Source organism: Passer montanus, unplaced genomic scaffold, assembly GCF_014805655.1.
Source record: "Passer montanus isolate IOZ18808 unplaced genomic scaffold, ASM1480565v1 scaffold7, whole genome shotgun sequence".
NCBI lineage: Eukaryota > Metazoa > Chordata > Aves > Passeriformes > Passeridae > Passer > Passer montanus.
The window spans coordinates 6,273,577-6,532,313 of NW_024372147.1; the positions used below are offsets into that span (position 1 = coordinate 6,273,577).

Sequence of the window (258,737 nt, forward strand, 5' to 3'; positions counted from 1 at the left end):
AGTGGGGCCAAACATCACTAGTATGAGCAGGTGATGAACACTTCCAGTAAACTGCAGGCAGACGTAACTGTTGTTCCTTTGCACAATCCAGATGTAACTTTGTAGGTGGTTAACCTTCATACTCTCATGGGCAACAATGAATGAGATACAGTGTTAACAGCCAAGGACGAGTGATAGAAGCTGAGCCTCACTAGACTCCAAAATAACAAACTGCATTCTGCTTTCATTTACATGGTGCAGCACAGTGAAGGAGGACTCAAGGAATGAAGTTAAGGATGTGATTTAGATTGTTTTATGCTTCCACTTTTTTTTTTTTTAATGGATGTTAGCTAATGTCACAAAACTACAAGAAGACTGCTCAGGAGTGACTAAAATACATGAGTATTCCAATTGTTGTCACTGAGATTACAAGACTATTCATTTGTTTAAATTTACTCAGTGTGTGTTTGCAAGTTATGATGTGACTTTAGCAAGACCAGGGACATGATCATCTCCTTACTGCTGAGGCTGCACCTTGAATCTTGTGTTCAGTTTTGGGCCCCTCCTTCCTTAGAGAACAAACATTATGCCACAGCATGTATCTGGAGAAGGAGAGCAAAGCTGGTGGAGCGTCTGGAGGACAAAATACACAAGTAGCACTTGAGGAAGCTGGGGTTGTTTAGCCTGGAGACAATGAGCCTGAGGGGAGAATGTATCTCTTTCTAGAACCCCCCTGAAAGACTTGCAAGGCTCCTGGCATTCTTTTCCGTAAGAATCATTGCACCTTTTTACCCTGGCACTCACCAACTTCTCAAGGAGAAGTCTCTCAAGGATTTCCTTGAGGTGGGGATGCAAGGGCAGAACACTGATGAATGATGTGATGGGAAACTATTGCTCTTGCTCTATGTTTATATATATGTACATACAGTATTTATTTTCTACACATGCAGACACATATGTTTGTATGTATTTGCAGTCTGAAGCAGATAAAATGTATAGTTTTGGTTAGTTTAATGCTGTCTGAGGAACAGATAAATGGGGAATGGGTGAGGCAGCAAAGCATTGAAAGGTGGAAATTGCAGTAAATCAGGATAGCATGCTTTTTGCATTTGTATCTTTTGGAAAGCTGGGAACTTTGTACTGGAAATTGTAAATATATATGCAAAAATGTCTGGAATTGATGACACATGGTGATGAAAAATATTCTGATAGGAAATTCATTGTTCATTGAGGGGTGCCTGCCATTAGGAGAAGTGTAAATGAAGTACACCTGCTTACTAGTAAAATCTATTTAATTCAGTGGACCACACAGAGCTTATATGGAAGGGCATCTGAATTCTGAATGGCAAGTCAGAATATACTGGCTGCAGATTCATCAATCTCCTTGTAGCAGCTGGCAAAACATGTCCAGCCATCTTAATTCTATTTTGTGCCCCTCTATGACTTGATAAAAATTACTTCTGGCTTCCTTACTATGCTGTGATTACTGGCTGACTCCTGTATGTTGAGCAATCATGTTTTACAGCTTTCTCATATGTGAAAGTTGCTATTTCTGATTCATATGATTTTTGTTTAGATTTCTGAAATGTGCCTATCAAGCTCCTAAGCTTGATATCAAGCCAGACTTCTGAAAATATATATGTAATATATTCCTTAAACTTTGCAATGTTCTCTCAAATGTCACCTCTGTAAAATAATTTTTCATTGATTGTTGAACTAGCTGTGTGTTTCGGTTTCTCTGTTCTCCAATACTCCTTTTGCTTACATGCTTTTTTCTAATTTTTTTTATTATTATTTTTTTTTTCAGGGCCAAACTTTCTTCTCACTGTGTTTAACTGCTTTCAACCATTATGCCTTATCTGATTTTTTCCTGGTAAAATAATTTAGTTCTTTACTTCAATTTGCCATCCATAAAGTTGGAGTAAAACTACTTCCTGAATCAGTGAGGGCATAATCATGGATTCATTAAAGATGAGGACTGCTAAGACCCAGTGGCTATATGAGTACTTATCACTGATTTAAAAATCTGGTTTTCACTAGAAGTTTTTCACCAAGGTAATGTTAAGCCATTTCAGATTCTCACTCATTTATAGTGATACTGGGAATAAAGAAGATTTGGCTAGTTTATGGCTCTCACAATGAAAGTGTGAGGATAGTGTAGTCTTGTACCTTTCTGATACTCTTGTAATGAAGCTATAGAATAACATAAGTATTCCATGACCAAGACATGGTGGTCATCTTATGCATAAATTCCTGAATTAGATAATAGTCAACTTATAGTGTTAACTAATGGTAACTAATAGTGTATACTGGGTTTGCATGGCCAGGTTTTGGTAGTGGAGGGTACAGGGATTGCTCTTGCGAGAAGCTCCTGGAAGCTTCCTCCATGTTTGGCAGAGCCAAAGCCAGCCAAGATGGACATGCCACTGGCCAAGATCAGGCTGATTAAAAATGATGGTAACATCTCTGTGATAACAGATTTAAAAGGAAAATGGAAGTCATTGTGCAGATATAACTGCAGCCAGGGAAGATCCAAGTGAGAACTTGTGAGAGGAACAACTCTGCAGACACCAAGGTCACTGCAGAAGGAGGGGCAGGAGGTGCTCCAGCAGGTGCTGGAGCTGGGATTCCCCTGCAGCCCGTGGTGCAGACCATGGTGAAGCAGCTGCAGCCCATGGAGGATCACAGGGATGCAGAGATCCACCTAAAGCCTCTGCAGGAGATCCACACCTGAGCAGGGGGTGCCTGGCAGGAGGCTGGGACCCCGTGGGAAGCCTGTGCTGGGGCAGCCTCCTGGCAGGGACCTGCAGACCTGGGGAGAGAGGAGCCCACACCAGAGCAGCTTTCCTGGGAGGACTTGTGATCCATGGGGGACCCAGGCTGGAGCAGCCTGTCCTTGAAGGACTCCACCCCGTGGAAGAGTGACCCACGCTGCAGCAGTCTGTGAAGGACTTACCCATGGGATGGGGACGTCCCACTTACCCACGGACTTCTCACACTGGAGAAGTTAATGGAGAACTGTCTCCCGTGGGAGACACCCCACACTGGAGCAAGGGAAGGAGTCCCCTTCCTGAGCAGTGGGAGAAAGAACATGTGATGAACTGACCATAACCCCTGTTCCCTGTCTCCATGGGCTGCTGGGGGGAAGGACGTAGAGCTGGGAAGGAGGGAGGAGTGGAAATAACTTGCTTTTAAGGTCTTACTTTACTTCTCATTATCCTGCTCTGATTTTGTTAGTAATAAATTCAGTTAATATCTTAATTCAAGCCTGTTTCATTCATAACAATATTTCATGAGTAGTATTTCTCTATCCCTATCTCAACCTATGAACCCTCTGTTGTATTTTCTCTCCCTTGTCCAGCTGCAGAGGAAAGTGAGAGAGAGAAGTTGGTGAGTGCCTGGCATACAGACAAGGTCAATCCATGACAGTGTTTTTGGTGCCGTGACTTGGATTCAAATGGGGGTTGCTGCCACCACAAGAACCTGACACAAAGTGAAGATGGTCACATACTTGTTTTATAGTTGACTGATTGCCAATGGGGTGATTTCCTGTCAGGCCAGAAATTGAGAACACTGATTTCAGTGAAGTTACTCCCTAATATCTCCCTTGCACATGTGATCAGACTGTCCTGGCTATGGCTGGGGAAATCCAAAATGTGTTTTCTGAACTTAGTCATTACACAGCTGTAAACAGAATAGAGAATTTGACTTTATTTCTCTAATAGCAGCATTTCCTTTAGGAGCACCAACATTGTGAGGAAATAAACCTCTAAACACTTCCTTTTAGGTCTTTCATGAAGAATTTTCCACTTTCAATGAATTTCCTTATGTGTCCCTAGAGACCACAAAAAAAACCCCAACAACCAAAAAACAAACAAACAAACAAACAAACAAAAAAACCACAAAAAAACCCCCTTCTATACTGTAATATTGTGCATAGACAAGGTCTCTTTTTACATTTATCTTCTGTTGTTATTACTATGTTCCTTTGAGGTGACCAGTGGTGAATTAGAAACTGTTTTAGTTTCTAATTCTAAACAACTGTTTAGTTGTGCTCTAAATCACACAGCCCTTGATCTTCTAGATCTTTCCTATTGGTAAGAGGTTTTATATGTTTCTATCCGAAGTGCTTATTTTCAGTTTGATTTGTGGTTAGAAATTAACAAGCCAATAAAACCTCAAAACAGGCACATTTGGCTCAGGCTGCTTGGCATTTGTTCATCCTATGTAGCTAACCAAAGAAAGCCAATCCAGACATAGTATTCTACCATTAGATCCTGGCAGCCAGAGTGGCATTACAAGGAAACTTAGACATACTCCTTGTTGCATGTGTAAGATCAGCTGTAGGCTTATTTTAACTTTCTGGCTCTGGTTGAGGCTATTGTAATCAATATCTAGCTTGGATCAAGATTGGCTATGATTTTTTTTAATATTTTCTGCATAAGAAAAGATCTCAAATATAGAGAAATTTAGACTGATGATACATTTAAAATGCACAGTGGTTTCACTTATAGCCAGTAATATCAGCTTTTTCAGTTTATTGTGTATTTTGAAATATTTGAAAACAAGGCCTATTTAAGAATCAGTCAGACTTGGGTCACAAAATTTAAACTTCAAACAGAAATTTAAAACAGCTGTGTTTAAATATTGAAGACAATTAAATGTATCCACATGAGCTGGGAAACAGTCTTCTTTTTTGTGACATAAGACATATCTGCTTTGTGTAAGAAAATACAGAAAGGCAGCAATTCCTTTCAGTCGTGTGTGGAATCACCAACAGTACAGCTATGAAATACAGCTCCTGTTAGGTCAGATGTAATGCTGCACTAACACATCTACACTCTATACACAGCTGTATACTGAGCAGAAATGTTGACTTGTGTTCCATCTAAGTCAGGGATCTGGGATCTATGCATCATGTGTCACAGCTTGATTCAGGTATGACTCAAGACATCTGAACACGGAACTTTCAGGAAGCCTACAATTGTATCAGTTATTTCAGCACACATAAAAAGTGAGAGCATTTTTAGCATTGCAGGAGTTGATTACATGAACATTCAGGTTGTTAAACAGATCTAAGAACATAACTTAAATGTCTTTTATTTTCCAGCAGCTGAGCAATTATTCCCTGGTAAACCTTGTTTAAGCAGCACTTGTAGAAAATTGCCTTCACCTTTATAACTCTGCAGTTCTTTAAGCCAATGTCTTTGCACATTCATATGCACATAATTACATCCATCTTCTATAATGAGATCAAAGAATGTTTATTTTAACTGTTAATCCAAAATTAAGTCAATAGTTGCACCAGTTTGTCACTTAACAGCTCGAGATTGTTCTTTGATTCCGCTCCTGTTGGCCAAAGATTATATTTGGAATTAATGAAAATTTTATATTTTTAAATCACAGCTGTAATTGCATCTCAACCCCTTCAGCTTGAATACAAATGCTGCGTTTGGGTTTTTTTTTTTGTTTAAAAATCAACATTGCTTCACAACTGACTAACAGTAAAAAATTTCCTTTTCTTTTCCAGATTTGAGCATGAATCAGCAGATGTTCCTGAGTAATGATTAGTCAACTGAGAGGTCTCAGTTAAGTTAGCTAACAAGATGCTTAGAATGAATGAAGTTAGGTAATAGAAGCATTTTCACTGTGACACTGGTATATGTCATAGGAAAACAGCTTGTAGTGGTTCACTCCCATTTTAACTCAAGAGGACAAATAATTTTGTCCAAATACATAAGAAATAAGTCAGTATAGAAGGACTCCAGAGAACAATCCAGCTCCATTCCTTCCAGTAGCATCCCAAGCAAGGAAGATGATGCTCTGTTCGGATATGTCCTGACAGCTGGAAGCACACACCTCATTAAGCTCGGTGGTGGTCCAGCTTTTCTGCCCTTGCACACACAGTCCTTACTCAAGAACAAAGTTCTGAACTTGCCAGAATCAACTTTGGTGCATTTATGGACTCAGCAGGAGTTCCTATATTTGCTGGTTTGCCTAATGCAAGGTTATTAGAAGATATGTGAAGTTTCAGGTCTACACATCAGGATTTTAAAAGATGGATATTCATATACATGAATATTCGTATACATTTCCAGTCACGTTGTAACTTGTGTGATTTTTACAAATTGTATTCATCCTTTTCAATTCTTAGTACTGATTTTATTGATTAGGGCTTACAACATCTTTAAGAAAAGGAAGATGCAGCTCAGTAGTTTCGAAGGAATTATTAAATCTAATAATTTAATTATTAATTCTAATAATAAGTACTAAACTTTGGACGATGTGCGCTCATTTCCGAAACGAAGATAGAAATCGTGGTCTTCTGGAGAGGTCAAACGAGGATATTAGCTGGAGGACTCGGCGCGCCATCTCTCGGCGGCACCTGGAATGCCCAGGAAGGGTGCTCCCTCTGTGCGCGGCATCTGCTCGCGGGAAGCATTGCCCTGCTGCGTCCAGTCACTGGGCTCTCACTGCCACTGCAAAGACTGTCAAAATACAGCTGCCGAAAGGACTAAATCAGTTTTCGACGTGCCAGAAGTTACTACCGGCAACTTTTGACGATTTTTCCGCTGTTGGAAAATAGTCATCTCACGAACGTCAGCACCGTGATCTAGACATTCACAGTAAATCACTCCAACTCCACAGTGGCATATTCCCGTGGCAGGAATCCCCACGTTATCTCCCGTAAAAGGACGAAATACGGAAATGTTTGAGGCAGTAACCGTGTTTTAGCAGACTCTCAGCCCGCTACAGGTGGAAATAGCAGCTGGCGCTACAAACGCGTGGAAGAATCGGTTTGTTATTTCCTGCCTGCTGCGTGCCCACCATCACCTGCCGACCCTGTGCAAGTCGGGCATTCCCTTGCTGTCCTCCTCTCTTTGTTTGTGCAAGGGGATGCTTTTCGGGGAGCTCTGTGGGCGCGGCCCTGCGGGAGCCGCGGCCAGGGCCCATTGCAGCGGGCCGGGCGCGCAGCGCCGCGCGGGCCCCAACCTGTTACTTTAAGGGCGGGCGGGGCGGGGGCGGGGCCTCGCGGAGGAGCTCGCGCGCCATTGGCTGTCGTGCGGGGCCGGTGCCGCCCCCGGCACTTACTACTGCGTCCCTCGCAGTGTCAGGCAGGAGCCCGGTGCGCATGCGCGGCGGGCGCTGCGCTGGCCGGCGGGGCTGGGGCGAGCGCTGGGGCTGCCGCGGGCGGGGAGCGCGGGGAGCGGGAGCGCGGGGAGCCGCAGCCGCGAGCCGGGGCCGGCAGCCGCCGCCGCAGCCGGCCGGAGCAGCAAAACAGAGGATGCCTGCCGCTCGCTCGCCGCTTCTCTGCGCGCCCGCCATCTCCTCCACGTCCTCATGAATTAGGGCTGCGCGGTGGGGGTGGGGGACGGCAGCGATCGCCCCGGCGAGAGCGGCGCCCCAGGCATGGCCGGCTCGGTGAGTGAGTAGCGCGGGTCTCCTCCAGCCCTCCGCCCCGCTCTGCCCGGCGCCGCCGGGAAGGTGCTGGCGTGACCGGGAATTTCTCTTCGCATGCGGGTTTCCCTGCCTCCCGCTGCTCCCGGCGGCGCGGCGCGCGCACGCACTTGGAGCGAGCCGTGGTCCTGCCGCCGCAGCGCGGGCAGCGAGCGCGGAGGCGCCGAGGGCAGCACGGAGCGCCCCTGACAGCGGGCCCCGGGTCGCCTCCCCGCGCTCTCCCGGTGACACCGGCGGCTGTCCTACGCCCTCGCCTGTGGGGCCGTTTTTTTCTTGTTGCAGCGGTGCCTTGCTGGTTTTGCCAACTCTCCCCCCACCAAATCCTTTCTGCCGTGTTTATGATACGGCTGTGTCCGTATGTCCCGTGCTGCCCGCGATGGGTCCGGTTCCCCCCGGCCGCCAGCCCCATCTCCCTTTGCTGGGGCGCTCACCGGCCGCTCCCCGCCTCTTCCCCCGCAGTGTGCCGTCCAGGTGAAGCTGGAGCTGGGGCACCGAGCCCAGGTCAGGAAGAAACCCACCGTGGAGGGCTTCACCCACGACTGGATGGTGTTTGTCAGAGGGCCTGAGCACAGCAACATTCAGCACTTTGTGGAGAAAGTCATCTTTCACCTGCACGAGAGCTTCCCCAGGCCGAAAAGAGGTAGAGGGGTCTCCCCTGGGATGAGCGCTTGGAGGCAGCCCGGAGCGGGCGCAGGCGGTGGGTCTGTGCCGGTCTCGGTGGAGAACAAAAGCGGTCGCCAGTGCGGTGGTGGGCTGCCGTGGCTCTCTCCCGCCTCTTGTAGGGCTGACCGGGGTCGGGAGGGGCTCCTCTCTGCCCCTTCACGCACTTGCTGCCGCGGGGATGTCCACTCCCGGTTGCCTGTGACCGCAGAGCCTGGTCCGGCCGTGGGTCTGGCTCCCGACTCCTTCTGGTCCCGCGGTGGTGGGTGGCACGGAGTTAGCTTCTGTCCCAGCGTAGGTCCTTACTGGCGATTTTTGCCCACGTGTTACTTCCTTCTGGCTGGTGTTGTTTTCTCCCGATGTCCTGTATGACTGGAAGTAGGGATGCCTGCACATCTGTTGCTGTTCCGATTTTGGTACTTGTGTTCGGATTCTTTCAACACCCTGCTTGTTTGTCTCCTGGGTTTCATCTTCTCGGGAGTACATTAAAAAGTCTCAAAAGGTGCATTTGTACTCGTACAAGTTTGGCTGGGAGACATTTAAGAAGCCTTTTGTTTTCAGATCTGTTTCCTGAGCCTTTGCTTGTCTTGATTTTTGTAGTGCGATTGGTTGAGGTAACAGTACAAATAAAAGAAGTGAGCAGGCTTATTTTCATTTGATCTGTTATCTTTATTGGCATCTAGTACTTCTCCAGTTCCTTAGAACATCATCATAAATTGTGTCTGCTTGGAGCTGAGGGGGATAAATTGAATGTTCATGGAGCAAAAGACAGGAAAATTTTGAGTGTTGAGATAAAAAAGCTTTGCTTTGTGGTAGGATAAAAACATAAGTTTGATTTAATGTTTCTCAGTTGGAAAATACCAAGCTGTGACTTTTTATATTAGTGACCATGTTTTCTCTAGAATACTTTCCTTCTCTTAAGCATCAGAGTGTAAGAATTATTTCAACTCCAGAGTTTATCCTTTGAAGTACAGGCTATCAACTCCCTTTTATTTTCATACCGTTAGTGTATTTTTTTGATCTAGTTAAGTCTGTGCAGTACTACACAAACAGTTTTCAGTGAATTGTATGAAATACTGCAGCCTTATTTTGAATTAAATTGCCCAGCTTGTCCTGGTGAGTCTTCTTCTTGCTTTTTTCTATTTCTTGTGCAAAAAACATGACTTTAAGTCAATCTAAATTGTTTGGCAGAAAAACTCCTGAGAACAGATCTAAGAAGCCTAAATAGCTGAGGTAGTATTATTCATATTCAATGAGTTAGATGATGTATCATTAAATCAGTGGTAGAAAGTGTGCTTAATATTTAAAGCCTGATCTGCATAGGGGTTGTTGGTGGTCCTCTCTGTGTTTATTATCTCTGCTATATTTATTTACTTGCAGAAACATGAATCCCTAGCTTCCCAAGTTTGGTTGCTATGTGTGATGTGGAGCTTGCTAATAAGAATATAGTTCAGGACTTCTGCAAGTGAGGGATACATCATTTGCTGCTTGCTTTGTGTCTCCAGCTGCTGAGTACAGTTACACAGTCATTTAAGTAAATGTTTTAGAGTGTTTATTTTGGGGTTTTGTTTGTATGCATCATTTTCATGATGTGGCAACTGCTGGGAAGGATGCCCTCTTGTATAGCCTGGGAGGGAACTTCTTGTACCGTGCTTGTACCTGCCATGGATTGTAGGAGAACTCTGCAGCCATTCTCGTTCTGCAGATTATAACCTGGATGGCAGACACTCCATTAACTTCTGGGCATTGCTTAGCCTCCTGAAACTACTGATGCTGAAGAAGTTTCAGGTCCTTGAAATCACATTGGGGGAATGATCCATGTTTGAATTACTTAGAATGTTTTCTGCCATTGTAAAGTGTTTAAAAGGGTGGTGGGAATGTGTGTGTTGCAAGTGGTAGCAGTTTGTCTTTCTACTTTAGAAGTACTGTTAAAATTTTTGACAGAAGTATTCTAAGGGTTTTTTTGGTCTCTGTAAATCAGTGCTACTAGTTTGATTTGATACCTCAAGTGGTGCATATTTAATAGTAATGATATGGAAGTTTGAAGTGTTAGTCAAACTACCTGTTTTCACTTTGTCTGCAGTTATATACTTTATTATTTTAGCATAGGATAACTGACTGCTTTGAGATATTTGGTAATTTCACAAACTTTTCCTGAGCCATGGGTTTAGCAATGCTGAATTTAGGTGTATAAGATTAATCAAAAGCAAGTACTAATATACTGGCTAGCCATAATAACACCTAGTTGTCTGGTAAGTGTTCTTTTTGTCTCTGCATTCTTTGAGATGTATGCATGTTAGGAAAAATGTTAGTTCATTTGGTCTACCTGTAAAGGTCGTGGATCAATTTGAAAATAATAAATCAAGAAGCTAAGATAGGCGTTATTTACTTATAAAGTATTTCTTTTACTAGATCACTTTTTATTAGGGACACAGTAATTCCAGCTACTAGGGGAGGCAAGGGAGATAAATTATTGCCAGGTCATTTGCTTTGCAAATTTATGAGAATAGCTGGATAAACTGTCAGCTTGCCAGCTACAACTATGGCTTTGCTTATCTGTTTATGCTAAAAATTTTGGAAATACTAGATGTTGGCAGTGAGTTTGCAAAGGTGTGTCCAAGTGTTTGTTCTGCTAATAGTTGCTACAGAGCAAGCAGGGTCCTGTATCCCAAAGTTGCATTAGTTTTAAGGTGGCAACATTACTTGGGTGGTGTTCAGTCACTGGAGTGCAGAGCAGGTTGGTTTGTGTGTGTTGGCAGGATGGAGGGGTGATGGTGACCAACAGGGGACAAAGTGTAGATAAGCTTGAGTGACCTAATAAAATAGTATTCTTCATCTTTCAGTCTGTCTCACCTTAAAATCCTGAGCATGACACGGTGGTTTTATTGCTTTCTGTTTGTCTTATGATGACTGAGTGCCCAAGCTTATCCTTGCATGATGGAGCATACAGGAGTGTGCAGTGATTTGTCCTTTTTACTTCATCCCATTCAATGGCCTGCTCTGCTGTCTGATTTCCATGAGTAGTTTCATGGGGGGGTGGCAACAGGACTGCTAGTCACATTATAGAGAGTAGAATCATGCCTAGACTCAATTTTGAGTAGTATTTGCAAGACAAAAGCTCACTAGGACAGGCAATCACAAATGCTGCTATTTGCAAATCTTGTCTGCTGATGTAAATTGGATGAGAGAAGATATGGAGAATTTTTAAGGTTCTACCTTTATTTCAAAGCATGTGCTGCCTATCTTTCATCATTCATGTGAAGAAAATCAGCCTGTATGTAGAAGTGAAGTATTTTAAAGCACGTCTGTGAAGCAAGGTGTGTCAGCAGATTGTGCTTAATTTTGATCCACTGCTATACTGCCTCTGAAAGAGGAGCTGTTGTTCTTGTGTTCTAATATGTCTCATTAATTGCATGGAAGCTAGGCAATGTAGAAATATTTTCTTCTCCTTGCCCAAAAAGAGCTGATGCTCTTCAACAGTTGCCTGACTTACTCTTTCTCTTACAGTATTTCAGTTGGATAAGGAAGCGTATTGCTTGTGTTTTGATGACTCGTGAGCACACCTCAAAAATGGCCTTGGAACTAGTGTGTTTTGAGTGGTTACATTTCTGTTTATCAGTGGAACCTTTTGACAAACTAAGTTTTTTCTATTAAAAAAAAGGGCTGGACAGTATTTCTATGCTAATAGCTTAGTCAGTGTGAAAACGTTGGTTTGTCACTGGAATGTTGTAACTTTAAAAGTGGGAGATGTTGCTTTTCTCTGCAGAGCCGAGAGCAGTGCTGCTTAGTGCACCTCTTAGCTCACTAAGTTTTACCATGATATGGCAAAGTGGTGGAAGTAAAGCTGCTTAGTCTTCTAGTACAGGAAGGACCAGCTCCAGTTGTCTTCTAAAAAGTTCACATTTCCAGCACTGGTTGTTTTCATTAAGGTAGTCTATTAGTGCAGAATGAGATTTTAGTGATTTTAGTGAATGAGATTTTAGTGTTATTCTAACTGAATAACAGTTAGAAATATATTTAGTTACTGTAGAAGATGCCTTTTGCTATTATTTTAAAATTATTTTTCCTTTTCATGATTTTTAACTAAAAAAAAACCCCACCTTTTTGTGCTCCATTTAAAGTCAATGAGAGTTTTAGCTCTATTAATTCAGTGAACTGAGTGATGTGAGCATAGGGACCCACAAGCAGGTTCTTCCCAGTTGACTGAAGTTTTCCTTTCAGACCAGCTAGTGCAGGCAGACCATGAAGATTACTAAACAGGCAATCAGTTTTATGATATGTATTTTATGAGAATACTTAGCTACACTTGTAAGGACTTAGATCAGTTTTAGGTCTGTTTTCTTTGCTTTTTTTTCCCTCTTAAATTTGCCTGAGCCTAACCATCTGAGTATGACAGGCACACAGGAATTTCTTTTTCATCAATCTAACAGATACAGGTTTCATACTGCATCTTTTAGGTCAGTTGTGGCTCTTAGCTGCAAAATGGTCACATGAAATGACTGATATCTAATGAAGAACTTCATTTGTTTAACAGGAAACTCTTGAGACTTAATCTTGCTACTACTTAGTATGAAGGTGAATGGCTTTGAGAATACACATGTGGTTTTAGGTGCACTTTCTAATTCAGCCAGTGGCAATTCAAAAGGGCATTTTGCAGACTTGAAAGAAAGTGTAAAGAGTTTCAATATAGGGAAGCTATCATGTTTTGTATTTACATGTGTGACACCAGAAAATAACTGATGGTTTTGATTTTAAGATACTATGTGTACAGAAAACCTGGTTTCTAATAAATAGTTTTTCCTTGCTAGTGTCAAAAATAATCACATTCAAAGCCAATATTTAGGCTTTATTTAGATGTAAGCAGTGTGGAAAAAACTGGGAAATAATAGGGTTGCTGCATCCTCCATTGTCAAAAACTTTTCTAGTATATTTGCACAGTTTTTTTAGGTGGTTTAGTTGTGTGAATTACGTGTTCAGTGTGTGCTTATTTTAATTTAATTGAAGGGATGCTACTCCTACCCATATATGTTCTCCCTCTAAGCATGTTTCTACAAGGGCAAATGCTGATTTCTGTCCAAAACTGTCAATCAATTCTGATTCTCTTAACTTGTAAAAGGTGAACCTTGGTTATTTCACATTAAGTTAAATTTATACCGCATTTAGTTGCTGAAACAGTTTTTATAGTCTTAAGTAACTAGTTACTTCTTACTAAAGCTACAATATTAATATTCATTGATTGTAGCTCTTCTAGATTTTAGATGGCAGGAAGTGTAGTTTCAGAGCTGTTGTAAAAAAGATTTTTGGATAGCTGTACAATAGTACTTGCTTGAAGTAGAGAAAACCAGATTATTCTGTGTAAGATCAAATCTATCACTTTTTTTTAGTAAGATGAAGGGGAAGATACCTCAGTATTAAAACTGGAGTTAGTTAAATTTATTTAAGAAAATGAAAACAGGTGTGTTATTCAATAATTATTTTTATGACTATTTACATCTGTACAGTTTTTATCCTTCGAAAAATAAATGTGTTAGAAACGTTTAAACAGTGTGTTATTTACAGTTACAGGTTAGGCGATACGAGCTGCAGGAATAAATCTGTTAAGATTTAGTAAGTTGTAAAATGTTGAACAAAGATTTATTACTATATTTTTTGTGGTACTGTTTAAGTATGAAGGCTGTTCTTGTAATGATGTGCAGTATAGTTAGGATTCAGTTTTTGTGTGTTGGATTTGATTTTGGGGCTTTTTGTAGTTTTTCATTCAGGTTTTGGGGAGAAATGTTGAAGAGGATTAATCTATCCTTTGTTCTGGTAGAATCTGTAAAAAACACAACTTGATACATTCGGGTGGCAACCTGAATGTAAAGCTTGTTGATGATGCTTGCAATAGCTGGGGAAAACACAGTTAATTTATACATGTGCAATCCAGAATGAGATCTATAGGCTGCTGAAGCTTTACTACATGAATTTTCATGCGAGTCTTGTGACGAGCACCTGCAATTTTAAACCAACAGAATTTAGTTAATCCTCTTTCTTCCCTTCCTGACATATATGAAGACAAAGGAGCAGTCACATTCTAACAGTTGTATGTGTTTGCATGAAAATTATGATTTCTCATGTTGTCATAAAACACTTAGCTTGTAATTCAAGAATGTTTGCTTTTTGTATGATTTTTGCCTTTTTGATGTGCCTTTTGTTGTACAAAGGGCTGGAAGAACAGATTGCTGTATAAAATATTTGTAAGCTTGCTTAAATATCTGTGCGGGAATTTATTTTAAAATTAAATCTATTTATATATGTCTTCAGTGCTCTTATCAGTATCTTTGGCTTAATTCTCTCCCTTGCTTGCCAGGTATTGGCTGTATCACACTGTTAATCCTGTGCCAAACTGCTGCACTGACTCTGAGGAGTCTCTCTTCTAGAGGAGTGCATGTTTGTTTCCTTGAGCTCCCTGTGTGAGCCCAGTGGGTCTGTATGAGTTTAATTTGCAACTTTGTTCACACTGTGGTAGCAGAGGTCTTGGCAGCTATAACATCATCTAAAAGATAGATCAAATGTAATTTCTTTTAAATGCAATTCAGACATATTCTGAGTAGCTGATGCTTAGAAATTGCAATTGAATGACTGCAGTTACTTGTCTGTAATTCTGTGTAAAAAAACATATGACTATACACGGTAGGATGTATGTATTTTTCATAGGGCACTTGGTCATAAGGGTAAATAGTGGCATAGGTGTTTCTGTTTTCAAATGTTTGTGATAACAAGGTGAGTTATTACACATAACAAAGCAAAACAAGAGTAGATCTGAATGAGAGTAGAATGTGAATGAGGTGGGTTGATTTTGTTGATGATTCCTATGATATGTTGTGGTTTGCAGTAAATCTAAATTTTCTATTTGCAATTGCTTTTCTAAAGCTTGTACAGAAAAATTCCACCCAGTTCAGTGGGACACTAATTGTTCTTCTCTTTCTAGATAGAAGTAATGTGAACATATGTCTTGAAATAGACAAGGTGTAGGCTTATAGGGGAAATGGAGGACTATGTATACTTAGTATACTTTCGTATACTTGTAGGAAGACAGTATTTTACCTTTCGTGTGCAAACTTTAAAGGGCAAGTTATCCAAGAAGGAAAAATGTAGAGATTCAGTGTAAACAGTACTATTTGATGTTGTGGGCTAGAGACCAGCAATCATGTCTTTTCTATTGTCTGTGGAAAAATGATAGGTCCAAAAATGTTTGCTGTTTCTTGAAGCAGCCTTTCGAGTAATGAATTTTGATTGATTGGTATTAAATGGGTAAGTGAAGTTTCAATTCCTCTTGTTATCATGTACCAGGCTCTATAATAACAGAAAATATGCACATTTCATTTTGCATAATGTAAATTCCAAGTGAGTATTTTAATGAAGAACTTGGTAAAAATAATTTACACAATGGGGGTTTGTGTCATCACAGCACTGGCACCATGTTTTACTGAAAAGGAGAGGGTGGATTAAGCCTGAAATCTTGTATGCTTTCTGAACGTGGAGATGCACATATCTGGTATAATATTCCAGGGCAGGTATTTGTAGTTAGGATGATGCCAGGTGATTGAGTTGTTTGTTTTTTTTTTTGACTTGGGTATTTTTTGTTTTGTTAGTTTTCTTCTTGCCTAGCCTTCTTACAGCACAATGTAATGCTGGATACTCTTGGTGTCTTAAAATGACTTAGTATGGCTATAAGGAAAAGCAAAACTCTGTGAAAGAGTAAAGTATATTGAAATTGTACAGTCTTTAACTTGTTTCTGTGGAAAGGTCTTAATGAGTATTGCTTTGAAATAGCTGTAACAAAGTGTTTAAATATCACTAAGCATAAAAAGCTGAAAAGTTTTCATGTTTAAAAGAGTTGTGCACCCTTGAAATATTTTTTTAGGTGGTGTTGTGTTTTGTCTTTATGGCGTAAGCTTTTGCTAGAGGAAAGAAATGGACACTAATAAGCAAAAGATTAGTTCTGTTTAGCCAGATCCAGTGCCAAGCCCTTTGCACCCAATTTCCAGTTGCTGCCTTTCACTGGAGGAATGCTTAGTAAGTGGAGGTGCTGTGGAGAGTCTGTGTCCTGTGCACAGTGTGTGCTTGCTTGCTCCATCTGTGTCTCACAGAGCTTGGGGATTTTGTTTTGCTGAGCTCTGGCCCAGCAGGCACTGCATTCCAGGGCTTGGCTCCTCTGCAGCACAGGCAGCACACAAGGGAGTGACCCAATGGACAGGTTGACAAGGAGATGGAGGTGGATATCTACTGCTGGTGGATAACTCCGCATAGGATCCACACTGGAGTTTTCAAGAAATGGGGAGGAAGGCTGTGGAATGGTTTTGTTGTGTTTGAAGATTGAATGTGGAAAGTATGTATGTAGATTGTTCCCCAAATTTAGTAGCTGACAAGAGGATGGAAGTGCAGTTGAACTAGTTTCAGACAAGCTCCATTAACTATACAAAGAAATTCTCAACAGGGAAATTTCAGATGTCTAAAAAATAATGAGCATTGGTTTGAGGAATAGCAAGGAATAAAGAGATAATTACAAGAAACAAAAACCCCAAAAGGTGTGCTTTGTAAATGTATTGCTTTGTTTAGTCTTTGCTTTAGAGGTTGCCAAAGCAACTTCTTTGTTCGCTGTACAGAAATCAGAAGATGCAGTTCTTGTAAATTTCTCTGTAATATTGAAGTCTCCTAATCTATTTTGTTGTAACTACTATTAAGGTTATGTTATCTCTTAGAGCTGTAAAGGTCTGCTCCTGTCTGTGATAAAATTCCTGCCCTGTTAAGACTAAATCTTTTTGGCATTCAACTTATTTCCTTGCCTGGCTCTCAGTAATGTGTCTGAAGTGTTTGTAAGTGTATGGTTTCTGTGAATATTGTAAATTATTCCATTTGTACCCAGTACATCAGTAAAATACTTGTTTGCTTCTGCAGGCATTGCTGTCCCATCCTAGCACTGCCCTTCTAGTAGGTATTGCCTGGAAACTAAATAGAAACAAATTTGTTTCTATGAAGCAGATCTACACTAGGTTACTTCCTTGAATTTGTATATGATATAATAGAGGCAAAGTCAAACAATCGTGGCAGACCTTGCAGGTGTTGAAACAAAAGTTCAGTTGTATTAGATTACTGATCTTGGGCTGCAGGGATATTTCCTTACATTTTTGTCTTAATGCCTGAGCTGAAATTTACATTAGTTGAAATACTAATAAACTACTTGAAGATTGATATTTTAAGCGTACAATCAAAAATAGCTATTGTGTTTCAAAATGGAATATTTAAAATGTGGCTTTTTTTTTTTTTTTTATTTAGGAGTAGTTTAAATCTGGGAAGTTGTCAATATGTGTATTCTAGACAATGAAAAATTTTATATTTTGATTTCAGTTCCTTCCTTTGTAGTGTGTCCTTAGATCTAGATAGCAATATTTTCTTGATTAAAATCTAAATTAACCTGTTTTTTAAAATCAGTTTTATAAGCATTTGATATGTATGTATTATTTTAAGTATAGACTGTGCACACAATCTGTACATGTGTTTACATATATTGTAATTTTATGGAGTTTGTTTTGTGATTTTAGAACCTAATACAGTGATTAGATCAGTTTGCTTGTCTTGAAACTTCAGTCACTTAATCTATACTGAGAATTTCTGGAATATCCTTTTACTAAACAGTTTTATTCTGAAATAAAGAAAACTGACATTTGTATCTTTGCATGAAAAACACCAAAGGAAAATAATGGTGATTAAGGCTGGCATGCAGGATAAGGCACTGAAGACACAGCTTCTTCCTGCTCTCTGGAGAGAGTTTTCTTTCATTCATTTTTATGCAGCCTGTTGTACTGTACATTAATACGACGTAGCTGGTGTCTAACCCGCTTCTGTAATTGCTTTTACAAAACCAGTGTGGAGGCATATTGGGGGCCCAATGATTTATCTGCAGTTTAGGGATACATTATGTGCAGGATGCCTCCAGCAGTGGCTATGTATGGGATTGAAAGGATTTTTGCCATTTTAGTTGCCAAAGTTAAGAATGGACTTCATAAAAATTAGGGGAAATTCTAAATGATCATGAGAAGCCTTTTTTTTTTTTTTCTTTTTTTTTCTTTTTTTTTTTTCTCCCCCAAAGTCGATTTCACAAAAGAATGGGAGGTGGGCACCAATCAGGAAAGGCCAAATATTAAAGGTTACGCTCCCTCTTTGGTATTCACTTTATTGACCAAACCATTTGCTAGAAATCACCATGTTGCTACTTATTCTTAAGAGGATGGATTTAGAATGAAATTGTCATTTTCTCTTGGTTTTTGTTTTCGTTTTGTGTTTCAGTGGTTTTGGATCTTGCTAATTTTCTGCAGCACCTCTAGAATGTGCATTAATTCTGTGAGGAGAAGAAATGTGACATGGGTGCATGTGCATCATTTATACAAATTATGCATGTACTCATTCATACAGCCTTAGAATGGAGAATCCATAATTCTGATGTAATATTGACTCTGTGTTTGCATTCATTCCATGTGCCTGTGCACAGTAGGAATTACTGGCAGAATTATTTTAGCCTGCAACCAAAAACCAGCAGACACTTAAATAGCAGGGAGTTTAAGGATATTTTGCATTTTTTGTGTCTCTACACCAATGTGAATTATATTACTCAAATAGTATTCTCTTTGGCCAATATGAAAGTTTCTCTCATGTAAAGAAAAATAGTAATCAATTTTCAATTTTCTCAGTTGAATCTCTTTGAAATTCCATGTGAAAAGGCAAAAATGTTGTTGGTGTTATTTGAAGGGATTATATAGTGTTGTTGCCTAGCCTTTCTCAGAGATTTTTCATGGTTATCAGAAACCATGTTGCTACAGAAGCAACCGGTTTCTCCAGATTAAATGAGGGGGAGACACTTCCATATTAAATATAATAATAGTGCAAATGTAAAATACATCTATATAAATTCTCAGGTTCTTGTAATTGCTGAATCTCTATGTAATTGTTACTGATAGTATTAATACCTTAAAGTACCTTTGCTTTCTCTGCAGACTTAGGCAGTTTCTGCATTTCCCTTTACACATTATGATTGTTTGTCACCCCTTTCTATGCTTCCACACAAGAAGAGGTGAGAGCTGCATGCTCAAGCAGGAAAATATGCTTCCAAACTTGCAGCAAGCACTGAGGAATCAGATGTAGTGGGCCTTATGCCCTTTTTCTCAAGGTGTCTGTATCTTTGCCTTCTTTGAAGCAGTGTTGATTTAAACTGTTGCTGTATCTTGTGTGTTTGTTCTAAGTCACTTTCAAGCATAATCATCCCAGTGCTAAGGTTTTGGTGTGTTCATGTTTGAGCATGTGGGAATTGATATGCCTTATTTTCCTTCTCTGCCTTCTGGAAATTAGATTTTTAGTGCTGCCCTAAGATGGCTTTGAAGCCCTACAGTCAAGCTGGAATATCAAAGGGCTACAGGAATTCAGCCATAATTGTTTTATGGCTTGCCAGAAATCAGCCCTATTTGTATAGGTAGCATAGAAAATAGCTGTGATTTAACAATTTGGTGCGATTTATATCCACCATAAAAATAATAAAAAAAGTTAAAGGGGTATTTTGGAAGCAGGAACTAAGCTGTAAATGCTAATTGCTTCTCCATTTTCTCAAAGCAACAAAAAGGAAACAGGGTTTAGAAAGCTTTCTATTGAAGAAAACTTAAAAAGGACCTTGTCTACTTTGAGGATATTTAATACTGTACTTGCACTGTGAAATTGCACCTTTTTTTCATTTAGTGCATTTAGCTCATGCTATCCAAAATGTGCATATTAATATGCACTTATTTACTTGTAAGTCAGAAGGAGAATTCATGCAAATTTATGCAGCAGTATGAGTAAGTAGTCCAAGTGACCTCACTTCTGGAATATTTGGTTTGGTTATTTTTCTTTTGTGAGTGTAAGCTTGATGCTGTTGCTGTCTTCTGGAAGTCTTGCTCCAAATTACTTTCCATTTGTGACTGAAAAGTTAAGAGTGCCAAGCAGAAACTCTACTTTGATATGTTCTTGGTTGCTTGGGGGAGCTCTCTTGGAAGTATTGGTACTCTTATTTGGAAACCAGCAGTTAGGAAGCACTGGATGCCCACTTGGCTCTACTGGGTACATTAAACATGTGAATATATATGTAAGGTAGTCCCAGAACCCAGTGGAGGGGAGTGATGTAAGGAAGAAGTGTTCTCTGGGTTACCACTCAGTGGCTTGTGGTAAGAGCAAGATAATTTCTTAGAAAAATGTAGCACTGAAAGAGATATGACTTGGCATTAGGAGAACCTAATGCCATGATTTGGAGAGCTGTTGCTGTGTCTGTTTGCATGTCTGAAGAGATGTGGAACTGCAGGTCACTTGTAAAGTAGGTAGCAAGTGAAAATTCCAGTACTTAACAAGGATACAGGGGTGTCGAGGCGATCACTTTTGACCATTTAGTTGGGAGTAGTCCATACTCTATAAATGCAGCAGACTATGAAATGAAAAAATGATCCAACTTAAAAACAAAAATTTGAGACCCAGAAAAATCAATGACCCTGTACAGCTTGCTGAGCATGGAGGAGGCTAACAGTTCTGTACTAGTACTCATCCTTTTGCTGGTCTGTAGATATCCGAGCTGGTTTTAGTAGATTAAGCACACCTGATTTCTTTCTCTGATCTCATTCTGGTTCTACAAAGCTGCTGATTTCTTTTGGAACCTTAATATTGTTCAAGAAGCAATGAAACTTCTGTTTGCTATTGGACTTAATTTGATACATGAGCAAGGTTTGGCACTTTTAGTACTGGCCTGCCCTATCAAATCTCAGTATTCCTGTTAGCTCTTACTCTGAAAATCTTTGAGAGAGATTTTTATCTCAAGAATTAATGCCATTCATCTTGCTACCAGTGGCACTCCTGTCATTCACTCACTAAAAAGACTGATTTATTTATTTTGCCTTTGTCTTGTGGTATCTGCAAGTGACTGGACATTTTAATAAGCTGAGAGATTTGTCTTAAATTTGTTCCTTCTAGATCTCTTGATTTAAAGCTGTTTGTTCTGAATGGCTTTTAGCCTCTCTGTTTATACCCTTAGCTGGTTTCCGGCTTTGATGTTCATCTTTTAAAGATGGAAGAATCATTTGACGATTTGTAGTTGTGATTGTCATGTAGACTGTGGGTCTTCTTCAGTAACTAAATCTTGCTTTAAAGACATAGCTGTTTCTTAGTGGTTGGTATTTGAATGTTGTCTCCTTATTTGTCTTGCTAGTAATTTGGCCTGACAAGTGTTGCCCCTCTTATGAAGCCATGCTCAAGGTTCAATTCTTGCGCTTCTCAGTGAGGTAACGATGTCCTTGCTGGTATGGGATTGTTTGAAAGTAGCTGGTGAGGATTTGGATTCTGTGAACTTTGTATTGCATTGAATATGTATTCCATTTGCTTTTCTGAAAAGCTTTGCCAGAAATGGAAACCATGCAGTTGATCCAAGAAGAAAGATAAATACCTGGTGCAAATACTTCTATGCAATGAGGTGTGAGAAATTGCACAATTTAATATTTAGCCTGAATTGAATTGCCTTTCAAACTATGTTGTTAGAGGATTTATCACTTCAGGTAACTTGGGTGCAACTTCACAGTGCAGGTGATAGTTTAGGCATTGTGTAGCTTAAGTTGTTTGTCGTGTAGTTTACATTGTAAATTGTTAGAAAGTCATTCAATTGTATAGCAGTAACAGGGTGGAGACTTTGGATATAGCTTTCAAACTTGTGGTGCACATAACTCAGCTGGCATGTGAAGGGGCACTCTCCAGCCATCTGCTGTACCATCATGGCTATAATGATTTCACTTTCAACTAGTTCCTAGTATTAAATAAGTTTGAGATCTAATTTATGTTGCTGTGAAACAGAATTAAAAGTTGATGTAGTTGTGATTTGTGGGCATCTCTGACCTGTGAGCTAGCCCACAGGAGGAGGAGGTGCATTTGCTGTGTATCTTCTACTTTATATGCTTGTGTGGTCTCATTTGGTTGCAGTTTTCCCCTTGATGATCTTTGTGCAAAGGAACTATATGCAGTCTGTGGTAGGTGAAGTGCCTTTGTAAGTTTTTCATTCCATACTGTCCCCATTCTCAACTTCTAAACCAACAATCATGTAGCATTTCTAATTATCTTGGTCTCTGTGCACTAGTTGAGGCACCTAGAGGAGTTTATTTTCCATTTGCTGATATGTGTATCCTGCACTTGTGCATGCATTGCAGTTCTTGGGTAAGAATCTGAAGTGCATCCATTCTTTCTGTGAGCGCTAAGAGTGGCTGAGAGACTTTAAAAGGTAATGGGTCTTTACAAGAGGTCTTGTTTATACCACTTGTTTGTACTTGCTGCTGTGTCATTATTTCCTGTGTAAAGTTTATAGCAAAAAACCCTGAACATGATCCCTTTTAAACATCTATAAAGTAAGATCTCTGGCTGCATAAAGTGATTTGCAGCTTGTGAGCTCATCTACAGAGCTGAAGTGCATTATGACTAACCTTATTGTGCCTTAGTTAAGGATGAAAATAAGCTGTTCTGGAGTTGTTCAACATGCCACTTAGGGGAAGATGAGAACACAGTATTTTTCTCAAGGATTGCTGTCCTGGTTTTTAGACAACAGCTTATATTCTCAGAGCTCTTGTAAATACAATTGGACTCATGCATACAGCAAACAGCTTAATAGAGTGCATATATGACTTGGTAGGTGTGGGTGCAGCCTGCTGTCAAAATGGATGGCTCTTCTTCAGTGAAAGCTTGTCACATGAGATGATTTATTGTGTTAAAACAAAAGACATCCTTAAACTCCTTGAATGCCTAAGTATTGCTTTGATGTTGCTGCTGATGTATTGTGGTCTTGGCTCCAACACTTTGTACAAGAAGCTTTAACTTAATGTAGAACTGTGCTTTTAGTGAATTTCACTTACTTCTAAGACCTGGAGACTTTGCAACATGTTTGGGAGTTACAGGAGACTGCAGTATTAATTTTTAAGAACCAAAGGAAATTGCAAGGCTTAGGCAAAAGTTTCCACTCTAGCTGACAAATGGTTATCTGCCAACTAGGAACCACTCAGATCTGTAATAAGAGAAGGGTAATAGAAAGCTTTTCTTTTAACTTAAAAAGACAATGTAATATTTTAAAAAGGTTTTTTCTTTAGTTTTTCCAGTGATACATTTTGTTTTTCTTGAAGTGGCCTGTGATACTCTGTTTGCTCAGATAAGGAAGACCAGAAAAGGAAGCTGTTTTAGTATTTTTAGAGTTTGTACATTTCTGAAGAGCAGTGAATTCCCTCTTCATTTGAATGCCTTCAAGGTTACCAGTATGAAAGTCATGTGGTAGTCCAGGAGACTTCACTGCCCAACTAAGCAGGGGGTTTGTAAACTTCTAGTGTGGTCGTGCCAAAGCTGGTCTTACACCTTCAGGTATCCGTGGTATCCATGCAACTCATTTATGCTTTTTATATTCTGTGTACATCTTGAATTTTTTACTCTTGTTTATGTTGGTATGTTTCTGTGTGAGAACATTTAAATTGTCTCATTGGTTTCTCAACTGGTAATCTTAAATCTCCAAATAAATTAGTCAGACTACTTTTTGGGTTTGATATTTGCAGGGGAAGAGGGAAATGACCTCATAATGTCTTTTCTTCCATAGTGTTTGACCAGAATTAACAGGCATTCTTTTTGTTGTCTCTAGATCTGATGCCAGAGATGAAGGTTATTGCAGTGACACTTGAAGATATGCTACTTAGTTCAGCATGCTCTTTTAAGGGCCTCTACTTGGCACCCTGGCAGAGTGATAGCAGTGTTTGTTAGCTGAATGGTACAGTAGAGATAGAGAGTAAGCTGCAGTCTATCAGTGACGTAGGAGCTGAGCTCTGCCTGCCAGTGCTCAAAATTCTCTCTACTACAGGCTCATAACTCAGCAGGCTTTTATAGCATTGTGGTTTAAGGTGGACATGTAACTAAAATGTGACAGCATTATTGATTTGGTATGTCTGTGATAGGTAACACTTTGCATCCAGTTAAATCTTTCTCTAAGGATAAACAAAAGAGGTCAGCACTGACTCAGGCTGCTTCTTATGGTGTTGACAGTTGTATACCAAAGCCACGAATTTAACACTCTATAGAGTCAGTGATCCATACTGGAGCTGAACCACCTATTAATTTTCCCAAGGAAATTAATAACTTGACAACTGTCTTAATTTCATAAAAACAGTGCAAACTTTTATTTCTCATAGTGAGTATTTTTATTTATAACTCATCACTTCCTGATTCATGCTGTCAGCACAAGTTTGGTAGAAGTTTGAAGCTGAATGCTTCTCAAGTCTTTCTTCTACAGCAGAAGAGTATCTTCTGAATCCAAGAAAGTAAAATAAATTTTTGATTCTGAATGGGCCAGGTTTAAAGGTGCAGTACTTCCAGTGGTACTTCTGGCACTTGGTATGCCGTGTCAGACTTCTAAAGCACCATTCCACAGCATCTAGCCAAAGAACAGCATTGTTAGCATCATGGAGCGTTTTTTGCCTTCCTGACAATGGTAGGACATGGCTGGACTATAATACTCCAAACACTGTTTCTTAATGCAAGCCTAAAGACTCGTGCCAGTTACTTGGCAAAAATTAAATACTCTTGCCAAATTGTAGAGCAGCAACTGGTTAGTACCTCTGTCTAGAGTCCTCTCCCTTGTTTCTGCTGGCCTCAGCATGCATGATTTTATGGTCATGTAAAACAATTTAAAAAACCCAGAAGTTGTGGCCTTTGTTAGTTGTTGTGATCTTTTAGATGACAGATTTTGTTGCCTCACTAACAACAAAAGAAAGTTCTTGACTTGTGTTGCTCACAGTAGGCACAAGTATCAGGGCTGTTTTCTGTCCAATAAGGACAACTCTTGTCTTCAATGGGTACCTGGAAAGGTAGAATAGTCTTCTGTTGTCTTCTTTTGCTTGCTTCCAGGCCAGCAGTGTTCAAAAGACAGGCTGTGACATTGGGATAGATTTTAGCAATGGAGATTTCTGGTCTCATTCAAGGTAGGGTTAATAAATATGTTTCATTTAAGCAAGATAAGAAGAAGCTTTTAAATCACATGTGCAAAAATTTGTCTCTCATAATGGTCAATTTGTTTGTCTTGCATCTATAGCCATATGAATGGGGCCAGATGCAAAAATTTTTTGACAGTTTTTCCAAAAGGCCTATTTCAATTGGTTTTACTAAGGGACCAATTGAAATCAATTGAGTTGTGCTGCATGCTATGCCTCTCAGGTTGCAAAGTAATTTGAAGTTTCAAGCTTTTGTCATAAAAGCCCTTAAAGTCTACCTCATCAGGAATTTTATTAAATATCTTTAAACTGTTTCTCACCTTCTCTAATGGAATTGTAATTATTCCTTTTCAGCATAGCATGTAGTTGGAAACAAATGGCATGGATTTTTCAGAAGTTAAGTACATGGAATGTCAGTGCAACTGAATGCCCTTACAAAGCTTTTGAATAGGTTGACTTGACAAGGCATGGCCTTGAGATCAGTGGGAGTGCAAACAAAAAATAAAAAGGTAAAGAGGGTTCTGTTATCCAAAACGTGGATAGTCCACAGTGGTTAGCTCAAGTTTGTCTTCCACTTCTCAAATTTTAAATGCTTTTTTTTCAGGCATTTCCTGGCTTGTAGAATTGCCTTAGGTAAGGTGAGAGAAGTGGTCAGTGTTTTTTATTGGAAGCAAGTGCTTGGGCTTTCTCTATCATCTTCATTCTGTGGAGGAAAGAATGTACCGTGGGCATTTGTCCAGAATCAAATTTCAGGGGAAGTGTGTGGGACAAGTGGTGATCACAGACTCACCAGGAGCTTTAGAGTGAGTATTTTTCCTAGTTCAGTGTTAAGCAAAGCCGTCTTACCCACAAGTCATTAAACAATTGATATCCTCTGACTTGTGTGACTGCAGAGGCAATTCTGTATTAACATTCTTGTGAGACACAGAAACTGCCATGGCTGTCTACAAACATTGGTGAACTTGCTGTCCTGTAGCATTACAGCTTGGTGGAGAGAGGGAGATTCCTCCATGTTGTTAGAAATTTGAAACCTCAAAGAGTATGAGATTGTCAAGGACAATGAATGAAAAAGTAGAGCAGATTTCTTTTATTGGATGCAACAGGTTGTTACTTACCCCATACCTTTACTGGCTGTAAAATACCTGATGTAACAATTAGATAAGTTGTTCCTAGAACCTAGTTCTCCTAGGGGAGAAAAATATTCCACAAAAAAATTAGAAGTTGCAAATTCACTCTTCTTAGTCAGGTCTGAGATAATTATCATGAGGAAATACTGCAAAAAAAAAAAAAGATTTTGCTAGTCATTTAATACATTGCAATTGAAGCAGATTTTCCTTTCACTTCCTTTGTTCTAAGTAGGTGTTATAATTTCAGTTTTTTGTTTGAGATTTTTTTCCCCGTTTTTTTCCTCACCTGGAAAAGCTTTGTAATTATTATGCTATTTTGGGGGTTTCTGTCTGTTTAAGAAAAGCTCAAAATTGTTAACATCTCTGTATGATATCTGTGACAACACTGTCTCCTAGATGAAATTGGCAAGCAAGTTGTTCATGCTGTGTGTGTAACTAATCCTGCCTTCTGATACTTGAATTTTTATAAAAGAAGGATCTGAATTGCCTTTACTGTGGTTATGAGCAGTTGTGGACAGCAATTTGAGTTCAGTGAAGGTGTGTGCTTTAACACTTGGATGTTGTTTTGAAAACGTAGCAGCCCCTCCTCCCTACTGGCACCCTCAGATATCTTAAAAGTCAAATATGTGGGTTTGTATTTTTTATATGTTTTGAAAAATTTGTCAAAGTTTGTTAATTTTTAAAAAAGATCAGGTAATGAAACCTTTTGTGTCCTCATTAGCATCCTTTGCTTTGAAACACAAGGCATCTTTTAAAAAACATCAAAAGTTCCAACACCTCAGGCCTGAAAAGACAAATTCTTGAACACAGTGGTAAAACACTGTGAGGCACATGCGTGGAGCTGCATACTTTCCTAAGTGTTTGCAGGCCTAAAGTCTTTGTTTTTGTGGGGGTTTTTTTGTTTGGTTTTTTTTTTTTTTTAATATAATTTTTAATTCTGTCATTCTCTTTTCCCATTGCCTTGGAAGAAAGAGATTCTACCAATTATGGCACGTTTTTTCTCACAATAAGCCATTTGGGAATTTACTATACTGTTTGATTTCTGTAAAATATGTAAAATTGTGCTGATTACTACAATTTGAAGCAGTTTGTTTTTAATGTTATGTTTAGAATAGTTCAACTTTTTTTTCTGAACCCTTTTCCAGTACTCAAAAACCTTCCTTTAACATCTTTCTGAAATCTGGCTTTTGGGGCTACTTCTTTTTCTTTCCTTTCCTCCACTGCCAATACTCCAGTGTTAGTAAGAGAAAAGTAATAGATTACAGCTAACATTTAGCAGAGAGAAATTTTGCTGAAGAGGTGACTCATTTTGTACTTAACATGCAACTTCGGATTTCCTGACTTCCTGGAAGTTGTTTGGGGGTTACTAGGATGTAAATAAATGTTTTATTGGTGAAATATTTATAATTTATGATGTTGATTTAGTTCATTGCATGGCTAATTTATTTCAGAAGGCTTTCACCTAAACAGCTAGCCAGGTTGTTGCTATCAAATGCTTATGATATTTAAACTTTGCCATTGTAGTACTATAACAGAGAAATACCCAGGTGTCTTATGTTATGGGTATGTTTTTTACAGACCTTAAAAAATAACTGACTTCTTGTGGGGTTACTGTCTCTGGAAAGGTGAAATAGATGTGTGTTAGACTTCAGTTGATGATGTTGGCTTTTCATGTTGGAAGGTGTTTGAGTTAGATTAACATCCTTAAACATAGTAATTGACCTACCAATGTATTATAACTTAACATCCAGCACTAAATGCATTTTAGATGTAATTGTAGAAAATGTAATGAAGCTGAGGGAATGCTACACATGGTTAACATAGAAATATTTTTTTTTTATTTTGGTGGTAAGTTCAGCACTGAGTTACCATATATAACAAGCAGATGTAAGGAAGAGGAAAACAAACTTTTTTTCAGGAGTACCCACTGGTGGGACAAGAGGCAGTGGGCACATATTGAAATACAGGAAATTCCATCTGAACTGACCAAACCTCTTTTTTTACTTTCAAAACTGTGCAGAAGGTCAAGTGCTGGATGACATTACTCAGAGTCTCCATCCTTTAAGATGCTCAAACTTCAGCTGCCTGGGTGCTTGAGAAACATTTTCTCCTTGGAAGTGGTGGGAGGAAGAGACACTGAAGCTGACTAGAATTCAGGACAAAAAAAGGAAATTCCATGGTGTCTGCCAACCTCAACTGCTCTGTGATATAGAAGATGATGTAGCTAGAAACCTGATATTAGCAAAGAACTTATGCATGCCGCCCAAAGCAGTCTTCCTGATTTGTGCTCTGACTGAAACTGTACTGTGAAACTGACATGTGTAGTATGCTCTGGATGTCACAAGCTTCCTGGTTTTCAGGAAGTTATAAGAGAAGTTTATACTAGGAAAGGTGACCAAGGAGTTAGAATGTAGCAGTTACGGCTTATGACAGAATGGTTTGGGCTGGAAGAGACCTTAAAAATCATGTAGTTTCAAACCCTCTGCCATGGACAGGAGCACCTTCCATTACACCAGCTTGCTCAAAGTCCCATCCAGCCTGGTTTCGAAACACTGCCAGGGACAGGCATCCACAACTCTGGGCAAATGCTCACATTTTTTTGTTTAAATTTGTAATTTTCAGTGATGCACGATTTCAAATGGAGAAAATGTGTGTGTGAAGCCTGACTGTATTCTTCCTTTCTATTACTGGTTTCTCTTGACATCCATTTTTGGCTATGGTTGAAGAAGAAGTAATGAGCTGAGAGGCCATTCGGTTTCATCAGCTTTGGGATTTTTGTATAGGGTGTTCCATTGCACGAACAGAGAGCACTAGAGAAATGGGATTTTTAGTCCTTTGTGATTTTGAAGATTTGCTTAGCATGTTTTGACTTACAGTGCTTATGGCTCTGAATCTTGTGTGTTGGCATTTCCTGCTACAACTGACAAAAGAGACTCTCCCACTTTGCATAGGAAAATTTGGGGTCTGCAAGAGGAACAGAAGACACATTTGTTGCTAGAGAACTAAAGGCATTTTGGGAGGTTTTCTAAAGAAAAAGGTAAGAAAATTGAAATACAAATATGGACAATCTTGAAGTAACTGACATTTCACACCTCTAGGATGAATTAAGAGGCACTGCTGTCTCAGGGAGGGCTTGGGAAGTACATTCAAATATGACAGCATCTTAATTATACTTGAAAAAAATTTCTATTTTTCTCTCTTCTGCATCCTTCTTTATAAGTCACTTGAATTAATCCCTGCATTTTTTCTTTGGTGTATTTGATGCTGATATTCACTTCCTTAGGAATGAAAGTATTTCCTGTCTGAAAAGGAGTTTTCCAACTATTACAAACCCAAAACCTTCTCATCCTCTTTTCTTTTATTAGTAATTCTAGTTAATATTTTTTTTCTTGCCTTAAGTGATTAACTGTATATGATAAGCTACCCTTGAGAATGTGCAGAGTTGAAAGATTCATCCTTGAAAAAGGCAAATGAGTTTCAGTCCCTTTACATTAAAGGAAGATCTAAGGATTAAAAGGAAAAACATAATGTTGTATAGGATTACAACTCTGTGCTTGTAAGGCGCAATTTCTTTTACTGAGGGTGAAGATGAATCTACGCCCAGTTTTTGATTTTGTTTTGCTGCGTTAGCTAACACCAGAATACCTCAATAAGTTGACAGTTGTCTGTTTGAGAGTCTTTTGTGTCTTGTTGATGCTCACCTGGCTCAGTTTGTTGTTAAAATTTTGGCTGAATTTGGGGAGGAAAGGAAGGAAGAGAGAGCAAGTGAATTTTAAAGGAGTGCTTCAATGCCCTGCATGTAAATATAGAAAATTTTAAATAGGTGTTTAAATTGATAGAAGAATAAATCATGCCTTAGCTTCTTGCTGGGAGAAAGGGAGAAATAATTTTTTATGTATATCTATCTTTCAGGAATGAGATTGTTTTCTCTTAGCCTGTCCTGCATAAATTCAGTGTAAAATTTGGATGAATATAGCATTGGAACATATGATTTGATGTAAGAGGCAAAAATTGTTGAATGATTTTACGTACAGAAGAAATGGAATGTTTATTTGCAGAGTTTGTCAGTAAAATCATGTGTGGCGACCTCTATAGTGGAGTATACTCTGAAAAATCTTTGGTTGTATTGGATAATGTTTCTTTTTGTATCTATCTTTCAGGAATGAGATTGAATTTATGCAGGACAGGCTAAGAGAAAACAGTGTAAAATTTGGATGAATATAGCATTGGAACATATGATGTGATGTAAGAGGCAAAAATTGTTGAATGATTTTACGTACAGAAGAAATGGAATGTTTATTTGCAGAGTTTGTCAGTAAAATCATGTGTGGCGACCTCTATAGTGGAGTATACTCTGAAAAATCTTTGGTTGTATTGGATAATGTTTCTTTTTTCTCTAGATGGTTGGGAGCTACAACAGTTTTGGTTGCAAATCTTCCAGATGTTTTTCAATGGTAATGGTGTACAGTGAAGCACAGTGCTGATGTTAGCATCTTTAAAAGACATAGGACTTTTAGGTTTGGTGTTAGATTGTTTAAAGTTATATTTTTGTGAAAGATTTACAAATCCATTTGTTTTTTTCATCAGTTCATTGATGATTATCCTGATTGCTTTCAGTGTTTATTAAGTCTCCTTTCTTCTTTTTGATATGACTGTGATTCACAGCTGTGTGTGTATAATGTAAAAAAAGAAAAATATAGTCAATACATGTGCTTAAAACATATTGGCATGTGTTGAAACTTGGCTTTGTTTCACGCCGACATACTTAGGGGCTGGTATTTTTGCTGGATAGTCTTTTTAGTTGCTTCTGAAATACGAGATGTTCCTTGGCTTCCCGTGTTACCATTACTGCAGGATATTTCAGCTAAAAGTTAACACAAGAGTAAGAGAATGTGTGAAAAGACTCTTTCCCTCACCCAAATGTATTGTGGTAGAGCTGATTTGAGAAAGTATGAAGATAGCCTTCCTGAAGACATGCTGTGAATTGATAGCCTAAGTCTATAAGAAATTACAGAGACTTAAAGATACCAAATTTTTCCAATTGTAACCATCCATGACTTTGGAAATTGCACAAGAAAAGTGGGAATGTGTACGGTGTTACATTGGTGTGTTCAAACTTCTTGATCACAAGAAGCAATGCTCCTTTCCAACCTTAGCCTGTGTTAGAAAAAACACTGGAACCTTTCTTGGTAGTCAGGAAGCTATTATAGATATGGCTTGTCTTCAGGCAATGCTGTTAGCCAGGACTGACAAATGGAAGAAAGTGTGAGCAGCCTCGGTCTCGGAGTTGTGTCTTGATTTGTTAATTGAGGTGGGAAGAGCAAGTAAAATTTGCATGTAGGCAGCAGATAACATGTGAGGATCCTGCCAAGCAGTTTGTGACTGGTTTTGTGTGTGCTCTGCAGGGGTAGGCTCAGGTCTGCTGCCAGGATGTGTAGTAGTGTGGCTCATTTTTTTCAGCATTATGTTAATGTTCAGGATACATGTACACATGCACACAGACACACACTTCAGCATTATATGTGTAAAGGCAAAAAAAGCAGTAGTCCATTTTGCTCTTTATGGTGAGTAGTACATTTACTAGCACAAATATAGCTCAAGAGTTGAAAAAGTTCTCATGATTTTCCCTTTTCTGATTTTTTTTTTTACATCCTGGAATTTATTTAATTGCAAAACAAACCTAGTTTTTTTACATTTCATAGAAAAAATGCATTTGAGACATTGGGAGAAATTACACGGTTTGTGAGTACCAGATTTTTGTGTTAACTTTTGGATACTATTGCTGAGGTTAAGCCAAATGGGAGGAATTTGGATTGCAGAAAGTTTTGTCTGGAAGGCTAGAAGAGTAAATCGTCAGAAGCTGGGGACAGATTGTCTACAATGGGATACAGTATCTTCTGGGAAGAGCTTCTACTACTTGGTACTGACGTTACGGATGCCATCTTCAGTATCTAATGAGAGATAAGTACAAAAAAATTCTGTGATCCTGGCTGCTAGCAATTCCTTACCTCTGCAGATTGTAGGTGTAAACAAGGCTCTGTATGGAGGGGAGGTAAACCGCCAAGAGGCTTTTTTGCCCTGGCAGAAGCTTGGAGACAGCAGGAAGTTCAAGACAGGGAAATACAAGCTTAGGGAATCAATCCAGAGGAAACCTGAGTTCAGATGTTGACAGAACTGTTGCAAGCATGCTTTGTGGTCTGTACAGATCCTTCTTTGAGCTTTGAGAAGTGTTGAAGATGTAGTAGGAGTATTTTAATGTTGCTTTCCTAGACTGCATTAATGAAATAGCAAAACAATATGGAATTTTCTGAAACAGAGAGATGTAAGAAAGCTGGGACAGACTTTTAACTGGGCCTGTTTTGATAGGACAAGAGGTAATGGTTTTAAGCTGTAAGAGGGTAGATTTAGATTAAATATGAGGACTTTTTTGTAAAAAGAGTGGCCAAACAGGTTGCTCAGAGAGCTGGTGGATGCTCCACCCCTTGGAAAATTCAAGGTCAGATTGGACAAGGCTCTGACCAACCTGCTCTAGTAGAAGGTGTCCCTGCTCATTGCAGCGAGTTTAACTAGGTGACCTCTTAAAGATCTCTTCCAGCCTAAACTAGTCTGTGATCTTTTGTCTATCTAAAAACTTTGGTTTGTAACATTTGTTTGGTGATCTGAAACACTTCATTTTAGTTTGGATAAAAAAGAGTTGAATAACCTTAGAAGATAAAAGAAGAGTTTATACTCTCTCCAGGTTGAATGTGAAAGTCCGCGACCACCACTGTTACAAATAACCCTTACAGAGATACATTTAAGTGAAACCCTCGAGTGCCTTTCGTGTTGTTTTTGGCAGTAAGTTACTGGTCTCCGTGTAGGCAGTGGGTATAAAGCAGACTATCTCCCTTTCTGCCCCACATCCCACCAAAAAATGCCATTAGAAATGTTCCCCCTGAACCAGCAACAGGCTAGAGGGAGGGCTGGAAATGAAAACTTAACTGGATCCTTCTTACAGTTTTAAACAAAGGTATGGGCTTTTTTCATACACTCTGAGTGCCAGTTCTGTCACTTGTGTCTCAGAACAGTTGTATGTGTTCACACATTGCTTTCCAGCATGAAAGCGGAGCTATCGCTTTCAGTTTTGAATTGATTTTCTCTAATATTTTCTCTGTGGGCTATATGACTGTTCATACAGGTTACAACTCAATGACTGGAACTTCCTGACTGATTTCATCCAGCATCTTTGCTTGTCGTGTAATAATCACATGTTGTAGTATTGTAAATTTATTTTAGGTTTGATCTGTCCATGAATGCACACATGCAGGAATCCACAGGCAGTAGCATTAAATCTAATGCACAAATAAGCTCTGTCAAGCATTACCTTTGTATGTCCTTATAAATACAGAAATTTGTTAGCTTGTCTGACAAATATGTGGCATTTCAGAGAAGTGTCCACGAAATCTGGAACAAAACTGCTTCCAAGTACCTAACAAAGCAGTCTCTGTTTCTGTTTATGTTCCCTTTCTCCAGTCAGGTGTCTGGAGTGGGCTGCTATGGGGTCATGTTTACTCTGTCTTCACAACCTCTCACTCATAGCAGGGAGGGCCCATGTGCTTGTGATGTGTGGTTAACCAAACACCAGAATGGTGCTCCCCAGATTTTTGTGGCATTGCTGGTGCAGGTCTTTTCTAAACCAAAACAAGGAGGGCTCCTCTGGGACACTTAAAGCTTTACCAGGCAACTCTAATCTAGCCTTTTGTATTCAGTATGCTTAGCTCAGGAAATCCAGCTCCTCTGCTGGCAGATGATAACTGCTGGCTTTTGCTGGCCCTTGGGAGGAAAAAAGGGTTGGGGAGGAGTAGTGGGGTCTTGAGATATACCTTTTCTTCGTCATTCCTCATCTTCATGATTGTGAATGTTTCTAATTTTGGTGCTCTGGAGAGAAGGTCTCAGTGAGGTTTGCTTGTAAGTTTTAGGAGCAAGGTGGATTTTTCTGGCTCATTTTTCATTTGAGCACGGTATGGGTTAAAAGCATTGATACTTATTTTAGTTTTCAGCTAAGATTTGGTGGGGTTTAGCCATGATACCATTTGGCTCATTAATTTTAACTGGAAATCAAAGCATTTCACAGAAGAGACAGACCTGTATGTCTCTCTACAGATATGGAGAGGTAGAAAATTGTCCTGATGGTCTGGTGGCAGAACCAGGAAGAGAGTCCAGCTTTGTTGGCCACTTAGTCTAGAGTTCCCACCAGAGTAATCCTCCAGCAAAACAATATGTGGTTATACTTTGAAATTGTTCAAGGGAAGGGGATGAAGAGCAAACACAAAATTTTAACTGCAGGAGCTCCAAATGTTTGCTAGAGAGAATTGCTCCCTTTATGAAACTAAGCCTAGACACCTTCATGGACTGTCCACAGGTAGTCCCTCAGATTTCTTTTCTGCACGTTTCAGCTTGGCCCCTTTGCACAATTAATGACCCATATTTGAAAAAGTTCTGCCTGCTGTGTACCCCCAGTACTCCTAAGCCCTGTAGGATTTTCTGCATAAGTGTGTTTGTGGGTGTGTTTGCACACCCAAATGAAAGAGGGAGTATGGAACAGGCATGTGACCATGATCTCCTTTCAGAGTTTTTCCTCCCGTTGTTATTGTCCTCTCTGTGTTTAGATTCCTCTTCTTTCAATAGAAAATTATTTAACTTATCTTTTCAACAGCCCAACAGACATTTAAGAAAAAATGTATTTCTCTTGGAACACCAGCAGGCTGAGTGGACTGCTTTGTTAGCTGAGGTCAGCTTGTGGTGTGCTTGTGCAGTGAGACTGGCATGTTCTGCCTCACATACCAAAGCATAAAAGCATGCACACAGTCCTTATTTGGGCCTTTGCTGATTCATGTGATAGTCTAGTCGTCATGTTTCTAGTCCCTCAGGTGACATTAATTCATCTTCTTTTTTGTTCTTTTCACTTCCAGCAGTGCTCATCACAGTTGGACCTCAGCACAATTTACAGTTTCCTCAGAACATTGAAGACTACATTGTCTCACTGGTCAGTTTCAGTGACTACAATATTTTCTATGAGCTACCAGTTCCACAAAAGCCTCTTCTACTGACTGACTGTCATGAGAATCTACATATAGTGCAATCTCTGCTTGATCTACACCACCTTTTTTTCAGACCCAAAAAGACAGGAGGTACTGAGGTCACTTAGTGATCTGAGGTTAGTAAAGGTTATGCTAATAGCCTGCTTTCTACATGCAGTCAAGTCTGTAAAGTTCAATAGGGACTGGCTGCACTTTTTGATGACCTTGGTGATGACCACTGATCACCTGGTGGTGACTCTTTGGATCACTGTTCACACAGAACAAGGACAAGTAGGCAGGGAGATTTTTCAAGTGCTCTTGCTTGTTCTGTGAACAGTGACTGCTTACTAACCTTGACTACACCAGATCTGGTGCTTTCCTTAGCACAGGTCTTTTATAATTCTCAACTGCTACAGGAAGTTACTCCTCCAACATTGATTTCTTCCCTGTTTTTATAGAAGTATAGCAGCTTACTAATAACTGAGGAGCTGACTAAAGCTCTCCTATAATAAATATTAACTGTGTAGAAGGTACTTTTGACATGACTATTAAACATTTAGGAGTTTATCATAGACTTTCAATCAAAGGAATCTCTTGATTTCAGTGGGTACTAAGAATGCATTAAAACTGTGGGACTTGTCTAATGATATGTAACTATTACTTAATTTCATTTATATTTTAGAACCACTGAAATGCAAGTTCTAAAGATATTCTTTCCATTATATATTCCTTTCCTAAACCCTCATTAGAAGCCTGCACTATGTTTCTAGTCCTGAGAAGAGACACTTGTTAACTTCCTATATGGTGAATAGTGTTTGCGTTTCAGCAGTGTTACACACAGTTTGAGATCTCCCTTTGAAAAATTTAAGAGCGTAACCACTAGTTTTATTGTCCTACTGCAACTTGTGACTGAAGTAGAGAAACAGCCTTAGTCAGTATTAGTTACCAAGCCTTGCATACTATGGGATGGAGGCAGACTTTGCAGCTAGTGCTTCTTGGGAGCCTTTCTTGATGTCCCATGTAGAGGAATTAGGCACAGTATCTTCGTGGCAATCTTAGACTAACTGAAATAAATGAGATGAGATAAACCCTTTAAGTGTGCAGATGGTCAGCTGCTCACTGGTTGCCCAATCCATGAGATGTTGTCAGCTGTGATGTTAATGTGCAGCGTCACAGAAGTGAAGTCAGTGATGGGAAGCCTTCCTTACTATAGGGAAGGGTGGGAGCTTGACTCGAGCAATCCACATCACTAAAAAGGTGCCTGTTGTAGGAATTCTTCTGCAGTCGTGCTCAAGAAGTCATGTCACAGTGCCACTCAGAAAGCCAAATGCAACATTATTGCACCAAATAACATTTATTCTCACACCTTCTCTTTTGTTGATTGAAATCATATTTTATCTTAAATATTTGTAGCTAAGATATTTCTGGGAGCTATGACATCTTCTTAAGATGAAATAACTTTTCAGACACTGGCATGGAGCTAAAGTTTGAGGTATACCAAGGAATATTAAAAGTAGAATCACTTTCAGTTAATACACTGAAGGTGAAAAAACCTTGCTTCTCTCACTTACTTCCTCCTGTATGTGACACATATGCCAAGAATTTATCTTGTTCATGAGTAGTTCCAAAAGTTGGTGCTTTCTGTAGGTTATGCGTCTGTATATTTGGAGTTTGCAGTTTTGGTTTTTTTCCCCCGTCTTTCAACTCTGACAGAAGTTTAGCTGGTCGGAACCAACAGGTTTTTTCTATCAGATTTTGGTTTTCAGGGTATTGATGGCACGCTTTCCAAAATAGGGGTTTTGTTTGAGATGCTTTAATTTTAGTTTCTTCTGTGAGTGTTCCCCTTCAAATTTCTTAGTTCAACTGCTGATCGATGCAAAATTGAACACAATTGACTTGAGCATTTCTGCAGCCCTGTTTCAGCAGGGATCTTTGGGGAGATGGTGAGTGACAGAACCGGCAGGCTGGCTGTGCACCAGCCACGAGAAGCTCTCTGAGGCAAGCTGAAAACTACTGTACAGGAAACTGAGCAGGGTCAGGCTGACTGCTGCTCCTAATGCCCCTATAATGAGGGGCTGTAAGGAATGTTCCTCAGCAGCTGTGGTGTCTCTGGTGTAGTGCCAGTTACATGATGTAACTGTGACCTTTCAAGCAGCTAGTAGTTGGACTTAAGGAGAGAGAATGGGAGTTTTCTTATGAGGCAGCAATTAATTGTATCATCTGAGAGTATAGAGTAGCTGAAGTACTCCCTGGTGTGAATGGGTTGAATATAGTGGCCTTAGATACCAACCTGGAGAATCTAGTATTTAATAAATTATTTGACTGGGGAACTGAGTTCTAGTAACAGATGTTGTTGGGTCAGATAATTGTCTGGCAACTCAGGTTCACTGTCACCTGGAATTACTGTACCCCTCTGTGCTGTTGCTTTGGATTTAGTAAGTATTTATTTCCATAATGTATGAAGAGTGTCTTTATTTAATTCTAAAATGAGAAATCAAAATAAGAGCTGTTATATATACTGAATTTCAGATTGCAGGGGTATGTGTCTGAATTTCTTTGTTTTGCTATATTTCCGTTAGTACTTACTCATGTGTCCACAAAGTCTAGTGGTTGTTAAATCACTGTGATAGTGAAAATAAAATTTTTCCAGTGGACTTAAGTCAAGCACCATAATTTCAGAAAGCAAATAGTACTGATTTTCACTCCCTCTCAACAGTTCTCATCCCTAAATTTTTCAACTAAACATTTTAAATCGTTACAATGTTTAGTTCTCAAAACAAATCTCTGTAAGCATTGTTAGGTTAATAAAGACAAGTTGAAGCAATTCTCATGTGACCTTAAACTGTTTACAAATCAATTGAAATTCCTAGTTAAACTTCCTCTTCTGTCTTTCAATTTAGACTTAAAATAATGGCATGCCAGTAAGACCTGTTAACATTCTGAACAAAAACTTATCAATTTTTTTTACCTAGTTCACATTTCTGAATGTTACTCTGCTAATAATGTGGGGTTTTCTCATGCTGGAATGTGATAGGAGTGTTGCAGGCAGTGGAGTTACTAGGCAAAAGTGCTGTCAACAGTGTCATGAAATACTGCTCTCTCAATTAACTTAATTAACTTAATTAACTTAATTTTTAGAAAACTTTTTTTTTGTGACACCCCCCCCCGCACTGTACCATTCTTGGTAAACAAGGTGGAATTTGGTATTTGTCAAGTGTGTGGTGTATTTAAGGGGCCGTCTTCAGTGTCAAGCAAACCTCTGGGTTCCCTTTCAGCAGCAGTGTTTGTGAAGGAATACAGTGTCTCACCACTGCCTGGCAGGACCCGTTTCCTTTCCCACACCAGTCTGCTTTGCCCTGAGTGTAGGGGTGGAAAGGGGGATCACGTGTGGCCTTGATACCTAATGAGAAGAGGAATGAAGTGGTAAGAGTGTCTCTTTCTCAGGCTTTTTAATTCGTAAAGAAATTGATTCTCGTTTTGGTGTCTGCTAATAAGAAGGTGGGTTTTGTACCTAAGCTGCTGAGTTTTATGAGCTGTAGAGGACTCTCTATTGATTCAAAAATGCTATGAGTGATAAATATTTATCTCCCAGAAACAGAAAAATGGATAAGTGTAGAGTAATGCAAGCATAAGTCAGATTGATTAAACCCCGGTGAAGTGAAATTAAATTAAATCCTTAGAAAGCAAGGGGAATTCCAAAGAGAGCAGATTCTTGGAAGAAATGAATCCCAACATTTCTTTGTTAGATCATTCCAGGAAAGTAAACAAGAGCTGAGAGTGTATGAGTTGAAAATTCAGTAGGAATATTGATAAAAAGAAGAGAATTTACAATCCCACTTGGAGGTGAGTGACTTCACACACAACGTAGATATTCCTGCAGTTTTTCTTTTCTGTTTATATAAGCAGTCTGTTTACTAACTGGTTTTAACAGCAACAGAATAGTGGCTTTTTCTCCTTGCCAGAGGTATTTACTGTAATTTTTTGAATTCACATATTAAATGTAGCTTCTTATTTCTTTCTCTTTGTGTAGGCAACATGAGTTTTGTGACACATACCATGGAAGTGCTATGGAAACAAAAACAGGGGAAGTACCTTGAGTTATCAGAGAGTAAAGTCTTCATTAAATAGGAGAAGGAAGTAATAAAACCAGGAGCAGATAAAAAAAATTCATTGAGAAGTAGAGGTAATATGAAATCAAAGAAAGGAGCTACTACCCCTGTAAAGCCTCCTGACAAGGCTGATTTTGGATTAGGAGAGATGGTACAAGGGGCTTGTAAGTAGCTAAATCAAAGGCTAAATTGCTTGTTATGTGAAATCTGGTGCATGGGAAAGGGGGAGCAAGGACATAGATTTCTGTAGTGATTTGTCTTTATGCTTTGTTTTTTCTCCTGTGAGTCAGAGGTCGCATCAGAGTTGTCAGAGCATAATTAGCTGCCCATATCTTGCAGAGTCTGGTTAGAGTCATGTTCTCATGCTTTGTGCCATTCAAAACACAATGCTAGCACTTTTTCCTGCTTAGTTTTTCTAAGTGGTTGTGAATAAGCTTTTTCAAATAGTCTTTTTGGAAGATAGCAGTTAGACTGCAATAACAAAGGCCTACAAGGCTGGAATACAAGGCTGGAATAAAGGCCAGTAAGAGATTTGAAATAACAATTTGACATGGTGAAAAGCCTCATTGTGGTTTTAAGAAAACTGAAAATCCCCCACAAATGTACCAAAACTGATTCACAGATAGAGAAGTATGTTTGTAGTGACCTTGGGTCTGAATACCTGCTTTGAAGATTTGACCAAAATGGTTTGCAGATCAGAGAAATAAAGAGCATGTGTAGTAAGTATACAGTTACACTCAATGTCTGGAATGAAAAACAAAACTTCAGCTCTTATTTTAAGGTTCTCTGCACTTTTTTTTGCTACAGAATTTGTGATTGTATTTTGTTTGCTAAAGTTGTTCAGTGACAAATATGCTTTTATGCATCTGAAAATATCTATTGAAATCAGAGACCAGGAGGACCTATCTCATGTTCTAATTCTGCTTTGGCGTCCTTACAGAGATTTTTTTCTTTTCTGTTAGTTTGTTTTAAGCCAAAACAATTTGTATTGTGGTAGTAAGCTTTTCATAATGAGCTATATACCTCATAAATAAGAGAGGCCAAATAAGAGTGTGTAAGTAGTAAGAAGGGGTATTTTTTAAATTGGATTTGTTTACCAGTTTATATAGATGTCAGTAGTATTACAACCTGAAAGAAACCAGCACTGTGGAAGCACAAATGCTCTTAGACATTTCAGCATCCACTGTGCAATATACATGCTCAACTAAACAGGGAATAGAGTTCTTCGGGTTTCATCCCTGTTCTCTGTTTGTCACATGACTCTGAATTTGTCTTTGTATTCTTTCTGCCTTCTATATATGCATGTATCTTAAGTTCTATGATGTAGTGTTAGGAAAGGTGACAATAGACAAAACTGTCCCCTTCCAGTTTTTGCTGCTTTTCCATTTGGAACTTTGAACAGTCACAGCTAAGAACGGAGCTTTTCTTCAGACAGAGGTCTCAGTCTTGGTTGTGAATCTCTTTTTAACTTCTGTTCACTGGTGTTTGAAGGTCTCACAACTTCTCAGCAGAAGAGAGCTGGTGTTTCAAGGTGCTGAGGGACCCTCTGCTTGCTTACCGTTCCAAGAACTGTTGGTAGCTCATGTTCCTCATTGTAGAAGCAGCTGGTCATGGATCATTAGTAGAAAATACCTTGTCATGAAAGGAGGGAGGAGGATCTGTGTTCTGGTATGGAAATCAAAGAGAGAAGAAACAGCCTAGTTAAGATGAAATATTAAATGTCTGGGAGGGTTGGTTGTGTTATGTGTTTCCCAGAAACCTCTGCTCAGTAGGGTAAACTGTTGCTTGTATTTCTAAATTCAAATTTTACATTGTTTTTTGACATAATCACATTTATGATTTGGGGACAAGCATTGAAATTTGCCTTTTAGTCAGAACTGATAATCAGATGGAAGGGTATAATCACCCTTTGCTAGATGCTATAGATTAGGCAATATTTGCATAAGGATATGAAAACCATTTCTGTTTGTTTTATATTCAAGACTCAAGTGGACTGTAGAAGGCACGGTGTTCCTGGTTTACCCTTTTGTCTTGAACTGAGAGGTGTTGTTATATTTTGCCAGAAAATCTGTGTAATTAACACATTTTGTTTACTAAGTGTGAGAGTTATATAAGTAGTTAAAATTGTAAAAATAGCCAGTTCCAGAATAGATGAGTTTCACCTTGTTTTTTAGTTAAATTATGATTTCTGCTTGATACCTTTATGTAGAATATGTCTCATGAAGGTGTGAACTAGGGTATATTGTGAACTCACTTCAAAAATCTTGTCAGTGAGGAGAATTTGGGAATAAAGCATGAATGCTGTATAAAATGCTAAATAAATGCCAGAGAGATGTAGAAACAATAGAGCTTTAAATGAATTCAAATTGCAAAAGTATAGGGGAGTTAAATCACTGTCACCAGTTACTGTGATGCTCTGAATGCATACAATCATACAGTTTTCTGCTGAGACTGCTTACCCTTGAGGGTGTGTAGTTCTCCTAGCACTTGACCCGCTGTGGTAGGATGGCAGTGGTGGGCTGGAAGGGGTGAGAGGAACGGAGTATGTGCATGTGCTGTCTTGTCCATAGTGTTGAGAACCACCAGGAGACTGTTAAACCCTTGTAGTGCCATCATTTGATTCTGTTTTACAGCAACTGTGAGAAATTACTAATGCTGAGACTCCACAATTACGTTTAGCAGCTTCTTGTGGTTGTAAATGAGTCAAAAGAAGAATTAAGTCAGCCATATGCATATTTTTTTGATATAAAATAGCTTATGCAACAAACAGTGAAATACTAACTAGAAGAAAAATAGAAAATGCCACACAGATACAAGACTGGCAGATTAACATCTCTTCCTCCCACCTCTGCACTGCCATTTGTATACATGAACAAATCCAAGTGCTGTTATTATAGATATTTCTGTTTCTGATATTTTTTGTGTTTGTATTAGAGGAACAAAGAAACTTGTTTGAACTGAGCTAGTTGTAGGCCTTGCAGGGGATAACTTCCTGAGTTGTTTCTTTTAATTTATTGTGTGCTTCTCTTGCATCTCTGGAAGATGAGATCCTTTTCTTTATTTACAGACCTTGTGGATAAAAATTGTTGTGTCAGACAAGTTACTTTTGACTGAACATAAAAGTGCTTAAATTGACTACCAGTGTTTTGTAGAAAGGTAAGATGTAATCTATGTTCTGCATGAAGGTGAATGAGTGAAAAATATTCTGGGGTTGTGATGGCTACATGATAAGAGATTTTCAAATTTTTCTACCAGTTTCTGGTTTTGATAGTTCTAGTCAGTTAGAAGATGACTTGGAGTAAAATCATAACTAAATTAGCTTGCACTTCATGTCACCAGAAACTAAATGTTGAAATTTCATGGCAGCTTTTTCTTTTTGCATAAGCTCATTGAATTGGGACCCATACCTTCCTATGTTTTTGTAGAGTGACTTGGACTTCACAGAGGCATTATGGGGCTTCCACAGGCTGTCACTGTGTAAATGATATGATTTAGTATCAATCTTACCTAACTTCTTACCATCTGTGTGTTCTCTCCCGAGTGACCTTCAATTTGGTAGCTGATTACCATCAATATCAGTGAGTACCTGGTGGTTTCTTGCTGTTTTGGTGGCACTGTTCTGTCTTGGAAAGCATTTATTTCAAAGATACATTACAGTGTCCAGTGTCAAAATCTGTGGGTAAAGGTTCAGAGAAGCAGCTGATGATCTTAGGGAAAAATGGTTAAGATTTTGGGCAGATGTAGTGAGTGAACATCTCCCATATATGTGAATTCTATTGGACCCAGAGAATACCAGCTGTGATTTTAATATATTCATAGGGGCAAGGTTGATAGGTGGTGAGGTAGAGAGGTGAGAAAAAGGAATGCTCTCCATCAGTCATCAAGTGGGGAATATGACTTAAGTCATGTTTGACATTTTTTGTTAAACAGCCTGTGAGAGGATGTGCAAATGATGGCCCTGAGATGCTGCCTTCTGCAGTCTTCCTTAGGAAAGGAAAATGTGTTTCCTCTGATGCATCTAAAGATGGTTGTTATTAGCATCTTTGTAAAAGAGGCAAGGACTACATTGCATGGCAAGCATGCCTTTTAAAGGTGGAAGAAAAATTTGAAACCTGTGGCTCCATGCTTTTGGGTCAGCAAAACCGTCAGTGAAGTTTTTTCTTTCCATTGCCTTTATATGTAAAGGTTAGTCTAGCACAATCATGCAACTTTAGCAATGGGGAACAAAGACACATGGACCTCCTTGGTTTCTCTGAAGAAGATTGTTTATTGTAACAAACCAAACCCTTTTATGTTCTAAACTTAACCCAAACAAGCATGCATTGGCTACCTGCCACTGCAGTGTCGTTGCTGCTGCGTCCTTTTCCCAGTCAGCTCTCTGACCATGTGGTGTCCATGTGTCTCCCCAAACAATCGCTGCCTCACGCACGAGGCAAGCACGCGCCAGCCATACAACCTGTTCTCTGGTTACATGACCAGCTTTTTAGCTGGCTGTTAGCCGAACCTTTCCCAGAGTGCTTTCTGTTGAGCAAGAATCAGCAGGATTTTTTGTCTCCCACGTGAAAGAATATCAAACTTTGTATGCACCTAGCACTCTAGCTGTATGCTATTCCTGGCCTTTGTGATGTGTGGCAGAGGGAATTTACACTTCCACAGACACAAGGATGCAGACACCTTCTTTTCTCTCTGCAGGCATTGGCGCATGCAGGTATGACTGAAAAAAATGAGAAAGCATTGAAAACTACATTTGTACATGGATTTTATATTGAGGCTTGAAATGAGATACTGAAAGTTTGAGGTATTTATGAAATTAAGTGAGGGAAAGACGAATCAGGGATGCTTTAACAGGTTCATGTTTTGACAAATGAGCCAGCAGTGAATTCACAGCAATAATATTCATGGTGCATGAGAACTAGTCAAACCAAAGAACTGGAATTATGTAAGTGCATCTGTAGGATGGCAAGTGAGGAGAAAACAGCTTCCTTTTCTTACCAAACTTTACTGCAGGCTCGACCTGGCCTTACTGTCTTGTACTGTAGCTTGCAAGATCCCTCTAACAATGCTCATGTCTTAATTGAAAACCAGATAATTTCTCAAAGTATGTTATAATTACCTAAATTATAAATGCTGCCGTAATCCTACCTGATAAGATAGTGTCTGGTCCTTTTCCAAAGGAGATGTTTTTCAGTTTGTGAGTATTCTTTGCTTGTAGTATCACAGCTCAATATTTCTATTCTAAGCACTTTGTAATATGGGCTACTACAAGCAATTATCTTGACCCCCCTATTGTCTTTCACATTGGCTAGGAAACATGGATATTGATGACCAAATGTAAAACTTCTCAATAGTCTGATCTGCCCTTGGGATGGATTATTCTCTTGTTTACATGCATTAACCCCCTTAAAGTATAAAACACTGAACATAATACTTCTGCAAATTGCACAGAATAACTACTTTGAAGAAAAAGGACTTCTTGAATGTGACTTCATAAAATAAAGAAATTAATAGAAAGCTATTAATAGAGCTTTCATGTAGTCATATTAGTTTTCTTCTTGTACTTCGTGATTAAAATCTGCTTCCCAATATGTTTTTCCACTGGCATGTCTTTATCACCTGTAAAGTAAGAAACCAATGTGGAGTCAGTATGACTGTATCTTGTGCAAATACAATTTGCCCTAACAAGAAGAATTATGAAAAATACAGTTTCTGTCTTGAAACTCCTGATTTCCCATTAATGGCAGCCAAGAACTGCAGCTTCTTTGGTTTTAGATAAGTTGAAACAATTGCAGTAACTTTTTGCTTCTGTAGTGAGCTGAATCCCAGTTTTTTAATGGAGGGTTTAATATGAGAGGATGTAAAACAAATGTAGTCCCCATTGATTAGGATTCTGGTTTTCCCCTTCAAAAATTTTATCAAGAGCTGAAAAATTTGTTTACTTTTGGGAAAACATATTTAACCATGTAAGAATATTTGAGCAAATAGTTTTCTAGAAGAGCAGTATACTAGTGTAAGACTTCTTCAGAAGTCCCGCTTAGAAACTAAATTTTCTCTAGTTGATCCATTGTTCAAATTAACCAGGAAATCTATTAGTAATCTCTAGTACTGTCACACTCTGGAGAAAGGGAAATGGTCCCTATGAAGTAACCTGTGTAATAAGCATACCAGTGTGTATAATGTACCTAGCCCTCTTGAGGATGACCTCATTTTATTGCTGCGAATTGTCTGGTGGTAACTTCAGGTCCTGAGCTGCAGTTCACTCACATGCTGTATTTGCAGTGGTCCACCTCTTGAAGTCAAATGCTTCATTGTCTTTCATTTGTTTTTTTAGAAACAAGGCAAATTGTTGCTATTCCGAAAACCAAGTACATTTTGTTAATATTTTAAAGGGCTTCCTCCTTAGATGCTTTGATTATTTTTTGAAAGCAACCCTAATGTTAGTAGGAGAAAAGGTTTGTTGTCTTTTAGTTGAGTGAATTCTCATACATAGTCCAAAATTGTGCTTTGTCACTTATGCTTAACAGTACTAAGAGTGACAAAATGTACACATGAGGTTGTGTGATGTATCCCCAAGTGTTTGATCAGAATTTTAAACTCACATTGAAAGGAGGGATGGAAATTTTCAGGTAATTGCAGCCTAGAGGTCATGTTATTTTCAGAGCAGCTTAGGGGCAGAAAGATCTGTTCAGCTTTGTTGATTTATTTTGTGCCTTTTGTGAATGTTGAATATGAGGACAGGTTCAGGTTCAACTTTGTCAAGTCTAGCAAAATGAAAAAGATTTCTGGGTACAGCCATGTGTGGTTAGTCAGCAGTCCCCTGTGTCTGTCTGTTTATAATTCTGCCATGATTTTGTAGATGACATAAAACAAGGTGTTTCCCACCCCCTTTCCCCTACCTAAATCCTGTAAAAGTTGTTGCCAATAATACTAGTTTCCTTGATCAAACACTTATATGTAAACTAAGTTACTACTCTGTTTGTCTTGAAGTGGTTGAAAATTCTTGTGTCTACAGTACTGTAGACTTAAGATACTGTGTTAAAGAAAATAAACACTGAAAATATGAAAAAGTTCAGTAAAGTGCCATATTTTTACCAGGGGAGGAAGTAGTTCCATGGAGTTTCTCTAAAGAACATTCTTAATTTCTTTCGAGTAATAACTTGGTGTTTCAAGCTTTTTAGCTTGACTTGGAATGTTAGTCATGTTGCTAATCGACAAAACTGAATGAGTAAACTTCTTTAAAAATCAGAGGTACTTGTTATTGCTGTGGCATAAGATCAAGTTCCAGGGGGTTGAATGTATTCTTAATACTTAATTTACTCCAACAGCTGACTTAACCATGGAAAAATGTATAGGTGCCAAGGAGACTCTCACAAGTTGAATAAGTTACTAGCCTCTGGGAATTTCATCCTGATACAGATGGTACATATTAGGGGCTCTTGTGGGAAAACTGTTTTATAGAATGTGATGAGAGGGAAAAAAACAGTGTAATTCACAAGATGATCAGAATACAAATGCTTTGTTGAAGGAATTTTTACTGTAAGCAAAGAGCAGACAGGCAGGCAGTCAAATTCAGTGGGAACAGAATAATTAAAACTTAGGTTATACTGTAAGCAATGCATTAGTGAATCTTAACCAGCATGGCTGGCAGTAAGAAACATGTGACCTATACTGCTTTCCTTAAGGAACCAAGGCTTTTTTATCACTTTTACATATCCCTCTGAAAGCAACAAGAGTCTTGAGGATGTTAACTTTTTCTGTATTTTAGGAAAATTGCTACCTTGTGGAAACAAGGATGGACCCAAACTAGTGCCACTAGTGTAGGACAGGCAACACAGAGGTTGATACTGTCCTTTTCCACTGTCATTCTTCCTGACCCATCAGCCTCGATACTCATCAACATTTGGTAACTCCTCAGAAGTGTAGGAGGTTTATCCTTCCCCCAGAAACTGAAAATCGCCCCGGAGAGAAGCCTTGGGAACAGGTGAAGATGCCCAAGGCACACAGGCCACACCCCATACAAAATCTGGATTAAGTAAAGGCTGTTCTGAGAACTGATTTTTTTTTGTCTTAGTCAAACCTTCAAACTTCCTGTGAGGCATTTAAGCTTTAACATTATATGTTCTTTTGTTTTTTTCTGTTGTCCCCATTTTGTAGCCACTGTCTGACAAGGTGATGAGGCAAACAGTATTACAGGTCTGCTACCTTGTGTGAAACTTTCAACAAAAAGACTGTAGCTTTTTTCTGTAACTTCTGAAAAATCACACTGCTTTCTTCTAATGCTGTATTTCTCAGCATGGGCCCCAGCTAGGGAAGGATGAACAGGCTGCTTTCCCTCTGGTCATTTTACTGACCCCCTCTGAGGCAGAAGAGTAAATGTTGAGTCCCATTCTTCTGAATCTCTGCTCTTGTAATAATGGGAAGGAATTGGAAACAAAAGTGCACACAGAGTTTGTCAATCTTCCTTTGCTTTCTGATGAAGCCTGGTAATGCTTGTGAGGAGTAAGAGGATAAATTAACTCTTTTTATAGAGAATATCAGCTTGAACATGTAGCATGTTCAAAATAGGTCAATATTAGCAACGTTTAGTGGGAACTGAACAAAGCAAGAACTTCAAAAATTATGAATGATCACAGTCAAGAATGAGAGTTGGGAGGTAGAAAGAATTGCTGATAACTCCATATCCTCATGTTTCTTCTGAGCGAATAACTAATTAAAAGCATTTTATTCAAGGTTAATTTGGTGACTGATTCCCAGTCATAACCCTTAATCTGGATTATTTCCCAATTGTTTGGTTATCAAACAATAGCCAGCTCCACCATTTTTTAAAAATCATATTCTCATTTAAAAGTGTGGGGAAAAAGATACTTCTTTGTGCCTCCTGGAAGCAGACAATAGGAAATGAATGAGCTGTCCTAGTTCAGAGCACTTAAGTAAATAAATCCAAAAGATTTGTTTAGAAATACTTAATAAGCAACTCTTGTCTCCTTTACTTGCTAAAAGAAATTGTTTCCAGGGGAGGAAGTGGGATATTAGAGAAGCTTTCATGCTATGCTCCCAAAGAACACTGTTTTTAGTCGCTACCTTTGTTCTGGGACAGGCAATCAGAACAATGCAATGAAGTTATTCCTTACCCCTTAAACCTCTAGCCCCAAGCTGAGGGACCAAGAATGTTGAAAACAATATGTATTTATAAGACAGTTACTTCACGCATTTTGGAGGAACTCTGGAAGAAGATATGAGAGATAAAGCTTTTTTCAAATCTCTAATTGAGGATGTTAGTGCGGATTTAGCCTTCTTGGAGGAGTTGGATGGGTTGACTTGCAGTCCAGGCATCTCATTGCCTACACAATTATGTATGCTTTCAAAGGCTAAAATATATAGGCAGCTGCCAAATGTTCAGTGTAAGATTATGGTTATCTGAATACCTAGGACAGGCATAATTGTATTTTTTGGAGGGTTGTTCATGCAGGAGACAGCAGTAGCAGATGTATGTACCTACCTTGTACATACCTACCTACTTTTCTGAGTGGATGGTTGGTCAAAACTGGATGACAAAAGAGAAGAGCAGAAATAAACCAAACAAAGTGTTTAATGCAAGTCAATATAATAATGTAAGGCCAGGGTTTCTTTATTTTTTAATTCCATGGAACTTACTATTTTAATTAATGGTGTTGAAGCCCTACTTCAAAGTCTCTGCCAAATGCTTAGGTCACTGGCAGATGAACCTTGGGGGTTTCGCCTCAAATTCTCTACTGTAAAAGCAGTCAGTACAGGTAAAAATGTGAAAATTGTGTGGTTCAATAGTTATGATGTTTACATTTAAATTACAATGGAGATTGATCACTTTAAGTTGGCAAACATATTTATTGTAAAATACATAGACTTGAGCTTAAACACTTTCACAAGTTGTAGCTTGTAGGTTCACAGGAAATTTGGTGTGTGTTGGCTTCTAGCATGATAACTGAGGCTAAGTAACAAGAATCTGCTTATGGTATCCTCACTTAAGACACTGAAAAAATGTAACTCTATCCCAGCCAGAACCAGTACAGAAGTGCTATACACCTCTTGCCTAGAGGCTTTAAAGTTATCCTTTAAAGGAGGATAAATAAAGGACAACACTTGTTTACTGCTGCTATATGTTCAAGTCTGCTAGCCTGTTCTGGGACGTCATAAGTCTGAAGTGCAGTGTGTTTAGTGCCACAGACCGCTGTTTTTGTGGGATTGCTGTTGTGAAGCATCTTTTTTTAAGGTTGGACTGAAATTAGATGCTGAAGCTCGTAACATGCCACTTTCAGAAAGCGACCAAATTCCACTGGCATTTTCTTTAGCCTGTTGTTGCACTTTCCTATGTTTCCTCTAGCTACTGTATGTATTTGTGTGAGCTTTACTGTTTTCCCTTGAAGTAATTACAGGTTTGAGACATTCAGGTGCTGCGTGTTCATGTACAGATATGACGGCAAATAGAGATTAAGTGGATTAGGTAGTTTGAAGGTTGGGCAGTTCCAAGAGAATATTTATCAGCACATATTTTTCAGTGTCCTCTTTGGGTAACTGATGTTTTCAGCAGTCAAAATTTGTCCTTATTATTGAGAAGTGCTGTGAGAATCTTTTGATGAGAGCTCAGAATAAAAATTGAGGTAAATGAATCTCATCTGTTTGTGAAAGGTTATGTCTGGGGTTGTCTTAAATAGTTTATTTTCCTGTGTGTGTTGAGGCTGTGACAGTGGCATTTGTGAGCATGTGATTATGCACCCTATTTATGTTACTTGAGTAAAGCATATCACATATTTAATTTAGCTCTTCTCAGTGGTGTTGCAAGTTATGCTTTTTAATACTTCCTTTGAGGTTTCTCAGCTTTTCCTGATTTTTATGCTATAATCTTTTAAAGGATGAGGGTAAGTTACAATCTCATGGTGTTAACTTACAGCAATTCTGTTAATTACTCTGTGTAACAGAATTGCTGTGAGTTATGTTACACTGAAAAAGATCAGATACATATTTAACTGAAATAGCCAGTCATCCAGTTCACTGAGATACCCTACTTATGAACATAAAGAAGACTGAGTGTTAAGTGACCGTTACTTAAAATGGAATTCCAATTTAAATGCAGATCTTTTAAAAATTCTTATTGTGTGTTTCTCTCTACATTGATTACTATTTGTTACTATCTTGTGAAATGTAAGAAGTTACATTAAATCAACTGGTTGTCTTCATTATTCTCAGCTGGAACATAAAGAATTCTCTTTTATCAAGGGTTTTTCCTCGGTAGGATATCTGTGTTACATTCAGTCATTCATAAATATTTTAAAAAACACTCATATAGAAAAATACCTCATTAAGAATGATGGAAGTCAAAACAATCTGCCTGTTCAATAAATAAAATTAAGATGGCTGGTGTGAGTTTTTTGTATTCACTCTGTTTTGCAAAGATTTTTTTTCCTGCAGTACATTATGTCTATGTGCTACTTCTCCAGTCCACCCTGATATTTTGATTGGTTCTGAAGTCTTCAAGTAGGAGCTGGTTATATTGTTTTGACCATGCATTCAACTTTTAGCCTTGTTTAAAACTGACTTTACTGTGGGTTTTTTTATTACTGAGCAGTTCTCTTCAATTGTGTACCACTACTTGTAAAGTGGCCATCCCTACTATTGCTTGCTCTTGTTCTTGGTGTCTTAAATACTTCAGTTTGCTCTGTCTGTGGGAAAGCTTAAGAAAGTCTGTTTGTGATTGCTTGTGAAGGACAAATTCAGAATGGCTCAATGTTAATTTCTGTCTGTCTGTCTTTACTTTTGCTCTTAACTAAAGCAAAGTGCAAGGAAAAGATGCTGTTGATTTGTCCTTTCCCCAAAATCTGCACTCAAGCAGATGGTGGTTTGATCCTTTGTGCCCTCAAAGGCATGTAAACAATTGAGGATAATGAAGAATGTTCCATTGCTACTACTATGTGGATCATTACACAGCTTAATTGTTTTTTGTCATGCTGTCTTTTGTGTACCTAAAATATTCTAAAAATAATTAATTTACTATGTATGTTTTCAATACTTGTCCTTTGATTGCTTCTCTTAGCTTAGTCCTACTTTTACTTATATTAGTAAGGTTTGGCTTAGAGGACTCTTAAAAGCATATAATTATTAAATAGCAGAGATCTGCATGTCTCTCATCTCAAGACCTGCAGCAAGCCTTTTTAGGCATTTCTAGGTGACTACTGTGTGACTGATTTATTCCATCTCCTTTAGCATTTCCTGTAATCTCAGTCTGTCTAAAATGGCATGGCAAACAGCCATGGAAACACTTCTAGTTTCTGAAGCATATGGCTGAAGTTCTGCTGCTGACAATAGTCAGTTCCTGAAGATGGATGTGGAAGTTGTGTACTAGAACAAAAGCCCTCTCACTCTGCTCCACCTCAAAGTTCTCCACACCTTGTAGATGTGGGGCTCCTACTAGGTCCACTTCAGGTTTTTATACTGAAGTGCACCAGAGAGTCTTCAGTCTCAATTTTATTGCTGTTTTCTTTGTGGTATGTTGGATTCTGCTTGTGGGAATGGTCTTCAGTGCTCACTCAGCATGGGGCTGTGGGTGGGCATTTTTCTGACACTGTAATCTTACTTAAGGAAAAGGTGTTTTTTGTTGTTGTGCTCAATTTCTCAGATAACAAGTTATTCATAAATAGCCCTTACTATGACTGGTGGTGGGGAAGCAAATAGGGAACATGAGTACGTCTGTGTGGTGTGGAGCAGGGAGGTGGTCCTGAATGTTGTTTTCAGGCCGAATGGGGGCTGCTGATTGCTGCTGCTGCAGGGAGGTGTGTGATGGCTGGGGTTCAGTCTCACTTCCTATGAGGTCTGCTTTGGAGGACAAGTATTGGGGTGTATGTAGGTTTATAGAAGACACAGCGTGCTCCCTTAAATGGATGGGTGCACCTGCAAGGAGGAACCCTTTCCAGTGTCTGTACACCCAAACCCAGAGCTTGTCCAGCTTCTGCACCAAGTGAGACTTCGCTGCTGCTGTCTATTAAATCTTCTACTTCCACTTGCTTTGAATAAGCACGTGTGCTTTTTAGCCACAAGCTGTACTTTCTTTGCCCTTAATTAACTGCACTTATGGGTTGCTGTCCTTGAGTTTAGGTGTTTTCTGTCTGCATTCCCTTTGAAATCTCTAGAAGTGTCCAAAGGCTCCTGTGTTACCTTCCTGCAGGGGAAACCATGGTAAATGGCAGCAGAATATCATGTCGCACAAAGAAAAAGAAGGGGGAAGGATGATGTTTTACGAGGCAATTTTTCTGTTATGTTGTCTAGGTGTGGAGTTCTAATTTGGAAGGCAATTTTAAAGAAATTCAAAGACAGATGCTCCAAAAATGTGACTGTCAAACTTGTGGCTGATGTCTGTTGGGTTTTGTGCTTACCTTTCTGAAATTAAATTACTAGGATCTTCATGAATTTAAAAACTATCACCTATCTTTGGTATATCTGGATATTTTTAAAACACCTGGCTGGTGGAGGGACTTAGGCTTCTGTGTGGGGGAGCCTGCTTAGAGTTTTGCTCTGGTTAGGGAAACAAAGACACATAGCTTTTCTTTCAGTTTCTTGACTGAACAGCACATTGCATGCACACTGTGCTTAGGGGTGTTCTTTTCTCAAACCTATGAAGATCAGACTGGGAACAAAATCTAAAATGTATGTATTCACACAGTTTCCTAGGGCAATTTCTAGTGAAAAAAAAAACCTGGTGGGATTTGTGTGAATGGTTCAAAGCTGTGCCAGGGCAGGTTAAGACTGGACATTCGGAAGCATTTTTTTTAATAGCAGGGCAGTCTAATATGCTGGAGCAGGCCTACTGGAAAGGTGGTCAATGCCCCAAGCTGTCAGTGTTTAAGAGGCATTTGGACAACGTCCTTAACAACATACTTGAACTATATCCTGAAGTGTTCAGGCAGTTGGACTAGATGATTATTTTAAGTCCCTTCCAAATGAAATAGTTCTATTCTGCCTCTTAAGGAGAAGAATAAAGCTGTAGGCGTGCTACAGTGGTCAGAACCAGCATTGCAATTTTAACTATTTCTGGTTGTAGAAATTTATAGTTTCATATGCCACTTCCTTATCTTCACATGGTTGTTTTCTTCCATCAAAATTCCTATCAGCTTAATGGTATAATTATTGTGATAAATTATGTGCATGCCAGTGTGTACAACATTTGTATCACCTGTATGCAAACACAACTCTTAAACTCAGTTAATGCCTGAAGCATATACTTACATCATGTTAATTGTAAACATGTTTGCACATAAGCTACAAGTTTCTCCCTTTCAGGGTATTTTTGATTGCAGAGCTTTGTATTGGTCTGTTACACAAGTAATGCTAGGTGGCAGGCTGAAAAACCAGGCAGATTAATGTAAACACACTGTTTACTGTAAATAATTATTTTACTTTTAGCAATACCCTTTGATAATTTAACCTCACGTCATATTAATACATCTGTGTTTTGCTCAAGGTAACATACTTCTTTTGTATTTTTCCATTTGTTAGTTAATGGTATGAATGTATTTGAAAGGGTTATTTTTTTGTTTCCCGTCCTTAGTCCTACTCTCCAATTCCTAAAATAATTATGGGAGGTAGATTAGTATTCATGATCTTATGTATACCTACTCTGAACAGTTCAAGAAGGTAATCAGGTAGATGATACAAGCAATTTTTTTTTCAGTAAATTACATCTGAAGAACAAAGAGTTCTGAAATTCAGCAAAAGAAATTGCAAGCTTCTGCACCTGGGGAGGAAGAACCCCAGGCAGCAGCACAGGCTGGGGCTGACCTGCTGGAAAGCAGCTCTGAGGAGAAGGACCTGGGGTTCCTGGTGGACAGCAAGCTCTCCATGAGCCAGCAGTGTGTCCTGGTGGCCAAGAAGGCCAATGGTGTCCTGGGGTGCATTGGGAAGAGCAGTGCCAGCAGGTGGGGGGAGGTGAGCCTGCTCCTCTACTCAGCCCTGGTGAGGCACATCTGGAGTGTTCTGTCCATTTCTGGGCTCCTCAGGACCAGAGAGACACAGAGCTGCTGGAGAGGGTCCAGAGAGATTGTGGCCTCTCTCTCACTGGAGATACTGAAGAACTGGACACAATCCTGTGCCATGTTCTAGGATGCTCCTAACTTGAGCAGGGAGGTTGGACCAGACGTTCACTTGTGGTCCCTTCCAGCCGTACTCATTCTGGAATGAGTCAAGTAAGATAACCATGACGGATGGAGGTGTGATGGAAAAAAATAAATTAGTTTTGGCTTGCTTGTAAAACTTTGTTAGCCCCAAAATTTTGACACAGGTGTGGCACCACTGGTATGCTGATTGACTTTGTTGGCTCTGAAATGCTTATTCCCAGTCAGATCCTTGCATAGCATAATGAAGTTAAAACAGAGAATATGATTTATTGTGTTAAGTATCTCTCTGGTGGTTAAGAAAAAATATTGTTAGTGCAAAGTCTTTAATGGGAAGAAAAGTTACATAATTAATAACCAAAAAAGAAATTACTTCAAATCCTGCAATTGTTTTTGCAAACAACCTGGGACCTGTTTTTCTGAATAAAATAGAAAATCTCAAGGGCTGTATATTCTATACAAATATGTATAGAAGGTACTAGTGCACAATTACTGGAAATTTTTATCACTCTTAAAATACTAATGATATCTATAGGGCAAATTGACATTTATTGTCTGAGTTTTTATTGTTATACCTAATGTGTTTTCCATGAAAGATAATTCTTTGTTTTATTATGTTGTTATCCAGGCAGCATTAGATGCAGTTCAGTTGCTCAAGGGTTTTGCTTTTGCTTTAGTGTCATGCTCATCTAAGAAAGGCTTCTAGACCTGGTTCCTTCTAGAAGTGCCATACTCTACTGACACTTAGACATATGTACCTTTTTAACAGTAATTTTTGAAAATTTGTAAGAACTGTATTGAAAAAATACAGTTGTCTTAAAAAAAATCTAGACATAAAGCAGGAAATGTAGGAATAACTCAGTTTAAAAGTACTTGTTTTTATTATTTTCCCATCTCTTTTGCATTCCTGTCTTTTTCAGAGGAAACATGAAGGAGCAGACAGAAGGGGTGGCAGACATAAACTACGTCTGATGCTAGATTTACATTTCCAGTAATTTCTGAATGTCTCAGTAAGGACTTTTGCTAGTGTGTGCAGTGCAGAATACAGCTAACAACTGTGTGTCCTTTAGTCAAGAGGAGGGGCTTCTGCACCATCTGATGCGTAATGAACTTCAAAACTTTGCAACTGTCTGAGGAGCTTTCTATATCAGGAAAATTGTCCTTCTGCTGGGAGTCCTGGAGGGGTAATGTTGTGGTTTATCCCCAGCTGACATCTAAGCACCATACAACAGCCAATTTGTTTCCCACTCATCCACTGAGTGAGACAATTGAAAGGATAAAAGTGAGAAACTTGTAGGTTGAGATTAAGACAGTTTAATTGGTAAAGCAAAAGCAGTGCATACAAGCGAAACAAAACAAGGAATTTATTCACTACTTCCTTCATGGGCAGGCAAGCTTTCAACCATCCTCAGGAAAGTACACTTGCTTAAAAAAAAAAATTATATTAAACCTGCTTTTGCAAAGGAATTAGTGAAAGCAGGTTTAATATAAATTTGTGATTAGCAAAGTTCAATGGCAAGGCTCACTCTATTACTTTTTATGTGGATGAAATACACAAAGCAAAATCAGATTAGAATCAGCTTAGAATGAATGACACAGAGACCAGAGATGGAAAGGAGTAAGCATGTAAAATGGTAAGTGCAACCTTCCTGCTGAGTCACGAGGTTCACAGTCAAGCCCCTTGCTTTCTAAATTCCTGATGGACACTAGGTGTGACTGAGTCCAAACTCAGCCAGAGATTTGGAGACTTCCCTGCCCTCCTTCCTTGTGTTTGCTCTCAGTTGATGTATAAGCTATTTAATGGTCAGGGAGTAGACAGTATGTACAGAAAATGTCACTCCAAAATTTAGTTAGGGTTCACTTTATTTAAGGGGCTTTAAGCTGTATCTTGCTATCTTATCCCGTTGGTAGAAGTGGTGGGGATCTGGTCTCTCCCTATGTGAGGGAGGCGATGTAATATATCTGTAAATGCAGTGCTGAGACCCCAGTCTTAGAACTTTTAGTACCTTCTGTGCTTGCTCTTGAGGTTTTATCTTTCTCATGAAGTACATGTCAGCAAAAGGTACATAAAGCAAATGGACCCTTCTTATTCCTATGCCTAGTCACACTCACCTTAGTAATTTTTGCCAGTTTCTGTTTGAACGTACGTAGAATTTTTATAATGGCTGAGATGTGCCTGAAGTTAGAAGATAACAGAACCATTCTCTTCCAGGCTGTTTTGGTATTTTTTCTTTTAAGAATCCACATACTGGACCTTTCCAGTTGGCAAGGTGAGCTGCAGAATAACAGAGTCAAAGAGCTTTTAAAAAATCACAGCCGAATATTTAAAGTTGAGTTACAGCACAGGAGGAATCTGGTACCACAATCTGCCTTCCTCTGAAAATGAATGTAACCCCTTGGTTTTGAGACTTCTTTTAAGGAAGGTGGTGATGAATAGATGAAATAGTGGATTAAAGCATGACCAGTATGAGCAAATAATGGGCAAATATCTATAAAATACTAGTACAAAAATCCTTCTTGTTAAACCAGTTGTCTTTAAGAAGGCATCACTTCTTACAGGAAACCACCTCGAGTATCCTGCAGGATGCATAAAATGTGTGTTAATTCTTGCAGACTTTATTCTGCATCATCCTGATGTTGTGTTGAAATCTGCTTGAAGGGAACTTCTGCCTTTACTTGTTCGTTCTGACTGTATTTTTAATAAAGAAAAAAATTAATAATGATATGTTCAACAGTGTTAAACTGGCAAGTGAATCTCATGTTAAAGCTTTTAAGAAAGATAGCTTTAACTAGAATTTTGTTATTATTGTGTCCAAAAGGATTCAGTGTAGTCACTGTTAGTAAAATGTGGCATTGTGGACCTAGCTTTTACACCTTCCCCTATTCCTTCTGTGTTTTTATGACTTGACTAGTCATTTAGTTTCACCTGTGTTCAAGCTCCTGTGCAGCATTTCACAATACCTTTAGCTATAGTTAAAGACTTGTTTGATCTAATTTCCATTCTGTGGCCTTAAGCATACCAAGTGTTACTGCCTGTTACTGTGATGTTCACCCCACAGTGCAATGAAACATGGTGAACATAAGGGACCGACTTCAGCATTATAATTACGTTGCATGAGCTCCTATTTGTATTTCAAAGTTGCCTAAAATAGTTTTAGTTGATCTATCTGTTTAGCAAATGTGTTAGCACTAAAATTATTGTTTATGGGAGAAGAGATTATTCTGACAAACATACAATAACAGGTCAAAACTCACAGAATATTCTAAGTTGGAAGGAACCCACAAGGATCATTGAGTCCAACATTTAAGTGGCCTGTACAGGGATTGAATGTACAATGTTGGCGTTATTCCCACCGTGCGCTGATCAACTGAGCTAAGCTCTTTGTTTTGCCTTATACAGGCAACAAACCCCCCACATTTTATTCTGTGGCCAGTGCATGTAAAGAAATATGTGTCGTTTTGCTTATGTTTTTTTCTTCTCCTGGATGTATAACTCTTTTGACAGAAAACACTGTTATAATTGTTCTGTTATTCTGTATGCTGTTGCCTGCTTCTTCCTGCATCTCAGTGATGTTCCCTGGAACTGCCTTATCAGGCACCAATTTTAACTGAGTCTGTGAGAACCTTCAGGGTTTTAACTGTTCTTGAGTTTGGACCTTGAGTTTGGACCACGCAGACAAAAGATACAGCAGAGAGGGAGAAAATTGTGTTCATACAAGCTTTTTCCTTAGAAGAAAAAAATCTGACCCTAATAACGAAGTCCTAGTGGTAAGTGGTGTTCAAGACACTTGATCTGGCACTTGAAATGGATTTTTAGGTGCCACTTTAAAGGAAAGGAGCAGAAGTGAAATGCCTCTGTCCCTCTGGATCAGGAGGAAGATTTTTTGTATTAAGGTAGTGTTTTCTGCTTATGTACCTAGTCTAGCATAGTCACTTTTTCTCTAGCAAGCTTTGGGAAATCTGTTAGGGTCTCTAGATGCTTCCTTTTTCAAAATCACTCCTTCCTAGTTTCTCTTGTTGATTGAGTTTGTTGGTCTACATTTGCAATTTGCATTTGTTTCTCTTTACCTTTTTCACTACAGGTTTGGGATTTTTTTCCCTATTCTCCTTTCCTGAGTGGTTTTGGTTTTTTTGTTTGCTTTCTTACTTCCTTTTCTGTGGTTTATTTAACTCTTGCCACTTGTCTTTTCTGCGCTCAGCATACCTTGCTAGGATGATTTCCTGTTGGCTTGGCTAAACCACATGTCACTGCAGCCCTGGTTACTCCTTCTGACAGTTCAATAAGACAAAAAGAGCTTAGCTGAGGGAGTGCTGTTTCAGAGTGCACAGAAATGCCATTTCTGTCAGTATGTTCTGTCAGTGGTGGCTTCCACAAAAAATGCAAGAAAAATGTAATAGCTGCAGTCTGCACATACACAATAGCACTGAGCTTTGCTCAGTCACTTCTGTTTCTCTTCAGGAAGGTTTCATTCAAAAGACTAGAATTTTCTTTGTGTTAAAGCCCATTTTTCATTTTGGGAAGACACCCAAAGTAGTTTCCAGGCTTTTTGTTCTGGAGCCCATTATCCGGGCTTTATCAAAACTGGGAGCTGTTACAGGCTCTTTGAAGAACCATGAGACTTTGATAAGGTACTATTCAGCATGGCAAACAGCTGTGTAAGTCTGCAGGAAGAGCTTAATGAGGGAGGCAATGAAAAATATTTATGCTAATGAGATTTTCTGCACCAGTTAAGTGCTCAGGAAGAAGTTGATGTGATGTTTGTAACATCACATATATGTAGTCTGAAATCACTGTTTCTAAAGCCTCTGCATATCTATCTGATTTGTATAATCTTGCTCCATTTTTGTGAAAGTGGATTTCAGTCTTCTGTGTGTGACCATTCAAAAAATATTGTGAAGGCTTTCTCAAGTTGTCTACTGAAGGCAGAGGAGAAGCAGGAATGCACCTTTATCATTGACTGAAAAATTGCCAATACATATTACTGTAACCTCTGTGCTTAACTAGGGCTATTATATTTACATTTTTAAAATGCTGGCAACTCATCTTAGGAGAAGATGTGCCAATATAAAGTGAAATACTACTTCTGGAAGGTTCTTCCAGTTTCCAAATGAAGACCTTGGTCTGAACCAATCTCTTAGATTTGACCAATCATTGTAATGCTTTTTTTTCCCCCAAATCTTGCAAATCCTACTTTACAAACTATAGCTCCTCTGGTTTGCTTTTGTTTTGGCTTTCTTCCTGCCAGGAGAAACAAATTAACTTCTGTAGCTTCAAGAGAACTGTGTTGCAGAATCATATGTAGAAGAGATTGTTCTTGCTCTTTTTCCCTCCTTTTCCCTTTTTTTAACTTCATGTAGTGAATGAGGTAGTGATAGCCAACTGCAGTAGGTGGGCAAGGACTTGTGATCTCCCTAACCCTTGAGGGGTTTGGTGCTAGCAAACAAGGAGAATACCAAGGTAGTAGTAGAAAATTCCATTGTGTTTTTTACTTGGGGATTAACCAAGCTTGCATGTCCTCAGAAAGCTGCAGTACTGATTATACTATGGGGAACATAAGAGTGTTTATGTTCCTGGGTGTGTCTGATGGGCCTTGTCATGTTTTCAGGATGATAAAGGATTTTAAGTGCCTATCTGCAGTGCTTTGTTAAAAAGAATAATTTTGATAATCAGGCCTTGTACAGTTAATTGCAATACATTCTTTTTGTAAACTACCAGGCAATTCTGAAAGGAGTACACATCTGAGCAAATTGTGATTCATCTGATAGTTTGAATGTTTTTTCCAGTCAGCTAGGTTCACAGAGCTAGAGGAGATGTTTCTGAGGAAGTCAACCTTTTGTGTTATTAACTGTGTCATTCTACCAGTCTACAGTTGAGAAACCTTCAGTGAGATGGTAGTGCCATAGACATGATTTTTCATACATAGCGTGTCATACATGCAGTGTTTGGAAGCATCTGAGTTGATGCTGCAGTTAGATGCATGGTTTCTCAAGCTTAGCATCCCTTTGTGCTAATGTGTTAAATAGACTTGAGTTCTGTAATGAGATTGCCATGTAATCAAACAGGAGAAGGCAGAGATGGCTTCTGTTCCAAGTTCTGTAACAACCTACTTTTTGTCACTGACTCGAGTTGACAGCTGACACCACTTTATTCAGATCTTCTTCAGAGATCTGCTATTCAGTACTGTGTGGACTCAAAGTAGGTAAAAGTCTTTGCATTAAACCGAGAATTTGAAGAAAAATATTATATTATGGCTAATAATATGCACAGTATTGTTATAGAAATCTAAATACTTTAAGGAGAATCTGGATGTTATTTAAACATAATACCATAGTTAACCTTCCTCATGTTCTTCACTATATGATGAAGTGCTGTGTTATGTCCCCCCCTTTCCCAATAATAAAGTTTTCAAATTTGAGATAGATTTCCTATCTGTGAAGTGAAGGTTTTATGCAGGCAAGAAAAATTTGCCTGCAAAATTCAGGTTGAGTTGTGCACAGATAGATCCTGCTGCATGTGTGCAGTTTTTTAACAGCACCACATAGAACTATTGTTACAGATTTACTCATGTGGTTGGCTTATGAATTTCAGATTTTTTTTTTGTTAAATACTGGTTTTTTTAATCTGTTTCAGTGTGCAAGGACCCACCCTACAAAGTTGAAGAATCTGGATATGCTGGTTTCATTTTACCAATTGAGGTTTACTTCAAAAACAAGGTATGGAATCTCATGTTTTTCATAAGAAAAGAAATCATGTTGAAGTGAGGGATTTCTTAAGTTTTGAACTTAAAGTTTTACTAAGTTTGTAAACTTGGTTAAGAATGTATTTAAAACTATTGTTATCAATGCTGTTCCTCAACCCAGTATTACGGTAACATGTAGAAATGTGTAATTGTATTTCACAGAATCACAGAATGGGTCAGGTTGGAAGGGACCAGAAGGGGTCATCTGGTTCAACCTCCCTGCTGAAGCAGCATCATCCCAGAGCAAATGGCACAGGATTGTGTCCAAACAATTCTTGAATTTCCCTAATGAGGGAGATTCTACAACCTCTCTGGGCAATCTGTTCCAGTGCTTGATCACTGTTTGATCTTCCTCATGTTCAGGTCAAATTTCCTGTGCATCAGTTTGTGCCTGTTGACTCTTGTGATATTGCTTGGCACCACCAAGCAGAGTTATCTGCTTGGATCCATCATCTGACACCCGCCCTTTGGATACTTGTTAACAGTAAGGTCCCTCAGAGTCATCTCTTCTCAAGGCTGAGCAGACTCAATTCTCTCAACCTTTCCTCATAAAAGAGGTTCCCTCATAATTTTTGTCGCCCTGTACTGGACCTTCTCCAGCAGCTCTGTGTCTCCCTTGTCCTGAGGAGCCCCGAACTGGACAGAACACTCCAGATGTGCCTCACCAGGGCTGAGTAGAGGAGCAGGCTCGCCTCCCCCCACCTGCTGGCACTGCTCTTGCCAATGCACCCCAGGACACCATTGGCCTTCTTGGCCACCAGGACACACTGCTGGCTCATGGAGAGCTTGCTGTCCACCAGGAACCCCAGGTCCTTTTCCTCAGAGCTGCTTTCCAGCAGGTCAGCCCCAGCCTGTGCTGCTGCCTGGGGTTCTTCCTCCCCAGATGCAGGAGCCTGCATTTGCCTTTGTTGGATTTCAGACAGTTCTTGTGTGTCCCTCTCTCCACCCTCTGAAGGGCAGCACGGCCCTCTGGGGTATTGGCCGCTGCTGCCAGCTCTGTGTCACCAGTGAACTCGCTGAGGAGGCACCTGCCCCTTCACCAAGGCACTGATGGAGAAGTTAAACAATATTACATTCAATATAGACTACTGGTGGACAGTATTTAGTAGATAACTCTGTGAAATTAAAATTGCCTTATTGAAAAAGAGAAGGCAGTAATTGAGAAGAATTACTAGCCCTGCTAAAATATGGACAGACTTTAATGCTTAAAGAGCCACTTAAAATTGAGGAAAGGACACCAGTCTTGATTCTGTTGATTACACAATGAACTCATTGTTCTATTTTAATATTACATTGTTCTATTTAGTACTACAAATCTTTATAATTGGTTCAGGTTTCGATCTTTCAAAACAGTCTTTTTTAAATTTTGCATCTTTGTCTTTTAAAAAACCTTATTTTAGACTGCATGTGAGTACTCATTATATTCAATGTTACCAGGCACAAGCCAAATCCAGTACCATTCTGCAAAACCTATGCTATTGTGATACCTCACATTCATGTAATTGCTGCACTTATTGTGAGTCTCTCAAATAGCAAATACAGAATTTTCCTTAACTGTACATAACAGGATCTGCATTACTAATAACTAGTACAGATAAAAAGAACTGGATTTGTGTGAAATTAAAGAGCAAAATCTTGCAAAGTTGAATGCACACTACCTTAATATCCAAAAGTATTCAGGTTCTCTTTATATGTCATGCACCTTGGAGCTGTTATGGTACTTAAGATAATTCAAAGATACTCATGTGTTGATTTTATATTATCAAGATCCAGTTTGAAATTCTTACTTTAATCAAGTCAAAACAGTATCTTTACTGTGTTGAATGCTTTGTAAAAGACTAAAAGAGAAAGGAAATAGAAATGCATTGTAAAATACTTTTTCTGGAACCCAGATCACTTAAAATTTCTTTTGGGGTTAGTTTAGCTATGTGTGCCTTTGAGTATGTATTCCAGTATTTTTTTCATCTTATACAGAAAGCCTTGTTAAGCTGTGAGGTGTGGCTAATTCTGTTCAGGCACTTTGGAAGTTGTAGGTTTTGAATAGGTAATTCAGACATGTTCCCTGTATCAATCTGTGAAGGGCAGGTCTTGATTTATCATGTTTGCTGTTGGAAATGAAACAGAACTGGCTCAGTGAGTTGATCAGACATTTTGGTATGCTTTTTAGCCCCTTTTCTATTAGGTAAACTGTTTTGATTCATTCAGAAAATCTAATGAAAAGCAGCCCAGTTTCTTCAACTCATCTATTGAATGTTCATCCCACAGACAAAGTAGAAGACAGTGAGTCAATCATTGAGGATCTCTACAGAAAGCTTCCTGCCCAGTATTTCTCTTTTTGTTTTCCACTAGACTTTGGCTGCTTTTTCTGACTGTGGAGACTGCAAGTCTCTGGTGTTCCCCAGCAGAAGTTGTGGCTTAGACTGAGATCAAGAGGGCAGTAGTGATTACAACTTGCCTTACCCTCAAGCAACATGTGGAATTAGGAAGTTTGCAAACATCTCTCACCCCTTGCTAGTGTAATGTAATACAACAATCAACAGTTGGACTGTGAGTCAGTGTGTCACACAGCTGCAGCAGCATGCGCTTCCCTGGGGTGGGTGCAATACCAAGGAAGAGTGACACAAAAATTGAGCTGGCAAATTACTACTTTCTCCTGGCTCAGCTGTTCTTTCCTCCCTAAGGCAGTTCACAGGTACTCCAATACAGGAAAAGAGGATATAGACTGAAGGAGGAAGAAGAGACATACTGTCATCATTTATTAAAGGTAGACAGCTGCTGAATTTCTGATTCAGGAAATACCCTCATGGATAGAGAAAGGAGTGGTACAGGAAGCTACTTGGGCCACAGAGGATCCTGTTCCCAGGACTAAATGGAAATTGGTGAAAAATTTAATGGGTATTTTGCCATGATAGAAGAATATTCCAAGCTTTAAAGCGTTACAGAAATTAGAACAAACCCCTGCTCCCAAATTCAGCAATAGAAGGCTATGGTTGTTACTCATTGAAACCAAGTCCTTAAAAATGCTTTTAGGTCAAAGACTCCTACCCTGGAAAATGCAGTTCATATAGGATAAGGCTCATAAACTGCAGCATATTCTATCTCCCCCATTTTGAAATAATGGCAGTGCAGTGGTACCAATGGTCTTACCAATGTGTAGTAAGTCTGCTTTTTATTCACTGGTTATGTTCATCTGACTTTCCACAAAATTGTTTGAAGACAACCATTTATGAATTATTACAACTTGGCTTTTATGGCAAAGCTGCTGGTACTGTGTTGCCTGTAGCAACATTGCAGTTTTCTAAGCAGATCAGGCAATAAATTGCTTCAGTTTTTCTTCTGCATGAAAACGTGTTAATATTTCTAACAACAACAAGTATCATCCATGTTTGTCTTTGAAAATTATGTCATTTATTTCTATGATGTCATTTATTTCTATGAACTATGTCAGAACTGTGAAAATAGCTCAACTAGGGGGACCGATTTCTTTTGTCTTCAGAAACAGACAACTTCAGGTCTCCTTTTATTGTTTCTGCTCTAAGTCTAGAGATGGGACAGATTGGGATGTCCCTTGGCTGTGTTTGAAACCTCTGAGTTAACTTTCAAAATAATTGAGATTTCTGTACTTTCTGTTCTTCCCATACTTGGAATCCTGACTCAAAATTCGGCATGGTTAATGTGAATTTCTAAAGCATCTGTCACTGAACAGAACATGTATTTTAATTTCATGCAGTGTTGGATATGTGCTAAGGTTTTCCTGTATCTCTTCCTTCCCTTCCTTCATGGTTCCTTCTTATTGAAACTTTTTTTCAAGTTGACTTTTTTTTTATGCTTTCCTAAGACTTGATTTGGTGACTTCCATTGCACATCAGGACCTTTGCAGGAAGGACTGCTTAATAGCATCTTAAAAAGGCACTTAGTGCACATACATCTTCTAGAAGGGACTGTGTAAATGTGTAACACAAAATGGACTTAGTTGTAATACCAGATTGAAGATAGTGAAGTCTGTTTGATGTAACCACTGTTCTTTTTTCAGCTGAGGCTTTCCCAGGGCACTAGAGCACTGATAATTTCTCCTGAAATAAATTTGCCTTTTATGTTTTTTCTCTTTCTGTATTGGTACAGGGAACATTCAATTTCATTTTTTCACTTCTGTGGTAGAGAATTTTAATTGCTTGAAAGTTCTGGTGAAACACTTGAAATCTATCTGACCACACTTGTTCAAGACAATGAAGTTTCTTTAAGAAATGAGCAGACCCAGTAAGTAGGAAATCAAAAGTAGTTGGCTGCAGCAGATTCACAATTCCCCCTTTCTATAACTTGTGAAGAAATCAATTGTTTGACTGCAGTGGAGAAATTTGTGTTCAGAACTTACTGCTCTCTAGGGCTCAGAAATGTAACTGTGGTTTTGAGTGAGTTACCTTGTGTCAGCTGAACCCTAATACTTGCCTATGTACCTATCTGTAGCCTGGACCAAACATGACTTAACAGTGTCAAGTAAGCCTTGTCAGGATTTTGTGGAATTCATGCATTTTACCTTGTGTTTTCATGGGCTGATAGGAGCTTCTCTGATTCACTGTAGCTCAGCTGACACTAGGTAAATTCTGTGTGTGTCTGAGAACACAGAGAATGGTTTAATATTAATTTTAATTGACAGTCTTTATATAGCCTTTGTTTTCAACTTAGTTAGTTTTGGTGCTAGATGTTTCTGTCTGGTTATTTTTAACCCTCAGGAAGAACCTAAGAAAGTTCGATTTGACTATGACTTATTCCTGCACCTTGAAGGCCACCCACCTGTAAATCACCTGCGCTGTGAAAAGCTCACATTCAACAACCCGACAGAGGAATTCAGAAGAAAGCTGCTAAAGGCAGGAGGGGTGAGTCCTGCACCCGTGTCAAAAGCCATCACAATAAAGATGTTGCTGCTTGTTGCTGGTGCGGGATTAGTATAATGAGAAAGATTGACCTAACAGTGAAATTAAGTGAAGTATTTTTGTGATTAACTTCATACACAAGCTCGTGTCTTTAAGTGCAATGGGTGAACAAATGAGTGTGCATTCCTTAAATACATCATAGTGTACTTAAGGAATACTGGAGGATAAGGATTTAAAGATACTGGATGGAAGTAATAAGAAAATAAAATGTGTTTCATTGAAAGAGGTTCTATAGTTTTATATTAAGCAAAATTAATTCAGTAGTTATAAGGAAGAATGAGTCACATCTCTAACGAAAAACAAACCTACTTAAACCTGTGTAATATCGCAGAGTCTGAATCAGAAAAATGTACTGACTTCTTTATGTGTTGCCAGAATCAAGTGATGTAAAAAAGCCAAAAGGAAGTTTGCCCATATGGAGGGATTAGAGGGCCCAAAAGGCCAAACCTTTAGATTTACACTTTGTCTGTGAAACTGTTCTGCTGTATTTCACACAATGATAGCGTATTTCATTGTGTCAGGAACAATCAGGGGCTCAGCCATGAGGTCTCCTAGGATTTGACTCCTCCTTGCTGGGGTGTGAAACTCTCCCTGGGCTCGGCTCCACTGCTGGGCCATCTTCAGGGGCCCGACCTCTCACGTGTCAGGCTGGGGTGCTGCCTCTTGCCTCCTTCCACACACCACTGTGAAGAGCCTGTGTCTCCTCTGTTCCCTCTGATCAGTGCCCTGCTGATGGGAGGGAATGGAGGAGCTCATGCCCTCCTTGGATGCCCCTGACTCTATCCTTCCTTTCACCTGAGCCAGCCCTCGGCCTGTAGCTGCTTCTTGCTGCAGTCTCCAGCCCCACGGTCTCAGTTACCTCCTTTCACCTCCCACCATTTTGTTGATCGTGTTTGTGTTAAGAGATCCAAACTGTAGGCAGTATGTAGATAGGGTCTGACAAAAACAAAGTAGAGGATGTAGTTCTGACCCTCCCTTGGCTCCCAGGACTGTGACCACCTCGCAAGAACTGGGAGCCTGAAAGCCATTGTTGCTGCCTGGGCCCTGGCTCAGCTCATAGCCTGCCCAGGCCATTTTACAGCCCTAGCCTCTTGGCTGCAGGGATCTGCCTTGCTGGAGCACTTGTTGGTATTTGGCATTTGTCCTCATTTATTTCATGAGGCTGCTGTTAGCCTTTTTTCCAGACTGCTGGGGTCCCTTCTGCAAGCCCGGCTTGCTGTGAAGTGTCAGATGCTTCACTTCCCAGTTGACTGTTATTTGCAGACTGTGTGAGTGTATTTTGCCTCCTTTACCAAGTCACTGACAGAGATCTTGAGAAAGACTTCATGCTCTGAAATTTTAAGTGTTAATGTCAGTGCCTATTTTATTTTGAACCAGCCATAACAAAAGTGGGTAGCCTTTTTTGGTACCTTTAGGCAATGGTAGGTTCTGCGCTGGAGATATGAGAGAGCTAGTTTGAGAATCTTCAATCTGCTGAAGAGATCCTTTGAAAACAGAGCAAAACCAAATAGCATGTATAGCCTGAAAGATGCTGTTAGCCTCCTGAAGAACAGAACTGCTACATTTGTAGTTACATTGACATAGAAGCATGTGCAGTGTTTTCTGTTTGCATTTATAAGGTACAAGAGGCTTTTTAGTGTGTTTGCAAATAAAACATTGAGATTGTATTCTGGAAAACTTTATGAGCCATTGCTTTAATATTTGTTAACAACAGACTGGATAAGATTGATAAGTTTTAACCAGAAGTGTAATAAATTTAAGCCAGCAGTGAATTTGGAGTTGAGGAGTAATGGTCAAAAAGGTTAAAATAGGAAGCTTCCTTTTCATTGCTAGTTTTCTGAGCCTTTTAATTTTAGGTTTCTTGAGTTAACAAAAGCAAGAATGTTGCCTAAGTGCGAGCAACAAAATGTGTCGTGTTTTGATCAAATTCTTTCCCTGAATATAGGGAATGACCAGTATGGTCATTCTTAAAATGCATGATTTCATTTCTTTTTTGTCTTCAGGATGCTTCAGAGTGCATGGCTTTTTCTTTTTCTCCATTTCCCCAATTTCTTTTCAAGAAATTAATACCTTCTCATGACTGCATCCCTCTGTGGACTTCCTGATCTGAGAGTTTATCTGATCAGCTTGGCAGAAATAACGTAATAGCATTCTCACTTTTAGGGACTCTAGTCCCTAAAAGTTTCTCTGAAAGGCTTACATCTCCTGGTGTTGAAAAGCCCATTATGCTTTATGAAATACTGGAAACAGGCTTTTTTGAATTCTGTAGAAACCCTGAAAAGCTTCTGACTTTCCCTTCTAAGTGAGTCTGTTGTCTGTTGTACAGAGGGCATTAACTCATTTGTAACTTCCATGCTTTAGGCTGAGAAAAGCATTTAAGGGTAATAAAGTATGAGATGGGTTTTGCACTTATACAAATAAGTCCAGACAATTAATACTTCTAGCTTATGGCTACATTCAAGAAAGTAATAACAGTAACAAGTTGTCTTTTGCTGCAGATTCTTTTAATTGTGTTTTGGATGCTCCTAGCTCCCCCTTTCTGTTACACATATACCTTGTGGCATCCCAAACGTGAACTAGTCAAGGTTATTTGCTACAGCCACTGTCCTTCTGTCTTTCAGGCTGAGAGAATTTTGTTACCCTTCTCCATCCTTCATGTCCAGTAAGGTGTGACTGGCTATCCTGTAGCTCACTGAGATAGTAAGAGTAACACTGGGATACCACAGGTGATTAAAAATTCTGAACTCAACTGTAGTACAGTTTTGCCACTGTGGCACTTGAGTTAGGCAAACAGGACATTTAGGGTAGTGCCAATCATGTAGATTAGCTCTGTAAAATATTTGTATCTTTGCATTTTATTTGATATCACTAGAATTGAAGCATAAATGTGCAGTCAGTCCTTTTACAAAGGTTTGCTGTGCAAATGATGCCGCTGAGAATTTTCTGTACCATTTACTCAGTGTGGTACCTCATCATCTGTATACAGATGTATACCCATATGAATTAGCAACCTGTTGCTTGAAATTCCCAAGGATACCCTGGATACAGGTGACTACTTTTAGTTGATCCATGTCTTACCAAGCAAGTTATCAAGCTACTGGAAGTGAAAGAACTGTATGCATGCAGTCTCCTACACAGCTCATCCTGTAGGCACAGCATGGAATTATGCCTGAGCAGGTACAGTAGGATTAAAATTTTGATCATGTATACACCAGTAAGTGTTGACCTTTACGCGGTCATTCCTTCCTAGATTTTTCAGTCACCTTTTGTGATCAGTTTCAGCCTTAGAATCTGAGAGACCCCAAGGAAGAAGAGATGGCGCAGGGATTGCTGCATATGGATTTCAGAAGAAAACCGACACTGGGAAATTACAGTGATTGAGAAAAACCTTCAAATTTGAAGTAGATTTTGAATGCTGAATCCCATGGAAAACACAAAGAGTCTGATTCAAATTGTGTATTTTATATTGTCAGTAGTATCAGTTTTATTGCTTTTTTGGGTTGCAATTTTTTCAATTGCAAGACAATATTGAAAACTACATCTAGTCTGTTTAGTGAGCTAGTAAAAATAAATTAATTTTGAAGATGCTGAATAATAGCTGCCTAACATTTTAGAATTCAATTTTGCCACTGGAAAAAAAAGATTTGCTCAGGCATCACTTGTTTGAATATGATGTTACAAATAACTTAATTTCAATTCTTACAGGAAAAAGTAGTGAAAATATTTTCAGTCTACATTACAATAGTTTGATACTGCCTCTCTCTCATAGCTGCAGATGCATAAACAAAAATATTTGTATTGTTTTGCAAGTTTAATTGGAAGTTAAATATTTCTGCCTTTTTGGCAGGAGATTCAAAATCAGTTGTTTAATCCAGAAATATATAGACAAAATTTAATAGTTGACTTTTCTTTCCTAAAAGGAAAAGACCTTTCTCTACCCCTTAGAGAGCAGTTAACGGTGGGCAAAATAGTAAAATTCACTACTTCATTACAAATGCAAAGGCCTGTTAATGGTTTGAGGTTTTATGTTTACAGGCTGCAAGAAATAGGTGACTTTTGGAGTAGAAATTATTCTATTTAGTAACAGATGAGTCCTTTATTGTTGCTTTCTTTAAAATTCGTTAGGAAATATAAGAACACTGCTTCTGTAACAAGACAGCTCTTTTCTTAAAGACAGTTAATCTGTTAATAAGTGGGAGAGACAAAGACGTATTCTGAGAGGGATAATTTTTAGAGAAAATTATCAAGGTAAAAATGTAGGTTTTGCCAAAACCCACTGCATTCTGTTGTTTGAGCTTTTTTCATGTCTTCGTGGCTTTATGTTTGAGAAATGTCTTTTCAGTCAGTTGGGACGGCTGCATAGTGCCAGTTTTAAAAGATGTTCATAATCCATGTAATGAAGATTAAATTGTGGGGATTTCCCTCTTTTCACCATCCTCCCTATTTCCTGACAAATTCCTCTGTATCAGTTTGAATAGCTGGCTTCTACCCAGAACCAGCCTTAGGTGTAATGCTGCTCTAGGGAAGGGATTATCTTTGATCTTGTGCTTTTTATATTTAAGTAATTGAATTTTCTTGAACTACATATTACTTGACTTAGAAGCAAAGTAAAATTTTAACATTTTTTAAAATATTGCTTTAAATATAAATAATAGTTGTTCAGGATTACTATATTTTTAGCTAATGATTTATATTTTGGAACTTCAGCCTTAATGGGACTTGTATGACCGCTAGGTTTTTTCTTAGCAGTGTGTTACCATCTGGAATTTCAAAATACAGGTCCACATGCCCACGTTGTGTAGCTCATGCTGGGGTCCATGCTGTTTTTTCATCATCATGACTTTAGGTATTAGTGTTGCAGTGGTCATTTAAAATCATTACTACTTTCCCCCTAACTCTTTAATGTTGAAAAAAGTGATGTGTAGGAACCTGTTAGTCACTGTAAAATGATAACAGGGTGTGGCGACCCAGAGCCAAAGAGGTCCAGTTATCTGCTACTGATGCACGATGAGTATAATTAATGATGAGTGCTGCAGAAATGTTGTAGTAATGGTTCATTTTTCCTAGAATTCTAACAGGTGTCTTGTAGTTTTTACTGAAAATGCTGTTGGAATTTTTCTGCAGCACACTGTGGTAAAGCTCACTGCCTGTGCTGAATATACTGTATGAGCATGTTCTTTGATGAGCAGCTTGGTAAATTAAACTGTAACAGATAGCTTGGTGTGGATCTGATTATTGCAGCTTTATCGATGGCCTCCTTTCATTCAGGAAAATGAAAAGCTAGGGACAGACAACAGATTTTTGATAGTGGCTCATTCACCTGCAGGAGCTCTAGTGTGCATTAATAAGGAAATTGTGTTGGTCTGGACCTCTGGAGCTCTGTGACAGCTCACACAGTTCCTGAGTAAATATATATGGGCGGTGGTAGATCTGTGACTCCTATGCATCAGGGTTGGCACAGTCATAAAATAGTTGCAGTTGGAAGGAGCTTTTACAGGTTATCTAGTGGGCAGGGGCATCTCCAACTAGATCATGCTGCTCAGAGCCCCATCCCCTTGACCTTCAGTGTTCCCAGGGATGGGGTGTTCACTACATCTCAGTGCAGTGTGTTCCAGTGGTTCACCACCCTCGTTGAAAAAAATTACATTGTTATAGCTAGTATAAATTTACCCTATTTAAGTTTCCAACTACTATCCCTTGTCCTGTTGCAACAGGACCTGCTAAAAAGTCATCCTCCAGTTCTCGTGAAGCCCTGCTTTAGTTACTGAAAGGCTGCTATAAAATCTTCCCTGAGCTTCTCTTCTCCAAGCTGAACAGTTCCAACTCTTTCAGCCTGTCCTCATAAGAACAGTGCTTCATTCCTCTAACCATGTTGGTGTCCCTCCCGTGGAGTTGCTCCATCGGTTTCATGTCCTTCCTGTGCTGGGATCCCCAGGGCTGCTCTCCATCTCTGTCTGTTCATCCCACAGCCTAGACTGGTATTAGAGGTTGCCCTGGCCCAGGTGCAGCACCTTGCAATTGTGTGCGTTTGTAGTAATGGGCAATAAAAGAAGATCAGCTTTCCATAGAACATTTTAAGATTGTTCCACATTCCTCATGTTATAAGGACATGAAAAGCAAGGTTTTGTTTTGAAGGTGAGTTTTTCTTGTTGGGTACACAGGTACTCCAAGTTTTCAAGCATGTATTGGTAGATAATGTTATCTCCAAAATGTCAATTTTTTCTTTTTTGTAAGGAAACTTCAGAGTCAGTTGTTATTAGGTTTAGTACAAGCTATTATGATTCACTAGGTATGGCAATTTCATAATTTTCCCCAAATTGCTGGAAGAGGAATAGTGGAGGAAGGTTCCTGATTATATTATGGTAATTGGTAGTCCACAGTTGTTCACTGATTTATTCCTTTTTTCAGAAGTACATAGAACTACTTTAATTAAATGCATGGCAGTTTTTCTTTCCAGAGCATGTCTTGAGTAGCAGATTGGAATGTCCTTAGAAATACCCTGAGAGAAACTTTGTACAAGGGCAGGTATTGTTAAGATAAGGGAGAATGGCTTCAAACTAAGAGTAAGTTTAGATATTAGGAAGAAATTATTTACTCTGATGGTGAGGAGGCACTGGAACAAGTTGCCCAGAGAAGTTGTGGTTTCCCCATTCCTTGGAGTTGGGATGGCAGTTTGAGCGACTAGATGTAGTGAAATGTGTCCCTGCCCACAGCAGGGGGAATGGAGCAGAATGATCTTTAATGTCCCTTCCAACCAAACCATTCTATGCTTCTAAGATGCCAGCAGTTCGGATGTTATGGATACTGGTCACTTCAGGTTGATTATTCCTACACAATAGTGTGAATTTCAGTGGATCTTCTCTATGCACTGATTGTGGGGAAAATGTTGTTTTTCATTTCAAGCAACTGGTACACAAAGTTTTTAAATGCAAGCTCAACAGCTGAAGGATAGTGAAGTGAGTTGTTGGTGAACTAGAGGCAAGGTATTAGTACCAGCAGAGCTGTTAGATTATGTGAGAGGGATCATCAGCCAGCCCCCCTTTGAGGAAGTTGTGGGCTGCAGTGGAGTCATCCCAGTTAGATTACGTGATAGGGATCATCAGCCCCCCTTTGAGGAAGTTGTGGGCTGCAGTGGAGTCATCCCTCAGCCTTCTGTTCTCAAGCTGAACAAGTCAAGTGATGTCAGCTGCCTCTCACCCTGCTGGTTGTCCTCTTCTGTACACTCTCCAGTAGTCTAATGATGTTCTTGTTGTGCTGAGGTGCCACAGCTGCATGCAGGACTCAAGATGAGGTTACACCTGCAGAGTAGAGTGGGACAATCACCTCCCGTGACATGTTTCTCCATACAGCCTATTCTGCTGTTCCTGTGTTATTTATACCCTGGTATTAAACTATGAAACCAACTGTTCTCCCTTGGCCATCTTTCTGGTGCTTATCCAGTGCCAGGTCTCCTAAAGCTCACTTTTAAAAAACACTTAAAATATTTGTGGGCAAGCCCAACTAATGCCCTACTTTTACACGCTGTATTACTGTTACCATTTGCCCCATGAAAGACAAGCTTTGAGATTAGCTAAATCTCTGCTAAATAAAGTCAAGCAAAATCTTTGAGGGAACAGCAAAACTGTAACTAGAAGTTCATTTTTTTGCATACTGGTGAATTCAGAGTGTGGTTATATGGTTGTTTAAATTGACTTGTTTAGTGACTGCTGTTGTCTCACCTTGCTTCATTGATATCAGTCAATGTCTTAGTCCACCAGTCTGGCTGATCCCACTTAGCTGTTGACTTTAGAAAGGACCAAGAAGAATTAGTCATGTTCCTGACTTTTGCCACTGAAGTGATTCATTGTGGGTCCAGCCAAGTACCAGCTGCAGGTGTCCTTTGCTACCTGGCTGAAGCACGGGCTACAGCACCCCCTCTCTTGAGCTGTATCTCTAGGTGTAAGCTGTAAGGCAGCAGGGTAATTGCAATGCAGGAAGGAGGAAAAAAGTTTATATAGGCTGTGCTGGAGAGTTACTGCTATGCTACCAGTGAGCTTGCATTCTTGATGCAGTAGTGTCTGGCTGTGGTATGCTCATTCCCACCTTTTCCATCTTTGGTGTAGCCTTGGTTTAATAGAGGCACATACGTAGATATTCCCACAGTCAAGCAGTGTGTGTTGCCAGTGTGCTAGAAGCAATATGAAAAAAGGACTTGCTCTGAAAGCTGGCAGAAGTGCATGAGCCTGTGATTCTGTGTTTGACTAATGCCTGGACAAAGGGCAGCTACCCACTGCAGAAATTGCTGTAATTCTGTCAGCTGAGGTCTTCCAGTAACTTAAATTGGATGTATAGTTGTCACTTCCCTAAATTTAGCCAAAATGGAAATGCATATTAATTCAAAAAGGTGTTGATAATATAGGGGCTTTCTACATAGATGATCTTGACAAAGAAAACAAACATATTGGATGTTATTTAGTGCTAATATTAACATCTTTTTTTGAGAGGTTGAAGTAATTTTTGTTTTTTAGTGTTATAATGGACTTAAGGAGGCACATATACTTCTTCTGTCAGAAATCTTTTCGGAAGAGAAGTGTGCATTTTTTATCATAGGGGCCAAAGAGCTAATTTTACATGACACTTTATGGTCTCTTGTCATTTTCTTGTCAGCTTTAAAGATGGTATAGTCTGTAGTCTGTCTTAACTGCATGCATTGTTAATCACATTAAAATTTTGAATTTACAGTTGCTATTTTTTGTAATGATTTATCATGAAATAACATCTGCAGGATTCAGTACACTGAAATTTTTAGTTTTATTTTTTAGTGTTTTTAGGGTTCATGGTTTGGTATGTCCAGATTTTATTTTCTAAAACCACTACAGGATTTATTTTCTCCTGCATGTAACCAGATTTGCCGAATCAGACCTCACATGGTATTAATTCCTCACATGGTTCATTCCATCCCTCTAAATCTTTCTGTAGACTGTCATCCTGTTTGAAACAGTCTGTAATATGGAGACTTTTAATGATCCAAATACTTGCCAGAAACTGAGATATCTTAGAATTCCATACACTTTGGAAAAAAAAGTCAGCTTTCTAAGAATGCTTGTGTACAATCATGAATATATGAATATTTCCAAACTGTAATGTTTCTGAATTTTAAAAAGAAAATTTATGCAGTGATTAAACCTCAATAAGTTTGTTTCAGTGGATCAGGCTTCTATGCTTTAGGGAGAAAATGACAGCTTCCAACACTAGAGAATTTCTGGCAGAGTTTTTGTTTTTTTTGGTTTTAATTTCAGGGTAGGGCAAACCCTGATTCTCCTGACTAAATTTTTCTTCTACATGGATTTGCATATTTTTGTCATATGAATATATGAACAGAATTATTTTGGGCAATAAAATATCTGCTTAAACTCTGTAATTAATAAGTAACTTTGCTTTATTTCTGAATGACTTTGATTTTATGCAAATGATACATTCTATTAAATTTGTGGCTTTAAAAATACTGCAGAGTTTGACTTAAAGAACAATACTATTCAACACCCATTTGACATTTTCTGTGAGGGAAAGTAATGCTAAATACATGCATTTTCTCTGCCTGTTGCCCAGGTTTATGGTATGCACATGTGCCTATAGATTTTCCAACTGGCTGATTGTTTTTGTTAGCTTGTGCCTTCTCTTGTATTCAGCTGAGCTTAATGCAACTAAACACCTTGGCAAATTGAGATAAAAAGACCTTTCTCCTGCTAAAGGATCACTTATTGTGATTCACAATAACTAATTACAATCAAAAATGCCATTATTGCAAGAAGAATGTCGTTGCTTTTGGACAGATGATTTTTTCAGAGCTTTGGCTTTTGGCAGACTCTGGTTAGAACAGCTTAATTGCCTTCTTCCTCTGCCTTTGCCATCTAGCTACAGTGTTGAAAACAGGCTGATGAAAAAAAAAATTATTACCTGGACGTGTCTCTTAATATTCCTCAACCTACCATGTGTCTTTTGAGCAAAGCGATCTGCAACAAGATTAATTTTTAGAGGTGTTTAAATAATTTAATTTTTTTTTTAAATTGAAAGCCTGTCTTCAGGAACAGGCTGATATTGTATGCAATAAAATATCATCCTGACTTGGAGAGGTAACATTGGAATATGCATACCTATGTCCTTGATTTCCCAGTATTTTTAATGTAATGTATATGAGGTGTGTGATGGGTCAGCTCATTCCTGTCTGCTGAGTCAGAGGATGTTTTGGTGATCTGAAGAGGCAAGGATAAACACATAGGATATCCACAAAACCAGTGTCACTTCATGCATGGGAACCTTGGGAAGAGAGACATGTTTCCTTGCAGGTGTAGAGCTCTGCATCTTCTTTCCAGCTTTGCAGGGTTTGTCAGACAGGTAAGCTGTCTCTAGCATTTAGAGCCTTGAAACAATAGATAAATGAATGGCTGTGGTAGGAATCATAAAATCCAGACACAGCAGTAGTGTAGCAGAGGACAGAATCTTAACTGGGTTTCCCAGAGGCAGACAGAATAATCTTTACATGTCAGGTTAACTGCTCAGTAATAGCTGATTTACTTGTGCTTTCTAGAAATGATCTGTTTGTACTTAAGTCTTTAAAATCAAGAAAGGGAGCTAGACCCTCTTAACAGCAAACTCTGTGCTTGCTTACCAGTCACACAGTTTACTGTACTCTAGGTAACACAGAAGTCTGACGTTAGAAGCTGAAGTTATAAACATACTGCTTTTACTTTAAAACCTTAATCTGTTTTTACAGTGTATCTTTGTGGTGGGTTAACCTTGGGTAAGATGCTTGGTCACTCACTCTTCCTCCTCTGCCTCTCGGGGAAGGGAGAGAGGATAGATTGGGAAGGCTCATGGGTCAGGATGCAGGCAGGGAGATTGCTTACCAGTTAATATCATGGGAAAAACCAGACTCTTTTGGGGGGAAAATGAATTATTGATTATCAGTGTGATTTCATTAAACTGCCTCCTGTTCAGAAGAAACATGGATATTGTTTGTTGGACTTCTCCTACCAGTGTGATTTGCTAGGCAGGTGAGACTTTGTTCTTGTGGTAATGTTATACTGACATGCTTTCCCTCTTACAACAGATGATGGTAATGTCAGATGGCACATCGTTTTCTTCAGGGCAGAGCCTTCATCTCCCCAGCCTTCCCAGTAACTCTCTGTCTTTTTCTGAAGCGAAGAAGAAATCATCTCATGGGCCAAAGGTGAGACTAATTTCGCTAGAAGATAGTTGAGCCAAAAGTGCTTCTCCTGACAATTAAATTAATTTTTTAAAAATTCTACATGTTTTTTGCAATGTTTTAATTGCTAGGCCAGTGATAGCAGCTCTTGACATTTCTTTGCTCAGGATGGCTGTGAGAACGGCTGCTAGTGACAGTTCTCTTGTTTTCTTACTTGTACAGTTGTTTTACTCTTGTTCCAGAAGAAGTTGTAATGGTATCTTGTAGAGTTGGAGGATTAGAGTGATGGAAGTATGATCAGTGGAAATGTAAAGAATGTGGGATCATACTATAATAATAATGATAATTTCATTTATTAATAGTTTTTCAGGATAATTGTGTAGACTTGAAGTGGTGTTCTTTAGGATTTTTAGTTTTTTTTAAATTCAAGGTTAATTATTTCCTAGATGTTTCAAAGAAAGCAGTGTGTCGTTAGTCTCTAGGACATCAAATTTTGAATTCCCAGTTTAAAATGTAGTAAAAAGGTATAGCCAGGGAACCTCCTGAGTAATACAAATGGACCTTTCTGAAATAGCAGATGATTTCTTGACAAAATGAGCTAATGGTATGGGAAAATAAAGGAGTATGTTGTTGTTTATTCACATAAGAAATGCAATGCAAGCCTTTTCTCCATTCTGTTAAATTGTTTTAGGCTTTTCATTTTCTTTTGTAGTACCTTGTAGATTTGAAGTATGTCACTTAATCTTGCAGTGCATGTACTTAAAAGGGCAATACCCATTTTTATTAATAACTTTCATGTTCACTCTGTGCCAAATCTTGTACCTTGCAAGAGTTGTCAGAAAATGAATTAAGGGTATGCCTAAGAAAAGATAGTAGGGATACATAATAGCAAGAGCAGGCAAGAAATGTTCTTTGACATGTCTCTGTCTGGTGTGCATTGTACATTAGTGCTTCACAATCTCTATTGAAGGTGATCTTGCAACATTTAAAAAATATATGGAAGTATGGTTATTTTCCTAATGAGATGCTGAGGTATAATCTGATGATTAAACTGAAGGTCCTTATTTTGGCATGCTGAAATGACTTTTATGCCTCAAAGGAAAGAAGCTGGGTGCACGCGGTGCTGAAGCAAGGTGCTGCTGGTTGCACTAGGATGTATCTCCATCTGATTGGGTACCACACATGAGTTTCTCTGACACTTGCCCATCTGTAATAGGGAGTCTTGAGGTGCTGGTAGGTAGGTCTCTAGAGTTCATTTTGCAATCACTTCTAAAGCATCAGCTGTAATGTTGATTCACTCATGCCTTGCTTTCCATGTCAAAGCAGGTGTGCTGAGGCTAGTAGGTTAATAAGCAACCCAAACACCTCTAGAAGAACTTCAAAGAGGTATTGGCATGATACTGAATCCTGTACTAATTCCCTGCCTAGGTAACCGTACACTATGGTAAGTCTTGAATCTCAATTTTTTGTAAGCAAGTGTAAACCTGGGAAGTCATTTTCTAAACTGTATTTAGACAGTAAACTTCCATCTCATGTGGAAAATTGGCAAGTGTGGAGTGAGGGAAGGTGAAGTGTGTATTTGCTGCACTCATCCGTACAAACTATTGCTTGAAATCTTTAATTTTTTGCTGAAGCAACTCCAACATCTACAGAGAGTTCGGCCCGTACTGTACAGCTATATGAGTCTAACCTGAGGAGGTTAGACATGCATCACATTTCAGGATTCCATCCATAGAATTTTTAATAGTGAGGACAGGTGTTTTATCAAAACACTGGTTTTTGTCAGTCCATGTGGATATTTGATTTTTTTCTCTCCCCTAGCAGTCGTTGCTTTACCCTGTCCAACTTGGAAAACACACTTATGAACAGTTGTCCTTTTATCTCATAAATATCTGACTTGCTGAGAATTATAAGCTATTATTGAGAAATGGAAACATAAGATTACTGTTACACTAAATCCAAGGTTAAGTTTGGGGTTTTTGTTACAAGTTCTTGGAGCTGAAAAGCCTTGAATTTTGGTCTTTTGTTCTGGTTGGAATGTAGGAAAATTCCAGCCAATGTACAAATAGATTTTTGGTTTTGTCATTTGGAGTAACCCCAGTGATGGAACAACTTCAGTGTCCAGATTTCACTTAAATATGCCTCTAGAATAAGAGCTGCAGGAAAGTCTTAATAGTTCTTGGGCATAAGTTGCTTGTCCCAGATGCAAAAGTGTACTCCAGATGTCTGTACTGGGTGACTTCGGGATTTTTCTGCTACAGCAATAGGCCTTTGATGTGCTTGGCCTAGTTTTGGTTTGTTTTGTCTGTGAATACCACAGTTAACTTTGAGGTCTGTTTTAAACTTTGAGTGTGGAAAAACCAGAACCGTATGCTTATCTGTTTGCCACTGCAAAGTACCATATAAACAGTGTGGTTAGGTAAGAATTTAAGTAACAACAACAAAAAAAAACAAAACAGTGCAACAAAATGTTATTCTTGGTTTAGCATTTACTTACGAAAAATACAATAAGGTATTGTTGAAGTATGAAGTAAGAGACAACGGTCAGTTTGCTTTCTATCACATTCTCTTCTGAAATATGTATTAAATAGAGATATTTGTATCTCTAAAGTGATTTTTAAATTTTTTTCACTTAATTTAATGGAGGTGGTATTAGTGAGCCCCAGTGTTTTGATTCTAAACCAAGCTTTAATCTTGGAAGTACAGATGTCGGGCAGAAATGTATGAAAAATTTTACTTTGTGCATTTCTTCAGAATGTAAGAATAGCTGCAGGCTGGCTACAGATACTTGTATGGGTCTAAATCAGTGCTGCTGCTATACCTGTTTGCATTATATAAATATTGCATGGACAAAATAGAGAAGCAGCTTGGTTAGGTTTTTCAGGGGGATGACTATGTCCTTTGCAAATAACTGTAGTATCATCTCTAGAGAAATGAGATTTATTTTATAAGCAAAGAAAACAAAAGTTTTTATTCCTGTGTGTGACCAGAAAAAACTCCCCCAGTTAGCCTTCACTGTTAAACCAGTAATAGCTTTGTACTTCTCCTTCTGCCTCTGATAATTCTGATGTCATTGATCATAACTGTTTGGTGGGCTGGGTTTTTGCGGAAAGCAGGTAAATTCATCTTCTACCCCAGAGTATTTTTGGAGGCTCTCAAAATGTTGTGGTTTTCTTTCTCGGTTTTTTTGCCCCCCTCCCCTCCACCCCCAAATCAGCTAGTATTTCTATTTAGTAATAAACAAGTTTGTATTCAACAGAAATCTGAGTTTGCTTGATGAAGGAATTACTTTTAGATATTTTTCCTCTTTTTCTCTTGAGAACAACGGACATACTTGAGACTAATTCTAGTCCATTGGCTTAATATGAACACATTATTTCAATAGGCGTAACATTTTTTAATTAGAAATTAAAGTAATGCACATTTTTATGATCTCTAGTACTAAATCTATAGTCTAAACTCAGAGTGCAGTAGACTGACAAGGCTATGCCAATGTGCTCAATTTAATGACTTCATAAAATATAATGAACTGCCCCTGCCCCTCTGCTTCCCCCACCCCTCCCAAGTGTTCAATTTCTTAGTTAGGTTATTAACATCTGTCAGCAGTTGAGGTTTGCAATGGTTTCCAGAAGTTACTGCTTATTCAAGCTCACATTAAAACAAATTGGGAATTCCATTTTGTGGTGTGAACCCAGGTCTGTAACATATACAGTTCAGCATCATTTTTTCACCTGTAGTTACACAAGTGTTTTAATCTGCAATTACGTTACCTACTGAGCAGCTATCACAGTCCATTTGTGTCTCTCAAATTTACAGGACAATGTACTCTGTGATTTAAACTTAATTTCATGAGCTCATTAAGAAATACAAAAACACAACAAACAGTTGATTCCCATTGCCCAGATTAGTCTATAAAGTGAATTTACCTCCCAAATCACAAAGTTTCTTAGTTTGTAACCTGTAACTCTTAATCCATACACTTGGGTTCCATAAAAAAATTAAGGTATCTAGCTGAGTGTGAGGGTGCTGATCCTTCCTCCTTTGTCACAGTGTGGCATATCCTGTTTCACAGTGGGAGGCCTGAAAGCCTGAGCAGTCCAGCTGGTGAGGAAGCAACTTCAAAAGTTTGGCTTTTTTTTGATAAGGTGAGGTTTTCCAGATTGGAGGTATGGTTTATGTACTTCCTGTAAGTTAGAAGATGGTGGTGAAACTGGCAAAGATGATGGCTGCAGTAGATAGCAATTTCCAGGTGATCACAACAGCATAATGGCCCGTTAGCTATTCTGGTCACCTGTCCTGCCTACAGTACGTTCTCTATGCTCCCAGAATGCATCTCGGGCCTTAGCATGAGCTGTGTTGGCCAAAATATGAGCAGGAGTTGAGTATAACAATCAGAGTAGCACAGGTTTTATTTGCTGATAAATTTTAGATTTTTATTGTGCTTTCTAAAATACATATTTTGAAGGATATGTTAGCCTTTTTCCTAGAGCAGTACTATATATCTTGAGGTACTGTATGTACATGGTGTTACTTGGCTGAAGATGACATCTGCAGGCATTTTGACATGCCTATTATTATTCTTATACATACCTGTATTATTCTTTTGCACACTCTTTGTTATGCAACATATCAAAGGCTAACATTGAGTTGCTTCAATATTTGATGAATACACAAATGTAAGCTATGGTATGCAGATATATTATCTGTCAAAACCCCACAATCCCAGTTTTTCACATGAAAAGAGTGTTGAGAAGAGTGTTTATTTTATTGAATTTACTCTTACTTCTTGTAACACTTAATATGGTAGAAAGAAACATTTAAACACACTGTCAGATTCTAATAAGAAAATGGTTTGAAAGTACATTCTAATTGTTATTAAGATCTATGCTGATACATGGTACGTGATAGGAATATTCAGTGTCTTTTCATCCCCATCAGCATCCCATGTTCATCATCAGGTTTGATATAATTTACTGGTGGATATAATTTGACTTCTTTCTGTCTTACAGATTTAATGTTCCTATAGCTTCTCCTCTATGTCATTGTTGGGGTTTTTTTGGGTCATTGCAGAAATTAAGGAAAAAAAGGAAAGATAGTCTTTTTACTTAGAAACTGAATGCAGATATAAAAGCAATGGGCTGGCTGCCTTTAAGATAGGGTAATTCTAAGAAAGCATGTGAGAGGGGTGTATAAATAAATCTCATAATTTTGTCACTTATTTATACTATTATTTCTATGAAAGTATCAGCTTCCATGTTGTAGGAAGATGAAAAAAAGTCTGCTTTTAAAATTGAAAAGAAGACAGATCTCAACTTTCTTTTGATTTTAATAATACTGTGCCCCAAAACCATTTCCACAGGTCTCATCTGTTGGAAAACCTCTAAAATGAGAGTCTCCTTCTGAAATGTAAAATATATGTGCTATAAGGAGACCAGTAGGAGAGATAATTTCTCAATCTAGTTTAGTAATGACACATATTTTATTCTTCCCCAGGGCAACACCTCTCTGGAGTGATAGAACATGATGTGACACTAGAAGCATTAATAATTAGTTCATAAGTCAACTTTTAGTGCTGGCCTTGCATCAAAGGAAATAGTAAAAATGTTTGGTGTTTTTTTTCTTTTTCATCTTAAAGAAGAACACCAGAAAAAGTCTTATGACTCAAGTAAAACATGTCAAGGTGTGCTAAGTGCTTTTTTCTTTTTGTTTGTTAATTGCTGGCCTGGGAATTGAGCAAGTGCCTTATGTTTAGACATTCAGATGTAATTATAGTATTGTTCATTGTTGATGCTTCTGGCCCATGTTAATGTTGATATATAAATATATAATTCGTTTATCAAATCTGATGCAAAGATATATTTGCAGTACAGATGAAAGAAGCATCTTATAAAAACATGCAATTGAATAATTTATGCAGCATTGTGACTGTTTCACTAAATAAGATGATAAGGGAAGAACATTTCTAAGTAATTATTTTTAGCTAATTGTTTCTACCTATTGTTACAGAGGAGAAGGATGATACTGCAGTTTCTACACATGTTTTGTGTAGACCTTTCAGGTCCTAGAGTATTCAAGTCTGACTTAACACATACATCCTAATTGGACAAGTTATAAGTAGTTATCTATGAACAGGAAGCAAATCAGTGGATGAAGTCTGTCTTCCTTTGTCTTCTAATTGACACAGCTTCCATTAACACGTAATTTCTGCTTTGTTTTCTTGGATAGTTTCTTTTCAGAGCAGTTGTACTGTGTGCATTTTTTAAAATCAGTCAGTCCCTGAGGGGGATGAAGCTGGCCTGCTTTGGTCCTTTACTTTCCATTGCACTTCTGCAGTTCTCTCTATGTTGTGGGTAAAATGGTGGTTAAGTAAAGGTGGAAGGTAAGCTAGATATGTTTTCCTCTCTACAGGTCTGTAAATCTGTGGCAGTTTTAGACAGCCAGATACACCACACTTACATGTCTCTTACAGGTAAAGGAAATCAGAGGGTATATGCAATACTCATTAAAGTGTTGCAATGTACAGATAGAAATGCTTATAATCAGGCTGGAAGAACAATTAAGCAGTGTAAACTTCTTGACTGTGGGTTCCTGTAAATTGAAACATCACTTTGCAGATTTGAAATATAAAAATGGACCCTGTCTTCTATGTGTATGACACGTGTTTAGTGTTCATAGTAGTGCAGTTAGTCTGCTGGGTGGTTTTGAGATACTGAGAGCCCATCACTGGCAATTTCATGAAAGTGGGACTGTTCTTTAAAAATTCCCAGGTGTTAGTTCTCAGAAGAAGGGATCCTGTATGACCCTTCTGGATGTTTTTTTTATTGCTAGTTCTAGCTGCAGGTGACCTCTTGCATTGCCACTTCAACTTTCCAGAGTTGAGTGACGGATGATACTGCTCTGCTGTTTCTGGTTTTGCCTCTCCTGTAGGATGTCTGAGTCACCACCTTCTGACATAAAACAGTTCAGTAAAAAAAAAAAGTGATTAAGGACTCAACAGAGATGCCAGTATACTCAAAGAAGGAAACTTTTTGAGATTTAGGAGGTTTTCCATAAAAAGGCAATGACTGTTGTCTGTCCAATCAATTCTTCCATAGCCAGACTGGACCCAGGATTCCTATTGCTTATGAGGAAAAAGATCTGGCAAAAGCAGGAAGATCACATCAGAGAAGTCAAACTTTGCCTGGAATGTTATGTTTTCCTCTGATCCTGTAATTCTGTTGACATCATATGGTTCATTACTTAATTTTTCTTTGTGATTTTAATTTTCTCATAGGTAATGGTGATGATAAAGATTTCCTAAACTGCCTTTATGTTAACATTACAATGTTTTTAAAAAAGACTGGTACAATGCCTAGGATAAAAACTAGCTTTTAGTTGTAACTTTTTGACAAGCTGTGATAACTGCTCATGTCCCACCAGTTTGTAACAGATGTTTTGACCAAATGTTGACCAAATGTTGGCTTTTCAAGACAGATTATATTGTTATTTCTACTCCTGGTTACTCACCTGCAGTTCCAAGTTTTTAATACGAATCCTATGTCCATATTGTGTCTGCCTTTTGAGGATTTAAGGGTTCTTTTATTTTGCATCTCCTCTTTGCAGGACCCAGCTAGGATTCTGAACATAAATAGCAGCAGCAGTAGTAACAGTTTTTCAAAAACCCAGAAGTTAACAAAGGAGCACAAAGAAAAAAATTCAAAAGACTCAAAAGAACAAAAAAGTGCCTTCAAAGAACCTTCCAGGGAACATAACAAATCTTCCAAAGAATCCTCTAAGAAACCCAAAGAAAACAAACCACTAAGAGATGAAAAAGCGGTTCCTAAGATGGCCTTCAAGGAACCCAAACCCATGTCCAAGGAACCAAAATCTGAAAACACTCCTATCCTTACCGTAACATGTGGGCAGCAACAAGAAAAGAAGACTCTCACAAAAAGACCTATGTCTGTGCTGGACACTGATGAATCTTCTGCAAGAAAAAGAAAAAAACCCAGCTCGGATTCATTATTTAAAAGTTTACCTAGTGCCCCACCACTGATTCTTACTTGTTCAGCTGACAAAAAACAGACTAAAGATAAATCTCAGCTCAAGGTGGGGAGAGTCAAAATTGGAAATGATGCACTGGAAAGGAAGACGCCTACTCTGCCACCCTTTGATGATATTGTAGATCCCAGTGATTCTGACATAGAGGAAAACGTGTCCTCCAAATCTGACGTAAGTGCTTGTTGTGCTTGTTTGGTTTTGCCTAATACTTTACTCAGTGCTGTATTGAGTACTCGTAGTCTGTGGGACAGTCCACTAAATTTGTGTTCTCCCCTTTCTTTTTGCTGTCTATTGGCAGATTGTCCAAATTGAAGGAAGCTGATGGCCATGTTCAAGTTTATGCTTGTTCTAGTTGAATTGTATTGCCTATTCAAGTCTATTCAGTTACTAATTGTCAACATTATGACAATGAGGCTATGGGAGATATTCTTTAGAAATTCATGTTTCTTTTGAGAGAAAGGGAAATGGATTTAAATGCCTGTATTTCACACTCTAAATCTTTGTTTTCAAGTATTAGAAAGTTCAGTAAATCCAGGAAAGGGTTGCAGTTATATCAGAGAGTTATGTATTTTTTTGCTAAAAAAGGCAGTTCTGTCAACGACGCCAATTTTGTGGACTATTTCCTAGAATCTCACTCTGATGAGGGGAATCTATTACCAAGTAGTAGGCTTACCAAGAAGAAAGATGTTTTAATGGAAATTTGCTCTCCTGAAGGTATTTCTCTACTGTGCCATCTCATCTGTTTCAAGTATGATTTGCTCTTTAATTTTATGATTAAAATTAGGATTTTAATAATTCTCCTAGCAAACTTTGGTTTTTACAAGCATCTCTCATAGAGACATGTAGAGAAGGAAAGGATGGTAGGAGAAATGTTGTTTGATGCCATTATTTAAGCTTATGGCTAGACATGTAGTGTGCATGATAGAGAAATACTTCCCAGCCTTTCCTGTTCAATTCTCTTGTTTTTCTACTTTCTGATTTCTGTCTCTATTATTGCCATCAGATTCATAACCCTGCTTGCCCTCTCTGGAACGGACAATACATGCCTTGCTGTGGGGAGGTGTCAGCATTAGGTTTTTACTTTGTAGAAACTTCCTGTTAGGGAGATGGAAATTTACTTCTGAAGTGACCTTTTAATGACTGGTCCCTTAGGGCATGCACAGGCTGTTAAATTTAGAAGGTATACAATAGAACAGGCCCTGCTTTACAGCATGACACAGGAGACAGTCTGTGATTGGAGTGCCATTCTTATTATGGCTTGAAACTTAACCAGTTTGTCTTCAAACTTGAAAATGTAGATATTTGTCACACCCTTGGTGGGAAATACTTTTTCTTGTTTTCAAAAAGCTGAACATTCTCTTTTAATTTTTCACTAGGTATAAGATAAACTATATATCCTCACTAGCCTATATACTGAGGGTGTATAGTATATCTTAAAGATATACTATATACCCTCAGTAGAGCAGACTAATTAAATAGATTTGTGAATGCCTTAGAGGAGCACATATGCTTTTACTGGCTGCAGCAGTTCTCCATTTTTTTTTTCAAGACAGAAGAATTGAGACAAGCAAATTAAATGTAAGTGGAATTCTACAAATGGTTCTGCAGAGGTGTGTGCTGTGTGGCAACTTGAAAATAACCGATATGTGAAAGATATATGGATGGTAGTTTAAACTAATCCTTTTTAGTTGCTGATAGGTGTTTCTCTCTTTGTTGTCTTGCAATCTCTTGCTCACTACCAATGGTGTAATGGGAACACCTGTGTATTTCTAATAGGCTGTGAACACAAGTCCACTTCCACAAGTCCATTGTCCATCTGTAGTTGACCTGTAGGACCTAAGGAGTTCCTTAATTCTGTGCTAAAGCTAAAAAGCAGATTCAGTATTTTCTAAGTCTGTAAGCCACTGTTACTGAGAGAGCAAATTTCTGAGGTCCTCTCAAAGAGAAATAAATCCTGCTAGTTTGGAGTCTTGTCTATTTTGATGTTGACATAGTGGATCATGGAACGCAGATCTTCTGTGGGTGGACATGGGGCACAGTATGGTCCCTGTCTGAATGGGTGAAAAGGATGTCTGCCTCTTTTGGGCTGTGGTCCTTAATAAATCAGGCTGAGTATGGCTCCAGTCAGTGATGGGATACTATTTAGAAAGTCAGTAATATACTCACCTAAATAAAAACTATCTATGAAACACAGAATAATCCCCTAGGGTACTTGAGTCACACAATTGGCAAGTGCTGTGGTAGAAACAACTGGGCAACCTGGTTAGTTAATGTCTGCAGAATTTTACAAAGAGATGTTCCTTCTGCATTTTACCACTTTTAACCCAGGAACCTAATGAAGGTGACCAAACAGTGTAATAAGGATAATTTTGTATGTTGGAAGAAATAGTTTGGACTTTTTTGTATGTATTGGGTGAGCTTCTAAGTGTTTCAGGAAGTCTCACAGCTAGATCTATAAAGGGTATATCCAATAAACATAATCATATTAAGGAAAAGAAAAAAATAAAAACTTGCAATGTTACATAGAGAGTAATGGAAGTAAAAATATGGCAGTGCTTTTTCTCTACAATTTCAGTCATTTCAGACCTGTCAAAGCTTCATGATACTGACAAACATAGTTGCCTGAAGCTCGGAAGATGCTTCTAGTGTCATATCCTGGCATAATAATATGCTGTAAAATTAAGTCAGTTGTAATTTCTTACTCTGGTACACTTACAATGGTGGGTATCATAGCCCTGATGAACAAAGGGAGTATATTTGGTAGTATCTAGCTTTATTCCTAAGTGTCTTCAAGAAAGCAAAACCACTATACCCAATTCAGCAAATTTAGGTTAGGTATAACAAATTATATTACAAATCAGTGCCTAAAAGAAAATTGTTACAATACTTCAAAAATACTAACTCTTGAGTCAGGTGCATTTTTTTCTAGTTTAAGTTTTGTTTATGACATTTATGCAAACATAATAATACTGCATTAATGTAATGTTCATACATTGTATATAATGAAATTATTAATAACTTTGCTAAGAATTTTGACGTTTCTTCACTGTGGGGAGTAAGAAGTGGTCTTATTCTCAAACACACCCATGTTCCAAAAGGATGACTGTTCACTCTACGGGTATTGCATATGCATATACTCATAGGCATAACTTCACATATAAAACATGATAAATTTGTAATACAAGGTGCAATGTAGAATGTAGAATTTACTGCAAAAATAAGTTTCTTGCTGTTGCTCATCGTAGGATGGTTCTCGAATTAGATATAGTCCATTATCAGTTCTCAGTTGTGAAGTCTGGGTTCAGGATTTTAAAATAAGGATGACATTCTGAAAAGTCCCTGTGGTAAAGGAATCTTACAAGCATGATTAAACAGAGGTGTTGTTTCAGTGGTGTGGTGCTACATGATGGCAATAATCCTGCTCCCCTGATTTCTTTGGATACACCCTGAGTTCAGTGAATTGGGGTAGAGTGTATAATATCAATCAATGGACTTCAATTTCAGACAAAAAAAGTAGAGTTGCTTAACCCTCCACTGTACAGGCATCATATTCTACCTAATTATGGGCATTCAGACTTGAAACATGGCCTCTGCCTTCATGAAGTACAGAATGTAGAATTACAGTACCCCCTGTGAGAGGTACATTGTTTTCAGGTCACTAAGTGTCTGCCAATGGTTGATCTTCCCTTGGAGCTATCCCTTGAAATTCACCTTTCAGAATCCAGACAGCTTAGCATGCTGTTGTCTCTGGTGTATTTGAGACAGCTGGACACTGTCCTTTGGTATGTTGTAGTCAGTCTTTTTTTGAGCTTCAAATATCTCTGGAAAATTCAGTGTGAAATACAGGGAATCACACTCTTGTGTAGTGATGAACTCTCTGCCCTTGTTTAAGAGTCTCTCTGTGTGTCACTTAGACCAAGACCATGTATGGGCATTCCTCTGTGTTCTGTTTGGCATACACTGTAGTATGGTGCACTGCAGTATTTATTTAAATTTTGTTTTTCTGTTGACTTTGAGCTGTTGGCAAGTAAAACAAGTGTCTGCATTTCTCTTCACGTTGCTTTGTTAAGTATCACTTCTCAAAGACATCTGTGAATTAAAGTGTGTTGGACTTCAGTGTTACTGGTCAACTAGGTGTTCAAAAGAGCATGGAATTTTTTTTTAGTTCATTTGGAAGTCACACATAAAGACTGAAAAAACTATTTTACTGGCTTAGGTATGAAACATGCAAAATAAAATATAGAACGAAAGCATGCAGATTTATGGTTTTATTGAAGCATAGGCATGTTAACACAGTCCACTTCAAAATTCTAAATATTTTGTTTTTAAATTCAATTACAGGATGTTTTAGTTAATGAAAACTCCACCTGCTTGCTTCCTATGTGGGACAGTGCAGTAACACGATAAAAAAAAGGACTTGACCTTGATTTTGCTGCCAGGGTGGTGGCAAATATGGTGATATTCTTGTAATATTTATGTGAGCTGCGAGCTGTTGTATGAGATGGAGAAATACAGAATTTTGGATCTGAGTGAGGCATTTCCGTGATTTGAGCTGCCCCTTTTGAGCTGTGGAGTCATTTCAAAAGGGATACTCAGATACTTTTTGTTTGATTACTGCTGATTTGGCTTGACTAAGTAAGAAGGCAAAAGTGTTATATGGCTCTTGGTGAAGTTGCTGCAGCAGGAAGGCACAAAAGAAATAAGACAGATGATACATACCGATTCTGGTATTAAATATTCTTCATGTATCTCCAGTTGTAGAGAGCTGAATAACAACTCTTTAAGTCTGCCATGCATGACAGTGGTTTGGTGGATTCTTTCAGGGAGTCCATGTGAACAGACTGAATTCTGACAAATTAATTTCTTCTGGTGTGATTATTTTAATCATGTATGTATTGGTTTTTATCCTTTCCTGCATTATGTCACTGCATTAGTAATGGTAGTGGCCTTTTGGCATGTCAAAGCCTATGGAAATACAACCTGAACAGAAATGTGTGCTAGTAACATGTGATAGTGGAGGGGTAAGGAGTTTCAGTTATTAAGAGGAAAGTACGTTAGTGGGTCTTTTGCCTTTAGGAAAAAATCCCGTCTCCTTCTCAGGAAAGCCTTTATGGAACAATGAAAATACAGTAGGGATCACAGAGACTATGCCTTTGTATTTAATTAACTGCTTGCATGTCCTAAAGCAGTCTAAGAGTATGAGTACCTTTTTAAAGGAATCCATAAAATGCCACTTTCAGTCTGGCACATGATGTAGTAATTTGACAATTGCAAAAGTGGAAGAACATTGTGAAAATCCCCATGGTCTTGTAAAACCTCCAGGCCCTTGTTAGCTGAAAAAGCCTACTTTCTGCCAGGGCTTGGAGCCAAAATCTGAGCTTTTTCAGGTAATATTTAAAGCCAGCAGGAACAGTAGTGAGATAGAGCTCTGTGTGCTGTTTTCATGTAGTTATCAAAGGTCAAAAAGGAAAAGGAGAGGATAAGATTTTATTTGTGAAATAAATGTGGCTGTGACTCTCAAGATGATTAATGGTGCAGAATAGGGTTAATGCTGATCACGTGCTTCACTGCAGACTGGGCCATGTGGGTTTGCAGTGGTCATATTATTACATTCTTTACTTTTTGTGTGATAAATAAATGAAGTCTTTCTGCTTCTAGTCTGGGAAATAACTCTGCTCTTAAAACCATGCCAGCACAAACATGTGGTATTGTTGGCCGTGGTACCCCTGTGTCAAGGAGGTAATTCAGTAGTCACAATCAGGTAAATATTGCACAGTCTGAGATGTTTCCTTCCAGGTATGTGGTCAAAGACAAGCAGACCTCTAGAGAAATGGCGGTAGGCACAAGTATGCTCTGTGGCCATCAGCATCTACTGTAGTATGGCACCATTCAGCTGCTATACTTTGTCTATTTTAATTAGGTGTCACTTTGAAGTGAAAAATGCTTTGTCTTCACTCACAAAAGCTTGGGTGCATGTTAGGCTGTTCTGTATATGGTGAAATTACTATTGCTGCATGAGGAAGAAGCATGATAGAAAAGTAGAGATCCTCTGGGCAGCAAGCTCAAATGTTAAAGTGAGACAGTATTGTTACCAGTGTGTTTGGAAGTCCCTGGCTTACAGAAAAGTTAAAAATTTAGAAATAAAGCAGTGAGACAAACTGTGTAGAAATGATTAAATGTTCAGGTTGCAAAAGTAATCTTGTGAGAGCCATGAAATTTTGTATTCTTATGGAAGAGTCTGTTGGGTTTTTGTTTAGTTTTAGGCAATGTCACATTTTGACCATGGAATTAACATTAATCATTATTAAGCTACTAATACAGGTGAAGTATTTTACTTAATTTGCAAGTACTGGCTACATCTGCTTCATTGTGACTACTTGTGAATTAACTCAAGTATTTGCATAAATGGAGGTTCAAATTTGGGCCATTTTTTCTGTACTTCAGCACTGGAAACCCTGTTTACCTGCAATCCTTTAGGAAGTAAGGGATTTAATTTGCTATGTGTAGTGCCAATACTGTAATTTTCTGGAGTGGTTTTGTAGCATAAAAATACTTTGTCTCATATCTGGTTAAGTCATGACAATTTTGAGAGGCCAAGGTGGATTGCAGTCAAAACAATAAAATATAAAAGACAGGATATTTTATTTTAATCATAATGAAGTGAGATCTTCTTGATAAGGATTTCATTGCTTTGAAGTTGCTTTATCTACTTACATAAATTGTTGTGATCCAGAAGAATGGCTGCATGTATTTAAAATAAAATCGAGCACCTGACGATTTTCAGGTGGCATTTTATTTACAATAGTTAGATCTATTCAAGGCTTTTATGCCCTTTTATTTTTTATGTGGAACCAGTATGTTTACACTTCTTCTGAGGGAGGCAGAAATGCCATGGTATACTCATGTATTTTTGAAAGTTTGCTGCCAAACTCCCCATGAACTTCATTAGATAATTTTGATAATACTTCCCATTCAGAGGCTTGTACTCTGGTGATGACAGTCATGAACTCTTCAGGACACACTGTAAGTATACAATTTAATTTTTATATTTAAAAGACTCCCCTGGAAAAAACCCCTTTGTCTTTAACTTTTACTAACAAGGATAAAGACTGTTTGAGCTCACTGCTGCAGGGAATGTGTACCCTATCATGCCTGTGCATTGCCTGTTGATGAGGGAGGGACTACTGTTCACCTCCCTGTGCTGTAGAGCCCTGGGGCTGCGCTGCGTGTTTGGCAGTGTGGAGGAATGCTGGGGGGCCCTCTTGGAATGGGCAAGACATGCTCCTTATGGACATAATTTGCCTGCCCCAGACTCAAGGATGATGGTGCCTGTGTGTTTCTGGTCTCCCAATACTGAAGTGTGCATATGACCCTGGTAGAGGAAATAACTGCTTGATTACATCTGCTTTCATTTTTCTTTTCTTCTATGCCCTCTGTATGGCAGCTGCCTTTCCCTCTTGACAACATTGACTCCTCCTCTGCCAGGGAACCATTGCTGTTTAAGGGCAGTGTCATACCTGAAACAAATTTTAATAATATTTTGAGTGTTCATTGAAAGTGGTTCGAGATCACCTCATCGGCAGTAGAAAAATTGCTACATAGCTTAAGAGTGTTAGTGTGAATTTGTCTTAACTGTCTGAGTCATTATTCAGTAGTACTGTTTGGCTTACTCGTGCCTCAGTACAGCTTACATTTTTGTTAGAAAAAGATGTTGCAAAACTAATTACTTCATGCTTTTTCCTACCAAAACCTAAAACCAGACCCAAAAAAACCAAAACCCAAAAAAACTTTGAGTAAAATATCCAGCTCTATTGGTACTAAAACTTAGCATTTTCTCTTAAAGGCCTCTAAGCTTTCAGGCATTCATCCTCCCTTGAAAACAGAAATCTTTATCTGCCCAACAGAAATGTGTATTTTGTGCTTCATCTGGCATTGGGTATGTCAGTGGGGCTTCTAGTGCCCCTCTCTGAGCAGCAATATCTCATGCCATTCATTCCCACTGGGGCTGAAAACAAGTTAGTTGTAGGATCAGATTTATTTGGTGATCAGATATATTTTTTTTTTAACATTGTGCTGCTGTGGAGGGACCAAGAAATTTGGTAATTAATGTTGTCTTTGCCCTAATGAAAATGACAGCCTTTGCACATGTGTAGCACAGTAAGATGGGGCTGCCTGTGTCCAGAGCATGTATGTAGGGTTTTTTGAACTATCTTGAGATGTGTTACCTGTTCTTGCTGTGGCTGTCTGAACATGAAGCAATTTCTTACTGTGTACTTAGTGTGTTGCAAGCCATCTGGCAAAGGTGATGAAATTATGCCCTGTGTTGTAGGAATTAATGTTTCATACTGCAGAGTTAGAAGATAAGGATAAATGGAGCTATTTGCACTTCACAGATTCTCTTTATGTTTCCACAGAACTTGTATCATCATCTCAGAGCGACATGAAAGGAGACTTTAAAGGCAACTGATAATAGGTACCCCCCTCAGCAGCAGAGCTATGTTTTGTTGTTGAGGTTAACAGGCAGCTCCACCTGTGCCTAAGCTACCCGAGGAAAAGATGACTCACAGGTCAGGGGATAACCACAACTGGGGGCCAACAGTAACTGGATCAGTGTCTCAACATTGATCACCCCAGTCAGAAAACCATTGCAAAACTTATGCTGTTTAATACCATATTAGGTGGACAGTCTTGATTAGGACTGAAGTAAATCAAGTGATTTTGCTGCTCTGTATGAGGTCATTTTAGGTATTACCTAAATATTCAGAGCTGGTTACATACAGTAACCTGTATTTCATAATTCAAATTATTAGCTGCAAAAGTATTACAGTCTAAACTGTGTCAATAAAAGAAGTAAATACAGGCTGTCATAATTTTAGTGTCTTCCAGTGAATGAATGATATTTTTCCATGGCCCATGCTGCTTCAGTGGATTTTAGTTGTTACAATGCAGCTGTAATTTGTAGATGAAAAAGACGTAGTTTCAAGATAGAGCTTATTGCAATGTGTCTTCCACAAGAAAAGTAAAACATCATCCAGTCCCATGGTCTGAGTATTCTGGACAACAGCAATTCAGTTGTGAAGTTACTCGTTCAGGACATAAAAAGACCAAAGGAGAAAGCCATTTTTGGTGCTCTTGGTGGCCTAAATTTGCTTTGGGAGAGGGCTAGTAAGAGTAAATAAAATTTTGCATGTTAAATGTTACAATTTTAGCTAAAAGAGAAAGTTTGTAGGTGAGATGTTTCAACTTCATTTGTTTGTGCCATATACAATGATTTGATTCTTTGAACACTTCAAAAATCAAGATTGATCAGATTTGTACTACATGATATCTTAATTTAGCCAGTATTGCAAATAATGTAATTATAGCCCAGTATTTTTAATAACTTCATTCTGTGGTTAAGGTGCCTGTTCAGGTAACTATCAATTACGTTACAAATAGGTTACACTACATTATAACAATTTGAGTGAAATGAACTTTATATGTAAACAAGTGTCACATTGTCTTATTTTTGTAAGAGATTGTCTTTGTTGTCTGTTATATTCTTATGTCTTATGAAACAGAAGCAAAACTCTATTAATGTAGAACTCACATCACACTATGAAAACGTTATTTTAAATCAGAGAAGTAGAGATAAGGAGCTTTAAATAAGGATTACTTTTTGTCGTATTCTTTTTGTGAGACTACTTGAGTAGGCAAAGTTACAGCACGCAGATGTGTCAGCTGTAAATAGTAAAGAGCAAATAAGAAAAGAGAAATCTGCTCTATAAAGTTTTTTTCTCAGAGAATCAGTGTTGTATGGTCTGTGTGTATATAATATGGACGATCTTTTGTGAAAACTACTAGACAAACAAATATTATCATAGAGCGAGTGCTTAGGAACCATTTTATCAGATGTTTCAGATCTGTAGAAAAAAATGTGTGTACAGCACGTTGTTGCCAAACATGATATCTAAAGATCATTGTTAAGTTTACAGCATCATAAGACTGGTTAAAAATTATGACATTTTGAAAAATCATTTGAGGAGTTTTGTTTTGTCTTAGAGACTCGAGAATTTTTTTAGGATATGGCATGTGTTTTTTGTGTTTTTCTCTCTACAGCTTTTTATGGAAACTGGAATGTACAATAAATGAAAGCTGAGTTTTTCAGATAGTAATTTAAAACCCAGAAGTTACATTTGAGGGAAGAGTAAGTACAATGAGGCTTACTGTGAAACTGACAGAGGAAACAGATCTGCACTTGATCTCTCTGGAGTTTATAGTTAAATTTTGAACCATTTAGTTTTCTGGGACATGAGTTCAAGAGCCTGTGCAACAGGACTTAAGACAAAAAAAAAAAACAACAAAACAACCAAAAACCAAAAAAATAACCCTGTTATTTTTCTTACATTTAGGTGTATATTTGCTTGATTTTTATGACCTGGACAAGCTTTCCACATAGTAGAGTTTTAGCGTGGGGTCATGCTGGGAGTGTTCTCAAGTTTGAGCTACATAAGAATAGAGGGGAACTGAGGTGAATTTGCAAAGTCTCTGAGTACCTGCTGAAAAGACCAAATTTCTAATGTGAAGAAATGCACCATAGTATATAATTATGTCCATAGAAACAATTTTACGTGAGATGGTTATCCAGTTGCTTCTATTGTTAATAGGAGTGTGTGTACAGCTTCTTGGGGCTGTCTGGTCCAGGGACAGTAGCTGGACTTAGATGATCCTAGCATTAGAACCTCAGATCTGGGAGAATTTAGGTGATCCAACTCCTTGCTGCCCCAAAAGTGACAGCAGACTGTCTGTTTGATTTCCCAAACAGTGAACTGTCAGTGCATTAACATCTGTCCTTCTCAGTGGTGACACATAGCATAGGGCACTGTAGATAAAATAGCACAAGAGAGGGAGTTGGCAAGTCTTAGCTTCCAGCACAGCAGCTGAAGGGACTGGCCAGAACAACTACTACCCATCTTCTATCATTATTAATCCCATTAGAGCAGAAGATGTAGAATAGTTGAATGAAGCTCTCACCTTAGCTTTAATACCGAGACTGAATTTTCTGGTTTGTATTTAGTACTAAAATTGAAGTTTCTTTCTTTCCAGAAAGAAATTGGCACAGGACAGTTCTGTATATAGAATATGTGGAAATTGTCAAAGGAAAAGTTTAAAATGTTAAGTCAAACTCTCAGAAAATCAATATCTAAGTATTGCCTGTCAGCTTCATCAGGCCTTTCCACAGTTAAAGGAGTGCAGAGGGACAGTCGCCATCCTCTCATCACAGGGTTTTCATGCCACTGGGCTTTTAAAATGAGCAATGTTTTCCAAACAAGTATATGTTATATTGTTTGGCCTCATTTTTTCCCCACGTAGGTCAGACTTTGTATGGAATACAGACCTGTTAAATTTCCCATGTTGCGCTGCTCATACTTTATCAATTTGTCACAAATATGGATGTATTTTCACACATTTCTGGCGGTCTGAATAACACAGTGATTCGTGCCAGTTTTGAAAAGCCTTTCTATAACCCTGTCTTTGCCAGCATTACCTACATATTCAGAACAGTCTTTATCCTTCTTGGTGAGGCTTATCTGATGAGAACTTCCATCAGTTTGCCTCTTGTTTTTAAGGACCTTGTTCATACTCATAAGACCATACACAATTTTAGTTTATTTTATCCTTAGTTTATTCTTTATCTTGTAGTCCTGAAATCCATAGAAACTGTAGTATTCAGCTGCTCTACAAGGCAAACCTTAATCTTCCCTCCTGTACTTTTTTGCTTGCTTTACTGTGTCTGCCATTCTTTTCCATTAAGGCATTTTCAGGAAAAATACCCTACAGGTTACAGAACAATCATCACTAGTGCTTCATCTTTCAATGTTATTGTACAATGTTTTGCAAAATAATTTTTATCCATATTTTTTGCTCAGTCTCCTGTTCATGAATTTTCTCTAAATATCGACTATTTGTGAGTTTTTATGTTAGCATTGTCTCAAATTTACTTTTGATTTATAAAGGTAAAATAAAATGTATTCATAAATGCAGAAGGAAAAGGATTTTCTTTCAAAATTAAATAACATGTTTCAGTAGGACAGTGTGTAAGGAAATGCAAATTCCACTTGATTCAGTGCAGTTGCTCGGAGGAAACAGTTGCAGAGACTTGATTAAGCCCTTTTCTTGATTCTACTTTTTTCAAAGTGTGTTTCAAAATCAAAGAATCACAGACTCCTTGAGGTTAGAGGGTACCTCTGACTGTTATCTGGTCTACCTGCCCTGTTAGCCCTCTTCACCCAGGGCCACTTTGGGCTGGGTGGCCAGGATCGTGTCTAGACGGTTTTTTCAATACCTGTTAGGGAGGGAGATGACAAAATCACCCTGGGCAGCCTGTGCCTATGATTGGTTACCCTTGCTGTGAAAAGCTGTTTGCTGATGTTCAGTGGGAACCTCTTGTGTGAGCTACAGATAGGTTGAATTATTCTGCTGAAAGCTGAGGTCACTGATAGAGCATTTAAGTGGCAGTAAATGCTCTAAGTATAGGAGTCCTGTTAGAGAAAAAGGCTTGTCCTGCAGGAGCATGTCCCTCCTTCCTGAAATTCTAAATTTGCATGAAGTGGAAGCAATGCTCAGCTGTATAAGTAGTTTCAAATGTACAGACTTCTTGGTATGTATAGCACTGGGAAACATATGTCTTTACACCATCATGCAAAAATAAAAAATACGTGGACTGATTGATACAAAATGAGATATTGCTACACCACTTCATGTTTACTTCAATAAACAATTTGTAAACTTCCTTCAAGAATGGTTCAGGGAAAGGCTAGAAAAACCATTGTCACCCACATACAGATATCTTCTGTTTCTTAATGTAAGAATTTATAGGGAGCTTGAAATGATGTGGGTTATTTTTAAAGTCATGGAATCATATCCTGAGTTGAAAGGGACCCACAAGGATCATCTAAGTCTAGCTACTGTCCCTGGACCAGACAGCCCCAAGAAGCTGTACAAATTGGGACAACCATAAAATATTACAGAAACAGCTCCATTATATCCTTTGCTGTAAACAGGTAGGTTTGCCTGAAAGTTGTTTGCAGCTCAAGAGTGAGCTACTTGTAAAAACAGACAAGAATTTGAAAATGGCAGAAGCCAGGTGATTTAGAAAAATCACTGGTAAAAAAGGTACCTTTTCACGGAAAATTTGGGCCAAAGAAAATTGCCCTTTTTTGCTGAATACTTTCAAAGCACAGAACCCCTCAATCAGGCCTAATAAAGAAGTCACTGTCTACGTGCATCACTGTGAGAGCACTAAAGTGAAGTAGACTGTCTAAGAATGCAATAAATCATATGGGGTCATTGCACTAATGAACAGTTCAGGCCCAAACTCTCATTAGCTTGTCTGTAGAAAGAAAAAAACTGGTAAAACAGGAAAAGGCCATATGAGAGAAGCTCTTTGCTGATACTATCTTAAACTTTTATTGTTGAAAGATAGGCTTTAGTTAATTTCAGACCTATTAAAAAGAAATATTTTGTGATTAGGAACCAGTGAATAAGAGCAGAAAGCCCAAGTGTGTAAAGCCATAAATACCTAAGTCCATGGGTTAACAATCTGTAAAACTGTCAAAAAGCATTGCTTAAGTGATAAAAGACACCCACTGTTAACTAGAAGCATGGGTGCTGTTGGCACCAGTCCCTATTCATATATGGAAGGCGTCTTTTTAGTTCCTTCTGAAAAAGCAAATATTTTCTGTTAATAACATTCATTCTTAGGTTAAAAGCAACCATTTTCTCTGGGTGTGTTCTCACCCAGATTTCTCAGTCAAAAAATGAAGGTTTCATTTCCAATACTTAACAGTTTTAATACTTACGCTAATTTATATTCCTTGGAATAAATTTCCAGATTGGGACATTTAAGGACATGAAGTAAATAGTTTCAAAAGTTATTATTAACCCTTTAAAATAAGTCTGCATTATCAATATGTTTCCTAAGGAGTTTTTGTGGTCTGAGTTCTCAAAATGATCTTGCTAAAGCAGAGCAAAATTTTCACCAGGAAAATACACAATTTTTTATGTACCTATATTCATTTGTTCTTGTGATATTGACCCAATTAGTTAATGCTGGGAGAAAATTTTGGCATGGAGCAATTTCACTGGTATTTTCATGCCTTATAATGAGAATGAGATTAGGCCTTTCTCCCTTTTTTCATTTCCAGCAAGCTGGTTAAAAAAGAAAGTAGTGAACTTGTAATAGTTAAATAGTCTCTGTGTATTTTTGATTTTTTTTTCTTCTTAGATTTTAGCACTTGAAAGCCAAATATGACTTTCTTTTAGTGTTTGCTATTTTTTTGAGGGAATTGACTTTAGGTAAGTTGAGTTCATGTTGAAATTAGTAAAGAAAAAATACAGTTAAAGGAAATCTGCAGAAACCAGTTCTCAGCTAGTAATTTTGCAGCAAGGAGCAGAAATTGATGGATAAACCAGATGTTTAAAAGTAGCCTGCAGCTAGACAACTGAGCTTAGTTTGCTGATGTCTTTAAAGTTTGCATGGACACTTGTTCTTCATCACTGCAGTCTGTTTCCTATTATCATGATTATTTTACAGCTAGAAATCTTGTAAGGTTTTACAGAAACTCAAGAAGGAAAGCTTTTTTTTGTTTTCTAAGCTTGCTTTTCAGAGCAATGTTAAGTAGTGCTGCAGTATATTTCAAAAAGTATATTTCTGATGCTGTGTAGTGTGTAAGAATCTCTCTTGGTACTCTGAAGTGGGTTGTGTTGTTGGTTGGGTTGGATTTTGTTGCACAGGATTAATTCAATTGTATATAAGTGGCATACACCCACACAGTCAGGTACAGGGTTTGTATTTTGACTGTGTGTCTGTGAGAACTGGAGCTGGTGTTGATTTAAGGAGAGCAGATGTTAATGGTGTTGTTCTCAAGCATTCTGTTGCCCAAATAGGCATCTCTTATCGTGAGAAAAGGCAACAAAAGACAGTAAATCTGCCTGCTCTATTATGAAGGGCAACAATAGGCTGATTTATGGAGAAAAAGCAACTCTTAGGCTTAGGTAGCCTGTGTGTGTGAAAACTGAGTTTACAGACTGGATGTTTCTGCCGTCATTTTTGAGGAAGATTTTGTTCTGTCTTAATCATGAGGCAAGAAGAGTCAGAAAATGTTGGTTAGCCTGGGTAACACATCATGATAACACATGTTGTATAAAAGTTAAAGTGTGAGCTGGTTCAATTTTCAACAGTAGACCATTATTTCCTTACCTGATTTTTACTGTTCCTTCTGTATGGCTACTTCTTTTGTGTTGTCCATTAGCATCCCCTCTGCCCACATACCAGATTCATACTTTGTCTCCTGCACACAGATGAGTGTGCAAGGATGTATCGTTGAGTCTTGGAGTCAGCCAAAATGTATACGGAGACATGCAACCTGGCAGCAGGAAGCAAGACTCTTCAGTACTGAAGAGTAAAATAGTACAGAATTTTTCTATGAAGTAATAGGACTTCCTCATTAACCTAAAGGGAAATTGACACATTTTAAACAACACTAGGAAAAAAAACGTGTAGAACTATTTGTTAAATAATACACACTGATTTTAATAACCCTGTTTAAAAATTCAGTTTTCTTTTGTAATTGGTAAATTCTAGATAATTTCTCTTTGTAACTAAGCATACCTTCTGGTTCAATCACATTTACAATCTGCAGAGTTTTGATACATATGAAAAGTGTTAGGAGAATTTCAGTCACAGCATAAAAGTTTCATTTGAATCCCTATATTAAGACTTATTTTCTAAGGGAGATGAAGGAAAACTGTCTGAGGCTTTCTGGCATTTAGTGTGGTCTTCTCAGGTCTTTTGTTTTTCAATTCCACAACGTCATTGCTAATTTGAAAAACATTGCATCTCCAGTATGACAATGACAGAGATGCCTTAGCTCCATTATAAACTCATTTAGGCTTTCATGTTGTATAATCTTTCAAACAAGGCTTTGGAAACTTCTTGTTAGACTTTAGCAACTAGACATGATGTAGTAATGTGTATGTATGGTGAGTGCAATAGTAATTTCCACAATGTTTGCCTCACTGACACCTGAAGTTAAGGTCTTTGAGTATTATTTGGCCCCACAATTTCTTTTTCTGACAGAATGCTTTAGGCAGTAACTAACCATAAGAGTTTTTCTAGGCAAAAAAATGTCTCTTAAAATGTTATTTATTTTCTTTTTTTTTTTTTTTTTAAGTCTGAACAGCCAAGTCCTGCCAGTTCCAGCTCCAGTTCGAGTTCCAGTTTTACACCATCTCAAAACAACAGACAACAAGGTACCAGTAAAGGAAAAGAAATTGAAAGGAATGTGTGAAATGAAGGGGCCAATAAAAACAGAACTCATGGCATCTCATGACCTCTTTTCTTCTGTGTTTCACTGCCTGAGTTGGCCACAGTTTTGATTTAGAGACTTTTCTGCAGGTTGTTTTCAGATGTGGCTGTAAGGGCAAAATAAAAGGAGAGATAGAGACTGGGAACTTGAGAAAAGGGTGTGAGTATTGGTTGCTTTGAAGGACTAAATACATGCCAGTCACTTAACAGAGGATAAACCCAAAAGAGCTTGTGTTTCTGAGTTGTCCTTCTGCAGGGTTAGGTAGCATGGCACCTGGCTCCATCTGAAGCCCTGGAAGAGTGTGGTTTCCCATGGGCAGCCAACAGAAACCCACAGACATGTGTTTATGTAGACCCTTTCAAAGGCTCTGAGCGTCCCGTACTACTGGGAAGTTTTAAGAGCACAGAATATTTACTTCAAATACGTGCCAGGGAAAGATGATGGTTAGACTTAAAGTTTGCAGTTTGGTTTTCTGGATAATAATTTCAGTTTACTTTAAACTCAATAAAGAATGCATTTTTCTTCCTGGACGCTTTGCCAAGGCATGTTTTCTGTAAAGTTTATATTCATTCTCCATGATCTATTAGACTACTTAGTTCCTGGTTGGCTTCTTTCCCTGGTTTATAAGATTGTACAACCGATACATTCTTAATGTGTTATTGTTTTGTTCTTTGGATAAGGAGCATTAAAATGCAGCCTTTGACCAAACAAAATTGTTTGTTTTAGCCATTTATATTCCTCAATGGTAGACTTGATTTAAGGTTATGACTATACATTAGTGCCTCAGGCACACTGACTTTAAATAGATTTGTGCATGATTATGTGATGCATATCTGTCCTAGTGCCTTCTCTAGGTGACTGGTACTGATTTTCTGATGTTTTCTGGCAGTGTTATTCTATGTGAAAGAAGGCAGTAGCTGAAATGAACTGTGGTAATGACTGGCTTCAGGCAGTTGATATTTACCTAACAATAAACAGATACACTTCCTGCTGAACTTCCATTTTCCTTCTCACGAAAACCTTAGTGGTGTGAACTGTCCATTACAAGCCAAAAGATTTAGATGCTCACTTCTGCATCTGTTATTTTGCTGGGAAAAAACTTGTTGACTTAGTTTCTTCTGAGCAAACTGGTCCATCCCTCTTTTCAGGATCATATAAGAGATGTATCACAGATTGTCTTTCAGTTCTTCTGTAGAATAGATGGAAGATTTGTCCCCCAGTGTGAACAGCTCTGAAGTGCAAATGGTATATGCATCTTCTCTTTTTTGTAGCAATAAATAGTGGCTTGTGGTTCTTTCTGGGAGTTCCAGGAAACCCCAATTAACTAAGCGTGTTTATTGCCCAGGCCATGCATTTGTATATCAAAGGTATGGAGCACCAGGCATACCATGACATGGTCACGATGTATGCTCTGCTCTGGTCAGAAGCCATGCTTTTCCCCTTACCTGGAAGTTACTTGCTAGGACTGTTGCTCTTCTTCAGTTACATTTAGATTCCAGTGCTCACTCAGGTGTCAAAAAACACAGCATGAACTTTTTTCACCTATTTTTGCATGAACAGTGGGCTAATGTGAGGTTCCTCAGTTCTTCTGTCCTTGGAGCTTACTTTGATATTTGTCCGTTTCCTTACCAAGAAACTTGCTCACGGGCAACTCCTAATTTTCAGTTTCTTCTTAACTATTCTGATATCTTAGGAGGTAACAACTTTGCACACCTTTAAAAAGGTTGTTACGGCATTTTAGAGTAAGTGTGCAAGGAGCAGAAAGTTGCTATCCATGCTAGGAAAAAAAGACCTAAAAATTAGTGCTTTGCTGATTGGTAGAAAAGTCTGCTGAAAAGTTAGCTAGCAATGTGCTTTTTAGCCTCCCAGATATGCTCCAACACTAAGTGAGAACTTGTTTGAATGACAAGTTGTTCAATGCTTATGGGGCTGTCAGTGATGGGTGTCTGAGTTGTCCAAATTTCTTTTTTTATTACTGTTTCTATCAAAGCCCTTTCCCTCGTTCAAGGGTCAGATAGTAAGTTATTCAGTCAGAGTACAAGTTGTCATTTGCAACTGAGCATTGTCTTCCTGAGATTCAAACAGGGACAGAAAATGGAGCACAGCTCAGCTGCTTCTACCTATCAGCTGTGGGTGCATGGACAATAAGTACTTCCATACTGTCACCTATACAAATGTCTGGTCAACTAGGAATTTGCCCATGAGGACTATCTGGTTTTCTTTCCTGGGGTGTGAAAACAGAGAAAAGGCTTGTTTCTCTGAACTGTCCAAACTGTGTCAATTTACAAAAGTTCTAGGGCAGCCTTAGTGATAAATCATTCCAAACAACAGCTTTGAAGTCACTTGCACTAAACTAGTCAAAATGCCTATGGCCTGAACTTTGCTATGTCTGGAGCAGTCCATAAAACTGTCCTTCCCCATGAAGGGAGCACTATCATACTCATAACCCTGTTATGAGTATGGCATTGACTAACAGATGTCTCCCTTGTCTGCTGGCAGTGACCGGGGAGGACGCTCCGTGACTCAGTTTTCCCATTAGCAAATAAGAGAGTTGAAAGCTTCATCTCAGGCTCAATGTGTTCATGTTACTACTGTATTTCTTGGGCTGAAGGAATTACAACCGTAGTAGTAATTGCTGTCCTTACAACCATCACTGGTGGTTTCGACTGCTGCTTCATGTCTTAGATAGGCTGTACTTCATAGTTAAATGTCTTATGGCACTAGGACATTTTACTTTTTTCCCCTCTTCTAATCTGCTTTTGCCCATTCTTATTTTGAGTAGCTGTAGTTTTACACTTCGCAGCTCTATTAAACATATTCTTCTTTCTGTAACTGTGTCTTAGAGCAAAAAGAGTGAAAATGAAAACCCAAACTGAGTTTAATGCAGCTTTGTGAACAAGTTAAGCTTTGTACCTTCTTGCTAATTCAGGAAAAATGTTAACATGGTGTTGGGTGGTATTGATGCACATCATACTTACCAACATAGGTGAAGTACTTACTCCACTTGAAATTGACCCTGAAATAATGGGAACAGCTGAAGATAAAATACATAAAAACCAAGAAGACAAAATGACTACCTTGTACAGTACAATTTAGTCAGAGTGATTTATTAGAACCACGAATGTACTAATACTGATCAATATGTCCCTGTAGATCTTAACTCGCATATAATGAGACAGCAAAAAGTACTAAACCCCAGCAAAACAAAAGAAGCATCAATTTCTCCAGTTATGACAGTATTTTATTTCCTTCAGCTATGGTCCAGGGTGCAAATTGTTCTAATGCTTGAACATGTGAGTCACTTCATTGTCAAGAGTAAGTCTGTTGAAGCTGACTGAGTTGCTCATGGGAGTAAAGATTCATGAATACATGGACAGGTTCCTGCAGTATAATACCCCATTGTATTACTTAGTTTAATTTTTAAGACTCTCCTCTCTCAATGTTTTAGTTTTTAAAGCTGGGTAAATTGCCCAAAATGCTGGGAAGTAAACTTCACAGTGTTTTATTTTCTCTGTTATTTCAGGTCCATTGAGGACTATAATGAAAGATCTGCATTCAGATGATAATGAAGATGAATCAGATGAAGCAGATGAGAAGGACAATGATTCTGAGTTGGAACAACCTGTAAATACACGAGGAGGGGGCAGAAGTCGCAGGTGAGTGTCTCACGAGTGCAAGTGGCCTGCTGACCAAAACATGTAGTGCTTGTTAGTGACGAGGTAAGGTCTGATGTTCTCAGGGTGCTGAGTAGCAAATGGGCAGAAAATTCACTCTTTCTGAAGCATCTGCACATAAAAGAACCCCTTTTAAACACTAGCACAACTAGGCATTCCTGATACAAACTCTTCCTGTACTAATCAGTACGGTTGCGATGGTCCTCGTTTGTTTGACATTACTCAATTTCATGCGATTGTGACTTGAGGCGAGGAGTTATAATTACTCCCTGGCCTAAATTAGAGAAAATTGTCCTTCAGCTGTTGAATAAGCCATTCTATACGTAGTCACAAGACTTCTTTGCTTACCGGTTTTAGATCAAGCTCTTAAATTGAATCCAAATGAATGAAATTGGAATTTCAAGTAAATTCTGTGCTGGTTGGAGTAGATAATGCATAAAAGTGCATCAGACGGTAAGGCAAGCATCTGTCAAAGAAATTTTTTAAATTTTTGTTTTTTAAAAGAAGCTTCTGCATCCTTGCTGTAACCTTCAGAAGGCATTCCAAAACTCAAGTGGTGTTCAGGCAGCTTGAAGCTCCATCCAAATTATATTCAAGGTTATGGAAGATCTGAAACTGCATCCCTCAAACACTCTACATATTAGGTCCTTTATGTAATTCAGAGGATTTTCCTGTTAGTGCTCAGCACCTGTGTGCCAGTGTCACCTACTACTTGAATGGGAAGATAACAGGAAAACTTTAATGAATGCATCTTCTTCCCTGGTGTACTTTAGCAGCTGGAATCAAGGAGAAAAATACCAAGATGACTAGCTGTCTGAGAACTTCTCGTTGTCAGTGACTGTGTAAGGGATTGTTTCAAGCTCAGCTAGTCTCCAGGTGTGAAGATTTTTTTTCAGATTTTTGAAGGAACTTTAAGGCTATTGTTTTTTCTACTTCATTTTGTCCTGAGTAACTAATGGGGTTTTTTTCCAACAAAAAAATATTCCCTGTTGTTCATAAGTAAATGAAGGGTCAAACTGACTAGGAGGTGGGCTTTTTTATGTGATCTCTTCTGAGATGCTAAGTTTTTAAATTTTAATCAGGAGAAGCTGTGTTAGTTTTGACAATAAACAAGGAACTTGTCAATAAAACACCTGTTCAGGTGGGAAGTACAGCTGTTTGGAAAGGTTTTAGGAGAGCAGAAAAGTATCCCTAAAGACCACTTTCCTTCTTTTACGTAGCTGTGAACTGAGATAGGAGAAGCAGTTCAATTTTGTAGGTGTTTAACCATTTCTGTAAATTTAGTTGCTGTTAACTGTCTCAGCCAAGTGCAGACAGGCAGCCTCCTTCTTTGTGCTACAAAGAGTTTTTTCCAGAGTGCAGCCCTGCTCAGATGGCTCTCTTCCATGTGACATTGATTAACAATAGCCTGCTTGGCAAGGGATTGGTCATTTTAAGTCCCTACCTCAAAGTCCAAGGTTGGCTTACCCCAACAGCCCTTTGTCTGCAGATGTAATGGTGTGGCTCTTTTTTTCTGCAGGGTTAGTCTGAGTGATGGCAGCGATAGTGATAGCAGCTCAGCTTCCTCACTGCTCCGTCATGATCCAGCACCACCTGTACTGAAAACCAGCAACAGCCAGGTAAAAAATGCAGTTTGGCTTTGTATTAGCAGTAGACAGAGTTAACATCAAACTCAAGAGTTTATTGATTCATCTCTTCTCCTCTCCCTCACCAATTAACCAGTGTTCATCTAGAAAGATACAGTATTTTTTTTTACTGCAGTAGAAGAGACAATAGTTTTACTTTGCATCAGAGTACTTGTTCTATATTTGTAAGAGCTAGCATGGTTGTTGTTTCTGAGGTAGCAACAGAGGATAATTTGGATTTTCAAAGGAAAAAAGTAAATTACTTAGTGTTGCAAAATACTCCAGAGACAAATGAGAATTAGCTTTTGGGTGGTACCTCTCCCACAGTAAGTAAGACTCTCCAAATATAAAATTAAGTATAAAAACTCACATTCTTTACAAAATAAAATACACCATTTTTCAGTTATTCTAAGGAGGCATGATTCGTTCCCAGTGTCAGTAGCATCATACATAAAGCTGTTAGGACACATACTGGCTACTTACAGTTGTGATATAGTTAAAATAGTGTCTACCTGCACTAACACAGGTTTGTGGTTTAGAGGGTGAGTTTCAAAGGTGGGTCTTTTCTATATCTCTTCTCTGTAATTGCTTCAATTATCTGGCAGATATTATTTACTTTTCTTTGTTTTTCTATTAAGATTTCCAGCACAAGCTACAGTACAAACCCCAAATATTATTATTCATGCTAGCTAAGTTCAAATACACTGTGGGGGAAAAAAGCCCCCACAAGCTAGGAAGTACTTTGTGCACTGAAAGTAATTTCATGTCCAGAAAATATTCTTATTTTCTACCACTACAGGCTCTTCTAAGTTATCTATCCAAAATTTAAAAATTTTTAAGAGTTAGCCTTGAGGTCAAAAAGCTGTCTGTAGGGGTGAAGAATGTTGCATTTACTCACCACATAAGCACAAAAAAAAAAAATCTGTCTATGGCTTGTTGTTTAATGAAGACTGATTTCTAAAGAGCCAATGCAATTGTTAAGTAATTGTAAGTCTCAATATCAGCAGCCCACTCAGTCACATCATTTGTGTTCCTTTGCTTGTTGGTGATGTAGTAGAAAGTCTACCTCCACATTTAGACACTCCAAACAATAGCTATGTGTCACCTAAAAGACCTTTACATACCTTCTTCCATTTCTTTAAATGAGCTAAGTGTTATAATCGAGCTGCAAATTGTAAATTTTGGGAAGCATTGTGAGAATTCATATTGTGTGGACTATAGCCACATTTGAAATCTCTTCTTGGTATCTTAGTGCTGCTTGCCAGGATGATCTTTTACTGATGAAATCAGATTTGTGTTAATTAAGTTCCTTTATAGAACTGAAGAACTAAGACAGAGTTGGTATTTGTATTAGCTTCATCAGACATGATTAGTGGTGTATCTCATCTATAAAGTGCTTAAGATGTTAAATTTAAACAGCATATTAAGAGCATTGTAAGGAAGCTGCTTTTTAGAATATTCTGTGTTCTTGACAAAGTTCTATTTGAAAGCAAGAACTTTCTGCCTGTGATAACAATAAATGCATCTAAAAGGTACTGAATCCATGACTAAAGGTCTGGTTTTTTGTAGGGTTGGGTGGGGTTTTTTTTCCAAGATAAAACTCTGATAAGGGCCTACATAGCAGTAACCCTAGAGGGTATTGAACAGAAGTACTAGAATTATTCTTCAAAAATGTATGTTTTGAATCTGAACATTCATCACTCTTGGCTAATTAAATCAAGTAAGGTTAAATCAGATCTGCGGTGACTTTTTGCTAGATAGGGAAATAGCTGTCTGCCAGCTGTATTCTTAAGAACAGGCCTAGGGAAGACGTATGCAATTTAATCATTTGTACCAAGGGAAGGAGAAACTGGAGAGGACTTGGGGCAAAATGTCAGTAATGCTTCTAGAGGACTTGTTCTTACATGCTTTATTTCCCTGTTTTAATTACTAAGTTTTATCCTGTGTTGTGGCTGTTGGGTATGGTTTTGGAGTTAATCATGCTAGTGATATTAGTTTCACTTAAAATTAAATGCGAAACATAATTTCCCATTATCTGTGACTACTTATTTTTCTTTGATGTTTTTGATAACTGGCTATATTCTAGGTTAGAATTATATGGTGATTTTTCTTTTAACTTCAAAAAAGCGTTGTCTGTTGAGAAAATTGAAAGAACAATCAACAGTTCATTTTCCCCCAAATATTTCTGCCCTTAGTTCTAAAAGTTTGAAATCAAGCATGGTGTCCTGCTGCTTGCTGATGTACTCTTCTTGAATCTGTTTCAGTGCCAGATGAAGCAATCTTGGCTTGTGCGAGTGATAATAAATGGATGTGAGTGGCACTGAAGGAAGAGTACCATATAATTGCAAAAGAAATTAGTGTCCATCACTTTGTTTTTCAGTTATAGCTCATGCAGTCATTTCAAGGACTGTTTAAAAACCTCTGTTGTCAAAGAAAAGAGATAGTATTGAGGGGGAAAAAAAGAACTGGAAAAGTACAGTGATAATGTGACATTTCAAAGGCACTGGAGACGTCCTCAGCATCATTTTCTATCTGCCAAATCACCTTTTATTCTCCCAGCATGTTAAATATTGGGGGGTGGGGGAAGTGTTGAGAAGGCTTTACATGATGCAAAATTCCTTCTTTTAAGGATTGATAATATCATTATCACCTCATTCCAGTACCTCAGCATTTTCTGCTGTAAATTACTTTTTGTTTTGAAAAGTATGAGTAAGTTATACGGATTAAAGAATGAAAAGCTCAGTTTTGAGTTTGTTTTATTAACAGCACAATTTTTCCATATATAGTTGTATCCAGTCATGCATTTAGTTTTTACAGTATTTTCTTTCTTTTCCAGATTTTAGAAGTGAAAAGTCCAATAAAGCAAAACAAAACAGATAAACAAATGAAGAATGGGGATTGTGATAAGGTAAATAACAATGAGGTAGCAATAAACTACTCCAGAATATGATACTAATGTGCTTGCCAAATGCCAATCTTTGTTACAGAATGAAAATCTTCGTACATCATTGCTTTGGATTCCTCCAGGTGCAGATCTTCCTTTATTTTCTTTCTGTAATTCTTTCATCTTCTCTCATGTTTTGTATTTTTTTCCTCCTTTTCGACCAGGTGGTTTGGCAAATTTCACCAGTTGGGAATCTTCCATCTATTTATTTTATCTACTGTCCTCCATGAGTTTGTATTGTGCTTCACAGAGGAATGAAATGTAGATGAGCATTCACAGATGTATTCCTAGCCCGCAAATCAATCCAGAGAAATAAGAAAATCTGTTTTCCAGGATCCTTTCTGAAGGCTGTGCATTAGGAACTGGCAGCGTCATGTAGCATATTAACTAAATTGACATGAAGCTACTATCGCCATTTTACACTGAGATAGTTTGATTTAAATCTGTCTAATGGTTGTGGGCAACAGCTCTCAATCCTTCCATGAGTGAACATAGCACAATTGCCCACTATGGACAAGTGTCTCTGAAAGCTTGTATTTTGCTGATATTAGTGTCAATTTTGTGATAATATTAGGCAAAAGATGGAAGTTGCAGCATCTAGGTTTTTAGTGTCTAGATTTTTATCTGCAGTACCTAGATTTTTAATGCTCTGATATTTTGGTTTGCATTTTGGGGGTTGCTTAGGTTGAGTGCCATATCTTGTTCTGCTTACAAGCAAAACAAAAAAAGTTTTCAATGGCTCAGGCACCATTTCTGAAGGAGAAAATTGATAATAAGGTGGAGAGGTAATGTTTGACATGTTTGACATCCCAGAGAAGAAGCGCTAGAATTTATGTTCAGTCTTTTTTTCCCTGTTGACACAAAAGAAATAATTACATACCTCTAGAGAAAAAGATTGATTTGGAGTCATTGGATTTGGTTCTTATGTAGAAAGATGAGATGTGTTTTCTAAAGGTGCTGTTTTGGTATCCCCAGTCTTATGATTCTTTCTGGCATAGTTGAGATGCAGAGATTATCAGCAAATAACCACCTATGAAATTTCTGTCAGTGTGAAATATCCTAAAAAACCACAAAAATTTATATTTGTTTTGTATTGAGCTAGAGATGACAGACTATTAATAAAAAAACAAACCTCAAAGACGAGTTTGGTCTTATCTCAAGTCCTAAGTAAGGACTTGAGTAAGTCCTTATCTCAAATCCTAAGGTTTAAAGCTATTAGAGAGCATCCAAAGGGGGTCTGCAAAGATAGGGAAAGGCTAGAGGGGAAGATTTACAAGCAGCTGCTGAGGTCACTTGGTCTGTCCAGCCTGGAGAAGAGCAGACTGCAGGGGGGGAGCTTGTTGACTGAGGGAAGATCCTTCTGAGAGCAAGAGGAGGGGCAACACTGATCTCTTCTCCATGGTGACCAGTGACATGACCTGAGGGAATGGCCTGAAGCTGAGTCAGGAGAGGTTGGTTATTAGGAAAAGGTTCTTCACCCAGAGGGTGGCCAGGCCCCAGAATGGGCTCCCCAGCAGCAGCCTGAAAGAGTTCATGAAGTTCAGAGACTGGACAATGCTCTTAGGCAAATTCTGTGACCTTTGGCAATGTCCTGTGCAGAGCCAGGAGTTGGAGTCAGTGATCCGTCTGGGTCTCTTCCAGCTCAGGATATTATATAATTCCAAGATTGAAAAGAAGATTTCTATTTCTACTGATTTTGAAGACATCTGAAGTTTATGAATTGCATTGTTATGACTTAATTAACAAGTTGTTTATGGGGGGCAATTTGTTTCTAGGCATATCTTGATGAACTAGTAGAGCTCCACAGAAGATTAATGACATTGAGAGAGAGACATGTACTGCAGCAGGTGAGAAGCATTCTCATGCACTATCACAGTGTGCTCATTGAAATTCTGAAGTCTCATCTATTTATTTTTTGCTTTCATTTAAAACTCTATAATCAATTATCAGTTATTGGTTAAAAATTCTGCTATCAATTTTAATAGTCTTCAAGCCTGTGTAGTCCATAAAAGTCCATTACCTCTTACACTGCAGTTTTGGGAATTTTTGCACTTAATATTAAGTGTGTAATTGTGTTGTCTCTCTAAATGACAATTTTTTAAAAAATGCCTGAGATATATTTTTCACCAGTTTGTTATGTTTCTTAACATACTTTATCAATAATTATGAAAGTAGGATGGGAGAATGGATGTGCACTGTGACTTGATAAAAATCTTGTTACTTCTTTCCTGAAAATGACTAGCCTTGTCTCAGAACAATTGAAGTGGGTTTTTTCCCATTGGAAGCAGGAAACATAAAATTCAATGCAAAGCCCACTTTGAAGAAAAACATAATATATTCCTTGAATCTTCTGAAGTCTTAGAATGAGTAAAATATGAAAGTGTCCAAACCAAAAATGCTGCAAATTTATTGAAAGGTTGTGCAATGGTAAGAGCAAAGAAAGTATTCTTGGGTTTGGGTGGTACTGTCAGGTACTATTGGATTGAAAATTGTGAAGACTAAACAGTGAACACTGTCAACAAAGTAGATACAATTGTAGCACAGATGGTTTTATTATGTTTTAGAGAGGTTGTAAAGAGGAAATTTTTTGCCACTTGTAAAAGTTTGCAATCACTTGTCAAATTTTTCGACTAAGCATATTAACAATATTTTGCAAGCTCCAGCATTAACCATTTTGTTAGTTCAGGCTCCATATTGTCAGTAAAGATGAGAAAAGTATTGAGAGGTCATAGAAAATCTTGGTTAAGGATATTCTTAATTAAAGATGAATTTTGGTGGCTTTGTCAGATTTCGTCTTACAACACACAGTGATGCATATTGGTTACCGTTCATATTTAATATACTGTTGCCTCTCAAGTTTCCTTTTCCTACAAAGGAAACCAAAGCATGCTTTTAGAATGGTAGCATAGCCGAATTTTTATTTACATAGGGAAATAATTTTGCAGGAGGCTAAGATATAGGAATTGCAACACTTTATCCACTTCACATTGTTCATTGATTCTCAAAGAGCTCACATTAAAATTTAATCTGAAAAAGACACTGTGTTGTAAAAATTACCACCTTGTGTTTTCTTCCTGAGCACTCACTTCCCCAGGTATCCAAGGCATAGCTTCTAAATAGTATCACTTCTGATTCACATCAGTGGCCAGTACTGCTGTTACCAGTGCAGAACTGAGCCACTGTCCCAGCCTGCGCAGTCAGGCCATGAACTCAGCTTCACTGGGGCTGTCTGGACAGCCTTCAGACCATAGGGCTTACATGGCTTCATGTGGAATCTTGGAAAAGAAAATCAACTTCAGAACATTTTGTGCAGAGCAAATATAAAAACAAGCAAGAAATCTTTTTCGTTCCCATGATGGTGGTCTAGAGCTTTTGAAATTCTGACAGAATAAGCCTGGAGTAGCGAGACCTGATTCCACAACTGAGCCTGCTCTGAGCAGTGGCTGGGCCTAGCAAAATCCTTTCCAACTGGAATTATTTGGCCATCCTAAGAAATACTTTCAAAGTAAGTAAAGTGCTTTAAATTGAACCCCTCATTGTCTTTCTCACCGGCAGCATTTATTTGGTGATGAAGAATTGTTTGTCTTTGTTAGAAAAATAATGGATTTGTCCACTAAATTGTGTTTATTCTAATATTAGAGTACTGTTATAGTAAGCTTTGTGGGAGCTTACTAATACAAGGAAAAAGTAATATAACAAGAAACATAACTGAGCTGGAAATTTAGAGTATTCTGAGTAAATGAAAAAGAGCAGTATACTCTTGTGTGTTTTAAACTAAACATTTTTTTTCTCTTGAGACAATTTGTCATACCAGAGAAAGCATTCATTCATGAACTTTGCCGCACAACTTGCATTAGGAGTGAGGCATTTTAATGCTGTAATCCATGATTACTTATACATTATTATTTACGTTATGAAAGTTTGGTTGATGTAGAACTGGTGTTGCCTTCCTGGGGGAAATTGTTCTTGCAGATTGTTTCCTGTGTTTCAGAGCCTTTGCAGGCTGTTGGTACAGCCCTAGTGAAAGCTGGATTTACGACCAGGCTGTGCAGGCTGGGACAGGGATTCAGTTCTTCTGGGAACACCATGATACTGTCTACAGAGGCCTACTAGAAATCAGTGGAAGAACCAAGTTACTTACCTATTGGGCTGTCTGCACTAGTGAATTGTCTATGCTGCTGTAAAACAAAACAGCTTCGTTTTAAAACCTTTAATCCTTTAACATTCTGCAACTCATTAATTCCTATGATTGTATCCATTTACAGAAATATCTTCCTAATACTGAATGGATAACTTGCAGAGAATCAGTGCTTCTCTACATGAAAAATAATCTGCCATCTCATCTTAAATGTTCTTACATTGCTTTGCAGCTATGTAGTTAATGTAAAATACTTCCAGTGTGCACAGAAATTCAAAAGATACAGAGCTGAGAATGTCTCTAGGAATTAATAAGAAACTTCTATTCTAAGAAATACATAGAGATTGTAGGAAGTACAAAGGTGAGAACAGCAAGGTGCAAAACTGCGTAATGGGATTGTGGTTACTGCATGAGAAGAGGGATCAAATGCAAAAATATGCAACAGAAAACTCTAGACAGCTGCAAGAGTTTTAGAGGTGTTGGTGTTGAAGTGGAATGGTGGTGGAGTCATGTGTTCCTGAATGGCAGCTGCCATCTTCTTAGTTTATGTTAGGGCAGGTAAGTCTCTTGCACAGACACTTTCAAAAAAGGGACTTGCAAAAGAACAATGAAGGCATTGATATAGTGTAAAAGCAGAGGCTTTTTAAGCTTACACTGAGGGACATGAAAAGGATTTTCGTTTTAAATTTTTTTTTTCTAATCTCAGTTGTTACCAAGTCCATAGGCATGACAGCAAACAGGAATGCTGCCAAATTGAGAAATGAGAAAAATGTGTCTTTGTGAATATGGCTCTTTCCCAAGACAGGCATTCTCTTTGAGACACTTTGTTAAAGGAAGCTGAGAGAGAGAGAAGACAGGAGAGATGTGATACTACACTGCAAGTGCCCAGATACATAATGAAGTAATTCTGATGTTAGGTGCTTCTTACAAATGTGTAATAATTGCCTGAGAGGGAGAAGATCTGTGAAGAACATTTGACCAAGGAATCAGTCCTGTGAGCAGTTTTTATATGAATATTGGACCATGACAAGACAGGAACTCGTCTGAAATCATATTTACAAAGAAATTCCTTTACCACATCTTTCACTGTAAGGAAAGAGGTTGGAATTCAAATTTGGCTGGCTAAAGCAGTGTTTCTAACTCTGCATTTTCAGTGAAGAAAATATTAGCACCACCCCATGAAAGGCAGCAACATTTCTGGTAACTTTGTATCTTATTTTGAGGCATCTGTAGTCGTATCTTCAGCTGGCAAAAAATCTGAGGCATTAGGCAGCAGAGGCTTAAAGAAGAAATTGAGAGTTTGCAGCATGGCTGAAAATTAGGTTGCTCATGTTCAGAAGGTGCTTAACTTCAGATGGCAACTATCTTAGAATTTTCTGCCAGGGGCAGCTTGGAGGTCTGGAAACTATCACATGGCCTAAAACCTTCCATAAATTGAAAAATGACTGTCATTAGTTGCACTTTGGCTTCCTTATACAAACACACTCATTTGCTTGTTTAAAGGCTGATAAATAGTTATACTATGATGGATAATGATGAAACTGAGCTGGAGAGACATTATGTAAACAGAGACGTAATTTACTGCAGAAAAGCAAAGCTTATACAGCAGGAACAAATGGGATATTTTTGTTCTCTGCAGCCTGAGCTTTAGAAATAAAACATTTAAATGCTGTGTTTTTAATGTTAGAACTGTCAGACTTCCTAGCAACTAATCTCAACCTTTTATTCTTTTTGAAGAATTTCTGAATAGCACAAGGATGCATATGCTAATACTGTAAGTCATGAATTCCTCATTGACTGGCACACAGGCAGGTGTTTTTCATTGTGCTGTCTGGGTTTATCTTGATACATTTTTGTACATCCATCAAAGCCTTTGGGGTTCATTTCAGTCGTTTGCCAGGTGCCCAGATGTAGCGACTGTATCTCTTGGAGGCTGGATGAGGGATGTATTTAAAATGTTTATGTTTCCCTTGACCTAGAGCTTTAAAAGCCCAAAGCAGAACTTGATCAATAGAAGTTTTTATCCATTTCTTAAAATATGCAGCACTGTTTAAAAATACATGTGTTAACACTTCCACATAATCTTTGTTTCTAAAATCAAGTATATTGCATGGGGGTTATTAGGGGTAGCATTCTTCCACGGTAACGCAAAGAAATGATAGACGGAGTTGTTCAACGTAGCTGCATTTTCCTGGCCACTGCTTCTGTAAATTTCTTGTGCAGCCATTTATTTGTCTCACAGTAGATATTTAGATAGCAAGCACAAGATTAGATTCCAAACTTTACAAAAGGAGGCTGGATTAAATACTTACCTTTGCTTCTCTCTTAGACGAGGTGCAAGAGAGTAGCAAAAATGATAATAATACATATCAAAGTTTGCTTTTGGTATCAATAAATTTTTTCCCACTGGATTATTTTTTCCTCATGTCAATTGGAGACAATTTTCCTCATATCACATGCAGAATTGTAATAGTAGGGGATGGAAAAGTGTTGCAAGAATCTGTGAATCAACAAGTGGACAAATGAAGTTAGTCATTTTAGATAAAAAATTCCTATATGGAAAAGAAGTTAAAAGCAAGAGGTACAGATTTTAATGATGTGTTAATAAAAGCAAGATTTTTTTCTAGTTGCTTTCAGAATTTTGGGCAGCAGTAAACCAAATTAAACATATTTAATTTTTATATTTTCCCATCTTTGAAAATAAAGGGCGATTGAAAAGGGAGATTTTTATTGTAACAAGCACTTCCCTTTTATTACTTTATCTTGTATTCATTCTGTTTAATCTGTTCTTGGCTGTGTCATTCCATGCCTGACAATACACATTTCCTATTTCATTTATCATTAACATAGTCATTACTTCTGTGGTCTGAGAAGAAAAAATGCTGTTTATATAATGACATGGAGAGTGGAAATCTACAAAATATTTGTGAAGTTGGTTATTCCTAACAGATTTGTCTTTTTAAGGTACATTCTGTAACCCATGTGTGCATACGTCTGTATCTCCTCCAGCTGTGGAAAAGGAATTGCAGTCAGAGTAATAAAGCTGAAAGCAATCAAGGAGTATCTCACAGCTGTGTTTCAGTGGAGGTGTATGTGGAAGCCCCAGAACTAAATGGGTTTCAAATTGGAGGTTGCAGACGGGATTTGTAGAGTGTGGCCTGAGTGCTGCGCGAGGGGTGGTTGGAAGGACTGAGAAGAGCAGTGTTGTTCTGTCAGTCCCTGAGCTACCCACAGGCTACTTCAGGGTGGAGTGCCTTTCTGTGTGCTCTTGGCACGTCTGTCTCTTGGAATGAAACTGCACATAAGAGATTTATAGCAGCCATGTGTTGGCACTGTGTTAGCCCTCTCTGACAAATAATGCTTTGGCTTTTCAAGATGCTCAATGTTTTTTTTTTTTGAGGTAGGTGTGCATCCTGGAACTTAATTTATCTGGAGTTATTTTTACAGCAATTCTGTGTTGAGTATGACCACTCTTCAAAAATACAGACTACAGTTTAAAGACTAAAAATGGCAGAAAGGCACAAGTCAGGTGCCCACTGTCAATTTCACAGAAATGTAGGATGGTTAAGGTTGGAAGGAATCTCTGGACATGTAGAGCCAATTGCCTGGGACTATGTCAAATGACTTTGAAATATCTCCAAGGATGAGGACCCCACAACCTAAGTGATGTTATGACCTTGCTGGAAGTTCTTCCATGGTTTATTAGGCTAAAAAAAAAAAAAATTAACTGTGTTACTCAAAAAGTGACTACTACTGTATGAACTAACAGTTTATGTAAGATCTCTTGCATTTTTAATTTTTTTTTTTATAATAGTGACTGGACTCTCTAAGGATTTATTTCTTTTTCTTGCTTGCAGAAAGGCTTATGTAATTTATTTCCTAATGTAACCTGCTTAGCAGCTATGCACATAATAAATATTCCAAAGATCTACCTGGGATTTTTTAATTATTTGTTTGCGTTTAAGGGCATAATGTTGCCCCTTCCTCCCCTTTTTTTTTAAACTGGATTATAAAATAAGCAGATTTTGTTTGAACATTTGAAAAATATATTGTCCATGCTTATGTTTGTGGCAACAGCAGATGGGTATGTTGACATTATGGTTGATGATGACTAAAAAAAACCCCAAGATACTGTAATCTGGACAATAATGCATGTCAAAAAGGAACTGAATGATAAGGATAATGGTTAAACCTGCAAGTATTGGGGAAATTTGGCTCATGTTAGGCCTTTCATATGGTACTTGTTTATACTTACAGTGGGCATGTAAAACTTCTGGAATTTCCAACTGCATCTTTTCTTTTCTTTCAGATAGTAAATCTTATAGAAGAAACTGGACACTTTCATATCACAAATACAACCTTTGACTTTGATCTTTGTTCACTGGACAAAACCACAGTCCGTAAACTACAGAGTTATCTGGAAACATCTGGAACCTCCTGAGGATTCAGCATATGGCTGTTTCAAAAACTGTTCTTTAAATGATGTATGCACAATGATGCGACCAAAATGGAGGGGGAAAAAAAACCAAAAACCTCTTCAGCATTTTTTTTCCTTAAAGCCAGTCTCTTGATAAGGGAGATCAAAAGTGGCCAGACTCAGAGGACCACTCTTCTCAAGAAGAAAATGATCTGGAAGAGTTTGCCTGGATAGCCTTGAAAAACAAACACAGAAAAACAAAAATACTTGTTCTTAATGAATGTGTATGATATCATGTATCTCTCTCTGTGGTGTTCAAGTCCACAAGATGAATGCATGTTCAACACACTGCCTTACTACATAACTGATCTATTTATTATTGTATACATGTATCCTAAAGTCAATGAGTCACTGAGTGACACTACCAGATATTGCAAGTAGTGGGGTCCCTTGTGTGCTCTTTTGATGCCGTACTTTCACAAGTCTAGTAACCTTATTCACATTGAAATGTCACTTCTTGCTATCTTTCTTTAATCAATTAAAACACTACAGTCTTGATTCCACCTCTGCAGTTCTGGGAAACAAGATACAAACATGGTGACCAAGCAGTGGTCCTGCATTTAATTTCCTGTTTACCACAGCAGGTTGGACCACAGCAAGTTGGACTGCAGGTCCTTGGTTTTATCCACTTATTGATATTGACCATGGTTAAAAAATGCACCAAATAGGTTCATATGACTTGCTGTCTAGGCTCAGTGAATAAACCAATAAGACTTTTAACAAAAAATGTTATGTATACTGTCCTGAATCTGGCTACTCTTGAAGTCTATGTTTTTTTGTCCATTTAAATGTTGCAAAATTAAATATCTATTAGAGTGAAGGTGTTCTGCAGGAGCTCATGATAAAAGAAAAAGTAATGGTCCTGTCTTTAAAGAACATGTTGTAGAAAATTCTTAATTTGGAGCTATTTATTACTTTGAGTTTCAACACTCTTCTGCTGTGTGTGACTCACTTCTACCATAAAACTTTTTGCATAACATTTTTGTTTGTTCATATAGTATATGATCTGCTTAGTTTGTTTTGGGGATTTTTTCTGATTTAGTTTGTTTTTTATAACTGCTAAATTAAAACCTTTTATTTGAAAAGAAAAAAAAAAGTTGTTATACAGTTAAATAAATACATGAAATAAATACATGTATAATATCATCTGTATGTGTGTTTATATATACACGTGTACCACACCTGTGTATATATATATACATACACACATACATGCACATATGCTTTTTAAACTTTGCAGATTTTGGTATCTGTTTGATAACCTTATTGTGTTTCCAGAAGAATTTCTTGTGTATAAAAAGGAGTATTCTTTCATACCATCCATTATTTCTTGAAATCAGGATCCTTTTTTATGCATGATCAAATGAGAGGATGTATACCCAGTTTCACATCAATGCTTCATGCTCTCATATTGCTGATGGTTTCTTGATGAAATCATTACCTTTATATGACAAATTCAAATTCCTAAATGACAAGAGAAAATAATAATTTTAAAAATACTTCTGGATGCAAAGGTTTATTCAGGTTTTACCAGACTGATAAATGTATCTTGTTGCTAGACAGGCCAGTATGTCATGTGTATGCTTATTATGCCACATGTAGTCTCTATGTGTAGAGCTAAACAGTAGTATCTTTATGACTTACTGTTTAATGTGCACGGTTTGTGCAGCACTGAAAAACTATTGGGGTTATTTCTTATTCAGATGGTAAATCTTAATACTGTTTCTTTAAGTCCAAAGAAAATTTTACACTTTACTCTTTTTGAAAGGGCACGATACATATTGGGTTGGGGGGCTTTTTTCTTATTTAAAATGTTGTTTGATCATACTCCGCAGGAAGTCCTCCTTAGGCTTCTGAAGAATAAGTGTACTTTTTCAGTAATGTTATGACTCTTATTGATGATTGGCATGAAGCATACTTGAAGCGTTATGTTGTTCCTTTAAGTCCATGTCTTAATGTGCAATTGGGGAGGGGATGGAGAACTGGGATAGTAATGTTAACTTTACTATTGACAGAAGGCAGGTGACGATGGGGAAAGGAAAAGGGGTGCATGTAAAGGGGATAAACTTCAATTTTTATTGTTTGTTTTATATAAAAATATTTGGTAATCTAAAAGCAACGTTAAAAACCTTTGGTCTACAAATGTGTGTTCAACTTTCCTGTCTTCTAGTTATACCAGATGTATATGGAAATTTGTCCATTTAGACTTTTCTAACTAAGTCTTGTGGTAAAGACTCATTGAGTTGCAGAAGGGGATACTTCTAGTACGACTATTGCACTGTTTTTTTAGAAATGGTGAAATGAATCATTTTACCCTTAAAATACCAGATAAGCTTTATTGTACACTGAGAACAGGGGTGGAGGAAAGGAGAAACTAGGTGAAGAGGCATAAAAGGGAGATGACATCAATTACAGTAGCAAATCAGTGCTGAATTTCCTGCAAACTGTGGATGATCCTTGAACTCTTAAATTTTCGAATTCAATGGGAGAGAGAAAATAGACTGTTGGTGTCAATGCATGTGTTTACTTTTTCACAAAACTCTGATAGAAATAGAGTGACTAAGTTTTGATCTAAATTTTAAAGCTAGCTATTTTCATCTAATTTTGTACATGGAAACAAAATAAATCTGTGTTCATCTAATTTCAGACATTGATATTTCTCTTAAAGGAAAACCAAGAAGATACCCTTCCAAGTCTTTAACGTCAATGAGCATTGATCTTTGGGATGGGTTAAAGTGTTTTGGCAACAAATGTTTTGAATTCTTACTTAGCATAAAGCTGTTTAAAGCAGTTTTGTAAGAGAATTTGGACGAGACAGACAGAGTTTAGCAGTAACTTCTGATATCTAGAGTAATTCTCAGCATGAGTCGCTGTTACTAGAGCAGTAGTTGTATCCAGTAGCAAAGACGGTTTTCTCACTAGCAACTTTCCTCCTCAGAAAGTGGATGTCCAGTTGGGTAAACAACTAAAAAAAATTAATATTTTTTACAAATTCTAATCAGCTGAGAGGCTTTACAAAACTTTCGCTATCATCTAAATTTGAAGGCCAACTTAGTCCATGCTAAAGAAAAAGAGCTAGACAGGAGGAAGGGGCCTCCTTTCCACCTCTCATATGCTGAAGTGAAGAGAGTCTTCCAAGGTAAAACTAAATCCGTGGTCAGTCTTCAGCCTTTGGACTGTAAGAAATGGTTGATCATTTCTCTCTCTTCATTGGTTTGGTGTTTTTAGGAAAAGTCTATGCTTTCAATTTCAGAAACAAAATGCACACAGTAAAGTGCATTTGGAGAGCCTAGTATATTTCTATTAAAGTTTCTTTTAGTCTCTGGGAAGGGGTTTTGCCTGGCCCCTTGTTCTTCTTTCCCATTCTCACAGTGAAATAAAGTACTTTCACAATCTAGTTTGAGTCCTTGGTCCTTACTTGGTAATCTTCCTTTCCTAGAAGCTATACCAGTGTTTTGGGGTCTCTTGAATGACCCATTGGTTCCAAGACCTGTCAGTTTGCAAAATTGATGGGAAAACAGCAGAATTGCCTGAAGTGAAAACTGCCCCATTCATTTGGTTTTGTTGCATACATTATCTTACTCCAGACACTGCTCTGATGGTAGGATGTTTGATTTGTTTGTATGCACCACATCCCATATTTTACCACTTGCAGTTTGATGACAAACTTTAGTAAACTCCCGTTTCAGTCTACAGAGTCTGTTTTGTGTTTGCTCATTGGTCTGTGGTTTGCAGAAATTAAGCGTCATGATGAAAATTTTGTCAGGTTTTCACCCACAGCAGGAGCGAGGAGGAACTACAGAAATAAGCGGCAAAATATTAGGTGTTCCAAAGTTTAACAAATGTGAGGCTTGTGTTTTTATGAGCCTCAATAGTTTTCTTAATTGTCAAGCAGTACAGTAGAGTAGAATGTAGTGTACACCAGGAAGCTCCTCTATACACTGTGGGGAGCCTTACTGCGTAAGAGCCTTACTAACAGATGACTGGGAATAAAGCACATGTATCTGCAGTGCTTTTGTGCATGCTTGGAGGTTAATCAGTGCATTAATGCTGCTAAACCAATGACATTTACAAGGATGGCTGTGTGTCTGGACAGATAAATTAACATCAAAGCACACTCACTGTAAGAGCCTTGCATTTGATTGAGCAGCAATAAATGCTACTGTGACTAGACAGGAAAGAGAAGTATTACTACAGTAAGAGCAAAGCCCTGGGGTGTGGGATAGGAGAAAGAAAAAAAAGGTACAAAGATGAGATGCAGTAGTGCAATTGTGTTGGTTTGCTGCTGTAAAATCCACAGTTGTTGATGAGTAGAGACAGAGAGAGATGGAGATTGCAGGAACATAAAAAAATTTAAGGTGTTTTATTGTTTGGGATGCTAATGTCTGTTTCACATTTGTTTCAGTATTCCATCTGACTTACATTCTATGTTTTACCTCAGCCAGGCTGATTGTACTGCAAATTGTCTTGCATTTTTCATTTACTTTAATATTTCCAGTCTTGAAAATTGAGTCAAGTCAAATGTAAGCCTGTGAATGCAGCAGATGTATTTTTATTTTTATTCAGTATAATTCTAACTGGAAGTAACCATTTCCTGAATCTTCCATCAAATGGATTATGCATTTTTGTATGTTCTTTTAGAGAGTTGATGCTATAAAGCTGCAATTTCTGTAAGTAAACATCACCCTTCTCATCACAGCAAGGAACAAATTATTAACTTATCACTGCTCACAAGAGAGACAGAATGCAACATCTGAGTCCTATTTAGGAAAGAGTGGGTTTGTGAAGGTGTCAGATACAGCTTTTTAACAAGACCTAGAAATAAAGCCTATCTCTTTTCAGGAGAAGGACAAGGAATATTTGCTTAAAATATTTCTACTCTGATACTGCAGGGGTTTTCCTACAATTACATTCCTCTTTCAAATCTTTAAGCATCTAATAACCAGTGACTACATACAAACCGTTAAAGAATCAAAGGAATTGAAAATACAAGCAAGTTTGTATTAAAATCCTGAGTGTGCAAGGAGTAAGGTCATAATGCTGATACTGCTTTCGGTGCAGGGCAGACATTCCTAGCACATGTGGTTTGTGTATCCTTCGTCTGAGTGGGTGGTCTAGAAAATGGTGCAAAATGCCGCAGGAAGGCTCCGTTTTTGAGTAGTGCCGAGGAAACATTCATTATGTTCAGCCAGTACCACCCAGGCTATCCAAGATGAAGCAGTTTTCTTTCAACTTTTATGAGCAGCTACATTTTCACTTTGCCTAAGCAGCTAAATATTTTAATTCTCTTTTTACAACTCTGTTAGTCCCCAGCTGTAAGTTCCATGCTTGCTAGGCACCTGGATAGGTTTGGAGTGGGATTATTTTGATGTGGCTGTTTCTTTGGGAATGTTGTAAGACAGAAATGAAACACTGTAGTGACTGCTTTATTATTATTGTTATTATTATTTTCTGTCAAAATCATAATAATCTTTCTCTCAGAAATTGTCTTGCATGTAAGACAAAGTTAATACTTCTTTGATTAGTGTCAGATTTTGTTAGCACAGTAAGTGAATGAATAAGCTTCTGTGAAAGTAGACACATCTAAAATCATGGGGCCTGATGGTCTTTTGGAGCTCTGCAATCAGGGCAGCCTAGAAATGCTTTTATGGTTATTGTAGAAGTGTGTGAATCTCCGCCTGTGTATAAAGGGAAATAGCGATTAAGGTGCTCAATTAGTTTTCAGCTATCTCTTGCTTAAGGTCCCTCAGACATCTGCTCACAACCTATGTAAAATCTTAATTGAGTGTTGGCTGGGACTTTTCTGTGCTAAACACCCCTTTCTCTTTGCATTGTCACAGCTGTGAGAATAGGTTGCTGCAGTAGGCACTTGCTATTGTCATGCAACTAGGGGACAGAATTCTGCAGTGCCTTGGTTTAAGTTGGTTGGTGTAAGTTTGATTATGTTCACAATTAACCATGATGCTGGTTGCTCAGATGAATTTTCTTTATTATTTTGTGGTTACAGATTAATATTTGCTGGTGGACAGGTGGGGGAGGAAGAGGGGGGAGAGAATGTTCTCTCTCCATAAATGCAATGTCTTCTCTCATTCCTGATTCACATTCTGAAGATAATGCCTCTAACAATAAAATATCAAGGCTCAAGCTCTTTCCATGAGAATGCCATGCATTAAACATCTGCAGAACCTTTGGTGGCCTAAATCAATCCTGGATTTACGGTTTCTTCTTCAAAAGGATTTAGAACAAGGAAAGCAAGATTGACTCTGCTTCACAAAATTTTTGAGGTTAGAGAGATCATCTGGTGCAACTCCATAGTTTCTTCCTGAAAGTCCCATTGAGCTTTTGCCAGATTCTTTGGGAAGCTCTTTGTATTGGCTCATTCCCAGGAACTGAGTATTCAAGTAAACGAAATGTAGCTTTGAGCATCCAGGCACAGTCTTACAAGCCTTATGTCACTGTTCCTTTAAGAATATGCTTTTCTTCTTCCTGCATAAGTAGTTTTTGTCCAAGAACAAAAGCTGGTACAGATCTCCCTCTATTCACTGGAAATGGAAGTAATTTTAAGGGAGCCTTTTAACAATTTTGATATACTGCCTTACAGTCCAAATGTACTTGGTTGGCTCTGGATTTTACACTAATGATAATTTTTATTCTTATATATTTAATAATGCACATACTATATCATAGAATCATAGTTTGGTTTCTGATGGAAGAGACTGCTAAAAATTACCTGATTCCAACCTTCCTGACATGGCCAGGGACACATTCCAGTAGACCTGATTGGTCAGAGTTCCATCCAACCTGGCCTTGAACATCTTCAGGAATGGGGCATCCACAACTTCTCCAGGCAACCTCTACCACTACCTCACTACCCTTACATTCAAGAATTTCTTCCTAAAATCTAATCCTACCCTTTTTCAGTACAGAACCGTCACCTCCTGTCCTATCACTATAGGACCTGGTAAAATATCTTTCTTTCAAATAAGCCCCCTTTAGTTATGGGAGGAAATGGGGTCTCCCCTTCTCCAGGCAGAACAACATCAGGCAGAACAACATCAATTCCCTCAGACTGTCTTCACAGGAGAGATGCTTCAGGTCTCTGGCCATTTTCAGTGGCCCTCTTCGGACCTGTCCTGTGCTGCGAGCCTCAAGTCTCAACAGTCTGTCAATGTTTTTCCTGTATGTAAAGCATAATTTCTTATGTGGTCTGGGTAGAGAGAAGAGGAGACGATCCATGGTTCTCACATTGTACACTGCTGGCACCTCTTCAGCCTCTGGCTGTTCCACCAGAGCTGCTCCCCAGACCTAGTCTTCAGCACTCTGCCTTCCATAGCAGACCTCAACATTTGTCCTTGTTGAATCTCACAGGGTCACCACCATCCCCTTCCTCCCCACCTGTCTAAGTCATGCAGCCCTGCCATCAAGTATTTGACTACAGAAACCCCAGCCTAGTGTCATACAAATCTGGGGCAGGTGCACTACATCTTCTCCCTCAAGACACTGATAAAGACGTAACACAGGACAGATCTCCACAGACTCTTGGGGAATGCCAACCCTAACCAGTTTCCAGGTTGAACATGAAACACTAGTCACCAGCCTTTACACCTAACCGTTTTTTTTACTCATGTATTTGTTTCCCCACACAGACCTCAGTGCCTGAATCCAAATATGAAAACACCATGGCAGAATCAGTTGGTTACTAAGGTTGTGGTAAATGATATCCACCGCTCTCTCAAAAGTGACAGCATTTACTCTTGGTAACTGTGTCATGTTACTTTCCACAACCACCACCTTCATATACCTGGAATAAATTTCCAAGGCCATTAACTACATGAATTTCACAGAAACCAAGATGATAACTGGCTTGTAGTTCATCAGATCACCCTTCTTTTCTGTTTGTAAGGCATAGGTACTTCATTTGCTTTTCTGTAGTCATGACCTGTCAAGCCGTTAGGGTACAGCTGTGCAATAGTGTCAGCCAGCTGGCTTAGCACCTGTTGGTGTGGCCTTTCAGGTTCTATAAACATATGGGGAATAGGATTGCTCCAGAGAACTCCTCATTGACACCCAGTACCTCCTTTCTTCCTTGAACCCTGTCCCTAGACATGACGGCTTGGTAGTGAAGTCCAAGGACCGAGCATTCCACAACCTTATCCACGGCCACTAAATAAAATCTGGATACTTATGAGTCGGACAGTTATCAGACCATCAAACTTAATCATATTTAGTCTGATCCACGGCTACTGTGAAGTTTAGAGTAGGAAATGCATCTGTCATCCAGTCTGGAGCATTTATTTTCATGAATGGGGGAGGGCAGGAAACCAGTTACAAGAATTTTTTGTCTCTTCCTGTAGTCAGAGCAGCACAAAGGATCTGGAGGAGAGTGGGGGATGAATTATTTATCTGGGGGTATATAAACAGAGAAATAATTCATTGAGTTTTAGTGGGAGTTTTTCCCCATTCTCTCTCAAGACAGATGCCAGAAAATTAGGCAACAAATACTGGTTTTTTAAAATGAAACAACACATAGTTACACATTGATATACAAACTTAAACTTATGGATCAAGCATAAGATTTGTTTAGCAACAACTTCTGTGTAACATAAAGGGTTAAAAGGATTGTGGTCTTCTTTGAATTTTCATTAAAAGGTCAAGGTATTATGTCATATAAAAATGTCTGGACAATATTACATTTTTTTATGCTAGGAAGTTCTCTCAACAGAGAGAACCTTTGCTTTAGTGACTTCTTTTACCATAAAAGGTGAAATGTGAAATGGGAGTCAAGCTATAGAAAGGTTTGAAGAAATCCAGGCTGATGATATGATAAGTAGGATTGATGAAACCCAGCGGAAGTATCTGTTTGGCTCCAGCAGATCTGGTGAATGAGTTTTCATGTCCAACATGTCATTAACGATCATTTATGTTAACCAGCTCTATGATATATACTGATTTCCTTTCTGTGGTTGCTCCCAACTCTGTGTTGCTGAACTGACATTTGCTCTGTGTCTGAATGACATTTGGTTTTAATCTGAGAATGCTACATGGCAGAAAATTGTCCCTGGCTCCCTGTCCGTAAAATCAGTGATCTTCCCTTCATTCTAAGTGTCCAGTTGGCACTATTAAAACTATGTACTTTTGGTTACTTTCATATGAAACTGAAGCATACCCTGCTTTTCCTTCAGGACCTGCAAGGCATGCTTTTCTTTTAACTGCAACTAAAGTTTCTAATTTAATTGCATTCTCTGCTTAATTTATGTGCATAAAGTACAGAGTATGAATATACTCTCTCCTCCTTTTTTTTTTCCGATATCACATTTGTTTCTCCTACCAAAGTACTTTGTCAGGAATCACAGAGTATCTTGAGTTGGAAGATGCCCATAAGGACCATAAAATGCAACTCCTTGCTGCTTGCAACTGTAGGATCCTATATATATCCTAAACCATAGGATTAACTTCTTGTTCAGATGCTCTTTGAACTCTGTCAGGCTGGTGCTGTGACCACTTCCACAGGGAACCAGTTTTCCAGTGCCCATCCACCCTCTGTGTGAAGAATTGTTTCCTTTTGTTCAATCTGACTTCCTCTGATGCAGCTTCAAATATATTTCAGTGTATCCTACAGCTGGTCTTCAGAAGGAGAAGGTCAGCGTGGTCCAGAAGGACCAGAGAATGTCTGAAAAGATTTGTCCAAATTTATCCTCTAAACTTCAGTGGATGCCAGAACAAATATAAACCATTTAGAAGACCTGCAGTTGCCACTGTATCTCAAAACAGACCAGGAACTGGTTGAGACTGAAAACTCAAGTGAAATGTGTTCTAAATTAAGGAATTATAAATATCTAATTTCCTCTAAATGGAAGTAGAGGACAAGAAAAGGGAGCAAGAAATGGTGGAACATTTTGCTCACACTGTTCAAATATGGGGCTGATCAGAGAGGATTATAAGGTACCCATTTGCAACGTTGGTGCAGTGTACAGGGTACATTCAAGAAAAAGAGGTAGAAAGCTCTTTCTTTGAAGGTAGGAACAGTTATAGCACCAAAGTTGAAATTTGATTAATTATGCCCCCTTGAATTTACTGGCTTTGTCTCCTGGAGGGAAAGGAGGAACACGGGGAGCTCTTGCCAAGGACCTATGACAAGAACAGAGAACACTTGTCTTCCCAACTGTCCTGCCTGCAGGCAAAGAGGCTGAGAGGAAAGGTACTGCATCTGCAACAGGAAGGAGAGAATGAGCTTTGGTGCAGCTAATTGCTTTCAATGGGAATACCATAAGAAATCATTAGGGGTTGGAGACTGGGCTAGAGAGAGGTAGGAATGGAGAGTGTTGACATATATGCAACTTGAGGTGAGAGAGCATAAGACATTAACAACAGTGTTAGAATTTACTTGGAAAAAAAATATTCTAAGGCTGGTGTGCCTGAAGGTGTGTTAATTTACTAGGGAAAAGGAGTAAGAGCAATGCAAATTGATACAATGAAGTTTTGTGGGATGATCTTCAGAGACTATTTCTTAAATGTAGGAATATCAGACATAGTTTTATGCAATCTTTTAAAATTCCTGTGCAGTAGTGATAAATGTGAAACAACGAATACTTTTTCTGGTGTTTAAAAGCTGAAACACAAGAGCAGCCTGTATCCTAGGAAATTGAGTCAATATAGAAAAATTACAGTTTTTCCTCACTTGGAAAGTGGTGGCTGTATGGAATACATTTCAGAGAAAAGTAAGTTAAACAGTCATTTAATGAGATCAGGATATCTTGATTTGTTCCAGGGGACATGAAGATGCCAAAGAAGCAGGGTGAAAAAGTTCAAAAGTGAGCTTTTGATATTTTTCAGAAGGTTTAATATCTTTTCCTGTCCCCAAATTTTAGTATGCTCTTGCCTCTGATTAACCTTTCACCCCTGTTGTGTGGCAGAACAATGGCGACTTTGTTAAACTCTCAGCAGAGCTACAGCTACAGCATTATGTCCTACTTAATGTCTATTGGTAGTCCTCCAGTTTATCTGTGGTAGATTGGGGGTTTTTTTTCTTCTTTTTGTCTTTACCTTATCAAAGCAGCAGAAACAAAAAAAATAGTACTCATATTCTTCTGCCTTGTATTTCAACGCCAAATGCTGAAACATGATAGATAAGCAGTTTCTTTTCAACCAGTTTAACATACCTTGCATTGGGTATTGGCTTTAAAATCATCAAAAGCATTTAAAAATCAGAGCTTGCACTCTTTTCTGACATGAAAGAAAAGCACTGTGTATTTTATACCTCACAGTTCTGTCATTTCTAGGAGCGAACAGAAATGACAACCATTTGAAAATTTTTTCCAAAACGATATGTTAAAAATTTCCACAGCATAAAAGTAACATTAAACTACTCTTCAAAAGGGTCCCTAAGTCACTGGGGCTTTTACCCCATTTTGTTCTCCAAATGTATAACTGTATTATTTATGTGTCATTGTCATGGATATCAATTGCCCAAATCATAGTATTTACAGTACCATAGTATTGGGGCTGTAAAAAACACCCATGTGCCTCCCCTAGGGTGTAAGTTCCCTGAGTCTGTAACAATATGGGATCACGAGTTCTGACCTCAAGAAATGAAGGTACAGAAGTAGGTCTCTATATTTATGATATATAACTCCATAACAGTCCCCAGAGAGGTTTGATAAACCTTTAAAATCAGGAGTAAAGAATTCAGCCAGAGTATGTGCATATTTATTCTTTCTGTATCACAGGCGGAGTATACAGAGAACTCATTCAATATGCTACACTTTCTCTACAACTTGCATCTGAAATTTGCAAAACTAGTCTGAAAGGTGCTGCACCTGAAAATATTTCATGTTTTGTCTGCTGGTTTTGCCTAAAGGTTTGGGGTCTTTGGCTTTTTTATAAATTTTCTTATGACACAAAGCCCAACCACTATCCTTTGTCAGTGAACATTTGAAGTTTTTGGTTTTTATTTTCTTATTATTGCTGACAGCATTAAAAGTTGATTGCATATAAGCAAATATTGTAATAAAAATGTAATGGGTATTAATGGTTAAATTGATTGTTTATAGTGTGGTCTCTAAAGCATCTGAAACTCTCAGGTGAATTTGCTGTCTCCAAACTTAGGTAGCTAAACAAATGAGTTTTTACAGATCTGCAGAGAGCCACAGTAGCTGAAACAGATTTTGCAGGCAAGAGGTTTACTATATACTGTACAGCCTTAACTGAAACAGTTATTAAATCACTTATTGTCACTCACTGTAAATAATTTTTGCAATACTTCGGAGATTGAATTGTTGCTTACACAGCACTGGGAGTAGGCACAGTACTCCACTGGTGTCTGAACATCATGAAGAAATTCACCATCTAAATAATATACATGTACACAACCAAAACAAAATAAGAAAAATTTAGATGCCCAGGAGCAATTGCACTGTGTTGTAAGCAATGCACCAATTTCAAAAGGACTATTGTACCAGGGAAAGTTAGCAACACCAAACTATTCAATCTGTGTGCTGTGCTTTTGAAAACAAATAGATCAAATGATTGAAACAGAATCAAATGCTCTTTCAATGAGTTTCCATTAGTCCATTGTTCGTTGCCTAGACAGCCCAGGTCTGATTCCAGACAGTGCCATACCATCACAGACTTGGGGCTAGAAGTGTGAGAGCAAAAGTGCACTCACTAAAAAGGTCTGCAAGGTAAATGTTTTCATGTCTGTGATTGAAAGCTGAGGATAGTTAGGCACCTTGTGGTGAAAATCAGTTCATCTTTCCTGACATCTTCTCTTGTTACCCATCTGGGAAGGCATATCTCACATGTGATCAAAAGAATCCCCTTTCTTTGTACATGGGCCATAGGCTGTTCTCATGCCTCATGCGACCCCTCATCGAAGTAAGAGATCTGACTGGATTTTGAAGTGTGCAGGGTCCCTGCTCAGTGATCTCATCTTCCAGTTACTACAAGCATGGTGCTTAAGCCTGTGCTACAGCAAGAAGCAGCTGTCGTGGGAAGATTTATGGATTTTTTGACTCTGTCCCTTATGGTGCCATATGGAATTGAAGTCATGGATCATTTATGTAGTCAACTTAGATTACATTTTTTTAAGGATTTAGAAACCCTAGGACTGCAACCACTCTATCCTTGTTAACTGCTTTGCACTAAGTTACCAGTTCTGCTGAGTTGCCAATATATTCCCAGCTTGCTACAAGTTGTGATGGAGACATAGATATATGCATAGCAGCACTGTGTAGGAACGATTGTTGGGACTTCATGCTGCTTCTACAAGTAGTGTCCCTCTGACTGTCATCAGACTCTTTTTCAGTTCTAGTTTCAGTATGGTAACACAGGAGTAGTCCTTCAGAAGTCACAGATGACTTCTGAAGCTCTTTTTATTAATAATAAATTGAAATAAGAAAAAAAATTACAGTCACTCCTTTCTTTCATTGCTTTTCAGTTAAATAGAGATCAGAGATATTAGGTGTGCTCAAAAGAGCTGTATAACTTCTCAAAGATGCCACCAAATCTGCAATAGATGTTGGGCTAGCTGTTTCGACCCATGAATTATCCAGCACTTATTGCAGCATGAAAGTCTTCAGAGAATTTGGAACTACCTACTGTGTCTGTTGCATAATATGCAGAGTCTGAACTCCTAAAGACTGATACAGGAATTTAAAAGATCTGTGGTTCTTTAAAGTGTGTTGGAAAGTAGAGAACTTTTCAAAAGTAGAGTAGAAAAGTTAGAAAAAACCTGTCTGTAAGCCTAAGTATTTATCTGTTCATGGTGCTGCTGAAATAAAATTTGCTAATTTTTTGAGGAGTTGTTTTGTGACCCTGTCCTCTGCCCTCTCTTGTTCAGAGGCATGCACAGTATGTTTTCTGAATTGTTTTATGACTGAAAATGGGAAGTAATAAACATTTCTGAGTCTGTGTTTTGAGTCTGTATGTCAGTCTGGAAGATATTTTCTGGATTCACATTGTGACAGGATGTGTACATCCCATTCCTGTTCTGTGAAAACCAATAGTAGCAGGATACATACACATAATCCTTAAAACAAACGAAGCTTTGCAAACAGAGTTTTAAAACTAGTAAATGTTGAGGGTTTTTTTCCCCATCTGTGTATCATCCAAAAGCACACAGTACCTCTGGTGCCAATTAATCTAATTGGTTTGCTTATTTGGTCAATGTTTTCAAGTGCCACTAAACACTCTCAGACTTTGGCATGCAATTAAAGAAGATGATTTCAGTAGTTAAAAAGAAATAAAAAGGAGGAAAAAGGGACAATTAAACTGCAGTTGTGAGATGTCTTTGTGAGAGCTCGTGACTAAATGTGTATACTGTTTATACAGATACATGCAAAAATATGAGTCTGTAACTGATTTGGAACATTAAATAGTTTCAAGATTTTTGTCTTTTACTAAAATTTCTTTGAAACATTAATAATGTACTGGCTTTTTAAAAAGATGGTTCTTTTTTCTAGCATTCTTTGTTTTTCAGTTTTGATTTCTTTCTCTTCCCTTTTCCTTTGTTTCTTGTCTTTACAATTATATCCTGCTCCTGGTTCAAAGACCATGATGGAGGCTGACAAGGAGCAGAGTAACAGTGAGGTGGAACAGGATGTGTGGCTCTCTAGGTCAGCATGGCATTTGCAGTGTTCCTTCAGCAGCAGTGGACATAAAATGAAGGGTTTTTTTATTTTCAGCATAGTGTTTTTTTAAATCGCTGTTTAAAAAAAGTTCTTGCCTACAGGAAACTGATAATACTGCATTGCAGTGTCCCAGAGAGTGAGACTCTGTGCAACAAATGAAACCCCCCTCTCTAAACATTGCTAATTGTACTTGAGTGTGTTGTCCTGAGCACAGGCTCATTACCTGGTGCATAATACCAATTCACACACTGCTGCCACATTCTCTTTATAGAGAAAAGCAAGGCACAATTCTTCCCAAGAATATTTCTGAGATTTACATTCTCTGAACCTCAGAGAAAGGGAAAACACAATTCTTATCACTTGCTGTGCCTGTGTTGTGCCAAAGTGGAATGCAATATGGAGATTATTTACCCGAAGTGAGGATGTTTTGTTCCCTTGGCCTATCAGGGCCAAGAAGTGTGTGTGAGTTGAGACTGTCACGGGACAGTCACGAGAGAATCAGAGATGAGTGTAGTTCTGTGCAGTTGTGTGCAGAGTGAGTGCATGGCAAATTCAGTCTAGATGTACGTAATATAGTACAATAAAGTAATTAAAGCCTTCTAGTCAGATGGAGTCAGATGCATCATTCTCTCCCCTACGTTGGAGTTGCCTTTGATTTATAATACACACACGCTTTCAATTTTCATTCTAGTTTGCTCAAAGTAGGTAGCTGGATGGTAACCCATAAAAAGCCTGGCTCACCAGTCATCAGAACTTTGCAATATTTATGCTTTTTATTAAACAAAGACATCAACATTCATTGATTACAAATTACATAATGTTACATAATTTTTCTATTAATTAGTACTCAAACCCCTATATGCTAGGCTCAGATCTTAAGGGGCTTAATATCAAGGGCAGAGCAGAAGTCCATTCAGACTTTGAAGGCTCCATCCTTGAGTACTGAGACCTCCAGCTTGCTCTCTCCTCTGTGTAGAGGTCCTCTGCCTGCGCCAGAGAACTCCCAGCTGTCCATAACCATCCCCTGGCAGCAGATATCCAAGGAGCTGTGTGGAGAACAGGTGTCACCTTCCTGTCCCATACTCTGGGGTTCTCAGATCTGCCGCTCCAGACACCATGAGCTTGCTCTGCTGTGTCTGACATTGTAATCTGATGAATCTATGTTTCTTCCAGCCTCCCACCCTCACTCCATGATGCCTCATATAGTAAACAAGACTAAAGCCTGAATGAAAAAAAATGAAAAAAGATACAGACACCAGGTTTTAAACTATATGAGATGCAGTAACTTCACAGTGGAAGAAAAGTGTCTCCTACTATGCCAAAGACTTTGGTGAGGATGTAGAAATTTACTAATGGCTGATAATTAAACCCCCACTCTTTCAAAGAGCAATGAAATATAATTGCAGTAGAAAACTAAATGTGTGGTTGGTTGAGTGAAATTTCATTTTAAGCAAATTATGTATAAATATGCAGAGCAGAAAAGAAAGTTAGCTGATTACTTCTTTTTTACTTTTTGTACTGTAGTTTCCTTTTACTGGGCAATCTTTTTATGGATATTATAGTAATACTCTAAGAGAGATATGGAGAATCAGCATATTTGAAGTTAATGGCATAAAATACAGTAATCTATCTATTGGTAGTTTGAATCATGTGAGTAATTCTATGCCAGCAAATGTCTTATGTCCCTGTGCTAGTCCCTTTAGAGAAAATGAGTATTCACCATCCTCGGTTTCCTAAAATGGAATTATATACTTAGAAGCCTGCAGTTTGTTTATGTTTCTTTTCAAATTAATGGCACATTGTGGTTGTATTCAATTAAGCCTTTTTTTCCACCCTTTGCAATCTTCAAAACATCTTCATGGGTTTTGATCTTCACATAGCTACATTTCTGCTAATTAGATTCAGCCTTGCACTGAATACACTCTGGTGTATAAATGCTAAAATAAGAAAAATAACTACTTGAATGGTGCCTCCTCAGCAATATTAAAGGCAAGATAGCACCACAGTTTTTTTGTGTATATATATATAAATGTATGTATACACACACACACAGACACACACATATATACACACATATATATACACCTATATATATACATAGACATATATAATATTTACATACAATTATATAAAATATACAAAAATATTTAAAGTATAAACATAAATATAAATTAAAAAATATATACATATACACATGTTCAAGAATCCACCATATTTTGCTTGGCTACTAATTTTCACTGCAATCACCGAAAAAAATTTAGGGTGAAAGGGTCTCCCTTTTCTTCCTTAGAGGGAACTAGGAGGTTATAATATGTGAGACCATGGGGAGTCCATAATTACAACACTACTACGCATTTTTACTGTTTATGAAATCTTTGTCAGGCTGAGGTGTTTTTAGTCTAAGGCCGTGCTTCTCACAGGAGCCACAGAAAATCCTTGGGAGAAAGGTGAAGGGAACAGGGACAAACAAGTATTAACTAGTTTTTGCTGAAAGTCTAGTGTCTCATGAACCTCAGACTTCAGGACACAGTTTTCTTTAGACAAGGTGGTTGCTGTCTTCAAGCACCAACAACACACAGGAAATTTGTCTTGATGACAAATTTAGGGACAGGGAACAAGACTAAAAGGGGAAATTAAGAGAAAGTAAATATATTTATTTTCCTGTTGTATTTATGAGAAAGATGGAGTGAATAAAATGAACAGAGAAAACTTTCCATCTACTGTTTGTCTGATTTTTAAAATTGAAAGTACTCTGAGAAGAGCAATGAAATACACAAAGCATCCTAATGCAAAGTGTCTGTCACAGGCCAGTGTCATGTCTGGGAGCCAGTGGGCCTTCCTCTTTGATGAAGGGATCACAATGACGATCAGTTTGCATGGGTTAGGCCCTTACTCCTCTACAACCAAATGTCAGAGTTCTCAAGTTCTCAGCAGTATTCCCTGTTAGATGCATATACAGTGGGTTGTGAGTTGTCTTCGTCATCTAGCTTTACATCTGATTTTTTTTCTGATTTTATAGGCAAATGAATCTTTTTTGCTATGGATCATAATGGAAAAACATAGGACAAAATAGATACAGTGAAAAAGAGTACTTAGATCTTAAATTCCTCTTGACTTGTTCTCTGCCACTTCATATTTTATGAAAATGGAGGAGAAGGTTGGAAATATCTGCACAGTTTGTTTTTGTTTGTTTGGTTGGTTGGGTTTTTCCCCCCAAAGAACTATACAGTTGATTTGCCTTTTCAAAATGTCACCCTTTTTTTGGTAGTAAAATAGTCAAGGAGCCATTGAGACAAATATATGAGAATTCTGTGTCTTAAATATTAAGTCTCACATATTCAGAAGAAGTTCTTGTTTCAGAGTCAAAAGCAAGTGTTTCTAGTGTTAGTGGTTATGATCTAAATCTATTATGCCTTATGAAATCAGTGCACACTGAGAAGCATGCAAGATAGACAATTGCTTGGCAGTTACCACCCCCAGCCCACAAAAAAAATTCAAAACCCTGTGAAAAACCCATCTAGAAACACCACAGAAAATGATCACCAAAGAAGCATAGAATTATGTGATAAATAAACTCCCTATGAATAATTTTAGTAGTTCTGCTATAAATAATGGGCTCAAAGCATTTGGTCATAAGCTCAGAGAAACAAGTTACAGTATTTTCCTGGCTTTCCACCACTTTTGGCTGGGATACAAAGTACTGTTCCACTCAAGGGTTAGGTTTCATTACCTCAGTTTTAAATAGGTACAAGCCACTATATAAGGTGTAATATAGTATTAGAGGAATAGCTTTCAATATTATTCATTAATTTAGATAATATTTGATTTTTGTTGACATAGTAAATTTTCAGCCTTTCTGAAAATCAAGCCTTACATAGCCAATGGGTCTGTAAAAACAGCTCACCAAAGGTCGTGTAGACAGGTAACACTGACAACAAGGAGCAAAGTCATGGACTTGGGCATCGTGGAGTATTTCCACCAGATAGTAATATAAGGATTGCTTGCTGTAAGCAGTTCCTTCAGACCTTGGCTGATGACCTAACTGCCTTCTGATAGATCCATTCCCTAACAGACTTCTTCTATTTGCAAATCAAATACCTATAAATGTTAGCTGAAATGTGGGAACAGTCTTAGTGGTTTATCATTTCATTCTGGGGAATAGCATGCAGTAAATCAAGGTAAGTAGTCAGTAGCCTATTATTGTAAATGCTTCAAAAACAGTCTTGAAACAATGTTTACCTTTTCACTTAAGGTAGTTATTCACTGAGGTGCTATCTTGTGGTAAACCTAAAGGAAGGATTCAGCAGGCCCAGCAGATGTTATAATCTGTAATCAAAATGTAGATCAAAGTTTGGAACTAAGAAGAAGTATTCTTTCAGCCTTTTTTTTTTCTGCTATCATAAAACCCATTCTTTAAAGTTTCCCTTCTTTTCTAAAAGAATGAATATAAATGAATACTGTTCCTTTTGTGATATTATGCTAAGTACCTTGCAGGCATTATACCCAAACTGGTTAAAAAAATTAATCTTAAAGCACATTTTTTCAGACTATGATCTGGAATGCAAAGATGATAATTATGCCTTGGCCTTAACGCATCTAGAGCCCTGTTTAACAAATAATTTTCTTTTATTTGAGAATACGATTTACAAGTGTTTGGACTGAGCCTCTTTGTTATTATTAAAGATTTCTAATTTTTTAATGTTCTCTATGTAGTAAGCTACTTTGCATAAAGCTTTCTAAATAATTATTTGTGGCTATAGTACAGATAGACAAATTTCACTTTTTAGATTTATTCGGGACAAGAGGCCACAGTCTTAAGCTGTGCCAGGAGAGGTGTAGGTTGGATGTTAGGAAGAATTTCTTCACAGAGAGAGTGATGGGGCATTGGAATGGGATGCCCAAGGAGGTGGAGGAGTCACTGTCCCTGGGGGTGTTTAAGGAAAGACTGGGTGTGGCATTCAGTGCCATGGTCTGGTTGACATAGTGGTGTTCAAGCACAGGTTGGACTCCATGATCTCAGAGGTTTTTTAGGTCCAACCTAATTGATTCTGTGTGATTCTCTTATTTCTTACCCATGGCAACACCATGTGATATCTAGAAATTACTCTCTGTATTTTAACTAGTGCCTTGTCTTCAGCAGAGATGTTGGATGCTAGTTTAATGGTCTGTAAACCATTTTGTAGAACCAGGAGGAGCTATTAAAACAGAGGTCTCATCCCTTGGTGAATGGAGTTCAAAATTTCATTCAGTTAATTCTGAATTGAATGTAACAGGGAACACAAAATGTTGTCTGCCTGGCAAAGCACTGACTTTCTTTCTATTTCTTGTTTTGTGTTATTCTGTTTTAGAAGATGAAAGTAAGAAGCAATATATGCAGTGAGCTTTACAAAACACAGATATGGCACAGTGAAATGATATGACCTTATAAATGCTTTCCTAGCTTATGTAAATACAATCTGTTTTAAACACTAGCACAAGGTTATTGATGAAACAATACAAGTGCTAAACTTGGTGATTTTCCAAAATATCTTTGATTATTTCTAAATCCTTGAGAATTTAATTCTTGTAGGGTTTTTTTCTGAAATCTTACCTCTTTTGAAAATAACTTGTGAACTTAGGTCATTGACATTTTTGCCCTGCTAAGGCGCAGGCTCTGTTGGCTGAAAATATACAAACATATTAATGTATAAATGAGTGCACTCAATTCAGTACTTCCTTTAGCACAATTACAAGACTGCAGTAACTTGCAAAATACATTGTACTGTGTGAATTTCTGTCCATACACCATTAATAGGGCTGGCAGTACATGGTGCTGCTGCTACTGTGTCAGATACCCACCAACAACAGGTGGGAATGGACAGGCTAGATAAGAAACCATACCTTAGGTTATCCCTGAACATATTTTTCTGCAAAAATCATCTGCAAAACCTCTGCTTTTCCACATGGAAATTCAGAATGTATCTCTAGACATACTGTAAATGTCTGCATTTAAGTCCAGCTTGCACTGTCTCCACTCTCCAGCATATTTGACCCTTAGTGATGCTGGATAGCATCTCTTCCTGGCAAGAGGTTCTGCAAGTCTTAACTTGGTCATGTTTCTGCTGCCTACCTAGCCCTCATGCATCCTCCAAATCAAAACCTTTACCTCTAATACCTTGAAAATACAGCCCAGCATTTTATAAGACACCTCCCCTTGCATCTGGAAAGCATAACTATCATGCAGCAATAATCCTTAGAATGGACCAAATATTTTAGTTCAGCTAGAGACCAAAATCAAATGTCACTTTATTTACTTGGTTTCTCATTGTACACAGTCTGTGTAACACATTTTTCTCATTGCTGAGATATGCAGTGAATCCTAGTCATGGACATCTGTCACAACTGAAGGCTGTATTTGGATCTTTCTGTCAAGCACCACTTTCAGACAATCTGTGTTCTGCCTATACAATTTCCTGTCATACTTTAAAGGGAAATGATACGCTATGCTTTTCTGTGGAGCTATGCACATTTCTGCTGAAATCTTGTATCCCAGACTTTGTGACATTTGAATGCTGGATGTAACGACCTCAAAAGTCAAAGCATACTAATGTGGCTGGTACCCAGACAATGGCAAAAGATTTAAATTCTTACTAACATTTATTCAGACATATCCTGTGCCATGAGAAAGGGGAGAAATTGGTAAGGCATTTTGAAGCTAGCAGACCAGACTGGTTAAATTGCCTAACAACTGATGTTAGTATGTATCTGAGAAAGACAGGGGTAGAATTAGTACAACTTGCTCATGAGCTGAATCCAGCCTTGTGAGACTTCTTGCTACCACTCTGCCTGTAAGTTATCAGAGTTCTGGTTTGGGATATCTCCTTGGCATACTGGACATGCCACTCATGATTTTCCTACAGCTTACACACTTCTGGTATTTCAATGGAAGTTCAGCGAAGAAAACATTGCATTACAGAACAACTATGTTGGCCTACTGTGTTCAAATTGGAATTTAATAAGTAGATTTTTTTTTATAATATCTTTTTATATAATTGCTGTTTTCAGAAGATAATATTTTTCAATTAAAAATTTCAGTCTAGGGGTTAGTCTGTTAAAAGGAAGGACATTACAGTTCAAAATATATCAGTATTATTCTTATTAAACAAAAAAAAGAAGTATGGCTTTTGTTGTCTTTGTTACTTTAAGAAAAGTTGATAACAATTGGTGTTTACTTCTTAAAATAAGATGAAAAATTGAAGAGGTCAGACTTAAGTTCATGATATCTGAAGCACTCCTCATGACTCATGTTGATTTACATTTGACAGGCTTTTTCCTATACTACAACTGCTTCTTAAAATGTAGGCATATGATTAAAGGTAACTTTTTTCCCCACATTATTTACCTCCTGTAATTACTGTGCTAACAGGAGGTGCAGAAATTCGGGAGTTTATTAAAGACACTGCATTGACTTAAGCTGCCTAACTATAAACATTGCACTCAGTAACACTCAGGAACATTCATGACCTTATGCATAATAAGCATGATGAACTGAAGGAAAGTTTTGAAGAGCTGACATTGAAAACACTGGGGGCATGGAGAACACTGTTTGCTTTACGGAAACAAACTGATGAAAATCTAATAATTTCTGACTTCAGCAACAGTTTTCCTCTCCATGCTGTGCCCTGATTGTATTTCAAGTGGATGAAGCGTGCAAACCAGTCAGCTCTCTGGGTCCATAAAAGTGAGAGGGGCTGTAAACTTAGCTCAGCTGTACAAGCAAACCTGCTGTCTGGCATCAATTCTGCTTGGTGTAAGTAGGAAATCTGAAACAACTGCAGCTCTTGTGGTAGAATATTCATGTGGAGTGGACAGTGAAATGCCCAGATTCCTTATTTAAACACTAAACATCTTGATACTATTAGCCAGCAGTGTTTTGCTTTTGAAAATGGAATCCTGATAACACTCTCATCTTCACATTGTAAGCTAATAAATGTAAAGAATTTCATACATCATATCTGTAGCTGATGCATTTTCTTCTGCTTTGTTGCCAGTATTTGTGCAGTCTAGCCTCCTCATATGAGGAGAAGAGGTCTTGACATTTTTATTATGTATTATCTCCATAATCTATGGAAAAACCATGGTAAATCTCAGTAGAAAATGTTATGACAGCCTTGAGAACCTGGGTCTTCATTTTGTCTTGGGAATGGTAAGTTACTCTTGCTTGTTCTCTCCTCTGGAATTTGCAAATATGTGCAAACTGTAAAAATTGCAAAAAAAAAGTAAAAATTCAGGTGCCTTTTGGGCTAAACCTTTGGTATGATCAGACTAACTGAAGTGTAAAATATATTCTAAGTCCTCTCTTAAAAATAACCGAGAAGAAGCATTACTTAAGAAAATGAAACATGTGTGTGTCTCAGCAGCAGATGGGTATGCTTTGATGTTGCCTAGATGAAATTACATTTATTGTGCGTGTTTTTAAAACGGGCCCATCAAAGTGTTAATACCAGATCTAAATGCTTAAATTTTGCATGTTAGAGATTAGTCTTGTCCTGTGCCACTGTCAAAAGTGCCAAGAAAAGAAATTTATCTCTGCCTTTTATTTCTATATGAAGCTATACTGAGCTACAATTGCAACAGGGCTGGAAAGCCTAAGTTGGTTGTCATAGACCAAATTTCTTCTCTAGGAGAAGGTGAAAGAGAATGCATTATATTATCTTTTTTCTTACCTGCATAAAGCAAGGGAAAATAGATCCTTGAAAATATGGCAATTGCAATGTGGAATGTTTTATTTTTTGTGGTTAAGCCAAACACAATACCACATTATATAATGTCAGTAAATTAAAAAATCCATGTAGAAATAGGGCACTGTTTCCTCTCTCAGGGTGAATTTAGAGCTCCTCCCACAGGCATGATTGAAATGCTTTCCTTGACCATAGTTCAGTGTATCATTGCTATCTCTAAACTTTGACTGATTAAGCCATAGGAAAGAAAGAAAGAAAGAAAGGAAAGAAAGGAAAGAAAGGAAGAAAGAAAGAAAGGAAGGAAGAAAGGAAGGAAGAAAGAAAGCGAAGGAAGAAAGAAAGGAAGAAAGAAGGAAGGAAGAAAGGAAGGAAGAAAGAAAGCGAAGGAAGAAAGAAAGGAAGAAAGAAGGAAGGAAGAAAGGAAGGAAGAAAGAGAAGTAATATCTCAACTTGTGACAGTTTTTTCATCTCTTCCATGAGATCCTATTGACATAGTGCAGTTCAAGAAATAAGCCGCAGCTGGAAATCCCTTTGCTTCATTATGTGGATTTCTAGGTATTTTTCAAATGGAAAAGGAAGATGACTCTTAGTAAGCCATATGGGATACTTCACCCACATCCTTCCAGGAATGGGGATGCTGAAACAGATTTGTCGTGAGAAGCCATTAAACTAGCTACTTTTTTTTTCTGAAATCGTGCTGCAAAATATACTGGAAGAGATTACAGACCTATTTGAAAGCTGCTGGTGTACCTGAACCCTTAGTAACAATCCTTTCAGGGTAATCTTTTCTCATTGTCTCAAACACAGGGCTATATCAGTGTAAGGTTTATGTAGCAGAGAAAACATATGGGCATTTTCCTGACCAAGGGGTAGAATCATCCCATGTCCTTGGAGGCTGAAGGTAGCAAAGCTATGATCAGGCAGATAAGTCAGGCTCAGGAAGCAACAACTGGTGGACAAAAAGACCTGGGCATGATATGAGCAGATCTGTAATAGAAAGAATTGAACTGAAGTTCAGCAATTTCTTTTCGTCTCATTGCTGATGAAAAAGCTTTTTGTCCATTTTAAGTCACCTGGGGAAAAGTCAACCACCAAACCACAGACCAGAATAGCTATTCCAACAAAAACAACAACAAAGATTTTTGCTTCTGTAAGTTTTCTGTAACTTTTACAAAAAGTTACTGCTAACTAACCACCAGAAGATATGTCTGTCACTGGCTTGCAAGGTTAATCCCAACACATACAGAACAGTTTAAGATGGAAGGGATATCTGAAGATCATGTAGACCATCACACCTTGCTCAGAACAGGCTTAACCACTGCAGATTGCTTGGATCATGGTCCAGTCAGGGTTTTAGAATTTCCAGGGGTAGAGACTTCACAACCTCACTGGGCATCCTAGTCCAGTGCATGACCAACCTCACCACAATCAAGGGTTTTCTGGTGTTTGGGTAGTATTTCCCAAAATTCAGTTTCTGTCCATTTTCTGGTGGTCTTTAACTGGGCATCACTGAGAAGTCTGTCTCAGTCTTCTTTACACCTTTCTATCAGATAATTATGCACATGCCTCTCAGCTTGCTCTTCTGCAGACTTTATAGCTCTCTCTCAGCCTTTCCTTGTATAAGAGATGCTCTGGTTTCTTAACCATTTTCCTGGCCTTTACCATGCTTTCTTCATTATGTCCATGCAACCCTTTTTGTGTAGAGAGCAGAACCTGACCAGCACAAAGATGTGTCTCAGCAGCACTGGGCAGAGAGTAAGGATCACTTCCCTGCACCTCCTGGCACTTGCCTAATGGAGCACAAGAGGCTGTTTGCCTTCTTTGCTGCAAGAGCACATTGCTGAGTCATAATCAAATGCTGCCCACAAGGACTCTTCAGGACTTCCTCTGAAAAGCTACTTTCCAGTCAGTCAACACCCAGGCATGTGCTGGTGCAGAAGTCCACAATCTGGACTTCTCTCCAGATCCATGGCTTGACGTTTTCTTTCGTCAGTCTTCATGAGATTTCAGTCAGCCCATTTCTCCAGGTTGTCCAAGTACTTCTGGATGGCTGAACGACCCAGCTGGTCTAGCAACCACCCCTCCCAGTTTTGTGTCACCTGGAAACTCTGCTACTCTTTCTAGACATTCATGATGGAATGAAATCTTGCTGGCCCTGGATCCACCCATGGGGCACATTGCTGCCAATTGACCTGCAGATAGACTTTATACTACTGAACACAACTCTTTAAGCCTGGCAGTTAAGCCAGTTTTCATAATGTCTCACTGTCCATTTATCTGACTTCAGCTTCAGTTATAAGAGACTGTCTCAAAAGTGCTGCTAAAGTCAACAGTAAACAAGATGTACTGATATCCCCCATCCACTGAGACTCACCTCTTAGACAACCACCTCATAAAAGGCTAAGTGTGACTTTGTCTTTGTAATGCTGGTCTTCATTGCATTACAGAGGAACATATGCAAACCTTTGGAGAACTCCGTAAAGTCAGTTATTATCTGCGAAAGTAGACTGGCAACCAGCTATCTAGAGTACAGAAAAAAGAAGGATTATTAGAATTGTTTCCTTCAGGTCACGTGAAAGGTCAGTGGCAGAAAAGGAACCAGAACACAGATTTCATGACCAAGACTTTTTTAGTGCCATCTTTACTGCTTCCCAAAACCAAAGAAATGAAGGAGAGTCACCATATAATAGAAAAAACCAAACCAAAAACAAGATCCAAAACCTACAGACCCTGGAAACACTGACCTCAAGTGTTTTGCATTTAAAATAGTTACAGAAGCTTGTAATTCCCCTCTTCTTTTTCAGTGCCTCAAACAGAGAAACTCATTGTCCTGGCAAACATTCCTTTTGTCTGTCTCCATCTTTTTATGTACCACAAAGTATTGTCCTGAAGTACCAATTTTGTATTCAGCCACTGAATGCTTGAAAGATTATGATTTTGAGTCTTTGACCATATATGGGATCCTTTTTCATCTGCAGCCACTAGTGTTCTACCTCTCAGCAGACTTGCTGCAGCCACATGTGGCAAAGGCAGAGCCCCCACATTGTGCTAGTCTCACACACAGTACACACATGTGGAATCAGGTAAATAAAACCTGTATATTAATAAATATAATGGAAACACATTGTGAAGAATGTAGGAATAATGCTTTAAAAAGGCAAGATTTCTCAAACAGTATGTCTGAGATTGTGTTGCTGGGAAGTCAGAGGCACATTTTAGGAAAAACAAACAAACAAACAAACAAATCCAAATGTAGGAATAATGCTTTAAAAAGGCACTTTCTAAGATTTCTCAAACAGTATGTCTGAGATTATGTTGCTGGGAAGTCAGAGGCACATTTTAGGAAAAACAAACAAACAAACAAACAAATCCCCCATCAAACAAACAAAAACAACAACAACAAAAAAACAAACCCTAAAAAATTACAAAACAAAAACCCCCAGAAATTTATAGTCTCAAGATTTCAATTGTAGATGACTGGGATATTACCAGCTGGGATGGGGCAAGCCCAAATCTACGGACAGACTGGGGAATAAGATCTGGCAAAAGCAGCCCTGGGGAAAGGGATCTGTAGTTCCTGGTTGATGGCAAGTTGAACATGGGTCAGCAGTGCCCTGGCAGCCAGGAGGGCCAGCCCTGTCCTGGGTGGCACCAGGCCCAGCATTGCCAGCCAGGCAAGGGAGGGGATTGTCCTGCTCTGCTCTGAGCTGGGGCAGCCTCACCCCGAGTGCTGGGGGCTGGTTTGGGAAACCAATATAAAAAAGGTAGTAAAGTATCGGACTGTGTTCAAAGGAGAGCCATGAGGAGGTGAAGAGCTTTGAGGGGAAGGTGTATGACGAGCAGCTGAGGTCTCTTGGTCTGTGCAGCTGGGGAAGAGGAGACTGAGGGGAGCCCTCATTGCAGCTGCAACTTCCTCACGAGAGGAAAAGGAGGGGCAGGCACTGATCACTTCCCTGTGGTGACAGTGGCAGCACCTGAGGGAATCGCCTGAAGCTGGGTCAGGGGAGGATGAGGCTGTGTACCAGGCAAAGGCTCTTCCCCCAGAGGATGGGTGGGCACTGGAATAGGTTTTCCAGGGTCACAGCACCAGCCTGACAGAGTTCAAGAAGTGTTTGGACAATGCTCTCAGTTGCAGACTGTGACTCTTGGGTGGTCCTGTGAAGGACCAGGAGCTGGACTTTGATTATACTCATGAGTCCCATCCAACTCAGCATGTTCTATGGTTCCATGATTTTATGAATAAGAAAGGGAGCAGAAATATTAACAATAGAAAATAATGTTTGTAGAAGAAGAAAGATGTTCTTACAATCAGTGCAAACTGCTGAATATTTGAGTGCTTGCAGATTTTTCACTACTTTTTGTCTAGACAGTAAAAGATAATTTGATTGTGACTTCCCTATACCTTTAGCAGTGAAGATCCTATATTCTGCATTGGATCTTCAGTGATATTAAATATTCAAAGCGGCTTTTGTGTTTCTAACTTTGTTTTACAGCACAGCACAGTGACCATGCTGTGGTTACCTACAGAACAGGAAGCCAGGAGTTCTGCTCCATCACTGGAAAATGTTAGAAGCCCTGAGTACGAATCAAAAAGAGAAAAGAAAGCTGACATGAAAACCACCCCCCACCCCACCCTTGAGCAGGTGTTGTCACCCTCAGTGTGCACTTAGCTTTATTCTAGGGGGCCTGGGGGAAGAATAGCTGGTTCAGATGCTGTGGACTCCCTGTCTTCTGGTGGGGGAACAGGTAAGAAAGAATTTAAAAGTGATTTTTCCAGCCTGTGGAAAACTACACTGAGCAGCAGTCCTTCCACCCTGTGATGTGAGAGTACTTTTTTAAACATAGCTCTCTGCACTGATGTCTTTGCAAGCCAAATGTTGCCTTATCCGATCTTTCTGATCCTGAAAGAAAAAAGATAACACTTCAAATTTCGTTTTCTCTTTTTCCTTTCCTCTCATCACACACACAGTCTGTTGCCTATAAAGGCTATTACAAAGCCATGAAAAACTAGCAGGGGCACGCACCCTGTGTTGGCTGTAATTTGTTATTGCTGCAGCTGTCTGAAATTGTGGAGAAGTGGAGGCAGGGACCATCAGGCCAAGACACCGTGAAAGGACCTGAGGTGTGGAACAATCCCCACTACTTTCACTGCACACAAGTTCTGCATCATCTGCAGAATCAGCTGTAATTCTAAAACTGAGCTTGAAGCTCTGAGCACTTACTGTGGTTTAGTTCTCCTGTCTCAGTTTGGTTTTTCTCTCAGGAGCACAGGCTGAAAAAAATGCATGGGATAGCTTAAAAAGAAGCTTGCTAGAAGCTTTCTCAAATTCAAGAGAGAAAGTAGTCCAAAGAGTTGGGCAGATCCTTACAAATGACTTGCTGGCATGACTGGGTTTCATCAGAGATTAAATCAGAAATCAGTAATAACCTCTGCTCTGTAGGTCTCTTAATCTTGCCCTAGACAGCAAAAATGTTCTTGGAGTTATCTTCAGGCATACACAAATACATACACACAATTTATGGTAAAGAATTCCTACATGTCAGAATCACAGTGACTTACAAAAAAAAGTATTATAAATAAAAAAATCATAACATATAACTAAGCCATTTGCTTTTGAGCCTAATTAGTCCAACAAAATTTTCTTTAGTAAGTTAAAGTGAACAGTAACATTTGGTGCCTCTTTAATAGCCAGAACAATCCTATGTGCACTTATATATCACAATTTGTTTTGGTATGTATAATCACAGATTAATTCAAAAGAATTTCCATTACACAGTAGAGTTCTCTGTTGTTAGATATTGGAATCTAGGAATTTAAATAATTCTTCAAACAAGTTGATCATAAGGAAAGGAATAATCTGTACTGCATTCATTCAATGTGCATAGTCAATGTACTCAGATGCTTTGTGCATGCAGTTACATTCACACAGCCATTAAAATTCATGCTCATATAAGCATCTGTGCTCATATGAACATACGTGTTGCTCTTGAACTGAAAAAATAGTCTCTAAAGAAGTGAAGGGATGGTAAAGACCCTTTGCAATGCTGGTAGGACTACTAGTGGTTGAAATGGTGCAGTCCCAGAAGGATATAGGGAACAATGCTGAATGGGGAGCCATGTACAAGTTTCCTTTCAAGTTTCCTTTTCAGCTCTGAGTCTAGCCACAGCTCAGTGGGGTGGTTATCACCATATTTATATAGTTATAAAATCAAGAAATGTCTATCAGTTAATATTGTTTGATTCCTGGAAATTAATAACATACGTATTGCATAGCAATGAAGGTGAAAGATGTTTGCAACATTCAGCTGTGCGTCTGTCTCTTGGGAAATTTTGACATCTTTCATTCTTCCTTCTTCAGGAATGTTTTCATCCTCAGCAAGCCTAGTGTGAATATACACCTGTGCACATTTGATATTTCAACCTGACTGTGAAATGAGTGGCTGTCTTCTGTGCTGCCTTAAATCCTTATTACTTCCCAAGCAGAAAAGATAATATATGTAGGTTTCCAAGTTATTTACTTGACTATAGCCATTGCATCTAAGGACTCTAGTGCTCTTTTAAAAGTAAAATTAAATATGAAGGTCAGAAAAGCATAACTTATGGTTTATGGATAGAAGACAGGAAAGAAACCAGAAGAAAGATGGAAGCTGCCTCATTCTGGGCTCCTTCTGGTATGAAATCCAACTGTAGGTAGTGCCTGAAGTGTCTGCCTGGCAGGTATAGATTCTCCTTGTCCAGCAATAAGGAAATCTCAGAGTGATTCAAACATACAGATTTTCATGTTGATGGTGATTTGCTTTTCTCTTCTTCTTCACCAAGGTGTTCAGTGTGAAGTACTTATTACATGGTGTGATGATGTTAAGGTGGCCTGGATTAGAAAGAGCAGCATGACTGGACTAAGGGCAATTTATGCTGTAGTATAGGCACTGTCTCTTGGGTCACATCTCACATCACTTGTACTGATGATGCTGCTTTCCCCTCTCCATTCCAGTTTTACAAGGTCTCCATGACAACTACAGGAGCTCTATATTTGGTAAAACATTATTCCTGTTAAAGTGTTTCCAGTTGTGTTTGTGCTGAAGCAGGAAAATCCAGGACAGTTAGTATCACAAGGACAGGCAAGTGTCTTCAAACTGCACTGAGTCCATTCTGTGGATGGGAGAAACTTATGACTGATAGAAGCCTCTTTTTCTGTGGATCCACTGTTCCTCTCCAGACACCTACTGTGGCTGTGAAATACAGATGCTCCCCCAGTGTCAACACGGGAAACACCTAATCTTACATGGCCTGAAAGCAGCACCCAAGTTTCAAGCCAGAAATTAAGATCTTCATACTGTGTTTTGCACATGTTTCAGAACTGGCCAAAGCCCGTCTGCCCATTAAGCCCCTCTGGGCTGATGAACCTTCTCTTTTATTCTAATTCTTGCTTTTTAAGCTTTTAAGGATGCAAGGGTAGGGGGATCATTTTTTTGCCTGTTTTTTTTGTTGTTGTTTTGTTGTTTTTTTTGGTGGTTGTTGTTGTTGTTGTTATTGTTGTTGTTGTTGTTGTTTTGTTTTCTCTGGTAATTCTACATTCATCCAGGTTACTACACTGCATATCCACAAAGTATGGACTTAAATTGTGCATTCATTTTTCTTTCCCTGTTGCAACTAGTTTGAAATCCATTGGGCTATGTAGGAAACCAAGTATCACCGTCGTGGTAGATATCCAGAATAGCTCAGGGTGCGGCACCAGCTGCTGGTTTGTCTTCTGGCAAGGAATTGGGGAATGGCTGGGAAACTGTGAAAGCTGAATAGTCTAAATTTTGTCAGCTTTTAGTATGCATATAATAATAATGCAGTAAGTAAACAGAAGTGACCTGTAAAATATGACACTAGGTTTACAAATAATTTCTGATGATAACAGTAAAGAAACTCTTTTCATAAGAGAGATTTTTCATAACTCTTTTCAATAAGGAGAGATGCCACATTTTATCTAAACTAGCCAAAAATACTTGTAGTGTGAATCAGATTTTGGTATACCAGTAGCATACACAGAAAAAAAAGAACAAACTTTACTTATTTTTTAGATAAGGCTTTATGTGTAAGAGCTTAACAATGTTGTATTCAGTGTATTTTCCAATGCACTGCTCTGTTCTTATTTTCTTTAACAAAAAACGTGGACAATACAAATATACTTAGAAATTGTTGCTCATGCATACCAAACATACAACTTTTGAGATTTTATTGTTCAGAAAAACAATAAATGCTGAACTAAAATCTGATGAATTTACTATTTTCTGGGTTTTTTTAGGTGCTGATGTGTCATTTGCTACACAAGGCATTAGAAAACGAAAAGTCTGAATTATAGAACTATTTGACTAATACCTGTCTTGTGTGTGATTTTGCATACCTGCAAAATTACTTACTTCCTTGAAGCATTTTGTATAATTGTCTGGGAGACTGAATCACAGTTAGTTTGGAAAGCTCTGTCTGTGGATAATAAGCATGCTCAGATACATGTTTTAACATGATAGTTTCTAGTTAGCTTATTATCCCAAGCAAGAGCCTCCCTAGAGCTGTCTGCTAAGGCGGCATCCCTCTGAGGTTTTTGTATCCTTAAGGAAAAAAGCTAAAGAAGAAATCTGCAGCCTAGTCTCACTGGATTAGCTTAAGCCATCTTGCATCACCGGTACAGCCAGTGAAATGGAGACTTTCACAGCCTGGGACAGCAGCAGGACATCCTGTTTCAGTTTAGAAACCACCCCTGTGGCCCCCCACCTCCTCACTAATAAAACAAAGGGACTCAAGGAATAATCTCTGGCCGAAGAGGCTGCTTAGACATTGATTGTCACCCTGGCACCCGGCCAAGCCCAGTGTGCCACAGAAATGGGCCCAGGAGGGGAGCGGCTGGAAAGCAGTCAAAGAGCACCGAAAATTGAGGTCATTAAACTACCACCATCAACAAAACTCTCACTTGTTCAGTCTTCCTTTCTTCTTGTTCGCCCCCCTCTTTTTTTATTGTTGGCTTTTTTGTTGTTGTTGTTGTTGGGTGGGTTTTTTTGTTCTGGTTGTGTTTTTTTTCAGAGGGGGTGTTGTTTGTTTTTTGCTTGGTTGGTCTTTGTTTTGTTTTGTTTGTTTGTTTTTGTTTTGTTTTATTTTGTTTTGTTTGGGTTTTTTAAAAGAATGAATTCAATACAAAACTTTCCCCCAGGCTCTAATGGAAGTCTAAATCCGCTTATTTCTATTGCCCCAGTGAAGCTGCTCTTTTGTTCTGATGATTTTTTATGAACTTATGCATAACTTGTCTTTCTTACTCAAAAAACAATAATAATAATAATAATAATAATAATAATAATAATAATAATAATAATAATAATGATAATACTAAAAAAATAATGACTAGACTGTGAGTTTTTTGCAGAATGAACGGAAGAGTTTTTAAGCAAGAGTCTTGTGAGAGTCTTTGTGATGATGCTCTTACAGTTGCAGAATGATTTATTTGTTCTTTTTCAGAATATAATAAGGAAAGGGAAGAGTGGCATTTTTTACCATTTGAATGCTGGATTCCTGCTGGTGGAATTGATGTCAATACACAGAAGAGACTGAAGCTAGGTTTATTTATTCCGTTTGAGAGCCTGTTCTTTAATAATGTTTTATTAATTCAGAAGAATATAAATGCTATGGAGATAGTAATTTTGAACTGTATATAATTAATGTGTGTACACTAGGAAATTTAAAGGCAAGCTATAGTAATCAGGGTTTCACCACATAAGATTAAGAAAGGGTAAGAAGATGTTAAAATCTGCATTCAAAAAGCTTTGTCTTCACAGACAACAAAGAAAAATTGTCCAAAACACAGTGGCATGTGTTATGTGTGACTCAAAAACCAGCCAACCAACCAAACAAAACCAATCCAGTCTGTTTAGCAAAAGAAGTTACTTGCATATATATATATATATATTTAGTAACCATAATTAGACTACATGACAGTAATAGCTCAACAGTGAGGGCTTAACAAGCAAAATTCATGAAGCAAGTAATGAATGTTTTGTCGGATGACAGAGAGAAAGTGTAGATTGTGTTTAATTTTCCTAAATACTAGTTTTAGTTAGCATCAAGGTCCTTCCTCTGTAGCCATTTGGAGTGCAGCTTTGGAATTGGTCTTTTGATACAACACAGCAGTTAGGGTGACCATTCACCTGTCATCACTTGACATTGTGGAGGAAAGATGCAACTTGAGACATATCCTGACATATGGCCCAAAAGGAAAAGCTCTTTGGGAGGGGAGGAAACTGAGGGTGTGACTGATCAAAAGTATTATATTGCATCTAAAAATACCCTCTGAGAGTAGTCTTCATCTGGCTGGCACAGTCACGTTGTTTGCGACAATCTGGTAGGTCCTCTGGACAGATGAGGAACACCTATTTGGTGCAGCAAAATCTTGAGCTTTTTGAGAGTGGTTCTATTTGTTATGCAGAGCCTGAATTGTTGGGAGAGAGTGGAGCGTGTGTGTGACTGTGAGTGTGTGGTGTCCGGGGAGGACTTTCTGCATGACAGAAAAACAGCAGCTACTGGCTGTAGGTGTGTACATAAAGCACCTCCTGTGATTATAAGGATTTATAAAGCATACTTCACTGTAGCTGAGGTTTTAGGCAAGGTCCACTTTGCAACCCAAATCTGCCTCTGCAGAGAATCCTTGTTTTCAGTGCATTTGCTTAATGGGTCACAGAAACTTTAGCTTAAGCTAAAGGGCAATGCCAAGTTGAGCCATTTGAAAGACAACGGTATATTTGACTGCAGTGCCTTTTTACTTACTGCATTACTATCTTTGCACATACAGAGAAATTTCTCAAATCTGCTTCAGATCAGCTCTTTAGTTTCATGTTCTCTTCTTCCCATTCACGGTTCTTCATATAGTAATTTAGTAAATGTATGTAGTAAATGCTTTCCTAATTAAACCTCCCAAAATACAGCTTATGTAAGTTCATTAGCCGAATGTGTATGATGCGAATGAAAATGTATTTGAATAAATGTACTACAAACACCCAATTTACCATTCACACCATTCCACCCCGCCCTTCTTACCCACTCACATTTACCCACCTGTTGGTGTGCTATACACCTGTGACATTTTGGAAGCAAGTAGGGTCACTGTGTGCCTGCAGCCAGGGCTCAGAAGACCTCCTTTTGTACCTTCACTGCAATTTCAAATTGATCTCCTGCTGCTTTTAGCCATTTTATATATTTTGTAATTGTTCCTGCAGTTTTGGTATTTTTAATACCAAATTTTTTTAATTTTGGATGTTGTAAGTAACTTAGTCATAAAAATAAGGGAAAAGTAAGGCTATTGCCATTTTAAAAGAGCATAATGTGGTGCATACTGTGGACATCAGTTCATGTGAGAAAGCAGAATTGTGGTGTTTCTTGCAGACAGGTGTTTTTACGGAACACATTTTCCAAAATGTTACTGTCCTACTGAACCTACCAACTTGAATGACAGCTAGAGAGCAATGCTGCTGAAACTCTGGTCCACAACAAGCTTTAAAAAAGGCATTTAAATCTCCCAGAAGAGATATGAGCACAGAGCTTGCAACTGAGCACCCAAACCCCACCTTTCAGTTAAGATTTGTAGTTGAGTGCAGCATTCCTTAACACAGGATCCACCAAACCCTCTCTGTTATTCCCCTCCACAGCAGGACAGGGGAGATAAAATGTAAGGAAAGGTTCACGAATTGAGATAAGGACAGAGAGACATCACTCACCAAGTACTGCCATGGGCAAAACACTCAGCTTGGGGATATTAATTGCATTTTTCCTAACAAAATCAGAGTAGGATAATACTCTGAAATCAAAATAGACCTTAAAAAAATGTTATTTCCACTCCTCTCTCCTTCCCAGTTCTACCTCCTTCTCCCCAGCAGCCCATGGAGACAGGGAACAGGGGTTATGGTCAGTTCATCACATGTTCTTTCTCCCACTGCTCAGGAAGGGGACTCCTTCCCTTGCTCCAGTGTGGGGTGTCTCCCACGGGAGACAGTTCTCCATTAACTTCTCCAGTGTGAGAAGTCCGTGGGTAAGTGGGACGTCCCCATCCCATGGGTAAGTCCTTCACAGACTGCTGCAGCGTGGGTCACTCTTCCACGGGGTGGAGTCCTTCAAGGACAGGCTGCTCCAGCCTGGGTCCCCCATGGATCACAAGTCCTCCCAGGAAAGCTGCTCTGGTGTGGGCTCCTCTCTCCCCAGGTGCAGGTCCCTGCCAGGAGGCTGCCCCAGCACAGGCTTCCCACGGGGTCCCAGCCTCCTGCCAGGCACCCCCTGCTCAGGTGTGGATCTCCTGCAGAGGCTTTAGGTGGATCTCTGCATCCCTGTGATCCTCCATGGGCTGCAGCTGCTTCACCATGGTCTGCACCATGGGCTGCAGGGGAATCTCAGCTCCAGCACCTGCTGGAGCACCTCCTGCCCCTCCTTCTGCAGTGACCTTGGTGTCTGCAGAGTTGTTTCTCTCACGTATTCTCTCTCTGCTCTTCTCTGGCCACAATTATGTCTGCCCAATCACTTTTTCTTTTATCACAGAGGTGTTACCACCATTTCTGATTGGGCCACCTTGACCAGTGACATGTTTGTCTGGAAGCCAGGCGGGATTGGCTCTGACGGACATAGTGGAAGCTTCAGACAGCTTGTCAAAGAAACACCCTCTGTAACCCCTCCTGCTATCAAATACCCTGGCCTTGCAAAGCCTGTACAATTTCCAAGAGGATTTGCAGGCCTACATTTTAGATGTGTGTAAATAAATTTCTGGTTATAAATGTATTGCATTTACATGGACCAGAAATGGTGTCCACTCACACGCTGCTGGCATTTAGCTTTGTCTCTCAAGTGAAACGCTTTCATCAGTTTTGGTTTTCACAGCCCTCTGGAAGAAAGCTCAACCAGGTACTGTTCAGCTGTTGCACAAAAAAGAAGTGGTTATTTTTGGGAATAACTTTTTGGAAAAAAGGGGGTTTGCAAGAGTTAACCTGTGGCTGGGGAATGAAGGTTAGAACACTGGCAGTCTGTAAGTGGTAGCATCACTTAATATTGATACACATTGCGTAATATGTGCACACATAATATTGTGTGCACATATTATTCAATGTTTAAAAATTGTGTCATCTCAAAATGCAGTTTTCTTGTTACCTCAGCAGATCTGTCCCTCTGAAGAGCAATGGCAAAGACATCAGGCTTTTGTTTCTATGTCCAGTAGCATAATATATTTTCTATTGCAATGTTCAAAGCCTTAATTCTGTGGGTGTGGAAAGATGTATTGTGGACTATCTCCCAAGTAGGCCGTACAGCACGTGTGCTTAAACTATAAAGCAGCTGATTATGTCTAATTACAAAAAGCATTGACTCCTGTATGTGTTGCTTAAGGTGTCTCAATGCAGGCCTCCTTCCAAAACCTCCACAACTTCCATCAAAATGAGCTTACATCAAGTACTGGCAGCCACTCCTTTCTATTGCAACTTTCCTTGTCTTCACAGCTTTTGGATAAGGTTAGGTGCAAGGTCATCACAGATTAGCGTAGCTTCAGCTTACACTAGGCAAGCACACAGGACTGTAGGCAGTAGGCAAATGTAAGGAGGCAATCTACAATCTGGTGTGGAATCAGCTCAACAACATTAGTGTTCAACATGTGGGAATGGACTGGAGACTGGGGAATTAGTCATCCTTTCTCCCAGTTGTCTTTAGTCTAAGGTAGTTAACTTCTAATGCCTGCACTTTCTTCTCCTCAGACCACTACTCCCTGTGAGTGGCCTCCTTCTTCCTTCATAACAGTGAACTATGACATGCCTATCTGATGGGCAACTCACACATGCAGATGAAAATGTACAAGTGTCCTTGACGACGAAATGGATCAAGGACCGTTAAGAGATCTGCAATTCCCTTTCTTTAGAAATGTTAACTGGAATGATAATGAAACTTTATTGGAAAAAATGCAAGAGAGAACACTAAGGGGCCAAGGTCATATTTGAAGTGTATAGATGTGCTCAGTGTGTTAACCACAGACAGGGTTTTATAAAATCACACTCTATCCTTAAAGCGATTCCTCAAGCTTCTGCTCAAATATTTGCCTTGGATTGGAAAAAGTCCTCAACAGAAAAGTTTTTAAAAATCACAGCATGGCCACAAAATATTTCCATTTCTGAAGCTTAACATTTTTCCATGTGAAAAAATCTTGTTTGGTTTATTGTGTTGTACTTTTTGGGATCAGTTTTTATTAAGCCTTAACCATCAGAAGGAACTGAAAACATTACTATTTTAACATCAGCAGCCCAGATGCCCTTGTGATGCAGTTTAAAAAGACTGAAGCAGTAGATCAGACATGGGTTGGAGAAACATGAAATAAATGAAAGGGACGGCAGTAGAGACAGGTGAAGGAGGGGGAGATAGCTGCCCAGACTTTCTCTTTGGTAGGAAACAGAAGACTGCTGAGTACATGCTTACCCCCTTGCTGCAGCTGCTTCTTTCTTGGCTTGTCATGTTTCCTCCCTGACTAACCTTGCTCAAACTACCTTACCGTGAGTCTGAGGAATTTTTCTTCCTTCTCCACTGCTCTCCACGGCCATCTATTGATTATTTCCTGGGTCCTTTTTATTCTGCTCTTCCCCTGCCCCCTTGAGCCAGCATTGAAAGAACCAATGAGAAAAGGGGCTCCCAAACAGAAGATAAGGGAAGGAACACAGTTTGTCTTGGCTGTGGCATCTCTGTTAGCTCTTAATGGTCGTATGATAAAGCAATGAGTAAAGCAAAATATGTGTGACATTCTCCTCTTTTGCTTTTAAAAACTCCATTTCAGTGTACGTACTTAAGGTTTTGTTATTTTTTTAAAAGTATTTATCAGTTTTGTTGTGTATAGGGGGGATGAAGAAGGCTAAAGTGAGGATTCTACAAGTATATTAACCAGAAAAGGAAAGACAAAAAGGTGTAAACAATGATAAACAATACTGAAAACCTGGTAACAATGAATGAAGAGAAGACTGAAGTAATCAACATTTTGCATTAGCCTTTAATGACAACCTCTCTTCTCCCATCTCTCAAGTGGATGTACAGCAGGACGAGGACTGAGGAAGCAAAGTCCCTCCCATTGTAAATAAAGATCAGATTTGTGACCATCTGAGGAACCTGAATGTATATAAATCCATAGAACCTGATGAGATACATTCCAGAGTCCTGAGCAATTTCACTGATGTAGTTGCCAAGCCACTCTCTAAGATATTTGAAAAGTCATTACAGTCTTGTGAGGTCCCAGGGGACTGGAAAAGGGGAAACACTGTACCCATCTTTATAAGGGGTAGAAACAAGGACCCTGGTAACTACCACCCTGTCAGCCTCCCCTCTGTGCCTGGGAAGATCCTGGAAGAGATCCTCCTAGAAGCTGTGCTAAGGCACAGGGAGAACAGGGAGGTGATCCAAGACAGTCAGCATGGCTGCACCAAGGGCAGGTCCTGCCTGATTGGCTTAGTGGCCTTTGTTGGAAAAACTAAATCACTGGACTAGGGAGAAGCTATAGATGTCAATTTTCTGGACTTCTGTAAAGTCTTTGACACAGACATCTTTCTCTCTAAATTGAAGAGACGGATTTGATTGGTGGATTGTTTGGATAAGGAATTGATTAGATAGTGGTGGCCAGAGGGTAGTGATTAATAGCTCAGGGTCCTGCTGGACATCAGTGATGAATGGTGTCCCTCAGGAATCCATACTGGGACCAGTGTTGTTCAATGTCTCCATCAATGACATAGACAAAACAATCAAGAGCATCCTCAGCAGGTGTGCAGATGACACCAAGATGAGCTGTGCAGCTGACACATCTGAAGGACAGGATGCCACACTGAGGAACTTGGACAAGTTCGAGAAGTGGGCCCATGGAAATCTCATGGGCCAAGGCAACCCCCAGTACCAACACAGGCTGGGGAAAAACAGATCAGGGCAGCCCTGGGGAGAAGGACTTGGAAGTACTGGTGGGTGAGAGGCTGGACATGACCCAGCAATGAGCACTCCCAGCCCAGAAAGCCAAACGTGTCCTGGGCTGCATCCAGAGCAGGGTGGGCAGCAGGGCCAGGGAGGGGATTCTGCCCCTCTGCTCTGCTGAGAGCCCACCTGCAGGGCTGCATCAGCTCTGGGGTCACAGCACAGGAAGGACATGGAGCTGTTGGAGTGAATCCAGAGGAGGTCCAACAAAATGATTAGAGGGATGAAGAAGGGGTTTTTGAACTAGATGATTTTTAATAGTAGTCCATTCCAATCCAGACCATTCTATGATTCCATGATCTATACCTGTATTCAAAATAAAATGTTACGAGAGAAGGTTCTGCCCAGGTTTCTGAAGCCAAACAGCTCCAGACTGCAGGTTGCCCAAAACACTTCAGGACACACTTTACACTGCCCAGTAATGTGTTTTCTGAATAAGTGACTACAAGGACTCTTTGTGGGCCATATCTCTACCTGCACTGCATAAAAGTAAGGCTTGTCTTTTTCTTACGCATCTCAGCAGCTAAGTCTTGTTCATGAAAGAGCAACTGCTACCATTCTGCCTGTGCAGTGAGAAGTGCCACTAATAGCCTCTGTAAGTGAAAGGTCTCATTTCTCATCGCTGTGAGTTAGATCTGTCTGTTTTTCTCTTTCTTTCTTTTTCCCCAACGTCCTTTCTGGAGAGAAAACCTGTGCTTTCTCTGCTCTTTTTTCTCTGTTTACTGAAAGTTTCCACTTAGTGCTAAATTCCTATTGATTCTGGTTGCTCTTCAAAGAACTTCTAGCATTGTTATTTGTTGCAGATGCTTTTGGCTGTCAGCCTTTTATACTTAAAGAATTCCCTTATTCTTCAAAGCTGACAAAGCAATACAGTATTGTGAAAACCTACTTCAAAAGAAATAGTTGGAAATGGTACCTTTCTGGTTTGTGCAGCACTTTTGGTCTGCAGTTACCACTAGAGGAGAGTTGGCTCAGACAAGTAAAAATGTTCTTTTTAGGACCTCCTGCCAGGCTAGTCTAAGAACCTCTAAAGTCACGGCATGAAACAGTGCATGAAACAATGACCTTCACCAAGAGATGTCTGAGAAGGTTAGAATAGCATACTAGTGTATATATGACTTAAAGAATTATTATGTGCTAGACTAAGGGTGCCTAAGTACATCTTTCCCTATTGTGCAAGTGAATAATTCTTCATATATGCCTAGATTTTTCCAAAAGCTTTGCAAGGTCATGCTTCTGTGCTTTAAAATCTGGTCCCCATTAACTGGTTGTCGTGCAAGTCTATGACTGCCTTACATAGGGGGCTGCTACCTTGTCTTGTAACTAGTCATCCTTAAAGGATACAAGCACAGAATTATTGATGGCAACTTGTTCTTCTGCTCTCACCTTATTGACAGTGGTGTATTGACAGTGGTTTTCTTCAGGTATATTTTACCTGCACAGTATAAATATTTTAACTTGTAATTATCTTTCTGTTTTCATGAATTATTATTTATTAGTTATTAACAGGAGAAATTCCAATACTCACTAGAAGGAGCCATGACTAACCTGGTGGTCTGACCCATCCATAATCATCTATACCTTCACTTCTTTATAACAGATTTTATGTAATCAGATGGACCATGAAAATATGTGCAAAGCATTTCCTTTCTAAGATAATGAATCATTAAATTTATAACGCAGCTTCTAATTCAGGTATTTTTAATTAAAAGGCAAAGCATTTTACTGAGCAGCCGTATGCAGGCAATCTGTGATAGACAGCCTTGGGCATCAGATGGGGTCACCAGGTGACCATGCATTTTAGGGGCATGCATGAAGCTGGCATACTGGGGCTGTAATGCTGTGGCCAACTGGAAGGAAGGACACTGAGGAAAGGGTGCTTACTGGGGTAAAAGTTACAGAAACACCACATTCTCAGGGCCTCTGGAGAGAGGAGCAATAGCAGCATTTCCAAGACATGGTCTGACACCAGCTCAGGTTAATGGGCATCAAGAAGCATGGTGGGCTGCAGTAACAAATCTAAACTTCAGGAGAGGCAGGCTGAGGTGACCCAAAGTGGTTTTGAGAGTGCTTGGGAACCATGTGGTGGTGAAAAAAAACAGGTCGTCTTTGAATGACTCCTTCTGGGATCTTAACTTCTGCAGAGAGACCACCAAGGGGGAAGCCTGTTTTATTGAATAATGTTTTATTGTGTGATCCCCCCACAACTGCAAATAAATAGTGCTGATGTGTATTGGAATCTAACAAATGGATCATTTATGTCCTCCTTGTGCCATCTGAAATTTGGAGGAGCTCTGTCTTCTCAGCTATTCTTTTTTCCCCACCATTCTCCCCGGCTGCTGGCTAATGAGGTGGCAATTAGAAGTTGTACTGTTTCTTTTCCTGTAGTTTTTTAAAAATATTTTGCCTAAAGAAGCAGGCATTGCTGTTCTACATGGCATCATGTCCCCATCTGGCACATGTACCCACCTGGCATCTCTAGTCTCTCCTCCACATCTGCTGGATTCAGCTTTTCTTACAGTGAAATTTAACAAGGTTCTCTTTTGGCCTCAGGCAATTGGCAGTAAAAAGGAGCTTTCTTCTCAGTAGTTCCTGACTCTGGAAAATATTTGGCACTGCTCAGGATAGTTCTCGGCTCACCTCCATAACAAACTCATTGGCTTTTGGAAAGGAATAAGAATATTGGATCATTTGTCTAGTTTTAGTGTACACTGGCTTTGGACTAATAAAGCCCTTCCAAATGTCTTGAACAATTTGTAAGATAATCCATCAGCTACTGCTGTGAGCTACCTCTAGCTTTAGCCTGGATATAGAAGAATAAAAGATGAAGGAGATTAAATAAATATTCCTGACCATCTTTCGTTACTCAATTGTCATCAAATGCTTGATAGTAGCAGTGGTCTCTGAAAGAGCACATCAGGGATGCATTTGGGAGGTGTATATAAACAGGCTGAATTGATTCCAAGACACAATTTCTTCCAGCTTTGACCTTTTGTGGTTTTCTATCCAGTCATCAGTGAGCAGTAAAGTTCTCCAAATATTATGGGTGTACTCAGGACTTGCCCAAACACTGGTGCCCTGCACATTACTGGACATCTGCATGCTCTCCAGGGAAAGAGCACAGTTGTTTGATCATAGAAAGGACTGATATTAACATAAATATTTCCTTCCTCCTTCTAGTGACTGCCCCTTCAGGTTCTACCAGTGCAACAAGGCACCTGTGCTGGATTTGAAATTAAAAAATAATTGGTTAAGGTTTTATTGCAAACCATCCCTCCCTGATCCAGTTTACTGATACTGGATTTACCTACAAATGTATCTCTGCAAGGGTGCTGCTAGGGCAGGAGGAAGCACAAAGGAGAGTTTCAACCATGAGCGTAAAACTGCTGCCATGCCTGTGCTGCTGTACTGGGTCTGTGGCGTATCCCAAGCTGAGCTGTTCAGCATGGGCTTGTTAATGATAGGAGACAATGTGCAAACCAGTTGAGTGATGCTACTTCTCTGCTGATGAACCAGGTGAAGAAACTGCAAACAAGTTCAGGAATATCCTTTCAGTCTTCCATCTGAACTCATCTTGTCAGGACATGTGCTGCTGCAGGACCACCCTTTAAGGTCTGGTGCATGTGGCAAGTGGCTGGACTCACCACCAAGACAGTCCATTCTGCTGAATTCAGCCATGTAACCCACTTTCTGTATGTGATATCAAGAGCTGCTCTGTTTACACTGTATTGTATATTGTATGGTCAAATGATCTGCAGGTCCAGGCTCAAAAAAGCCTTTAAATGTGTGAAAAAAACCTCTTGAAAATAGGCTGCAATTTAAAGCTCCACATAAATAAGTGTAACTTTATGAAACAACTTCACATACCAAATACAATGGGGAAACTGTTGTCTTATAGATAAAAGTTCAAAACAGGGAGAGACTGAATGAATATTGTTATGTGTTAATAATTTCATTTTATTGTAAATACATGTAGTGCCAGAAATAGAAGCATGTGGCATGGCACACATGGAGTCAATGTCAAAATAACCCTCAAAATTATACTTTAGCCTTCATGCTGCCAATATGAGAGAACTCCAGCTCAGTTCCTAAATACTGGACAGTGGATAACCTTGTTTATGTAAGCTTCAAAGCACACTTTTAATAAATACTATGGGCAACAAGAGTTATTTTACCAGTGTTTACAGATATTGAAGAAAATGGGGATGAATTATAGTGATATTTCCACATGCCCTGTCTGTCAGCTTCATGTATCAGCATATCAGCAACCTTTCTGAGGCCTTACATAAGGGTAGAAAGACCACCTGAAGTGCAGTGCAAGCAAATGCTTCCCTGCCCTCTCCTGCTGCACTGAGTCAGTGTGCAGCATTTTTTTAGAGGTGTCATGGTTTAACCCTAGATAGCAATTAACACCACACAGGCACTGGCTCACTCCTCCCTGGTGGAATGGATAAAAGAATCAGAAGGGTAGAAATAAAAAAACCTTATGGATTATGAACAATTTAATAGGCAAAGCAAAAGCAGCTCATGCAAGCAAAGCAAAACAAAGAATTCAATTTTCACTTCTGATGGGCAGGCAGGTGTCCAACAGTCCCCAGGAAAGCAGTGCTCCATCATGTGTAACTGGGGAAGACAAACATCCTCCTTCTTCCCCTCTCTTTATATGCTAAGCACAGTGCCATGTGATTTGGGATATCCCTTATGTCAGCTGGGGTCAGCTGTGTCCCCTCCCAACTCCTAGTGTACCCTTGGCCCACTTTGATGCGTGGTATGGGGGCTAGAAAAGGCCCTGACACTTCTCAGCAGTAATGAAAATATTATTGAGTTATCAATACTCCAGCACAAATCTAAAACATTAACACCATCCCAGCCAAAACCAGCACAGGAGGAAAACCTGACCTTAACACAAAGCACTAACTAGCTAACTAACTAACTAACTAACTAACTAACTAACTAACTAACTAACTAACTAACTCTTACCGAGTTTTGTGCTGTCGATGTTGATCAGGCCCTGGTTTGAGGTTCCAACAGTGGCTGAATCTTAAACAGTTGTATTTTGTAGCATTTTTTGTGGAGATTGTCACAAATATTGTCAAATTGCCACTTACAAAAAAAAAAAAAAATTGTGTAGACAGAGGAGGCACTTGAATTCTGCTAGTATGCTACCAGAAATGCAACACATATAATGAGAGATTTTGAACATGCAGCATAGGTCAAGGTGCTGACTGACCTGGACAACTCTGTTGGTTTTGCACAGCCTAGTTTGGTAGTGGGGGGAGGGACGCAGAGATGGCTTCTGTAGGAAGTTTCTGGAAACTTCCATCATGTCCAGAAGAGCCAATCCCCCATGGCTCTGAAGATGGACATGCCGCTGGTCAAACCTGGGCCAATGAGAGAGGTTGGTAACACCTCTGTGATAACACATTTAAGAAGAAAATCAACGTGTACGGAGTTTACTTCTAGAAGAGGAGAAGATGAGGACATGTGAGGGAAACAACATGGCGACACCAATGTAAGACAGGGGCTTTTTAAGGACTTAATTCACTTCTCATTATCCTCCCCTAAATCTATTAGTAATAAATTCACATTTTGCCTTCAAGTCGAGCTTGTTTTGCCCTTGGAGTGTTTTCCCAGTCCTTATCTCAACTCATGAATCCTTTGATAATTTTTTTCTTTCCTCTGCCCAGCTGTGGCAGGGCAGGGGGAGCGAGCAACTTTCATGGGTGCCTGGTGTTTGGCCATGACAACAACAAATTCTCTTTTAAAATAGTTCTTCCTCTCACTCAGGCCTGAAAAGCACTATCAATGGTGTTTTTGAAAAAACACAGTTGGGAGCTTGTTAGGCTAGCTATACTCAATCTTTCAATACCTGACAAATAAAAGGGTTCAACAAGAAATTTTTTATGTGTATCTTGTGTATTCCTGGAATGTAAAGAAATGAAGATAGATGCAGAAAAAAAATCTGTTCTCACTTGTGCCCTTAATCCTTTGAATGATACTTAAATAAACAAAATAGTAAAAATAAACGTAGACCTAGGTGAAACAAATTTGTTCATTAGCAGAAATACTTGTTACTCAGTTGCTGAATGAGAACTTCTGAAACACTATCAAGGTTTTGGGGCTCAAGTAACCCTTATGACAATCTCAATTTAAACAAATTAAAAGCTAAATCTCTTGAGTTAGCAGAGTTCAGCCTGTAAAACAAGTCACTACTATTAGATAAAGTATGAAATGAGAAAATCAGTTCTTCAATGGAAAAAAAGAAAAAAAGTGGCTTATATTTATTCTTGTCTGGTTTAGGTTTAAGACTGCTTACACATTGATTCTTACACTTAATTTTGACCAAAGAGGCTGATTGTATGGTGGCCTGTGTAACAGTAGCAGGTCGGTCAGATGAGAAGTGTTTAAAAACTGTGATTAAGCAAATACTCTCTTGCATGAGTGATAAACAGGTTGCTCCCTCCAGTAAGAATATTAAAATTCACTGCGTGAAGCTAGAAGGAAGCACCAAATTTCCAGCAAAGCATGACAACTGACACTCATGGCTTCAGTGAAATCATATAGTAAAGGGAAAATGGAGAAGCTTCTGGCCCCTGGGAGCTGGACAGGACTGGAAGTGCTGCGTTAGCAGTTGCACCTGATCATCTTGAAGGTCTTTTCCAAATGATGCTATGATTCCGTGACAAGATAAACATAACCATTGAAAACACCATTTTCAGCTACCATTTTCACAACTTGAAGGAAATCTCTCTGTCACTGTCATTGTTGTTAGAGCACAGAGAACTGAGCCAAAACCAGTCCTTAGGCCAGGCCTTAAACAGAGAACACTGAGGCCAAGCAGAAGGAAGACCACGACCACCTAGCATCTGTGAATTCGAAAGGCAATGTTAACTCCCTAGCCAGCATATCAGAAGAGGGGAGAAAGTCACCCTCTCAGCCAACACACCTCATCCTGAAGTCCAAGAACTTATCTCCAAGCAGGTCTCCAATTTCTGGGTGAATTTCTGGGAACTGATGCCCACCAGGAGATTGTATCCTTGGAGAGCACTGCTTCTACAGTCAGTGTCTGGTTTTGGCTGGTTCAAGGCTCAGATGCAATGAAGCTGCTTGGCAGTTTGTACTCTCATTTTCAGCCATATTTTCCAGATATGAGCAGCAGGTGCGATGGGCTGATTGTGAGAGCTCAGTGACATGTGTGGAAGTCTTGGTAAGGCTGGACATGAGCTGTGGCTGCATATGGAGCACAGCCACCATGGGTGGTGCAGGCTGAGGGGAGCCAGCTGGTCAGTTGGGCTGTTCACAGGCGGGTCTCTGAGCCTGAGATGTTGGGGAAAGGGGTGACTTGTGAGGAAGGTCTCTGCGTGGCCGTATTAGACAGCAGAAACCTTACCACTGTTTCAACCCTTGGGAGGTTCTTAACCAAAGTATGGAGAAGTGCAGCAACCAACACTGAAATTGCATAACACTTCTGCTGGTAGGGATGAAATGCAAAGTCCAGCAAGAAGGGGTGGAGTGTTCTCAAGGACAGTCTCAGGAAAGATGCTTCGCACTCAGAGGAGCTGTGAGAAGTCCATATGAATACTGAGCACTGGGCTAATTGAGGGCAGAAGCTTTCATGGCACAGTCTCATGAGAAATGATGAGCTTTGCAGAGTGCTGTGCTTTCCCATCAGCATCAGTCCAATCTCATGATGATTCAGCTTAGTCAGGTCTCTCTGTATTTGGGAACAGCACAATGCCAGAAAAAATGCTGGTGCTAAACAAAATAAACCTAACAAAACACAGGCATTGTCTGAATAGATCAGACTTCAGATCTGCCTATTCCAGACTCCTCTGTCTCAGATTGATGACACCATTCAAAGACAGTGTGGAAAATAACAGCAAGCAGATGTGGATTAAGGTGCCCTGTTCCTTCTCTGACACTGTATTAAGTCTCACTTGGGCCCGTAATAAATATTGGCTTGCGCCCTAAAGAGTGAGTTTTAATAGCACTTCCAAAATATTTTCTACTGATTGTAACTCTGGCTGTTGTTAGTACTTCTCTATAAAAGTTCAGCCTTTTTTTAAGACCCAATATGATTCTTCTAGGTGATTCTAAAACAAAATTCACAGTGTTCATCCTAGAAGTAATTTGCAGGTTTTTTTGCAAAATTTTGGCAAAAAACCCTTAAGTGGCCTTGGTATAGGAGCAGTAGCACTCACAATTTTCTTCCTAATATTTAATTTATTAAATTATTTTGAATCCAAATTATAAATTGTAGATAATAGAAAAAAAGTGACAACAAAACAGAAGGAACACAAATCTCTCTAGCTCTGTAATGCAGACAGATTCTAGGTCACTTTTTTTTCCCTACTCACTAGACATAGCCTATAATTTTTGCTGTTCTGCTTTTCTGGGTCCCTGAGTATTTCAGGCTTTTGCAGAATATTTTAGTTTTCAGTTGGTGGTTATCATAATGTGAAAAATATAGAATAGTTTGAAAAATGCAGATCATTTTAAGAAAACAGAATTTTAGTTGTTCTTTGTAGCTTTACCCTTCCCTCTGCTCTGCCATCATATTAGAGGTTATATGGCTTTCCCCAAATATTTTCTGCTTTTCTATATTTGTTATTTGTTCTTGCAATAACATTTCTCTTTCTTTCTTTCTTTCTTTCTTTCTTTCTTTCTTTCTTTCTTTCTTTCTTTCTTTCTTTCTTTCTTTCTTTCTTTCTTTCTTTCTTTCTTCTTTCTTTTCTTTCTTTCTTTCTTTCTGTCTTTTCTTTTCTTTCTTTTCTTTCTTTCATCCCCAACTTTCCCACCACAAAATCCATCTCTATTCCTACAGTAAATTCATTCTCCCTGATGGTAAATTCACATACAGAATTCTGGGTGGCAGGGTCTGACCAGGATTGCATACAAATTAGCTTGTAGAAAATTGCATCAAGCTAGGTAAAGAACAAAAGCAAACTGACTTCAAAGGGAATGAGCCAAGTGGAATCTGTACTTACTATGCATTAGGGGTTTAACAGACTCCACGTTAACAAAAAAAACCCCCAAAAACTCACAAACCACCTACAAGAGAAGCAATAATCAGACCCGCCTTTCTTTATGTGATACTTTGGAATTGCTTGAGCTGCTTTTGAACAAATTACAATCAAAAAATAGATTTTTGATTGATCTTTGATGTTTGGTTTGCAACTATTGCTAACAGCACTTTGTTCTTCCTGGCATTCCACAGTAATTCACTGTGACTCCCTGACTCACCATGTCTGCACCAGTCTACAGAGACAGAGAGAGTCTCAGCTGGCAAATCTGACTTGGCTGGCTATAGATGAAATCTGGCTAGCTTCCCAAAGATTAGGTGCCTGGACATGCTTCCTCTTGCTGTTTTTGGTTCTTGTGCCTTTTTTTCCCCTTTCCCCTTTCTAGTCAGTCACTGATGTGTGTATATCTAGCAAAGACACAGTGAACTCACAAACTGTCTAGCATGTCTTATGATTGTTCCCCTTGTTTCTTTTTTCTTCCCTTCTTTTGAGACAGTGCAAAAGAGTTTCAAAACAGAGAGGAGGCTAACAAGACTTTTAAAGAGTCTATTTCCCCCCCTTTTTTCTTATCAGCTTAGCTGACTACATTAAGAAAGATCTTATTAAAACCATATCTGCCCTCCATTATGGGATGACATGTATTAGAATGCTATTGCCACTTTAATTAGGTCTGTCCACTTGTGAGTTTTATTATAGTTTATAAGATTCTTACCTTTTGAAGGCAAATTACTTTACTGGACTGGAATTCAGAGACAGCCCTTACTTGTGGGTGAGTCTTGTTGTCTGTCTTTAACCAAAGAGGCTATGAACAGCAAATCTTAAACCTGTATCAGACAACAGGGATGCACCTACTCTTACATACTGAAAGTTCTGGGAGGGAATTAAGAGGAGGAAGCAAAAGGGAATAAGAAGACAACTTATATCCTGAAGTATGGTAAGGATTGTTTACAGTGTATGACTTAGATCTGAAAAGGCAACCATCCAGCAAGTTTGGACTTGAGTGCCTGAGCTATATCACAGTCACTTAATCTTATTTTACTTTTAGGCACTCTCCTGTGTGCAGGGTATGAAGCCAAATTGCTAATATGTAAGTCACAGCTTTTATAATATCATTCTAGGGGAACTTTTTTCTCTATCCTTCACTCTTTACTTCCCCCACAAAACCCATTAAAATAGTTGATTGTCCCTGACTTGTAAGGTGCAAAAGAAATGAGTTGCATTGCTCCAGGAGATGAAAGGCACTCCGTTGTTTGATGTGGGGCTCTGGGAGGGGTACCCCACAGTCTACATGAGGTGCAAACACAAAACACTGTTCCTAAGACAGGTTAAATATCCATTTGGTGTGCAATAAATAAAAGTTTTTAGACTCCTGCTTGTAACATCGTGCTGTAAGAGAGCATATGTCCACTGCAAAAATCCTCTCATAGAAGTATGCAGCCACAGGAATATCAAATAATTCCCTCTTTGTGCACTGACTGCCTTTTTCAGCTATCCCAGATGAGTCTGCTAAACCTGGCTTTGGATACTTGTTAACGAGTACAGAGTAAGTAAAGAGAAAAGATTAAAGGAAGAATACAATCTGTGTGAAACAGTGGCCCTGACTCTAAAGAAGCAGATGATCTAAGGAAAGGAAGAGCTTCCCTTTAAACAAGAGACTCCTCATGCAATGCAAATGATCCCATATGCAGCTGCCACTGGCAGGCAGCCACCCGTCTACAGAAGAATAAAGTCAAAGCAACAATTCCCCTGAACCCTGAAGCTCAGTGACTTCAAACAAGAAAAAAAGAAAAAGTGACATGTATTTTTCCACTGAACTCTTTCCATCTCTAAACTGTATTGATGACCTCATCAGCTACAGCTGTCAGCTTGGAGCTTAGCTTCTTTCTGTCCAATGGACAACATCTGGTACCATCTATGTATTTGTACCTAGGATGGGAAACATGTGGACCATGCTGCCTCGAGAATATGTAACAACTGCCTTAAAAAAACCAAACCTTAACTTTTGCTCACAGTCGCAAGTACATACAAATCCATTAGCTTAGAGGGAACTAAGAAGGGTACATTGACACAGATAGTTCAGGAGCTCTTGCCTCAGCAGGCAAATTTTACTGACAGCTAGCTGTGGCCATCTCAGTTTTACATACATGTGTAGTCTCTGCAGACAGTCACAATGATAACGGGGTCTGTCAATTAGTGATGTAAAACCACCATCTCTACTGGACTCATCTATCCTTCTCTACACAAGACTCTGCGCTCCTGGCAGTGAATCTAGATATCTTCAGGAAATTTACAAGGTGTTGTTCACCTTGAAAATGTGACCCTTGCCTTTCTTCAGAGACAAGTTTTGAAATCCAACAATGTACTCCAGGTTGCAATGTCTCTTATTCCCTAGACATGAGATTCCAGATGGTTGGAATGAGCTGGGACTATAGCACTGGTACTGGAAGCATGGTAGACTTCAGGAGACCTTCTCTCTATCATATAACAAGATATATTTAAATGTGTAAAACTATTCTTTATGACTTCCCAACAAATCTCTTTGATGTGTAAAGACATCACTGGATTCTCACTTAGTTCTATGTGGCTGCCAAACAATGAAGTTTGCTGGCTGTCATCACTGTGATTGTTGTTCACTGAGAGCACCTTCAAGTGTCCATACAGTCTTAAGTCTTGGTGCCAAGTACTTTGCAAATGCATGGAAGGAGTGGTGCCTCCCCAGGAAACTTAAAATTCAAGGTCCCAATTCAGAAAAATCTGTTTTGCTGTGTGCTCACACATGTGCATTTGTGGTGGTGAGGAGTCTACTTGGGTGAAGATTATAACATCTTAAAATCAATGGCAAATTTTGTTTCTTTGCTGAATCAAACTTTACTGCAAGACAAGAAAGAGGAACAAGAGGGGGGAAAGTGAGAAGCCATGTGGCAAATTTAAAAGGTGCTTGTGTTTTGTGTCTTGTTAACATGCTGCTAGAAAGCATACTGTGACATCTACCTGCTAGATGCTTTGATTTTATAATATGTGAGAATGGATTTGCTGCCAGGATTTGAGGAATTGAGGAGATTTAGACAGCTCTGGGAAAACACCCCTCGTGGTAAGCAGATGATAAGCTCACAGCTGAGACAAATATTAAAAAATGGAGGAGTAGAAACGGACCTGAAAATACAGAAGTAGATAAAATGCCACGCAAAGCTGTGGAAGAAGCTTAGGAATGAAAAACACTACTTGCTTTTTCTCTCCATTTGTTTTGGTACATGTGCTGCCACCTTCCAGGGAAGTTAAGCTTTTGGAAGTCTCTTTGCAAATGAGCTTTTAACTATTATCACATTGGTTAGTGTATTTAGCTATGAATGCCACCCTACTTCCCTGTTCCTGTTTTTACAAAGATCTGTATTTCATGCATTTCAGATGAATGAAAAATCAGCACTAAAAATAAGTGAGATAAACAGTAAAGTGACGGCAGAATAACTTCTGTGATAACTTTGTGCCTCCTTAATATCCAAAATTTGTCAAGTTAAGTGGAGAAAGGGGCCTTCCATTTGGGGGGATGGAATTTGTTTCAAATGCTAGATGCAAAATGATTGAAAATGATCACATTAAGATTTACTCATGGAAGATGTTCTTCTATATAATTTCCTATATCTTGGACCCTCTGTTTTACCACTAGAAAAAAAAAAGCAGAAACAAGAAGAGGCTCAACCCAGAACCTCTACTGCTATGAGTGAAACTGAAATGTGAGCACAGGACTTTCTGGGTGGCACTTTTTCTCACAGCCCTGAACTTGGACATCAACAGACTTCACTGACTTTGTGTTGTATAAGAAATGATTTCCTGCTCTTCACACATAGATCTAAATCATTCAGGCTAGGAAATGAAGGGAATTCATGAATGCAGCTGAAGGACCAAAAGCCAAAAATTTAACTCTGGAATAAATGTATCTTAATCTTATCCATTTTTAGTTACTATAGTTATCAGAAAAAAAATTGGTGCCTCATACCAAAAAAAAAAAAAAAAAAAAAAAAAAAAAAAAAAAAAAGCCAAGAGCATCATTGTCTGTTTTCCAAGTACTTATAAATTATATATATAAAATGTTGAGATGTTGGTCAAGATGAGAGATAGCTATGTATAATATTTGAGTTTAATTCATCAGAACATAACTGACTTTGGAAGAGTTTAAATGAATAGTAATTTCCATAGAAATTTTTCCTCCTTTGTCTTAGATTTCTAGGATTTTCTAGATGTATTAGAAGCAAGGGTAAGGTTACAGTTGCTACATCTAATTAAGGTGTGTATCTCTTTGCAGTGTCAGAAATTCATACAAAAACACAAATAATCTGTGTGTGTGATCTGTTTATTATTTACAAATGCACGTTCCATGAATTTGCTGCTACACATACAGTACACCTTGGGAAAGTGTGCAATGGTATTGTGAAATTTAGACTATTGACACTTGACATTTGCTTTCAAGCTTTGCCAAAACACTGTCATAGCCTTGTCAAAGAGGAAGAGGGCTAAGAGCTCAGTTTAAATCTTTTTTAGGTGAAAATGGCTAGCTTCTCTAGAATTGTGTGCTTAGCATAGACTTGTGTTTAAAACGTGCAATCAGTCATACATGCTAACATTTATCAAGAATGATAGAAATCACTTCTGTGTTAATATTCATACTTGCCTACAGTACCTCAGTTGAAATTTCATTTCTACTCACAGCATTGTTGCAAAGAACCTGCTTTTGGTGTGTCTGTAGATTTCCAGCTATGATTTTAGATTTAGTATGAGAAACATGTATCATACACTGTAAATACTCTGAGTTTTCAAGGAGGAGCAGATGAGATACAAAGACCGATTGCAAATGCATGCCTCATCACAAACTGAGAGAGCTGCGAGGGAATTATTTGTGATCTAAGATGAGAGTGGAAGTGAGAAACCCAGGTTTTGGGGTTTTTTCCTTAAATGAAAAAGGATATAGAATTAATTTTCTTTTCTAAAATTGAATAGAAATTTCTGATGTGAACCTCAGTGTTATTTCCTCAGAAAAATTTTTACTGGACTCTCTCAGAAATTTGCTGTATTTTATATCAACCTAACAGAGAAAATAGTGTTAATCAACTATATGGCAAATATATGCTCTGAATACCAGCCCTGCCAAGAAGAAAGGCCAGCAAAAAGAAGTTAGATAAGTGTATTCATAATATAGTCTATTTCAGGAACCCAGCATTTGAATTGCAAGAACACTTTAGGAAAAAATATGAAAATAGATTATTCTGATTTGCTCAAAAGCTTGAAGTACTCTTCTTTCCTCAAGGGGTGCGATGTTCTCTTGATATGGACAATATCTTGAAACAAAACTATTTACAAATATTAATGTATCTCATGTGAATTTGTGAGCCAAAGCCACAATTTTAGGGCTGACTTGTGCACTGAACTGTGCTGTAGTCTTCACTGAAGGGTAATTTTTTTTCACAGCAAAACAGAGTCTAGCAGGCAATGTAATGGAGTGTAATCTCACACAAAATCCCTAAATCACAAGATAACAAACAGCATTTTATTTCTGAAAATATCTTTGAGTTCCTATCTGGCTATTATTCATTGCTGTGTTTGTTAGGGTTTTTTTAAAATTTATTCTTCTGTTTATCAGGAAACACCAGTAAAAGTTTTTTTTCATCTTGCTGCAAATTTTTGGTTGTTTTATGTTACCAGTATTTCTTCCTTCAATGGAGATGATCAACAGGCTTGGGTGGCAGAGGATGGTGGCCCACTGCATTTGGACACTGCAGCCTACGCTGTCTTTCTGCACCAGCATTGTCAAGTGTATACCCTGCTGTGAGATTGGTTGTATGGTGATTCTTCTAGAGCAGCAAAAGTGTATTCCAGCCCTTCTCTCTCTAGCTGTACAACCTTGTTACAACACATGTAGAACATATAAGACACACAAGTTCAAAAACAGGGATGAGGGAAACTATTTATGAGCACCATGTAGTGCTTCTGTGTGTGTGATCTCTGAATGGTATCATTAGGCTGATGAAAAGTTTTGGTCAATATCATGCACCAGAAGTGATAACATTGGATTTTCTATAAGTTTTTCTAAACTAAATGACTGTTGTCTTGCACTGTGGCCACCAGTCTATGATTTAAGAGAGGTGGCTCTAGAAGTTCCTCCTAGTCTTGCTTCTCCTGCGTATTATCATAGAATCAAAGAATGGCTTGAGTTGGAAGGGAACTTAAAGATAATCTTGTTCCTTGCCCTGGACGGGGACACCTTCCACTAGACCAGGTTGCACCCAACCTGGCCTTGAATATTGCCAGGGATGTGCCATTCACAGTTTCTCTGGGGAACCTGTTCCAGTGCCTCAACACCTTCGCAGTAAAGAATTTCTTCCTAATATGTAATTTAAACCTATCCTCTCTCAGCTTAAAGCCATTCTCCCTTGTCCTGTCCCTGCATGCTCTTGTAAATAGTCTTTCTCCATCTTTCTTGTAGGTTCTCTTTAGGTACTGAAAAGCTACAATAAAATCACCCTGAAAAAGATCTCTTTTCCAAGCTGCACAATCCCAAGTCTCTCTTTGTAAGAGAGGTGCTCCATTCCTCTGATAATATTCTTGCATGTGTATGAGACTGATTCTGAGAAAGGTGAGGTATGATTCTGATTTCCTTTAAGTGGAGTAATCACACTTGAAAATCAGAACTGAAGTGGTGTGAGATGATGTGCATATAGTCCTGACTAGTGACAGACACATAACTTAATTTTATTCCCTGAATGAGATCTGGTGCTGAATATACTATGGCGTAGTGCAGCTGTGAGATGTCAGCTCTCACAGAAAGCTGTGTGGCTGTGAAATGAACTCACCTGTACCACTGCTGCACAGCAGGGGCTATGATTAAGCTGTAATTCTCCCCAGAGAGTTTCAGAGTTCTCCTTTTGCAACCATCACTAATTCTAAACCATTGCTCTTCTGACTCAACCCTCTCTAGACCCAGAGACTCCACTGAGTAGGACATTAGTATTTGACAGCTGGGACTTTCTTTTTTTCTTGTTCAATCAGTTCTTCTTGGGGCACAAATTTAGGGGTAAACTGAGTATGGGCACTTGCACTGAGAAATGAAGAGGAGTTTTTAAGAGTATGTCACTTGCATGAAAAGCTGAATTGTGTAGCAGCTTTACTGGGAAAGATAAAAGAGGGTTTAGCTTTAGATGCAAAGGAGAATATGAAGTATTCAATCCCTAGCATTCTGGTCAAGCTCATTGTTAGCTATCCAAAGGAAGTACCATCTATGGTAAATGTAAAGCCTTTAAGAGCTTTTCTTTTGATGAGATCTTTCAAAATGGGTAGCTCAAACAATCTGTAAGATTCATAATGTCAAATTAATTTCATGGTAGAGATAGATCTAATATTGCTTTTTAAGGCTTTCCCATAAAACAACACTACTGAAAGGTTTTGAAATTCTCATGGGAGGGCACTGACTTTTGTATTTTTATATTCTTTTTTTCATTGAAACTGTTATTTTTTCAAACCTTTTTGCTCTTGGATTATTTTCCCTTGGATTGCTATGACTGATTAGCCTTGTTGCCAAGATTCAGAAGCCTGAAACTGCTGATTTACTTCATTACAATAGATGACATCTTCATTGTTGATATGGGAGTTTTGGCCTTCACAGAAAAAATAGAGTTTGAGAGTACAAAGATTATGTTGAAAAGGATAAGCAAGCCCCAAATAACACTGCTTTTAAAAAAGAACTAACCTTAAAGCTTAGAATAATTGGGCTATGCATTACGAAATCTTCTAGTTTAAGAACATAAAGGATAAAATATTCAGATTTTTCTCTCTCATCATATCTCTCAAGTAGTCTTGAATCTTTAAAAGTTTATCAATAGGCATAAGTTTTGAAACCCATAATTTTCTTTTCTACTCTTTCTGTCTGTCTCGCTTTCTCATTTATTTATGTAACTACAGACCATAAATTTCAGATAAAGGCAAAAAAGATCAGCCTAATATCCCAGCTGGAGGTTCTTGTCTTCTAAAGGTACCCCACAATGAAATTATTGATAATTTGAAAAATGTGACTGAACAGAATTTTACTTTTTAATTATTATGTTTTTGAATTTTTGTCCAGCAAATCCATATGAATCCTCCATGATAGGCTGCTCAAAATTCTGAATACAGATTACTGCAGATCCTGGTGATGGCTCTGCATTTTCTTTTAAAAATGTGTAAGCAAACATTTCTATTATTAAGGTAATAATAGATCTCTGAGATATTTTTGCTTCTCTGTGCAGTATAAGCTTTTCTTAGAACTCAAAGATTCGGTTCATATTCTGCAATATGCAGGTAGAAAGTGTAAAATGTGTAAGGGAGTAGGAAATCTACCATGCCGACAGTGTCAGTGTGCCAAGCCCCCATGTGCCAAGCAGCTTGTGATATGACACCACTGCTCTGACCAGATCTCTGCTCTGTATTAGCACAGTTACATGGCTGTTATCACCCAGGAAAGCTCCTTGTTTTTCTTCATGAGGAGATCAAATGATCATTAGTATCTGATATTGTATTATTTTTTTTGATTTTCATTTAGGATATCATTGAGTGGGCACCACCAGCCCAGTCTGGGGTTCATCCCCTCCCTAATCCCTCTGCAGAGGGATGTGGGCACTGCCAGCCCAAGCTGGTTCATCCCCTCCCCCATCCCTCTGCACAAGGATGTGGGCACTGCCAGCCCAGGTTTTCTGTTTTTATCTTTCCTACTGTGTTATTTCAGGGACAAATGGTCCTTGCATTAGCTAAGTGTAGCTAGTCTCATTTGGTGGTGGTCCTGGAAAACCAAAGATAAATACCCTTCCTGATCAAAACTGCAATTTACAAGAATCTGGATTTTTTGTGTTTCTACTTTTTGAAGTTAGTGTGGATGACTAGTGAAATTAGTGAAAATCTGCTCCTCACATGCTGGAGGTACAACAGAAATAGTAATGGCGTCATAGAATCACCATATCATAGAGTTTGCTGAGTTGGAAGTGGCCCATCAGGATCATCAGAGCCTAGCTCCTGGTTCAGCATAGGACAGCCCCAACATCACACCATGATTGACACTCTTGAACACTTCTTGAACTCTGTCAGGCTGGTGCTGTAACCACTTTTTTAGGGAGCTGTTCCAGTGCCCAATCACTCTCCAAGTGAAGAACCTTCTGCTGATATCCAACCTAAACCTCCCCTGCCACAACTTCAGGCCATTGCCTTGGGTCGTGTCACTGGTCATGAAAAGTTAAGAAATCAGTGCCTGTCCCTCCTCTGCCCCTCATGCAGAAGTTGTAGACTGCAATAAGGTCTATCCTCAGTCTACTGTTCTCCAGGTTGAACAGACCAAGTGACCTCAGCTGCTCCTCACACAGCTTCCCTCAAGACCCTTCACCATCCTTGTTGCCCTCCTTTGGATGCTCTCCAATAGTTTAATGTCTTTCTCATATTGTGACACTCAAAAACTGCTCCCAGCACTCGGGGTGAGGCTGCCCCAGCTCAGAGCAGAGCAGGACAATCCCCTCCCTTGCCTGGCTGGCATTGCTGTGCCTGATGTGCCCCAGGACAGGGTTGGCCCTCCTGGCTGCCAGGGCACTGCTGACCCATGTTCAACTTGCCATCAACCAAGATCCCCCGGCCCAGCATCTCATTCCCCAGTCAGTCTGTACATCCAGGGTTGCCCCATCCCAGTTGCAGAATCTGGCACTTCCCTCGTTAAACTTTATACAGTTGGTGATATGCCCTGCCTCTAATTTGTTGAGGTCTCTCTTAAGGACCTCCCTGCTCCCAAGGGAGTCAACAGTTCCTCCCAATTTAGTGTTGCTGACAAATGTACTTCGTATTCCTTCAAGTCCTGTATCCAAGTCATTTATGAAGATGTTGAAAAGAACTGGGCCAAGAATGGAACCCTATTGAAACCCACTGGTGACTAAATACCAGCCTGATATCCCCCATTTCTGTCTTATTATTCCATCTTTTGTGACCCTTCTCTAGCTGTTTTGTGTTTATCTTAGAGACACATTTTAGTAGCTGAATTGTTATCTTTTCTGGTGTGTACCGGCAAGCTGCCCAAGAAAATAGATGCAGGTGCAAAGCAATTGCATCACCAGGATCCAGACATCAATGTACCTGAATTGAAGATGGAGTCAGGCTATTAAATGACCACGTTACCTTAACTATGTTCATATGTATCAGCTCCTGCTGGATCAGGTGAGCAACTACCCATTACAGAGAATGATTCTGTCGTGCTTGTTATGTTTGTCTCTCCTAACTCCAGCAGAGAGCTGAACCCCATACAGTAATTTGCTTCCTCCTCTGCCATCTAATGGGGAAGAGAATTGAAAAGGGAGAAGTGGAAAAGCTTATGTATTGAGAAAAAGAGAATCTTTTTCATCAAGCAGAGGCTGCATGTGTAAGCAAAGCAAAATAAGGAATTCTTTCACTAGTTTCTGTAGGTACGCAGGTGTTCAGCCATCCTGAAGAAAGTAAAAGAACAAACCAAATTAAATTATTCCCCATACAAATACAAAAGGAGATTTATTTCTTGTGTGCACCATTTGTTTCACTGGGGATTTGTAAAATACATCAGTTGGTTATTTCAGAGCAGCCGTTCTCATAACGTGAAACTATAACAAATACCCAAAATTATTACATGTGGGGAGTAAATGGCATTGCATTTCTCACAAACACCCACTAAAGCAGCAGTAATTTATTGTTTAGACAGACGTACTGAATCTTACTAAAGCAGCTAACTTAGCTCTTTGTGAGTGTGCTGCCTGTCATTATTATGAATTGGTATTTCTTGCTAGTATGTGATTTTTTTTGTTGTTTTTATAGGTGTGTGCAAATATACTTCAGTTTGCTAGAGAGGTCCATGGTAATATTCTATTACTGAAATGGAAAATGTGAATAATCTGATTTGAATGACTCTGTAGAGCCTGTGTTGTATCAGCAAGGTTTGCATGTTAAGGTTTTCAGTCTTAACAGCAAAGCACCATATTCAGACCAAACACCATGGCAAGGCAAAGCCACCACATCCTTTGTAGGAAACCAGCATGACAGACTGCTTGTCGGGAGTGTCTGTCCCTCCACAAGCTGGGGGACACAGTGGAATTAGAGGTCTATCTGCCTCAGCAGGTTTATGGCTTTACAGACATCACAGAGATGTGGTGGCATAGTCCACATGACAGGATCATTGCCATGGAGAAATACAGGCTTTTTGAGGGACAAGCCAGGAAGATGACCATAAGGAGTTTGTTTAAGCCCCTTCTGTGAGAGAGTGGCAGGAAAGAATGGAGGTCTGCCTTGGCAGATGGGCAGCATGTGGGCAGTGACCCAGTTGAGAGCTTGCAATTGAAGGTTAGTGAGCACCAGCATAGGAGCTGTGTTGTGATGAGTGTCTGCTGCAGGTCAACTAATCAGGAAGCACAAGTAGATGTGGCCTTCAGAAACACCTGTAAGAAGCCTCAGACTCACAGGTTCTGGTCCTCAGGAGGACTTCAGCCACCCTGGTAAATGCTGGAGAAACAGCCCAACAGGACACAAGCAATCTGTGAAGTCTCTGGAATTCATTGATGATAACTTTCTGACAGGTGATCAAAGAGTGATGAAGGAACATCCTTTGTGTGTCAACAGACAAGGGAGAACCCTGTGAGTTCTTCTACATCAACATCAGTTTGGTATTTGTTGCTGTTCTGTCTCATATACTGACTCCTATGGACATTGGTGTCCCTAGAACATCAAGGTTTAACCTGAGAAGCCGTTTCTTGTCATGGTGACTCTAAGCACCACAGCACAAAATAATCTTATAGTCTTTTCTTTACACTTATATTTTCTTCTTATCCACAAACTTTTACCCAGAGCAGATTGTCTTGTTACTGAAGGGGCCAACATATTATACTGGCTTTTTAGGTAGCTGGAGTTCTCATAGCCCATAATGAATTCCCTGCTGAGTTGATGACTTGTGTCATCTCAGGTCTGACAGCAGTGGAGTGAGATGTCACTTCTGTTGTTCCAGAAGTTAGAAGAAAGGAGAAACAGTTGTGCAGTAATTTCTCTTTACTAGGCTTCATTATGCTTGCTCTGTAATTACATAGCAACAGAGATTTAAAAATGCTTGAGTCAAAATATGAGAAGCATTCCTATTCAGTTCAAATCTGGTTATTGTAAGCATTGTTTTTCTCCCAATTACCTGCATGCTTAAATTCACCTCTGTTTATTTTCTATTTAGGAAATGCCACAGATGTTACTGGAAAACAGTTTCTACCTGACTCAACAGCCCACAAGATTCTCAATAGCTCACAAGCCAGCTTACACAATTGGAATGTCATTATGGAAAGTAGATTTCTGTCTCACATTGCTTGTATAAACAAAGGTAAAATTGATTATTCCATTTTCCTTTATAATGCTTTGTGTATTATGTGAAACAGGTACAATATATGTAGAATGACTGTTTATTTTTCTTTATTAGAAATCTTGGCTTTCCAGCTGTTGACAGGCTTTTCTCTACTACTTATCTGAGTTTAAAAGCTAAGTATCTATCTTCTATTTTATCTTGCTTTGTAAACTGAATAATGTCAGGTTTGTCTCCTGTGCCTCATTAGAATGAGAATACTGAATTAAAATGCTCAGTAAAGACCTCATTTGTCTTTACTAGTATGCTTCATATAATTCTTGTTGGGCCGTGTGTGGAAGGGAAAGCTACACTCTCTGAGGTCTCCAACCTGCCAACACACCTGCTGTTTGGGGCACCATCTTGCCATCCTATTTAGGATTTCTGTTCTACATAAAAATATATACAAAAATATTACTGAAATTTAAATTCCTTTGGGAACTGGATGTGTTTATTCTCTAAAGCTGCTTGTAGGAAGCAGATTTGACAGCCTGTCTATTGTGTTCAGTGTTTGACGAAATGTGTATTTAGAAGGAAAACTGAAGTGTTCCTTAGCCACTTTGTTTGGGTTCTGTCTTATGGTGAGGAGGACTGATGAAAATGGCACTACCAAAACATTGTCCAGGTTTGGAAAAGGCCTGTGGAAGGTTTGTATTATTTCAACATGTTTTATGGGAAGATGGATTCAGGTTGCTTGTGCCCCATGTCAGTGCCACAAATAAAGCTTTGAGAAGCTGTTGGCTGGCTACATGCAGGGCTTTGCACAGGGACCTCTGCTGCTCCAAGGCTACTTGTCTCCCTCATCTCCCTTCAGCACAGGCAAAACTAGTAATAATGAGGTTGAAATACAGTAATAAAAAGGATTTCTTTCCACAGCACTTTCCAAGTACCTGCATTTCTCTTGGTAGATAATAGTGTGATTTCCAAGCATATGCCCAGGCATAATTTTGCACTTATCATTTTGATATCATGATTAGTTTTTGCTAATGTGCAATAGATTGTAGACAGCAATAACATTAATTGATCTTAATTTAAACTTGTGACAAGTGTTTTGCTTGGAAAAAAAAGCTCTTTGAATCTCCAGGGTGGGCATACTACCAGCCTCTGGAACATAAAATTCCTCTTCCTTTTTGTCTCCCTCAGATGCAGTTCTGCATGAGATCCTGCAAATCATCTCCTGGGATTCATGGTCCTCAGTAGTGAGGGAGTGCAGTAGTTTGCTTCTGGCATATATGAGACTCTAGCTTGGTGGTTCCCAGTTTCTGGTGGGCAAAAAATCAAAACAGCAGCAGGAAAAAATGCCTCTTCTTGGCCTGGATTTTTATTGCCCTCTCTGAGGAGTAGTGGTATGTAACTTTAAGACACAGGGAGTAGTGTTGTTCTTTAGAAGACCTTTAGGAGCCCATTAGTCACTTGCGTGACAGGATAAAAATTTTCTGTCGCTTGGGTGGGGAAGGGTCTCACTAGTTTCAGAAACAGAAATTTTTCCATTCACTGACATGTTATACTTCTGTTATTGCTTGGGTTTTCTTAATTTACTTATTTTAGAACATTTTTCACATGGTACAGTTAATTAATATGAAAGAGACTGTATCTGTGTTGATTCAACTGGTCTTTTATATAAAATCCCCAAGTCAGCTTTAGTAGCTGGAAATGCAGCAGTTTCTCTTCAAATACAAATTGTATCATAGCTGATAAGTCAAATTAAGCCTGAACAAGCAACCCTAGACTACATCTTATCTAGTTTAAGAATCAGTTTTAGAGATTTATCATACCACAGAGAGTACTGTTCTGTATTATCTCCATGTGCCATGATTTAAACATTTACCAACTACTTACTGGTAATAACATAGACACAGAATATCTCAGTCCATGAAGTACAGCATATGTAACTGCACAGAGATCTCATCAGTGCCATGGGGACTCCACACTGAGAGGAAAAAAATTCTGAATAAACTGGTTTTGCATGTGTATAAGTCTGTACATTGGGATTCATCCAGTGTGGTGGCTTTGACATTTTTCCTTTCCTTTTAATATTTTTTTTAATACAGTAGTTTCCCATTATGAAATCAGTAGTGTGACAGGGGACAAGGGAAATCACAGATAAACAGAATTTGCCACTGTTTAATAAAACCGTGCATTTGATGCATTGATAAGCTGAAATTTAGCAAGTCTTAAGATTCAATTGTGTTAAGTAGATGACTATAGAAAGAGGCATATACCTACAGGCAGCACACTTAAGCTGCAAAACTGTGTGTTGTCTCAAGAAAATGAAGGACTCTCCACAACAGAAATTTTACATGAGTTCATTCACTATCCTGGATGCCACTGTAGCAGAAGCAGCTGCTCCTATACCCTTGCCTGCAAATGACTGGCTTACTGGTGAGCTGACTCAGGAGGAATGTCAAACACAAACAGACCCTTTCCATCGCAGGAAAAACCCATCGGGAAATTTTGGAGCTCAGTCCTTTGCATGGCAATATGTTTAGAGAAAGGAAATAACTGCTTCTCACGTTGCTCTCTTCTCACCTCTCACAAGAGATCTTCAACATTTTTTGAAAATTATTTAAAGAATTATTACCCCTGAATGAAGAGGATGGGGAAAGGCTTTATCTTTTATCAATCACATTAATTGCATAATTTTGCCTATTGCTTGGTAGACTTGATAGCCATAACTTTTAAAAATAATTTTTATAAATATAGAAAAAATACTGCTTATAAATTTTATAATGTTTGGTACAAATGCAGACTTTCATTTTCACATTGCTTTCCCATGTTTCTGTACAACTAGAAAACATTGCCTCATTGTGATGTGTTTTGCCTTTTTAAAATTATTTACTGTAGTCCTGTAAGACATCAAAGATTTTAAGGGTTCTCAATTTTTTGGGGGCACAAAAGGTGAAACCCGCCTCTGCCCCCTCACTGCACCAATAGGTTACAACACAAAGGTCACATGAAGCTTGTCTTCAGAGGACATCTATGTGCTCCTCAGTGCAGCAGAGTTCAGCAAGGCTCTAAGGGAGATGGTACAGTCATGTGCTGCAGAGATGTTTGTTTCAGTCTCAAGACAACAAAAACTGAATTAATGTGGGGTTTTGCCTGGTCCCTACCATGGACACTGAACAGTGTTTGTGTGTTCAAAACTGCGTATAGGTGGTACATGGAAAGACACTGTGAAAACACATATAGGAAAAATTAATGTCTTATTTTGTGACTGAGAAAGAAACCACACTGAAGAAAAACCTGGTTATTATGTAGGAGGCAGACAAGATAGACTGAGCTGTTAAATGCATTCTATGAGCATTTTTAGATTCAGTTCCATCAGCAGGTTCACAAATACCTGAGTAAGTAGTTGTAATTTTTTTACCAGTTCTGTTCAGTACAGTCAAATCGATTGATGTATGTTAGTCTTACATTGTTTCCCAGCACAACCCATGCCAAAAGGTGCCATGGCACTTGCTTTGCAAATTCTTTTCAGGCACCAAGACAAAAATGTGTCCGGCAGTTGGTGCCGTCCCCTGAATATGGAAGGAGCTGCAGGACACTGTGTGTAAGCCTAGGCATTAGCTGTTTTTTTCTCTCCAGGAGTCTGTTTGTGCCATAGTCTTTCCCCTGGAAAATTTATGGTAATGTTGCTTAACCACAGGCATAGTGGCCTGGGAATACATAATAAGAGAGGTGGGAGCTGAATAGCAGTAATACCACTCACGGGCATAATCAGTTGCTTCTCTCTTAATGAGGAGCACAGAGAAACAAAAAGCTTTATTAATATGCAGAGAAAGGCCAATTTTATGAGGGAGGTGTTCCACAAAAACTGAATGCTAATATAAATAGCCCCAACTAGAATCTTTGCTACAACAAATTGACTCTGCCCTGCACATTGTCATAAAGGGCCCTTCTTCTTCATAAAAGTATTTTAGCTGAGGACATATCTACAGAATATTTCTGTTGAGATAATATATTTCTAAACAAAACACTCTTTAACAATGCAATTGGCTGTAAAAACTAACACCATGCTGATCACAAAGCAAATAACTGCATCAATTTACATAGAGGAATAAAGAATAAATGACACTCCAGGGGCATGCAAATACCTTATATGGTGCAAGACAGTCCACTGAGGAATTTCAGCCCAGCACGGAGCAGACATGGCAATTGTACCTAGCTTGTCCTTTTGCATTGTAATTCTTCTCTTATTTCTTCATCAATTGTAATGAGGAAAATAAAATGAAAGAAGCTGGCAGCTTGATCTGGAGTAAAAGCATACTTGTCACATTATGCTGTAACTAATTGACTATTAACAGGCAATAATACAAGCATGGCTTAATACAACCAATGTCTGGTCATTGTTATGAAACTGCGGTAAGCTTCTTGACTTTTTGGCTTATGTTAACTTAATGGTCTGTGAAGATCTGTACAATTCATTCCTTAACAGTCCCAAAACATTTTAAACCATTCCTCAAGGGTTTACTAAATCTACTAAAATTCAGTTTTAATTTCTTTCTGCTATTGTTTAGTGAAAGTCCACAGCATTCCTCCTCTCATCTTATATTTTTAGCAACACTTCAGAAAATAACTGATCATTACCTTGATTAATTTATCTTAACATATACATACATTTTCAGAATAACTTTTAAAGTTGCCCATCATAGAAATGAGCCTGCAGCATTCCTCTGTCCTAGAACACTCTTGGGCTGCTCACTGGCACTGAAGATTCCCGGTCTTATTTATATGGGGTTCTTTATTTAAATTTAATTTCAGACAACTTAAATTCAGGCAATAGAGAAAAATGAGTTGGGTTGGGCTGTTCCTTTACAAGTTGCTGTTTAACAGTGCATGTGAGAATTTTAGAGATCATGCAGTGCAAGTTATAATATGTGTGCTGCTCTTTGTTTTAGCTCCATGTTGAAAACCTGGTTAACGTCCAATAAAAGGTGCCTGAGTACAGAGAGCTGCACTTGCTGCTAAGAAATATGAGGTCCCATAGTACTGATTGTAATGGTCCTCTTATTCTCTCAACTGTATTAACTGATCTCAACTCCCCATCATATGTTCCTTTCTCTGTAAATCTATGCCCTCTTATAGTCCATATACCTCTCTGATTGCCAGGACAAGAGCAATGAAGAGAAAGACCTCCTGGCATATGAGATAAAAATAACCATCAAAGTGATAAGGTGTATTTTTTAAAATTTTATATACCAGAAAAGATGAAACAAAAGTAGTTTTATTTCCAGTCCTGGTACCTGTTTTTAAAAACAAATCCTCTTACTTAGAGGTAGGCTAATTTCACCTCAGTCTGTCTTAACTCCCCTGTTTTTTGTAGATCTGCCAAGTAATTTCCTTTTTCACACTTGTTGTTAGTTGTTGTGATAAGTGAATATTTTGATTTAAGTAAACTCCTTTTTTTTTTAATTCTTAGTAAAGACAATGCTGCAGAAAATAAATTTTTACTTTTCTTCAGAATTAACCAAACATTGCCTATGAATCACATGGAGGTACCTTAAAAAAATGTAAGGATACATACGGGAAATCTTTTCCAAACATTTCTTCATTCAGTTATATTAGAAAACACTGCTTTCCATTAGTTGTACTCAAGTTCTGAATAGAGCTTCTCAGCTCTGAAGAAGGAAGAATGCTTCTTTTTATAGCAGAGTGCAAAGAAGTGAGGGAAGTGGAGAATAAGATGTGGAAGCTGTAACAGAAATATGAAATTAAAGACCTGAGAAGAGAAGAAGTTGAATGAAAAATGATCTGTTCTCTATATTCTGAAAACATATTGTATCTTGCAGGCAGGAACACCAAGAAAGAATATTTTTCTCCCTTTTTTTTTTTTCTCTTCTCTTATGGCCCAGTTTAATTAGAAGAAAGACAGCTTAGGGGGAAATGGTATCTGTTTTATAGCTGCCTTGAAAAGTTATAAAATGTGAACGGGAGGAAAACATGAAACACAGAATAACTCCAGAATATTGGAGCTCATTCTGTGGTGTAATATGAATAAATTACATCAGTGTCCTAATTCAAATCATGTGTATCCATGTTTTTATGGCTGACCTTTCCTTAATAAAGCCACTATTTATTTGCAAATAAATGCAGAACTAGGTATTAGCCTAGATCAGTCAAAGTCTATTCCCACCTACTGAAAGGAGGTGGGACAATTTTATCCTTTAAATGGAAGGAAAGTTTTGTTACTCTTTCAACTTCATGAGCCATTTAAACTGAAGTATACATCAAATTGTTACATATTATCAAGTAAACACTTAGGCTTAGGTGTGAAATGGAAAGTAATCTTTAATGAAAATAATTAAAAGAGAAGTGGTTATAATTTTGATGTATTTTGGCACAGAAAATCTTTGCTTGGTATTATTTCACTGTAAAGAAAGAGTACAACCAGCACCCTACATATCTACCTGCCACAGTGTTAAAGGGTAAATAGTATCAAATCTGAAATAAAATTAAAATGTTAAACATAGATTGATTCCACTTCACCATTTTCTGGTTATCAGAACAAGTGGTATGAATACTTTAGGGCACCCATGAACCCAGGTAATTTTAATAGTGTCATTAATTCTCACAATAATTACTTAATTGTTTAACAATCAGCTTTATGAAACTTCACCTCTCAGTTTCTTCCTTTGCCACACTAGTATAGTCAGCTCTTTTTCACACATTGGAAAGCAATAACAATTTTAAGATTTATTTCAGGCTTCTGAATGAGCATTTGTCACTTTCAGTGTGACTGGCAAAATCTGGCCTTAAAACATTTGTAACATGAACAAGATGCCATTCTAGCTGCATGTCATGCATGACAAACTGTCTTTTGCTCAGTTGTAACAGCATCAGATGAGGCTGCCTATCCCTCATAAAAGCTCAGTGGATTGAGATCCTGTCTAAAGATGGGTACCTTGATACAGAGTATGCCCACGATACATGAGATTTGCAATGGATTTTACTGGAGGCAACAATGATCCCTCCAACCTTAAAATCGGCCCTTCAGGGCTGGAGATGCAATGTCTGAGTAAACAACAGTTGTCTTCAAAACCTAGGATTGTTTCCCTAGTCACAGTATGCCAGTCATCATCCACTACAGGTTTGGGTTACTGGGCTCTCTTGATTTTGCCAAATGTGGGGAAATTGTCCTAGTGTGAGTTCCTGCACGTTAGACTGTCTCTTCTAGACCCCTTATTGGAAACATTCCAGATTATCTGTATTGGCACAACACTCAACAAAGAGAGCAGAACCTTTCTACTGAGAAGCAGGCATTTCAAGGAAGTAGGTGTTTATATTAACTGGGTATTTACAGTGTCCTGTGAGATTACATTTGTCTCTCTTTTATTACATGCAAGTAGTGTGAAAAAACCACAACCCACTTCACTACTTGTGAATAGTGGGGGGGAAATCTAAAACTTGTAAAATGCATTTTATTGTATCATGGATTGACAAGGAAGTGAGTTTTCTCAGGAAGTTATAGTCAAACCAATCAGTGGTCAGATTTGAATACTGACACCTGGTGTCATCGTGTAGGTTAATAAAGTTTTTTTCTTAATTTCTAAGCTCGAGCCTCTCTACTCTGTTTCTGGTCACATCTCACATCAACCATTTGAGAAAAATGTTTTTCATGGGTGCTCTGGCACCGTGCCAGCACCAACCCATGACAAGTAACTATGAAAAAGGAAACTTCTCTGCAAAAAACTTCTGTCAGGGTTCATTTAATCTGATACATGAAGAAATGTGTAATTCAGTATTAATGTTGTATTGCTAAGCACAGACACACTGTAATATTTATTTGAGGGGAAAACATTTGGGTTTTTTCTTCAGGAAAGCTTACTCAGAATTTTACAAGTGAGCTGAGCCCCAAAAGCACATTTTATCTTGTATACAGATGGTGACTCTTTGTCTGACCAGCTAAGTTGGGCTCTATCAAACCTTTGCTGACATCAAAGAAGCTGAATCCATGACTTGTTAGCAGGCATATGAGTGTCAGAGCTGTAAGGTTGTCCCTTGCCTTATCCCAGTATCTTCAAACTTCAGTACTGGTGTTGCTCATCAGCACAGCTGGTCACTGCTCAGAAGCAAACCAGCAAACTCCAGGCTTGCATTAATGTCAATGTCTGCTGTGTGTTTAGAGGTTCAGGATAATTTTAGCATCATAGCACTGGGGACCTAAGCTGAAAGCAGTGCTATTGCAACAACAACTCATAATGGCTTCCTTGAACATTGAAGCAATTGTTTTAATGAACATGGATTGAGAAATACCTGGTCTTTTCTTCTGGCTAAAGGCCAATGGAGAATAAATTCAGAAAAGCTGATAACTCAGCATTATGAACTTGATTATCACAGTTAGTGAAATCTGCTATGTGTGTCTGCTCAGCTTCACCAATATATTTAGTTTTTTAGAAAGACATTATTTTCTTTTCTCCTGCCTATTGTCTAGTGCAGGGGCTATACCTTGTACAGGCAAACAGCATATGGTGGCACAGGCCAGCCATCCTCTACGCATGTGTGAGTGTCAGGTAGACACACATACCCACATATACACACACACATGAAATCAGCCAACCAACCAACCAACCAACCAACCAACCAACCAAACAAACAAACAAACAAAAACAACAAAAAAACCCAACAAAAACCCCTCCACCCATCTCTGGCAACTGGAGTGCCATGCCTCCTTTGCAATTTTGACAAATTTTGGCTTGCAAAAAAGGTGATTTTCATTGAGTGAATGAGTGCTGTTTTGCTCAGTATTTCTCTGGAATGCTGGTAGAATGGTGAGAAACTGTGTCTTACAGTGACTTTAGCTTCACGGCTGAAATTAATAAGAGCATTCCTAACAACATGATTTTTGCTAACACAATGCTTTGTTTTGCAAAGCACTTGGAGGGCTGACAGTGTCTCTCTGGTATCGCCATGAGAGCAAGCCATTGCTTCAACTCAGCCATTTCTTTCTAATCTAGGAAATCTTGTGATGCACTGTTCACAGCCATAAACATGAGACTGTATGAATTGGTAATAAGCAGCAAGTGCCATTGGAGCAAGGAAGGCAAGAAAGGCTTAAAAATGAAGTCTCCAACTGCCCCTGATCTTCCAGGGCTGCAGCTGTCTGGCAGCCAGAGCCTCTGATGCTCTTGAAGCTTTGAGCTGAGACAGAGAGAATCCCAGCTCCCATATCCCTGTCTGAGCCCTGCTTGCTCAGATTTTCAGATTGTAAAACCAGTAAACATCAGCATAAAACAGCAGTTGTTCTGTTATGTCAGTGCGAAACCTAATGCAATCTCACAACATATTTGTTGTTTTGTACCACTTTCTCATGACAGAAATGCCTGTCTGTCTAGTTTTAACATGGTTTCTTTTCTTTCTGTATACCTCCTTATCTCCAACAAATATAAAATTCTATAATGTTTTCCACTTTTAAGGCCTTGACTGTCTGCTGATCCTGAACGTAGCATCTCAACTTTATTCATTGCCAAGACTCTGCAAAATGATTTTCTCTTCTGTTTTAATCTTTGTAGTTCTCTCTGTTTTTAGAACCTTTTAATTTTTCTGCTTTTAATCAGATTTGTGCAATCAAAATTATGTTCTGCCTTCTGGCCTAGATTTCTTTCTTAGCTCTGCTCTTCCACAGAGCTGACAACAGATAAAAAACTTAAATGATGTGTTGTTCCTGGAAATTAAAGAAAACAGAATCAGGTTTTCCTGCAAACAAAAAGAGTCTTCTGCTTTACTCCCCCATGCCCCTCTGAATGGCCTTTTAAAAGTCATTCCTTTTCTTTTAATCTAAAATAAGTTTCCACAATGAGTTCAGCATCTTTTTTCATAGCTGATTGCATTAACCCAGTTTCACAATCCCAGCTGCTGAACAGATCTTTTAGTACACAGAAACATAAAAGCCACATGTGTTTCAAACAGGTAGACACTTTGGAGAAGGTGTAGCATAAGGGGCAATCTAAAATACCCTCCCCCATCCTTATTAATTAATATATATTATTCAGATATAAACTATTAATGATTTTTTAAATTTTGACCAAACTCTTTAACATTTCAGACCATGATTTCACTGGGAGGTTTGACTGAGTTTGGATTTTGGTGGGAGATTTGATTGAGTTTGAACTGCAAGATTTGGAATGGAAGTGGACTTCCAGAAGTGAAGAAAATAGTTGTGGACTACTCTCATGATGATCTGGCTGGGGAAAAAAAAAACAAGAGGATAGGACTGTTACAGTGAGTCATATGTTTTTTCACAAACCCTCAGAGGGGTTTTTGAATATAGCATTATTTACAGAATGTTGAAAGATCTACAAAGAGTACATACAGTTAGATCTCTTGCATCTAACTAAAATTTAAATTAAATTTATAATAATTAAAATTATTGTAATATAGTACACCTAAAACTGACAAAGTTGTACTTACCTCAAGGTGACCAAATACATGGATAAGATGTAAAATAAGGATTGAGTGGCAGTCCTAGGGACTGATGCACTTTCAATATGTCAATACTATTGCTCTAATCAATACTATTGCTCTAATCCATGCTAACAGGACTTCATGTCTCCTGTGGATGAGCAGGGTACATCTTTTTCATCCTCTGAAACAAAGATGGCCTCTTGGGGATGAGGAAGGAGACTTCATCACTTGGCAGACAAACCTCTAGGAATGAAGTTTGGTTAGCAATGTTTCTCCTTTGCCTTTGAAAACTAGCAGTAACTAAATATGCATCTTTTGAAACGGATAAGGGAGAGAGTACTCCATGGCCAGGGGGCAGACTAATACTGGGAGTCTGGGAATATTGTTCAGTTTGGGAAGTCAATTAACAAATCCCTGGTCTGAGTGTGAGTTCCACTGAGTCACTGATCCAGACTGCTCAGTCACTTGGAAGCAGCTGGTGTAGTGCTATGGGTATGACCTAGGGTCCTGGGGTTTCCACATTCTGCCCACAGATGGCTGCTTTGACTTTACACCTCCTACAGTGCAGACTCACCTGTAAGGGTGGCTGTTTGGCAAGTCCCTTGTGCATATTCCAGAGAGGGAAATCATAGTGCAGCCCACACAGAAGCAAGGGGCAGCCCTTGGCTGGGGGTTTGCTTTCAGCACCCTGTCCTGTGTGAAGTCCACCATGTTCATGTGAGACAGAAGAAAATTGTTTCTTACTCCAGCTTAGCTGACTGAAAAGCTCCTTCTTATTCTTGTCAGGAAAAAAAAACTTACTAGCCTTTGCCCTAGGAGACAGACAGGTGATGAGTTAAAGATATCTGTATCTGGAACACTTTGTACTTTTCGTCTTAAGAAGTCAGCATATTTTAAGATCAGACCATCTCAGCAAGGCATTGGAAAGCTTGGTAAGAAAACATTTCTGTTTCAAATTTCTCATCTATTATTGCTGAGGTCAAGTTCTACCTTTGTGTCATTGTACCCTCAAGAAATATATATGGTGGAATTTCTCCTCACACTCACAAAGGCATTTTGATTGTGTGCGGTTTTAGTACTGACCTTGTTAGCAATAAATTCTCTTGTGGAGCATAAGTAATACATATCTTAAAGAGAGATCTGAAACACTTTAACAGCAAGTGATAATTCTTATATTAGTTGGCAGCTTTTGAGATAAATTATGTGTGTTCTCTTCTTCCAGCTCCTTCATTAGTTTTGGGTACAGTGGGAGGATGTTTGTTCTTATAACTGTATTGTTTGGAGTTCTGGATTCAAAAAACATTCTCTGTGACCTTGAGCAGCCACTCACCTTTTCTGTTCCTTGCTTCCATTCCATAAATGGATTACAGACTGTATTCTCAACAGGATATTACTCTTTTCCAAAAAAGCTGATTTATTTTTCAAAGCACCATTATTTATACCCATCATTTATGATCAAATGTTCAACAGAAAGATTTTTGAAGTGCCAGTCTTATCAGTACTTTGTAATGAGAGAAAAAGAGGCAAAGGATCTAATTTAAACACTTGATGTTTTCTCTTTGAAAATGCATCTTTCTTTACCACTGCATTTCAGAAAGGCTTTTGAAAGCTTTAACTTTGGGCCAATTAAAAATAAGAGGTTTTGGAACATCATGACATACACAGATCAAAATTCTCATTCTCTAACACATTCTTAATAGAGTGTTTTTCCCACTGAGCCTGTCTTCATATTCTTTAATGGGAGGTCTGCTTCCTAAAACAGAACAGGTCCCTTTTCTTCACCATAATCCAGATTCAAATAAAGTTATATGGCCATTTCCACATCTCTTCCAATAATCCTATTTCCTTCAACTTTCACCTTACTTTAGGAGTCAGATCATTTAATATGACTGAAAATGTTTGGAAATATACTGCTGCTGTACATATGGAGGATATCAGTAGGAGGATAGTACTATAACAAAACTAAAGAAATTTACAATCTTTGAAGAGAATTTGTGTTTAAACCTAACTGATTTTCTGTTAAGCTGGTAACTATATTTTTATATTGGTTTTAAAAATTACTTTTATTTGTGCTTTAGCCTTCACTGTTATTTGCCAGTACTTAAAAAATTCTCTTTGTATGTTTACAAAACACAGTCATTATGTTAGATCATCTTTAATGCTTCCCATTAAACTCCAGTAAATATGAGATAAAAATTAAGAACACATTTCTAAAAAAAAAAAATCAAAACTGAGTGACTATTTAGAGAGGAGTATTTCTAGAAATGCAACATCTGTAAAGAATGCAAAGGAAGAGGAAGCAACACAAGCCACATATGGTTTATGTTTGGAATTTGAAGAAAAGATGGTTTTGTGCGATACATAGTGACCATTCCTTCTGATTTTTTGTTAGAGTATTATGAGAGTAAGCCTGCTAGGAGTTTTCCTCTAAGAGTCTCTGCAGGGTAGACAGACATTCTCTATGCCTTCTTTGGTTGATATGGTACAGCTGAATGTCTACATGAAGATGGAAAAGCACTGATAGTGATAGATCCTTTCTCCCATATCCTGTCCATTTAGCTGAAAATTACTTGGAAAAGTAGCTATGACTTTCAAAACCTGATTTGGGTAGTAGAGAATTTTCTTTCTCAGAAGCTTCTACTGAAGAGAGAAAAAAGCAGAATTTGTCCTCCTAGATTATCCATATTGGAATGCATTTTCAGAACTTTATATCTCATTTTGTTTTTAGAAATTATTTTCCAAAGGTGGCTACTGAAATATCATCTATAAATTTTATCCATGTTTCTGATCTCTAGATAAACAACAAAATGGCGTGCACATATACACATATTTGTTTTAGGATGACATCTGTGATGTTTCTGTTTCTCTGATACAAGTGTTCTAATTTCTCGAAAGGGTCATATTTGCCTGTGTTTCTGAAATTCCCAGTGAAGGTTATGTGCATGCCATAGTGTTTTTAGATCAGGCTAAAAATACTTTCTTTTTCTTCTTGATGATATTCTTTTCAACCCCCTGAATGACAACACTCACACTATGTGCATGAAAACACTTCTATCAGTTTGTATTCACAGTTGTTGAATATCTGAAACATTTAAACTGCCTACAAATAAAGCCACAGCTGAAAAACAGACAAGCAGCTTCTTTGGATGATGGACTTGAGATCCACCTGAAGAAAATAATTGTTGCAAAATCTCTTTAAATATCAGGGTGGGCTTTAACTGTCATAAAGCTTATGGGATAGCTTGCAATCTGGCCAACTGCAATTTTTGTGTTCGTGTGTGGTCAGGATGTGCTTTTAAATTATATGTGCCACTAATTGACGGCAGTTGGAGGTTCTTTGTGCAGCAGGTTTAAAAGTCAGTTCATTTTTCTTTTTCTTAATGCCTAAACATAACCTGGAATAGTTAAAGGATCTGGGTTTTCACAAACTCTTCCAGTCATCAACATTATGAATTGAACTCAGATTATCTACATATACTTCTACCAATGAATATGGCAGCTCTTATACAGTTCTTTATATAGCTCTTTTATACAGCATAGCTCCTACCAAGGACCTTTATAGTCTCACTGTTGAATGCAGAGTATGTGTGACAATTTAAACAATTTAAATTCCTGACAAAATTGTCCTAATAACTTTTGAGTGTGTTTTCTGTGATCAGCTTCAGTGGGAACCTGATTGAATTTCCAGTCTCAATTTTTTGTCAAAAAATGCTGTCTAATGTTACTTTGTCAGAACCATACTTCAAACCTATCTTATTGCACTGTTGATGGGTGCTGAATTATGTAACTCTCCACTTGTAAAATTCTTGCACAGCTTAGACATGGGAAATTCCTATGGTCTCTAGTTTAGACTTAGAAGAGCAGCTTTGCTGTTGGAGTGAAGCTTAAGGAAGTACCAGGCTTTCCCGCTGAGGACTTTTACTAATGATAGATTATAATAATAAAATTATATCTATTTGCACAGAAATAGCAAGATGATACTCACTTGCCAGTCTGGCAGCCTCCATGAAGGAGGCTACCATATTCACAGTTCCATATGAAGGCAGAGGCCTTAAAAGTATTAACACAAAGTTAAGCTACTGTTTGGAACAAACTCAGATCTGTTACTAAGGGTTTGGGGAGAGAAACTTGTTAGCCATGTGCCTCCCTGAGTCTATCTGTGGTCTATGCACTGAAACAAACCTTGTTCAGAAATTTCTTGAAGTACAGTGTGGCATACATGCTCAGAGAGGTGCGACTGGAAACCCCCCAGGATGTTTGATGATTCTTGGTCTGGGGGCCAGCTGACAGCAATAAAATTCCAGTGGAAATGAATAATAAATAAATAGAAATAAGTAAAAATAAGCAGAGATTAAAAGGATAGTAAGTCCATTTTTCCCTCAATCTAGTTGTTTTGGCTGTTCTTAATGCTGTGTAGTAAGAAACATCTTTCAAACAGTGTGGGAAAGCTCCAAGCAACTCAAGGAGCTTGCACTCCAATGAAAAATGTGAAGAAGGGGTGGGGAAGACAAACACTAGTAGGGGCAGGCACCTCAGCTGACTTTCTGGTTGTGCAGGCAAACAACTTTGTTGGCAAATCTTAGAAATGAGAGGGAAAAGACTGCTTTCTTTGTCTGAGGAACTCCATAAAGACTTAGAGGGTGGGCTGAGATAGACTGGAAAGAGTGAGAAGTTAGTGGAAAAGCAGGCATGGGCTACATCAGGGATCGGCAGGAGCCTCTCTTGACTGAATGTAACACTCAACTTATGCAATTGCCTTTCCTGCTCTTGCCCTTCCCCTCATGAGGATGTAGGGATGAGATGGAAGGCTGATGGCTAGAGCATTGCTTCTGGACTGAAAATGGTTTTCCTTCCTCTTCCCCTTTATGAGAAAAACTCTGCTGGAAGAGTAGAAGACATGAGCACATCTCCTTAGCCAATAGGAGACATCTGAATGAAGATCTCACTTAAAGATCTCAACTATCTGAGCATAAGTTCCAGCCTCATGAGCACTTGGTCTGCAGCCCAGCATGTCTTCTGGCAGTCTGGGGCTGCCAATAATCACAAAACCTGGTCATAAAATCTCTCTACTGGCTGGTGAACTAGACCCTAGTGTCATCTCTGTGGTGAAATCAAGAATTACCACAGCAGGACCTGGGGTCATCCACCGTGGGACTTGGCAGTGCCATTTATACAAGTTTGGGAACCAATACACCATGAAAGATGCTTCCATATGATCTTGACATTTTGATAAAGCTGAGGTCTTACTTCCCATCATCATTTCTATCAGAAGAGTTATTGGATGCCTTTGCTCATTATCAAGAACAAGAAATGGAGATTAATTAATTAACTGAGAAAGAAAGGAAATCTATATCACATCAAATATTGAATGATATCACTCTCCTTAAGGAATACAACCTTGCCATGTATGAAAAAAACCCTCCTAAAGTGGGCATAATGATAGTCTGAAATACTCCGTGTCCTCAGTCAAGTTCAAATTAGTGAGCACCAAATTTTTTGACGCCTTAGTGCATAACAATTTGCTGTTACTAAAGTAACAGTCACAATTAACATCTTTTGGAGAAGATTAGTATTTTTTCTTCACATGTCTCTGTGACTATGAGTTTAATGATATTTTGAATACTGGTACACAATATCATAAAGCCATCAACATATTCACAAATTATACTTAAAATTCTCCCTGGGAAATGGGAGGCTTGAATCAATTACACATTTGCAATTGATATGCAATTGCATAGTGCATCTGTAATTCCACACTAGAGAAGGAATAATAACAAAAGAAACATAGAGCTAAGTATTCTGGTAAGAAACAATATGTTTCTACCCTGTTCTTTCTGCTGTCATTTCCCAGAAGGGAAGTGTTCAAGATCAGGTTGGATGGGGCTCTGAGCTCCCTGGTCTAGTGGAAGGTTTCCCTGTCTGTGGCAAGGAGGTTGGAACTAGGTGATCTTTAGGGTGTCTTCCAGCACAAATCATTCTATGATTCCATTGTTCTGTGGTTTATGATTTATGCTTTATGTCTCTTGGATGAAATTCTTATCAATAAGTAAATTGGCACTAACTGTGGGGTGGCTGCCTCTGGCTTACTCCTGCTATAAGGACCTCTTTTCCTAGGAGTTCTAAGCTGCAGTCTGAATGCTTGTACTGTGTTTTCTGGACCTGCCTAAGTTGTAGCTGAGAGTGCTACATGAAGGTGCTGGGAGGTACAGTGGCAGATACCTTTGGTTCAAAGCTCTCAAATTTGGAAGAAACTGCTTTTTAGAATATTTTCCTCTGTCCTGAAGTCACTTAGCCACAGTTTTGTTAATATTAGCAAGCCTGATTTGACTTAAGGATTTCTTTTTGACTCTACATACTAATAAGTGACTTCCACTCTTCAAATTATCAGAACAGATAAAAATGTGCAAGATAACTGGGTGGGTAAAATGAAAAGTTGCTTTACTGTTGATCTCAGCACAATATTTCTTCCTTTTTTTTTTTTTTTTTTTTTTTTTTTTTTTTTTTTTTTTCCCCCATCTCTATATACCAGGGACATCTGAGAAACCACAGAGGTCAAATGTTTCTATTCCAGTTAGGAGCTGCTCTCCAGAAAGGCTCTAAATCACCTGAACATCTAACAAATCCTTTGGCATGACAGCAGTTCAAAGGCAAAGCCATCCAGCTCTGAGTAGCTATCCATTAAAGGGTTTGATATGAGGGCAATGTGAAAGGAAAATACAGCTAACACCCATGCCCTTTCTTGGTTTATGCTTCCTGATGAAAAGTGAAGTGCAAGCAACAGAGGGATGTGTGCTGTAACCTAAATTATGTTGTCAGTGGTGCTTTCAATGCTGACAGAGGGAAGCCTGCAGCCTCTTGCCTAGAATGTGTTTCTGGCTCCAGAACTCCAGAGAAACCATGTTGAGAAGATGAGTGGTGAAAATCTCAAGGAACACTGTGAAGGAGCCCAATGCATTCTCTTCTGGTCAGTCTGACTCTTTCCTGCTTTCAACTACTGAGTGTGACTTTCTGTCCTGTCTAAGGCTCTCTCTCCAAGTCAGAAAATGTGTGACTTGGTCCTTCCAAGTAGTTGTGCACAACTACTTTTACATGCCGTGCTACCAAGAGAAACTGAAAACATTTGGCACATTCTCATCCTGTATGACATGTTCCCTAAGTGGATTTGCCAGTGGACTCCCTCTGATACTGAGTAACATCCATTTACAGCTAACCCATAATGATATAGTTTGTTGTTATAATGCAGATCAGGAAGTGACAGGAACAGCAGTGCTTGAAAAACCAACAGGATTTGAAGAAGTTATTTGATGGATTAATTCCTCTTCCTGTGAGAGGTGGATGGAAAAGGTCTTGAGGGGGAGCTGGACTCAAACTCAGTTTGTAAGGTTCACATCAAATATGTGACAGTGGACTGCAGCTATTTATAACTGCAGCCAGAAGGACAAATTCAGCCCATACAAGCCTAGCTTTGCTTAGTTTTCTGTAGGCAGCATAGATTGTAGAGCACTAGCGACATCAATGCATTCTAGCAGCATAAACCACCACTCACAGCCTATGGCTGACTTCAGCCTTAGCTGAAGTTCATGCTAGTGTTCCTAGATCTCTTAAGTACATTAAAATGAGTCCAACTAGTGTTTCTATCCCTGCTGCAGTCATACCTTTGATTGCAAAGCAGCCTTAATAACATGTCTGTAGGGACTGCAGGGCCAGCCAGAGTACATGTTTTTTTTTGGCTTTGCCATGGTTTTATTTGGTGACTTGGGACACATCCTCTATCTCAATGTCTTTACTTCTGTGATTAGGAGAAAATGATAATTACTTTCCTGAATCTCCAGAATGCTGTAAGGTAAGTGCTGGTCAGATGCTCAGAAAAAGGTTTAAGGGTATATATAAATAAAACACAAATTATGTGCCAGATAAGTAGTATAGAAATGAGAGTTCTAAACAAAATTTCCTATTTTGTTTAGATAAGACAAGCACCAAAGCAATGACACAGTCAGAGACAGTCCAAGCACTATTGAGGGAAATTTATATAGCTGAATTAATTGACATCTGCTATGATTGTGCATTCAGAAATATATTTCTAAGTAGAAGGATCATGTTGTATCTGATTTATCAAGAGGGGCACCTTGAGCAAAGTGCCAAAGAACTTCTCTGTAGTTCCTATTCTTCCTCAGCTACCTTCATCCATCCAATAAAATATGTTACTTTTTGTCTGCAAAGCATTCTTTTCTAGGAATAACATACTATTTAGTAAAAGCCGAAATGGACTCTAGTATTAAAGTATTTGGAAAAATCAAGGATGAGGCTGCTCATGAGCAAGAACATTGCACAAAATCCTTTCCCAAGACAAACTGTGGGGGATGGGGAGGTGTTTTATTAAAATTAATAACATCCATGGTTATTACACACACACACACACACACACACACACACACACACACACACAAACCCAAAAAACCAAAAAAAACTCCAAAACAAAACAAAAAAAGGGCAACTTAAATAAGCCTAAAGAGTCACAAGCTGCAGAAGCAATTTTGTTCAGTGCTAACATGTAGCCTAAAAAAATATTTGCATAAAATCCTATTTTAAAATTTTCTTTGGATCATTAAGCCAAAGGAACAGTTGCAATTAGGGTTTGTTCTCATTACTAATTAAACCACAGTGGTTAAGTTAATTACAAGACAGTGCTAATTACCACAACTGTCTTTGTTTTGTGTGCTGTAGTGAGCAACTGCAGGTTACTACCTGCTGTAAGAAGGACACTTGTTAACAATGCTGTACCACTCTGCGCGCAATAGCATTATGGGTCATTCTTTAAGAAAATACTTAAAAACCGGAATATCCCACTTGCTCTGACCTAGACTGGTGGATGTACTACTTAAAGCATAAGTCATTTGAAACATAATGCAGCAGGGCTGCTGAGGGAGCAACAATCTTTCCTTGGGATGGATCCTTTCAGGACAAAGCAAGTGGGGCAGAATCTAAATGGCTGCACACTCTTGAAACCAAGCCTGTCCTTTCAGGATGGAAAATGCTTCACATTGCAGAGGCCAGCTTAAACAAAAGAGAAGATGACAAGTCAAAGATCACAAAACCAAACACAGGAGGTTGTAAAGCAATTTCAGTTTACAGAATCAAAGAACCACAAGCTGTTCTGAGTTAGAAAGGATACACAAGGATCTTCTTTGGCATGATGACCTCAAGTGCTATCATTATTTGACACCAGAAGCAGATTTTTTATGGAACTAGTAACAAGTTTTACAATTTTTTTCCATTGAAAGACTATGGTAAAGCATAACATCAAAGATTATACAACATAATAGCGAAATTATATGTCTGGATGGGTGTTTAGTGGGCGTTTCTCTGATGTCTTATGGCACTTCTTTGACTTCTTATCTCCATGACCCCTTAATACTTAGCCTAAGTTATCATTCCCACTTACCTATTAATTTTATACTGTTATTTTTAAGCAGCTGACACCCTGACACCAGTTCCCCTGGAAGAAAGCAAGACAGGTGTAGGAGTTGGACGCTGTGCCAATCTGTCTATGGATGCAGACTGATAAAAATTCATGTTGTTTGACACAATGATGCATGCTCTTTCATTTATATAAAATAAAACTCCGGGGACGATAAAAGCCTGTGGGTTTACAGACTTCTGAAGTGACCCTTTCCTCTGGCAGCCATGGAGCAGAGCAAGCACTCTTTTAAAGGCAAAGTATGAGTGTCTTCCACAGCATTTTCAAGAAAAATGTTTGATCTCAGTACACAACTACACTTGTGAGGTACAGTATATAAATACATAAATGTTGCTGTTGACTCCTCTCAAAAATAAATAATTAATTTGAGTGATGTTTTAGTCAAATCTCTTTTACTTGAACATCATTGTTGTGCTGAATATTTCCACATTGTTACCCATGTGCCTATGAAATTATATAATTCTTGACAGAGTGAATGAACAGAAAGGTTTGTGTTAGTTTGGCTCCACAGAGATATTTCCTCCTTCTCCACTAAAACTTGTATCTCCTTTTTCACTCTTCTAGCCATCTGAAGCTTTTTTGTAACTTATATTGGTATCTTTTAATACTGTTTTATGGCATGCTGAACTGAAGTTAATTCAACTAGTTCACTTTCAAAAATACTCAAAACTCATTTTGTGAGATCATTTACTTAGGGGCTGTTGCCAAAATTAAACAAATAAAACCTTTCTACAATTTCTGGCATGTAAACATGATTTCTTTATTTGTAGTGTACTGAGATAAACCACGATAAGGCAGCTCAAAATGCCATCTGAGTAACCATATATACTTTGAGTGAAAGTACAAAATTTACATCCTGTTTGTCCCTTTGTTCTCATGTGCTGTGTTTGGATCCAATAACTCTCTGCTCTACTTCTCCAACAAACTTACTTATCAAAGAAAAATGTCAAATGCTTCTCCATAGGTATAGGGAGAAAAGTGATCTATGGTTCTTAAATTTCTGAAGTGCTTTAGAAGGCAAAACTCTCCAAACCTGCCATAGAGCAGCTCCATGGAAGCAGTTAAACTTAGAAATACTTCAGTTTAGCGGTATCCACACAAACCAGAATGAAATATTAACATTTCTGTGACCTGAAAATCTGCCTTTTTGGGAATGTCATCAGCAATAGCCCCATTCAGATCTTCTTTATAGGTTTTTTTCCTTGTACTTGCCAGGTACTTTAATTGCCTTTGTAGTTACATACTTGTCAGTATCCTGTTCTTGTTCAGGTCATTTATTCCTTAATGATTTTTTAATGTAATTCTGAAACTCTGGACATAGTCATGTGTAGTCTCACATTCTATACCAATCAGACATGAACTTTCCTGAAACTCAGGTTGTATTATACTAGACTCAATTTTGGTGGAATAAACCCAACAGGCTTTCTTCTTCCATACTTAGTGTTAAATAAGAACAACAATATGAACTCAATTCAATTCACCTTTCAGTTTTTTGGTTTTTTTGTCCTATGGTATGTATTTCTGCAAGGTAGAGCATGTGTATGTCTGTATCTGTTTGTGTGTATGTGTGTGTTTTTGACAGAGCACAAAGATTCAATGAATTTCATTTCACTTTGTGGGGTTAGCATCTATGACACTCTCAAAATTATTTTTTCAAAAGCCAAAAGCTAACTGGTTTTGAAATATCATTGGAGACAGCAGTGATGCATCTTTCTGGGAGGAGAAAGGAAAATATGCATAGGTTGTTGATGGAATTCCCTCAAACGGCACTTTCCTAAAATAAAGAATTGTAGAGTGAAGAATAGTTGGAAGATCAAATGTCACAGTAAATCTCTCAGCCCTTTAGCAACTGAATACTTCAGAAGAAATATTTATGCGTCTTAAACAAACTTTTCTCTTCCTTTTATGTATTCTTTCCTTCTTGTCTTGCAAAACTCCTTATTCATTTCCTAGAAAAAGCCCTCCTTATAAAGACTCATTGGAAAGCAGGTAGTTATTCTTAGAGCTGTCAGCGACTGCAGCTCTGAAATAGGAGTTGAGAAATAACAAGGAAATAGCAATGGAAACTGCTGGAAACCTAGAAACAATTTAATCTAAACTTATCTTTTCTTTAAAACTTGCTTGGGCAAAGTAAAAAACATCCGTTTTTTCTCCAGAAGATCACAGTATTGCCAAATGTGATTCGTTATTTATTTCTCACTGTACACAGGTTTATTTATTTCCCTTTCCTTCAAGAACACATCCCCCATGTTTCTTCCTCTCTAATGTTCACCAGATGTGACAAGCAGCCTGAGAGACTCTGCAGCATTCCTCACCTTCTCACTTGCTAAAGCCATCAACCAGATTCTCAAAAGCCAAAGCAGTCCTTGTTGTCAAGACTACCTGTGATAAGATGTTGTTTTTCTTTCTCCTTCTTGTTTTCTGGGGGTATGGTGTTAATTCCAAGAAGGATTTTTGCCTTTTATTCATCAACAAACTTACATCAGTGAGGCAAGATGAGCTGTTGGGTTTAACTTATATGAGGGAAGGGGCAACAACAAGTCACAGTGTTCAGGCTGATCCTTGAGCACTGTGCCCACTTTCTCTGTCTCCACCTCTCCCAGATATTCAGGAGGTGCTCAAATGTTTTACAAATGTCATCCAAGTCAGGTGAGAGCAGAGTATTTTACAGAGACAGAATTTTGCATAAAGCTATGGTTTGGTTGAATAGATAATTCCCAAATCTGTTTAGAACTTTAGATACACTTATTTTTGGTCATGATGTCCTGGTACCGTGGAGATGCAGCGCAATGTGATCTTAAGGTAGTTATGAGAGCTCACTGTGGCTTTTGCTTAGAAGCAGAACTACACAGATCTGATGGGCTTCTTGTGGTCTTTAAAGCAATGAAAAAAGGTTTTCCTTTCATTTCTTTGGAAAGACATACTTATTGTTAAGGTCAACCTTGGCTCAGGTTTTGGCTGCAGTTCCATGGATAAGTGCAGGAAGGCCAGTTCCTACTTTTTAAAATTGCACTGGCAAACCTGGGCAGAAATGACCTTATCTTTTTCCTTCTTCAGTCTTATTTAATCAGCAAACCGTTTCTGTCTTGTTTCTCCTTTAATAATTTCTCATTCTTCTGAAGAGCAGTCTAATAAATGCCACTCTTCACTTTTATTTCAAATTGTTGAAGTTTTTCTTTTAACTAAAGCTTGGACTGAAAATTTGCAATAACATGGATGGAGAAATTATGAAAAAATCCTGTAAAGCTAAACAGCTGTCTTGGTCTCAGATTTTCATTAAACAAACACTTCTGACAATATTCAGTAAATGTATATAACTTCTGTAGGTGCTTAAATAGAAGGATGAAATAATATTGTCTCATACACAGTTCTTATAGATTTCATCATAGATTTTCTCATAGATTTTATATTTTTTATAGATTTCATCTTTTATAGATTTTTTAATTTAAGACATTTTTTTGAAACTGAAACTGGGTTTATTTCCTACTGATATTGAAGGAAAGAAGGCAGGATTGCTTACAAATTCATTTTCTTCTTTCAATACACAAATCAGGTTTCACTTCAGAGATACAAGTTCATTGCAGTCAGAAAATGCATTGTGTTTCTGTGTTTCTACTCTTGCTGTTTAAGCATCAAGAATATAAAGGAAAACCTTCTCCCACAATAAGAAATTAAAACCAATTCATGCCCATAAACTTCTGTCCAATGTCCAGCAGTTAACACAATCTGAAAGCTGCAATTTTAACACAGCTACATTGCTCTCACATAGTTTTCCTATTTCTATTTACTTTTCTTTATGTAAAACCAGACTTTCTGTTGTGCCAGCCAAGTGGTGCAATGTGCCTGGAAAAGAAATAAGCATCATATGGTGAGCTTTTATCCTCATCCCACTACCTGTACATGGCCCCAGCGAAGGAGCAAGTTGTGGTAGCACAGCCAGAGTCAGCAAACTCCACTTAGCAATTGCTAGTTGTGTGCTGCCATGCAACGTGCCAGGTACTGGAAAATGGCACATGGGGACAAGCATTTCCCTGCTGAAGCACATTGCAGTATAACTGTTTTTTCAGGGACAGAAATGGATTTTAGCATAAAATCACAGAATATTTTACATTGGAAGTGACCCTTAAGATCAGTCTGTGCAGAGGTCCCCTCAAAGGCATTTTTGCATCTTCCTACTCTTGTTCTGGTTTTGCTTGGTATTCTGAGTTGATTGGGTGAAAATTCAGATATATGAATTTTTCCCACATAGAGGATGTAATAAAGACAAGCCTTTTCTCTTCAGAAGAACTATATTGGGATTCCTAGTTGATTTAGTGTTCCAAATTTCCCAAAGTCCCCAGCAATCTACAGAGGTAATCACAGAGCTAGAGCCTGCAACCTCAGATTTCTTTCTTGCAGTCTTGGATTCAGTAATATCTGATGTCCTGCCAACCTTTTCTCAGACATAGCCTAGCTGGTGGGCTGCAAAAGGCCTAGGAGCACTGAAGAAGGTTCTGTTAGAAGAAAACGGATAATTTGATTTTTAGCATCAGACAATGAACAAATAGATACAATCATAATAACTACAAAAGAAATAGCTAAAATATTTTCATACAGATTCTTTTCTTTTTCCACTTACCTTTCGTAATGTCAGTGGTGTCTTTTCCTAATGGGTGAAACACAATACTTTTCTAAAAGCTTTGTTCAGACTTGAAACCATAGACTTTCTTTGTGTCTCTGGAACAGCTGTTTCAAAGAATTTTAAACCATTGGGCTGCTGCCAGACCTCAGTGTTTTTCTGGATTCCAACACAGTCCTTACAAATTTTAAATTGAAATCCTTTTAATGTATTTCTGCAAACAGCTCACTATGACCTTAGACCAATGTTTTAGTGGAATAGTTGAACAGGACAGGATTGTAGCCTGTGAATCCCTGCATTGAAATACTTTTTGGATATAAAATAAATAACAGAGAAACAAATTATTGCAAACTTTTCTAGCAATTATTTGCTAATACTTTGCAGAAGGCAGACTGCATCACAGCTTGTTCTACATAACAGATAGAGGCAGCTGATTCAGAATTACTTTACAGAACTACATTTTTTCAGCATGAAAATTACTGATTTGCCTGCATGCAAAGTTATCACTGATCAGTACTCTCTGTGTAACACAGGTTGCTCTAAAATATGTTCCTAGGATATCTAGGACAAGTATGAAATTTAGATGTAATACTGCTTTTTAACAAAAACATTTTTATTTACTTCCTCCAAGAAAAGTAAGTGTCTAGCACCTGGGTGACCGTTATATTGCAGGATGGCAGTGTCTAGAAAATCTCTTCTCTACTTCACACTTTTTAGGAATATATAACTGTTCAGAGTTGGTGGTTGCTGTCCTCATGCACGTAGTTAAAATCAAAACCTAAAAATATAAGCTTTTCTTTGCAGATGCCTGAATTCATTAGTGAAGAATGAAATATGAGGAGGTGCAGCCTTTCAGCTTTTACTGTTAACAAGTTCTGTGTTCTCAAATTGTTTTACGTGAATCCCTCTGACACGAGCCCAGAGCTGCTGAAAGAAAGGTGCCTACTTTATGTGCTGGAGCAGTCTGAGGTGTATTTAGATGGCAATGTTTAAAAACTGTCTGTAAAAGCAAGCAATGCTAATTGCACAGTGAGGTTTGCCAAGACTGCAAGAAAATTCCCAAGGCATGTTGCAGCAAATACCGTCGAGACAATGAACCAATAACTGGATCACAGGCACAAATAAGATATTATTTTGCTATATTACTAATGTCATTTGCTGGAACTAAAATGGCCTGTCCATTTGCTGTTCATTGCTCTAGTGTAGATAGTGTAGAGTACCTGTCCTGATCATGGGAGCCAAACTTCCACCATAAAAGTAATATTCACCACTGGTATGCTCATGTGCAATCCCTGCCATTTTTTCACTATTTCAGTTTCTGCATATGTGCTTTGTGCTCCCCTTCTGTGGTTGTCAGCAGTTTAGCGAAATACATGTAGGCTAGAATTACATGTACTTCTCCATGCAGCCCTGTATGAAGTGCAAGTATGACATGGAACAACTCTTCTGATTAAAAGAACAGAAAGGAGCTTAGGGAGTTAAACAAAAAAACCTGAAACAATCTCTATCCCTAATGACTTTCTCAAGAGGCTTGAGTTCAGCTTTATCATCATTGCAAGGGATTGCAGCTTAGTGTGGAACAAAAATCCTGATTTCTTTGCCCAGTGATGTATGAGTAAGTTACCTGATTCATTTAGCCACAGGTTCTTTCTCTGCAAAAGTATCGCAGCACAGTGTGGGCAGCACCAAGAATTCTTTGGTCACTATAGCTGAAGGAGAGTAGAGTCCAGTAATGTAACATTCCTCTAGTGTTTACTGTAATAATTATGACAAATTCATGCAAACAGAAGCAGAAAAATAAATTAAAGGTTTTAATAAATAAATAAATGGGGGGGAAAAAGAAGAAAAACAAGAAAAAAAAAAGAAAAAGAAAAAAAGAAAAAGAAAACCAAGCAGATGTGCAATACCAAAAAGCCTGTGGTATTCTAGTCCTAGTCAGAACCAGATTAATTTTTTTCAGTAGCTGCCACATGGGGTGGCCAGGACATGGGTGGGGAAAAAGGAATTTTTTCTGAGTAGAAGGGTTTCCTGTCAAGAAAAAGTGGAGAAGGCAGCTGTCTTGTACTGTCTATTATTTTTTCATGTAAATTTTTTTTTCTTATATCCTTTGATATTAATATTTCTGCTGTTACTGTTCATTGCTGTTTTCAGTAAATTGTTCTTATCGTAATCCTTTGCCTTTTTTGCCTCCAATTCTCAACTCCATCCCACCACAGTAGGAAGAGGGTGGTCTGTGGTTTTGAACAGTCATAGTGGGAGCACTGGATAGGCAGTAATATTCCTAGACCACGACACATGGTAATCCTAATATTTGAATTATATTACCTTCAGGTGTTATTTATTTGTAATGCTAGCTGTCCATTGATGTCTTCTCTATGCCCCGTTTGAATCTGTGATGTATGTTTTTCTCTGGTATATCTGTGTATCATCTTTGGTGTTACATGTAGAATCAAGTTTTTCATCATATTATTCCCAGTAATTAATACCTTACTTTGTTTACAGATTAAATTAACTGTTTTGTCTTGATGTTTCTTCTTTTGGTAGTCTGTACTATGGGCAGTGCTGCTAATAATTTTAAATAAAATGAGCCAAAAAGCCTCATTGTGTCCTTTCAGGTAAACATAATTTGAAAGAAAAAAGTTACTAATTTTTATCATCCTGATTGTTGTTACCTACCATCAGCTTATCAGCCCACCTCACATTTACTGTACCCATTCTGTTCCCATAAAGCTATTCTCTAGAGAGGTAAAGGAATTCCAAGAGATGGAAAAGGAAGGGAAAATAAGAGCTGACAAAATTATGCTTTATGTCTTTACTATGCTATCAAATGATGCTGTATTTGAGTTTTTTGTTCTCTGTAGGACCACCAGTGTTATCAAATGGATTGATTTCTAAGCCCTTAATCTCTTCCTTACATTGATATGCCTTCTTTTTCAGAGTTTGAAGAATCAGGTACACAGTGCCATTTTGATGTGCAGCAAATAAAAATGCCAGTCATTTGACTTTGCTTTGTGTGATGAATATTTTGCTTCTTTTACAGTGTAAGATTACTGCTGTAAATGAGAAACTGCTTTTGGCCTTTTTTTTCTTTGTGCTCACTTTTGAAGTATCTCCTATAAAGTATCTCTATGTTTTCTCTAAAGAAACTCCTTACTCAAAAACTACAATAGCTCAGACATTGAACTCAATCCTGGTTTTCATGCAATCAAGAGAAAACATAAAGTATCTATTGACAATGCCAAAGCAATGATTGTACTGAAATTGTTTACCACTGGCATTACTCAGAGGAAGATCTTGCCAAGGATCTCCAGCACATACTTTGCAGCTATTTCTCAAGAGTCCTAGAATTTCTGTTAAGTTGTTCTTGGCAGAATGTAATGTGTCTGGGAAGCCAAGTTTTGAGAAGATTAAACTGAGTGCTTTTAAAAAATAAATTGACAAATTCAGGGTGTCAGTCCCAAAAGAAATTTTTTGCATTGACCTCTTTGGAGCCCACTAGACAAGACCTGGAGGTTTATTTTAGCACTGCAAAGCAAGGTTCAGCAATAGAGCCCCTAATAACTTTTAGCAGTATTGAATAAAAAAGTTGCTTTTTCTTAGACAGTGGTATCATATATGATGGTATCAACCCCTCACTAGAAAACTGATGATATTCTGCTCTTCTGCTAAGGGATTCTTCTAGCACTTGCAAATGTCATCTTCTGGCAGATGATGAGTTTTTGTCATCTCTGAACTGTAGGGCAGCTGCAGTCAAAGGTGACCCAAAAGTAGCTGTAAGTGTGGAGATGCTCTAGGATATGAGAAGCAATCAAAATATTTATCTAAGTTGTAACTTTGTACCCTCTAGTCTCCTGATATACCCTCCTCCTGTGATTTCTTGAATAGCTATGAACCTTGGTTCTAGTTACAAGTTGTCTCTAGCTCAGAGTTTTTCCTCTTCATAGTATTATTCTTGCTTCTTAGAAACATGTAAAGTCAACTACAATGTCTATAAAAACTTTTGTAAACATTTCATACAAACCATAGAACATCTTGAGTTAGAAGGGCCTTACAGGGATCATCAGGTACAATCCTACAATCCCCTTGCACAGGGCAGCCCAAGAGTCACTCCACGTACCCGAGGTTATTGTCCAAATGCTTCTTGAACTGTGTCAGGCTTAATACTGTGGTCACTTCCCTGGGCAGCCTCTTCCGGTGTCTAACCGACCTTTGGTGAAGAACTTTTTCTTGATATGGAACTTAAACCTCCCCTGACAGAGCTTCAGGCCATTCCCTCAGGTGCTGTCACCACAGAGAAGCGATCAGTGCCTGCCCCTCTGCTTCCCCTTGTGAGGTAGTTGTGGACTGTGATGAGGTCTCCTTCAGTCTCCTCTTCTCCAGGCTGAAAAAATCAAGCAACTTAAGGAAGTCCTTAAGATCTTCCTCTCAAGGCCCTTCACCACCTTCATGGCCCTCCTTTTCCTCATTACCCTCAGTTCAAAGAGGATCCAGTAAACTGTACTGCAATACAGCTTTGCTGCTGTGGTAATCCAGGGCTGGCCTTTCACAGCCTTTTTTTCCATGGTCCCTTGTGAAGACGTGTCCTTACCCAGTCTTTAATTAAATGGATTATCCAAAGGTAAAGTAAACAGGGTTGGGAGTACACATAATTTCAAGGTTACTCTGTTCCCAAATCTACACTGGTGAAGTCAAGGACCAACACTGATATTCCCATGCAGTGACTCCTCCAGTGCTGCAGCTGGTTCATACAGAGTCATTTCAAAGACGAAGATCCTCCAGGCCTTTATTTGTGTATGATTCCTCAGCAAACATCTTCTGTGACTGTGAGACCAGGTCTATTCCCACCTCACCCAGCACAGGAACTGATTGTGATGGCATATGAGGAAATCTTTAACTGTAACAGATTCTGTTTAAATTTCCCAGGCTAATGTAGATTATAATTTGTGCCTAAACAGAGTTTTCCACCTGTGTGTGACAAAGTAGATGACCACAAAACATGGTGCTGACTACCTAACACAGAAAACTGAGGCAAAGAGAGATGATGTGACGCATCTCACTGTCATTGCAGGTGGCTGTGTTTCCTGCACCATAAGTGGACTCAATTCGTAGCTTCCTGCTGTACCAGTATTCTCTCAGTCAGAGATAGTCACTTCAGTATGTGCTCTGGTGTAACACACTGAATACTGCAGGTCTTATCACAAACCAGTTAGAAATTGATAGGAAAACCTCCCCGTGATTTCCATAGCTTTTGAACAAATTACTGCAGGCAAGGGAGGAATATTAAGCTACTATACATGCAGCTCTCACTTGTTTTATCAGAAAGGGCAGGAGTGTATTGGAGAGTAGAGTTTGTCTCTGACAGATAGCATCAACACTGCAGCGATGTTTATTGTACTATGGCAATATCAATCTTATTTCTTCATTTACAGACTGAAGCAGGAACTGCTTGTGGCCTACAGTTTTCCATTGCTTTTACATTGCATGGAGGACAGAGGTGACCACATTTTATTACATCACCCTCTTGAGCCTACTTGAAACAAACAGTGATTTAAGTTTTGTCTCGAAGTTTTTCTCCAAGGCTTACAGACATGAAATAACTCATCATTGTGGGGCATTCTTGAGAAAAGATGTTCAATGCTCTTGTTCAATGGTGCTGCATTGCCACTGAGTTTAATTAAAACCAAATGCTATTTCACTGTAGTCATCAGACCAACTGCATCAGCCTATGTGTGAGAGAGTTCCTGGCAATTAGACCAACTGCATCTGCCTATGTGTGAGAGAGTTCCTGGCAATTATCAGAATGGTACAATATTCCCCTTACACCTGTATGTGTGCAAGACAGTAACAGAGGGAAACCAGAGCAAAAAATGTCTTCCCCTGTGCTTGTGAAAGGCTCAGGTATCTGGTATGTCTGTCCCGATAGCACAACTTAATCTCTGAAAAGGAGGGCTTTCTTCTTTCTTTCCACCACTGCTGATAAGGTATAATTAGCTTGTGTTACTCACTGCAGCTAGATACCACTAAGAGCAGACACTTTAGTAGAATTAAATGAACAATGAGAAAGTTTCTAGTTTCAAAATACAGGAAATGAATGCATCTATATATGTGTTAGGAGAGAGAGAGAACACCTCCTACATTCCTTGATTTTTAGCAGAAAATCTTACCCAGGAGTACTTTATGCTCAAAAATTATTTTTGTCTCTCTCCAGGATAGTCACTGCCACCTGAAATTAAAAATTATATATAGGAAATGGAATGTATACTGTAGTTCTCTTTATTAGGTTAAACAAGAGAAATTAGAAAAAAACAATTATCCTAATAAAATGTGCGCAGAAAAAATTGTGCTGTGAATACTTTACTGTTTAGCACTCTAAATAAATTGTGGGCTAAATTAAACACACTTAGCTTGCAGCTGATTTAGATAACCTTACAGAAAATCACAAAGACAAAAAACCAGAGTTAGAATCACAGCCCAGTCAACCCAAGCCTCTGGAGAGACCATATAATTTCAAGAGATCACTTTTCATCTAGTATGTGGGTAAATCATACACAGTTTCACACTGTTATAGTTAAAGAAGAAATTGTGGCAGTGGAGACTGAAGGAGAAGACAGTAAAATGGAAGGGAAGTGAAGATGACGCAAGTTCCACCACGGCAGGAATTGCATATAATGAATGTGTGCATGGAGTTGGAGATTGTGAAGATGCAGGCTGATCCAAGGAAGAGTGAAGCTGAGAACTGAGTTTCTCCTGAATGTTAAACACTGAACAGCAAGTCAAAGTTATGGAGATGCTCTTCCAGCCTCGTTTCTTTCCCTTCACACTCCCTGTAATTATACTTTTGAGTCACCTCTGCCATTGCAATACACAAGTGCTTGACAGAAAGCTGTACTCACACAAACCTCACTTTCATTTCTGCTGAAACAGCAGTTGTTGGCAGCTCAGATTTTCCCCTTCCTTTTTCTTCCTTTTAAATCACGTCCTTTAGTGGGAGGGATTTTCTGGGAAAAAAAGTAGAAATAGCCATATTGCACATGTACATGTACAATTCTGCACATGGTCCATTTTGGCTCAGTTTTATTAAATTCTATTTATCATTGTGGAGCTCAGAGTCACCAGCTGGGAGTGGCTTATTGCTGACTCACACAGGCTTTACTCAATCTCTTGAGCTGTATGTAACAAATGTCTCCAGGATTAAACCTTTGAAGGAGAAACTCCTTCACCTCAAATGGCATAAATAAGATAAGCATACTAAAGCAAGCTTAGAGAATTTTATTTCTTCTTGTCAAACATCAGAAATGAAAATATCCTGGCACCAGTTTTTGAACATCAGGCCAGTACCATGGAAGTGTCTCCCTATATAACCGGACTGCCAAACATGTCTGTTAGGGAGAGCTGCATGATGATAGATCTCTGCTCATCAAGGTGGGACAAAGCTTTGTTCCTATCTTAAAAGGCTCAGCAAAACCTCTTGTAAGTGGTCTTTAAGAGTATGCATAAAGTTTCTGCAGGAATTCATGCTCATGGTTTCTTAGTTTGGTAGCTTTTATGCAGCAACCATAGGTCAGCCAATATTACCACTGGTTTAACACTGCATATGGAATGATAAGAAAGCTAAGAACTTTCTTATTAAAAGGAATTCCTCAGAGAAACAAATCAGTTCAGACTACCTCATTCTCATATCCAGCTGATTTAGCCTTTTGTAGACTGCAGCCAATAAAGTGATACATGTAGTGTACCCTGACTTTTCTTCCCTGATATATTTATTGTAAAGTATTAGACACTGTATCAAGTCTCATGCCAATTGCCTAAGAATGTAATTGCTTCTGAATTCTCTTGTTTATGTTTTTAATGGATAAAAAACACCCCTAAGAAGACCACAGACAGCCAGCCAACACCCCAAAGACTGACCATAACATTTTGCATGAAAATCACAAACTGATTATGGATTGATTTTCAGTTTACAGGTATACCCACGTTCCCTAAAACCGCTGGGTCCATAGTGATCAGGAGAACATCTAAGGATAGTGAATATGCCTTGATTTAGGAAAAGGGGGTAGAGATTTTGGTTATTATTTTTTGGCTTTTTTTTTTTTTCTCTTTCTACCTTCAGTTTTTCTGAAAGGCAAGCTCTTAGCCCTGTTGCAGTTAACTCAGTCCCTGTGTTGCTGGTGGTAAGTTACATAGCTAGCTATATACTGCAAATTTCTGAGGTCACGGAAGAGCAGTATCATTACTGTTAAACCAAAATGAGAGCCAGTATTTGAAAGAAAATGTCTTCAGCTTTTAACCAATGAAGTTCAAGAACATGAAACATGAATTCCGAAAGTAACTGACAAAAGTAACTGATTTAAGGGCTTGGGGACAGAAAAATAAGAGTGGAAATGAGGAAATAAGTGTAAATTTCCTTTTAAATTAGGGACAGATGTTTTTAACATAGGCACTGTGTTTTTAGTATAGGCTGTAAAATCTGATTTATAATAACTTGCATGATATATTTTGCTCTGTAATTTTCAACACAAGGAAAGATGGTGCATGATGAGGCAGTCTAAATATAACTGAATTTTTGCTACTTTTGGTCTACCAGCTAAGCAAATCAGTGGAACATTGTTCACAGAAGGCCACATGCATGTACAGGGAATATCGACCTGGAAGCTCGATGGAAATGGGATATAAAAATGCCATGTGCTAACCTGCATCTGTTGAGGCTGATGGGATTTTTGCCTTGGTTCTATAGAAACAGGAACTGCTTCTCAGCATAAGCTTGGCATCTATTTCTTCAGTGCCTTCAAGAGCTAAGCTGTCCTGAGACCAGTTTGTAAACATAATTTTATTTTGCATTCCTATCTATTTCCTCTGATGATTGTCTGCTGCCTTGGAAACCAGATGCGTATTTCACAGCTGCATGGAAAAATGCTAAACATTTTTTCAATGGGAAATTTGAGATGCAGATAATTAAACTTAATCCAGAAAACCAAGGCAACTTGACTGATTGAAAAACTATTTCTGGTCCCAAGGGCTCTACTGACATTCTCTGTTTCCACATGGCTTTCCTCACTGCAAGGCTGTTGGTAGCTGTGACCTGAAGGTGTTGAATGGAGGTGATATCCCAGATAACTGAGTTCCCAAGGAGCAGAGAAGGATTGTCCAGTGACCAGAGCATTGGTGAGGGCTCTATACCTGCTTTCTCCTTAGTCAAAACCTTGCATTCAGAAAATCTGTCCAGAGCCCAGCTCTGGATTTCAGTGGGACTTACAAGCTCAGTTCCTCAGAACTCCACTCTCATCTCTCCAGTTCCAACATGTTGGTGGGGAGTTTTTCTCTGGCTCTCTATAAGCACTTAACATCAAGAAAGATTTCTGGACATTAAAGTGAGATACCTGTGGCTGAATTTCTGTCCAAACTGCTTACATCCTAGTAGCAGAGAATATGGCCCCCTAACTTTAGATACACTGTTTAAAAGTGACATCTTTCTTGCAGTACAGGCACAGCTGCAAAGTACCAATAGAAGAAAACATTTCTGCCGAAAACGTGAAATTTTATAATTTCACACAAACAGTGACTTATCTCCTTTTTGTTCCAAACATAGTCTATTGAAATACCCAAATTTCACCTTTGAATCATCCTGTGGGTAAACAAATGCCCCGATTTGCTCAGTCAAATCTGTTCAACCATCTTTGTATATCTCAGCAAAATGTGCATACATTTGGCCATAGGATCATGCAACAAAATGTGTTATTTCATTCCCATTTGCCCCATATTTTGCAAAATGTTGAACCTTACCGGTATTAAAGAGGTTATCCTGTGTCTTGCAAAAAGTTGTTGTCAGGAAGTGGTACAACAAATAGTGGTACCTACCACTATTAAATCCTTCATTAGAGTTACTTTCTTCCCCATTCCAGAGACCAGTCTTGAGTCAAATGTGGCCCACATCAGCTCTGTGCCCAGTATAATCTGAAGTTTGTATTACAGGGAAGATGGGAGTTCAAGTTCTGCCTGCAACGAAAATCAGATCTTCCTGAGAAACAGGATTAGGAAAGCTGGTCAAAGTTTTGAAACCTTGCCGGAATTCAGTGGGTGAAGAGTCACCCTGGAGAATCAGCTTGGTTTCATATTTAGAGAAAGTTCAAGACCTTTTAAGTATCATCCAAGCCTTCTGCAGTCTACCTAAATCTTCTCATTCACCAAATGAGCAAATAAAAACCTATTACTGATTTCTGTGGGGGACTGAACAAGAAGTGAACAGGAATATTTAAATGAAAACAAACTGTCACTGAATCTCAGAAAAAGCAACAAGAGCCAAACACGTCCAAGAATTATGGGGAGAAATAGAGGAGTTCCAGCTCCACTGTGGAGTCTGCTGAGGAGGATTATTGGTTTTTTGCACCACTAATTGTCTCTTCTGCAATCACAGCAGAAAAAAATCGTGTTTGTGGAATTGGGCCCCTCCATCATAAAAGAGAAGCCCTTTTCTACCTGTTGCCTCTGCTTCTGCTGCAACCCAGAAGAGCCCTTTCCTCCAGTCCTGCTTATGCAGAGTTTGTAGAAGGCAGTAACCTTGTTTGTTTTGTCTATGCAGCTTTAATATCTGCACGTTTTTATAGAACCTTTCAGATGAGATCTCTAAATTTGAAAGGGGCATATTTGACATCTGAGGAGGAAGATGCTGAAACAGGCATGGCCTATATGTATGTACAGCTCATCGTGTACGCATGATATGCACCTGACATCTGCTGTGCATAGGAGCTGTTGGAGCAGTTCTGGTCCCATTTAAACAGCATGGCACTCAAGAAAAATCAGATGTGTTTGGATTTCAAGTGAGTTTGTCAGACCAGAAAAACTGCCAAATACCTTTAAGGACCACACTAAATCACATTGAGACACAGTGACATTTTGTCTATGTATTAGAACAACAGATATCTCACTGACTGCAGGAAATTCCTTAAGGCTTTTCTGCATATGGAGCAACACTATTTGACTGTCACCCTCTGTGTACTAACATTATGCAAGGAACAGAAAAGAACCTAGACTGATGTGTATCTGAAGAAGGAAAGCAGTCAACTGTTGAACTGTAAATCAGCATTTTTCTAGTATAATTAAATTCTCACTGGGAATTGTCTGATCAAAACTGCTAATCAAAGCAACTTGTTCAGTAAATGCTGGAATTAATGAACCCTGTTTTTCAGTGGATTGATATTCTACACTCCTACACCATGCCTCAAAAACATTAATTCCTCTGCAGGCTTTTTTCAATCTCATGGATCCTGCTTCTCCCGCTACGGCCAGTTCCTCCACCCATGTCCTCTGCATTGAAAGGTGAGTAAGGGCACTAACAAATGGGGCCAATGCAACAGTACTACAGGCTATCCTCCTTCAGGGAGGAATTTAATAGATTCTTTCTAATTTTACCAACCACTGATCTTCACGGTGTTTGTGATTTGTAAGAAGGAAAAAGCATATTTGTGCATATCTTATTTTCTAAGGAAATGTGGTTGAAAAACCATGCTCCACATAAACAAAATGTTGAATTGCAGTTTAGAAGATTCCTTGGTGCTATATACCCTAATTTCTTATCAAGTACTTCTGCTGAATACTGTTGTTTCTACACACTCCCTATTATGTTACCTATTTTAATTGTAGCATTGCATTGCTGTAAAAATGCTTCATTCTTGAAATGAAGAAATAGGTGTTGATGCTTTTAAATTTTTTCACCATTATATTTTGTGATTGCCCCCTCATCCCATGGTAGAGAAAATACATACTGAGAAGAAATGATGGCTTGACATGATATGTATAGTGAAAATCTGCTTTTAATTTAAAGCACAGCATAAAATTTTTCAGTATACTAGAAAAAACAATCCAACCTCTAGCTGTGTAATATCATTGCATATACCTGTAATTGCAGCCCTCAGGTACAGTTATTTAGTGATTAATTTCCATAAGCGATCAAAGAATTTCAAACGTATATAATTTTTATTTAAATTTATTCAGCGGTAGGAAGAATGACTAGAAGATACAGAAAGCTAACCATAATTTCAGAGCTAACAAAACTTCAGCTTTGATATTGCTGCAAAACTATGTGGTTTTGAGATCAAATCTTTCACTTTGCAACTTCAAGAGCAAAAATTAAAGGCAGATCCCAATTCTCTTATGCATTACTAAAATTACTATTTCAGAATGATAAAATAATGAGGGTGGGCTTTCTTTTGTTGTATATCTGGTTTTAAAGAAATATTCATAAGACAGTTGTTCACAGTCAAGCAAGTTAGTACCTTGCAGTATACAGTACCTGTACTTTCTCTGTGGCAAGTTTATGCCAAAGCTTCCTTTATTTCTATATTTTGCCCAAGGGCAGAAAGTGGTGATGAATTTTGCTGTTCTTGGCATACCCAGGAAGGCTTTCATCACTTTTCTCTTTCTCAGACCTTGTCTTGAGCATTTCAGCTTTTTCCTTCATCTCCTTTCACACCACTTCCTATTCACATACGATCCTCCCTCCCTTGTCTAGTTCTTGTCAAGCATAACATGGCCAGCTGGTTTTATCTGTGCTGCAAACAATGGTACCAGACTCCACTAAATGATATTCTGCCAAGGCCAGCCATGGTTCCCTATGTTGCTGGTTGGTTTCAAGTTGTGGCCCACCTTTCTTCCCATATTTAAATCTTGTGTTTATTGGAGATTAAAATCTGTGAATGAGTGGTGATGGGGGCGGTGGGAGGAGGAGGAGGTCATTCTGACTCCAAAGGGAATCAACATTGTCTCTTTGAAAATGTCCGTGTCTGTTTCCCAGACTGACCATCTGGGACACTGCATGGCACTAAATCAACTACAAAGACAAAAAGGGGAACAGGAAAAAGTAATTAAATTAGAAAAAGGAAAAATTTCTCAGAAGCTGCTGTTCAATGAACTTCATAAAGGAGTAAAAGTGTTGCATACACATTGCAGAATAGTGAAAAACAGTAACATTAACAGAACTGCACTTCCAGCTGTAAACAAATATCCATTTAACTGTGAGTGTGCCCCTTCTTTCCTTATTTATTTTAAAGCACTTCCCAATGGCGATGATGTCAAGAAGAGATATGCCTACAAAGAGAAGGTCGTGAAAACACAACAGGTTCAATATGTCTTCCTGAACCCCTGACAAACTCTAACACTGGGGATGTCTTGGGCCGTCATTTGAGAACATCAGTTTTTTCTGGTCTGGTATTTGTCAGAGAACAATGGCAGATTCACAGGATGGGTTAGCCGAGACATTCAGCTTTCAATCCATATGGAATTCTAGGTTCTGCATTTGGAAACCAGCTGGGGGATGTATTTGATTCTTCAAGTGACAATAAAATCCTTCCATTTTCAGCACTAATCCAAGAGGATATTCTACAGCAACTTCTGAATTTAAACACCTTTTATCTGCAGGAACTAACTTGTTTACTCCCATGAATTTCAAAGAAACGTTGCTGACGAGCTGTCTAATCTACTGAAGGTGCAATGTAATACATCTTCGGCCATTAGAGAAGATTCAGAGAGTGTGGGAGAAAACAGACAATGTTGTACAAGTATATAAAATAGGTTTTAGAGTCTTGCATGAAATGATAATGAACCTCAGGCAGGGTCTGTCAGTAATTTGTTTCCATTTTGTGCAGTTACTGAAGGCAATACAATAATTCTATGGAAAGTAGGTATTGTCTGGCAAACTGGAAAGTTTGGATGAGAATGAAAAAAAATGTTGCAAAAATAAACTCTAATAGTTGCTTGGTTGCAAAAATAAACTCTAATATATACACAAGATAATGTAATGTTATATGACATTTATCAAAAGAAAGAAATATGCCAAATCAATGTAGTACATTAGCTATAAAAGAAATAAACTGATAATTTTCAAAAATTGCTTGCAGATGTTCAGTTATTTGTAATTCTTCCTATGGAAGAAAATGCAAAAAAGGAGACTTTTTAATTTATATGATCTCACCAACATACAGATCAGTGTAATCAAGCAATTCCCTGGAACTGCTGTTTTATTCTTTTTCATAGATTTATCAAGATGCAGATGTAGATTAGGGTTTTGGTATCTTCACAGTTGTATGGGTAGGTGTTTCCAGAGACTTGTTACTCTGATTATGAGGACTACTGTAATTCCCAGATGACATGAGGGAAATTACTGGTTCATAACATTTTTTCCCGAGTGAACTTCTTTAAAAATAACACTTCTCCCACAGATTATGCATCCCTCTTAGTCTTGTTCTGATGTTCTTGTCTAGCTCTACTAGAGCGCTTCTCTCTGAAAATTTTCCAGTCTGAATTTCCTTCAGCAGACCCTGCCTATGAAATTCTAGATGAGGTTTTATCGGTGGATACTACTGAAAATTATCTGTCATGAGCAATGTATGCTGCAACACAGCAAAAGCACAAAGGAGCAAGGTATTTTGTTATGGAAGTCAAGAGTGAATGCTGGAGGACTAAGAGATTGTTGGCATGTGATGAAGCAAAGCAGTGCAGAGGCTCAGGGTGCAGACACAGCCTTCAGCCGCAGGAGCAGAAGATGCTAGTCTGGGGAGAGCAGGAGGTGCACCAGCTGGTGTAGCTCTTCACTGGAATATTTCAAGGGTAGACTCACCTTGACCAAAATAGGCATGGGCTCAGATGCTGATAATTGTCAATTCCTTGTCGATATTTTTCTTTGCTTAGAAAAACAGTGCCCATCTTGGATGTATGTTTTTAAATAGATCTATGTATTTAAATGGATATTTTTAGAGTTTATAAAACATGCTTTGTAATAAAAGTCTTTGCATCACACTTCTTTGCCTGCACCTCTTCTCTGCCACTCTTCCAGTGAAGTATAGTCTGGGTTTCATCCACTCCTTGTTGACGGAAAATCCTTCCCTGGCTATACCACTTATGCTCTACATTAAATCAGAACTTCTCTTCATCTCTTTCATCTCTTCATCTCTTTCAGTTTTCACAGCATCCTTCTGTATTTTTGATCATGTCTGCTGTGTTTCATTCTAACATTTTTTCATCTTTTCTGTCATGTTTTACTACAAATGATCAAAAGAAGAGGAACTTAAAAACATTTAAATGTAAGTCCATCTTTCAAATCTTTGATTCATAAGATGGTTTTCAAAATTAGACACAGTAAACTTATGTATCCTCAAGCACCAGCCGGAATAATCAGACCAATTTTAATAAACTCTTGGCATCAGCAATGTGCCTGCAGGGTTTGAAGGAAAAGCATTCTCCACACAAATTATTAGGTTCAGAGCAAAGCAAGCTTGCAGGATTTTGTATCAGCCTGACACTACAGTCATGTTGCAGAGTGTGGAGTGAAGAATAAATGGCCGGGGGGGAAAGAGGGCCACCTCTGAGTAGGAACTGTTTAGAAAGCTCAGTCAGAGAAAAGACAACTTTCTTCTTCCCCACTAATGTCAATGTGTATCCCACTAGCACTTCCCAGGTGTGGAGGGCAGGACAGATCACGTCAGGTATGCCAGCTGGCTGGCAGACTTCCCCACAGACAAATGCACACCTGGATAATAAGAAAGTGCTTCCCTGTAGCAAAATAGAATTTTGAGTTTGTGCATTAAGGAATAGACAATATACTGTTGAGTCCCTTGTTTCACTTTCAGGATTCTTCTTCGTATAATTACAGTTACTACACTGACCAATGCTCCTTGCAAGGTTTTGACAGGAAGGTATCCTTGGTAAAAAGACTAAGAATGTTAGTGTTTTGTCTCTTGTATCTAATATTTGTGATTATCTGGGAAAATTCAGATTTGAACGTACCACTGAGTTAAATACTTTTCTTAGAGACAAATGATAGATATATCTGTTCTTGCTGTTTTAAAGTGTGGGTTCAGGTTGCACTAATTTTGATTCCCCAATAACTTTTCATCAATTTAATATGTTGCCTCTACTGACTTATTCCAATAAAAGGCAAGAAACTTCATCCTCACTCCTTGAGTATTCTGGAAATAATTTTAATGTTATTTATATATTTTTTAAAATTTCAAATGTCAGGTGTTTGTGATGGCAGCATTCTTTTTGTACAAGAATCTTTGCTGACAAAGAAGAAATAATAGAATATCCTTGAAAGCAAAATACAGCATTGGCCTGTGTTTTTCTCTTTGGTAACTTTGTTCATGTAACTAAAGGTACTTAAGGACTATAGTACAAGGATAGCATTCTCCGTATTAGCATGCAACTTTCCTAAATAGAACACAAATATAAATACCAGGCCAAGTCAGATTGGAGAAGTGCCATACTAATTTATTTCTGAGTATTTCATAACCCTTACCTGTTTCTCTTGCCTTCTGACCATCTGCATGAATGCTGGACTTGTGTTATGAAGTTGCACATGGAGGAACCTGACATGAGAGAACCTTGGAACAGAAAAGGTGAAGTTAACATAAACTGTTGGATTTTTAAAAATAAAAAAGAAACAAAACCCAAACCCAAACCAAATAAACAAAACATCCCAAACAAACAAACACCAAACAAAAACAACCCCAAAAAACCGAAACAAACAAATAAAAAACCCAAGCCAAACCAAGAAAATCACCCCAAAATCACAAAAGGTTTTTTTTTGCTTTGCAATTTTAGCAGCAAAACCACTGCTACTTACTGCACTTGGAAGAATTTCAGAATTGTAAAACATAAAGATTCATGAGTTTGTTTTTCATGAGGTATTCAAACATCTCAACACCAGATGGCCAAGGCTCATTGAAACAGAGCTGTAACAAAAATGACAAGACTTTAAATTGATTTATAAAGAAGATGGATATTTCTATATTTCTCTTAGGTAATGTTCATCCCTTGCGACAGGACGGTTAAAAAGGGATGCTGTTCACAGCAAGAAACTGCCTGATGGAAAAGTGTCTCTGCCTTATAGGGTTAGCTTTCCTTCGAGCACCAGTATAGTCACCCCAGCCTCTAACAGCTCTTATCTCTCTCCTGCCTCTTTCCCCTATCTGTATCTTTCTTTCCCATGTCAGCAATGCACCCGCCTTTCATTCTGGGGTCAATCACAGAATCATAGAAATGCTGAGTTGGAAGGACCCATCAGGATTGGACTCTTGGCTCTGCACAAGACAGCCCAAGAACCATCCCATGTACCTGAGAGCATTGTTCATCCACTTCTTGAGCTCTCTCAGGCTGGTGCTGAAACCACTTCCTTGAGGAGCTGTTCCAGTGCCCAACCACCTTCTGGAGAAAGAGTCTTTTCCTGATATACAACCTAAACCTGCCCTGAATCAGTTTTATACCATTTCCTCAGGACCTGTCACTGGTCACAAGAGTGAAGACATCAGTGTCTGCACCTCTGCTTCCACTTACAAGAAAGTTGCAGGCTACAAGAGGAGACCTCAGTCTTCTCTTCTCCAGGCTGAACAGATCAAGTGACCTCAGCCACTTCTCATACTGGCTTCCCCTTAAGGTTCTTCACTGTCTTTGCAGTCCTTCTTTGGATGCTCTTTAACAGTTTAATGTCTTTCTTATATTGCAGTGCCCAAACCAGCCCCCAGCACTCGAGGTGAGGCTGCCCCAGCTCAGAGCAGAGCAGGACAATCCCTCCCTTGCCTGGCTGGCAATGCTGGGCCTGGTGCCACCCAGGACAGGGCTGGCCCTCCTGGCTGCCAGGGCACTGCTGACCCATGTTCAACTTGCCATCAACCACGACTCCCAGGTCCCTTTCCATGGCACTGCTTTCCAACTGCTCCTTCTCCAGTCTACACACACCTCCAGTGATGCCCCATCCCAGGTGCAGAATCTGGCGCTTTCCCTTATTTAATTTCATACCAACTGGTAATCGGCCAGTTCTTCAGTTTGTTGAGGTCCCTCTGCAGGTCCTCTCTGCTTCTGAGGGATTCAACACCTCCTCCCAATTTAGTGTTCATAGGCAAATTTATTAAGTAGTTCAATTAAGTACATTTCTTAGGAGCATGGAGTAGCCTGATTTCTTAAGTGGCCTGATTTTCTATTACCCAAAAGTAGCATTTCTGACAGCTCTAAAGAGAAGTTGTTTTCTTTGTAATTTTATTCAACCCTATAAATGACCCCTCACCTCCCCTATGGTCTCTATTTGTCAAGCTGAACACAACTCACACAGTACCCCTTTCAGCAGTGCTAAGTATTCAATTCACTTTGAGTTTCACAAATACAGTTCAGCTATGACTGACAGCTCAGTCATGGCTGGGATGTTCTCCACTTTTAATCTAAAGTTTATTTGATAACTCCCAATGTGAGAAATACTGAAACATCTCTATCTCAATTTTGAGCAATAGTAGCAGAACTAAGTGCCTCACAAACAGTGACATAATCTCTCATTATATCATTATATCACTGTGAGACACTTAGTTCTGTGGAGTGTTTGACCATCTGGACTTTTACCTGTTCTCACTAAAGTACTTAATTTTTCCTGGTTTTTTGTTATAATTTTTCACCCTTAGAATCTATTGATGACAGTTTCAATTTGATTTTATTAAAGCAAAGGGAGTTGTACTTTTACAGATTTACTGTGAGGATATTAGATCCCTCAAAGGAAGGATTCTGCCAATATTTGACTACCAAATCATCTGTGATGACATAGAGGTTTAGGAAGAAATTGGATACTGCCTAGTTTAATATAATTTTAACCGTGCTCATTAAAATAATTTCCACTTATAATAATTTAAATACTACTTGTCAAATCTTATGCATTTTAGAGTTCTCATTTTTGGCAATTATATTATGAAAATTAAAAATACCTACCACAAATTGTGATGGGTATTGTTTTGAACTGTGTTATAGAAAGAAATTGCAACCTAAAGAGATTGGAAATAGTGCCATGTACATTTTTATTTGTATGTCTGAATCCACTCCAAAAGAGTTTCCATGTTTTAATGCCTATAAAATTCTTTATACAAAAACTGTTTCTCCTTTGACCAGTACTGAAGAAAGTCAAAACTGCATGAACAAAGCCATCATTTCCCTGTGTATTTGATATTTTGTAAACTGAAACCTGGGCCTATAAATTCAGTAGTTTTTATGTAGCTTTTTTTGTACACTGAAAATACATATGATTTTAATTTTATGCTTTTGTGGAGGCCCAATGTGTATTCTTCATTCTTTATTATTATTGATAGGACTAAAGAGGAAAGAATGAATTCCATGGAGCTACAAGTTTGTGCAATTATTTAAAATGCATCTATCTCAATAGCTTTCCTCATACATGACTTGTGATATATTCCCAAAACACCCGAAGAGAGTGATGCATACATGCACAGTGTAAAACACTGACATAACTGGTATTATTGCTGTTGAGGTCCCAGCTCCCATGGCAGCTCATGCAAGTGCTTCCTCAGAACTGGACCCTTTACTACAGTCTTTATGGTCTGTGCCATCACTGTTTGCAGAGAGAGAAATCAGTCCCCATAGTGTCTACTACCATTTTGTGCAATAAATGCACAGAGGAAAACCTTCATTGGAGTAAAAAAGACCCTCTAAAAGTAAATAAACTAAATAAACTAAACTATTATAGGCCAAGTCAAAGAAATACAAGACAGTCTCACTGCATTTCTTTGTCCTGATATTCTAGAAAGCAGAGCAAGTATCACCGGTTTGCAGGGGACGCCTCAGGGATTGCCACTAAGGCAGCAGGTCTCACTTGAGCAGATAATGTACTGTCCTCTGCTGGCAAAAGAAGGCAATATAGGCTGGGCTTTTTGTGCAACAGTGTGATGAAGAGCCTGGAAACAGTGGGAACCTTGTCTCCCTGATTCTGTTTCTGCATACAGACAATCTTGTGGCGAGGTCACCAGAGAGAGACACTTTCTATACCTAATTTGAAAGAAAATACAAGTCTCAATGTGTTGAAGGACAAAAGAGAAGTCCAAATGCAAGGATACAGGAGAATGTAAAGGTTTCCAGAGTTTTATTTCACTTCAGTGCTGATCTGAATGCCTAGGTCTGTTGTTCAGTCTCTAGAAACTAGCAACAACATCACCAGTTAGTGATAATTTTAGTGGGGTTTTATTTGTTTGGGGTTTTGTTTCTTTGTTTGTTTCTATGTTTTGTTTGTTTCTTTGTTTGTTTGGGGGTTTTTTTGTTTGTTTGTTTTTTGGTTGGTTGGTTGGTTGGTTGGTTGATTGGTTGGTTGGTTGGGTGGTTTTTTTTGTTTTGTTTTGGGTTTTTTTTTTTGGTTTTTTTTTTAGTTAAAATATTTTTTCCACTGGGAATGGGACTGAGATTGATGATATAGTTATCTCTATACATCATGCCCTCACTAGATTGTTTTGATTGTGCACTTGCATTGCTTAAGACAGAGTGGTAAATGAGTTTGAGACATCTAACACCTACCTTCTTGATAAAGGAGACTTGTAGTAGGCCTTGCTTTGTTGCCATGCTACACCAAGCCAAAGCATTGCCAAAATCTGCTAGGCAAGTGGGGATCTGGAATTTAGTCCTGCCTCTGCATAATGGTGCACAGATGGGTGGAGTACTGCTTTTTGCTGTTTTTTGTCCAAAATCATGAATCAAGCTCTCAGACCCCCAAGTGTTGTTTACATTTGTTCAACTGTTAAGTCACCCTGGCTTGAATTTCTCCCCTGTTGAAATTCAGCAAGAGACAAGTATTTGCTTGGGCTTATTTTGGCAGAAAATATTGTGTCTGTGTTAGAGTTTATGTGTTTGTTGGCAAAGTACTTGTCACAAGTAAGTGAATACAGTATGGTGTGCATACAGTCCTCATAGTGAAGTGTTTGGAAGGCAGCCTCATGGCTGCCTTGTACTCTTTCTAGCAAAGAGTACAAAACAATTTGCCAAAAAAATAAAGATGTGGTATTGCTCAATATAATTTCTTATGATCATACTTGAAGTATTCAGAACCTGTCCTATTACAAGAAAATAATTTCAGGTCCCAACTTCAGGAAACCATTTATCAAGGAGAGATGATGGAGCATTCAGACGTTGTGATGTGGAACAAAAACCCGAGCCAACATTACACACATTGGTTTTGGGATTGCATAGGGCTGTAGAATTGTTATTGCATTCCTTATGATTATAGCCACAAATCCTGATATTGGTGTTTCAAGCTGAAAAAAAATCCTTCACTGTTGCCATCTCATAATATACTTAGCTTCACTAGCTGTGGAAAAATGGTTATGTATTTTTGTGCCCTTGGGCCACAGTCCCAGATAGACACATACAGACTTTGATACTGTTGACTGACTTTCACCTTGCTTCCAGGCTTGCCTTGGAAATTTGGCTTAGCTGTTTCTATCCCTGAACTTGAAACACTGATTGAAAATTAATTTTATCTTCAATTATGGTGGAATAAGAATAAACAAAAAAGTAATATAGAATATATTAAATATATGTACGCTAGAATAGATAATTAAATTATATTCTGTCTGATTACACAACTTACCATCATGTTTTTCAGAAAGTGGGTAAACTGTTCACTTCTGGATGATTTTCCAGTGCCCAAAGTTATTTTCTGAAAAGATGTCACTACTATCAAGCCTCAAATCTTGATATAATTATGCTGTTCTGGAAAATGATATTTTTCAGTTTGTTACAAAATAACAGTGGAAAAATGCATGTTGAAGAAAAAAATCCCTTTTAATATTTCATTATTCAACATCCAGCTTGTAGCAGGTTTGAAAACACTTTCTTTTTTGATTTGAGAAAGTCTGATAAAACATATATTAGAGGTAGGCTACATGGATCACCAGAAGTTGTCACTGGGGTAAATTAAGATTCATTGTAAAATTTAGGTTAATTTTAGAATTTATAGCTATGTTAGATGAGGAAATCAATTCTATGTAATGAACAGCACAAGATTAAATGACTCACCAACACTGCAGATTCAATTAACATAAGCTCCTTTACAGACACAAAATCTTTTAGATGAGAAATTTCATAAACCAGTTACAGGATTCTGGATGAACTTAACATTCATGAAGCTTGGACAAGACAAATTATTCAGCCATCCTATGCAGCAAAGCTGTTCCAAAATTGCTGAAGTCCACAGTGACACTGTACAAGGGCCTAGAACCGGTGAGAACAAATTTCTTTCCATACAGCTCACACCTGTGTTGTCCAGTCTTGGGTAGCTACTTTCTAGTATGTCACCCCATACTCACTTCATGAACTTCAGAGAAGCAAATAACATTAAGGCATCATTTATCAGAATAGTTACAACAAAATAATAAATAACAAAATAATGCATTGTCTGCAAGAATGCTTTTTTCCCATCTTCCTATATTTTCAAGTCAGGCAACATGAACTGTTTTAAATAGAGATGTGTGCTATGCATGCCAATTGGTTGATCTCACTTAGGGAAATAAGGTTATATAGTCTACAATTTGAAGGGAACAGAAGAAAAATGTAGGCCTCTAGAAGTCAGACAACTAAGAATCTTCCTGCAACAAAATCCCTTTAATGGAGGGGGATACAAATACATTATGTCTTAAAAAAGCAGTATGAATGCATAATTCTGCATATCTGATAATTCACCATCACAGAAATACTGCTGTTTTTTCTCTCTGTTTTTTTTTTTTTTTTTTATAATTATTCTATTTGAAGAAAGTTTCCTTCCCTCTTTCCATGGACAAAAGAAAACGTATAGTCAGTAAATCAGAGAAGCTGGAAGCAAAATTACTCTGACCTCGCTTTGCAATTTATTGTCACTCCTGCTTGTTTCTGACAAATGGTTACTCAACAGAACAAATTATTTCTTCTGTGCTGTTGTGACTCTTGAAGTCAAAGAAAAGCAGCTGGGGGAAAGATCATCCAGCTGCATGTCTCTTTTTCTTCAAAATGTGATTTTTTTACATCTTAAGTATTGGTCTCAAATTCACATCTGTAAATGATAATTGAAAAATCGCAGAGGAAACCAAACCTAGATATGCTATGCCATTCTGTCTCTATTTTCTCTGTGATATATGTACATATATCACAGAGAAAATATATCATAGGACATATATCATTCTAAAATAGCTTATTCATAAGATTTAATAAATGTGAAAATCTATTGCTTACATTACTGCTCCCTTCAACACTGATTCACTACTTGTTTTTCTTAGTTCAAACCCTCTGTTGACATCTCAGACATGTAATGGTCTCCCAACAGAACCCACTGGTTATTTACTCTAGTTGGGTGTATACATGGCATGTACATCTACCATGTTCACCATGGCGGGAAGAGTAATCCTTTTGGTCTGCATCCCTACTTTTCTGTCGATTTAAAATGAGACAGTTTGATAAGACAGAAAACACTTTCAGATTTGACAAATCTCCCATCAGTGCTGTGAAGAAGCTCAAAGTTGTACTCTGAGCCTGTGGTATCCAGTTTCTCAACAGCCTCTGGGGTTACAGGGGCTGGGCAAATTGTCCACTTCCAAACAGTCCTCATCTACCCCCAAAAATCTGTGACAACTCTCTGAAACTACAGCAGATGAGTACCACATGCATACGCACTGTCTTTTTGCTTGGAAATTTTTCAGTTTGGTGTCCAACTGAGTTTCCTGGAAACTATCAAATTTTTTAAATATGTCCCAATTTTCCATCTGTTATTCTGTGGTTTACTCTTTCTCTCTCATCATTTCCTCACTCTAGCTGCATCTCTGCAGATCACACTTGACCTTGCCAGAGAGACGTGCCAAACATTTTTAAAAGTATGTGGCTGATCAAGAGGAAGCAAGCACTGGTCTTCGTGCACATCAAGAAATGAACAGAAGAAGCAAACCAAAATTATAAGCCAATAGATTTTGCAAATATGAAATTACTAGAATGCTCTCTTGTAGGAATATGCTCCTGTTATCAATAAAGATGAAGGAAATCTTGCAGATCCCACTTTCTGTTTGGGAATCTAAAAAACCCAAGTTCAATTTCCTATTTCCCATATTTTTTAATCAGTTTTTGAAGAAGCTCACCATTGTCTTTTAGATTCGCTGTCACTGTGAAAAATTACAACAAAACTATGCTGCCGGCTAGCACTTTACAATGTATGGCTGAAAAGTGAATTGGACTCACTCCAAAGGTAAAAAAGGGTCCCCATCTCCTTCCATACCAAACATTTCTGTCTTCACTGCACTTCTTCAATGTATATATTATTATATACTAATATAAAAATTGATTTCAAATATCCAGTATTATTCCAGTATTATTAATAGAAAAAAGAGAGGAATATTTTATTCCTTGTATATCCAGATATGCTAGTCAAGGCATTTTAAGACCTGCCTTAGTGTGTTGCTATAGAAAGGAGTCCCAAAGTGTTTTCTGTCAAGAATAATATTTTTTTACGAAACATAAAGCATAACCTAATCTGGATTCATAGTTCATTAAACTGTACTTTTATTCCTAAACAGAGTGAGACTATATGTATTACTTTAGGCCTGTGTCCACTTTTATTTTGAAACAGAGGATGACAAACATCTGGAAGGAGGAATAGTAGAAGTTTTCCTCACCATGTCAGTGACAAAATTCTTCTGCTAAAGGAGTTGCATCTAAATAGGTGGTGACGAAAGAAGAATGGGGGCAGAAGAGGAGTCTGAAAGAAAGCTTTAGCTTTTGCCTTGGTGGCTCAGTTGTGTTCTATGCATTCATATCAAGTGCTCTTCTATGTGTCCTTCCAGTCAAACAAAATCTGAGTGGGCAGAATTCTTCTTCCACTGGGGAGACAAGATAGCCTCTTAAAGGTTTTTATGAGACTTAATATTCTGTTTCCCCTTAGAAAGTGGCATTTTTATATTTCCTTCTGCACAGCCAGGATACATCCAATCATTAAATCTGTCTCGTTCACCTTTGAAAATTTATAGGGGCTTTCAGGCAGGCTTGCCCGAATGCCATTGACCTCTGTGGCCTATGCCATTGACAAGAACACAGAATCTTCTGCCCACACAATGTATGCCTCTTTATCTCCCTGAAAGACAAGGAAATTACCCTTAGAATAACAAGGATCACAATAAAACCAGGAGCTAGTTACTCAGTTTCCCTTATTCTGCTGGACTCTGCAAGAAGAGAAGGTAAGCGATCAATATAAAATCCTTATAAAGGAACACTTTGAACTCACTGATTAGATGGTCATTACCTTCCTGAAGATCTACTACTGGCAGTGTAGTCTACTAGCCTATTACAACAGTGAACAGCGTTCATGAAGGATAGGCCACATCATATAACCATTGTAGGCAGTGCAAATGTTCTGATCACCAAACCAGTCTTTGCAAGGTGAGATTTACTGTGAAGGTTTTCTAAACCACATTTGAAATAGATGGAGTCACACATGTGCTGTTGATAAGCTTTTAGAACCAACAGTTTTAGAATTTTTTAAAAGTGGTGGGGAAATACCAGATCCAATCTTTCAGTATCTTCAGGGATGTTTTTGTTTCAGATAGGTAGAAGAGGCCTAATTACCTCTCTTTCTTTATATATAAGGCATAGGTATGCACAAAATATAAACTGATATGCAAGCAAGTAGTGAAATCACCATTTTGAAACTCCTACTTTTATTTTATAAACATGATTTTTTTCAACAGTTGCCAAAATCCAGCAAAATGACAGTAAAATTTCTAAATTGTAAATTCTAAAATGTAAATTGTAAATTCTAAAATGTAGCAGATCTGCGGTCTTTCTTCAAATTCCAAAACTGAAACATTATTGGTAAACTATATCAGTAATAAATAAAACTTGTGATTTGTTTCCACTTTCATAAACAGTGAAATATTCAGAAACTGACAGTGATAGGTAGGCACAACGGGTGTGCACAATGTGCTGTATCTCCTTCTTTCATGACCACCATGAAAAAACAAACTCAGTTTTGGGTTCATGGCTGTAAACACATCAAGGGATTTGCAGCTGCCTCTGGCTTTTCTTCTGTCCCTGTTTCTTCCCTGAAGAAGTCATTGCTCATTAAAGATTTTTACAGCCCTTTCTCCAGACACCCTGACCTCTTCTCACTGCAGGATCACGCATCTCCTGTGAAAATGCATTTTATGTGTTTTTGTGGTAGCTTTGACACTTTCCCTGCAGACATCTGAAGAGAGTTATCTGAAGGTGCTCAGGCAGAAAGGGTCTGGTGGCCTTACACTCGGGTGGCTCACAACACAAAGATATTCACAAGTGCTCTTAAGGTAACAGGAGCCTTTTACCCTTCCTCTGGCAGAGATAAGGGGAGAGCCACACACTGACTTCCTTGTGATTTAAGTCAAGCACAACCTTAAGTGAATAACAAGCATGGTCCTTAACTCGATTACAGCTGCTCTAATCAGCAAAGCCATTAACCTTTGCACTTTATTCTGGCCTGGTCTGAATGCCCCTGGGCAGTACAGACCTGCTCCACGAGGCTTTCCAAAAGCAACAAGTTGTAATCAGTGTGTCTGCATAGCCTGTGCTGTGTGGGGGAAGCCAGGACAGCTGTGGCAGTGGCCCTCAGCTCCCAGCTATCCTGGTGACAGGCACTGCTGTCGTGCTCAGTTCTCACGCAGCAAGCATAGCACTGGAGCTTCTTAGCAGGCATTAACAGCTCAGCTTTCTTATCCTGCCTTCTCCTTCCATTCAGAATAGCCTGCTCTGGTGTTGACTGACTTGCAAAGCCGCTATGGGACTCTGTGTCACTTCTGGGTCCCCACTGCGCTACACAGAGCTTCCTGGTGGGGTGCACTGAGAAACATGAATAACACACATAACATGCCTTCTGCCTCTGCTGTGCAGCTTCTGAGCTACCAAGATCAAGGTCAATAAATATATTGCGCTGGGACATGAACTTGTTAAAAATCCACATAATCCCTGAGCAGTGGGTGGCACTGAGCAACCGGATTCACCTTGCCTCCAGTAATCACTGTGTGCGTGGTACACACTACCTTGAGTCTTGGTGAAACACCAGCAGCTAATAGATCTGTAGAGGTGAGTCTTTGGCTTGCAGTGGAGTTAATTTCTTAATCCCTGACTAGCAACTCTAAATTTCAGCCCATGTACAGACCCCTGGAGATTTTGTTTGTGTTTTAGACAAGCAGAATCACATTTCAGGAGACCCTTGAAGACAAAGATATGGACATTTATTACAAAAAATTCCTAGAGGAATACAGCACAGAGAAGAGGCAGGAGTTTGGGTTGCTCATAATGAACTTTCTTTAATATCTTATGCTAGTTTATCTTTTACCAGGTGCTGAGTGAAAAGCTCCAAACTAAATTACCTTTTAAATCAGTCGGGATGTAAGATTGTTTGGCTGCAGACTCCCAGACATTATAAAGCTTCTTCCCCCTCCTTCCTCCTCCCACCTCAAATGCTCTGAGTCTTCTCTAAACACCGGATAAGAAATGATCAGGAAAGTCACACAGTGTGATTGTAAATACAGGCTTGTTTTGACATTCCTTTTATCCAGAGCTTGAGAAATAACTGTCCTAACACCGTTCCTTATGAATCAAAAAAGGTGAAGGATATGCCTTGCCTGAACTGACAGCACTGTTATACATAGTGGTTCCTTTTGGTATACCATGTTAAACTGTTTGAAAATCATTGTGTAAAACAGACAGCTACTAAGTTAAATATGCCAGTGATATTAGCCATAATATATCTAACTTATTTATCAATTTGATTAAATACATTTAGATGGGTTCTGGACTAAAGGCCAGAATTCTAACAACCTGCAAACTTGACAGAGTATGTATATTTTACTGTTGTATAATCCTTAGATAATTTTTACTCTATTAAGTCTCCCACCTTTCCACGTGACTAAGATCAGTGCATTTTGGTGCTAATAATTTTGATATTGAACATAGTATAATAACTTGTAGTTTCAGAAGAGATCAATTTCAGCACCCTATTTTTTTCCCTGCACCACAGAGCTTCCAAAATAAATATCTCAATTCCCATGCCTGCCTCCAATCATAAATATTACAAAAACCAGAAGAAGTATCCCTTCTGGTTCTCCCCACATGGAGTGTACCTTCTGTTCTTGGCTTGTGCTCCTCCTGGCCACACTAGAGTCCACATCTCTTAGGCAGTATGGACTTCCTTCAAATATCCAATTATGATCTGAGGGAAAATAGTGAAAAGACTGAGTCAAATATACACAGAAGTATAACTTTTCCATTCATATCCCTTTAGGTTTTTTATATTGTATTTGGCAAAGAAAGCTGCCCTTCCTTCCACTCCTCTATCTTTTTTTCAATTATTTCTTTATTGTAAATTACATTGACTTTTGTTTTCTTTTTCTTTTTTTCTTTTTCTTTTTCTTTTTCTCTTTTTCTTTTTCTTTTTCTTTTTCTTTTTCTTTTTCTTTTTCTTTTTCTTTTTCTTTTTCTTTTTCTTTTTCTTTTCCTTTTTTCAGGATGAGAACACTGAGAATTTATCATTCCCCCTGCAACACAGAGGTAGTTAAAATTATGACCCTGGATATTAGAGGTGAGATAGCCTTGACCTTCCACATGATATTAAGGTCGCTTTATTGTCCAACATTCTCACCAATCTACTTCTATGAAACAGTTTTTTCTGGAAGGTACCATGTTTCTTGTCTGTGGCAGTTTTGATCTGTTGTCTAGTTTATCTGCTTTCCCAGTGACTTTAGATGTCTGTTTTATTCTTGCCTCAAATCCCATGGTAGAGAGAATCATGTCTGCTCCCTCAAGCCTCTAATGCCCTGCTTCAAATACATGCTTTATTAACTCTTTGAGTTCAGGTATTCTCTTTTTGAGTGGAAGTTTATGGTGGAATGTTTTGCCTAATAGTGCAGGAAACAGTTCAATAGGACTTCAGAGAGAAAGCTAGTATTTTCTAGTATTAATGTTTCTCAACGGTAGAGAAGAAGGTGATCTTGTTATCTGGATATTTTTATAACAGCCTTCCTTAAAGTCCCTGACTTTGCATGTACAACTGCAGGAACTAGGACTTTCCTTTGCAGCAGTTCACAGCCTAGAGGTTACAGGTTCCTTCCAAAAGGCTCCATCGTGTAGTACAGCACTTACATGTTGACAGTATAAAGAAGGTTCCTGAAGCCAAAAGTAATAGGTAGAAGGTGCCCCACTTGAATTACAGTCTAAGGGAATTATTTTTTTCCTTATATAGTAGAGGTCTAGTTTTTCAGAACAGAGTATTGCTGTTTTAGCTCGTGTTTCTTTAATATATAAAAGAAAGCAAATGAGTAAATGTAAGTGAGATTATTCCAGTAGTTCCAATTTTCAAAGTGTGATATTCCTAGGTGCCACAGTGCCTGTCAAAAAGAAAAAGAACCATCTTTGGAAACAGACGGCACTTAAGGGGAAATGTTTTTAATCTGTGCATAGAAACACTTATTTCAAGAACCATGGTGTTTCCTTTAAAGCCAAAAATATTCCATGACAAGAAAGAAGTGTTTTACTTATCTGCATAACAAATAAGTGATTCCTGTGTGCTTCATTGTGTGCATTTATATTTTATCAGATGTAGTGAGCCTGTAAATTTCTGAGCCTGTAAATTCTGCTAAACCTGAAGAGGTGCCACAATGCACACTTGAGATACAAAGAGAGCTCCCAGAAAAAAGTTTCCTTGTGTATTTTTTTTTTCTTATTTCAGCAGAGATATCACTATAAAAAACCCACCTGTATTCTGTGTTTTTCCTATACTTACCTGTGAATTGGTGGCTTTAAGCCACTTTTGCTGCCTTACAAACTGAGGTGGTGGTTTGTAATCTGCAATACTGGATTTTTTTTTTTGTTGTTTTTCATCAAGCACATTTTTCCACAAAGGAATGGATTCCATTTGTTGCATGTGGTTCATTTGTTCAGACACAGTTCTAATCACAGAATGATATTTCTGGTCTTGTCCAGAGTTCCTCTGCTCAAAAAAAAAAAAGTATAGGAATGCTAGGAAAAGTAAAAGTGTAGCCAGGGTGTTCATAGATATGATGGTTTTCATGTGTGGAAAACTCTTTGGTTAGATGCTTTATTTCATAAAGGAATGAAAAAGTGAGGATAAAAGAAATCTATTGTATAATCTGCGGCCAGGAAAGGAGTTTGTTTACTGTCTCATCTAAAAAAGTATCAAATGTAAACAAAAACTAAGGGCTTCAGAGCAAAATGTATACAATCAAACGGGAACTGTGTATCTCTGCCAGCAATGGGTATTAAAAGTTTGCCTGTGGCAGGGAAGAGAAGCTGAAGTACAGAAGGCTGCAAAATGCCAGCGTGCTCAGTCAGGTTCAGAGATCAGTAGGATCTGTACAAGCGTGCAGTCTGTAAAAGTAGCAGTACATGCCTGCGTTGTTACAGTCTTCCCGAGGCATCTGCTATTGGTTACATTTGGAAACAGAACCACGAAACAGGACGGAGCTTTGATCTGATATTATCATTCTTGTGGTCCCCATATGCTGCTACAACATCTGGCCACTTCTGTTAGCTTTGTCTTAATAAGCCAGAAGAAATCTAATAAATCCTTCTATTACTGTGGCTACCAAGCTTCACATGCAGACCAGCACAATATCTTTGGTGCAGCCTACTGCACGGCAATACATCTCCTGGTTTCAGAATAGAGGTGTTTCAGAGAAAGGGCATTGTTTTGTGCACACACAAAACAATTGTGGGAGCAACTGTTGTGTGCACGCACAAAACAATTGTGCAGGATGGCCCAAGCTTAGATTTTCACTTTTAGTTTACCGGGTCAAAAAAGCAACCATCTAGCTGTTGTGAGTGTGTTAACCACTAGAGAATGATAGCAACCAGCAAGAAAATATGTTCCTGTGTTTGCATTCACTAATACACATGGTTTCCGGGTGGGACTGTCAAAGTAGCCATTTTTACAGCTCGGACTAAGAAGTGGCTAGAGAATGAAAAATCTGGTAATAACCAAAATTTCAAAAATGTATCAGTAGGCCAACACATCACATGAAATTCCAAAGGTCAATTATTTATTTTGTGAAGAAGTACATAAAAACCCCTAACTGACAGACGAACCAATTAACCTACCAACCAATCCATCTCCATCCAAAAAAAATTCCAGAACCCAATCCAACTCAACTGAACTCAACCTCAAAACCCCACAAGTAACAAAATCAAAGCAAAAAACAACCACTCCAAAGCCCCAACGTTGTTGGTTTTGTTGTTGTTTTTGCTATTATTATTATTAGTAGTAGTAGTAGTGTTAGTATTATTAATGTTGTTATTATTATTACAACAATCAACAGTCAAAACTTTCACCATAGGCCCCTGGACATGAAAAAGAAGGGAAGCAGCCTTTCTAAGGAGGAGCCCCGTGTTCCCTGAGCGCGGGTGTGTACGCCCGGCGGATACTGACGGCGGGCGAGCAAGCACTCCTGCGGCAGTGGGAAAAGGGGCTCGGCCGGAATCCCCGGGACCAGTGGGAGGTGCTTCTGCAGGGATGCGCCCGGCCGTGCCCGGGCCCGGGCTGTCCCCGCCGTCCCCACTGGGTGGTGGTAAAAGGCTGCAAATGATCGCGCTGCAGCCAGGGAAGCGCGGCGGTCTGCTCAAGAGGTAGCTCACGAGCAAAAATCTTTCAGGCTTATTCAAATTCTGAGGGATCAGTACATCTTTACTGCCTGCAGTACCAGCCTTGGTCTTCTTATCTTCCCGGTGACTGAAGGACCTTGGTAGCAGTCCATGCTGAACCCAGAGAAAGCCTGGTGACGGACACTTTCTGGACTCGTACACACTGTTCCTTCCACAGAATCACAGAATGGCCTGGGTCGGAAGTGACCTTAAAGCTTGCCTAATTCCAAACCTCCTGCCGTGGAAAGGGATACCTTGCACTACACCGGGATGCTCAGAGCCCCATTGAACCTGACCTTAAATATTTCTGCTGAGCTGGTGGTCACAACTTCTCTGGACATCTGGTTCCAGAGCCTCATCACCCTCACAATCAAGAATTTCTTCCTGCTATCTAGTTTAAACCTCCTCTCAGCCTGAAGCCATTCCTGAACACAGCACTCCAGGTGGTGTCTCACCAGACCAGAGGAAATGGGTCCTGCTGGCCACACTGCATTGGATGCAACCCAAGATACAATGCACTTTCTGGGCTGCAAGTGCACATTGCCTCCAGCTGCATTCCCAAGTCCCTGGTGAAAATAAAGAATCACCGGTGCAAAAGAAATTTCCAGCCATGGCAGGTTATGGTGGCTCTTCCTGTGGCAATAAAGAGCCCTTTTGTCATGCCAAGGGCACTGCTATCCTGCCACTGAGGGAGATTTCATTGCACCATTTCTGCATGCACACACTGTGTCCAGACACACCTGGACAGCGTGTGCCTGCAGAAATGGTGCAGCATTTGAAATGCAGCCTTGCAGAGATGTATATGATCTCCTGTCTCTGTAAAGGACTGGATGAAGTAGCTTGTGGGACAAATAATAAAAAATTATTTAAATGCACAGTTTTAATCTAATTCCTTAACTTTCAGGCTTAAAAATAGAAACACAAATATAAGTTTCCTGAAGTTTGAGAGAGATTGATGTAGGGTACTGCAGTAATGCCTCTTTCAAAGTTATCATTTGTCCTGAGAAATTATGTTAAAAGCATGCAACATGTAAATGTACAGACACAGAAGAGAACAGTGAACGTGTCATCAACACTTACGTTACACATTAATTTTTTTATGAACCACAAAGTACTTTTACTGAAGTTTTTGGGAAATGCACTAAGGTTTTTGCGCCTGAAATTTTCCTGGTTTAGCAGTAGAGTTTCAGAATGTCACTGTTTATTTCCACTCACAATTTGCAGTGCAGCTGAATGCTGATGGCAAAATTTGTTAGCAGCCTTATTTTTTCCTGGCTTGAAGCTGATAAGCTATTTGTAAGATAAATACTTTTAAATCATCATGTCTAGGATTTTGGTTGGGCCTCTAGGCCAATTTTTTTCTGCCTTTAGTGAAGGTAGCATAGTATTGTGAGATAACAGAGAAGCATGTTTTGTAACAGCATCATCTGTGCTAGAGTGGCCTTCACCTTGAGTACGAGTACAAGGTCAATGCTGAAACCCACAAGAGCTAAGTACCAGAAGACTGAAGAAGAACATAAGAAGGAACAATCTCAGTGTCAGGACTTGCTCCCAGTCCTTGTGAGCTGGACCAGATGTTAAAAACTAAACTTGTAAATATGAAGCTGTTTCTAGACCAAGAGCACTCTCTTCTCCATATGCTCAAGGTTGTTATTTATATCTCTGGGATAAAACGGCTTGTCCTCATGTGGTAACTGACACTTCCAGATCAATAGCACAGACTGAACTGTTGCTGTCTGAAAGCAGTAGGGCCTGTGCTGCTGGAGAGGACAGGCCATGTCCTTGTTAACACCTCAGGAAGTGCAATCCCATCTGGCACTGTTTAGCTAAAGCTTTACAGGAAAGAAACTGCCTTCTGGAGTTTGTCCTTTTGAAACAAGACTGAGGAAATGCTGAAGACAACTTTGTCTAGCATTTTCAATTTTATCCTGTCATTGCATAAGGAGAAACTTTCGTTCTTGGAGGCTGTTGAAGAACTAGGACATATTGTGCACTTCAACCTGAAAAAGAGATAAGTGGGGACATTATGACAGGATCTGCATCCTTGTGAGTGATATGAAAGGCAGGGATCTACATCTCTTCTGTCAAAAGAAGAGGTGAAACAGAAGGCATAAAACTGAAACCTCACCTAGCACCTTTTTTTACTTCTCTCATGAATAAAGCCATGGAGCTCACAGCCATGAGGTAATTTTAGTGGGCTTAGGGGAAGAGTGCAGAAGTTAATGAAAAACAAAATCAGCAAGACCCTTAAATGGGAAGGAAAAAAAAAAGAACCTCTGATTATGTCCTTTAGCATGAAAACACTGCTGTCTGGGAGGGCATACAGGGGAAGTGCTGCTGTGAGCTGGCTGCCCCTCAGGCAGCACTCTTCAGCTGCTGGTTTCAAAAAACCTTTGATTTCTCTGAGGTGGTTGTTTTCTTCCCGTGTCATGAAGGAATTTACTTTGGACTGTCTTTGCAAACTTCTCAGTTGTCTCTCTGGCAAATTGGCATGATTCTTAATCTAAATACATTCTGTTAACTGCTTACTTGCATTTATTGCCATTAGTGAAAGGCAGACATACTTGGTAAGGTTTCTGAAGCTTGAAGGAGTAGGAAAAGAATGACACAAAATGGAATGAGGCTTCATCAGGCTAACCTAAGGTGCTGAATAAGATATAGAAGATGGAGTCTCTGTAGCATTCATAATAGTTTAAAAGCTTAGATGCAGTGTATGTCACCCTCAATCATGTCTTTGTAGTATTACTTATTAACAATGATCATAAAAAAGTAATTGGCAAAATTTAAAGCATCATGTTTCCTACTGGTGGAAGAGAACTAGGCTTTCTGAGTTCAGCTTCTTAGCATTGCAAAATGCTTTTTCTGCCAGTGCTCTGCTGGCAAACTTTGAAGAGGCACAGGCTGTAACTATCAACATTCCACCTGCAAATATTTAACCTACTTGCATTTCTACAAGGATTTTGGGTCAACTGGGGGAAAAAGTATACTAAAAATACCTGCATTTTCTACATTTCTTTAACTTTATGATTTTGGAAGCTGTTTGTGTATTTTGGATTTTTACTTTGAAACTGTGCTCAGCAGTAACATTGCCAAAAGTCATATGTCTGCACTGTCATATTTCCTCTATAGTGAAAAGCTTCAGACCTTACAAAAATGTTATATACGCATGTGCTGTTAGCTCTAGAGGCTTGAAGAGAGTTGAGCTGGTTTGACACAACTCTTTAGCTGTCACTGACACAAGTCTTTTCTGCCTTGAATATGTAAGTCCCAGGAATCAGAACCTCAGAGGAATAGGTCATGGGCTCCTGCAACTTTGCTGTCAGTAACTGATTTACCTACTGATGAAGTGTTCTGCAAGTTTACATGGCTACATTAGAGAGCAGAACTCAATTTTCTCTTGTCCTGGTGTTTGGAGGTAAGTGGCTGAAATGCCCTGTCAAGGAAGTAGGATGGTTTTTCACACACAAGGTACACATCAGTTTAGACCTGAGTCTTCTTGATCTTCATTTTCTTTTGCATCCTGCATCTTACACTTTCCTCATGCTGCTAGGGTTTACTCTGTGATTGCCACTAAGCCAGCCCATAATAAATTGAAGGAAAAGACTGATTCCAAGGAGACTTTTCCAAAAGAAATGAGTCATTTATTGATTCCTCAAGTACAAGTATTTCCACTGGAGAACTGATCAGCTGGAAGTAGCCTCTTGTCACATTGCTTGTCCTCTGTTCAGCCTGTATAGATATGCTGCAGAAAAAAGGCAAATCATACAGCACCCTCCATTCCCTCAGACGCATGAACGCCTTAATCAGATGATTAATCAATTAACTTTTAAATCAAGACCTTAGCAAACAGATGATAATGTATGTTGAAGAATGGACACTTTAATCCAAGGCAGTCCATACAAAGAACTGCCTGGTGCAAAGGAGGTAAATTTCTGGTTGCTGTGATAATCACCTCCCACGACTCACAGATGCACTTAAGAGTCCTAGCTTCCTCCATTACCTCAGCTGTGAGAATGCAGATGTCACTTGAGTGAGAAAGAAAGCAGTTAAATATACAGCTGCAGCATGAAATAATTGCTTCTCCAGTTCTCTTCTCTATACTCCCAGAGGATATTCCAAGAAAGTAGACCAAACCCATTTTTAGCTCAGTCTTGAATTATTGAACATACTATATGCCAGGCTATTAACCAAGGGAAAAAGTGGTTAAGAAAAAGACTTGCATGTATAGAAGAACAGGACATTTATTAGAAAAAAACAAAGTATTTTGTCTTGCTGTTTGGGTTTTTTGTTGTTGTTTTTTTGTTGGTTTTTTTTATGTTTTGGTTTTTGTTTGTTTGGGGGTTTTCTTGTTTGTGTATAAAGCAGGTAAATTATCATTTTAAAACTAAAAGCTCTTTTTCATCCTACAAGGATCCAGTTCTCATTGTAGATAGAATCATTATGGGGATGGCATATGCTGTGAATTAACTTTTTTTTCGTTAAGGTCTCTTTATCCCAAGTGGATCTTCCAAAATGTAATGTTAATTTGTGCAGTGTATGGCACTTGCTAACAAGTCTAATACCTCTCCCAGTAGAGGTATGTCTGCAGTGCAAATCCAAGGCATGACTGCTGTTCATGGAGCTATCCATCTCACAGGTAAGGCAGTAAAGCTATCACAGAGCAAGATGAGATACATTCAGCAAGTACGCAGGAGCTGAGATATGGGGTACCACAACTCTGCTGCTAGTCTGCAAAATATTCAGTAAATCTACATCTAGATAAACTGCAAAACCATCTCTGCATACACCATCACTGGTGGTGTTAGTGAGCTACTGATCTTAAATCATACTGGAATAAGAGAAGGGAAAACAGACCAAGATGTACTCCATGGCACCCACCACAAAGAGCCACACGTAGAGTAAGGCATCTGCTCTGCCCTTCCTGTTGCCTGCTCCACGGTTCTCTTGGGAGCCCCAGCAGCAGCTCCTCAAGGAGAATGGCAGGAAGTGCTGGAGCACTGAAAGAGAGAGGTACCTCCATGTGGAGGGAAAAACTGAAACATTGCTTTAAAAGCAATTCAAACATCTACAGTGGACATCTTTCTAAATGTTTACTGTTCAGCTAACAACAGCAAAAAGAGCAATGAAGCAGCAAAGTAGGACCTTTAAATGCACAGCTGTTTCCCACCACTGCTTGTTGTGCTGATCTGCAACCAGGTGAAGGTTGCTGGCAGCTCAAAATCCTGCCTGACCACCTGGACAATTAATTCATTGTAACCTCCACACCACTTGCAAAAAAGCCACATCATGTCATTGCTGTTGGAGCTATGCATATTAGAAGATGAATAAATTATACAGGGCTTTTTGAATGCATCTGTGCAATCAGTGAGGAGGAATTACATAAGGCTCCTCTTCCTGGTGAAGGGGAAAGTGCCTTTCTTCAGCACAGTTCATCCAGGGACAGGTTCTGCATAGGAGACAAACTCTCAGACACAGAAAATTAGGTGACTGTTTTCTCTACAGATCTCAAAAATTCCTTAGAAGGGCCAAATCCTAGAGCCTATGGAAAGCTTGAGCAAAACAGCTTTTAGGCCAAGGATCTCAACAGGCAGAGGTAAAACTTTAAAAGCATTGTGGCCACAGGTCTCCTGCAGATTGTGCAGTCCTAGACCCTTTTGCAAAAAAAGAAAGCCTAAAAAATAGACACAGAGCCCAAATTCCATATTAACATAATTTTCACTCTGGCAGGCAATGTACAACCCTGTACATCCCCGGATGCAGGAGTGGTAAGACATGGCTCCAATGTCAAGCAATCTTCAGAACAATCATTTTGGTAGAGCTTCCCACAGAGCTTCCCACGTCCACAAACAAAGCAAAAATTGTTGGGTAGCTTGCAGACATATGAGAGTAACCTTACAAGAGCACATACAGTGCAAGGAGTGTCTCAGTGACCACTTCACAGTGTGCAGTGTACACGGCAGTTAGTGGTATCTCATGGCTAGTAGCAGAGACAGACTTTTTTCCCAATTGCTTTAAGAAACCATCAAAAGATGGACAGAGAACTGGGAGATGTCTTGAGACTTCTGCTTAGTGTTTGGAAAAGGAGGGGAAGATGCCTCTTTCAGAGATGCCAGTGGGAACAGTTTTATCCCAAGTGAAGAAGAGTAGCTGCAACAATTACATGCTGTTTATTAGAAGAAAATGTCCTGTAAGGCATGCTAGCCCAGTGGAAGGCATTTTTCTCTTCACCTCTGCCGTGAGTTATAAGTACCAACACAGACAACTACCATAACTCAGCTACTTTGGACGTCTTGATTTAGGAAACAACTTTGTGTTTCCCAAAGCTAATCTGCATTTAAATGGTAACTTTCTTCTGACGTGTGTGTGTGTGTGTGTGTGTGTGTGTGTGTGTGTGTGTATGTGTAGTGACGCACTTTTTGTGACACCTGTGTGACAAAAGAAATCATGACCCTCCAAGTGTTCTGGGTACTAGTGAGAGCTTTCCTACAAAAAACCTCTGTGATTGCCACTGCTTTTGTGGATTTAGAACCTTTGTTCTGACCCCATTCTACAGCTGAATGCCTGTTTTAACCTGCTGTAACTCTTCTACAATTTTCTGAATCAAGCTGGCAAGAAAGCAGATTTCAATGTTTGTTTATTTCCAGTGCTATTTAAAAATGAGAGAAAGACATGTTCACTAAAAACATCTCTGTTGCCTATGTCTTGTTGCAGATGGACTCCAGCCACTGATCAGAAGCCAGTGGAGCAGCAGATGTGGATTGTTAAGGAGTCTGTTCATATTTCATAACTGGAAGGATGCAACTTTCTTCCTATGTGTTTGTAGCTTAGCAAGAAAAAGCCAACAACAGCAATAACAGTAATAAAAATAACCTAGTATGGATCAGAGGCCTATTAGAAAAAAAAAAAAAAATTAAGTCCTCTCTCTACCTCTGTCTCACACTCTTTCTGTCTTGAGTTCCTTAGGGGTTTTTTTACATTTATCTTACTAACTTGACAATCATTATCAAAATACAATATCAGAATACAATAAGAACCTACCTTCTCAGGGAGCAATAATAACCCAGCCACTGTTAGGCATTGTATCGATTGTTTTACATATTTCTAGTTCTCTGGAGGGAACAGAGAAACATTTCTGCATTGCTCCTCTCCTCCTCTCTTTTTCTCTGCAGTCATTGACGCAGGGGATTCTACCCTGCAGAGCTCTCTGCCCACTGCAGTGCTGACAGACTTACAGTCAGCAGAGCACTCTCGCCACGGCTGTTGCTTGCACAGCACTGGGCTCCTGCTGCTCACCCTTGAAGAGGTTCCACCTCTCAGGGCAGGCACAAGTCTGAGTATCCAAGGCACAGCTCAGTGGGGAAAAAACACAGCTGGCAATGATGAAATACCACTCTGAAGAGAGCATCTGGAATAACAAGCAACTGTTATAAGCTCTAAGCTTCTGAAAGGGTCAGAGAGGAACTAGATCTTTGGATGGTAATCGTAAACTTAGCTTAAACGTAGCTTACCCCACCACTCCAGAGCAGATAGGCTGAGGCTGGGACAGCTGCTAGCAGTTAAGCAGGAGCTCTCTGGCATAAAATTGAAAGGCAGTGTGGCTGCAGCTTGTTGAAAAAGAGATCAGACAAGCATATAAGCAGACAGGTAGATGAAATGGAAAAATACTGTCTTGGATGACTGTCTTCAGAGATAGGAGGCTAAGAAAATTCTTTTAATATACAAGGTCGATGAGACAAATGGGAAACCATATTCTTGTTTACAGATATCAAAGCTATTTTATTTTTCCAGTCAATTTAGTAATACTATCTGTCTCTGTGTTGCTTTTTCAACAGTAATATGATTCTCAAAGATGCTAATGCTGTAAACTGGCTGACAAATTTGCATGTGCCGAGACATCTTCATTAAGACAAAGTCAAGAGATTTGTTAGTCAAGTTAGTAGCACTGAAGGACTTGAACACATAGCAGGCCTGGCATCTTCTTATGCCTAATTGTTTAGGAAAGTAACAATCTCTTCCTTAGTGAAGAGATAAATGGAAAAATTCTCTAAGTGTAACAGAACATGCAAAGAAAGGAAAAACAAAAAGAAAAGCAAAGGGGGAGGAAAAAGGAAAGGGAAAGAAAAACAACGAAAAGGAGAAAAAAGAATTTGCCAAGCATAAAATTTATACCTATGCAGTTAGTGATAAAATTAGTATTGCCAAAATTTGAAGTAAGTTTGAACTTTCAAAGGAAATTAAATATTTTAGTTTTCAGTGCTATATTTAGAATGAAAACAACAACAGTAACACCAGCAAAAGATGTGGTCTCTCTCTCTGCAGGGCTGAATTGAAGATTAATGTGTTTCTACCTATGTTCTAAAATAAAATTAATATTTTTAAAAAGACAATGGTGTTGAACATGGAAACAAGAGAATGCAAATAAAAATATGGAAAGGGAAACTATAGCCCAAGTACTAAGATTACAGAGTATTTAATATATATTTTTGAAAGTATCTGTAATTTATTTACAAAGCATGCTTTTGGAGGTTTATACTCTGCAACTAGAAAATAGTATGAATAGTACCTCTAAAGGAAAAAAAAAGGAAAATGCAGATCCAGTCACTAGGCTGAAGATATACGATGATTAAGGTCACATTTGCACAATAGCAGATCATCTGTCAGAGGAAAGCTGAGCTGGACCAAAGGGAATGCATGATTCCCATTTCTGTTGAATTATCCAGCATATGTGACACTGTCTACAGAAGACAACTGAAGACAGCTCTAGTGGAGAGGCCAATTCAGTGCTTTGCTTTACATGGATAAGATTTTGGACTGGATTTACTGCAACATGACCACTGCCTAAAAGAACCCATAACATCACAATTTTGGACAAGAGAATCATTAAAAACTTGATTGCAAATGGCTCAAAACAGAAGCCACTTGTACAATGAATACAATACAAATGAAATGAAAACTTAGTATCTTTATTTAACAGTGTACCTGAATTTTCAGGTTTCTCAGATGACTAAAATCTCACAAAGCTCATTGAGTGGACTTTTAACAAGCTTTTAATACACTGCCCTTTTAATATACTGCCATATGCAAAATTAGGTGATATAGAAGGGTGTTGGATTGAAGATTATTCATAGTCACATATAACAGGTTTGGCAGCAATAAAAATATTAATTATAATCTGATGATGGTTGGCTCCTTGAGAGAATTTCTGCTGAAAATCATGGTGAGTCTACTAAAAGTTTTAAAAAAGTATAATCCCTTATACAGTTTATGTCCTTTACTTATGGAATTGTTAAGTTTTGACACATGCTAAACACTTAGTCCTTTGCAGCCCCCACCTGAGCTTTGTGTCCTTATCCTTTCTTAATACCCACAGGAAGTAAATTTTCATCCCTAAGGAACAATAAAATAGGGGATAGGGAGAGGGGATCTTACTGTAAATTGTATGGCTTTCAGCACAGTTTCACAGTTCAGTGGTTGCTGGATTTCTCACTTGCTCTGCTGTACAAGGAAGTTTTCCTTTGTTCCTGTATCACTATCCACAATGCATCATCAGAGGCCGTGGTTGATGGCAATTTATGTACACCTGATTCCTTATTAAGTCTGATCTCAGTGAGGTCAAGGCTAATCTGTTCTAACATCAAGACCTTCTGCTTTTGTTTAATATAGCTCACTGAGATTAAAATAGGATTAGAGCTCATCTGATTGGGAGAATAACCTCTGCAGATGAACTCTTCTACTGTTCTTTTGAAAAAATCACAACAGTGTCTTGCAATGGCCACAGTTTCTATATATCAATACACTTAAGGCATTTGGTTGTTTTTTCATTTGTCCCTGTGATAGTTTTGAAACCAGAATTATTATTTCCTGGAGTCAGATCTAGTTGTTACTATGCACATGGAATTCAGGATTATGGATTTCAGAATGGGTAATTTTCTCATTTATCTCAATGAATTTTCAGTTCATTACAGCAGTAAAATTAAAGCAAATTTAAACAAATGAATGGAAACTGCCAAGAGGTACATTTAATAAAGTTTAAATTTTCACCTATTTTATTACCAAGTTTGCATTTTACATGTTTTTTCTTCTTTAAACACATGCAAGTACTAACTGTGCAGAACTAAGATGTTTTCACTTCATTTTTGTTCAACATCTACATTATACATAATCAAGGAAAAAAACAGGTCTATGTTATCCAAAAGATATTATCCAAACTTCTTGTGTGATAAAACCAACCATAAGGATTGCCAAAAAATTTAAACTAATAATACTTTTCTGTGGGTTCCCACCTCCCCCCACTGTGCTCAGTAAAGCCATTCTTCTGCAGTATTTTCAATCTTGACACAGAAAATTTTATATTAAAGAATAAGAATTTTCTGTGAGTATAAAAGTAAAGCAAAAGTAAAAAGTGTGTTCTCATTATTCAGATTCTAAGAAATGCAAAAAAATAAAACTGCCGATGATTAGGATTATATAAAATATCACAGGTAGCATGCAGTGAAAAGATCAGCAGGGAGAGAGTTCTGAAAATGTTATTTTTGCACAGATAGGCTGCTTGGCTGCTGTCCTAGATTTCAGCCTGCTCTAGGTGGAGGTCATGCTGTGGCTAAAGTATTTAGCAAGGTCAATCTGACCAGCTCAGTATAAACCTGGAATAACGCTACTGAAATGTAGAACAAGAACAATCAAGAGGAAAACATGGTATTTTTGTCCTGGTTGCAGTGCTACTATCCATACTAGCAATGACACTAGCAGATTTCAGGATTCTTTTTCCTTTGGGATGATCCTTACTTCACTGGTGTAGGATGTTACCTTTTGGGTGATGTTATTTCTTAACAGCAGTCTGAAAATCATTCTGCCACCAAGGTTTGATCTCTACCTTCTCTAGCAGTTAAGTTTTGTCCTGCTTGGGTATCCAAGCAAAGGAAAACCCTCTTAAATGACAGAAGTGAATACTAAAGAGTTGTTTGAGTCCTTAAAGAATGCTTAGCGGGAGCAAGAGAAAATAAATTTAAGATAAATTTAAGATTTAAGATAAATCTGTGTTAATTACACTTTCTTAACTGTATGGGACGAGCTCACATACACTTTTGACTTCGAGAGACAGAGCAGCAATTGAAAGCATCATGTATCTCCCTAAATGAGAATGTATGATTATACAAGTATCATTCCATAAAGGTTCAGATTTTTAATCTGATCAGCAAATTCATAGTTGATAATGTAAGAGTATGCAACCATGGGAAAAAATGAATATAAAAAAAAAAGCAGCATTATTGCATATCTGGAAAATAGAGCTTAGACTGCTACATGATTGTTTAACAAAGTCTTTCTTTCCAGATACCCTACAATGTATCTTACTGTTGTCTGTGTTTCTCATGTAGGCGTAAGTTTGATTTCTCCATAATGAAGCCAGAAGACCACATGAGCATTGAAGCTGCACGTGTGCGTAGGGAAAATAATATTTTTTAAGTTAAAGCAGTAATCAGTTTTATAATCATGAGCTGAAAATGCATTCTGTGTTGTACATCACCTTTGAAATTATTTCTTAAGCAACCTTTCTTGGTTGCTTCCTGTATGCTAGGAAAAGCAGTGCAGTTTTGTTTGCTGTGTTGAGAAAATATGAACATCCTGCTCTTCCAACTCACTAAATACGGTCTTTTTTTTTCATATACACAGAAGGACAATTTTATTTTGTAAAAGCAAGAATTGCCATGCTGATGGTGTTGCACAGTTACAACTAAAGTGAAAAGTCTCGTTCTTAACTCTGCTTTTGATAAAATAAATTTAAATTTTTCCTGTTCATCAGAGGTTCTGGCCAAGCCAGCACCAAAAATACTTATTGTATTTACAAAATACAAAAATTGCATATCAAGAATAATTTGGTCCCTTTACAAAACTTTGGCATTGTTGACTGGGAATTGCATTAGTATTCTAACACCTCAGAAGCACTTTTTGGGAAAATAGGTCACAGACCCCTATGTGATTGTTTGCCAAAGTTTTTCTTGCCAGATACTATACAACTGATGATGTTTGACCATGGGATGTCGTATAATAGTCCTTAGTTTAAGTAATTGTTGGGAAGGTAGATTTCATAATTAACAGACCCAGCTGAAGCTGGTTCAAGAAAGTTGGTGGAAAGTCATACAGGAATAATAAAACAGCCAACTCAAATGACATTTGATGTCAGAGTGTGAAGGTAGTCAGTACTGTTAAATGGCAAGAGAGCACCATTAAATCACAGTGTGCCACTACAGAGGTTTTTGGTAGCATCAATTTGAAAATGGGAATATGTTGTTAAACTGAGGTCTAGAACCTGACAATTGGTAGAATTATGATGAAATGAGCAAAGCTGCACAGAAGAAAAATCCAACTATTTGAAATTATAGGAGCTGCCACATATTTATAAATCTATGATGGATACTAATGATTGGAAATCATAGGAGTGTCATATAGACTTACTGAAAGAATGGCTGATACCATTTTTTTTCAGAAGAAAGGGAAAGAAACAAGCTATAGCACATGGGAGAGTCCAAATTTGGCAACAGCACATCAACATAACTCAGAACACCAACTGCTAAAGGAAAAGACTAAATTATTACCAGCAACTGGATGAGGTACTTAGAGACCAAATGTAAAGAGTTAGAAAGCCTAATTGTATTTGACAGTGCCTATCATAAAATGTTAGAGCAGTAATATGCTTTGGAAAAAACAGGTATGGTATTGGAGCTGAAGCTTTAGGAAAATTGTGAAATCTTGTGGACGTCTGCTGTAGTGGTTGCACCATTGTGCAGAAAAGCATGCATGCTTCCAGACCTTTGGGACCTGCAGCAATCTGTGGTTGCTGGGTTTGCAGCCCTCCCCTGGAAATTCACAGCAGCCCAATGAAAGCCTAGAGCTGGTTCCCTCTGCCTGGGGTAGTCTCCAACATACCATGCATCATCCATGGGCCAGGACACCTGTGAGGAGCAACAAGGAAGCAGGACTGGTCCCTGTCTCACAGCTCCCCTGCTCAGGAGCTGTGCCTGCAGGCAGCTCACCAGCCCATAGATCCTCAGGACTGCCCAAAAGCAATGTCTGACAGGGCCATCCCAACACCAGCTGTGCAACACCACTTGACAGCTCAGGCTAATTTTCTATGGAACATTTCCTCCTTATGTCCCCATTTCATTCTTTATACATAGAAGACATTCATATGCATATACATCCATAGAGCACATGGTTCTGCGTGAAAGCAGAAGAACCCTGGTCATCATCTCTCTCCCTGCAGTCCCTTTCTCACATTTGTGTCATTTACACCCCTCTAAAACTCATGGCACATGTGCTCTGCTTACTTGTGGGAAATTGAAGTTTGCTGAAGAGCAGATAGATGTTTGGCTCTCAAGTATGTTGATTTATTAAGAGAACACATTAATTTCGGTTCCAAGTAAAGTTTCAGCAAATTAACTTTATAGAATCTGAGTTCAGTATGCCTACATAAGAAGATTAATTTTGGGTTTTAAAATGTATTAATCACCTGTCCAACAAAATTACAGACAGAAGGTGACTGATGAGAAAACAAATTCAGAGAATAATTACACTTCCAACTTCTGCTGCCAGCAAAGTCCATTGTTTTGAAGCAGCTAGATTTTTCCCTGTCACTCCCCCAAACAAAACATCAGGCTGGGATATAACTGAGTACCAACGTAGATTGGCAGGAGTTAAGCACCACACAAACCCCTGGCAATTCAGGTAAATCCCACAACTGACTCATCTATTTTGAAATAATAGACTAGCTAGGCCACAGATTAAATAAAACAAAACATAGTTCCCAGGCCCTTTAGAAGGGACAGAAATAACTCACAGATGGAACAATTTTGCAGAAGTAGATTTGGCTCTTATAGTTTGCAGCTAAGCCCACACAGGCCACAGAATAGAGCTAATTCCATTCTAAAGGCACCTAAAGCACAAATCCTTTGTTTACTGTGTTAACTCCTACCCTGACCCAAGTGACTTTCCACCCTGCATGTGTCTATTCCAAGCTTATTTCCCACACCTAGCATTCCTCCCCAAAATGTCCCTCCAGCAAGGTGCAGCCTCTGCCAGACTATGATTTTTGCCTGTCCCAAACCCTTTTGCATTGATGCATCTGTACTTTGATAAAATAAAGCAAACAGCCTGCATGCTAAGGATAAGATTTGAAACAATAAATTTCCATGGAAACCATGAAGCATCAACGCTCATGTTAGCAAAGGCCACACAGATCTCTGATACACACGTAGGGCATCTTCAAGTAATGAGACCCAGCCCTTTGTGCCTGAACACCACTGTTGGTGATACTTGACCCTTCAAGTTCTTGCTGCACTTGAGGAATGAGAATCTCCCCTTAAGAGACAAAGAAAAATAACTTTGTCCAAAAAATGTGGATTTGCAATTTGGCCTTCTTTTGCTGGGAGGAACTCCTAGTCTTTTGCTTCAGCACACAGCCACCCTTTTCCCCAAATCATGCAAAATTATTGCTGATAATAATGCTGATAATTATTGCTGATAAACATGATATTCTGTCCATTTACAGTTTTTCCAAGAAGGTCTGACAATAAACTTATTGCTAGAAAAAAAATCCTACTGTCATAAGCTGGCCTGATGTATTCAGTAGATGCATGGAAATCAGCCACACTGGTCTGAAATAGCTGTGTATCACCATGTTCATTTCTAGGCCTGTTCTTCCTAAAGAAATGACAGAAGTGTGCATTACAAAGGATGAGAAAACTTCAAGAAGGAGCTAAAGCTTTCATCTCAAGACATCCTGCAGTAGACCTGAACATGTTCTTTCAGGTTTTAGGTTGTTCTCCTCTTGCTCTATGCCAGCAAGATGACTCAAAAAATCTTTAGTTCAGCGAGGGTTGTCAATCATTTGCTCTACATGTTTAGAGAGAGAGGACAAGTTTAATGGACTTTCACTACCTGGGCTCTGCTGCAGCAGTTCCCAGGTACATGGAGAGTACCACAAAGCACTGCTTTGCTTTCTTGCCTCGCTGTTGCCTACAGGCACAGTATACAGAAGCAGACTTCTTTCTCCTTTTACAAGTGAAGAGACACAAATGCTTAGCACTAAGCGTTTGTGTCTCAACTCTCCATACAGCCCATACTAAGAAAAGCTGCTGTTTCAAACCCTAAGACAGAGCCTGTGTGCAAAAAGCTGCCAGTTGGTTTTGTGAAGAGTATCATGTTTCTCATACTTTGTTGAAAAGCTTGCCCTTGTAGCATCAGCTGTAATATCATCACTGACAAAAAGTCTGTAAAGTCATTCTCCTTTTACCTACTTGGGAGTATTCAACTGTAGTTCAGCAACAGCATTGATCAGACCCACTTTCACTTTCTCAGAACACCTAAAGTTTAGCTAAACTGATGGATCTAATGCTGTTATTGTCAAATATCAAGTTTAAATTACATAGTCAGTGGCATTGGCATACCTGTTTCTTACAAGTATGGACTTTTACCTGCAGAAATATTCATGGATGTGTGTGATAAAAGGTTCATAAGAATATGTTTAGCTTGCTTTCCCTAGCTAGTCCTGAGAAATACAAATCTGGAGTACCAAGATTATAAGGGAATCAACGTGCATTTTACACGACACTTATAATTCTCAGCTTCATTTTAATTGTGTTGGTAAATGTTAAATCTCCTTTGATCTGGGGTGTGGTGCATATAATTTACTATTAAATGACAAAAACCATAAAAAGGCTACTCTTTCCCAATGACTACCAAAATCAATAAAGGTGTTTACTCATTCTTGGCATTAAAATGGAGCTAAATTGAATGCATTTTCCACTTATACGTAAATTTCATGTCTTTTAAACACAGCTAAGGAAATAAACCAAGATGGCTCAAGCCAGTGAATGTCAATGAGACAGTCCAAAACTCCCTGAAAGCAGTAGTAAAACAAGTCTGGAGCAGCACCTTCTCACATCTTTTGGCAAAAAATATGTATCACTGGAGACTGCATTCAAGGTAGCCCTGGCTATTTGTGGGAGACCTTTAGGTTCTGCAGGAACTGATGCTGGTGGGCCAGCTGCAGAGAGCTGCAAAAGTCAACATCTCTTAGATGTGACATAGAACAGAGGTTCTTAGCACTAAAGATCACATATCTGGGAGGAAAACAAAACCCAACCAAACCCAGATTAAGTAATTGTATCTGTCTTCTTAAATTGTTCTTAATGTAATGAACATATTACAGTGACCTTTAGAATGTCTAATGGGTGATGCACTTAAGCTTTTTGAATATTTAAGCCACCTTCAAATTATGTTTCACTTGTTTATTTCTACCTTAGTCTGTGCACTAGACTGCATAATAGCCAAAATTGATTAAAAAACAACACAACCACTACATACAGATAGTTCCAGATCTCATTTTTGTATTTTGACTTAAATCTCAATTACAGAAACAATTCTATGCAGTTTCTCTTGGACTACTATGTTGGTTGGTCTGTTTTTTCTAATTCTTAAAAAAGTTACTACAGTACATAAAAAAATCACTGCTCTTCATTTGTGATCACAATCATTCCACACAATACAGGTTTGTAAGCTTCAGAAATTTAAATAGATTTTGGGATGTATTTCTCCAGAAAGCTCTTAATGAATGAAGGAAGATTACACACACTTGAATTATGAAAGTAATGACAGAGAGTCTTCCATTTAAAAAGAAGTGTGTTTGTCTTCTGAAAATTTCTCAAATCAACAATTTATTTTGGTTTCAACTTCTATTTTATATTCTGGTTCCAGATCCCATTGTTAGTTTGACAGGTCTGGTTTTCTTTTTCTTTTCATTTTCTTTTTAGGCACTAATTCCTTCATGCTGCTTTAAATCATTCTTTCACTTTACTCTAAATTCAATATAGCGCAACTCAGTGCTTTGACCACTGCCAAATACAAAGCCCACTATGTCAGCTGTTCTTTGAAAGATTTTTGTTCCTTTTGCAACCACCACGAATTTTGAAATTCTGTCGATAGATGGGGTCTCTTGTCTACTGACCCGGGCATGCATTAGTCCACGATATAAGCACTTTGAGTGCATGTGTGCAGGACTCTTTAACTGAGCAATACTAATTGGTGCTACGCACACAAGGACCTAGCAGTGTAAGAGGGAAATGACTCATGGATTTCTTTTCTTTTCATTGGCAATGTCAAGGGGTTAGCATTGACTTCAGTCATAAAAAGATTTTCTTATCTCTTTCATTTTGCTTCCTCCCTACTCCAAATCTGTGCATAGTTAAGCATAGTTCATAAATTCCCACTGTTTCAAACCTCACTACTTGACAACAATTTTTATTTCATATTTACTTCCCTGAAATAAATCCAAAGGAGTGCAAGAATTTACTTGAAAACTAGATTATGCAGAGATGAAGACAACTAACTTGTAATTCACTGAGTGGAAGGATTATGAGAATATAAGTATAGAGAAACAGTAGAAAAGGAATTTCTGTGTGATGATATAGCAACAAAGACAATTTAGATTGTGAGAGGAGTATGGTCAGTGGGAGACCTTCCCTTCCAGCACTTTCTGGCCAATGGCCTAGTCATAAATATATTGTGTGAGAAACCAAGGATTGTAGCTAGTATCAAGTCTGACCCCTGCTCCTGAGGCACTCCTCAGTCACTGGGAGCTGGGGCTTTAAGCAATGTGGCATGTGGAACTGCTAGGCAATTGGCAAGGATGCTGGAATTCATCCACCAAACCAACAAATGTTCCTAACTGGCTTGCCACCTTGCAGGTGTTCTTATAAATGGGGCTGGTGGAGCACAGATTATAGTGAAATAAACATTCCTCTTGATTTCAGGGCAGCTCACTGGAGTTAAATTAAATACAAGACGCTTTAGAGGAGCAACTTATTCCATGTGAAAGCTAAAGACATGTTGCTCCACACTGCTGTTTGTTTTTTTTTTAATTACCCTGTAATTAAAAATAATCATCTGTGTATAATATACCCAGATTTTTTTAGAGAAATTCAATAATGATATTTCACAGAGTATTTTCTTCTCTCATAGCACTAAATATTAGGCTGTTGTGGCTCTGCCCTGAGATGGTCCTCTCAAGCCTAGGTAAAGAGAAGGAAGATTTATACTTTCATTGAATTAGACTGTCCTTTAAGGGGACTGGCATGTCATAATGACAACCTTTACAATTGCCTTATGTCTAAGTAGTATTTTAAATATTATAATAGAAAAACCCATGTTATTCAGAGTTCTGAAAACATGGCCAAAAATCTTTTGTGTTTAAAGTTGTATTCAGTTTATATATTCTTATCACTTTATTCACTAGCATAAAATGGAATTTTAAAAAAAAGCAGTTAGTTTTACCCTCCTTAATAAAGTTATTCTTGGTGCTCATTGTAACTATGGAGTACACAGGTACAGTCCCCAGATTTCTCATATTTTTTATTTCTAGAAACAAACAAATAAACTAAAAAAAACCCAAAAAACCAAAACAAAATAACAAAAAAACAAACAAACAATAAAAAACTCCAACCAACCAACAAAACAAACAAAAAAACCCAAGAAAACCCAACCAAAAACAAGCAAAAAACCTCTTCAAAAATTCTCAAAGCCTTTAAAATTAATCATTTATTATTAAATGTTTTTAAAAACATTGAAATGTGGGGTTTTTTTAATAATGTTTTCATTACAACTTATCATGATATATAATAATAGTACCAAGGCTATTTCAAAACACATGTGGTAGCAAGTAATATTTAACCCACTGCAGAAATCTCAGATGATCTTTGAGGCTTAACAGAGAGCAAATACTAACAGTTGAAGGTAAAGCACATACTTTGCATCTTTTACAGCTAAATCCCAAAGTCAGGCTAGTTCATGGTAAGACAGCAAACTGCAATAGTTACAGAGTTATACCGGTCTAGATGGCATTTTACCTTGTGGTATTGACTCTCATGAAGAATATGGACCATTATGTATATGCTCATATTTTGTTCCCCAGTATACTGAGTGCCAGTAAGTAACACTCCCAAATTAAGCACTTGTAGCATTTACTTATCACTAAGAATTTTGCTTTCTGAATATTAACTTTAGACGTCCTCTTTAATATTGGCTACTGGAAACTTGTTGCTGTAGTTAATTTAAAGAAGTTTGATTAATTTTGCTCAATATATTCCTCAAGAATATATTACTCAGGTAATATAAACATTTTCTGCTCCTTAAACACTATGATTTATATGCAGTGTGTTTGCTTATTATCATTAGCAATTAAATTATTCAACATACTAATAATGAAGACCCTATCCATGCTGTTCCAGTTTTTTTCTGGGATAGAGTTATCTAGAGGAGCTGTCTTTTGAATTTGTGTTGGAAACAGTGATGATTATACAGGGATGCTTTTATTACTGCTGAGCAGGGCTTAAGCAGCGTCAGGCCTTTTGTGCTCCTCACAGCACCCAACCAGTGAGTGGCCTGGGGATGCACAAGGATCTGGGAGAGGACAAAGCTGGGACAGCTGGCCCCAAATGACCAAAGGGATATTCCAGACCATATGGCATCACGCTCAGTATACAGAGCGGGGAAAGGAGTAGGAAGGGTTCCTCACCCACAGCTACCATCCTTTCAGGAGCAAACCTGCTCCAACATAGCCTTACCCATGGCTGAATGCTCCCTCATGAGACATACCTACTCTCCCTGGCCACACACACTGAGGTGCTCCAACATGACCTCATGCACGCTTCAAGGGGTTCTTGCTGCAGCATGGATTAATCCCTGGGCCACAGCCCCCTCAGAGGTGTATCTGCGGTGTACACACACAACCATGGCCACAGGTACATCAAGATGTACGTACTGTGGCACAGGCACATCCGTGGCCACAGACACTTTGGGGTGCCCTGCTCCCTGACGTGTGCACTCACTCACAGGACACAGTGCCTCTCAGTTGATTTTGCGGTGGAGTTCCAGCCTGCCCAGTACTGTAGCACAGAATGAGCAGAGATGCCCTGGCCATCTGCCAGCCCACGCACATCACCACGGCTGTTATCAGAATCCCAGGCCCAGCAGAATAACATGATCAGCAGAACAGCCCTATGGCAAGCAGTGAAAGCAAAAAGCAGTCACTAACAAGCACTAGACTCTAATATACAGCCAGGCAAGCCAGCCCCACGGCAAGCACTGGAGCCTGCTGATTAATAGCTAAGCAGCATAACTGCTATAAATTCAATCTAGCATTTTCCAATCAAACATTATCTCGCATCCTTTAATACTCATGCTGGGTGACAAAAGGACTATTGTGGTTTAACCCCAGCCATCAACTAGGCCCCATACAGCTACTGGCTTACTATTCTACATCAGAACTGGGGGCAGAATAAGAATTATGAAAGTAACAAAACTCATTGGTTTGCAATAACAATTATTTAAGCAATAATGCAGAAGCTGCACATGCAAGCAAAGCAAAACAAGGAATTCAATCATCACCTCCCATGGGTAGGAAAGAGCTCGTCCATCCCCAAGAAAGCAGGCCTCCGTCATATGTGATGGTGACTAGGGAAAACAAAGACAATCACTAGGAACATTTCTCGTTTGTTCACCCCCCCCAGCTCTATATTCTAAGCATGACATCATATGATCTGGGATATCTTTTGGGTCAATGGCATTCAGCTCCTTGTGCACCCTCAGCCTTCTTGCTGGTGGGGTGGGGTGAGGAACAGCAAAGGTCTTGACTCTGTAATAAAACCAGTAATAAAGCATCCCTGACTTATCAATGCTGTTTCCACCACAAATCCAAAATATAACCCCATAGTGGCTCTTACAAAGAAAATTAACTCTATCCCAGCTGAAACCAGAACCAGTGTTTTGATTTAACTCTATGTTGTCATCTTTTCTATCCTGTTTTACCTGTTAAAAATGGCAAAGTATGAAATAATTTTGATATTTCAAATGTCACCTGTTCCCAACTGCAATTAGCATTTAAAAGCTTAACATCCATTTTCATTCAAATATGCCGCCTCTGTAGTCATGGTAACTTCCTCATCAGCTTTATCTTCCAGCTTTAGAAGGTACTGCTGGGCTACTTAGAGACGTTGTTATTTAGGATTTTTCATTTGACTCCCTCCTCCTTCCCTCTCCAGTGCAAAAACACTTCTGTGCTTGCTTTTACCAAGTTAAAGGTTTACAACAGCAAGAAAATAGACAAAACAAAAATTCTGTTCCAAAACCAAAACAACAACAAAAAAGTTTTACTTCTTGGAGCTTCCTGGAAATAGGAAGTGGTGAAGAAGAGTGGTTTATGAATTCAGATGACTCCTCACACATGATGCAGTAAACTAGAGAAAAGGTAATAAAAAGTATATATTCAGCATAAATATAAATAAATATAAATAAAAATGAAAACCTAGTCACACTTACAAATATGTAGGAGTAGAATCCAAACACTTAGCAGTGGTGTCTTCTCTCTTTAAAGCAGAAACATTGAACAGCTGTAAGGAAAATATTGTTCCAGTCAAATAATTTAGTTATTCTGTATTTAACCAGGATATACTCTGGTGTTTAATTTTATGAGAAAAAAAAAAGGGGGGGGGATTTCTTTCATTGTTATTGTCTTTCTTATACTAATGTTACCATGCTTATTTAATTATCTCCTGATTGGTAGACAGCATTTATATGAGGATGGGTCAGCTGATTCAATATGTTTAAGTAATTGGTAGAGATACCCATCTGTGAGCCACATAATTTTTGTTACAGATATTATTGTCCCTGGCTTGCAACACATTTTTATTGTTGGGAGAAAAATTTTTGCAACTACAGAGAAACAGATGGATTTTAGAATTCAGATACATGGACTTTCAGATAGTAGATAATATCATTATAGGGAATATAATAGCATAATTATAGAGGATTTTCTACGTATTCTCCCTGTGGTCATTTGTAAAAGTCGCCTACTTCCAATTTTTAATTAATAAATTTATAAAAATGGGATACTACACACATATCTCAGCCTGCCTCTGGACCATCTGTGAAGCAATAAAACCATTTTTGATATTTTTCAAGTGGCCACTTCTCATAGACTTCAAGCCAACAATTCAGCAGTCACAAGAAATGTTATAAGCATACGTACCCTTAACCCCTGTCACATTGTATGGCAGGCACAGGTTGAATGTTTGCGATGCAGCTACTTCATTTAGGTCTTGCATATGAGGATACAGAAGTAAATCCGCATTTTAACTAATTCTCATGTATGTGGGGTCTCTAGAAGCATGGTTAAAAGCAATCTCCACGTGTCCTTGCATCATCCTGAGACTGAGCAAAGGCAAGTGGTGATAATCAACAGGCCCCTCCATCAATTGCCAGCCACTAATGATCACCTCCCAATAAGAAACATGAAATAAATGTACACTGCATGACCAGACTCTGGCCTTAACGTGCACTTTGTGTGTGTGACTCAGCTGCGGCCCTCACTAGAAACCATTGAAATTTTGGAAATATCTTTGTAACCATTTACATCTCTTTTGTGGCTACATAGTTTCTAAGATGCCTGCTGCACTTAGGCATATCTCATTTTGCCACCTCCTAAATCTTTAGAATTTATGAGTTTCCCATTAATGCTAAGGGCAAAACAAACAGCCCAGGTACAACAAAATTCCAGTGTGGAAATATAAACAGACTGTGCATGCCAGGCTTACCCTAACAGTCCTTATTTTTCATGTGATGTCCTAATAATACTTATAATATCCGTGTATTAGCACTTAAGATAAACCTTTACATTTTTGTGAAGCACCAATTAACAGTTATTTTCTGTTTGCCAAAGGATGAAATCAGAGTTCAAAATGAAGAAAGCAGGAACTGTAAGAGGTTGTTATTTACCTCAAAGGGACTGAGTTCACCTCTTACAGCAGGGCTTTCCAGAATGCACAAAGTATGCCACTGAAAGCAGAGAAGTGTTAGTGAGCTGTTTACAAACTTTTCCCATATCGCAGCAGCTGTTCTTACCCAACCAGCTCGAATATCCTTTTTCTTGTCTGGGCTCTGCATTTTTCAAGGATTTCCACATGAAGTTCTTAAACTGCCCTGAACCAATCAGGGTCTTCCCAGGATGTTGGCCCGCCTACAGTGGATTGCTTTGGTTTATCCATGGATTACCAAGCAGGTTTTTTTAACAATGGCGTAGAGGAGGAGTGCAACTGGTATTTCAAAGAGCATCATCTGTGTACTCATAAATCTCCAGCATGCATCGCAGGAAATTAGCTATGGCAGAGCTGCGTTGTAACTGTTTCAATGTTTGTGAATTTTGAAGCATTTACTTAATGAAGCACAGCTTACTGGGGAAGTACTAATGTTGAAAACAGAAGAGCAAAATAGAAGGTGACAGCTCTGGCTCAGGAATTCTCCTGTTTTCTTGTGTGTACAG

General features: G+C 38.6%; 1 protein-coding gene across 3 annotated transcripts; it reads left to right on the forward strand.

The window, feature by feature from the left end:
- The first annotated feature begins 7,131 nt into the window (after positions 1–7,131).
- MLLT3 (MLLT3 super elongation complex subunit) lies at positions 7,132–122,074 on the forward strand. Of its 3 annotated transcripts, XM_039729914.1 has the most exons (12): positions 7,132–7,401; positions 7,897–8,077; positions 61,206–61,288; positions 66,045–66,188; positions 77,335–77,454; positions 85,033–85,641; positions 101,685–101,763; positions 105,343–105,475; positions 107,013–107,112; positions 109,955–110,026; positions 111,838–111,909; positions 118,510–122,074. In XM_039729914.1, the coding sequence occupies exons 1-12, from the start codon at positions 7,390–7,392 to the stop codon at positions 118,639–118,641; spliced, it is 1,737 nt and encodes a 578-aa protein (XP_039585848.1). In that variant the 5' UTR covers positions 7,132–7,389; the 3' UTR covers positions 118,642–122,074. The 3 variants fall into 3 exon arrangements, with proteins under 3 accessions (XP_039585848.1, XP_039585849.1, XP_039585850.1); XM_039729915.1 differs by lacking the exon at positions 111,838–111,909; XM_039729916.1 differs by lacking the exon at positions 66,045–66,188.
- Positions 122,075–258,737: the final 136,663 nt, after the last annotated feature.

Excerpts from the sequence above, each read along its gene's own strand:
- MLLT3 (XM_039729914.1), top strand. Across the intron at positions 8,078-61,205 it reads CTTCCCCAGGCCGAAAAGAG|TGTGCAAGGACCCACCCTAC; the intron begins GTAGAGGGGTCT and ends AATCTGTTTCAG. Across the intron at positions 66,189-77,334 it reads AGCTGCTAAAGGCAGGAGGG|ATGATGGTAATGTCAGATGG; the intron begins GTGAGTCCTGCA and ends CTCTTACAACAG.